At 32.8% G+C, this 253,127-nt stretch overlaps 8 protein-coding genes across 10 annotated transcripts; 2 read left to right on the plus strand and 6 right to left on the minus strand.

Moving 5' to 3' along the window:
- Window positions 1-14,481: 14,481 nt before the first annotated feature.
- Window positions 14,482-31,457, minus strand: LOC132748898 (heterogeneous nuclear ribonucleoprotein A1, A2/B1 homolog). Its single transcript, XM_060738569.1, has 11 exons — window positions 31,309-31,457; window positions 27,684-27,825; window positions 27,119-27,350; window positions 24,789-24,909; window positions 22,892-23,102; window positions 22,211-22,291; window positions 17,284-17,343; window positions 16,875-16,916; window positions 16,169-16,258; window positions 15,308-15,374; window positions 14,482-15,088 (listed from the first exon to the last, which is right to left on the minus strand). The coding sequence occupies exons 1-10, from the start codon at window positions 31,318-31,320 to the stop codon at window positions 15,343-15,345; spliced, it is 1,023 nt and encodes a 340-aa protein (XP_060594552.1). The 5' UTR covers window positions 31,321-31,457; the 3' UTR covers window positions 14,482-15,088; window positions 15,308-15,342.
- Window positions 31,458-41,790: 10,333 nt separating this feature from the next.
- Window positions 41,791-45,011, minus strand: LOC132748908 (prefoldin subunit 2-like). Its single transcript, XM_060738580.1, has 3 exons — window positions 44,852-45,011; window positions 42,817-42,940; window positions 41,791-42,497 (listed from the first exon to the last, which is right to left on the minus strand). The coding sequence occupies exons 1-3, from the start codon at window positions 44,968-44,970 to the stop codon at window positions 42,324-42,326; spliced, it is 417 nt and encodes a 138-aa protein (XP_060594563.1). The 5' UTR covers window positions 44,971-45,011; the 3' UTR covers window positions 41,791-42,323.
- Window positions 45,012-52,961: 7,950 nt separating this feature from the next.
- LOC132748834 (transcription factor CP2-like) lies at window positions 52,962-83,797 on the plus strand. Its single transcript, XM_060738486.1, has 18 exons — window positions 52,962-53,073; window positions 59,824-60,132; window positions 61,411-61,461; window positions 62,251-62,327; window positions 62,732-62,799; window positions 66,128-66,233; window positions 67,090-67,343; window positions 68,278-68,346; window positions 68,651-68,692; window positions 69,546-69,637; window positions 70,204-70,275; window positions 70,796-70,858; window positions 71,316-71,397; window positions 71,762-71,861; window positions 72,921-73,011; window positions 73,323-73,372; window positions 81,601-81,863; window positions 83,765-83,797. Exons 2-18 carry the CDS (start codon window positions 59,885-59,887, stop codon window positions 83,795-83,797), a joined length of 1,761 nt encoding a protein of 586 aa, XP_060594469.1. The 5' UTR covers window positions 52,962-53,073; window positions 59,824-59,884.
- A 9,928-nt stretch (window positions 83,798-93,725) lies between these two features.
- On the minus strand, window positions 93,726-99,673 carry LOC132748918 (probable cytosolic iron-sulfur protein assembly protein CIAO1 homolog). 2 transcript variants are annotated; one of them, XM_060738598.1, is made up of 4 exons: window positions 99,554-99,673; window positions 96,903-97,099; window positions 95,646-95,851; window positions 93,726-95,409 (listed from the first exon to the last, which is right to left on the minus strand). In XM_060738598.1, the coding sequence occupies exons 2-4, from the start codon at window positions 97,088-97,090 to the stop codon at window positions 94,802-94,804; spliced, it is 1,002 nt and encodes a 333-aa protein (XP_060594581.1). In that variant the 5' UTR covers window positions 97,091-97,099; window positions 99,554-99,673; the 3' UTR covers window positions 93,726-94,801. The 2 variants fall into 2 exon arrangements, with proteins under 2 accessions (XP_060594581.1, XP_060594574.1); XM_060738591.1 differs by having other exon boundaries at window positions 99,532-99,648.
- A 4,975-nt stretch (window positions 99,674-104,648) lies between these two features.
- Window positions 104,649-133,662, minus strand: LOC132748826 (ETS translocation variant 1-like). Its single transcript, XM_060738476.1, has 10 exons — window positions 133,531-133,662; window positions 130,036-130,183; window positions 128,702-128,810; window positions 127,911-127,958; window positions 115,034-115,334; window positions 114,219-114,460; window positions 113,878-113,946; window positions 113,342-113,440; window positions 106,034-106,230; window positions 104,649-105,739 (listed from the first exon to the last, which is right to left on the minus strand). The coding sequence occupies exons 2-10, from the start codon at window positions 130,144-130,146 to the stop codon at window positions 105,290-105,292; spliced, it is 1,626 nt and encodes a 541-aa protein (XP_060594459.1). The 5' UTR covers window positions 130,147-130,183; window positions 133,531-133,662; the 3' UTR covers window positions 104,649-105,289.
- A 14,816-nt stretch (window positions 133,663-148,478) lies between these two features.
- LOC132748841 (uncharacterized) lies at window positions 148,479-149,522 on the plus strand. The gene has a single exon (XM_060738498.1). It carries the CDS (start codon window positions 148,479-148,481, stop codon window positions 149,520-149,522), a length of 1,044 nt encoding a protein of 347 aa, XP_060594481.1.
- A 1,238-nt stretch (window positions 149,523-150,760) lies between these two features.
- Window positions 150,761-193,525, minus strand: LOC132748933 (diacylglycerol kinase beta-like). 2 transcript variants are annotated; one of them, XM_060738607.1, is made up of 19 exons: window positions 193,379-193,525; window positions 191,255-191,329; window positions 183,485-183,604; window positions 170,804-170,921; window positions 169,425-169,513; window positions 162,704-162,820; window positions 162,053-162,217; window positions 161,462-161,553; window positions 160,436-160,510; window positions 159,920-160,005; window positions 158,945-159,034; window positions 158,503-158,669; window positions 158,087-158,151; window positions 157,662-157,752; window positions 156,966-157,179; window positions 156,472-156,592; window positions 153,768-153,828; window positions 152,971-153,062; window positions 150,761-151,897 (listed from the first exon to the last, which is right to left on the minus strand). In XM_060738607.1, exons 1-18 carry the CDS (start codon window positions 193,424-193,426, stop codon window positions 152,973-152,975), a joined length of 1,884 nt encoding a protein of 627 aa, XP_060594590.1. In that variant the 5' UTR covers window positions 193,427-193,525; the 3' UTR covers window positions 150,761-151,897; window positions 152,971-152,972. The 2 variants fall into 2 exon arrangements, with proteins under 2 accessions (XP_060594590.1, XP_060594595.1); XM_060738612.1 differs by lacking the exon at window positions 193,379-193,525 and adding an exon at window positions 178,891-178,919.
- An 11,744-nt stretch (window positions 193,526-205,269) lies between these two features.
- On the minus strand, window positions 205,270-250,431 carry LOC132748853 (diacylglycerol kinase 1-like). The gene is made up of 8 exons (XM_060738508.1): window positions 250,296-250,431; window positions 237,713-237,749; window positions 224,690-224,736; window positions 224,145-224,302; window positions 218,584-218,984; window positions 208,740-208,816; window positions 206,407-206,719; window positions 205,270-205,427 (listed from the first exon to the last, which is right to left on the minus strand). Exons 5-8 carry the CDS (start codon window positions 218,645-218,647, stop codon window positions 205,270-205,272), a joined length of 612 nt encoding a protein of 203 aa, XP_060594491.1. The 5' UTR covers window positions 218,648-218,984; window positions 224,145-224,302; window positions 224,690-224,736; window positions 237,713-237,749; window positions 250,296-250,431.
- Between the last annotated feature and the right edge of the window lie 2,696 nt (window positions 250,432-253,127).

The raw sequence follows: 253,127 nt of genomic DNA on the forward strand, positions 1-253,127 counted from the left end.
TAACTTTTAGCTCCTGTGACCTAGTTTTTCATCTGAGATTACCCATGTTCGAACTCATGCGAGCAATTACCTAGACAAGCATCCTGACCAGGTTTGATGACAATTGAGTGGACCTGAACTGCCAGTCATGGCGTGAATACCCCCGCATACCACTTTGTCAGAATCAACAGTAGACATTTAGAGCTCAAAGACAACCTCCCTGACAAATTTGAGGGTAATAAGCCAGTGTATTGCTAAGTTATGTATTATAAAAGTGACCTTTACCATTGACTACTGACCTCAAAAACTGAAGCTGCAACTGTATGACTTGAAAACCCAGTCATGCAGTTCTGCCTGGAGGTGTCTTATGATGAATATATGAGAACATAACTAGAACTGCCACTGTCATGGCGTGAATACCCCAGCATACCACTTTGTCAGAATCAACAGCGGCCATTTAGAGTTCAAGGATAACCTCCCTTCCAAATCTGAGGTTACTAAGCCAGTGCATTGCTAAGTTATGTATTCTACATGCTTCAAATGTCAATACACAGCCGACAGGCATTCTTAAGCATTTGAGCAGACAAGCTTAATATAGTAAAAATCCCTGTGACCTTGACCTTTGACACAGTCATCTAAAAATCAATAGGAGTCATCTACTTGTCATAAACAACCTCAATACCAACAAGAACCGGTTGAACCAGGTGATGCTCCCCGAGAAGGTTCTGAACTCAGGAAAGTATAAAAAAATGAACAAAGGGCAAAAACTCCAAAATTAGATCAGGCTTTGTTTAGGTTCTTTAAGCATTGCAGTCCTATCCAATGATATCTAGCTACCTACAAAGTTTCATGTTGATATCTCTAATAGTTTTAAAGTGATGTCCTGGACAAAGGTCAAAAAGTAAAAATAAACAAAGGGCAATAACTTAAAATAAGGCAAGGCAGAGTAATGATTGTTAAGCACTGCACTTCTACCCAATGAGACCTATCTATCTACAAAGTTTCATGTTGATATCTCTTATAATTTTAGAGTAATGTCCCAGACAAAGTTCAAAGTGTCAAAATGAACAAAGGGCAATACAGTGTTACAGTTCTTGTGCACTGCAAACCTACTTAATGAGATCTATCTACCTACAAAGTTTCATGTTGATACCTCTTAAAGTTTTAGAGTTATGTCCCGGACAAAGTTCAAAGTGTAAAAATAAACAAAGGGGGATAATTCAAAACTTAGGCAAGGCAGAGTTACGGTTCTTGTGCACTGCATACCTACTCAATGAGATCTATCTACCTACAAAGTTTCATGTTGATACCACTTATAGTTTTAGAGTTATGACCCGGACAAAGTCAACATGTAAAATAAACAAAGGGGGATAATTTAAAAATTGGGCAAGGCAGAGTTACAGTTCTTGTGCACTGCACACCTACTCAATGAGATCTATCTACCTACAAAGTTTCATGTTGATACCTCTTATACTTTTAGAGTTATGTCCCAGACAAAGTTCAAAGTGTAAAAATAAACAAAGGGGAACAATTCAAAAATTAGGCAAGGCAGAGTTACGGTTCTTATGCACTGCACACCTTCTCAATGAGATCTATCTACCTACAAAGTTTCATGTTGATACCTCTTGTTGTTTCAAAGTTATGTCCCAGACAAGAAAAGCGGACAGACAGACGGACGGACAAGGCGGCGACTATATGCTCCCCCGAATTTTTCAGGGAGCATAAAAATGAAGACTGTTGACAAAAGCATTCTTAAGCAATTGGGCTGAAATGCTTTTTTTAATCAAGGCCCCTGTGACCTTGACCTTTGATCTCAAAATCAATACGGGTCACCTCATGGTCATGATCAACCTTCATGCCAAATATGAAGACTGTGGGACCAAGGTTCTTTAAGTTATTGGGCAGACAAGCTTTTTTTATTCAAGTCCCCCGTGACCTTTGACTCAGTGACCTCAAAATCAATAGGGGTCATCTACTAATCATGACTAACCTCCATGCCAAATATGAAGACTGTGGGTCAAAGGAATCTTAAGTTATTAAGCGGACAACCTTTTCTTAGTAAAGGCCCCTGTGACTTTGACCTTTGACCTAAAATTCAATAGGGGTCATCTACTAATCATGACCAACCTCTATGCCAAATATGAAGACTGTGGGTTAAAGGAATCTAAGTTATTGGGCGGACAAGCTTTTTGAATTCAAGGCCCCTGTGACCTTTGACCTCAAAATCAATAGGGTCATCTTCTAATTATGACTAACCTTCATGACAAATATGAAGACTGTGGGTCAAAGGAATAGTAAGTTATTGGGCAGACAAGCTTTTTTAAGTAAAGGCCCCTGTGACCATGACCTTTGACCTCAAAATCAATCGGGGGTCATTTACTGATGATGACTAACCTCCATGCCAAATATAAAGACTGTGGGTCAAAGGAATCTTAATTTATTGGGCAGACAAGCTTTTTTTAGTCAAGGCCCCTGTGACCTTGACCTGCTGACCTCAAAATCAATAAGGATCATCTACTAATCATGATCAATCTAAATACCAAATATGGAGGGAATCTTAAGTCATTGGGCGGACACGGAAAAACTGATGGATCGCTGGACAGGCGACGGACAAGCTGATTCCAGTATACGGTCACTATACCCCCCTTACAACTTTGTTGTGCGGGGTATAATTAACTGCTTCAAATGTGAAAATGTCAAAATCAATACACTGTTGACAGGCATTCCTAAGCATTTGAGCATACAAGTTTATTGTAGTTAAAGCCCCTGTGACCTTGACCTTTCACACAGTCCCCTAAAAATCAATAGGGTTCTTCTACTAGTCATAATCAACTTCAATACCAAACATGAAGACTTTGGGTAAAAGATTCTTAAGTTATTGGGCTGATATACTTTTTGAACTAAAGGCCCCTTAGACCTTGACCTTTGACTCAGTGACCTCAAAAGCAATAGGGGTCATCTAACATGACTTACCTGCATGCCAAATATAAAGACTTTGATACCAAATATGAATACTGTTGACCAAAGCATTCTTAAGCAATTAAGCGTGCAAGCTTTTTGAACTTTAGGCCCGAGGTCTTGACACCTTTAACCCAGTGACTTAAGAGCAATAGGGCGGACAAGCTTTTTTAGTCAAAGACCCAGTGACCTTTGACCTCAAAATCAATAGGGAGCATCTACTAATCATGACCAATGAAGACTTTGGCTTACCAAGTGACCCATATTCGAACTTGACCTAGAAATTATCAAAACAAACTTTCAGACCAATTTCCAGGATATTTGGATCAAAACAGTAATGGTGTTAACAAGATTTTTCTATTTTTAGCTCTGTGACCTAGTTTTTTTATCCAAGATGACTCATGTCGTTTTCAACCAAGCAATTACCTAGACAAGACTTAGTATACTGACAAAGTTTGATGATTAAGGCAAAAACATGACCACTAGTGTTAACAAGATTTTTCTATTTTTAGCTCCTGTGACCTAGTTTTTTATCCAAGATCACCCATGTTCAAACTCATGCGAACAATTACCTAGACAAGTATTCTGACAAAGTTTGATGATCATTGAATGTTAGGCTAAAATGTGACCGCTAGAGTGTTAACGAACAAATGTGGACAGAAGACATACACTCAGGTGAGCTAAAATAAAAAGCCAAGTATTAAAGTGTTTAACGTCAAAGACAGTTTGATACTTTAGAAGTTATACTGCGGACAAGTAATTGAAGTATTTTGTCAAAAACGAGAAATGTCGAATGACACATATGCCCCCCTTACCAGCCCTTGACCCACATTATTGGTAATTTTGTTATAGAAATAGTTTTTTCAAGATTATCAGCGGAAACCATTCCAACATTCAAGGCCCCTGTGACCTTGACCTTTGACCCCAAAATCACTAGGGGTCATCTACTAGTTATGACCAATCAGTATGTAATTATGCAGACATGGTGACAGATAGTTTTTAAGATAATCAGCAGAAACCATGTGGTCTACCGACGGACAGCAAAACAATATACCCCCTCTTCTTCGAAGGGCGGCATAATTAAAAAAGATAGTTATGATTCTTAGACTTCCTATCAATGGTCTCTTATCACTGTGTGAAATTGAGACAAAATTCCTTCAATACTTTTCAAGTTATTCTCCAGACAAGAGTGTGGCAGACAGACAGAAGAACAAACAAGACAGGAACTATATGCTTTCCTTTTGTGGAGCATGAAAATTATCCTTATAATACTAAATTACATCCGGGGAGTAGACATTTTTTACCCTAGGTGCATGATTCAATCATTAAGCAAGTGACTCCCAGGAGAGAGCCATGATTAATACAAGTACATGTATAACATTTGTAGAAAACTACCAATTGATGCTACATGCCAAATAACTAAGCTCTGGGCTTTGTTGTTTCAAGAAGACTCAGTTAAGACTTAATGTGTTTTACTACATAAGTCTATATAAATCAAGTGACCCCTGGGCTGCCTAATATTAACCACCGGGCATGATAAGTATTAATTTTGTGGTCTACATGCTAAATATCCAAGTTATGAACATTGTTATTTCCCACAATAAGACCTCCTCAATGACTACTCTCAAATGTATTTGTCTCATACAATTCTATGTAAATCAAGTGACCCCTTGATAATATATCAAATATTGAACCCAGGGGCGTGATGTTAAAGATAATAAGGCAATATTACATTCTAAATATCTAAGCTCGAGACATTGCTGTTTTACATAATGAAACTTCAATGGGATTTCTTACATAAAACTATATAAATCATGAAACCCCCAAGCAGGGCCAATTTCAATCTCAGGAAACACAAACCTCTGTTCTGCACATACATGTAGATTTTATTTCTTTCTATTGGTTCAAAAGCTACAGAGCTGACACAAAATTTTGAAATTATACAAAATGGTTGTAGCCTTGCTCTTTACCTGAGGAAGGTAAAATCTGTGCTCTGCACAGTCTCATTTTTGTTAACATTTCTGAAATTTTTCCTTCCACTGATTCAAAAGGTACAGACCGGACACAAAATTGCTAACAGACACACAGATGGATAACCAGGTGCATAACAATAAACGCCATATAAAAAGAAAAGGTTAAATTTCATCAAACTGTCTTAAAAGTCCCGTCCTTAGGGTTGTTGAGTCCATGTATGAAGACAATCCACCAATACATTAGTTATAGCCAATTATAGCAACAAGCGGCCAAATGGCCATGGATCGATTACCTCAGGTATGTTGCTAGAAACGTTCACAATACTTCAATGCAAGTCATTAATTAAAAAGGGTTTGTCGCAAAAACAAATGCCAAGATTTTTTATTTATAGCTCTGGTGGTCATTTTGTGCAGCAAAGCCAAACATCTTGGCAATATGCACAACTAAGGATGGTACTGATCACTCCTGTGAAGTTTCATTGAAATCCCACAAGCAGTTTGACCTGTGAAAGCCAATTTCATAGCTATGGCGGCCATTTTGTGCAGCAAAGTGGACTGTGCCAGCAATATGCACACAGGGGACTTACTATGAATACTCCTGTGAAGTTATGTTGAATTCCTACCAGCAGTTTGACCTGTGAAAGCTAGACAATATTTTTTTTATTTATAGCTCTAGCGGCCATTTTGTGCACCAAAGCCTAAAGTGCCAACAATATGCACACATAGGAATGGTACTGATCACTCCTGTGGAGTTTTATTGAAATCCCTCAAGCAGTTTGACCTCTACAAAACTGCCCTGCCCCGGGGGAACATAGATTTTCTTCATATGTATATAGTAAAAATTAAAAAAAAAAATTTCCTCTCAATCTACAAAAGCTTAGTTTCCATAGCAGCCAGTGACTACCTTGAAAGCAGCCATTGACTTTTCATAGCAAATTGTAAATTTTCATAGCAACCAGCAAACATAAACTTTCCATAGCAATGAGTGAATCTACCATTGAATTTCATAGAAAGCACTTGCAAGGAAACCATTTATTTTGTTTAGCAAAGAGTGACTTTTAATTGAACAAACTTGGTAGACACTCACTAGAAGAAGTTTTATGCTTAATATCTAAGCTCTAGCTCTTTGGGATTTTTAAAATATTTCATTTTGTTTTTACTTTATACATATAAGGAAAATACTCTGGGGTGTGGCCAATTTCGACCCAAGGGCTTTTATTTGGACAAACTTGGTATACACTCACTAGAAAATGTTTCATGGCAAATATCTTAGCTCTAGCTCTTTGGGTTTTTTTTATAATAAGAGCCCTTTTAAACCAGGTGATGGTCCCCAAATAGGTCTAGACACAGAAAAGTACACCTTTTGTTGTTTCAGAATTATGACCCAGGCAAAGTTCAAAATGCAATAATTCAAGAACTAGAACTGCCACTGTCATGGCATTAATACCCCCGTATACCACTTTGTCAGAATCTACAGTGGCCATTTAGAGCTCAAGGACAACCTACCTGCCAAATCTGAGGTTAGTAAGCCAGTGCTAAGTTATGTATTCTACATGCTTCAAATGTGACTAAAACTATCACTAAATGTGATTAATACCCCCACTAGACTGCTTCTGATGAGGATGTTACTAGTAACATAATACCTAGTAAAAGAATTGAAATGTTATGGTTGTGGGCCATTAAAGAGAGTTATGGTTCTTGTATGTTACATTTCCTTTCAATGTGGTTGGCCATTGATGAAGTTTTATTTAATTACTCTGTAATAAGTCCAGAAAGACAAAGAAAAGGAACAAAGGGCAATAACTCTATAAATACTGAAGATGGAGTTATAGTTCTTGTGCACTACACTTCCTCTTATTGTGCTTGACCATTGTATGAAGTTGTTTCGAATTCCAACCAGTACCTTTTCAGTTATTCTCCGGACAAGTAAAAGTATGAAAGGGCAGTTACTCTGTATTTTGTCAAAATGGAGTTATAACTCTTGTGCACTGCACTTCCTTTTAATGTCCTTGACAACTGTATGAAGTTGTATTGAATTCCAAACAGTAGTTTTCAAGTTATGCTCTGGACAAGGAAAAGTAACAACCATTAGTCTTCAAGTTATGCTCTGGACAAAAAAAGCAATGGAAAAGTAACAAAGGGCAATAACTCTGTAATTAGTCAAGACGGAGTTATGGTTCTTGTGCACTGCACTTCCTCTCAATGTGCTTGACCATTGTATGAAGTTATATTGAATTCCAAATATTAGTCTTCAAGTTATGCTCCGGACAAAAGAAAGCAATGGAAAAGTAACAAAGGGCAATAACTCTGTAATTACTTTAGATAGAGTTATGGTTCTTGTGCACTGCACTTCCCCTTATTGTGTTTGACAATTGTATGAAGTTGTTTTGAATTCCAACCATTAGTCTTAAAGTTATGCTCAGGACAAGGAAAATGCAACAGACGTCTGGACCGACCGACCGACCGACCGACCACCGGGTGACTCCTATATACCCCCCCAAACTTCGATTTTGGGGGTATAAAAATGTCAAAATCAATACACTGCGGACAGGCATTCGTAAGCATTTGAGCAGACAAGCTTATTATAGTAAAATCGCTGTGACCTTGACCTTTGACACAGTCACCTAAAAATCAAAAGGGGTCATCTAAACGTCATAAACAACCTCAAAACCAAATATGAAGACTGTTGACCAAAGCATTCTTAAGCAATTGAGCAGACAAGCTTTTTAGTCAAGGCCCTTGTGACCTTGACCTTTGACCCAGTGACTTTAAAATCAAGAGTGGTGACCTAATGGTCATTATCAACCTCCATGCCAAAGATGAAGACTGTTGGTCAATGGTTTCTTAAGTTATTGGGCAGACAAACGTTTTGAAGTCTAAAGTCCCTGTAACCTTGACCCTTGACCAAGTGACTTCAAAATCAATAAGGGTCATCAACCAATCATGACCAATCTCCATGTCAAATATGAAGACTTCAGGTCAAAGGAATCTTAAGTTATTAGGCGGACAAGTTTTTTTTAATCAAGGCCCCTGTGACCTTTATCTTTAACCCAGTGACCTAAAAATCAAAAGAAGTCATCTATTAATCATGGCTAACCTCCATGCCAAATATGAAGACTGTGGGTCAAAGGAATCTTAAGTTATTGGGCGGACAAGCTTTTTGAAGTCAAGGCCCCTGTGACCTTGACCTCAAAATCTAAAGGGATCATCTACTACTCATAACCAATCTAAATACAAATATCAAGACTTCTGGACAGGAATCTTAAGTTATTGGGAGGACAAGCTTTATGAAGTCAAGGCCCCTGTGACCTTTGACCCGGTGACTTCAAAATAAATAGGGATCATCTACTAACCATGACCAATGTAAATACCAAATATGAAAACTGTGGGTCAAAGCAATCTTAAATTATTGGGCGGACAAGTTTTATGAAGTCAAGGCCCCTGTGACCTCAAAATCAAAAAGGGATCATCTACTTACCATGACCAATCTATAAACCAAATATCAAGACTGTGGGTCAAAGGAATCTCAAGTTATTGGGCGGACAAGCTTTTTGAAGTCAAGGCCCGTGATCTTGACCTTTGATCAGGTGACCTTAAAATCAATAGGGATCATCTACCAACCAGGAGCAATATAAATAGCAAATATGAAGACTTTTGATCAAAGGAATCTAAAGTTATTGGGCAGACAAACTTTTTGAAGTCAAGGCCGCTGTGATCTTGACCTTTGACCTCATAATCAATAGGGATCATTAACTTACCATGACCAATCTAAAAACCAAATATCAAGACTGTGGGTCAAAGGAATCTTAAGTTATTGGGCGGACAAGCTTTTTGAAGTCAAGTCAATAGGATCATCTTCTTACCATGAGCAATATAAATACCAATTATGAAGACTGTGGGTCAAAGGAATCTAAAGTTATTGGGCAGACAAACTTTTTGAAGTCAAGGCCCGTGACCTTGACCTCAAAATCAATAGGGATCATTTACTTATCATGACCAATCTAAATACCAATTATGAAGACTGTGGGTCAAAGGAATCTTTAGTTATTGGGCAGACAAACTTTTTGAAGTCAAGGCCCCTGTGACCTTGACCTTTGACCTCAAAATCAATAGGGATCATTTACTTATCATGACAAATCTAAATACCAATTATGAAGACTGTGGGTCAAAGGAATCTTAAGTAATTGGGCAGAAAAGCTTTATGAAGTCAAGGCCCCTGTGACCATGACCTTTGACCCAGTTACCTCAAAATTTATAGGGATCATCTACTAATCATGACCAATCTAAATACCAATATCAATAAAGATGACTGAAAGGTCCCCGTACACAAACTTTGCAATCTCTATGTGACCATGACTTCGGTAGCAGGGACATGGATTATGTGCTTCACAATGGTAGTCATGATAATAACGATTAGTGTTTCAATCCCTCAATAAATAATTACTTAATGGTTGGAATACACATTTTCATATTTTTATCCGAAGTTTGACCCCAATGTGTGACCTTGGCCACGGGCACTTGAATTTTGCATGTGACACTCCGCCTTACAATGGTGAAAATTTGTGCCAAGTTATATTAAAATCACTCTATGCATGTAGAAGTTTTGTTCTGGACAAGCATTTTTCAATGACCTTTAAGTGTGACCTTGACCTTTGCGCATGACTCTGCTTCTCATAGTGGTAAACATTTCTATGAAGTTCCATTAGAATCCCCCCTTATATTTCACACCTGTAGTCATGAAAATGACCATTTGTGTTTCAATCCCTCAATAAATGATGACTAAATGGTCCGAATACACATTTTCATCTGAACTTTGACCCCATGTGTGACCTTGACTTTGGCCACAGGGACCCAAATTTTGCAAGCGACACTGGCTATATATTTGTGCCATGTTCTATTGAAATCCCTCTATGCATGTAGAAGTTTTGCTCCAGACAAGCATTTTTCAATGACCTCTAAGTGTGACCTTGACCGTTGACTTAAGAGACCTGGTTCATGTGTGCGACACAGCTTCTCATAGTGTAGAACATTTCTATCAAGTTTCATTAAAATTCCTTAATGCATGTAGGAGATATGCTCGGGACTAAATTGTGGACGCCGCCCGCACGCCAAGTGGGAACCCATTTTTCAAACTGGCAAATAAATATAACAAAGGGCAATAACTCCAAAATCAGGGAAGGCAGAGTTATGGTTCTTTTGCATTGCACTTCTACCCAATGAGATCTATCTACCTTGGTATCTCTTACCAGGGAAAAAAAACCTTTCTTTGTAGAGGCCGAATATAGACTGCTTCCCCAACCAAACTAGCCTCTTTTTTCCCCTGTTTGGTCCTCAAAATTCCCCAGTCTTTTAAATTTTCCCATAGAATTTAGAACAAAATTAAATGGTGTTGAATTAAGGTCTTTTACTGCCTTTTACCACTCTACTAAATCTTAATTTTCTCTGGTTTTATTGCATCAATTCCTTTTAATTTTGGCAAAAAAAGGTTCTTTATGCTTCTTAAAATTAACTTTGTTAAATATAGATGTTATTTTCAAAAAAGGTTTTTTGGTTGTCTGCTACAAAATTCAATTTCCCTGTAACTGATAAACCCAAGTCCACTTTGAGGTCAGGACTTCTTGCAGCCAAAAAAATAACAATGACTCATTCAGCCACCAGGTGTATTATGTGCTATCTCTTACAGATGGCGGGAGTTTTAACAAGATGTTATATTTTTATCTTTCCATAAAATGGTCTCATGTGTTATGTTTTTCAAACAATACCAAAATTCCTGACTATTTCAATTCAAAAGTGTGTCTATAAGCTTCCTACACAATTAAACTAAAATGAATTCTGTATAAACCAACTCGTTATAATATTATCCTGCTGGTAAATTTCAGATTGTTGCTGCTGCCTTAACAACACTCAGTATTAAATTTTAAAAGTTAAATACTTGATGAGTATTCTTTTATAACACTATTTTATCCTTATTCACTGTATTCTTTTATAACACTATTTTATCCTTATTCACTGTGATTTATACTAAGTACTGTGTTATTGCATTCAACTGTTACACTGACAAGTCTTACTTTGATATTTGTATCATGACCATCAATATATCTTCTGAAATATATATTTTCCTTAATTATAATAAAAGAACAAGACTAGTAATAATTCCATGAAGTATTTAGAGATCTCCTGCACAAGTTGTTGCAAATGAATAGATAATTCCAGATGATGCAACTAATATGGTTAGAGCCATATAGTTCTTACCTTATAGTTAATTAGCTTTATTAGTGGTTAAGCAACTTGAAAGCTGAAGTGACTATATCTGTCATAGACTGGACATGACTATCAATGCACTCTAATATAATGACTTGACATTCAAAGCTATGCACAAAAGAAGACAAGCTATTAACAATAATCACATTTGACACACAAATGTACATATTTCCAGTTGTTTTTTTTGTTTTTCTAATTTTAACACTTTTTTCGTCTAAGTATGAATCATTTCCATTTTGTTCAATTTTACATCTGAAACTGTGCACATGGTCCAAATTTCATAGGTCAAGAAAGGTCACTTAATCATAGCTGTACATCAAAGGACAAGAATTTCAAAAGACAAGAAAGTAGGTCACTGTCAAATTATCTAGGTCAGCTGATATCACAGTTCAATTTTCCATCTGAAAATGTGCACATTGTTCAAATTTCAAAGCTGTACAGCAGACAAGAAAGTCACTTTGTAAAATTATTAAGTCAGCTAATTTTACATTTAAAACTGTGCAAATGGTCCAAATCTCCATGCTAAAGGAAATAATAAGAGAATTTCATTTATTTGACCGTAGTCAATGTCAATTTATTTAAAGTCAAGGTCACATCTAAATAAATCAATGTTTGTTTGGTAGCAAGTGTTCTTTTGCCTAGCACAAATACTATGTACAATAACCGTGAAGATTTACTTTGAAATCTCTCAATTCATGATGACTAAATGGTCAATACTCACATTATCATTTCATTTAGCTAACCTTGGTCAGCTGCATGTGACAATGACCTTAGTCAGACGGACGTAAACTTTCCATCCAGCACTTCTCGCAATTTACCATTATTGCCAAATAAATAACAATTCCTCAATGCATGTAAAAGTTTCACTGCCGACAAAGTGTTTTCCTGACCTTTAAATGTGACCTTGACCTTTGACAAAGGGACCTAGTTCAGTCTCAGGATGGTGGGTATTTGTGTCAAGTAATGCTACCATCCCTCCAGGTATCCCAAACAAAATCTGGAAATTTCATGTACTATCTAGTGACCTTTGCATATATTGATCTGAATGATGCAAGTATGATTGTTTTATGATTGTGAATATTTTTAATAAAAGATTATTGAGTATTCAATTGACACACATTTTTGTATTTTTACTCGAACTTTGGCATGCGACAATTAGCCTCACAATGTAATATTCAAATCCCCCCAATACTGTCTATAATTTTGTGTGATGTATATTTAAAGTATAGACATTCAAAACAGCAGTTGGGAAAAGCATCGACAGGTAAAAATCTGTTTCTCTACCTTTTTTACCTAATCTTGAATGCACAGCAAGCAGTTGTTATTAAAGGCAATTGAAATTTCTTTATAATGAATGCCTTTGCTTTGATAATGTTCGTATACTTACAGAGAAAGTAGTTTTAAATCAAAACAGTCTGATAAACTTTCTATCATTCAGACAGCTCGATTTGCTTATCACAAATGTTTTCATATATCAAAGGCCACTTTTAGATAGACTGTTATACTAACCATGTGGGACAGAAAATTTTTTTTATCATCTTGATGAAATCTAGTAAAAAAGTACTTTCAGTCCTGAAATTTGATTTTTTGACATATGAAATGCACAATTCGCTTTTAAGGAAATATGCAAACATATTTTCTGTCATACAGGTTATTATAAATTATTTGTTCTTTTAAATTCTAACAATATTTTTATAAACTATACAGCAGATAAATAGCTTTATATGCTTCAAACAACAAATTATTAATAATTAGTTTGTAAATGATTCCTGGTGCAGGGCTATTTTAAACACAGGGCAATCTTCAGCAATCTTGGTAAAAAGGTTGACAAGATGTTTTATGCCCAAAACCTTATTTTTATCCCTTTGGCTTTGAATAAATACATTAAAGGATAATCATCAACCCCCACCCCCATTCCATCAGGGGACAAATTTTAACCATACTTATCAATTTTACTTTTAGTACACATTACTTATACGATGTTCAATACCAAACTTCTAAGCTCTATAAGGAAAACGCATAACCCTTGTGGCAGGGCTAATGTAGACCCCTGGCCATGGGCCATAATTTCAACAACCTTGTAAGAGGTCCACTAGAAAATATTGCATGCCAAATATCTAAGTTCAGCCCTTGAGGTTCAAATGAAAAGATTTTTTTTTATGATTTTACAATATAAATTTAAAGAAAACTAGTAAGCCAGGGGAAGGGACAGCACGATTTAACAGGTTTAAGGTGGAGAAAATGCAAATTTATCAAGACCTTTTTCCAGTGCTGGCTACTTTTGAATACAATAACTTTGATAGTTTAAGAAAATGGATCTAAACAAAAAAGCAGGGCTTAACATCAATATCAATTTCCATGGGTCAAAAATTGGATGCAGGCTCTATAAAGCGACATAAGGCCCACACAAGTGTAAATGGTTAGTGCATAGGTAAAAGTAAAAATAACTTCATATTCTGCCATAATTGTATTCAATTTTATATTTTACTATGCAAATATTATAATCCATGTGACCCACATATGGTTTGGCAACCTTGAACGGTTCAATATCTATATTTCATCTTTTCAATATTTTTCAATATCAACTGCTGGTCAATCAGTATTATAACAGTCAATCTTTTGAATTATATATAGTCAATTCAGCTCAACTGACAATAACAAAATAAGCATAATGTTACAACAAAGTCAAGGGGTCCAATCATTGACTTTAGAAGTCCAACAATTACATGTAATTCAAGCCGTCTGATTCCTTCATAAACCTTGGTACTTACTGATTATAGTGTCTGGCAAAAACTTATGTACTGGAAGGTTTGTCTATGAAGGGTTTGTTAAGCATTATGTACAAACCCAGTATCATATCATAAAGGAAAGAAATGTGCATTCCAGGAGACATTTTAGGGATATATGGTAAATCCCTGCAAAAGGTTAACCAAAACCAAAAAATCATGACAGTAGTTCCACTTTTCTTCTTTAAAAAATGTAGCTATTAAAAAGCAAATTTTGACCAACAGGCATGAATTTTATAACCTTTGCAGCCAATATGTTTTGCTACATAATTATATGCTTTGGGCAGAAAAGTTAGAGAAATTGTATATCCTGATAATGCCATTACAAATTCCTCTTTACAGTAATGGAGCTACAAATTCCGAACAATTGACATTATCTATTTTAAAGCTCACATGAGCTTAAGTGTGCAAAAAAAACCTTGAAGGCCAGGTCTGATAAATGACCTTATTTTACTTTATACCCCTTTCAACTTTTGTTGTGTACTGGGCTATATAAAAATTTGAAAAGCATTATAAAGTTTACATTTCAGTTGACAATTTTATTCTATGTACAACAGCATTATTGACCTTTTCACATGATTTTACAATACAAAGAAAAAACTTCCATAAAATGACAATCTACAAAAATCACGGCATTTTTTTTTTATAACAAATGGAGCTTTACAGTTAATGACATTAAAAACAGTCTCTGGCAATAGTATGCATGCTAAAAATGGATATATTTGCTCTATAGAAAATAGAAGCTAAATTAAAACATGACAGACAGTAGTAAATGTTTGGTAACATTGATGCAATAGAATAGATTGATTTTACTGCATTAAAACACTATTAAAATCCGTATCATTTTTTTCTCTCTATATTCCTTCACTACATGAACTATATGAAATGTATCGTTTTGCTCCTTTTCTCTCTACATTAATTCACAGTTATAACTTTTATTTCACAATTCACAGAAATACAATAATCCAATATTTAAGATGCTCGCGGGTTCATGAAGCTAGGCCTATCCTGCTATCACCTATAATGTAATTGGGCCTAATTTCCTGCCTAACATTGAAGCCTACTTTCCTTCTTTCTAAGACTGTAGAATTTATTCTTGTCTGCCTATCATTGATGATCACCTACTATTGCCTATCAATTGAGGAAATAAAAATAGTTCTTAACAAAACAAGAAATACACAAAATGCAACAGACGTTAAGAAAATTTAATTTTAAATCTTAAATACAAATTTTTCTATTTTTCTTTAAATGTCATCATTTTCTTCTCTTTAATAAAAAAATAACTTTTTAAGCTCATATAAATGATGAAGGGGTACATGAAAAATGTAGATGATATAAAAGGCAACTAACCAGGAATGAATGATATGTGCCGAGATTCAAGACAGTTACCATCTACCTCCTCCTCCTCTACCATAACCTAAAATATGAAAACATAGTGCTCAAAATTCAACTATTTGTATGCAATTTCTTGGCATGTTGATATAATATAACTTATACAACCTTTGCAGTCTAAGCAAAATGCAATAGTTCTATTGCATAAACATTATTCTCAACCCTAATGTGGAATGTTCGTAGAAACACTGTACTTTATCACAAAAATTGTAACTGAACATTTCCAGATTGTTTAAGGCTGAAAATGATATTGAATGGACTAACATGCATTTCTTATTGTTTCAAAATTACTTTGTCAGAGTACTCCAACTGAGTAAGACTGATTGGCATTACTCTGTAAAAAGTTAACTCTGGTACGACTCCGACGCCCATCATGTAAGATAATCACAGAGAACAAGTGTGTGAAGTTTCAACCAATTCCCTACAGCAGTTTTGGAGATACCAACTTGCATGTACAAAAACTTCACAAAGTGTGACACTGACAAGGGCATGTGAAAAAGCTCTCCCTATTCTTCAAAAAGTCAAGCTAAAAATACAAATAAGTATCTTGGATGGAAGTCAAAATATTTGTGTTTTTTTCCAATTTTGTCAGCAATTTCATGGATAACATTCATGCAAAATTTGCACATTCTCAGTAGGCAAGGCTAAAAAGTGGTGTAACTTGTTACCATGATTATCACTTTTTCATTTAACAATTACTGAGCATTTTTTATAACAAGCATGCATATACATTGATATAACAAGTTTAACTTTTATTTGAATTACTTTATATTTCAATATCAAAATATTGGTTCTTTTAAATATATTATAAATTTGTACCTTGGCCATAAGGACCACCACCACTCCCCCGCTGTCCATAACCACCTGATCCTCTCATTGGTCCACCACCATAACCCTGATCACCATATCCTAAACAGACAAACTCAAATATAACTTCTGTTTAACAGTAGGTTATCAAAATGTTTTTTGAACCATGCCTTAACAATACTCAAATTTTCAATACAGGTTAAGTACCTTTTTAGATTATTTTAACTTTTCATTTGATCCTCCTCACTTCCCAACAAAAACACACTTCCCATTCCCCAAAATTGTATTGAAAAAAAGAGTTTATGGCTATTTATATTTGATCTCAACCCTTAAGTATATCTTTCAAAACAAAACAAAAATATGTAATAGTTAATTACAATTTGGAAACTAGAAGTATTGAATAACTTCATTAATGCAAAGAAAGTGTGTAAATGGATTTCAGGGCAAGATGTATAATGTAAGTAGCCATAAGCATTAAGATATTAAGCAGAAACTGGCTGAAAGAAATGAAAACATTGTTCCAACAGAGCAGCCTAGCTATTTCCGAAAAAGAGCAATTATCTGCAATATATTGGCCAAAATATAATGCAATTTAGTTTTGTCTTTATTTTTGTTGGCTGCACTGTAGCAACTTTTACAAGGTGATCAGGTTTACTTGTCATGTATCAAAGGTCAGAAGACACAGGTGTTAGGACTGTGAAATCGTATCAAAACCTACCTTGACCAAACCCTTGACCGTAATAGTCACCTCCACCAAACCCTGCAATAACACCAACAATAAAAGGACCTCTTTTTTGCTATACACAAGCAAGGTTCCACTACTCGTTCATTATTTTGAAGCAAACACAATAACTAAATATGAAAAGATCTTGGTACATGACTTATTGCCAATTTTCATAACTTCATAAACTAGCTTTATAACTTCTATGTTCGCTTTCATAAGTTTTTCTAATGTATAATCAACCATTAATTTGCATTTATAACCCAGACACTTAAATTTTTTTTTTTATTAAAAGGAGCAAAGGAAAACATCTTCAATATATAAAACTACATATTTCCATATCAAAACCACTTCACTATTATGGCTTGAACTTAATACAGTTCACAAACAAGAATAGATAACTTACCACCACCACCACCACCTCCACGGCCACCACCATAACCTCCTCTTCCACCACCTCTTCCTCCTAAAAGTAAATTTGTGATCATTCAAGACAAGTTACTACCCTACTAAAATCAACAAATAATTACCCTAATAACTACCTTAATAAAATGTATGTACATCCATAATATACATGCCTACTGAAACATTCTTTTCAGAAAGCTAAACAAGAGGACCACGCTAGGTCATAGTTCTTTAAAGCTGCATACCTACAGATGAGCCACAATATCTCAAGAAATCAAACTTGAGTAAAATGAACCAATACTTAAAGAAAAGTAAAAAGGTTCAAGATTCAAGTAATAATTAACATGTTATGTGCGATTAATGACTGTTTTTGCATTAATTATCCCTACATTTCTACTTTGTCTAACACAGAAAGGGCTATTTTTGCACTATTTGACCTCTTTTTGGTAATTTACTTGAATTGCAAAAGTTGCTTGCAATTTGTAAAATACATTCTTTTTTCACTTCACAATATTTCACCTTTACATACATTTCAAACAGTGCATGAGGCTTAGCATGAATCTGGAGGCATACTGCTTAAAGGTAAAGTAAGTCATTGAGTCACATTAGGGTTGGGGCATTCGATTAATTAACTTTAGCAAAGGTTTGTTAGGCAATGCTTAATGCTAAATTGCTTAAAGCATAATATTCTCTCTAGTCCATTTTTTATACAGACTTTAAAGGAACTCCCCTGAGGTTTTTTGACACAACGGGACTTAAAAATATTTTTCAAGATTTATGTTCCAACTGATTAAACCATTTACTTATGTGCAAAATTTCTGATCAGGCCTAAAAAAAAAAATTGTTTTGTTCGGGTCACCCGACCCTACCTAATAATATGCGCCGACCCTACCGTTTTTTTTCGTGTCCAAAAAAAAAAAAAAAAAATCCATGAAAATACCGTATTATTGAGGTACTCAATGAGCAGGGTGAAGGGCAATTCAGGCGAAAATTTCGCTGTGTATATTTCCATTTCGCTCTCCCAATTGATCAAAGAGAAGTCAACATCGCCGATAAAATCTTAATTCCCAAACAGTAATTACTTGCCGATGTAAAGAGCAGAGATTGTATCCGCCCATATGACGACTGCTAATTATCATTATCCAATCAGAGCATCGCTATGTACTACCCTTCTACATGTATGCAAAGCGATAGACCGCCTACTCTAAACAGTAAATAATGAGAGCATCGACCCGAAACGGGTATATTTTGCGAGTTTAATACGGGATTTGGCGATAATTATAGATTATTTTTTTCCGATCATCTAAACACGTGCAAATCTTCCATAATTGATATACACGCGGTGTTTAACCGAAGTAAAGGCGATGTGCAATGGGTTTTTCACGGCTATCACAAAACTGTTAGTCAGTTAAAAATAATTAATTTCATTTGGATGATTTCAGTCCGTTAACATCAATTAAAAATTGTTATGTCGCTCACGTCATGGCTTGGAGTGAAATGCCCAAACCTAGCAGTAAAAAAAAAGTTACTGATTCTGATACACCTAATACACGCGAAAATTTAAGAAAGCCAATTCGCAAAAATCTTATGATTGGTATGTTGTAGACAGTGAGAGTGTTTTGCATTGTTATCTTTGTAGAAATGCCAAATTTGACACAGCTTGTACGCACGTGGGCACGACTTCCTAAAACTACGAATCATGATCGGCATGCGACATATCGGTCGTATATCATGTGCTCATGTATATAACAACAAAATTTGTCAGGAAAGAAGTGTTCTTATTGTTTCAATATATATATTTGTTTTAATGTCATAAATATGACGCTCAGATTAAGATTTATTAATATTGTAAATTTCAAAAAGCATTATTTATAAAGATATTACCGAGTTTAACATTTCATGAAAATAAAGGGAGGTAATTAGAAATTTATTTTCTATAATTTCTCAGTCGAATTTTTCAATAAGAAATGAATGTATATAATTTTAGTGATCAAATATAATGTGCACAAATGTTTGCAGTACATATTTTACATATTCTTCGATATTTGAAAATTGTTTTATAAGCATAATTATATGCACATAAATCTGACATTACAACATAGTAGATCATAAAAGAAATTTCTGTAAACAGAACATAGACAGATTTTATTAATCATTATCCAATGTAACTGTATCTTCTGTTAAAAGTGAGGAAAGTAAAAATATAAAGTTAATTTATTCATCATAGTTTTCTTACACATTATTATCAAAAATATATGGGAAAGCTTATAAATAGCTGATAAATAGATTGTGTTTCTATTCTAGTTAAAGGATGTATAGTCATGCATGTTAATGCATACACATTGGGATGTTTCCCTTCTGCCGATTTTTCACAAGGAAGTCACTTTTCCCTAAAATTTCCCTCCAGGATGAGCCCTGGGTACGGTACAGGTTTTATCGCCGCTCTTAGTTACAAAATGGCGGATCACATCGTCAATATTTGTAAAACGGCGTGTGATCTTCACCAGAAGAACGCTGAGAGTTTAAGATTGTTACACCTGAAATGTCTTTTGAAAACATAGAAGGGATGTATTTGTGCCACCCGGGAGGGATGTCAGAAATTTCCATATCTAAATTTCAATATACTGGTGAAAAAAAAAAAAAAAAAAAAAATCCGACCTACCCTACCTCCTTGAGAGCATGTTACCCTAACAAAACAATTTTTTTTTTTAGGCCTCATTGGCTCACTCCCTTTTCCAGAATAATTGTTCCAATTGTGGACAAGAGCATTGCATGCAGTGTTTACGCTCGTCTGTCAAGAATTTTTAGTCAACAGGTGCATAACTCCAAAAATATTGCTTTCAGAGTAATGCCCCTTATCTAACAATTGCTTCTTGTCGCAAAAAGGAAATATTCCAAATTTCATGTCGAAAACCTTTGAAATGTTTAAGTGATGGGTAACATTAAAGGTTTTGCAACAAGATGTTGAAGACACAATAGCATGAAACAGACAAGCTAAATATGACCAAAAATAGAAAAAACCTTCCAATACTTTTCACTCAAATAGGGCCAAAAGAAGCACAAAAATACAATTTTTAACTAATTTTTGCTTTGTTAACTTCTGCTTATCTGTTGAAGTACCCCAGATGATCCAAGTCCACCAATCTGCAAGGTGACTAAACAACTAAGCTCAATTCTAATGGTTCAATTATTGTGTCTTCCAAGCTTTTTTCTGACCATTTTTGATGACTGATATTGGGTCAATTCTTGGGGTCGGGCCATGTACCAAAACAAGAAGCGCCGCAATGCGACGAAAACCAGGTTTTCAACGACCAAATTTTGATGTGACAGCAATCAATAGGTCAAAGTACACTGAAGTTATTGAGTAGAAGCTGAAAATTCTATTGTAAGCAAATGACCTTGAACTTGCTCCCAGATTTCTAAGTAGCAATCCAAAGCTGCCACTCAGCAAGTTTATTGTCAAAAGGTCAAAGCAAACTCAAGTTATAACATGAAAACTAAATACATTAACCTTGATCACAGACACCTGGGTAGCAATCCCAAGCTGCCTCTTGATATAAGCTACCCATTCATCAAGTTTGGTGTCAAAAGGCCAAAGCAAACTAAAGTTATTTAGTGGAAACTGAATTTCTATTTTTAATAACAGTGACCTTGACCTTAATCACAGACACCTGGATAGCAATCCCAAGCTGCCTCTTGATATAAGCTATCCATACACCAAGTTTGGTGTCAGTACGCCAAAGCAAACTCAAGTTATTGAGCAGAAACTGAATTTCTATTTTTAGTAACAGTGACCTTGACCTTGATAACAGACACCTGGGTAGCAATCCCAAGCTGCCTCTTGATATAAGCTATCCATACACCAAGTTAGGTGTCAATAGGCCAAAGCAAACTCAAGTTATAGAGCGGAAACTGAATTTCTATTTTTAGTAACAGTGACCTTGACCTTGATCACAGACACCTGGGTAGCAATCCCAAGCTGCCTCTTGATATAAGCTATCCATACACCAAGTTAGGTATCAATAGGCTAAAGCAAACTCAAGTTATTGAGCGGAAACTGAATTTCTATTTTTAGTAACAGTGACCTTGACCTTGATCACAGACACCTGGATAGCAATCCCATGCTGCCTCTTGATATAAGTTATCCATACACCAAGTTTGGTGTCAATAGGCCAAAGCAAACTCCAGTTATTAAGCAGAAACTGAATTTCTATTTTTAGTAACAGTGACCTTGACCTTGATCACAGACACCTGGGTAGCAATCCCAAGCTGCCTCTTGATATAAGCTATCCATACACCAAGTTTGGTGTCAATAGGCCAAAGCAAACTCAAGTTATTGAGCAGAAACTGAATTTCTATTTTAGTAACAGTGACCTTGACCTTGATCACAGACACCTGGGTAGCAATCCCAAGCTGCCTCTTGATATAAGCTATCCATACACCAAGTTTGGTGTCAATAGGCCAAAGCAAACTCAAGTTATTGAGCGGAAACTGAATTTCTATTTTTAGTAACAGTGACCTTGACCTTGATCACAGACACCTGGGTAGCAATCCCAAGCTGCCTCTTGATATAAGCTATCCATACACCAAGTTTGGTGTCAATAGGCCAAAGCAAACTCAAGTTATTGAGTGGAAACTGAATTTCTATTTTTAGTAACAATGACCTTGACCTTGATCACAGACACCTCGGTAGCAATCCAAAGCTGCCTGTTGATATAAGCTATCCATACACCAAATTTGGTGTCAATAGGCCAAAGCAAACTAAAGTAATTGAGCGGAAACCAAAAGTTGACGCCCGCCCGCCCGTCGACTTCGGCATTACAATAACCCGGTTTTCGTTGAAAACCTGGTTAAAAACACTTCGGCTGCATGAACTTGGAAGTTAATAAGGGATTGTTTTGTAAATAAGATACTTTTTAAAAACATACCTCGGCCACCACCACCACCTCCCTTTTCTTCTGCTTTCTTTACTTGCACATTGTGGTTATTTATTACAAATTCGTGTTTTACTGTAAAGGAACAAAAATCCAAGTGAAGGTATTCAAGTTATTACTCTTTTTTTCTCTCTCCAGAAACACTCAAATATGTAAATATATACAAGATGCCAATTCTGCACATCAATGGATATCTATAAATTATATAAGTATATTTACTCTCAGTGATTTTCCTACCTATATAACAGACTCCGATAAAAGGCCTCTTCCCAATTGAAATTTTCTTTCTATCATGCAGTTTTCCCAAAATCTGAACTTAAACCTGCTTTTTACTTCCCAAATTAGCAATTTTAGAGATAATTTTCCCCAAAATCAACTGGCTAAAGCCTCTTCCCAATTAAGTGAGAAAAAAATTGTGTTCGTAGACACCAGATTGGTGCCATATAGCCGAAACCTCTCAAAAAGATGGCTATTATTCAGTTATACATTTATTGGATATTTCCAATATGGCACTGCATCAATTGTATTTGTGATAGTTACTATTAGTCTTTAAAGCCAACATATCAACTGTAGCATTTGTGTTAATGAAAATTACTGAAATGAACAATGTGAACTACTATTAAAAAATGTACTATTATTTCATTAAGTGTTAAAATGAATTGAAATAATACTTACAGACACATTTGTCTACAGTGTCTGTATCTTCAAATGTGATGAAACAAAATGGTTTTTGTTTTCCTGTATTTTTGTCAGTGACCATGTTTACTTGTTCAATATTGCCTTCTTGTCCAAAAATATCCCGGACATCACTCTCAGAATCTTCTTCTTTAATTCCCCCAACAAACAACTTTTTTGTAGATTCTGAAGACTCTGCCTGACCATCATCCTAAAATATTTATTAGGTTTTTGTGAACTAACACAGGTGGCTGTTGGCCAAAATGACTCAAATTAAACTTGTACATACTAAGTTTGATCACATACACTAATCATTCCACAAACTAAAACAAACTCAAAATCACTTTCAAAACAAAGGAAAGTTTTTTCTGCAAAAGATTGTCAGAATTTATCTGCAGACTTCAATTTTCACAGAGACATTTTATATCCCATGTCCCAACAAGGATTAAGGGCTCTAATTACCTTTTTAGCCAAGAGCCCACGGGTAGAAGAGCATTTCTTTGAGGAAACGGGAACTTTGTCAACAGCAATGCTCATGATGTATCTTTTATATGTGTGCAAGAAATGCATTTCAATATACTGTTTTTGACATTTTTAACATTTAGGAAAATTATATCAGGGTTGCCAGCACTTTGGTGAAATAAAATTCCCTGACTTTTCCCTGACTTTTCACTGACCAATTCATGTTTTTCACTGACCAAAATCGTCAAACACATAAACAGCCTCCTGACCTCCCCTATAGCCGTCCAATCCTCCCATTATATTTTAGCATGTAAACTTGTATTTATTTTCCAAAATATAAAACATTTACATCAAAGTAATGATTCAAACATTGTGTTCTACTATTCTTAACTATTTCTTTTCAAACACAGTGTGACTGTTGGTCAGTGAAACATGTAAAACATATGACATGAAAATCAGAAGAATCATAATATAAGCATCTGTATTAGAAATCACATAAGTCACTCTTTCCTTCCTAGTAGTAACACATAAAACACCAAGACTATAAGAGTAATACTTGTATGACAAAACTTAAAATTCAAACATCTCTAAACTATAAGAACAATAAACATTTCACACAGTTACTTGTATAAGGCATCATGATAAACTCCACTGATTGTGAAAACAATAACATAGGGCTCATTTTGGCATATCATGAAATAATCACTATAAAATTAAAGACTTTGAATGAGTGAAGTAAGTTAGTGTGAAAAAAAGTTAGTGTGAAAAACATAGCATTGCATAATTTAACCAGTTTCCATCATGTTTGCAAGACAAATCCTCTTGTACAATTTCTTAGTGTCAAAGCAAAAAGCAAAGCAGGTTATATGCCAATATGGTAGTTTGGTATACATGTATACTGACTAGATTTTGTTAGTAATTAAAAGCCCTTCTAGTGATCATGCACAGAAATAGCTAGACCAATACAGAATACAGTGTACTGACTAGATATTGCTAGTAAGTCTTTAGGCTGAATGATATTCTAAGGTAAATAATGGGTATTATAATCACTAAGTTAACATATAATGCTTCTTAATATCACAGTTTACTGTTATTTGAATTTAATGCTTAACTGTGAGAGTTATAAAGTCAAATATAAAATGCCTAAAGACTGCCATAGCCAAGAAAGACCTTCAATGCGTATATTTTTCGACCTTTGAAATAATTTTTCCCTGACTTTTCACTGACTTTTCAGGATTGTCATTTTTCACTGACCAAATTTCAAAATTCCCTGACAATTCCCTGACCTTGAAAAAATACCCAATTTCCCTGACTTTTCAAGTCCGCTGGCAACCCTGTATATATTACTATCAGAACCTGATTATATTGTGTTGCGAATTTGGATCCCTACTGGAGCATTAGGCTACAAGTGAATTAACAAAATCTAAAAGATTACCCCTCTTGGCATTGCTCGTTTTGACTCAACTTCTCTCCCATCAATATGGTGTGGTCTGTTTTCCTGCGCATCTTCTACACTTTTTGATTCACTGTATGTTACAAAACCAAATCCTCGAGATCTGTAACATTAAAAATTACCAATACTAAAATACCACATCTCTAGCAGAAATAGGAGCATTAAGTAAATCATTAATGGAGGCCCCATATAAACTACCATCATTGAATAGAAACAATAAAATTTGTTGAATTGACAACCCTTATAAAAAATAAGTACACAGGTCTCCTTAAATACTGTTTCCAATGTCACAAAATACACCTGTCAAAATACTATAAGTGTCCTAGATTTTTGTATAAATATGCTGTTGGCAATTTTCTTCTCTAATAAATGTGGCCTTGTCCTACTGACAAAGTTTCTAGTACTTCATCAAATATTGATGAACATTTGTATCAAGCAATACTGAAATCATTCCATTCACGTTGAAGATAAGCTTCTTAGAAGATAAGGACTTTTCATCATCTGAAGTGACCTTAACTTTGTGCAAATGGCCTTGGATTATGCATGAAATGCTTGGTCTCATGATGGTGAACATTTATGTGAGAATCTCTTTTTCATAGACACATTTTCATATCTCTTTCTGACCTCTATATTTGACCTTGATCTTCGTTCAAAATGACCTGAATTATGAACATGACAATGCCACACATTTGTGCCTAGTTATACTAAAATATTCCCATGCATGTAAGAGGCCCCAGACCAAGTCTGGACATCATCTCTAGACTCTACTGACCCTGACCTTGCATACATTTCCCCGATCCATGTCTTGTCCTTAACATGTCAGATCAATACTGCAAATTTATGATGATAAATATATCTATAGACACACAATTATTTGACCTTGATGTCTTTTTGACCTTGTTCTTGTCTAAAGGGACCTACATGAATTAAGTATGCAACACATAAATAAACATGTTATTTTAAAATACCTCAATGCATATAGACATTTTGCTGCAGACAAGCATTTTCCCGATGTGCGACTTTGACCCAGAATTATCATATTTGCCATATGTTGTAGGTTACACCATAATATCCATCCTCATGGTTAATGAGCTAAAGTTGTAATTATGGTAAACATAGATCAACAATGTCTGACCGTAACAAGCAAGTTATGAATAATCCATGGACACCAAATGCCTACCTTTTACTTTGTGGGTCTTTCATGACAACAACATCTACAACCTCTCCCCATTGTTCAAAATGTGTCTTTAAACTCTCTTCTGTTGTTTCATAACTAAGACCACCAATGAACAGCTTCCTGAATGGTTTTGATTCTGGTTTCTTCCAGTATTCACCATCTCCGCGACCACTTCCCATTACACCACCCGCGTCCACGCCCCTTCCTCCACCACCTCTTCTCGTCCCCACCCCTAATGTAAGAATATATTTCATAGCATTAACAGAATGAGGGGTATGCATCAAGATAGATTATTTTCATTCACATGTTGAAATTTATGTCAAGTTTGTTTTTCTTACACAAATTGCAACATTTTGGTCACATTTCAGTAACCTAAAAGCTACCAAAATGGATTTTGCATACCAAGACATTGTACATATTGGTTATGATTCATCAAAATTCATCATAGAAAAAAAATGTTTAAACACTACTTTTATGTAACATGCAAACATAAACACTGCTTTTATCTACCAGTCCACCATGAATGAGACATAAAAATTTATAGCTTAATGAACAGTCATTCTTACCTCCATATCCACCACCATAGCGCCACCACCACCACCACCACTGCCATAGCCACCACCATATCCACTTTGATCATAGCCACCTCCATATCCGTAACTACCATCATCATACCCACCACCTCCACCACCACCACTGTATCCATTATACTGGAAATAATGAAAAATTTAGGGGGTCTTAATTCTGGGGTGGTTTAATGTACATTCAATGTAATCAATTATCAATCAATTACTCTCTTAAAAGTAATTGTAATTCAATTGATTACAGAGGCAAATGTGAGTAATCAATCTTAATCAATTACAATAAAATCTGAAAGTAATTGTAATTTAATCAATTACTGATCAATGTAATCATCCCCAGGTCTGAATGCATATAGACATTTTGCTGCAGACAAGCATTTTCCCGATGTGTGACTTTGACCCAGAATTATCATATTTGCCATATGTTGTAGGTTACACAATAATATCCATCCTCATGGTTAATGAGCTAAAGTTGTAATTATGGTAAACATAGATCAACAATGTCTGACCGTAACAAGCAAGTTATGAATAATCCATGGACACCAAATGCCTACCTTTTACTTTGTGGGTCTTTCATGACAACAACATCTACAACCTCTCCCCATTGTTCAAAATGAGTCTTTAAACTCTCTTCTGTTGTTTCATAACTAAGACCACCAATGAACAGCTTCCTGAATGGTTTTGATTCTGGTTTCTTCCAGTATTCACCATCTCCGCGACCACTTCCCATTACACCACCGCGTCCACGGCCCCTTCCTCCACCACCTCTTCCTCGTCCTCCACCCCCTAATGTAAGAATATATTCATAGCATTAACAGAATGAGGGGGTATGCATCAAGATAGATTATTTTCATTCACATGTTGAATTTATGTCAAGTTTGTTTTCTTACACAAATTGCAACATTTTTGGTCACATTTCAGTAACCTAAAAGCTACCAAAATTGGATTTTGCATACCAAGACATTGTACATATTGGTTATGATATCAAAATTCATCATAGAAAAAAATGTTAAAACACTACTTTTATGTAACATGCAAACATAAACACTGCTTTTTATCTACCAGTCCACCATGAATGAGACATAAAAATTTATAGCTTAATTGAACAGTCATTCTTACCTCCATATCCACCACCATAGCCGCCACCACCACCACCACCACTGCCATAGCCACCACCATATCCACTTTGATCATAGCCACCTCCATATCCGTAACTACCATCATCATACCCACCTCCACCACCACCACTGTATCCATTATACTGGAAATAATGAAAATTTACAGGTATAAGCATATTACTTTGAAAGTAACTAATGACACAGACACTTAATATTTTTGGATAAAATAATCGATTCTGAACTGTAGACCAAGTGTCATACCATCCCTGACAAGACTCAGTTATGACATCAAATTTTCATAAAGGGATCAAGTGATCCAATTACATAAAGTAACCTTTGTAGTTGTCAAATTATACATACTGAAGTTCCTTCTTTTAATTGATGCAGGGCCCTCCTAACTAGGTAGCGATAACTCAGTTGGTTAGACCACTGGCTGTCACTCCTGAGGTCCCGGTTCAATCCTGGGTAACACCCTTGGGATTTTTTACAGACACTTTTGGTGTTTCCCACCTAACTAGAGGTGTACTGGAAAGAAATGCAGGTTATCCTCGCATGTATCAGTGCTATACACTGGGCAGGTAAAAGAACCAAGTGGTCTTTTCAATAAGAGCTAGGGATTCCCTTGTATCTCATAGCTTTCTCTAAAGTGGCTAGTTTTGAATCATGTCTATGTCCCCGCAAACGGTTTGACATTAATGGAAGATAGATCGATAGCAAGACTAAGTCGCCTAAAGTTTCTACATATCACAATAGTTTGAACATCCAACAGCACATGACAATAAAACTAAATCCTTCTTGGTAAATGTAAACTTGATTGGTGATATGTAGTCCCTGCCAATACAAAACATGATCATAAATCAATCAACACCCATTTCAGTGGGTTTTTTAGGGTCAACTGGGCCCCAATACGAATCCGGGTCAGCTCGGCCCCCGAGTCAGCTCGGCACGGGTCAACTCGGCCCACTTTTAAAAATGGGTAAAAGACATCAAAGGACTCCTATTGTCACGGGCTATTATTATCAATCAATGTGTATGTTAAGGATACAGTACCGATTAATTAGGAGATAATTATGATTGACTCATTCATTCAAATTTGATAAGTGACCACCTGCAATTAATTAGAAGCTTATGCTATAAAGTAAACATGTTTTTGTTTCATGTTTTTGAAAATTACTGTACAAACAAAATGCATCAAAGGAAACACATTTTTATTATATCTTTATTCACAGGCACAAGAAGTATCAGACCTGGGAAGAAAAAATATGAAGTTATTTTATCTGTTCATATTTTTTCTTCCCAGGTCTGATAATCGTGCCTGTGTCTATATTAATTTTATCGAATCTGCAAGACAAATAAATAACTTTTTTTCTAAATATACTTTATTTCGGCAGTGGTACAATGTATAATAATAATAAGATATTTGTTATTATTCATTTACCTTAACAACATGCAAAGCAAAGTAAATATGTTATAGGCCTATATATTTTTGTAAAGTGGGCCGAGTTGACCCGGCCGTGCCGAGTTGGTAGAGGGCAGAGTTCAGGGCTACAGATAACATTTTGTGTATATTGGGTAATTACCCCTTATTTTGTGATCTATTGGGTTTTTTCTATTTTCTTTGAGTTATTTCTGTATTTTTTACCCTACCCCCTCTAACCAATTTGGGTTATAAAGTACAAGTTCATGCATTTTACCCAAAATTTTTGACCTTCATTGTAGACATTTGTAGGTTTTGTACGGTAACAAAAAAGCTACTTACTACTTTGCTTTATGGTTTATCGGCCTAGGAGATTTCCAAGTTGCCTTATATAATTTAAAGGTTAAAACAGTCTGAAACAGTATGATCTGCCTGATGTACGCGTTAAGTAATAATTTTCGTCTTACGCACCAGTTCAAATGTAGTTTGTATAAATAAGAATTCATTTACTTTTTCTTACCCTTAGTTATTATTTCTATTGGGTTTTTAGACATTTTAATTGGGTAATAACGCAAATACGCATGTTATCTGCAGCCCTGAGAGTTGACTCTTTTCCCCCCAATACTAACCCAGGGTTCCCGCTGTCGCTCGCCTATGGCGCCAAATGCGACAAAATATTAATTCTGGCGCATAAAATCTTTAATTGGCGAATTTTACTGGCGCCAACGTAAGATAAAAGCATCCGACAACTAGTACACTTAAATGTCATAAGCGGCCGCGTCAATTACATAAGCGGCCCAAATGTGAAAGGTCACGCGCTATTAGTTTGTTTATCGGTACCGTATAATCAATTATGTCATCAATTGTGTGACACTTTGGGAACATGTGAAGATGAGAGTGGTAATTTGTTAATTGGAACAATTTACGCTGATAATTACATGTGTGGTCAACAGGTGTTAGTTACTTAGTAGCGAACAGAGAAGTGAAAGATCGTCCGTGATGTTGACAAACCTTAAACTTTAGGTAAGTTGACTCAAATAATTACAGTTTGAATATTAAATCGGATGACAATTAAAAGAATAATTTCACTAATGATTGATCTAAAGCCACTGTTACTGCAATGTTAATATTTTCATTTCTGATTGTAAAGGGCTGAAGTGTCTATTCATATGCAAACCCTATTAAAATAAACAATATTTTTCATTGTTAAAAATACTTAGTATCTATTTCATATTTTGTTCTCATTGATTTTTAGATGAAGTCAATTTATAGTAATGTTTTGTTTTTTTAATTTTGTATCTGTAGATCACCAGATTGTCGTGTAGAAGCTGTGAAAGATCTTGGCTCAGTCCAGCCTGTGAGAAGAACTGCTATACTGGCAAAACGGTGGAAAACAGGATGACTAACTTAACATGATGTTCTTGATTACATTTATGCTGTTATGTGTATTTATTTAAATAGAATTTGAAAACCACATAATAGTATGTCTATATTTTAGATAATAAACATGTGCAGCTGTAATAAAATGAAATATTATAAATATGTGTTTGTAATCATAATGATATATAACTGCTAGCATATCTTAGCAAAGATAGGCATGTCTCCCTTGCAGAATTATTGGCTCCAACTTTGGAGCCATTGGCTCCAACTTTTTCTGATTGGCGAATTTGGTGGCGCAAACTAATTTTGACCCAGAGGGAACCCTGCTAACCTTCCTCAAATTATGTAAAATTCACTGCCGCTATAACCTAGATTACATATCATGTATATATAGTAGACTCATAACGTATTTGTTGTATACTACTGCGTAAAATATAGGCAGTGTAAAACATTGTGGTCCATTCCACGAGAATGCCGTCAATGCATTAAAATGACAATATACAGATCCATAGGACATGTTGTTCCCAAAAGCAATAAACATTTGTATGTCCTAGATGAAATGCATGGTCACTGAAATGACTCGGTGCCTATATAGTTTAATGCTCAACTGACCCGGATTTACATAAATTGGTGTTCTTTGTTCGACATGAGCACCGCCATTTTGACGGGCGAATAAATTATCCGACAACGTGCAACCGATCTAACTGAATTTATTTCTAATCATAATTTTCGCAACATGATTTGGTTCGATGAATTCATCTTTACGGTTTAATTTTATAACTGGCATTTTTAATAAACTTTAAATATCGAATGGAAACTTGTAACTTACTCCGTAATCCATAATGCTGTTTCTTGAGCTTCACCGGCAAAGAGGGAACATGTGGTGTGGTGACGCTTAAATCAGACCAATCAATGGCAAAAGAAAAAGAAAACTTTTGATTGGTTCGTTTGTGCCACTCCAAAGGCAATCGCAAACTTTCGGCTCTTTCCGGGAATTTCCGGAAAAGCCCATCGGCGTAAAATTATTGATGTTTAATGACGTCTATAATTATTATTATAATTTACTTTAATAAAAATGTACTATATCTGTATCTGTTCAGGTACGTAGAAGAACCACTATTAGAAATAAAGATAATTTATAATAGATCTAGAAAAGAAATCTTTGTTTTATTCACATGATTCATTACAGCACGGATTTATATGTAATATAAATCCGTGATTTTAGTCGGAAGTTGGAGCTATTAAATATAATCTATAATGATTATATATCTGTGATTCTTATAAATGAAATATTGAGAAATGTTGATAAAATAAAATGCATATTTTCATTTTCCGTATTTTCACTGTAAAAAATATTTTCACTGCATTTTTAAAATTAAAGTAGAAGTCTTAAGAATTGTAAAGGTACGTCAAATACAAGTGATATTTATTGAAGTAAAGTATAGGAGAAGCTTACAAGCCATCTTGGCTTAAATGCTCAGAAGAAGAATAAGAAGGTAAAAGTAAAAAGAAAAAGTACATATTGAACAGAAAATTCAATTTTTTTTTAAATAGATCTACAAGATTTATTTTCATCTTGTGATATGAAAATCATCATATTTCATACCACTCGGTGAAAATAAATTCTTTATTTGATTATTTGAATATCCTCTATATATTGGATGGGAATTACTGTAAAAATTAGGGAAGATGAATGTAATCCCCATAATATTCGCTTTCGAAAAATCACGGATTTATATTACAAGGATCGGACACTATCGTTTAGCTTAAAATCTCGTCGCGCGCATGCGCGGAATCGCACATCGGATAAGGTGGACAGAACGAGAGATGGCGGAACGCACGGAGAGCGAAATATGACAGATTTTCACAAGAGTATGTGGTGTTATTGCAGCTTTGTGAAAAATTATACACATATGAATGTATTGATATAGTATTTTTTGTGCCGCTAAAGTATTTATATATGAAAATATGCCGATAGAACGCTGCAACGCTGAGTTAAAAAGTACCTAATTAAAAAAAAATTAGCCTATTGTTTAGGCATACTCTCTACACTTTGACGCCCTTTTACTTCAAGCACAAATTATTACCGCGATTCAGATTTAGATAATTATTTTTGAAAAGGTTTAATGGTTGCATTGCAAAAAATGTTTCTTGATTGCTTAAAAACTTTTAAAGAAATTCATGTTTGAAATTTATCTTTATTTCTGTGAATTATTTCCAAATGATTTGTACATTTGTACATTTTTTATTTGATTACCTGAATGTTAGTATAAATATAGTAAATATTCTACTGATTTGTCTTTTAAATATATTTTCAGATCATTCAAGACAAGCGTTCATATATAGATAATTTCATTAAATTGGCAAGGAAGAAACTTTTATTGGCATACAGAACAGCTGTTTTATAATGTTGTTTTTTTTTTTTTATTTTGAAACAGATTTGTTTCATAGTTATCCTTCACAATTCACGTCAAATGATTTATTTGTCATATATTTATTTTCATTATTTTTCAAAGATAGGACTATACAAATTTAGTTGTATATTTTCAATTTCATTTATAAATGTTATTAATAGAAAATACATTGTATTTATATATATCCTCTTCAGAATCATTTTCTTATAACACATACCATGGACTGTAGTTAAAGACCACGCACATACAAAATATACATTCAAATTCTATTTGTTTTTTGAAGATTGAGTGTTGCAATTATCACATGTAACCTGGTTATGAAAGTTTGAAAATAAAGTTTTTTAATTATCACTTGTTACCTGGTAATTTACTCCCTTCAAAAGTAATTAAACTTCAAAGAAATTTAAGCGATGTTTAAAAAATAACCAACAGTTACTTTTATTTCGCACAATACTGACTCAAACTGTAAAGCTTTTTATTGTTTTCTAGCATTACATTAAAAAATATCAGAAATATCTTTACATTAAAAAATATCAGAAATATCTTTCTACACGGGGGAGGAAGTGTTACACGAAGGATGGAGTTCTTGTGATAACTTGTTCAGGAGTTCTTGTGATAACTGTCACGGAGTTCGTCGGAAAACATCTGTATATACTACAAAAACACTCGTCAAAAATGGTTATTTTCATCGTTCAAAAATGAGTGTAGGTGCTAAATTAAACTTCAATGATTAAGCTTGTCTTACATCTTGTATTATGTGTCAAAAACTAATTCACAGGCTATTTTTCATCGCCCCTTGCTTCAAATCTGGTAGTTTTGAGTAAAATTTCCAAATTATTTGCCAATTCACAAGTTTTGACCGGTATATCTCTGGTCTTCATCCTTGCCATACATAATTACCTAATTATAGTGCAAAATTGCAAACATAAAGCACCGGCTAACAGATTTATACCAGATTTTTCAAATGCCCCGGAGTTCTTGTGATAACTCTGAAGATGTCACAGAGTTCTTATGATAACTTTTGTTTCTTGTTCAAGTTATCATAAGAACTCCATCCTTCGTGTAACACTTCCTCCCCCGTGTTCTACAGGCATTCGAATAAAAAGAATAATTAAAATATACGAGTGACATTAAAAAGGCCGGAATCGAGACAGCCACACGAGAGTACTTTAATGTTACGATGATTGTCTAGTTCAATTCACCGACATTTGAAAACAGATTTACAAAATAATAATAATGATACGAATGATGAAGGAAATTTAATTATTCTATGAATATGGCAATATTGACAATATCAGCAATATTTTGTACAAAAAAAACGAATAAATTTACTTCACGTGTTGAGCGAATTGTAAAGCCAGCAATACATTACCCGTAAAACAATTGTGCGTCAATAAATTTGACTACATAACGGAATAAATCTTAAATATTGCATCTTTGATCATCTGTGAATAACTCACATCAGCTTCTTTTTATTTTGAAATTGAATTTATTATGTTACCGTTATAATAAATGTAAAATATCTGCTTTTTATATAAAAAATGTAAATTTACCGCGGATTTCGTCAAGTTAATTTTTTAATCGTCGTTGCGGACTGATAGTCTGTATCTTTAAAAAATAAATTAGATATTTGAATTAAACAAGTATTTTCCTTCAAAATAAACTTTTAATTTCCCAAATCGGATAATAAATGGAAAAGCTAATATAAATCCGTGGTGAAATATGGAATATATTGTAGCAATTAAGTATAGGATAAATTATCCGTTAAAAAAATTAAGACTTGTACGTAGGATTTCTTATTTCTGATGGAATACGTACGCTGTTCCAGATCTCCATGTTATATAGTTATATATTAACCTGTTACCCCATGAGCATATTGCGAACTAGAACTGTATCCAAAGGACACGGATGCCTCCACTGACAACATATATATGGTATATAGTGAAAAAATCAACAAAGGGCCATAATTCTGTTAAATTTGGTCGCAGCGAAAATTCCTTCCTTTACAACCATCTACACATTAAGGTTGTTCATCCCTGGAAGTTTAAGCAAAATCTGCCATCCGGTTTAATAGGAGTTGCGTTCACAAAATTTCTATATGGTATATAGTAAAAAATTCAACAAAGGGCCATAATTCTGTTAAATTTGGTCGCAGCAAAAATTCCTTCCTTAACTACCATCTATACATTAAGGTTGTTAATCCCTGGAAGTTTAAGCAAAATCTGCCATCCGGTTGAAGAGGAGTTGCGTTCACAAAATTTCTACATAGTATATTATATATATATAGAAGGGCCATAATTCTGTTAAATTTGGTCGCAGCGAAAATTCCTTCCTTTACTACCATCTACACATTAAGGTTGTTCATCCATAAAGTTTAAGCAAGATCTGCCATCCGGTTTAAGAGGAGTTGCGTTCACATAATTTCTATATGATATATAGTGAAAAAATCAACAAAGGGCCATAATTCTGTTAAATTTGGTCGCAGCGAAAATTCCTTCCTTTAATGTCATCTACACATTAAGGTTGTTCATCCCTGGAAGTTTAAGCAAAATCTGCCATCCGGTTTAAGAGGAGTTGCGTTCACAAGATTTCGGGACGTACGGACGGACGGACAGACAAGTGCAACGCTATATGCTAAATGGCCGTTTTCATTGAAAAGCCTCCTGTTACAAGTTCAAACTGCTATGAAACTATGAAAAATGCTTCAATACTGATGAAAGCCGTAGACAGAATCACAAACTTATTTTGTTTTACAAAATGAAAAACGGTCTCACACCAGATTATTTATCGTCCATAGTTCCACCATCAGTTGGAGAAACGTCTATTTACAATTTACGAAATGCTTCTGACATGCAAACAATACGTACAAGAACTTCTCTTTACTATAATGCATTTCTACCATCTACTTTGAGAGATTGGAACTTACTATCAACAGAGGTACAAAACTCAATATCTTTGTCCTCTTTCAAAACGCAACTTAAAGGTAATATAAAAAAATGCCCCAAATACTACTACATAGGTAAAAGAAAATGGCAAGTCATGCATACACGGCTCCGAACAGAATGTAGCTCTTTAAACCATCACTTATTCAGAAAAAATATGTCCCCCTCACCAAATTGTCAATGTGGTCTCCTGGAAAGTAACCACCACTTCTTCTTTGAGTGTCACCTCTATAATGATATCAGACTCAGACTATTTGATGCTGTTTCTAATATCTGTACTATAACACTTCATACCTTACTAAACGGAGACCAGAATCTTAGCCATGACATTAATTCTAAAATTGTTCAAGCAGTTCATGTATATATACGTGAAAGTAACCGATTTTCACGAGCAAATAATATGCCAACTTGACCTATCCGAATGAATCTTCTTTACCTTCTTTCTTATTTTTTTTTCAATTATTTATATTCTTTAAAAAAAGATTTCTTGAACAATAGCTAAAATCTTCGATTTTTTTCGTTTCAAATATGTTAAAAACTAACTTCATTGTTTCAAACAATATTGCAAACACTGTCATAATTTAACTGCATTGTGCAAACAATATTGCAAACACTGTCATAATTTAACTGCATTGTGCAAATATGTAGGAGAAGACCTTTATAAGCTTTATAGCTTTCGGCTTTAATCCTTTTTCATTCGTGTATCTAATTATTGTAAATGTATTAACAACATGTACTTGTATCATTGTTTGAAATAAACTATGTTTAAACTAATACTGATGAAACTTGGCACAATTGCTGACTGGAACATAGCCGCTCAATCTTAAATTTCCTGTAATATTGGCAACGGGGGCGGGGACGTCTCAAAATTGCCAAAAATCACTATTTTGCATTGTTTTTTTTTTCCCCATCAAAACTGATTTCAAAGTGCTGCAAATTGCTAAAAGGCTTTTCAGCGTTGGTTACACGTTACCTTACGATCGACCTAGCTGAGACCATTTTTAACCTGTCACATGGCGATGAGGGGGGCTGCCGCCCCCTTCAAACCCCCGAAACAGATGGGCACATCCTCCTTCTGGCAACCCCGGTCTGATGTACCTTTTTGATGGGGTGCGGCGCCGAAAAAGTGGTCACGTTTTTTACGAAAAACAGTGTTTGCATGGGGCCTAAATAGGGCATTTTTTTTCACCGAGGCCTCAAAGGGGGGGGGGGGTCAAAAAGCCGTCAAAACACGTCTATATGAGGTAAAGGGTTAAATTATAGCTTGATAAAATAATATATAGTCATATACAGAAAGGCAGTTTCATAGCACCGGAAGAAATGTTTAGCGAATGTGCGTTCTGTGTAAGAAAAACACCAGAGATTTGATGCATCTAAATGGTAAAATATTAAACAATATTATAAATATTCTGATCTAATTCATAGGATATATTAACATAATGATAAGCGATGCAACAGTGGGACTCACTGGAGCTTCTTTTAGAAAATTAATCCTGAATTTGAATTCTTCTGAGACTATACGTATTTCCGTAAGTTTTACACATGCTGACATGAGTGTGCCAGGCGAGTCGGGTGCTTTAAAGTGACGTGAATTCAGAGCATTTTAGAATGGAACTGCGTGCCAAGGATTATGTCAATTTGAAATAAGTTGTAAATTCATACGCTACTCGGAATTAATTTCAATGAAAAAATAATTTATTGAAGAAAACCATTGAATTTGTGGCAAGTCTAGTTACCGCCCATGTATATCCTCGGGGTGCATATTACGATCTTACTGCAACACATAACTGTAGAGAACGCTCATTCTAGTGAGGATACACTTATAAGGAATGTTTGCTGAAAAAGCTCGGTATTTTTTCGTAAAGTGAAACCGCGTGAATATCTGATCAGCCAAACACACGGTTTCACTTTCCGTGAAAATACTGATTTTTCCCCTTAAAACATCCTATCGATGTGCCACTCACTATAAATGAAAAGATTCTACACTTCATCAGATTAGATATAATGAAATACTATGATATACCATGCTCAACTTTTGGTAAATACTTTTATTACAGAAATTTGATGAAACATCAAATTCCTATTGATTTAAGAGAATGCACTATTTTTGAGAAGCTGTTTTCCCTACTACTGGTCAAGTTTATATTGTCCTTTCTTTAAAATAAAAATGCCAGTTTTTTTAATGATACTATGTATGTAGGAGCAAAGAATGGCACAACTGGTACAGATGGGGAGTCAAGGAGCATCTACCAAGTGGAATCTACCAGACAGAAAACTCAACTGGTCAGATATCTGGCAGATGGAGCCAGTTCGTATAAGCTTCCTTCTCCGCAGCGTGTATGATGTTCTACCGACACCAGTTAATCTCCATCGCTGGAAACTAACCGATGATCCATCGTGTACTCTATGTGGCAAGAGAGGAACACTGGAGCATGTTCTTAGTTCTTGCTCAACAGCGCTGTGACAAGGCCGTTACAGGTGGAGGCACGATAGAGTCTTGAGGCAGTTAGCAGACACCCTTGAGAGGGAAAGGAAGAAGCATAGAAAACTCCCTCAGAAAGAGAAGGGAATTTCATTTGTTCGCGAGGGCCAAGCTGGATCTACTGGAGCACAAAAGAGTGGGGTCCTGAACTGGGAGATGAGAGTAGACCTGGAAAAGCGACTTGTTTTCCCAGAGGTGGTCCAGACAACTCTGCGACCAGACATAGTATTGTGGGCCCCGCAGGACAAGAAGATTGTGCTCATTGAACTGACGGTACCTTGGGAAGAGAGGTGTGACGAGGCCTACGAACGTAAATCAGCCAAGTACACCCAGTTAACTGAAGACTGTAGGAAGAAAGGATGGAAAGCAGGGGCTTCCCAGCTAAGTCATTGTGGAAGATGCTGACCGAGATAGGAATAACTGGCTATCAGAGAAAGCAAGTCATCCGCTCAGTCAGTAGTGCAGCTGAAAAGGCATATTGTTGGTTGTGGCTTAGGAGAGATGAAAAGAGCTGGTGCTGTCAACACACAGTGGTTTGATCCCCACTGTGGTCCCACCATATTAGAGTGTCCTAGGTAAAACGGGGCGAAACACTCGATGATGTATGGCACCTACGCTGACGATGTTGACAGTTCATTTTGCAGTACAATATTGTATGCAAAACAACTATTCATACTGTGTTTACCTATAGTGACTCGTGAGTAGATAAAGCGTAACATATCTTGTCTGTGTGTACTCAAATCAATATTTTCAAATATCGATTTTGAGTGAAACCTGGACGCTTATTGTATTGGTTTTGCCAAATGCAGATCATAATTTGTTACGTTGCGTAAGTGAAAATCCTCAATTAAGACCACCATTGGGACTGGTCCAAAGTTGTCTTAATTGAGGGTGGTCTTTATTGTGAATATTCTTATTGCTTACATACTTTATGACCATGGTCTATTTTAGTCATGTTGTATGAACGAAGAATACATGTATGTATATTAATATTATAAAAGTATGTTATAATGTTTAATCTGATGAGTAATAAATATATATCTGAAGAAATTTCACATTAAATTCTCTTTGGCCTGATTTCAATATTAATTATTATATGATGTACATAGTTCACCTATCAAATAAGAAAATAATTCTTCACAAAATAAATGTGCTGAAAGCAACATTAAACCATTCTTAAATTTACTTTCTCACCTTATTTCATACAATAACCCAATAACAACAGTTTTTCACACCTTGTGAAATCAAGTGTCATGCTTAGGAGCATTCAAGCAGACATAACAACAAATTTAAGAATTAGGTAGGTGTTGACTTCAATATCAGTGGTCTCAATAGTGGGGTCAAATAAAGAATAAAACAATGAATTGGGACTGAATGTGGTGGTCTTAAAAGCGGATAAGCAGGTGGTCTTAATTCTGGATCATGTAACCATTAATATAAAGAACAGAAAATTCCATTCTTTTAAAAAATGATCTTAATAGTGAGGTGGTCTTAATTCTGGAATGGTCTTAAGTAAGGATTCTACTGTACATGTATAGGGCAGATAACTCGAAGGTGGGTGACTCCCATTTTTTCGCTTCCGATGTTTCTGTTATCACTTTCTACTATATGAATTCTATTATCTAGGTCTAGTTTTCATTTTGTTTTATGTCTTTATGTAACCCTTGCATACGTCTTTATTGTCATTGAAGCTGACAATAAAAAGTTGTGCAAATCAATATGCAAAAATTGGGATAGTTAGAATGTCAGACATAATCCCCTTTGGACAAAATCCCCTTCGCATACCCGGACAAAATCCCCTTCATGGGTGGACATAATCCCCTTCGTGTTTTTGCAAGGCTGGACAAAATCCCCTTCACTACCCGGACAAAATCCCCTTGTTTCATAGGTTTCTTATGTATTATTATGCTCCATAAAAATTGATGAATAATGTATTATTATACTCCCTAAAAATTGATGAATAATGAACTTTTGTTTTTTTATTTATAATTATGTATCAATAGTTAACCTTTATTTAGTTCAGAAGTTTAAATTATCAACTGCATAACACATATTTGATTAGGCAATTTCTTTAATTGTTTTAAATTGATAAGTATGAAAAACATTTTTATTAGCCATAATTGTTTCATTGATTGTATAAGTTGATACTTCTAATTGATACATATTATCCATTGTTAAAATTTCTATTGATAAAAGAGTGATAATTTAATCAAACCAAGATCACTGCACAACTTGATTGTTATGAATGCTTTAACAAAGCAATTTTAAAGTTATTAAAATGTGCTAATTGAATGTGCTTTTCTGCTAAATAATGGCGAGGCCGAGAGAATTTTTTTGCAGAAACATCCCGAGATGTCGCCCCAGCCAGTGTTATACCCCCGTAACTAACGAGTTTCATATACTATAAATGTTTTATCGCAAGGCATAATGTTTTCTTTTTTGTATAGAAACAAATAAATACATTAATCATTAGTTACATTACAGTTATTTATCATAAGGCAGTTTTTCAAGTTGTTTTCGCTGCCGCAAAAAAATATACAAAAGACATCCAATATAAGAGGCGGATTTTAAACTGTTACCAAGATTGGTTTAAGATTAAAGGGCTTTTTTATTTCATTAATTATCTTTGTTTATATTTTTCATTGTATTTATATATTTATTTTATTTTATTTTATTGATTTCATTTTTTTATGATTTTATGTTGTTTTTTTTGCTACTGGGAATGGTCGTTACCACTGCCCCATTGGAGCCTCTATGAAAAAACTGTATTGATATATACAAGGTGCGAAAAAAACTCGACCGATATATAACAGTCGAGTTTTTTTCCTATATGAATCAATGAAAAAACTGTACTGTTATATATCAATACAGTTTTGAAATGCTCATTGAAGTGTACTGAGTATAATGGGTTAGAAAGAACAAAGGAAAAGCTCACAGCCATGCGATAAATGAGTAAAATGGGAGAAAAAATCTATTTTCATCTTAGTGACTGACCAATCACAAAAGGTACATGCACCATAGTGGTAAAGGTCTTACGGACAATAGTAAATACTACTTACTACCTAAGTACCAAGTTAGTCTTAAGTATCTAAAGTAAGGACCATTCCATTTTCAGTAATTTCCTATATAAATCAATATAATACAAATTGACCTATGGGGCCTGGCAGATTTTGACCTTGAACTTTGTAAAGGTAAAGTTTACACATTAGATTTTAAAACTAAAGACGAAAGATTTTAGAGTATTCCTATATAAAAGCAAGTGACTCATGGGTCACTATGTGCACTGGTAAGCTATACAAATAAAACACACATGAACGCTCACACACAAAATCTATTGCACTAACTCTATATGTCTGTTTCGGGTGGTTTAATGTCATTGTATGAATACTTTTCTTGTTACAAGTAGATATTTCTATGTACAGAGACCATGCCCACTTGGGCAATGTATATAATAAATAAAAAATATTTCAACATTGTTGATGCAGTTTCATTTAATGATCATCTGTCAAAATTCAAACATTCACAAAAATTCAAACATTCACAAAAATTTCTTTTGGTTACCATGGGAATTAGAGTACTGTATGAAATGTTTTGTTGTATGTTTAAACACTTTTTGATCACCGAGGAACCGTCCTTAGTAGTTTTTTGCTTATATTGATTCAATGACTTAGGAAGTGTTGATTTATAGACTAACTTTTTACCAATATGGACTTAACAGTTTATGCAATAAACATGACTTCTTATGTCATTTTTGTTTGTGTGTCAAGATGCTAGGAGGACAGAAGTGAATTTCCACAATGGCTCACTTTGAGCATGTTTTTCTATGACGAGTTAAACTGAATCATCTGTTTTTAGTGTTTTATCACAATTTCACTTAACCACATTGTTCAGATAAAAAAATAATAGAAAGGTATTATACCCTAGAGTTTATGCAAGATTATTTTCCACACAACATGTGAACTTTACTTATAAAATAATGAAAAAATCCTTAGCAACAGGAAGTTTATCAACTGTCTTTAGCAACAAGAACACCTCCAGCTTTAGCTGTATCTTTTTCTTGTTTTTCTACATCTTTGTTTTCCTCTCCTTTGATTTTGAGATTATGCGTTTCCCTATAAAGATTAATTTCTTGACCCTTTGCTTCTAACTGCCTAGACAATGTTTCCACTAGTTTTCCCATCTGAAAAAAAAATCAATTCAGGTAAGATTTACAACATAAAATTTGATTTTAATTATTTCATGAGAAAAAAATCTTGACAAAGTATTATTTAAATATGTTACTTGTTAATAACAATCTACAGAAGCTTGTATCTAATTTAGGTTAGGCATGATCCATTAAGTGGATAATTACTTAAACTCTATATCTATTTTAACACCAATTAACTCTGTAATTTCTTTTTGCAAAACCTGCAAGAGATTCATCTATTAAGGTTAGAAACCAGTTTTGTGAAGAACAGCATTTGAGAAACACTATTTAAGAAGTTAAGGAATAAGCCTACTTGTTCTTTGTTATTTACTAAAGCTGGTAAGACATCTTTTACTGTTCTTTCCACCAAAACTCCTCCCACTAATCTAAAACATTTTCTCTGCTCATCAACTTCTTTTAATGTTTCTATGACCAGCCTGAAATTCAGAGTAAATAGGTAAACAATTGAAAAATTGCAAGTGATATACAAGACTTATGTAAGAGAAAAAACATGACTGTCTGAAACCATTCACAAACACTGTAACACTATGGGTAGTATAAATGTCCACCCAAACAAGACATAAATTGTTAATGCCTTTTATATAATTTAATGATTAAATTGTATATTAGTGTTTATTACAATTTAAGGATAAGAATCGTCACCTTACTTTAAAAAAAAATTTGATGAACTGCTTAGTATTATCCGATTTATCAACATTTATCTTGTTTATGCTGTCAATATTTGCAGTTGTTAATACCAGTAAACTAGATTGTATGCCACTTTGTAAATCTTAGAAACATTTTGCTTGCTTTTTCTCAAGGACTCCCAAAAAAAATGTCCATTCAGTTACCTAGAACTTATGGCATGTATGCGTTACAGGCTTGTGATACTTTATGATGGTTGCTTTGTCAAGAAGTAAAAATATCTCAAAGCCATGTCATATATTAAGGACTAAGGAAGTATAGGGTGAAGTGTCTTATTACTGTTTAAAACCAAAAATAATAAAGACCTCTAGGCCCCAGACATGACGTCCCTTCACAAAATTGGCTCCATGAATTATTGTGAAGTTATGCCATAATAGCAAGCTTGAAAGTTTGGGTAGGGCGAGTTAAAAATTTATCAAACCCGCCCGTCAGGGTGAGAAAGATTCTCCAGATCCAAATGATGTTTCTCTAAATATTTAATATAAATCAAGTTATTCAGTAAAAAAACGCTATGTTGAAGATAATGTTATAAAAGAATACAAGAGTGCCATGGTGGACCTGAAATCTCTCACCTGTATATAGGCCCATGGAGCAGGGCCAATATAAACCCAGGGGCTTTTATTAGAACAAACTTGGTAGCCTCCCATTACAAGATGTTTCATGATAAATATCTAAGCTCTAGCTCTTTTTGGGATTTTTAAAAGAAGATTTTTTTTAGTTTTTACAATACACATATAGGGAAAAAAAATGACCCCCCCCCCCATTTTAACCCCAAAGCCCTTATTTGAACAAACTTGGTAGACACCCATAAGAAATGTTTCATGCTAAATAGCTTACCTCTAGCTCTTAAGGTTTTTTAAAAGAAGATTTTTTTAAAGATTTTACATTATACATAAAGGGAAAAACAATGATCCCCTGGGGCGGGGCCAATTTTAACCCAGGGCCATAATTTGAACAAACTTGGTAGACACCCACTAGAAGATGTTTCATGCTTAATATCTAAGCTCTAGCTCTTTAGGTTTTATAAAAGAAGATTTTTTAAGTTTTTCCTTTCGTTTGCCATGGCAAACAGAGTTCTGCATGGAATTCTTTGAACAATTTTTAAAGTTGACAAGTTGACTACCAAAGGAACATTCCTGTGAAGTTTGGATGAAATGGCTTAGGACGCCGGACGAAAAGCGATCACAAAAGCTCACCGGTGTCACTTTGTGACAGGTGAGCTTAAAAGTATTATAAACATTATTGAACAATATGTAATTGAATAAAGCCAATTATACTAGTAAAATTGAGTTTTATTTTTGGTTTTTACAAATTTTGTCTGTCAATATGCAGGGTGAATGCATTTTATGAAAGGCGAGTAAAATAGATCTATATAAAAAAAACTCGCATTTTCCTAAATTTTTGTTACAGTACCGTTGGTTTAAGGCGAGTTAACACTTTACCAATCCCACGCGCCTAATCTCTGGTTCGACTTTCATTAATTCATAATTTCTAAATTTCAAAAAGCCTGAAGAGACTGGAAAACCTTTTGGTGACTGTCAACACGTGTTGACTTGCCAGTCAATTTGACGTGTTTGAACTTTGAAAATTATGTCGAAAGTCTGGTTATACTATATATTAAGAGAAGTGAAAAAGAACCATACTCGTGTTCTTTCATATCCATTTCAATATCTGATATTTTGCCAACACATTGTCGTTGCTGTTGTCTTAATTCTTGAAAACCAGCAATAATTTGCTCTTGAGACGGTTTCTTTGACGCCATTTTGTAAATCTTGTAAATAAGGATAATACGGTCTCCGGCGAAAATAGACGGTTTCCGTTCACCGGTCTCTGTTTATTTTTGTGAAATTAAATGTAAAAAATGATCATAATGGCATAAACGCATGTTAGATATTATTGTCATTATTGTCTTTGAAGTGGAATTTTCTAATCTCATCATAAAAAACTGGTTTTAAATCAATATCAGTGTTAACTATTCTACAAAGACCTCGTATCAATATTTATCCATATTTCTTGCAATTCTGCATTAAAATTTGCAGCATCTTTTAGTTTCTGAACTGGGAAATGTTAATTTTTTTCTATTATAGATTTGACAAATTTGCCTTGTCAGTTTTAACACATTAAGAAGATAAAATATTAAAAAAACATGATTATAAAACTTTTGCAACTTCCTTTTCACTTTAATGCAGATCCTTTTTAAAAAAAAATAAAATATCATACATGAGCAGAAAACAGTTACAAAAAATTTAAAGTGTCAAAAGTCATGCTGTGTACGTATTGGGGATTTAATATAGTACCCTGCTGATAAGAGAGTCCCTCAGGGTAAATAACAAAAGGCAGATGATAAATATAAGTAGGCAATGTAAATTCTGTATTCTCTGGATGTTGTTGCAAATAAATTACAAGTAGTACAAAAAGAAAAAAGAAAACTGAAATATTTTTGCATTTAATAATAAACTTATAAAAATAACCATATTGCATAACTTGCTTTAGACCACATATATACAGACTTATTAATTCTATTATCATCCATATTAATAACTCTAAAATACTGTCTAAATACAGACACCCACTGTCTAACAATTGGTGGTTTCCAACCCATCTCTCCACTTACAGCCACATTCGGAGTGTATCTTCCAACACCCAAGTAGTAACGCATGGCCCTATGATGAACTGCATTAATGTAAGAGTAAGATTTATCACCCCAAATCGGGGCACTGTAATTAATTATGGGTAAAGCATCTAACATGGATTGAAGATCTTTGGCGTTTTCTGCCAACAAATCCATGTCAGTTAAAGTATACTAGTACCCCACAGGTACATATCAATACTTAATCCACACATATCAATACTTAATCCACATTTCAAACATACCACCATTATACATAAATATCTATTTTCAGAATAATATATATCATTTATATTAATCTTAGGTAATTCTCAGTTTGAGAAGGTAAGAGAGATTATAAATGAGATAAAATTGACAAAATTTAGGCTAATTATAAACATATTAACTAAAACAACCATACGTTAAGATAAAAAGTAACTAATTGGTATAATTTCCCCACCCCACCCCCAAAAAAATGACTGAATTTTGTTTAATTAGCATTTCAATGTTTCATATTTTATTACCAGATTATAATAAAATCATAGAATCATATTTAATATCAGTTAAAGTTATAATTATTTATATTTACTTATTCTAACATTTAAGTTTTAAAGTACAAAATCAGTAAAAGTAATGACTTTGAAAAATTATTGTTCTAATATTTTACGCCATATTTTACAAAATCCAATATTCACAACTTCAAATTTATTATGAAAAACTATTATACAGATATCTATATTTATCTATCTTTTTGTAAAAGTCAAATTGCTATTCATTGAAATAAATGGTAACTGCTTAATACATATAATAGGTCTGGTGCACTTTGTGTAACCTTTAGTGTGAACTCAAGCTTATCTCTAAGATTTACATCATAAAACAGCATAGAAATTGAGATAAAGCTGAATGTTCATATTGACAGCAAATTATGTACATAAAACAACAAAATATTTACAAAAAGGGGGGATTTAAAAGTCGCACCTATGATTGGTATGAAAAATTGCTCCTCAGTTACTTGCAGCATTTTTCAAGAAATATTTATTCTAGGCTCTGGCTTAGACCATTTTATGCAGCATCCTGAAAACAACAAATATGTAAATTTTATATTAATGAAGTACACTGAAAATAATATATACTCAACATCACTAATTCCGTGTCATCACTTACTTCACGGTAATGGCATATTTTCATGTGACCAGTGTTAAAATTTGTCAGAATCGACATATTTTATTCATAGAGCTATACAACAAAGTTTTTTGCAAAATATTTTAAATCTCTAGATTTTTTTACGTGAACAAGAACAACATTTTACGAATTTCTGCAAAAAGCAATAAAAGTCCATTAAATTTGTGCGTATGTCTGAAACAATCATCATTTTCTAAATGTTCCTGTTTGTTGAAAAAATAAATTTTGAGTTACAAAGTAAGAATAATTTCAATATTAAGAATCAAGCAAAATAACATGTAGAAATTTTACTGAAACATGAAAAAACTGAAATGTAACACCATTACCGCGATTTAAATGATGACATACTATTTTCAAAATGGCCGACCTATGGTCTACGTTTTGTTCATTTAATTAAATTAGACTGAATATATTGTTGTTTCCTTGTGTCATACAGCAGAAAACACCTATATGTTATAGCTTATGACAATTTTTGTACCATAAAATTCATTTCTTGTTTTTTATCTGGTTTCAAAGCGTTAAGTACCGTGAACTAAGAGGAGCACAGTATACTATCAAGGCAAGATATATACTTGTAATAGTGATCAGGTTCTAATGAGAATCAATGCTTTACACGGAGACCAAACGATCACAAATTATAACTGGAGTAAATTCTCAGGGCTCAGTAGACTTATAAATAAGTCTCATGGACTAAACAACAACAACTAGTAAATTCAATTTCAATCAATTCTTTTAATATATGAAAAGCCCTAACAAATTTAATGAGTATACTAATCAAATTATATTTAGTTTTATATTAAGAACAACTATATTTATGCAACGGAGTCAATTATCACTGAAAATACCTAAAATGAGATTTTTTGCTTAGTATATTTATCAACCTTTTCTGAACACATTCGTGATTTAATTTTGGAAGCAGTTAGTCCAAAAAATGTGTTTTCAAACGTTTTAAAACGGTACCTGTACTATTTTTATCTGCTATCGCGTAACCTGTCAATTATCGATAACGCTCCGCCCCCTGTTGAGGCATCAATGAGGGAAATCGGTAGTTCCATATATGCGTGAATTACCGGTCCATACTGGTCCATACTACTCGTAATTCATGTATCGTACAAATACCGTACATCTTTTATGAATATCGTCTACCTTTTATTTAGCTTTTTTTATAAAATAAGAAATTGTCGGCCAATGTACGTAACATAATGTATGAAACATAAATAACTAAGCATAGCGACAAATCGCACGACCACGGGGTTGATTAAAAATATAGTTGCTAAAATATCCATAATGTGTGAAAATAATGTGTCTGTCCCGTTAATCTGATAGATATTACATTGAGTTTATGGACTTTTCTACGGATTCAAGGGCTTGCTTTACATTCAACCTCGTTTTCTAACAATGTCAAGTAAAACAACAACAAAAACAGACAACATTTTTTTATGTGAACGCCTATATGACTTGTGGTAAGGTCTCCCTGACAAATTTCTAAACCATTTTCGGTTGTCTAAGGATGATTATTTCTCTATGAATCAATAAAAAAAGATTTATAAGGAAAAAGCTGACTGTTTAAACGAATATTTTATCTCAGTTTCTACCGTTGATGCATCAAATACCCAATTACCGCCTTTCTTTCCTAGAACGGAGAGCATATTACCCAATTTCACTATCCAATCACAAGAGGTAAAAGATATTCTTGCAAATTTAACTTTAAATAAAGCAACAGGGCCGGACGAAATTAGCCATCGAATTTTAAAAGAAACGCGAAACAGTATTTGTTATCCTCTTAGTGTACTTTTTAATAGATCACTCAATGAAGGCTCATATCCCAGTTCCTGGAAACTTGCAAATGTTATGCCCCTTTTTAAAAAGGGTGACCCCCATATTCCCTCCAATTATAGACCTATATCACTAATAAGCTGCATTGGGAAAGTCATGGAAAGAATTGTATTTAAGCATATATATAACCATTTGCATTGTAATAAATTGATATATCCGTTACAATCAGGGTTTCTTCCGGGCCATTCGACAGTTTATCAACTAATCGACATGTATCATCAAATTTGCGAATCATTTGACAAAAAGCAATCTACTTGCATTGTATTTTGTGATATATCAAAAGCGTTCGATAGGGTGTGGCATTCGGGTTTACTTTTCAAACTGAAACAATATGGTATAAATAATGAACTTCTTACATGGATTGAAAATTATTTATCTAATCGTAAACAATCTGTTTTTGTTGGTCCTGAATGTTCGGAAGTGCTAAATATACCAGCGGGTGTCCCACAGGGCTCGGCCCTTGGTCCCCTTTTATTTCTTATATATGTGAACGATATTGCTGAAAATCTATTAAGCGTAACAAGACTTTTTGCTGACGATAGCTCTTTATCCGTTTCCTCTAACGATCTAAATTACATTGAAAGTACTCTTAACTCTGACCTTGAAAAAATAAATAAATGGTCTAAACAATGGTTGATTAATTTTAACCCAAATAAAACAGAAGTTATGTTCTTCTCTCAAAATCATGCAATCAAACCCTCTTTAGTTTTTGATAATATCTCTCTAGATTTCGTGGATAATCACAAACATTTAGGATTAACTCTTTCTTGCGACTTGAAATGGCACGATCATATTAATAATATTTCAGCTTCTGCGTCAAAAGTATTAGGCTCTATGCGTGCTTTAAAATTCCAACTTAAAAGATCTACTTTAAACCAGATTTATATATCTTATATGCGTCCGATACTTGAGTACGCCTCAATTGTTTGGGATGGATGTGCTGCATATGAAAAACAATCACTTGAGCAATTACAATACGAAGCCGCTAGAATTATTACGGGTGCAACTCGGTCAGTATCGATAGATTTTTAGGTCAAAGAAGTTGGCTGGGTCTCACTCTCTGATAGGCGAAAAATTCAAAAACTTGTAATTGTTTACAAAGCTAAAAAAGGTTTACTACCGGACTATTTATCTTCTTTGTTTCCGCCTACTGTGTCTGAAATTTCTTCTTATCCTTTGCGAAATAATAACGACTATGTTACTATTGCTAGACGCACTCAGTTATATAATGCATCGTTTTTACCATCCTCGTTAGAATTATGGAATAACCTCGACCCAAATATACGAAACTCTCAGACACTCAACATATTTAAATCTAGACTAAAAAATCTTTTTAAAGCACCAACGGTTCCGAAGCGCTATTTTTATGGCCAGAGATACTTATCAATATTGCATACACGTCTAAGAAATAATTGTAGTAATTTAAATAACGATTTATATAATAACCATTTGCGCGAAGACCCTTTTTGTTAATGTGATATTGTGATTGAAAATACCGAGCATTTCTTTTTCAAATGTAATCGTTACGTCGAACAACGAATAATACTCTTTCGAGAAACTCGATCTTACCATCCATTAAACATTGATACACTATTGTTCGGTCGTGAAAATTTAGAATACGAAGATAACGTTGTCATTTTCGAATCAGTTCAAAAATTTGTCAAGACAACTCATCGTTTTGATAATATTTGACTTTTCATTTTGTGTTTATACTAAAATTCGTCAATTACATTGGCTTTTTTGTTCTAATCCAGCGTTCTTAAATAACATTATTCATTACCAATCTTTCCCCAAAAACCAAACTTCAACTATTTTAACAACTACAGTGAGATCGGGATGGCAACCTGTGGATGGATCGCACTTTAAAATCAAAACTGTACATTAAATCTTAATGAATAAATGAACTGTTCAAAAATGAAATACATATTTTTAAGTTTATATGCATGTTTAAATAATCATTGTTGCCTTAAAGTATTTTCTTTTGTAAAATTAATTTCTGGGAAGGGCTTAATCTAATGTTGTGAGAACTTGTTGCCCAACCCATTTGCATTTTGATATATATATACTTTATTTGTATGCTATATTTGTAAACATGTATTAAATGCAATAAAATATGTTTAAACTAAAATAAAAAAAGATAATAAAATAAATTATCAGTGAATGCTTTGAATAAATTGTTCGCTAGTAAATCGAACACAGTACTAATAAACCTGGGAGAAAGTTTGGAATTTATTGTATATCCCAGTAGAAACTGGATCTCTATGCCGTGCATAGATGATTTTCATGATAATAGAAGTCAAGAAGGTCAGATCATAATGATCGAGTGATACCTTTTATTTCTATTAAAATATGTGAAGCATTTATATCAATTTGGAGGAAAAAATATATAAAATCCCGTTCTTATTTGTACATCTACCATGGACTTTAAAATACTGTCAGAAGCTCAGTTTTTTTGTTATTTTAATTTATATTTTAACGGAATTTCATACACGAGTAGACAGATAGAGTGACACTGGTATAATATAATAATAATGCTGATGATAATAATAATAAACTTCAAATGTGAAACAATTAAATACCCCGCTAGCGGTGCACAAATACGTCCCATTTCCCCCCACCGAGTGCCTCAAATTTTACCGAAAGTCACGTGACATGTGCAACCGATACCAGACTAACGGTAAATCACGTTAAGATGTGAAGAAATTTCTGTTATAAACTGATATTAATCAGCAACTTTTTAATTGGTCAGATGTCACTGGGTCATAAAATGTTGTTAGTGTATGTTACCGCAACTTGTGACCCTCTCTGGTGCGATATTTGTGTATTATGTAATTATTTAGCGTGAAACGTAGGGGTCCGAGAGAGAACAGCCAATTTATGACACTTCGTTTGATGCGGATCGGACTAACTTTGAATCGGCATAACTTTTTTAATAATCAAGCAATTAACATGCGGTTTAAAGCACATGAAAGGGAATTCATTTACGGAGGGAACCGTGTCAGGGATTTTTGTTTGCTCAATCAGCGACTTAATTATCTTTAATTACGTAATATGTATGGTGAAAAAAGTCGCATAAAATGTTTGACGTTACGTAATATTTTTTTGAGAAAAGATAGACAAAATTTGAGACACGGTTCCCCAGATATTATAAGTATGTTTATTTTCCAAAAGTTTGATGACAAAAAAATATCAAATGACTTTGATATGACGATTTAAAATTTTAGGATTTTTATTAAAAATCAATCATTTACAAAGACTTTTTTTTCAAATATGTTATTTTTTATGATGATCAACGACATTTAATGCATAAAGATTAAATAAATAACAATTATTACTAAAATAAGTTGGTTTAAATGACATTTATGTGATTACCACGGAAAGTGTCTGTTGTCACCTAAGATTATGTTTATGATATATTTTATATGTGGTCGATTATAATAAACGTAAACGTTTGTATTAAGGACTATAAGTCCAGTTTAATGTTTCAAGGCTAAGCCTTGTTGTACTGACCAGATGAGGTACAGTACCTAACCTAGCTAACAATGTCAAAGTCAGCTTATAATATTGTATATACCATGCAATAAGTATGAAAGATAGTAACTCATAACTTATAGATGAACTGTTAACTTAGATTACCGTAAATACCCATCCTATTGTACATACTCAATACATAGAATAAATTTCAATTGATATTTGTAATTTATAAACATTCATTGTGCTCTGTATACATCTTAAAGTAAACTTACTTTTTTAACTCAGTTAATTATTTTCATAAATAAACGTACGGTGTGCCTGTTTTGCTAAAAAAATATGTTGCGCTAAAAAATCTCCTTCACACATTTTAGTCATACCAGTCATTTCCGTAGCATTGTGCTAAAAAGACAAACTCATCACAGTGATTACCTCCCTTGGCAGAATTTTAACTGCACTGCACTGATAAAGGGAGATCACTGCGTATGTTCCAAGGGAGGTTGCTGAAAAGATCTCCGTTGTCTATTTTAGTCATACCATCCAATGTCGTTATTTGTGATCTGTTTTATATTCTAGATGTAATCATTTATAAATAATAGTTTATTTCCAGAATAAGTATTTTTATACGCATGAACAAATAGAATGAAACTTTTTTTTCAAGTATTTTATTTGATTGTCGTAAACATCAACAACAAATTGCCAAAAAATTGCCAAGCCAGAGCTGAGAGCGCCATACTCGCGAATTGGGCTAAATTGGTCCTTTGCACAGTAATTTAATGCACTTTGAATTTAAACAATTTTGGTTTCCTGGCCTTCCATTTAACCCAGTTCTATCGGAGCATTAACTTCCTTAGTAGGTCTTGTCCCGACTCTCCAGCAAATTGCCTGTCTATTTTCTGGGTCAGTAAGTTTTGTTTATTTTAGATTTGTACACTTATGTTACACTGCTGATTAACTCACAGGATATCTGTTGGATCCGTAAATTTTATATGTCAGTGTAAAATTGCTGTAACAAAATGTTGAAATTATTAGGAAATACTGTAACAAACTTGAACTGTAAATTTGTATGTCATTAAACTGAAATTTCAGCCTACTGTAAAGGAGGGAAACAAGAGCAAAGCTCCAGATAAGCATCGTTTTATCATTAAAACGAAATGATTTTCACCAAAAACAGATTTATTTCAAATTCTGTCATTCAAAAATGAATTTGTTTTCATATTGGGCAATTTATATTCCGATAAATTCGCTGAAATAACACAAACAGTTTTCCGTAATATTTACTGTGGTATATTTTGTCAAGAGACATAAAATACTACAACACTGCTAATGCACAGTTTCTCAAGTGCTAAGCGTGATCTCCCTTCCAGAAAGAAAATGTGAAAACTAGGTCAGAACGAGCGAAAAAAATAAACAGCATATATATTTTATGCTAAATATTGTAAAAAGAACAGAGCAATAGGAAATTGTGCTTGGAATTGAGTCAGAGTTGATGGCAAATGTCATCGTTTCTAGTCAGGAAAAAAGGTGAAACATAGTGGACTTAAATTTAATGATTACAGAAAAGTTACTTCAGTTACTTCATACATACTTTGACTGAAAAAACTTTCTGTTTTCTGTTATCATGGTAACGTTATGTCTCAATTCCATGACTCAAAGAAAACTGAGCCTTCCTTTGCAGATGGTGTAGTTGCTTATCTGATACTTAATATGAGAATTGATCAAACAGTTCTTGGCCCGATGTACTTTCGGTAGTCAGAGAACCCAACTTATGGTCTTACTATCAATATAATCGCCCACAACATCAATGCACTTTGCCCACCTGTGCTCCAACTTGTTTAACCCTTCAAAATAGAACTCTCTATTTTGGTCCTCAAAGAACTCATTGACGGCCTCCATGACACCTTCATTGCTTCCAAAACGTCTACCACGAAGCTTGGTTTTTAGTTTCGGAGACAGGTAGAAGTTAAAGGGGGGTCAAGTCCGGCGAACAGGGTCGGCAAAATCTCAGAAAATTGTACTTGTCCACGGACAAGTAACTTACAAAATTTACTTGTCCGTACTCAATGTTTACTTGTCCGTATTTATATTTAATATTTACTGCAAATGTCAATAAAGAAGAGCAATATGATCATGAACTTGTTTTCAATTTATTAAACATTCTGTGCCATATGTTTAATAATATAATATATTATGATTATAATATAGTTTATATTTATAAAATATTAACGGCAGTAGATTTAAGTAGAACGGCAGTGATTGACAAATTGGGTATATTTTACTGCAAGGAGCATTGGTCTTTTGCCAGCACTTTTTCAGTTTTTCCTTGTGTCACTTGCACCCAAATTGGTCTATAAATATGTCTACATTTTTTGCACTCTAGTACCATTTCTTATTTATTCACTCCTTATTCTATTCATCTATATAATATTCATTTGAATCCTGTTAAACAAAATCATATGTACTCTTGAGTTAGATTTGTCAAATTGATGACATCTGGCTTTTTTTAACGATATAGGATTATCACGGAACATAATATCATATACATATATTATATACGCTTGGTTGCAGCAGATGAGTTGTGAAAACTTTGACATCAGTATCATCGGCAACGAAATCTGACATGTATAATTTAACACCAGTATTAGACAGCATAGAGCTAATTATAAGACAAAACAAAGGCATTTTCACTAGAAATCTTTCCATGAAATAAATTATAAAAGGACTTTGTCGACATAAATTCAAGCAGTCAAATTGCTGATATGATTCAACTAATTTTGCGTAAATATTCCCGAATGACCTGTAAAAGTTATATTTAATTTTTATACAACACAGCGGTATTTCAAAGACAATTGTTGCAATATGATCTTAAAGATTGTGCAATACTTGTCACCATGCTGTATCTGCTATCTAAACAATAAATGCACTTCAAAAGACCACAACTTCCAAGTCAATTTTATGGCAGAATCCCCGTTGCTACCGAAAATATTTTATTGCAGTGGCCAAGTCGACAGTCATTAACCAAAACAAACATGCACCCCACATAGTGACCTTAATATGTTCTATAATTAGTTAATTGTCGCGCGCATGCAGTAACTGCATGACGTAAGGAAAACCCCAAGCCTGGTTGGTCGCTATTTATGTAAACACTTTAAATAGTAACACCCTAATGCACAGAATGCCCTCATGAATGATCAATCTTTATGACATCATACTTTACATGCTAGTTTTTGTATTAAATGTGTGATTTTCCTTCTGATTTAGATCTATTAGAAAAGAACTAGATTTTTTCTTCAGAATTCCTCTTTTAGCCGCTGAAATTTACTTGTCCACGGACAAGTAAACTGCAGAATTTTACTTGCCCGGACCTACAATTGTACGACTCGGGCAACTCGGACAATTGATTTTGCCGGCCCTGGCGAATATTGGGGATGGGGAAGAATTTCGAAGTTGCAGTCAGTTGCAGCAGCCATCGCAACTTTGGATGTGTGAGCTGGCTCATTGTCGTGGAGAAGCAGAATGCTTTGAGTCAGTTTGCCCCTCCTTTCACGTGTGATTTCTTGACACGGACGTCTCAATTCGTCTGCATAGTACGTTTATGGTACGACCTTGCTCAAGATAGTCAATCATGATTATCCACTCACTAACCCAAAAAATTGAAGCCATCATCTTCCCTGCTGATGGCAACCTCTTGAATTTCTTCAGGAGGGGTGAGTCAGGGTACCTCCACTGCATGCTCTGTTTTTTATCCCCCGCCGATGGAATCGGGAGGGGGATATAGTTTTGGCGTTGTCCGTCCTTCCGTCCGTCCGTCTGTCCGTCCATCCATCCGTCCGTCCGAATTTCGTTTCTGGAGTAGTTCTCTGCAACTAATGGCTGGAATTCAACGAAACTTTATGGGAATGTTGATCAGCATGTGAAGTTGTGCACCTGGGTATTTTCGTCTGGATATTTTTAGTATTTTTAGAGTTATTGCCCTTGACTTAGTAAAACGTCCGAATTTCGTTTCCGGAGTAGTTCTCTGCAACTAATGGCTGGAATTCAACGAAACTTTATGGGAATGTTCATCAGCATGTGAAGTTGTGCACCTGGGTATTTTCTTCTGGATATTTTTAGTATTTTTATTGCCCTTGACTTAGTAAAATTTTGTAATTTTCAACTTGTGTCGCATGTAACTCAAAAAGTATTTGACCTAGAGTCATGAAACTTTACAGGAATGTTGATCAGTATGTGTAGTTGTGTACCTGGGTATTTTCGTCTGGATATTTTTAGCATTTTTAGAGTTATTGCCCTTGACTTAGTAAAATTTTTGTAATTTTCAACTTGTGTCGCATGTAACTCAAAAAGTGTTTGACCTAGAGTCATGAAACTTTACAGGAATGTTGATCAGTATGTGTAGTTGTGCACCTGGGTATTTTCGTCCGGATTATTTTTACTTTTTTTAGAGTTATTGCCCTTGACTTAGTAAAATTTTGCAATTTTCAACTTGTGTCACATGTAACTCAAAAAGTATTTGACCTAAAGTCATGATACTTTACAGGAATGTTGATCAGCATGATTGTGTAGTTGTGCACCTGGGTATTTTCGTCTGGATTTATTTAGTATTTTTAGAGTTATTGCCCTTGACTTAGAAAATGTTTGCAATTTTCAACATGTGTCGCATGTAACTCAAAAAGGATTTGACATAGAGTCATTTAACCTTATTGGAAAGTTGCTCAGCATATTTAGTTTGTTCCTGGGGTTTCGCTTGTGGATTTATCCAGTATTTGTAGAGTTATTTCCCTTGACTTAGTAAAAACTGTTTCATTATGTTGTTATTTGATCCTTGAGTGCTTGAGTTAGAATCGACCATCTTTACAGGAATAATGATCAACATCACTAAATTACGAATAATGAAGTCTGGAGATTAAGATGTTTTTACATCTAGGTGAGCTATTGTGATCCCCCACCGTCCGTCGTCATGCGTTGTCAGCAATTTCTTTAAACAACATCTCCTCAGAAACAAATGACTGCACAGCAACCAAACTTTACAGGAATGATCCTAGGGTGGTCCCCTGCCAAAGTTGATCAAATGGTTCCGGTCTGTTGCATAGCCTTATGTCTTCAGTTGTTGTGTTAATAATAACCAGTACTCGGCGGGGGATATAAATTCAACGAATTTGCTTGTTTATTCTGTATCGGAGTGATGGACCCATGTTTCATCCTGAGTTACGATCGGGTAGATATAATAAGGTTCATCCTCGTAGCTAGACAAAAGTTATCTTGAAATGTCAAGCCTGGTCGGTTTCTGGTCGTCGGTCAACTGTCTGGGGACCCATCGACATGCCATAGACATCAGTCAGAATTGCCTAAACTGATCCAAAGCTTATACCCACTTCCCTAGCAATGCTTTGCAGGTCTCACCTTCTGCCGCACATGACCAGATCATGCACAGCTTCGGCAGTTCCATCGTTGGTGGCCTTTTTTGGCCGCCCAGGCCTCTCATCATCTCTGCTCTCCCTGCCCCTCTTAAATTCAGCAGCCCATTTTTTCACAGTGCTATACGAAGGGTCCTCTTTACCAAGTGTATCCATGAAGTCTTCATGGATTTCCTTTGGGGACATCCCTTACTTACAGAGTTACTCCCTTTCTTACAGAGGTACTTAATGAAAGCTCTGATTTCAACTTTCTCCATTTGGTCTAAATGACACACCCCTCTACAGATCAAAGTGTGTTTTGTGTTACTTAATCTGTGTAAAACCGCATGTAACTCGATCAGTAATCTTAAATAAGATATCGGTATCAATGTATTGTATGTAAATGTCAGTGTCTTGGTTAGAAGTATATCGGCCGAGAACTTTTGATCATACCTGGTAATATACATGAAATATGACCCTCCAACAAAAACAATCTAAAAAACTAGTTGAAAATTAAAAAGCATTTTTCTCAATTTCCATCTGGTTTCCAGAATACTAAAGACCTTGTATAATATTAACAATTGAACGGTGAATTAAAGCTGGCATAATATTATACTTTGCAATGTTTATGAATTGTGCAAATCACAAACAACTCCTTGATCCCTTAATAAAATCATTCAAGCATCTTGATTGGCTTATGATAGGCAGCTCTTCATTTTTCTAAAGTTTGATCTTTAGATAAAACTTTTTTGAGCCTGTGGAGGCATGCAGCTTTACAAGTGTCAAGAGCTGGTTTTATTTTAATAGACTATTTGCTTCAATTATAATTTTGGTGAAAAGTATCCCCATAATTATGCTCCCTGAAAAATTTCTGGGGAGCATATAGTTGCCGGGTTGTCCGTCTGTCTGTCCAGGCGCACAAGAGGACACTTGTTGGGTACCTCCGGCGCACAGGAGGACACTTGGGTAATTCTATTCATTCCGTCAGTATTGTTGGGTACTTTTGTTTCTTAATTGGGTACTTTTAAACAAAAGAAGTACCCAATAAATGTCCATTCGAAGGAACGTCCGTCTGTACGTACATATGTCCCGAATTCTTGTCCGGCCCATAATTTTGTTATTTGAAGTCGGATTTAACAACTATTTCACAGAAATGATCACCATATTGAGACAACACCATATTGAGACGACGTGTCGCGCACAACATTTGGGTCGCTGCCTTGAAGGTCAAGGTCACAGCATGACCTTGTAGCAAAATCTTAACTGGCCCATAACTTCTTTATTTGAAATCGGATTTTACAAATATTTCACAGACATGATCACCATATTGAGACGACATGGAGCCTGCAACATTTTGGTCGCTACTTTGAATGTCAAGGTCACAGCATGACCTTGCAGAAAAATTTTGTCTGGCACATAACTTCGATATTTAAAGTCGGATTTTAAAACTTTTTCACAGAAATGGTCACCATATTGAGACGATGTGTCGCGCGCAACATTTGGATAGCTATCTTGAAGGTCAAGGTCACAGCATGACCTCGAAGAAAAATCGTGTCCGGCCCATAACTTTGTTATTTGAAGTCGGATTTTACAACTATTTCACAGACATGATCACCATATTGAGACGACGTGTCACATGCAACAATTGGGTCGCTACCTTTGTCAATGTCACAGCATGACCTTGTAGTAAAATCGTGTCCGACCTATAACTTTGTTATTTGAAGTCTGATTTTACAACTATTTCACAGAAATGATCAACATATTGAGATGACATGTTGCGCGCAAGTCGGTAGATAGATCTCATTGAGTAGAAGTGCAGTGCAAAGAACAGTAACTCTGACTTGCCTAAGTTTGGAATTATCAAACTTTGTCTGGGACATAACTCTGAAACTACAAAAGATATACTTTTCTGTGTCCAAAACCTAGTCGGGGAGTATCACCCGGTTCACCCGGTTCTCGGGTTTTCAGTATTTTAAATTTTTTGTTTGCTTTGACTTTTTGCATTTCAGACCTCACACAAGTTATTTAGCAGTTATTTAATGATCATCTTGTGAATCCAATGCTAATTTTGAAATATGAACTATATTGGTTAAATCTAGAAATTTTCACCTTATTTTAATTACAGATGAAAGGAGTACAGTATTACATAAAGTAAATCCATTAAGTGTTAGGTGGCTGAAGTTTGGATGAAACAGATGTCCTTTACTTGGTCAGCTGTATCTGATGATGGGAACCTGCACACTGGACATGCTGGGAACCAGAGTGGGGGAAAACGGACCAAAACATCCCATTACAATGATATACTACAAAATTTGCCAACAACTGCTGGACAGGCAGTGTCTAATTGGGACATTGATGGAGGCCTTGCTGCTGACTTTGATGGTTCCCTGTCAGGGCTTGGAACTGAGCTAGGATCAACCACTTATAACATGAGGTAATAAGGCTGTATTTGTTTCCAATATTTTTAGAAGAAATGTTAGCTTGTGCTCTTAAAGGGACTCTACTGAGGTTTAATGACATGATAGATATGGAAATCTTTTTTTGAGATTTGACATTTGTGTACCATTTGACCAAAATACCTGTGTGCAAAAATTTGAGATCATTTCCTTGCTCCATTTTGCCATAATAATCATTATACTGTGCAAAATGACCCACAGATCACTCAAATCTGGCTAAGAATCACACAAAAAATTGATATTCTATTTAATTCTGAGTATGGTACATTTCTTTAATATCCCGAATGTCCATTATAAAAATGGATATTTTGGATATAAATGTACTCAGAAGTACAAGTGTAAGAATTTCAAATTTAATGTTTTCACTCTTTTTGATGTCAGTAATTTTGTGCCAGCTTATTTCGTTGCAAGATTTTTTATAAATGTTTGGAACTTTTCACTAAGGCGTTTAAAATAAAGCAAAAATGTTTGGGCAATTTGGGAAAACCTTTTTTTGGGGTAAAAAATACTCTAAAAAATTTTTTTTTCTAAATTTCCCAAAAATTTGGCGTCAATGTTTTCAAACCCAAGGGAAGTAAACCCATAGGTTTAACCCAAAATTCCCTTTAAAAGGTTTAAAAATTAAATTTAAGGGGAAGGGAATGAAAAAGAATAATAGAGCCTTAAATGAGGGGGGGTGTGGGCCTTTTTTTAATGCCCCCAACCCTTAGAAACTTTGGGGAAAGGGGGGTTAGATTTTTGCCCTTTTAACCGGGTTTGTCATACTGGTTTTGGGCAGAGCACAAAAAGTGGGGAAAGTGGGGGGATTTTTTCCCTTGGGATACAATTTTTTGTAATTTAAAAAAAAGCACATTTAATTGGAAATTTATTTTAATTTCCTTTATCCCGGGAAATTTTTTCTAAAAGGGAATATGTATATTAGTTGCATTTTCTGGTTCAGTGAATTTTCACAAGTTAATGTGTCATATATGTCTTGAGTATATATGTGTAAGCATCTACTGTCATCTTTCATTTTTAACATGTTGGCCACAAACAAGAATATGTTCAATTCTCTTCAGTATTTCATTGAAATATGTTTCAATTCTCTTTCAGTATTTCAAATACTGTTACCCCATAAAGTAAAGGAAAATATTTTCTTTAACAGTGACAATCATATCGATGAAATTAACAATATTCAGTATTTGTAAATTACGTATATTTCAGTTTGTGAGTGATATTCAATGAATTAAAAATTTGTTGTTTATTTTATATTTCAGTGAGGCTCTTTTAGCTCTGCCAGTTTTTAAACAGGAGAATTTAGACAATGGGTTTGTATATTTGAATTTAGAATGATTATTGTTTTATTAATTAAGGAAGAATAACTATAATTATCTGAAGATAAGTATGACCACATGAAAGAAATAAATAAAATAAAAACTTTCTATAATGTATATAAATTTTGCTACTTCACAATTGTCTTGTTAGTTAAACAAGAGAACTTACTTTACTGTCTACTATCAGTAATACATCTCTTCTTCTGAAGCTTCTTAATTGCTTTTAAAAAGAAGTTTTATTCCCTATCAATAAAGGTAAAAGGCGGAATATTGAAATTTCATTTTCCATTTGATCCATATCATAGAATTGGATTGTCTATTTATAATAAAACTTACATATAGTGGATATTTGTTTAGTTTGTATGTAAGATTGAAATATATTTAACAGAGTGAATACCAAATTTTATATTTTTACAAGTGGCACAGCCACAACTTGCCAAGTGAAAATATTAGAGCTGGAATTCACAAGTGCTATCTCGGTTTTCAAATCACCACCAGGGTCTGTAAATACTATGCAGACCTATTCCTTGTACGTAACTACTTCTTACCATTGTAATGCACAGGTGTGTTATTAAACAATGGCCTAGTGTGATTGTAGGAAGGACACTTTGAGAAAAAAAAATGTTGTTATTATTATCTCCTAAGAATGGCGTTTAGTATAAGAGCTGTTTTGTTTGACTACTCAATTTTGTTGTCTTTTAACAAATTCACACAATTTTCACACATATTCTGACGAACTAAGAAGTTTCCATTGAGTGAATATGCTTGTTATCTATTATTTAGGTTCCAGTACATATTGGGGGCTGCAACATCACCTGCAGTAAAAGTAAATGAAGAAACACTCACATATCTTAACCAGGGTAAGAGGATTTAAATTATAATTGCAAAATATTTAAGGTTGATTTTAAATGTACAGGTTGATAATATTGTCTTTGTATATTTTAATATTAATCATCTTGGGTTAAAACTAAGTCTCCAGGTTAGGGCTAAGGAAATGTTAACATAAATATGGCTGCAGGCTGGGTGTGAATGAGCCTGCTTGTGAATGGCAGTGATAAATGTAATCTTTCATACTCGTGATCGAACATCAGCTCCCTAGTTAGATAATAGAAAAGATAAAATCATAGAGAAATTTAGTTCTCTCACAAAGTTATCTGAGCATGAGATGAAAAGAAGCTGTTATCTCCATTTAGGTCCAGTACATCAGGGTCATTTTAGTGTTTAATTGTAACGTGGAATTAATTCGTCATGTCTATTTAAACAGGTCAGTCTTATGAGATAAAGTTGAAGAAACTGGGAGATCTCTCCGATTATGAGGGACAATTTCTGAGGGTGAGCTTATTTATCTATCATTGTAACAAAGTATAATGTAATGCAATATGAAGTATAATTTCTAATTCAGCCCCTGATTTGTGTGTTTGTGTAAACAACTCACCTGCAAACAAAGGTGCCATTGTAATTGGTTTTTTGTTGTTTTTTTTGTGTGTTTTTTTGTTTTGTTTTTGTTTTTGTTTTGTTTGTTTTTTTGAGAAAAAAGGGTGACTGTCCTTAAACATTCACCATGTTGTTCTCCAGACTGGGCACTTTGTGACTTTTTCCTCTTTCCTAGACTGAAGAAACATCTTGTAGGTCAACACTACAAGAGTAGAAATGGACTAGAGTCAGCCATTTTTCTGTAATTGAAAGGCATACCTAAGGACTATGTTGAAGCATTTTAACATTTGATTTAACATCTGAAACTTTGTTTTTCAGTAGGAGGAGATTATTTGAAAGGGTTAAAAATAGACTTTTGTAAAGTATTTGTTCTTTTGTTAAATTTATTGCATTATATATTGACCATATTATATTACATATTGATCCACCTCTTATGAAGTCCTTGTCCAATCAGTCACTTGAGGAGGAACATTGCCATGCCCATATGGTCATTATGTCAAGGTCACATGAAATACTTATAATACCCCCGAAACAAAGTTGGGGGGGGGGGGTATTTAGGTGTCACTCGGTGGTCGGTCCAGCGGTCCGTTGCATTTTCCTTGTCTGGAGCATAACTTGAAGACTAATGATTGGAATTCAATACAACTTCATACAATGATCAAGCACATTGAGAGGAAGTGCGCACAAGAACCATAACTCTATCTTGACTAATTACATAGTTATTGCCATTTGTTATTTTTCCTTGTCCGGAGCATAACTTGAAAACTACTGGTTGGAAATCAAAACAACTTCATACAATGGTCAAGCACAATAAGTGGAAGTGCAGTGCACAAGAGCCATAGCTCTATCTAAAGTAATTACAGAGTTATTGCCCTTTGTAACTTTTCCATTGCTTTCTTTTGTCCGGACCATAACTTGAAGACTAATGGTTGGAATTCAATATTACTTCATACAATGATCAAGCACATTGAGAGGAAGTGCAGTGCACAAGAACCATAACTCTATCTAGACTAATTACAGAGTTATTGCCCTTTGTTACTTTTCCTTGTCTGGAGCATAACTTGAAAACTACTGGTTGGAATTTAAAACAACTTCATACAATGGTCAAGCACAATAAGAGGAAGTGCAATGCACAAGAACCATAACTCTATCTGAGGTAATTACAGAGTTATTGCCCTTTGTTACTTTTCCATTGATTTTCTTGTCCAGAGCATAACTTGAAGACTAATGGTTGGAATTCAATACAACTTCATACAATGATCAAGCACATTGAGAGGAAGTGCAATGCACAGAAACCATAAGTCTTTCTTGACTCATTTAAGAGTTTTTGCCCTTTATAACTTTTTATTGTCCAGTGCATAACTTGAAAATTAATGGTTGGAATTCAATGAAACTTCATACAATGGTCAAGGGCAGTGAGATGAAGTGCAGTGCACAAAAACCATAACTCTATTTGGACAAATTACAGTTATTGCCCTTTGTTACTTTTTTTGTCCAGTGCATAACTTGAAAACTAGTAGTTGGAATTCAGTACAACTTCATACAATGGTAGAGGGCAATGAGGGGAAGTGCAGTGTACAATAACCATAACACCATCTTCAGTATTTGTAGAGTTATTGCCCTTTTTTCTTTTTCCTTGTCCGGTGCATAACTTTAAAACTAATGTTTAAAGCAACTTCATACAATGGTTAGGTGCAATGAGGGGAAGTGCAGTGCTCAAGAAGCATAACTCTTTATGGACTTATTACAGGGTAATTCAATAAAACTTCATCAAAAGTCAACCACATTAAAAGGAAATGCAACATACAAGAACCACAACTATCTTTAATTTCCCACAACCATAACTCTATTTCAATTCTTTTGCAAGGTATTCTGTTACTAGTTATTAGTGACTAGCATATCTCTAAAAGTATTTGAGTTATCAACTTGAAACTTCATAGGTAGATAGACCTCATTGAGTAGGAGTGCAGTGCACAAGAATGATAACTCTACTTTGCATAATTTTTGAGTTATTGCCCTTTGTTATTTTTCAAAATTGATTTTTGTCCAGAGCATAACTCAAAAGGCCTTTGAGATATCAACATGAAACTTCATAGGTGCATAGATCTCACTCAGGAGGTGTGCAGTGCACAAGAATGATAACTCTACCATTCATAAATTTTGAGTTATTGCCCTTTGTTATTTTTCATACTTAATTTTTCACCTGAGTGGAGCATAACTAAAAAAGAGTTTGAGATATCAACATGAAATGTCATAGGTGGATAGATTTTATTGAGGAGGAATGCTGTGCACAAGAATGATAACTGTTCCCTGTACAATTTTTGAGTTATTGCCCTTTGTTCTTTTTCATACTATTTTGTCCGGAGCTTATCTCAAAAAGTATTTGAGGTATCAACTTGAAACTTCATAGGTGGATGGATCTCATTGAGGAAGAGTGCAGTGCACAAGAATGATAACTCTACCCTGCATAATTGTTTAGTTATTGCCCTTTTTTTATTTTTCAAAATAATTTTTTGTCCAGAGCATAACTCAAAAGGCCTTTGAGATATCATAATGAAACTTCATAGGTGCATAGATCTAACTCAGGAAGTGTGCAGTGCACAAGAATGATAACTCTACCTTTTATAATTTTTGAGTTATTGCCCTTTGTTATTTTTCATACTTAATTTTTCAATTCAATTTTTTTCTCAAAAAGTATTTGAGGTATCAACTTGAAACTTCATAGGTGGATAGATTTTACTGAGGAGGGATGCAGCACACAAGAATGATAACCTACCCTGCATTATTTTTTTGTTATTTTCAGCCATCAGTATTCACATAGGTTTCAAATCTGTAATCACTATAGCTATCAGTTTTCATTACCAAAAGACCTCTTAAAATGGAATTATTCTGCTCTACTACATATACATTCTTCCAATGAGCAAACACATATGGCGGGGGATGGCCATGTTGACATGGCTCTTGTTAAACTTATGAACTTATACATTGTATCATAATAAGGTATTATTATTTTATTTATATATATTACTGTTTATATAACACTTTACCTCTATAAAATGTATTTTATAAGGTATGTAAGTATGCCATATTGACAGAAAGTGTCATTCACTAAAGTCTGTCATAAGCACTTGCTTTCCTCTAAATTTCCTAAAAAAAATTATATACAAATGAAATCTTGTTGTTGTAGTTTCAACATGAATGAACTTATTTTATTGTGTTTTTTTAGAGCACTGTTAGAGTTTGTTTTCATGAAAGGAGATTACAGTATATGGAGAAAGAACAGTTAGATTCTTGGATGACAACACGCCCTGGGGAGAGAATTTTAGATATAGGTATACTTAAGGTCATATAATAGTCATATAACATGTTATTTGATTCAATAGTTATATAACATGTTTTTTGATTCAATAGTCATATAACATGTTATTTGATTCAATAGTCATATAACATGTTATTTGATTCAATAGTCATATAACATGTTATTTGATTCAATAGTCATGTAACATGTTATTTGATTCAATAGTCATATAACATGTTATTTGATTCAATAGTCATGTAACATGTTATTTGATTCAATAGTCATATAACATGTTATTTGATTCAATAGTCATGTAACATGTTATTTGATTCAATAGTCATATAACATGTTATTTGATTCAATAGTCATGTAACATGTTATTTGATTCAATAGTCATATAACATGTTATTTGATTCAATAGTCATATAACATGTTATTTGATTCAATAGTCATGTAACATGTTATTTGATTCAATAGTCATATAACATGTTATTTGATTCAATAGTCATATAACATGTTATTTGATTCAGGAAGGATATGTATCAAAGTCTGATCTTATTCTTATTACACAATTATGCTACATTATTTTATTAAAGGAACATCAATGATTCTACTCTGGTGTCTGATTCTGCCTGAAATAATGCATACAGGGGCACCTGAGGTCTTCTTCCACCAGGAAAGCTGAAAAGTCGTCATATGACCTTCACTGTGTTGGTGCAACTAAAAACCCAACCAAAAAAAAATATATTAATACCTAGAGCAAGAAGTTGTAACAAGGCATATAATGGTTATAATAATGTGTCATTTACATTAAAAAATAAGCAGTATTTTAAAAATTTCACTATTGAAGATGTAAGACAATGTATATGTAATGTTTTTTCTTTACACAGATATTCCACTATCATATGGCCTTGTTGACGTTGTAGTCGACTCAAATAGACTGAATTCTATAGACTTTATCTGGGATCCTACAAAAGAGACTGGAATATATGTTAAAGTTAACTGTATTAGCACGGAATTTACGGCCAAAAAACATGGCGGAGAGAAGGGTGTGCCATTTCGGCTGCAAATTGAAAGCAAAGACTCTGATAATGAGTCATCAAAATTAGTACATTGTGCTTCATGTCAGATTAAAGTGTTTAAGGTAAGTTAGACAATTTTATGCTCCCACATGGAACGGGGTGGATAGGCCACTCAGATAGGTTTGACCTTATCAGGCTGTCACACTGTCCATCTGTAGACTGACTAAACAGTGGAATGTTGGAGGCATTCATGTACTATGGTGGTCACAGGATCTTAAAGAGATTTAACAGAATGAAATATTCACTGAAACTACAATGCCCATAGGTTAGATATTTGATTTAAAGCAACACCTTTCGGTCTCCTAAAAAATATATAAAGATTATGGCACCTGGGTCAAAATAGGCCCAAACCAATTTCGTACTTACTTTATATAGACTAGTATAGGGAAATACATTTAAATATACTCTAAAACTACTGGTCCTATGTTGTTCTCCTCTACAAAAATTACATAAATCAGGTCCCAGAGACAAAATTGGTGCTCTGGGGGTCACTAAGTTAACATTTCATTGATCAGAGTTGAGGCATATATTGGGAAATACATTTAAATATTCTCGTGTGAAACTACAATGTCAAGAGCTGAGATAATTGGCATGGTGTATTGCCTAGTGTACCTCTGCAAAAGTTACATTAATGGCCTTAAACACATTGTGTTATATAATTTGATGTGTCAGATTTCATGGCCAGAAGTTGTATTAATGGCATTTTAGCTTTGTCAAGTGAACTTCTGCTAAAGTTATATAGAGTCAAGCATGGTATTCATCTTCCACGATGACAATGATAGTTGCTTCAGTTTTAGTTTCAGTCTTCAGATTTGAATCATATGTCCACTATATTGCATTTGATCATGACATTAAATATTGTCTATGTTTGCAATGAAGTTATTGGACTTTCTAGCAATGGATTTCATATATGACTAGTATGAGTATTAACATGATGTCACATCTGATATCTGATATTTATATAAAAAAATGGTTTAATTTTAAAATTTATTTTAGCCTAAAGGTGCTGACAGGAAACACAAGACAGATAGAGAGAAAATGGAAAAAAGAACAGGGTCAGAAAAGGTCTGTACAAGTTTAATTTGAATCATACACCCTAAGGTATGAATAAAGAAATAGCTTGCAATAGTAGAACTGTATAGATTAGCAATGGGAAAACGCATTGAAACTCATTCAAATTAATTACTACATGCTATATTCATAATTAAGCTTAAATAGATCATGTTTAAACTGATTGAAATATTATTTTGATTCTCTCAGGAGAATTGATCTCTAGATAGTGTTGAGTGATGACTACTTTTATAGTTTGGTTCAATACACTTACTTTTATGTTCTATTCAGAGAATGAAAATTTTATATTTCTTTTTAGGAGAAGTACCAACCTTCGTATGAGTGTACTGTTTTGACTGATGTAAGTGCTTTTAAATCTTTACTTATTGGTGGATAATTTTACTGATAGGACACAATAGGATATTTGTTGGGTACAAGGAATTTTCTTTTTGTTTGTATAAGGTTAATATATTCTGGACACAATAGGATATTTGTTGGGTACAAGGAACTTTCTTTTTGTTTGTATAAGGTTAATATATTCTGGACACAATAGGATATTTGTTGGGTACAAGGAACTTTCTTTTTGTTTGTTATAAGGTTAATATATTCTGGACACAATAGGATATTTGTTGGGTACAAGGAACTTTCTTTTTGTTTGTATAAGGTTAATATATTCTGGACACAATAGGATATTTGTTGGGTACAAGGAACTTTCTTTTTGTTTGTATAAGGTTAATATATTCTGGACACAATAGGATATTTGTTGGGTACAAGGAATTTTCTTTTTGTTTGTATAAGGTTAATATATTCTGGACACAATAGGATATTTGTTGGGTACAAGGAACTTTCTTTTTGTTTGTATAAGGTTAATATATTCTGGCTTCCATAGGCCTCATAATTCACACAATAACCATATCTTGGCAAGTAATATAACTGTGGCATCCATTCAGCCCCCCCCCCCCCCAGTTATTTCCCCTGTTATACTTAAAACAATAAACATTTTTACTAAACAAACAATAGGCACTTATGTGGCTTTTAATATCACTGTTGTCAAGGTTTCCGAGGCTAGAAAACAGTTATTTTTTAATATCTACATAAAGCAAAACTGAGTTTCTTGGACATGATTTGAAAAATCATGCAATATTCATCCATTTGGTGTTAAAAGGATCAAAAATGCAGTCTTGATTTATAATCCCATTTTCTGTTTTATTTAGATTCCCATAGAGCAGGTCATACAAACCAGTAGAAATGGTTTAAATAGTACAGGATCATTTGGTAGTCTTGCTCAGGCATTCAAGGAACAAAGGTATAATATCTTACTTTATAAAAGTAAACTTCTTAAAACTTTGGTGCCACATGAAACCTAGAGAATTTGCTTTATATTGCATTATTACTTTCATTGATATTTCTCAAACCAGGAAATATTTTACAGTTGTATAGTAACATGATATATTAAATAAGATAACTAATGGGATATTAATTTCTACAGGTCATCAGTATCAAAACTTACAACAACCTGTATGCTACTGGAATTTGGGTCGGTGTAAATCATCATACTATGACTATTTAACTGTTTTGTATACTAAGGTAATTAATGAGGGAATAATGATATAAATGGTATTTAGAACTCTTTATTTATATATAAACATTGTTCTTTCTTATTTTGATTGTTTTTCTTCACCATCTTTGAAACTAGTACAGGTATTTATTTGAACCTTGAAATGTATAAAAACTTGATTTGATGACACTACTACCTGTACAATATTGTTTTATGCCTTTAAGCTCAAAATCTAGTTTCCTTTTTATGTAGAATTGTTATAATAAGAATTTGTTACAAAAATGCACATTATTATTTCATAATACCCCTGTTAGTACTACTCCTACACAAATATACAAGAAACAGCAAGGAATGGACCAATGGAGGTTCCACAATACTTCTAATGGGTATGTTAACAAATCCATTTTGTAAAATTATTTCAATATACTCTAGGGCAGATAAATCACAAGTATTTTACTATTTTAGAGCCAAGTTAGTCTGCAATAAGTTGCAATATTACTTGATTTAAAGTTTGATTTTAAGTTTTACTATTCAGAAATAAGTGAGGCTATCCTACTCACCTATGTGTTGGTATAACTTAAAGTTTAGTGTGCAAGTTCATATCTAATTAATGGAGGTGTTTGTTTGACACTGCATACATGCCTTTTAGATATTAATTGGAGGCCTTAACTCTTGCATGTATTTTGACTAATTTACAGCACTTTGTAAGGTTTGAAATTCCTGGATAAAGTTCTGTGTACAAGATCAATTTTCACAGCTATGAATACATTTACTTGGAACTTAAGACAATGGGTGTAAAATGGTAACAGGAATATGTGTTTTTCCTGTTATGATTGTCAGATATTGCTCACGGTTGTAATTTGAGTTTATAAACATTTGCAGAAAAGAAAATTGTTGTTATTTCAGGTCTCCTCCAAAGTTCAATGAAGCAAGTCCAAACAACACTGCAAGTAGCAAGAAACCAAATATGTAAGTTAAAATATTGGCACCTTTGTTCTTTCAAAGATTTGTCTGATTAATTTGGTGGTCTAGATTTACCAATAGCACCAGTCTAGGGGAAATATACGTTTGTTAGTCATACTTAAATTATTACTGTCATAAAACTTGCTTGTCGTCTGCTACAGTGGCACAATAATACCATTAATCACCAAGGTATATATGAAACAATTATAAGATTATGTCACCCTTATCTATCATTATAGTGCAACTTATGATCCAAATATGGTTAGGGTCCACTTTAAGGGGTTTTATGGGATAAGACTTACGTATTTGAATGGCCATTTATGGATGGGGCACTTGCGCATAGAAGAATATCACATTTCATTAACATCATGGTCTAGAAGCTTCTGGCATATAGGAGTACCACTATATAAGTTGTCATGTATATGATTTATAAATTGTATAATTATAACCAAAAATATTTCAGTGGTCCCCCAGTGACATCTACACCTCTTGTTGAACCAATGTCTCCATATGTTATGATGGAAAGTCCTTCACCTATAGACACTGTAAGTTGCGTTCTGATTAATAAAGAATAATTTCTTACACAAATTTATTATAATCTTATTGTTGGTGCATACATGATTTTGATTGGTAAAACTCAAATTAATAATTGAATTCTAATATTTTCTTTCATGCTTTTACCAAAGGAGCTTTTGTGATCTCATGTTGTCCATAGTACATTGTCAGTTGTTACCCAGAGTTCCTTTGAACATCTTCTCCTAAACCACACTGTAGACTTTGGTAAATAAAGGTGTTTAGCAGGTGTGACGATGTTTTTACAGTGATGCTAACATTTATTTTATTGTTAATTATAGACATTTGAGTAGACCTGCAAGCAGTACTGATTCATAATATACATACCAATTTCAGCCACAGAACCTTACAGCTGAGGCTAATGCAAAAGAAGTACAGTCATGGCTTCAATTCAACAGGTTCTCGCAATATGTCAATGTTTTTCAAAATTTCTCAGGTAAGTTTCCACCATCTTAAGTAAAACTTCTTTGAAATCTGTGAATGCATTAGCTTGCTATTTGAAAAATTTTTTTGGAAACAGTTCTGTTAAAAATTCCATATACGATGGTTGTTAAATATGTTGCATAAAACTGAAAACAAACAGATACTATCAAGAAGTCATTTGCTTTTGTTGGACTTGATGAAAAAAGATCAGTAAACAGTTAAGTGGCAGATGTGTACAAAAACACAAATCTGCTGGGGACTGTGGGAATTATCTTTTAGAAGATTCTTAAAAGGCATGAATATAGCAAATATAATTACAGTCTAACTTGCCCATGCGACCACGTATATTAAGCGACTTTTGTCTTAAACGACCACTTTAAATTCCCCCCGATCATTTTCTTTCATATCTTTAATGTATTAAGCGACTTTTGCTCAACGCGACCAGCGACCGCTAATTAGTCACCTAATTGAGATCAGTCTTTTCATTAAACGACCAGTTTTACCTGTCAAGTAATTGTGTTTTTAGAGAACGGCGCCTCGTAATGGCACAAGTGTCAACAATCAAAACACAACAAATAAACGTGTGAAAAACTCTATTTTTCAAACCGTTTTAGCGTATGCAAATGAACTTAAGTATACGCGTGACGTGTATTATCCAATAATATCGGATAAACAATGCAACGCTCCGCCCCTACTGAGATGGTGTATACGCTTCGCTTGTTGACATTTAGACTGCATTGAATTGACCTTGAACTTGATCAGCAATTAAATTAATCGTAACAATTAGATGTAGTTTGTTTATTTGAAATGAAAAAATACACAACAGAAAACATCTTCACTAATAGGGTTTTCGTGTTGGAGACAAGGAAAAACAACGGAGAAGTTGAAAAATTCTGGAAAAAATGTCAAACATGTACGTAATGGATCAAAACTGTTTTGGGTTTTGGGTTTTTCCCTTGCGCGGTCACTTAATACACGTTTGACTGTACTTCAAAACAATTTACAACTATACAGTAGTAATGGTCATGCTAGAAACAGTTGTAAAAGTACACTGATATTCATTCAATTGTAGGGGCAGATTTATTACGACTTACACGTGATGATTTAATACAGATTTGTGGACTCGCAGATGGTATTAGATTAAATAATGCTCTTCAGTCTAGGTATGAACTCTTTTATTATAATGGTTTACATTAAAACTTATTAGAGTAATTTTACTACAATATTTACAATCCATGAATCATTGTAAATGGGCCTCCAAGGCTTACAGATATTGAATCACTTGCCCGTCCTCACCACTTTAGGGTTCAAGTCCCATAAGTGACCTTTATAAAGAGAAAACACTTGTTCATTACATCACTGAAACTTTGAATTTGAAAATTTCTAAACATGCTTCAAAAATATTCTTGACCTGTAATTTTTTCTGTACCCCAAATGAAATTGAGTTGATTTGATTTTACTGTTTGTTTTACAGGACTGTCAGACCAAGACTTACTTTGTATATGTGTCAGGAGCAAGGAACAGGTTAATATATCATCATTAAGATTTATATACATTTACTATTGTTAATGAGTTAGTTATACGTACTTTTGCAGACCTGCACTTTGTGGTCATGATGAGCTTTTCTGATTCATGTTTTTTCCAATTTTCTTTGTGTTTCTCTCTCTGGGCAAAGATCCAATTGTTTATATGATTCATAATCATTATAGAAAAGAAAGAGACCACATTATTTGTCTTATATGGGAATACCTTCCAAAATCCTTTTATCCCTCAAACAGCAAGGGGTAAAGCTTAGGTATTTGGTCAATACATTGCAAGTTTGTTATCCCCCGCCGATGGAATCGGGAGGGGGATATAGTTTTGGCGTTGTCCGTCCGAATTTCGTTTCCGGAGTAGTTCTCTGCAACTACTGGCTGGAATTCAACAAAACTATGGGAATCATCAATATCAAGAGGAGATGCGCATATCTTCAGCTTGTTCCGGTCAGACCCTTTAAATCAGAGTTATGGCCCTTGATTAGTTATACAGTATGCACATAGAGTAAAAATCATTTCCGCACTACTTCTCTGCAACTACTGGCTGGAATTCAACTAAACTTTATGGGAACCTTCAATACCAAGAGGAGATGCGCATATCTTCGGCTTGTTCCGGTCAGACACTTTAACTCTAAAATCGACCTATAACTTTGTTATTATCCCCCGCCGATGGAATCGGGAGGGGGATATAGTTTTGGCGTTGTCCGTCCGTCCATCCGTCCGTCCGAATTTCGTTTCCGGAGTAGTTCTCTGCAACTACTGGCTGGAATTCAACGAAACTTTATGGGAATCATCAATATCAAGAGGAGATGCGCATATCGTCGGCTTGTTCCGGTCCGACCCTTTAACTCAGAGTTATGGCCCTTGATTAGTTATGTAGTATGCATATAGAGTAAAAATCGTTTCCGGAGTAGTTCTCTGCAACTACTGGCTGGAATTCAACGAAACTTTATGGGAATCATCAATACCAAGAGGAGATGCGCATATCGTCGGCTTGTTCCGGTCAGACACTTTAACTCAGAGTTATGGCCCTTGATTAGTTATGCAGTATGCATATGGAGTAAAAATCGTTTCCGCGCTACTTCTCTGCAACTACTGGCTGGAATTCAACAAAACTTTATGGGAACCTTCAATACCAAGAGGAGATGCGCATATCGTCGGCTTGTTCCGGTCAGACACTTTAACTCAGAGTTATGGCCCTTGATTAGTTATGCAGTATGCATATGGAGTAAAAATTGTTTCCGCGCTACTTCTCTGCAACTACTGGCTGGAATTCAACGAAACTTTATGGGAATCTTCAATACCAAGAGGAGATGCGCATATCGTTGCCTTGTTCCGGTCAGACACTTTAACTCAGAGTTATGGCCCTTGATTAGTTATGCAGTATCCATATAGAAAAATATTCGTTTCCGCGCTACTTCTCTGCAACTACTGGCTGGAATTCAACAAAACTTTATGGGAATCTTCAATACCAAGAGGAGATGCGCATATTGTTGCCTTGTTCCAGTCAGACACTTTAACTCATAGTTATGGCCCTTGATTAGTTATGCAGTATCCATATAGAAAAATATTCGTTTCCTCGCTACTTCTCTGCAACTACTGGCTGGAATTCAATGAAACTTTATTTGAACCTTCAATACCAAGAGGAGATGCGCATATTGTCGCCTTGTTCGGGTCAGACATTTTAACTTAGAGTTATGACCCTTGATAACTTAGGCAGTATACAACCAGAGCAATAATCGTTTCCGTGCTACTTCTCTGTAACTACTGGCTGGAATTCAATGAAACTTTATGGGATACTTAAAGAGGAGATGTGCATATAGTCGCCTTGTTCCGGTCAGATACTTATAACACAGATTTATGGCCCTTGATTAGTTATGTAGTATGCATACATCTCATTGGCATTTCCAGATGTTACTATTTAACACAAAGTTATGGCTCTGTTATTTCCCTGAATATTTATAAAGTTCAAAGAATATTACTGTATATGCCATGATTAATATATAAATAAAGCCTTATGTCTTCAGTTGTTGTGTTAATAATAACCAGTACTCGGCGGGGATATAAATTCAACGAACTTGCTTGTTCACATCAACATGCTTGTGTCAGAATTGGTTATGCCTCCTTGAGCACATGGTTTTGTATAGTGTCTTACAGAAAAAAACATTTAAAGCAGAATACTAATACCAGAGATAGTTGGTGTGAATAATTACCTAGTGAACTTATATATAATTTTTTTCAAGCTAGACCTGGGGTCATAAATAACACTGCCCAGGTCACTTTTGTTACATTGGCTTGCATAGGAAAATAGCATTTAAATATTCACTCAGTTTACTTATACTTACATATGATAACATATTAAACTTCTTATGTAAATGTACATTTCTTAGAGGTTAGATATTTGGCCATGTATTATTGGCTAGTAGACCTCTTAGTCAGGTCCCTGGGGTCAAAATTAACCCTGCCACCCAGGGACATTTCAGTACCATTGATTTGTAATGAAAATTTCCCATAAAAAACCTTTACTTAAAATTTTGTTCAAATAAAAGTCCCTTGTTTAAAATTGGCCCAGCGGCCTATATACAGGTGAGCGATTTCAGGTCCATCATGGCCCTCTTGTTTTAGAAATATTCTATAAGAATATCTTAATGATACATTTCTATTTTTTCCTCGTCAATATTTTAAACACTTACTGAAAAAGTGCCCATTGTGGACCATTCCATTTTAATGTATTATGTACATACAACAGTTTTAATCACCTCAACACAAAGTATTCTCTGCAAAACATTTATATGATTAAAATGTCTTAGCCCTGGGCATTTTGTTTTGAGGGTAAGTTTTAAATGTTTTTCCTGTTAGATATTTAAGACCAGTTTTAACACAGTTTTGTGAGATGTGAACAAACTGGGTAACTAAGACTTGTACCTGTAGTGTGGATTTTGAATGAAATATTCTTATTTTTGTACTATGGCATTGCCTATGGCCTGGTTCAACTATCAAAAACAGAGAATTCAATCATGCTGTCCTGCTGGCAGATCTTTGTTCTATCAATGAGAGATGGTTTTTGAAAATAGAGTTACACTCAACTGGAATATTGTTGTTTATTCAAGTTATGAAAGTTAAAACTTTTATAGAATAAGACTGTAACAATTGTTTGATTTTTAGCTCGACTATACGAAGTATATGGAGAGCTGTCCTACTCGCCCCGGCGTCCGCGTCCAGATTTTAGATTAAAGTTTTGGTGCAGTAAAATATTTTTCACTATAACTTTGTCATTTCTTAAGGTATCAACTTCAAACTTCAAATATATGTTCCTTATCATCAACCACATCTTATGTGACAAGGTTCATAACTCTAGCACCAATATTTTCAGATTTATCTCCCCTTGAACTTAGAATTTTCCTTAAAAAATACTATTTTTTACTGATACTTCTTTATTTCTTAAGGGATCAACCTCATACTTCAAATATATGTACCTTATTATCATCCCCATCTTATGTGACAAGGTTCATAACTCTAGCACCAATATTTTCAGATTTATCTCCCCTTGAACTTAGAATTTTCCTCGAAAAATACTATTTCTTACTGTTTCTTCTTTATTTCTTAAGGGATCAACCTCATACTTCAAATATATTTACGTTATCATCATCCCCATCTTATGTGACAAGGTTCATAACTCTAGCACCAATATTTTCAGATTTATCTCCCTTTGAACTTAGAATTTTCCATAAAAAATAATATTTTTTACTGTAACTTATTTATTTCTGAAGAGATCAACTTCATACTTCAAATATATTTACGTTATCATCATCCACATCTTATGTGACAAGGTTCATAACTCTAGCACCAATATTGCAAGAATTATCTCCCCATAAACTTAGATTTATTTACTAGAAAAATGTTATTTTTTATTTTAACTTTTTTATTTTTAAAGGTATCTACCTCAAACTTCAAATACTTATTCCTTATCATCAGTTACATTTTATATGACAATGTTCATAACTCTTGAAGCAATATTTACAGATTTATCTCTCTTTGAACTTAGGATTTTCTTTAAGAAATATAATAACTTCTTTATTTTTTAAGGTATCTACTTCAAACTTCAAATATATATTTCTTATCATTACACAAATGTTGTGTGGCAAGGTCCATAACTCTAGCATGACTATTTCTAGAATTATTCCCCTTGATCTTGGAATTTATGTTAACAAATGTTATTTTTTACTGTAACTTAATTTCATTAGTCGAGCTTTGCTGTCTCCTGTGACAGCTCTTGTTAGCTAGACTATTCGATAAGAATAAGTAGAGCTATTGTAGTCACCCGAGCGTCGGCGTAACCACTTATGTTAAAGTTTTTGTAATAGTTCAAATATTTTCAAAGTCCATTGACATATGGCTTTGAAACTTTGCACACTTGTTCACCATCATAACCCCAACCTGTAGACAGGAGGAGGTAACTCTATCAAGCATTTTGACAGAATCATGCCCCTTTTTCAACTTAGAATTTACGTTAAAGTTTTTGTAATACCTCAAATATTTTCAAAGTCCATTGACATATGGGTTTGAAACTTTGCATACTTATTCACCATCATGGCCCCAACCTGTAGACAGGAGGAGGTAACTCTATCAAGCATTTTGACAGAATTATGCCCCTTTTTCGACTTAGAATTTATGTTAAAGTTTTTGTAATAGTTCAAATATTTTCAAAGTCCATTGACATATGGCTTTGAAACTTTGCACACTTGTTCACCATCATGACCCCAACATGTAGACAGGAGGAGGTAACTCTATCAAGCATTTTGACAGAATTATGCCCCTTTTTCGACTTAGAATTTACGTTAAAGTTTTTGTAATACCTCAAACATTTTCAAAGTCCATTGACATATGGCTTTGAAACTTTGCACACTTGTTAACCATCATGACCCCAACCTGTAGACAGGAGGAGGTAACTCTATCAAGCATTTTGACAGAATTATGCCCCTTTTTAGCTCGACTTTTTTTTTTTTTTTTTTGAAAAAAAAAGTAGAGGTATTGTTATAGTCAGGTCGGCGTTGCCGTTGCCGTCTCCGTTGCCGTTGCCGTTGCCGTCCGAAAACTTGTACCTGGATCATAACTTTTTTATTTCTTGGTGTATTGTCTTCATACTTGGCCACAACAACCCTTGGGACAAGACCTTTCAGTAGACCACACTAACCTTGACCTTCATCCATAAATGACCTTGACCTTCAAGGTTAAAAGTCCAATTTTTGCTTGTTCATGCTGTTATTGGCTGTTACTTTGTTATTTTTGAATGGATTGTCTTCAAACTTGAACATAATAATCTTCAAGGATATCCCTTAAAAATAACCAGTCAGACCTTGACATTCACTCATCAATGACCTTGACTTTGAAGGTCAAATTATTGAAATTTTCATTTTTTTGGCTATTATTGGCTGTAACTTTGTTATTTTTGAATGGATTGTCTTCAAACTTGAACATAATAATCTTCAAAGATAACTGTTAAAAATATACCGAAAGACCTTGACCTTCACTCATTAATGACATTGCCTTTGAAGGTCAAATTATTGAAATTTTCATTGTTTTGGCAGTAACTGACTGTAACTTTGCTATTTTTAAAGGGATAAACTTCATATTATAACAGAACATTCTTAAGGACCAGACCTTGTTGTTTATCAAACCCAAATTTGCTTGGGCTCTTTAATGACCTTGACCTTGAAGGTTATATTACTGAATTTTCTCAGATTGTGCATTTATTGGTGTGTGTGTGGTATGTGTATGTATAGTATATGTATTATATATAAATATATATATAAATGTGTGTGTGTATATATATACATATATGCAGGTATATATATATATATATATATATATATATATATGCATGTATATATATATATATATCAAATATATATATATATATATATATATATATATACATGTATATAATTGCGTCATGTTTTTCTATTTTTAGAAAATTGCGTCATTTTTTCTATTTTTAGAAATTGCGTCATTGTTGCTATTTTTAGAATTTGCGTCATTTTTTTTTCTATTTTTAGAAATTGCGTCATTGTTGCTATTTTTAGAAATTGCGTCATTTTTTCTATTTTCAGAAATTTCGTCATTTTTGTTCTGTTTTTAGAAATTGCGTCATTGTTTCTATTTTTAGAAATTGCGTCATTGTTTCTATTTTTAGAAATTGCGTCATGTTTTTCTATTTTTAGAAATTGCGTCATTTTTTTTCTATTTTTAGAAATTGCGTCATGTTTTTCTATTTTTAGAAATTGCGTCATGTTTTTCTATTTTTAGAAATTGCGTCATGTTTTTCTATTTTTAGAAATTGCGTCATTTTTTTCTATTTCTAGAAATTGCTTCATTTTTTTCTATTTTTAGAAATTGCGTCATTTTTTTCTATTTCTAGAAATTGCTTCATTTTTTTCTATTTTTAGAAATTGCGTCATGTTTTTCTATTTTTAGAAATTGCGTCATGTTTTTCTATTTTTAGAAATTGCGTCATTTTTTCTATTTTTAGAAATTGCGTCATTGTTTCTATTTTTAGAAATTGCGTCATTTTTTTCTAGTTTTAGAAATTGCGTCATTTTTTCTATTTTTAGAAATTGCGTCATTGTTGCTATTTTTAGAAATTGCGTCATTGTTGCTATTTTTAGAAATTGCGTACTGTTGCTATTTTTAGAAATATGCTTAATGTTTCTATTCATATATATACAAAATATATAAAAAAAACTAATGTGACAAGACAGATCAACTAAATTTATAAAAAGGAAACATCAATATATGTTCAAACCTTTCTATGTTTGCGTTTAGAAAAAGTAAAAAGTCGAGCGTTGCCCCCGCCCGGCGGTGGCTCTTGTTTTACTTAGAATTTATGTCAAAGTTTTTGTAATAGTTCAAATATTTTCAAAGTCCATTGACATATGGCTTTGAAACTTTGCACACTTGTTCACAATCATGACCCCAACCTGTAAACAGGAGAAGCTAACTGTATCAAGCATTTTTAGTCCCCTACCGGTTTACCGGAGGGGACTTTAGGTTTAACCTCCGTCCGTCCGTCAGTCCGTCCACAAAACTGGATCCCGCGATAACATGAAAAGTACTGAAAATATTTTTATGAAACTTGGTATATGGATAGATGGCAGTATGGAGATTATGCACGTCTTTTTCTTTTCTTCCTATGTTGAAAATTTTGGTTGCTATGGCAACAAATAGGCTGAAAATATGGCAAATTTTACACTTAAACTGGATCCAGTGATAACGCAAAAAGTACTGGAAATGTTTTTATGAAACTTAACATATGGGTAGATGGCAGTCTTGAGATTATGCACGTCTTTTTCTTTTCTTCCTATGTTGAAAATTCTGGTTGCTATGGCAACAAATATGCTGAAAATATGGCAAATTTTACACATAAACTGGATCCAGTGATAACGCAAAAAGAACTGAAATTATTTTTATGAAACTTGGTATATGGATAGATGGCAGTCTTGAGATTATGCACGTCTTTTTCTTTTTTTCCTATGTTGAAAATTCTTGTTGCTATGGCAACACATAGACTGAAAATTTCGCAAATTTTACACATAAACTGAATCCAGTGATAACTCAAAAAGTACTGGAAATATTTTTATGAAACTTGACATATGGGTAGATAGCAGTCTTGAGATTATGCATGTCTTATCTGTTCTTCCTATTTTGATAAAATATCAGTAGCCTTGGCAACAAATAGGCTTAAAACATGGCAAATATAACAATATTTGTGATTAGTCAGAAAGAGCTGAACATTTTTATGAAATTGCATCTTTAATTCAAGAGTTATCTCCTCTTTAAGAATTTTGCTTTTAAAATGTTATATTTTGGTAACAGGGATGTTTCAAATATTAACTTTAGAGTGTCCTCAGTCCGTCTGTCTGTCTGTCTGTTCATAAAAACTGTTTCCTGTGATCACTTTTAAAGAACTTTTCCAACAAATTTACTTAAAATAGTAAGAGAAAAATTGAAACATTAGTGAATGGCCAATGGCCCTTCAGAATGTTGATGGGGTTCTAACCGGTAGGGACTTATGGATTGCCTTGCAATACTATGATACATTGCTTGTTTTTTACTATCAAGCACTAAGAATAGTCGAGCGTTGCTGTCCTACCGACAGCTCTTGTTGTTTATTGTGTAGAATGGGAAGAATTATAGTCAGATGTTTTATTATACTTTCAGTTTATCATGCAGTATACCTAGAGCAGCTTACTAGTCAAGAGCTTGTTAATAAGGTGTCTGAACTGATCAAAATAGAAGCATACATGATTCATCAAGTTTTCATCCAGGGTCCATCATCTATACATATTCTTCTCAGTGATGAGGTAAAAGCAGATACATGTCTTAAAAGCATCACTTTGGCTTTCCATTTTTACACCCAGTGCTTAGATTTTCATGAGAGGTCTTCCTCCATCAGAAAAGAAAATTTTGTAATACCTTTATTAGTAAGTTTATGAATATATTCAGAAAAGCAAACATTTGAGCACATTGTTGTTCAAGAGACAAACAAATTTTGAATTTACAGGTGGGATTTTTACTTTGTATGAACAGTTTCCTTAACTATAGTGTAAGGACCAAGAGAGTCTTGTGATGCTATGGTAATTAATACTGAATTGATTTGGTAAAACACATTGCAATATGAGTTGAGTACCATGCCATACTTATAGTATAGCATCATGAATGGAACAGATTTTCTATATAATTTTCAAATTTATTTGTCTAATTTTCTTGAAAGGAAAGTATATATGAATTGAAATATGGGTCATGGCACTTTATTTTTCAAAAAAGGCTTTGTTTTTACCATTACCATTTTGAAACATATTTTACTGAGTGGTTGATTAGATTGTAATGGTTGAATAGTTTTTACATAGCCCCAACACTGTAAATCTTTACAGCTTTAGACCACAAGTGTTCATGTAGATAAACAGGAATGAACGAGATGAGTAGAACGCATCTGACCATTAAAGCGGATGCATTTGGAACTTGCGAGCGGTTGAGTGGGATGTGGATTGAAGTTAATACGACCGTACACTTTCGACCATGTTTAATGAAGATTCAGAATAGGTTTCATATATTCATTGAGTGAAATAATGGCTAGTCAAACTATTTGAGTTATGCGTCCTTTGGTAAATTCAAAGTGAATTGCATTGTTAATAGTTTGTATTTTTCTTCAGCCTGAAATGTTATATTAAGGTTGTGAAGAAATCTGCGAAGGAACAGTCAAGATATTGTAGTAGTAGTTATGGAAGAGGTGGTGGTTCTTTGTCGTATTGGTATTGTGCAGTTTTCAACATGACAGAGTTACATCTTAGGTGATTATTTCTTAGCTGTACTCTGCATAGAATATTTGATATTTTCTTGCTCACAGGTTCAGTTATCTCGAGTAGTGAGTTTTGTGTGACTCTGATGTCGTTTTTGATCAAAATTTCTTTAAAAAGATATTGTCCTAAGTGTATACTGGCTTAACTCCCTGTTAAGTCTTATAATAGGATTACCATTAAGAGTATGAGATCTTCTTATCTGTATGATTGAACATTTACTTTTTCGAGGAAACTCTGAATGCATACAAAAAATTATATAAGCTTGTTCTAGTCTGCACACAGATGCCTCAAATAAGGACTTTTTTGAAAAGCAATCTTAATAAGGTCTCTTTAGTTTTCAAAGTTACAGGCCAACAAAACTTTAAAGTAGCAGTTATGATATTTTTATGAAAGGATTTGGGTCAACGGTTAACCATTCAATGTGTGATGCTTTGTTTTGTTTAACAATTGATATTCATAAAGAAATGAGTGTTCCCTGTGATAAAAATTATCTCTTTCGACGATTCTTGTGATAGTGCTTGAAAGTATTTTGTCATCAGTGTTTTCTTTTTGTTTGGGTGGTATAAGTCATTGAACATTGCATTCTTGTAATAGTCCATAGCTAGTTTTGGTAATTAAGTTTGTAACATTCACTTGATTGTGTGGTTTTATACATTTTTCATAAACACCTGAACGTGATTTCAATTTTCACTCCAGTCATATTGCATATATTATCTAGAAGTCTTGTTTAAAAATCTGAAATAGTTGCTACGTAGTATATCCAAACAAAAATTTTTGTTTTTAAGATTAATCCCCAATTTTTCTTTTGTTTGATTTATGATAGGTATGTATGTTGTCCTTTACAAATTTTGATCAGAAATTGCCAGCATCCTTTTTTTAATATTGGTTGGAGGGATCAATATTAACACTTTTTTGTATATGTTCTAATGCGCGTCATGTCAATTTGATATATTGAATGTGAAAAGATGATTTTTGCATATATTCAGAAACAACGTATGCTTGTTAGTGAATGTTCTATTTTTCAGGAGGCTGAGAGAATGGAGAGCTGCAGTTGTTAAAATACTTTTGAAAGGTTTTTTACAATGAGAATAGAACAAGGACATTATCTTGATGAAAGAACGAGAATGTGAGATAAAGTATTCAGAGAGTAAAACAAGACAAGTGGTGTACATGTGTGGACTGACTTTTTTGTGTAATTTGATGTTTTGTGCATCATAAAAGATGATCTATAGTTAATATGGTGGCTGGCTCAAAAAGTGAGTATTGTTTTTTTAGTGTAAATTGTTGCAAGTTCAGCTTACTAATCACTATTCAGATGTTTATATAGGTAACATGGAATAACTTGGGTACATCAAATAGAACACAATATTATATGTCAGAATTTATAGAAAAAAAATGCAAGAAAAAAACAGTAATTCTTCATTTTCTTAGTGATCACTTTAATACTAAATGAGAGAGGTGTCGCGTCGCTTGGGAGTGGATTTATGTTGGGTTCAAATTTCTCCGGAGACATTGATTCTTTCTATCGATTCTACGGCTTTATTTAATTTGACTGGTTTTTAAACACTGCCTGCCCTGCCTGAATTCTGTACAAAAGGCACTTTTTTAGTGTAAATTGTCAGGTGTGACCATATACCGAGTGTCGTGTGACTTACAGTTCCTCTCCCCTCTATTTTGAGAAAAAATTACTCCGTATATGAACAAAAGCTGTTTAAATATTTGATAAATGTGCAGAGGAGAATACAATTCTACTTCTGTGCCAATCTTGTACTGTTATTTTAGATTATTAAATGTTTTATTATCCATCATGATAGGAATTATCCTGTGTACGGGTATGACTGTGATGAAAGATGCAACTTTCTGAATAGTTCTGTTCTGCATAAATTTGTATTCTTTGTTTCTAATGAGAGATGGATCAGTTAGTCAAATTAACAGTTTGGGCTTTTTTAAGTGGGATCATGTAGTATTGAAAAATAAAGGAAAAACTTGCCTGAAATAGGTGATTGGTCATGACTTGATGTTGGTGTCTTAACATAGATTGGCTATAAACTTATCTGTAACTATAGTCGGTGCTTTTTTTAATTGACCTGTATTTAAGTATTTTTCAGAACTGTAATTTTTTCAATATTTGGAGTATATTGCCTTGTATTTTATTTTCTCGTTGGTATTATTCAATTGACCACTCTTATGTGGTTAAACTGTACACATCTAGGTTGATGGATCTCAGTATGGAATGCATTTGCGGACTTATTTACTCTTCAATAACTTTTAAAATATTGCTGATAGTCATTCCTCATATTTTCTTCCGAACCATGAACGTATGTTATACATTTGCAATGATAAACAAAATGCTCATGTAAACAGCTACATTTATTTTCAAACTTTTGCCTACATTTTAGAAATCATTGCTCCATGTTCATTACCCTCCAGATAAAAGTGTGCAAGTTGGCGGGTGGGAGTGTATAGTATTTTTGCATAGAGACCATGTTCAAGTTTTATATTGCGGGCTCAATATTTTATATTATTGTGCTCATTAAAATCAGCAATAAACTAAATTAATTTATTTGTTTCGTAATAAGATGACCTCATAAGATGAATTCTTAAAAGCTGTTATGCTGTCTGTCACTTTTCATTTATATAGTCTTTAGTTTCTTAATCCATTCTTTTTGTCCTTTTATAGACAGTATTTAAGATTTTTACATGCTATTGGTATATGTGCAGTCTCTTGTTAAGAAAAAAATATTGCATGCTTCCAGGACCTACTGAAGAGTTGAACATGAAATTTTACAATAATTGTAAGATAAATGGATAGTGCTAAGATGTGTTGTTGAATTTTATGCATTGTTTTGCTGACTTATGTGTAGGCCTTCTAAGTTATCGATTTTTATGTGTCTTTATGTTTTGCACTTTGTCTGTGTTGATGGCCAGCTTCATCTAATATTGTAAGAGCATAGTTAAATGGATTGAATTAGGAGTATTCATCGTCTAGCTCCAGACGTGGTGTGACGTTGATTTGTCTGCTTTGGTGTGTGTCTTTCAAGGTTATGTAATACCGAGATAGTTAGCCAAAATCATGCTTTCCTGTTCAAAGAACTATCACAGAATTGTGTTGGGCCTTTACAAAATTGGTATATTTGAACCAAACTTGAGCAGAACTTCCCATGATTGTGTTCTTTAACTCCCCTTTTACATTTGCGAATGAGCTATATTATGTTGTTTGTATGTCTTTACACATATTCTTAAATGAGGCATTTTTTCTAAACCTATTTTGTTGTAATTTTTTTTTTTCAGATAAATTAAATAAATATATTTGGTTTGTATATAAAGTTTACAATATGTTGTAGAAATTGGATTTGAGCGATTAAGACGTCCCTGGTCCCTTACTACAGTGTTTTGTTTTTATTTCTAGTAAGGAGTTTAATGATACACTTTACTAAATGACATTTATTTTTTAAGTTTTTTTTTTGTATAAACAAATGGCATGAATGATACAAACTGTTGGCGTTTTGACAATGTTCAGTTGCATTTGAAGCCCCAAGATCAGTTGTTTTCATTTATTTATATACAGTGTATTAGTATATATGTAATACATTATAGGCGAGTTCAGATATGTTGTGTGAAATAAAAGTGATCGTGTAGCAGTATCACTGTAATGTTGTTGTTTCAGAAAACTTGTCAGGTTTAAGACCATTGTGTGTTGTTTGTAGGTAACCTAAAATTGCTACTATCAATTAGGTATTTCACAGTGTTATTTTCAGTCATAGAGGCAGGTAGGTCCTAATCACGTTCCTGGAGATTCTACCTTCCTCCGAGTTTTTCTTAACTCACAAGCATCTTCGGTCCCACGCCAGAGAGGTTATGGCGATTTGCTCTAACCCCTCAGACCATGAGCGGTTATAAGCTTGACAATTGACAAGTTCCTCGAACTGCTGTACAGATTTTATTCACTTCGGCATATTTAGCTAAATACTTAGCTAAAATGATGAGATGCTGAGAAGCAGAGATGTGGCGTCCAATTTGTTTTGATCATCAGAAGAGAATGAAGTCATCAAGTCTTCTCATCACATAATTACTTGTGACTGGTTTATGAAATTTTTTTTTGGTAAACTTTTTCATGGAGTTGTCCTACAATAACAAGTAGAACAATTGTATTTCATCAAGAAAACAAACATTTTACAACAATTTTTTTGTGAGAAAACAAGCGCATTAAATATGAAGAAATGTAAAACAGCCTGCACGTTTTTATTTATTTTAATGATTGAGTTAATTGACAAACATTGTAATGATATTCTTGTTAGTGACAGCTTTAGTACACTAATGTGGTCAACAGCACAAACAGTTTTGAACTATTCTAATTGACCAAGCCATGCTAAAGTGAGGCAAAACAAATGAACTGAAATAAAGAATTCTGATTTTGATTTTTGTCTTGAAATATGAAGTATTAATCTGAAGCATTCAATCCTTGTTTTTGATGTAAGTGGCTTCTACTAGTACTGAAGTTAGTTATAATACGATGCCAGTGTAAAACCTTAGGGAGACTAAAAGATTTTTTTCCAAATACCTACTTATTACTGTATATACAGAAGATGCTTGAATGAATAAAAATCTAATGTCACCTTTTTACACTTTGCGAAATGTACTTAAGATCCTAATGTAATCCTCTTAACACATTATTTGAAAAATTTTTAAGAATCAGCGAAAAAGCAATATTTTTACTTTGTGATCATATTTCAGCATGGTCTATAGAGGTACTGCGTCAACACTGTTATTGAGTTAAATCCCACATTATGTACAAATAAATTAGAAAGAAAGCTTTTATAGTTACTTCTTTTTTTTAAATCTTTATTGAGTGAAACTAAGGACTTGTTATGTTCTATGTGGTGGGTGAATTAGTCTTTCCTATTGTTAAGCAAGTATATTTCTTGTTTTATGTTAAACATGTTTATTACTCTGTATTTGTTTGTAAAAATCTATTATAAAGAGTATCATATAAAAGTTATGTAAAATGAAATGCTTTAACATTGATGAAAGGGTAAAAATTACTCATCAATTTATTCTTCAGCCAGCAGAATTTGAAATACCTATTTCGGGTTTGAATTTTGTAGAAAGAACATTTTAATTGCTATAAGACAGTAAATTAACAAAACATTTGTCAATAAAAATTATGTTAATTATATGTTATTGTAATAACACTGAACCTTTTTAGAAACACAATGATGAAATGACTTACTTGTTACAATGTCACAGTGGACGTGTATATTGCCTTGTTAATCTTATACTTTATGTACTAGAAATAATTCGTTGAACTGGTGGGCGTTCACACGAAAGTCAGATGGTGGCATTATCCATTTAAATGATCGCAAGTGCTTTTTAAATGATTACAGCTAATTTGCAAGGCTCAAATTTTACATGAGAGAAAAAGTAATGCGATAAATTGTCCCTCTATTGACATTTGGTGATGGTGTATGTTTAGTACATTTATATATGTTTGTTTTCTGTGTATATAGATGTGTGTGTCAGATATGTGTGGTTTTTACTATGATGTATTATGGAGATGTACATGTATACTATTTTTACTTATTTATGATTTATCCAACTTAACTTTTCTGCCATTAGTATTTATCTTTACTGTTAATCAAATTTATTTGAAACAAAACAATGGGTCTCGTAATTTGTTATCTAGGTAAATTGGGGGGGGGGGGGGATTTTTTCTTGTTCGGATCTGGTGGTACCTTTTTGCCTTTATTTATTACAAAAATAAAACAGTGGACGAGCAGTGGATGTGTAAGTTTTATGGTATAGAATATCTGTTTTCAATAACTATTGTTGCAACATAGTATTGCTAACTTATTATAACTGCTAGCACAACAAATTATGGTTTGTGATAATAGTTCAGAGATAATATAGAAAGATTTTTATGTAAAAATTTGGCACATGCAAGCATTCCTATGTATTGAATGACAGAAATTAACATAATAGATAATGTTTATACACTTTAATTGTATCATGGAATTATAAAAAGGCTGAATTCTTGATTTATGACCATTAAATTTTTGTCGCAGCAATCTAAAAACATTTACTGAAAGTTGTGCGTTTTTGGAGTTTCTACAAGGTTGGTTGTGTTAGATCTTTATAAGATACATTGATATGGATTTATATAATCCTGGCTTGTGTATCATATATGATTTTCATAATGGCATTGTGTTAGATGTACTATAATCATACATGCATTGGTGTATAGTATAATACTAATGCAATTGGTTATAGAATTACATAAATGCATGTGTATGATATATAACATATATGGCAGGTAGTATGGATATTTTTATATGGATATATACATGTGTAGGTTAGGATATAACTGCATGTTTGTTATGGATATAAAACATGGCATGATAGTTGATATGGGATAGAAAAATGAATGTGGTATATGGATAGTATAATCATGCATGCATTGTATTATGGAGTTATGTTTTATTAACTTGCATGTATTTGTGATGGATATATACTGCATGATTGTGTATGGATATTTTTTTTGTATATGGATTTAACTGTGATAGAATATATAACTGCAGGCATTGTAATATGGATATAAAACTGCAGTGTATGCGATATATGGATATTATAACATGCATGCATTGTATATGGAGTAGTATAACATGCATGTTCGTGGTGTATTATGGAGATATAAGATGCATCGTGTATTGGTATATGTTATTGATACTGTGATGTATGATGATGGATATTTATAACTGCGATGTATTGTATTATGGTATAATGATAACATGCAGTGTATTTGTATATTCGATAGTTATAACATGGCATGTGATTGTGATATGGATATATTTAACATACTATGCATTGTATTGGATAAGGTGTAATATTATGCGATGCATTGTATATGATATATCCGGTATAACTAACATGTATTGTATATGGAATATAGTACATACATGCATTGGATATGAGATATATAACACAACATTGTATATGGATATATAACATGCATGTATTGTATATGCGTTTTAAAGATACATTTGTACATAGATTAAGCATTAGTACTTGTTTTGTTACAAAGTGATATAATTGCTGTTTTGTATTATTTGATTTGTGAAAAAGGTAAACAAATTTTCATTGTAAAATGTTTTTAAAAATGAAGTGTCTAAATAAAGATCAAAGTGTTGTTGTTTTATGAAGGCCAATTACTGTAATAGTTATTTATTGTATTGTGGAGGTCACTGTTTCAGCTCCATAACCACTGGGCCATAAAGGTAGGTCACTAACAAAAACTTAGAACATATTCATTTTATCCCTTGGGAAATCGCTGAAGGCAATCGATGCTTCCCAAACCTGCAAGTTTGTCAATGTATTCAATGCACATTAATCAGTAAAAGCTATTTTAGCAAAAATATAAACATTACTGTTTGGAAGGCAACTCAAGGTATCTATCTACCAAAATACATGAGACATCAGTCAGTAAAGTGTTAAACTCTATTTTTCAGTCTCTTGACCTTGATCTCCTCCACCCACAGTTATAATACCAACCAAAACATTTACCTACCAAATAAGAACGACATCAGTCAATAGATAAAGGCTGTATGAGCAAAAGTGCAAAAATCAGTTTTAGCATTGGAGACCATTGACATAAGTGTCAGACTGTCCCATTACTTAACCCCGAGTTAGAGGACTACCCAAACTATCTTCCTCTTTATTACGAGACATTAGCAAATAAAACAAAAGCTGTATGAACAAAAGAATAACAAGGAACATCGCAATGCGATGAACCAGGATTCTTTCAGGCAAACTTATTTCCAGAAGCTTTGTCATTGAGTGGCATTTGTTTAATTGAACTGATTTTAGGAGGAATTATGGGCTTTTTTAATATTCCTCAAACAAAAAATATTGAGAAATGTCTATGTATGTTGTCTATTCGCTTTTTTTTTCCCAAATGTTTTTAGAAAGGTAAACAGTACTTTATTTTTGCTTAATTTTTGCATTTTTGCGTCTCTTGTCATTTTCTTTTGTCAACAATATTGGCGTTGTGGTGTTTTGTGCGATATCAAGAAAGTATGTTACAATTTTAAAAAAATACTTGAATGATGTCTTGGAAGAAACATGGGATTTAGTTGAGCGCCAGGGCACTTGATGACAAAGCTTCTGTGAAAGTTTGGTCAAAATCCATTGAGAAATGTAGGAGAAGTTGCGCACTGTAGAAATTGTTCACTATATATTCTGTATAAGGAAAAAAATATACAAAGGCCATAATTTCGGTTCAACTATTATCCAATCACAAACCCCGACAATATGTGCCAGGCACTTGATAACAAAGCTTCTAAGAAAGTTTGGTCAAAATCCGTTGAGAAATGTGGAGGAGTTGAGCACAGAAGAAATTGTTCTCTATATATTCTGTATAAGGAAAAAATATACAAAGGGCCATAATTCGGTCAAATATATCCAATCACAAAACCCAACAATATGTGCCAGGCACTTTGATAACAGCTTCTAAGAAAGTTTGGTCAAATCCGCTTGAAAAATGTAGGAGGAGTGCGCACAGAAGAAATTGTTCACTCTATATTTTATATAAGGAAAAAAAACAAGGGCATCCCCCCCCCATAATTAGGTCAAATACTATACCAATTGCAAACCCTGCAATATGTGTCAGGCACTTTGATGACAAAGCTTCTGAGAAGTTTGGTTCAAACCCGTTGAGAAAAATGTAGGAGGAGCTTGCGCACAGAAGAAATTGTTCACTATATATTTATATAAGGAAAAAAACAAAGGGCCATAATTAGGTCAAATATTATTCTAATCGCAAAAACCCCGACAATATGCGCTCAGGCACTTGATGAAAAGCTTCTGTGAAAGTTTGGTCAAAATCTGTTGAGAAATGTAGGAGGAGTTGCGCACAGAAGAAATTGTTTACGCCGGGCCATACGGCTCCCGCGCCGCCCGCCCCGACATACCTCAATCTAATAACCAGTTTTTTCCTTCGGCTAAAACCTGGTTAAAAATCTGTTTTAAGCACAGTGACCTTGACAAAAGTAACAGGGCCATAAAGGTATTTTCTAACCTAAGTGAAAAAGAAATTCGTCAAGAATAAAGCTATAATAACTAAACTATCACTAAAGTGATTTACCCCCTCAGGATGCTTCGAAATTGATGGAAGTTATAAACAGATACCTTAGTAAAGAATGAATAGAGTTATGTTCTGGCAATTAAAATAGTTGTGGTTTTATGTTGCATTTCCTTCAATGTGGTTGGACAATGAATTACTTCTGTATAAGTCAGAAAGGTTAACCGCATTGAGCATGAATTCTAACATTAGTTTTTTAGTTATGCACCGGACAATGGGAAAGGAACAAAGGGAAATAACTCTACAAAATATGAAGGATGAGTTACTGGTTATTGTATCACTGCACTTCCTCTTCATTTCGGGCTTGCTCACATTGTATGAAGTTTTGTATTTGAATTCCAACAACTAAGTTTTCAAGTTATGCCACTGGACAAAAAGTTAACAATGGGCAATAACTGTAACTAGTCAAAATAGAGTTATGGTTCTTCTGCACTGCACTTCATCTCACTGCCCTTGACCATTGTATGAAGTTTCATTGAATTCCAAACATTAATTTTCAAGTTATTCACTGGACATTAAAATGTAACAAAGGGCAAAAACTCTTAAATGAGTCAAGAATATACTTACCATTGTATGAAATTGTATTGAATTCCGAAAAGTACTTTTCAAGTTATGCTCTGGACAAGAAAAAAGCAATGGAAAAGTAACAAAGGGCAGTTACTAAATAATTACTCTAGACAGAGTTATGGTTATTGTGCACTGCACTTCCTCTTAATGTGCTTGACGATTGTATGAAGTTGTAGTAAATTCCAACTAGTAGTTTTCAAGTTATGCTTCCGACAAGGAAAAGAAACAAAGGGCAGTAACTCTGTAATAAGTCTTGTGTACTGCACTTCCTCTCAATGTATTTGACCATTGTATGAAGTTATATTGAATTCCAACCGTTATGGTCCGGACAAAAGAAAGCAATGGAAAAGTAACAAAGGGCAAGAAATCTGAAATTACTCTAGAGTTATGATTCTTGTGCACTGCACTTCCCCTTATTGTGCTTGATCATTGTATGAAGTTGTTTTGAATTCCAACCAGTAGTTTTCAAGTTATGCTCCGGACAAGAAAAAGTAACAAAGGGCAATATCTCTGTAATTAGTGAGATTGAGTTATGGTTCTTGTGCACTGCACTTCCTCTCAATGTGCTTGACCATTGTATGAAGTTGTATTGAATTTCAACCATTAGTCTTCAAGTTATGCTCCGGACAAGGAAAATGCAACAGACATCTGGACCGACCGACCTACCAACCGACCGGGTGACTCCTATATACCATCCCCCACCCCCAAAACTTCGTTTCGGGGTATAACAAGCCTTGACTCAGGTGGTTGAGGTTGGCTAAAATTAAACCTGTTGTCTCAAGCCTTGCTTACAATTTAAGTGATGGAGGTTACAAGAGGAAAGCATCAGTGACACAATCATCTATTCCCACACAGTATTTTGTCACAAGGAGAGCAAGTTCCTGTGCCAGCTTGGCAGCACCAAGCCCTTCTCTGCTTGCAGGCAAATTGATGATACATTTATCATTTTCTCCATGTACCATCTCATTTTCAGGTATATCAGAAGTTCCACTGGCTTCATCCCCTTTGACTGTGTGTAGTTATATGTTAGACATTGATGTCTTCAGACTGACTCAGTCACACAATTTGTTCAATAGGTTCATCATTAGATTTTATGCACATGTTAAGGCTTAAAAAAGCATTTCTTGTTTTGTTGTGTCTATGACTCTAACTTGAGGTCTACTAATACTGCACAATTGAAGTTTCGAATATTTTGCAAATTATTTTTAAGATTATGATTAATACATGGAAAGTACAAATGCGGCCACAAGCCACGCTAGTGCTGTAGCATGTATGACTAACAGTGATAAACATAAATTGTTATCTTTTAATATCCATTTTGATAAATACATGTATATGGTAAAAACAACAACTCTGCTACAGATAAACATTAATGGCAGACAGGATATTCGAAAACACTGGGGACACTTTGATGATAGATTGAACACACCAATTCATTCATATCTATTTAACTGTACAAACTATCTGATTTACTTTTTTTACCAAGTCCAGGAAAGACCTGGTTAAAATACTGAAAATTTTACGCTTGTTATTAAATTATATACGAGCTTTCCACATCAAAGGTAGCACATTATTTCATATTAAGCATACATTATAGTGAATCACAGCTTTAATTCAAAACTTACATGGAATCACTTTACCAATATCCTTAATTGTAAAACATCACAGTTTCATATACATTTTGAAAAAAATGTGTTTTCTTCCTGAATCCAGATTTTATAATTATATACCTTAAGTACAAATAGTGAATCTTAAAGGTAGGTAATTTTGCAGTTTTCCTCTGCAATTGAACAGCTCTGTTAGTTTCAAATCATGGTTGTGGTGTCGGTAGTTTTTACTCCAAATCACGGCAGTAAGCCACATTGAATTCACCAGAGCACAGTTCAGCCACAGCATCCTTCCTGGGCAGACTGACAAACAGTTTACCAGTACTAGTTGCCTTCACTTTCCGAGGAACTGAAAACTTCTGTGCATAAGAGCAGTGTAACAGTGCGAATGACCGTAAAAAAGATTTCATGATCAATCACAACAAATGAGACCTGCGCCATACAGGAATCGAACTCCGGTCGCCCAATTCATCACTCTACCTATTGAGTTAACCAGATGGCTGCAATAGGTTTCAAATCAAAGTTGACATGAATGTATATATTGATGAGAGCGCAGTAAATCTGAAATGCCATGCGGTAAGAATGGAAGTTGAAATTTCCAAAAAAAAGGTTAACCACAAAGAAGACGGGCGGACAGCAGGTCATACAGACAGTTCTATTATATATATACCTTCCTAAGGGAAAATCAAATATTCTATTTCATCAAACAACTAGCACATCTATATATAAACAGTTCATTCTATTTTGAATCAGTTTTAATCTTTGTATAGCCATAACTTAACTGTACCATCATCACTACATGATGCTAACAGATTCTCCTTTTTAGGATTCCAAGCTACAGAGTTAACATCCTGGTCGTGTGCCTGTGTTACAGTTACAGTTAGACTATAAGATGGCTGATTATAATCTGAGCCATTAACCTCCTTAAACACACGAATACAATCATCTCCACATGCTGTAACTATTCTATCAGTTAAACATGACCAATCTACATCAAATATTGAGCGGTTATGATATCCTGATAGGGTACACACACACTTCCATGTACCATCTTTTCCAGTAGTCTGAACACCTTCTTTATTACCAGGCATGTACTCCTGCCATATTTTCACTGTTTTATCATCACTCACTGACGCAAGTCGACTTCCACTTTTATCAAAACAAACTTTCCATACTGTTGACTCATGGGATTCTAACGTAGCAAAACATGTCCAGTCATCAATTTCTTCTTTGTATAGTTTGATTGTGTCATCATAACTACAAGAGGCAAGAATCTCTTTGTTTGGATGCCATGTGCAGTGTTTAACATCTTGTGTATGTGAGCTCAATACACTGGCACATTCATAATCTTCATCTTCTGTCACTGCAATATAAAATTTAATGCAAAAAGCTGGTGATAACAAAGTCAGCTGCTTTATATTGTTATAAGTTATAGACAATCCTTAAACCATATCTAAATATGATCAGACAGCTACACACATTAATGCATGCATGAACTGTCAGTGTCACAATTAGGTTTTGCAAAATGTAAAGTGGACTCAACAAAAAAGACTTTAAATGATAAGATTATGAGATACAATGTATTATTAAAGCACTTACCTTCCCATATCCATACACTCTTATCTCTACTACAGGTTGCTAATAAACTGCCAGTACATGCCCAGGCCACAGCCTTTACTTCATTCTCATGACCTTCTAGTGTAGCTATACATTCAAACTCTCCTTCTTTACGACTCCAGATACAAATAGTAGCATCAAAACTTGCACTAGCTAGGTAGTTACCACACGGTGACCAGGAAACATGTCTACAATAATAAGTGACCTGTATTTACTATCTTAACAAAAAAGCCACAATGATCTTCTAGAGACTATAATAATTTCTTCAACACATAGGTTAGTCATATTCAAGGTCATTCACAGTCATATTTAGATTTCTCAAATTTAAATTCACATGTGGATCAAATTTGAAAACTAAAACTTACTACAACTATTTCTGAATGTTGATTCATTCCCCAAATCTATGTTCCAGAATTTGGTTTGTAGTTTTATTGTGTAGTTTCACACAATGAAACTTAAATATGTTTTCCTTAAAGAAGTCTATATTCATGGAAATAAAGTAGTCCCCAAGGCGGGCCAATTTGACATCAGGAAGCCATAACATGTGTTCTGCAAATATTCTCATTATAAGTAATATTTCTGCAAAAACAGTTTTAATATCTTTCTATCAGTTCAAAAGATACAGAGCAGACACTAAATTTTGAAATCCATACAAAATGACCAAGTGTGACCTTGACCTCAGAAAGGTCAAACCTGTGCTCTCATTTCAGCTAAGTAGTTTTAATTTCCTTCCACCGGTTTAAAACATACAGACTGGCCAAAAATTGCTTACAAGACAGATGGATGTAGGACCAGTATATAACAATATTTTTTCCGATGTATAATAAAAAGGGACATAACTAAAGAGTTGTGAAACATGACCAACTAAGCTCAACCCTTCATATTCACTAAATGTTTAAACTTTTAACCTGTACTATGTTCATAAAGATAAATTTATAGTTAAGAACATTTTGTAAGATTAAGAAACAAAGAAAGCATAACTTTCTCAAAATGAAAATGTTGTAAAATTTGGCCATCTGTGGTAATATGTGATATATTCAAATTTTGAAATTAAAACCTGCTCTGGTTTTAAAGAAATAGAAGAAAAATAAAGATATAACACATGGCCATAGAGACAGGATAAACTGATTCTTATATAGCAACCTCAAAAACTTATGTTTGCTGAGTTCTCGACTTTCCTCATAAAAACAGTACTACATTGCTAGTGTATAAATTAATATATCATTTTGGTGTTCATACCTTATAGTTCTTTGATGACCTTCAGACAGCACAGACTTGCAGACCCATACCTCCCCTTCCTGACCCCAAACTCTCACTGTCTTATCCCCACCACAAGAAGCAAGCAGTGTACCGGTAGGGTTCCAGGCTACACACCACACCTGGTCATCATGTCCTTCCAATACTTGTAAGTTTGTCAATGATTCCATTCTGTATGGCTAAATAAAAAAGATAAAAAAACATTTGTCTTCATTTTTGTACACTGAAAAACATTTCAATCTTAAAGTAAACAGCTTTACATAGTTATAAGCTTTTATGAAATAGACTATAATAATAAATACAAGAAAAAAATATGAATAACCCAAATATGGATATGTTATACTCAAGTTTAGGTGAGGAAACATATTGAAAAAATATTTTTAAAATTATTCAAAAATAACTGCATTTTTGTATGCAAGTACCATTTGCAAACCACATGGTATATATGTACATGTTGTTTTAATGTAAAATGATAGATTTTATTTATTGAATTTCATAATGTTTTTTGTGATAGTTTTAGTTTGAGGTTGGAATAAAAATAATCTAATCTATGACAGTCCAAGTCACAGACACTTGGGGTTTAAACCCAGCCTACATTTCCCTTAACATTTATTTTTGACAACCAAGACAATTCTTATTTGTATTTTTTTAACTGCAAATAATATAACTAAGTTTGATGGATAGTTGTTTAGCTAATAGTATACTTATTATTCAATACTTTTATTACAACAGAATGTTGTACATAACAATTTGTTGAGAATGAGGGTGGAGGGGGAACAGGTGCAAATCACATCATCAGTAAGATGAATCAAGTGGGGACTTTATCTCATTCATAAACCTGTTTTTTAAACAAATTCATTCATGCATACTAAAAAATACCAGATACTTTATTTAAACTTTATGATAATGGATTTCTTTTTAAAAATCATGTGGCATGTAAATTACTTCATGAATTTTGATGCAGGTTACAGGTCAAACAAACAGGACTTTTCAGCCCAAACTAAATCTGCAACAGTACAAAAAATCGGTCCCAAGACATTTCACTATGACCGACATAAACTATAACATTAACAAGCCCGTAACATCTGCAGTCTTCGAAATTAACGCCAGTCCGAGGCCCGAGGCCACTAAATTTAGCATTGGTCTGGTGATTATTGCAAGGTTGGTGGTCCGACAGGCCAGTAGATTTTTGGCAATGCAAATATATTATAAGAAAAATTCATCAAAATAATGAAGCAGGGCTCTCTAAAATACTGTTTTTTTTTGCAAATGAAACCCATCAATTCTGTCCTAAATGTTCAAAATACAGCGAGAGATGTCTAAATTTTATTGAGTAATGGAGACCGCCATTTTTTTTCTTGGATATTTTTCGTACCGCACCGTACAGTTACGGAAATTAAACCATTGTTTATTATGGTCTATATTTACCTATGATTTTGTTATTATTGAGTTAAGTAAATATTTTGTGTGAAAGTGATTCGTTTGAAGCAAATTGCATTGTTCATGTTCAATTCTAGTCAATTTAGCCTAAACATTTGGTCTTCATAGATTTTTCAAAGCTGTCAACATACATGTATGGCCCAGAATACAAGAAGTATTATGCTTCTTTCAAAATTATCAAGGGAAGCATGATAAAATGTTTTCCTTTACCCATCGAATTATTACCTATCTGAATGTATTTGGTCCGGCTAAAAATCAACAGGTCCAGTAAGATTTGAAATTTTACTGGCCCGAATGTCCTGTGCTTTTTAAAGTTTTTCGTGAAGACTGCATCTGATATCTTGGACTATGTCATATGGGCGCCACCATTTTCAAATCAATGTCACTCAATGTATTCCGATAACGGAACAATTGCAACTTTTCGGTTTAATAATAATGGTTGAGGGGTTCCATGTGAAATACGGAAGCAGTGTATGAAATACCAAATGACAACTTTAAAAATAAAACTGAAAATGTAAAATAAAATATGAACAATTATTTTAACTGACTACCTCGTTCATAGGTATATTGCCTAATTTCCTACCAGGAAGTCAAAGGCTGGGATCGCAAAGGGAGCGGGGGCTTCTGCTTGCCCGGCTATAGACTACTTGGGTATATTTAAAAGGAAACCAAATAAAAAACAATTAAAGAATATATTAATTAATTTATAGAATTCTATGCCTATCAATGAAATTTCAGAGTCAGTTCTAGTGGGGACCAGCCAGAACCATTTTCAAAGTAACTCAATGATAATAGACTTGGTATTTCGATAAAGAAACAATCACCACCTTTCAGATTAATATTTATCGTCGAGTGTTCCGATTGGTAACAGAAGCGGTTCATGAAATACCGAATGACAGTTGACACAGGTTTTTAAAATGGAAAAATGAACAATTTTTTAGCAGACTTCCTTGTTCCTGTCTAATTTCATATTATTATAAAAGATGATTAAAAAAATCTGAAATATTTAGATATTGTTGCGATTTTGTAAAGAGCCAATATATCTGGGTACAAAAAATCTTGGCTAGTTTTGTACGAAATTTCTTGGGGACGAAATGACTCGAAATCAATGTGGACAAGGGTGGAGCGAGTCCGGGGTCTGTGATTCTTTATGAACTAATGAGCAACATACAGACACCCGCAATCAAGATTACCTGGTTCACCACCAATCTCCAATAGTGTATATATACGGCTAGTAAGTTGTAACTGTTATTTTGTACACACTGCTATCAGCAGCAAACTCCTTGTCCTTTTTCGCAACTTCTCGGCTTTTTTTATCTGCGAAATGGTCCGAATGCTTCAACAAACTAATCGACGGTCTCCGGTTTCCTGTCTGTTTCCCGAAGTTTAAAAAAAAGAGTAGTACGTTTTACTGCTACAAGCTGTATGCCTCTAGATGAGCCAAAATATTTAAAGGAAATTAAACTTGAGAAAAATGTACTAAGATTTTGAGAAAAAATAATTCTTACAGTACGTGCGATTTTTCAGTAATCATCATGTTTAGGCCTTACTTCCTTTGTTCATTATACAATACATGCATTTCACTTTTAAATACATTTTCAGAATTTTCATAAAAATAACATGAATATCGAGGCATATGCTGCTTTAATCCATATTGAACGCTTCAGGACCGGAATGCATACAAATTCGAAGGAAATTTTGTTAGACTTTTCTAAAGCGCATGAACGCGCACCACGTCATGTCCGGCTCCTTACCAAACTCAATCATTAGGAACTCGTGCATGCCTGTCTCAAGTCTTTCCTAACAAACAGGCTACATGTTGTTGACCGCGCTGTGTCTAATTCAGATTAAGTCATCGGCGGGGTCCAGCAAGGTAGTGTACTGGGCCCGATACATTTCTAGCCCTCATAAAAACCTAACAACACAAGTGTCATATGAAACTAGATTCTTTGCCGCGACGACCACAGGGACCCAGTACAGTGTTGGGATAGTGTAAAAAAGCAATTCTAGAAAAAAATATATACTGTAAATATAATGTCTATATATTATATATACAGTATATTTTTTTTTTCTAGAATTACTTTTTTACACTATCCCAACACTGTGCTGGGTCCATGTGCTCACATAAAAGCAAAATAGCACTTTAGGCTTCCTCAGAAGAAAGTTTTATGTCTCTGACATAAAGAAACGCGTATATACATCCTTGGTAATTTTCTCAACCATCCTTAGTTCATATACATAAAACCTTTAATATTGCAAAAATGTGACTATTTGATCATAGTCGAGCTCTGTGGTGACAACATTATTTGTGGTCCAACATTATTTAAAGCCAATAACTCCACGTTAGAAAATATGCTACTGTAACTGAGTTACGCCCCTTCCGTTAACAGAAATATCTACAGTAGTCTCTTGTATTTTTGAAAAAATTTCTTAAGAAATTAGTCATTATTGTTTTGCTTACAGTTTTTGCGATATTTCCAGATAATTTTGTTTCAAAAGTTTCTGTATTAATTAGATTTTTACTGTGTTCAAAAAGTATTCTTCTTGAGTTAGAAATTACGATGGACTGAAGTTTCAGTTTAAAATCATGCCAATATACATACTTGCAAAATCTTTTCTGTGAGATTTACATATACATGCACAACAGTTATGGTTTTCTCCGGACACCTCCTGTTGCTGTACAACAGTTATATAAGTTCAGATAAATTCATCTGTAAAACAAAATTGTGTATACATTTCCGCTAAAGCTATTTCGCTTTACACGAGGAATCCCTATATATTTCAATCCATGGTATATATATTTTAGGCAGTATCATACATTGTAGTTCTAGACTTAGGCATACATACGTTAGTTCTTAACTTAGCGGGACATTTACAGAACATTAATCCAATTTCCTTCTATATGATTTAGACCATATACGATTACTGTACCATATTTCTCATATAGCGCGCGCTCCAATTCTTTATATATCGGACTGCATAACTCTATTCATTGTTTTTCTTTTGTTTTTTTATGTCTTTGAATTTTTAAAGAAAATCTGGTTTTTGTGCCCCCACGTTAGTGGCGGGCATTTAGATTTACCCTTGTCAGTCCGTCCGTCCTTCCTTCCGTCCGTCCGTCCGTTCACTTTTGTGTCGCACGTAACTCAAAATGTATTTGACCTAGAGTCATGAAACTTTACAGGAATGTTGATCAGCATGTATAGTTGTGCACCTGGGTATTTTCGTCTGGATATTTTTAGTATTTTCAGAGTTATTGCCCTTGACTTAGTAAAATTTTGCAATTTTCAACTTGTGTCGCATGTAACTCAAAAAGTATTTGACCTAGAGTCATGAAACTTTACAGGAATGTTGATCAGCATGTGTAGTTGTGCACCTGGGTATTTCCGTGTGGATATTATTAGTATTTTCAGAGTTATTGCCCTTGACTTAGTAAAATTTTGCAATTTTCAACTTGTGTCGCATGTAACTCAAAAAGTATTTGACCTAGAGTCATGAAACTTTACAGGAATGTTGATCAGCATGTGTAGTTGTGCACCTGGGTATTTTCGTGTGGATATTCTTAGTATTTTCAGAGTTATTGCCCTTGACTTAGTAAAATTTTGCAATTTTCAACTTGTGTCGCACGTAACTCAAAAAGTATTTGACCTAGAGTCATGTAACTTTACAGGAATATTGATCAGCATGTGCAGTTGTGCACCAGGTATTTTCGTCTGGATTTATTTAGTATTTTTAGAGTTATTGCCCTTCACTTAGAAAATTTTTGCAATTTTCAACTTGTGTCGCAAGTTTCTCAAAAAGGATTTGACATAGTCATTAAACCTTATGGGCAGGTTGCTCAGCATATTTTAGATTTGCACCTGGGGTTTCGCTTGTGGATTTATCCAGTATTTGTGGAGTTATTTCCCTTGACTTAGTAAAAAGATTGACAGAACAGTGGCGCGGTGGGGGCACCCGTGTCCTATGGACACATTTCTAGTTTCCTTTAAAATTCCTGCCATTTTGTCCTTATTCATTTAAATACCAGATGGTAGTTCATATTCTCGTAGATTAGATAATATTTCAGGAATGGAAGCCTCGTTTTCACACAAAAAGTGTGTTTTCAACATTGACAAATTGACTTTACTTCATTTTTTTACCATTAAGCGATTGGAATTGAATGTCACGTATACTTATATCATTAATTCTTTAATAGTATATGCATTAAGTATTGACTTTTTCTTTTAATGAATATAAATATTTAGATTGTTTCAGTACTTGTGGTTTTCATACTCTCTCGTTGTAGTATAATGAAGATAAAAATTGTTGAGACAGAACAATTGTAGCTCTTTAAGTTAGGAATACTAGCAAATTTTCTTGAATCTTGTTTCATTCTTCATAAAATCAAATATTTTACTATGTAATTTCAAACTCAACGAAAAAGAAAGAAAAATGTTAGAAGAGGCAAATACCAATGAAGTTGGCCAGAAGTTGAAGTAAATAAATAAATATCGACGACTGGTCACCGAAATAAAATGAAATTGTTTATATTTCATGTTAAAAGTTAATTCAAATTTTAAATTCAACTAGCCAAACATAAGTCTACAATAAGGACCTCCGTAGACGAGTGTTTACTTTAAATCTTTTGATAGAATCCCTTTAGGAACCTACATTTTTCATGTGAGGAACCAGCCACCTTACGGAAAGTCTGTGGTCCCGCTCGTGACTGAAATAATGCACGAAGGGGTGTCTGTGGTCTTCCTCCACATATAAACCTTTAAAGTCGCCATTTGGCCTTTACAATGTTGGTGTGGCTTAAAAGTCAACAAAACAAACACGCATTGACATTCTTCTATACTGATTTTTTACATAGAACTAGATTCTTCTCTCTAATATGTTACTTACTGTGTAAAACTCAACAAAGAATTCGACATAAATTTAACGTATCACCTATTTTATTAAGTCTGATAGAAAGTATATACTTATTTCAAATTTTGGAAACACTTTTTTTATTTAAGTTGTCCGAATCACACAACTGACGGACTTTAACAAGGCCCTTGTATGTACATCCCTTAACATGTATTCTTGGACATCCCATTATAATCCAACTGTATGGTATGACAGTTGCTAATTTCTTGTACAGATTATAAGATTGAATATTGACATATGGCAATGCTACACAGTTGCTGGTTGTTTAACTTGGTTATTGCTACTTGTCAATTATTACTAGATCTTATGCCATCTGTTTGTTGCAATTTATAATTTCCTACTTTTAGTTGCAAAACGAGTCAGTAGGACCTAGCAATTACAAGTTGAAAACCGGTAACTTTATATTGATGCTTTGTTTGGTATAAGATATTAAATAGCAACTTTTAACACAAATTCCCAGAAATATACAGTTACGTTCAGCCAACGATAGTTACCGGAAATTTATTTTGCAGTGTTAGGAAAATTCCGTATACATGTAGTAGTTTATTCTTATGTACATTTTAGCACCATTAATATGCAGGACACTCATTTTTTCCCCCAAAAGAACGATTTTTCTGTGCGAAAATATTTTTTTCATAACGGTACTATCCAATGTAGGAAGGTACACACAATCTGTCATAATAACTCCTGTCGGATCGGCTAACATCAAAAAATTCTTTGGACCCCCCCCCCCCCCCCCAAAAAAAAAAAACAACAAACAAACAAAAAACAAAAAAACAAAACACAAAAAAAAACAAACAAAAAACAAACAAAAAACAAACAAAAAACACCAGGTTTGTTTTGTAACATGTATCATTTGATGACGTTGAGGCCATGCACCATATCACCCTGATTGTGTATATCACCCCGATTGTCTAGTGGTTCTTTATCAAGATTTTTCAAATCATATTTCAAGGTTTTAAATTGACCCTGCTTTTGGTGTACATAGAGAAATCAGCTTTAATAATTTAGGAAATATTTTAACTAGAAATTACGCAAAGTGGAAAATAATGATAACGGCAAGGATGGGATATGTACTGCAGTAGTAGAATCACTCGGTATTACCACATTCCATAAGAATGGAAGAAATGCCTATTCTAAGTTCCCCTAGAAGAAATGCCTATTCTAAGTGCCCCTAGAAGAAATGCCCTTTTTAATGCGTCTTGAGGAAATACCAATATCAAAACATGTGTCACATTTTAAGGCGTATAGCGTCTTTCCGTTTACTATCAGGTATTTAAACAGCCAAGCGCATCTTCTCTGACAGCCCTTGACTTCAGTACGAAAAATACGTATACCATGGTAAAAATGGACTTTATATATAGGAGTACATGTGCTTGCTGTATATTTACATATTTAATTTGACATTACTAACAAATACAAATATATTATTGTTAAATATCTCTGTAAACAAAGCAGCTAGAGTTTAATAACTTGTATGCAGTGACTGACATCATCAGCCAAATCGGTTAAAATGTAAACTAATAGTGTATGATTTTCAATTAGTTAATATACTTATTTGAAATTTACATCTTATAATCTGTATAAGGTCATAAAGCTAGACACAAGTATACTGAAATAAATTGTTTATATTATATGACATCTCAATTTTTTAAATGTGATATCTATTAGAGTTGTATTAAAATAACAGAGCTACTTGAAATGGACTTATAACCGGTTCAGCCATACGTTTTATTCCAATATATGCACAAATCTGACTAAAGTCACACCTCCCTGTGTTTTATATAAAACGTATGTTATTAAGGGGCTGATTACAAACAGATTGATACATGCATAACAGCTAATTTTTAATAAACCACATTCAAATGAGAAAGTTCAGTGTAAAGATGAATTCATAAACACATCCGATAAATAAAGAAAGAAATAGTATAGATTTAAAAAATAAACAACACATGAATCTAACCACAATGAAATGTGACATGTTCTTAGATTGTGTAGTTTACTGTAACAACAAGATTTGGTTAATATACGCATGATTCCATATATGGTCCTGAATTGTACATTTTCTGCATATCCTGCATATATTGATAACGGTGTGGGTCTGGTGCTGGGAATATATTTGTTCCTGCAGACGATGCAACATTTATTGCCGGTAACTGTGGTAATTGTGTCGGCGTCGGTATTGACGTCAGTGGAAATGACGTAGTTTGTGATTCCGGTGAATGACTAGATTCTCGGTAAAGTCCGTCATTTACGGAATGCACCGAACTGTCAGTTTTAAGAACTGGTCGGTGATTGTCAGGGAATGCCATTGAAAAAAGAGCTTCAGGATCACACACAAATTTATAAACATATCTTTCCCCGGCGACTTTCTGCATTATACCCTTCTCATAGTAATACCGTAATGATCTACTCAGTTTATCATAGTTCATGGCTGGTCTATTCTTTTGTATTCCCCATCTTCTTGCCACCTGCAAATATCAATATATAATTCTATACTTATTAATATGCGAGAGCCTTAACATTCTACAATACAGAACATATACATACTACAATAAAGTACTTCATCATTGAGAAAGTTCATTTGTGGAAGACAAATTGAAATCTGCAACATCTTTTAAATGTAAACGCTTGATGACGATATTTATATTTAATGAAATCATCAATTCCTATAAGTTTGTGGTAACTAATAGACATTAGATCTTTCACATGTAACCACATTTTAGTTTAAACCATTTGTTACTATAACAGTTTTCATGTATTACCTCCTCTGGTTCAATAAGCTTGAACTCCAAGCCCCGCCCGGTCCAGGCTATGAACGATGAGTTTGAAGGGTCATCAAGTAAGGTGACCAAAAATTGCCACAGTTGTAGGGAGCCACGTCTCTGGTATGAAGGATGCGGAAGGTCGCGGTATCGTTCAAAATATAGGTCTCTATATAACTCCGCCTTCACATCCATACCTGACAATATCAAAATACTCATGTTTATTTACAACAAACCGAAAATAATGAAACTGTTATTAAAGAAAATTTTATATACATGTACTATGAAGTGTTTATGATTAATTTCATTGATTGGGTAAGTCCTCAAAAACGTATTCTGGCAGAAAACATAGATATTATAGAATTTCAGTACTGAAACTATACTGCGTTATAACTGATTTTATTATCTTTTCAACTGGTAGCTAGGTGATAATAGTATAGCCAAATAAAGTATGACTGTTAATTCACTACATGTTACTGTATGTTACTTGACTTGCCGTGGCAGTACTATGTGCATCTAGTCTACTAAACTTCTTTGTTCCACAGATAATTTAAATATTAATAACAAATCATAGTCACTATATATAATGATAAATTTACTCTTTTTGTTTTAAGCGATCATTATTTGTTATAGTATTGGTAAGTATATAGTATTTTAGAAATTTTATGCATAGAGAAAATATATCATCAAAGTTCCTAGTTTCAAAGTAAGATGGATGTAACATGTTCTAAATATTACTATATTGCTAAAACTCTCCCTATGAAATGCTATTTATTTATACACTCGACTGATTGAGTTATTGAATAAGCAATTAAAATAATGGTAACATGTTTGCAAAAAAGAAATGAACTGGGCTTTATTTTGTACGAGTGTCATTTCTCCACATATTTTCGCAATTATTGTAGAGTAGTGATTTGTTTATCATGTAAGTATTGAAGTAATATTATGTTGTAACATAGCCAATAGATACACATAGTAATTAACTTGTAATGTTGATCCTAAAATTATACGAATATTTTACGAATATTATTCTAAATTACAAATGCAACATATCCTGCTGGAAAACAGCCCACTGCTAAATCAGGCAGGCAAGACAATAGCCCACTGCTGAATCAGGCAGGCAAGACAATAGCCCACTGCTAAATCAGGCAGGCAAGACAATAGCCCACTGCTAAATCAGGCAGGCAAGACAATAGCCCACTGCTAAATCAGGCAGGCAAGACAATAGCCCACTGCTAAATCAGGCAGGCAAGACAATAGCCCACTGCTAATAAAAATTAAATTTGGACTTTTTTATGTAAATTATGATTGTATTAATTATTATTGTCTATGATTTTTTTTTTCATCATGAAATTAGACTTTGTGAAAATGGTTGTTTTTACAATCTAATGTCAAACTTGATTAAATGTGAAAATGAAATTTGATTAAATGCCTTACAATTACACACCCTTTAATCATATTTAATGTTAAATGAAAGTTACAATTGTAACATTTTTGACCACGTTACATAGATAATGATATATCAATTTTGTCAAATTTCATTTTTATAAAAAAGATACCGATTATAATGGGCTACTGTTCTAGTGGACAATTGTCAAGTGGGTTATTGTCGTAGTGGTCTATCTTTCTCATGGGCTATTATTGTCCAACACTCATTTTACACTTAGTCATTTTATATACTCGTACAGTCATGTAGTTCATTGGCATTGTTTAGTGTTTGATATATCAATAAATATGCATTATTATACAGCTTAATTATTTCCCATCTTTTATGTTATTTCAACCGAAAATGGAACACGTAAATGAAGACTGACAGAGAACGATTTGTTGTACGATGAGAAGGCAGTTTTCAGTAATGATGATGGTTACTTCAGAGGGCCTTAACATTAAACATACATGGAAAATAGTTTTGGGCGATTCATTAACGATAGTGCAAGTTTTGAATAACTTTAGGCCGAGAGAATTCAAATTTAAATCATTGTACAAACATGAACAAAGCTTCTTAATCTTTTGATGGACATTATCATGTTTAACCAGTGTATATACAACTGTAAACAAGCGTAGATCTCCCTTGTTAACGAGTGTCGCTGGATTTTGAGAATTACATACACAACTCTTTAACCTTCAACGGACATCGAGGATGAAAATAAAAACACTGTCAGATTAATGTGTCAGTGTACGAGAACTACACACATTGCCTCATAGTCTACGATATTTGAATCAATTAATTCCTACCAAACATACCAATTAACCACACTTTATCCCATGTCGGTGACTTCAAATGATGTCGGCGTCTTTGATCATAGCTTTTGAACGATTATAATTAACTTTGAATTGTGTTTATGCAATTTAAGCTTTGTTCTGACTATCTTGTTGATGCATTGTTTAGGTTTCTACTTGTTACTCAAGTAGTTTTTGATCTTCTTTGCTTTCACTAATCACTGGTATTTTAGAGTTTTCATTTTTCACTTTCATTGCTTCATTTGATTAAATACAGAAATAACTGTTTACACGTGAGGAATAGACGGCATTTCCAGGGAGATGAAGCACTGTAAATTTACTAATAATATTTTAGACAATCATGTATTGCTGTTTTTAACCTGGACAATTTATAATTGAGATGACTACCTTTCATTATATTGTTTTAATTTCAGTATTTCATTTATACACTCACAATCTGAGACAGTAAAATTGCCTGATTCCCGAGTTCAATACGAAAAACATTACAAAAGCTCTTCGAGAAGCCTTATTTTTTGTGAAATTATATCAGGAAATAAGTCGTACATATACTCCTTGTCAACATAAACATGTAAATTAACCTACATATTATGTACATATGATCGGATAAAAACATTTCATACTAGGATCTTCATAACTGCTCACAGTTTGATGTCTTTAAAACGCACAGTAATGATTTAAATTATTGTTAATAAGCAGTTGTTGTGTTTAAAGAAAGATGAAACATTGTCACTGATTTTTATTAACAATATTTAATAGTCAATTTTAACAATAGTATATTTCTTTTTCACTAAATAGATATTTGAATTTGGTAAAAAGAATAAGGAATGATAAGATATAACTGCCTCTTAGAAGCTTTAAACATATAAATGTTTTAGAATTGTTATCTGCAGTGATATTTCAGTATCAAATTAAATACAGTAGAAAAAAGAATTGTTGTTTATAACATATGTTCTTATGCTTTTCAGTGACGTAAACATAAATAAAAATGAATAAATCTAGGGAATGAAATTGGCCACTTTTTCATTTTATCATTTCAGTCAAAATATACGTATTTAAACTGATTTAGAACACCAGTTCCAATAGATTCATATTGTAGTTACTTTTGGTAAAAAGACACACAACATTTTTGATAGAACATTTTGTGCTTTCAATGTATGTGAAATATTTAGCTATAGTTAAAAATCAATGTTTAACAATCAAATTATTATGCCCTCACTGTGTTACACACGTTTTGTACGTTAGAGATGAAAAAAAAACACAAATACGATTGAATAAGTAATTATGTATGGAAAATATACATTTATTAATATTTGAAAAAAAAAATCCTTTCACTAAGAAAACTAGTTTAATGTTTTTCTATTTTTAAAATGTTCTTGTGCTTTTACCTGGAACAATTGTTTAGAAATACCAAACAACCGGATATAAAATATATTTTCATAATGATTTATTCTTGTAAAAAAATCTTTTCTTACGAATATCTAATATTCATTCCGTTTAAAAAATATATGTAGTGCATTGTTTGACCATTTAATTCATTAATAACACATTATATTATACGAGTTAAACTTGAAAGGTTTGAAAGGTTATAATCATTATGTTAATATGATAAACATTTTCATGTTATAGTTAAGTCGTGGTGTATTCATTTAAACATTTCATAAAATTCGGCGAAATTCCCCCGGACAATATGAAATTAGCTGAAACATATATATCTAATTACACAATTTGAGCGTTATATGTAACATAAAATAAGCCATTTTACAAATCTTTAAATTATTGTTATTAAACACTATGCCGTCATAATAATTATATCAAAAGCAAAGAATACCTATGTTGACACTAACAAAGTAAAAATAAACAAGTTAAATCAGTGGTCAGAGTGTGAACATGTTAACAGTGTCGTTAGCCACGTCTGTATTTAAATCACGCGCTGGCTACACAAAACAAATCAAAGAGTATTCATTGCCAATTTACGGTGACTTTCAGCGCCTAACAAATGAAATCTAATTGAGACGGTTCCCTAAGAAACATATGGTGTCTCTTTAATACTGAATTTCTGAGGACACTCTTAATAGGAGTCTGAGCTTTGTCGATCTCTAGGGAACATGTATCAAAACGAACCCCAATTATTAAATCTAATTTGGTGTTTTTAATACTAGAATAAATTGTTCGCTACGTGTATCAGTGATCATGATAGTAATGGTAATTTACCAGAGAAAGTTTTACTACAATACCTTCTATATTTTGTGATGATTGTTGGAATTTAAGAATGATATGTACAGTTTTTTTTAGAATAGATAACATATTTAAAACACAATTCATAGCATAGGTCTGTATTTGATTAAAATACTCGTAATGAAAAAAATATAACTGCATGTACTAGCAAAACTACTATATCATGCAGTTTTAAATACAACCACGTTTAATATGTACGTATGGATAAAAATCATGTTCATTTTATTCACATATCACTATAATTTAACTTAAAAAACACTCGTTCAAGGAACAGAACTCGGACATATTCCACTTTTAGCGCGTCTTTTTTCCAATTGTCGTCTGGTATTTCTGGTGAAAGTCATTGATTGACAATGAGGATCGCCCTATGATCTCTGATGAAGTTGAACAAGTGAGAAAAGTCAACTAAATTACAAATTGGATTTAGTTGATCTCTCTTACAACAGATACGTCGAGAAGACCTTCCACAGACGCTCTCCTACATTTACACACAATAATAGCTTCGACATTTGGTCAATAATGAAAATAGTGTTAAAATTATGCATTAGAATTTCCCACGATGTAAATTCTATTTGACTGAGAGAATTTATTTTTACAAGAACATCTCGTTAAGATTCAACGCCTAGTCATCGGGTGAAAAAGGGAAAATATTAATGTTTTCAACCTCCTAAATGAAACAACAAATAGTAATAAAATATACTTATGAATTATTATTTTATTTGGTCGTTAACAAATTAATTAATCATAGTTTTGCTCCCATCAAAATTCGATATATACTATAATATATATCAATTGAATATTGCATGTATACTTCTTGATTACGTGACATTTATATATCTCATTGATATTTGATTAAATACTTCATATTAAAAGCCATATTTTAACTGAAGTAATACATTTAAAGAATATAGGAGGCGGATTACGACTTTTAAGAAATCTGTTTAAGAAATGTGAATGTTTAATAATCTTTATTGTTTTAAATAAAATTTTATTGATCAAAATGTATTTGTTGTCATGAAACTTTAAGAGCAACTGGCGTTATCAAACGATATATTATATCATCGTAAAACTGGCAATATTTTTATTCCTGATCTTCATATTCATTGTATGTTTACATTAAAGAAGTAAAGAAACACTTGTTTATTGATTTAGCGACTTACACATATAACTAGGTAGCTAAATTCATTGAAATAGCAGATATAAAAGTGTTTGTAATTTCTATTCCCCAGCCTGTTGTTTACGTTTGTCACTAGTTTGTCATTTGTATTCCTCCGCCTGATCTGGCATGGTGAAACTAATAATTATCTGACAATACAAAGAGACACCCCGCAGCTATCGTGCAGATTGGATTCTAGGAAACACGAGACCTAGAAAATAGTCTTAGGCTAGTAAGATTTGTAACCTAGGTTTGTTTTCTTATCCCTTCATCTTGTTACCTTTCCAAAATTTGCTGACTTGTGCACTTTGCATTATAATGATACACATAATACAATATATATTAACGATTTAGAAATTCACGTATGTTTTACCTTCAAAGTGCCACAGACAATAAATACTTAGCAACAATAACTTTCTATTGGCCTAAGTGAAGATGTTGCTAGTGTAGAAAACAAGCATACAAAAGCTATCCATGTATATCAAAATCTCGCCGGGAGACCGCCTAAAATAAGATTAGGCCATTGTCATGGACATTTAGAGCTTTAGTGTCCATGACATCGAGTTAAAACATCACTATGTAAATGGAAACTTGAAAATACTATTACAAAATTACAAATGTACATTATTTTATTTTAATGCATTATAGTATAGCATGCGGTATGATATTTAAAAATAAAACAAGTATTTTTTGCACTTGCTTTTGAACAAACCATCATTTAGAAAAGAAAATGGAGGACATATTTTGTGATAATGGGAGCTGGGTTCACAAAATCATATCAAATACTAGTATGTAAATTAAGTATTTTACTTGGGGATTAAACAGTCGAGAAACTGAGAAAAGATAAATGTATATGTCACAAAAACTATGGTGATCCGTACGTTCTTTTAGAATATGTCCTATGAGATTAGTTTAAACTTTACTTATCCAACAAATTGTACATAAATAACATTAACAAACATTTTACATTAAAGAAAATCAGACTTGATTGGAAAATAAGTAAAATAATACTTATATCAATGGTAAATTTTCAAAATAAAGATACAAAAGTTTTTTGTTTAGATTTAAGATCGCTGAATGTACAATGAAGAAAAAGGAAAAAAATGATTGTAGAGAGACTAAGGTAACTTTGCAAGGGGAGCGGTGGCCTAATTGTTAAGGGATCATTGGTTCGAACCCAAACGGGTCACGGTCATGTTTTCATATGATACCAGTGCTGGTTGGTTCCTGGAAGTGGACTCGAAAGTGATTAATATAAGTTGCAATAACTTATTTCGCAATCGAGCTTAAATATTTAAACATGTTTAAATCAACTTTTTAAGAAATGACATAATAAAGGAAAACGTAGGGAGAAATATGATTGGGTATATCCGAATTTTAAATACTTAAGATGAACATGTAGACATGTAAAGGAATATGAGCGTACGAGATCTTAAGAGATTGTAAGGAGAACATTAACAAAAGATCTTTATTTGACTTTCGGTAACTGTGAATAGAGTTTATAAATTATATGCCGTTTGATGTACATGCACACGCAAACATAATTAAACGATAAATAAAACGAAATTTTTATGTTAAAATTTCGCTAGAAGTGGTGCCTGTAAATTATAACTTTTAACTAAAGCATAAATAATAAGATGTGCTGTAGAAAATACAAATGAATATTCTTTTCTTACCTTCATAGTAAGATCGATGTCTCTCTCGGAGTCTGTCAAAGTACATGGGATCTTCTGGATAAAATAATCGAAATGTATTCTCATAGGGGCAAGATACAACTGAAAATATTATATAAATTATCTTATCACACAAAATGATAATATCCTAAACAGATACAACACTCTCGGAGGAAAAACTCCGTGTTTTGAGTGATCCCCTAGAAACTTAGAAATTAGAAAAAGAAATCTGATATTTAACAAATAAACAAAGTTTCCCTCTTATATCGCTTTTCGATGTAGTTAGATAAATGGTAATTTGGTAAGATTTACTGTAAATATCAAATTGTGTCATTTTGACATGAAACATACATTCATTCATTATCAGAAAAAAAGATTTGTAATTATACAATGTTAACAGAATAAAACATTATTTTATTTTAGCTTACATTTGATAAAGATAGATATAGTAAAGCAAAGTTTGAAGTTATCAACCAGATGAAAGAGTCCTTATATATACATGTATACTTATTATATAATATCTATATCACATGACCTACCTTCAGAGGGACTCGGGTTTCTGTTCCATAATGATCTATGGAAACCTGCATTTGGGTGAAATCTTGAGCCTTTTAATACAAACAAAATATATCAAATATACGAAGATATAAAAAGATATACATTGATTTATGATTACGTAATGACTAAAAATTAACAAACCTGGCTACAAACATACTGGTCTTGATATAACATGTTATATTTTTGTAATGTGTACTCTCTTAAATTACCAATTACCATTTTGTATGAACCAATTGTACCTTGAATTATGCTGATTCAAACGAAACTTTTGTTACATGATCTGTTGCAATGAATTGAAGAGACTTGTTCAGAAATAACTTACTGTTGTCAAAATTAAAATCTCTGGGCTCTTGTTTTATCGATACAGAATGCGGAGACAAAGGACCAAAAGGTGACGACATATATCCATGACTTCTGGGAAACGAATTTTCATTCTCGAACGTTCGCTCGTGTGCGTCAGATTTTAGATAATGTGAATAAGACATCGACATAAAACGGGAATAATTGCTTTGTACATCTGTGTTACTAGTACAGCTACTATCTGTTTCATACTGACGCGGTAGTCTGAAAGTGCAGCACAGTTATCATATATATTATAATTATAATATAGTAATCATATAGTTATTATAAAGTTATCATACAGTTATCATACAGTTATCATACAGTTATCATACAGTTATTGTAAATTTTAAAATGTAGTTTTCATACTGTTATCATATAGTTGTTATATAGTTATTATACAGCTATCATATAGTTATCATACAGTTATCATATAGTTATCATACAGCTATCATATAGTTATCATACAGTTATCATATAGTTATCATACAGTTATCATATAGTTATCATACAATTATTATACAGTTATCATACAGTTATCATATTTTTATAGTTGACATTTAGTTTTCAAATCTCAACTATGTAAACTAAAATTTTCATAAAGCTTCTACATTGAGCTTGATTATGTCCTTGCTACATTATATTTGCTGCATAACAATTAATGGCGAGCTTCTACGAAATGAAAAAAAAAATGAAAAATTTCCATTTTTTCTTTTTTCTTTAAAAAACATCAGTAGTAAATGCATATTTGCAGGTAAAAGCGGGGAATAAATAACTTCCCAATTCAGTCAAATTTACCTGAGGTCTTGACCGTGATACGTTGTACCTTGGTGACCGCCAGTACTATTTTCAATGTGAGCCGCGTGAGCTGGTGCTGGCACGCGGGTATCTTGTGGAGTTGAGCATTCCCGACTTGATGTTGAACTCGAGACAGACTCTCCAGATGGTGAACTTGACCCTTCGCTTCCCTGACAACTGTTGCTATGAAAACTTTGTTCAATATACGGATACTTTGTGGCTATTTGTTTCACACCGTCGGGTGATTTACAGCAATTCTGTGACGATTTTTGTTCCAGTTTGACTTTGGAATACGGGGAAACTGAAGACAAACCGGAGTTTTATAAATAATGTATTAGATTTAAACTAACAATTTTCTACACAGAGTTACGGGAGTGGCTACACGACATGTACATTTAAGTCTTTATGTATTTTGATATAGGTATGCATGCAAACAAGAGCAACATGCTTAGTAAAAAAAATCAAATTATTTTTTCTTCTTATCTTAAGCTGAGGTTGCGTTTTGAATAAAGAAGTTTTATTCCATCTGCGTGTAGTTGCTACAGCTACTGTTTTCTTTACAAGACAAACTGTTATATATATATTTGCTACATTATTATATTTGTTTTTTTCTATACAAAGAGAGACTATTACATGTACATGTAGTGTCAACAGCCACTGCTCTGTACACATAAAGACAAACTGTTTGATGTAGTTACTAGAGCTTCTGTTCTGTACATCAAGACAAACTGTTCCATGTTGTTGCTATAGCTACTGTTTTCTATGCAAAAACAAACTTGCTAAATCTACTGTTCTCTATATAAAGACAAACTTGGACATGAAATAGCTATGAAGGACCAATCCTTATATTGTTTAAAGATGTTTTTGAGAAAACACGTTAATATCTGGCTGTCAATCGGGAGATAATTACGCTGTGTTTTCTGAGAGAAGTATTGGAACTGATGACATTTTTGACAGATCATTCAGAAACTAAATACGTTATTTGATAATGATCCTGTTATACTGACCCCAGATGTGACGCATTTTCATGCTATTGTCCAATTTATCACATGCTTATGACGTTTTCTTCGATAATAAATATTTTCCATGAAATAACACTTTTTTCTAAAATAATCATCAAATAAACTATGACTACAATGGTTAAAACTGTTACATGACAATAATATGATGTGAGGCAGGTATACACAAGTAATAACAGAACAAAATTATTATTACATACTGTTAACATATTTATTGTGACATAAAATGCAGAAATACTTTGTATATACTCGATTATTTGTTTTTGAGTTCAAAATAGACTTGAAACCAGTGAGTGATTTTATTTTTTACACCTATCAATTTTACTGTCCTTATATACATATATATAAAATTTGTGTTCATTAATATTTGACGAATACTACTTCCTACATACATGTAGATATATTATTACACAAGAAGCGCCGCAATGCGACGAAAACCAGGTTTTCAACGACCAAGTTTTGATGTGACAGCAATCAATTGGTCAAAGTGCACTGAAGTTAATGAGTAGATACTGAAAATTCTATTGTAAGCAAATTACCTTGACCTTGCTCCCAGATATCTAAGTGGCAATCCAAAGCTGCCACTCAGCAAGTTCGGTGTGAAAAGGTCAAAGCAAACTCAAGTTATAACATGAAAACTAAATGCATTAACCTTGATCACAGACACCTGGGTAGCAACACCAAGCTGCCTCTTGATATAAGCTACCCATTCATCAGGTTTGGTGTCAATAGGCCAAAGCAAACTCAATTTATTGAGCAGTAACTGAATTTCTATTTTTAGATACAGTGACCTTGACCTAGATCACAGACACCTGGGTAGCAATCCCAAGCTGCCTCTTGATACAACCTATCCATACATCAATAGGCCAAAGCAAACTCAAGTTATTGAGCGGAAACTGAATTTCTATTTTTAGTAACAGTGACCTTGACCTTGATCACAGACACCTGGGTAGCAATCCGAAGCTGCCTCTTGATATATCCTATCCATACACCAAGTTTGGTGTCAATAGGCCAAAGCAAACTCAAGTTATTGAGCGGAAACTGTATTATTATTTTTAGTAACAGTGACCTTGACCTTGATCACAGACACCTGGATAGCAATCCCAAGCTGCCTCTTGATATAACCTATCCATACACCAAGTTTGGTGTCAATAGGCCAAAGCAATCTCAAGTTATTGAGCAGAAACTGAATTTCTATTTTTAGTAACAGTGACCTTGACCTAGATCACAGACACCTGGGTAGCAATCCCAAGCTGCCTCTTGATACAACCTATCCATACACCAAGTTTGGTGTCAAAAGGCCAAAGCAAACTCAAGTTATTGAGCGGGAACTGAACTTCTATTTTTAGTAACAGTGACCTTGACCTAGATCACAGACACCTGGGTAGCAATCCCAAGCTGCTTCTTGATATAAGCTATCCATACACCAAGTTTGGTGTCAATAGACCAAAGCAAACTCAAGTTATTGAGCGGAAACTGAATTTCTATTTTTAGTAACAGTGACCTTGACCTTGATCACAGACACCTGTCCCAAGCTGCCTCTTGATATAAGCTACCTACACACCAAGTTTGGTGTCAATAGGCCAAAACAAACTAAAGTTATTGAGCGGAAACCAAAAGTTGACGCCCGCCCGCCCGCCCGCCGACTTCGGCATTACAATAACCCGGTTTTCGTTGAAAACCTGGTTAAAAAATGTCATATTCTTTGTCTGTGTTATTCTGGAAAAAACTGTTCTGTTCTCTATATTTGCAAAAACAATGTTATTACAGTATATAAAGTTTGATCAGTGCCCTTATTGGATTAAAGGGACTCCACTGAGGTTTTTTGACATGACTGGACTAAAAATAATATTTCAAGATTAATGTTCAATTTGTTTCCAATAACTTGTGTGCAAAATTTCAGGCCAGTCGCTCTTAATTTGACTGTGAAAAATTACCCAAAATTGAAAAGCGTTGTAACGCTTTCACTCAAATCAAACTAAGAAAAAAACAACAAAAAATACAATTTTTAATTTACTTCATGGTATATTTCTTAATTAACTTTTTAATCATATTGTTTTAAGTGGTCCCTGCTGATCTATGAAACAAATATAATTTATATGTTTTAGGCTTTTGGACCTCAATGAAGCACCTTTAATAACATACTCATAATTGAAATCAAATTCACGCGTTTTTGTTTCTACGTGATATATAATATTAAATAGTAACCGTTTATGTACAATATATGATTTTATACAGCCTACTATTGTAAATGATACTACTACCATATATACAATATCTCCTAGACATATAATTCATTGTTTGTAACGTAAACTTTATACATTCACGGTTTATAAATAGTGCCTTTCTGTTTTCAGAAATATTTCTCCATATAATTTTAATGACCAAAATCTTATATAAACCAGATCTGAGTGTTGTTTGCCAATATGTGAATATAACAATAATAATGAGCAAACACCGTGAATTCTACAGCGCCGATTTGAACATCTGGTATGCCATGTACAGTGTTGTCTAGTAATCAACTTATACACCTGTTCCTTAATAAAATAAACCAGAACTTAATGTTCAAGCATCATTTGTTAAACTCTCGTCTGCTCTATTTTTATAAATATACTGAAATTAAAATTAATAATTGGTACACAATAACCGACTGACTACAAGCGACGAATGTGATCATTTTAAACCACTCATGGCATAAAACAACTTATTGGGTGTTATACGAGTAAAACACCATAACAGATGTATGGAGTTGTTGTTTGTTGTTGTTTTGTTTGTCTGTTTGCTTTATGCAAATTTTCGGATGAATAAATTTATTTATTTAGAATTTAGTCATAATGTGTTATGGATCTCTGTGACATAAGAAATGAACATATAAAACATGTAATATTGTTATGATATAGGGTGGGCGGTACTAAATACACAGAAGCTTACAAATTGACATATATAAAAACCTGGCTTTTTCAGTTAATGACATTTTACTGAAACTCATGGTAATGTACTTAGGTAAATATATTATTGTAGTTGGTGTATATGACAGTGGTGGTGGTGGTGGTGGTGTGTGTGGCATATTGAAATCGACAACAACTATCTAAACCCGTTATATGGATCTATCTGCCACAACAACCAAAACTGTAACTGTCCGATTTTCCCTATGTCACCGTAAAACTCAAATCATATTTGGCGATTTCTTGGCTAAATGAATGTTCTTTAGTCAAGAAAAGTAAGAAATGTTCTGGCAAAGGCAATAAGAGTTGTTTCTCAAAAAAGGGAACTATTCTAAGAAACTAGTAAGGAAAATGAATTAAAAATATCTGGCTTAAAATAAACAAATGTATCAATTAAATAAAAACATGATTTAAAGACAGGAATGTTCTAACAAAATGGGCATCTGCAACGATGGGAATATTCTGTAAGAACACAATTAAAATTATTATTGTAATAAGGTTAATGGAATAATCATTTTTATTGTCTTCTTACAGGTATTATTGAACTCGAATGTAACAATGGAAAAGGCAAAGCATGCTAGAAGTGGAAATAGAAATATTGTTATATCATGTTTTGTCAAAAATGAAAAAATTGATATTGTCTTCGTGTGTAATGATGACATCAAATGACGGATACGCCAAAATAATTATGAATTACTAAAAAGAACCGGGCTGACCCCGGAAATCTACCTAGCATTATACAAAATAATATGTGATCAACTTTTACAAATGATAAATTTATAAGTTATGAAATTATCCATACATAATGATTATCAAGTTGGAAATTTGAAATGAAAACGTGCTATGCCCTATATATACATCTTAATTCTACTTAATAAATTAAATCTCTTGTATATTTACGTTAGGTATGGTGTTCAATGTACAACAAACAATTGCGAGACAATTTTCTAACTGGATTCAAGCCTTTCAGATTACATTAATTCGTGTACATGTAATAATTACGATGTCAAGAATAGAAGATGGTGTGAATTTTAGTAAAGTCACTCTCCGTAATAAATTTTCATTTGCCAATATTTGCATAATTGATTTTTCACACACTCTATCAAAAAGACCATCACCGTATATGACATTGCATGCAATTAAGACAAAATCACGACACTATGAACGATTTGCGGCTTTTATGTGGGTCACGTGACAAGATGAAACAACATGGCGGCGATTAAATCGCGCTAAATTTGCACATTAGCGGCCGTAGACAGCGTAATGTCAAGTCTCCATTATTTCTGTGAACTTTATTTTACGATGTAGTTAGTTAAGAAGAAATGATGGGGCGATGCCTGTCAATTTAAGAAGCAGTGATTGAATTCAATCGGCGACAAATTGCCCGCACACAGTAAATTGTCAACGACATTCTCAAATGAGGACTAACTGAAGACAAATGTTTTCTCTTACTTCGTTATCATGTATACCTTTTGAAACACTAGAAGTATTCTAACTCAAATAGTAAAATTAAAAAAAATATACAAGAATTGTATCTATTGTTTTCCCAATGTATTACTGTTGCAGTTAATATATTTGTGTACTTATTCTGCATACCGAATATTTTGAGAATCAGGCACGTATACGTTCTGCGCGGGCATAATTCGTGGGCTTACATTTAGGGATTTTAAACATTAACATGCATGCAAAATTCGTCATTTATAAAAAAAAGTACTGCCACATTCCATGATTTGATGAGGTTTACATATACATTTATAGATGATTATATGATCTCTGATTAAATTGATTATAAGATCTACTCGCGGTACATGGTCTGTACAATATTTTATAATATCCTTCTTTTTTCTTTCTTTTTCTATTTTTTTTTGATAAAGAAAGAGATGTTTCGTCTACACAACCCATTCATACATCTGTATGTTAAACACTTGAACTCATATATTAATTATATTGTCCCTTTTATACCTATGATTATAATAAAAATCACTATTTCGAGAAGATAACATTTAAGTGTTATTAAAACTAAAATACATCTTATTTTCATACGACCTTCCAAAGAAGAAAAAAACTTATCATCAATTACAATAATAAAGGAAAAGAAAAGTAAAAATGAAAGACAAATAAAAAAACAAACAAACAGAAATCAACAACAGTACAACAAAAGTTAAATACTGAAACTTCTTTGAAAAATACATAAATTGATAGTTGTTTTACAAAACTTTCTACGACAGACACTCTTGATAAATATAGATGAGTAAAGACTTTAAAAATTATCCAGTAGAAATCGTTTATATTTATATTTGAAGGACTGTAGTGATGTACTTGATTTTATTCTATACGGAATATTATTTCATATTTTCATACTGTTCATGTAGTAAAAAAAATGCGTCTTTAATATAGTTAGTACGCGGTCTATTTTTTAACACAAAATCGTAATGTATAGTTGAGGGGAGAGCAAAGTTCTCGTTTTTAGAAAAAGTTAGAATTTCATTCATGCTTCTTGCTATTTATCTACGATATAGTACAAGAAGCACGAACAAATAACATAGTTAATTAACAGTTATTCAGCTATTTTTTTCATAACCCGGAAATCGTACATTAAGATGTATCTTTCCTAAACTGACCGTTTAAAAGCCACACGACCAGGTCTGTAAACCATTTTATCAAAGACAAATAACTGCCTGTCAAAGCCATGCTAATTACAAATCTGCGAAGTCCAACTGACTGCCGAAAAAGGGCGTAGTAATAAAACTTTAATTGGAAACTGCATCGACAGCACACGTGCGGCGTTAATTTGACCAGCCTATAATTTATTTATAACCATATTTTCAGAAGTCTTCTTTGTGTACATTAGCAATGGTTCTCGGCACAAGTTAAGCGTTAAGAGTTGATGGTTTATTTAGAAATAAAACTAGTTCAAAAGCTTTCTATGAGCCGAATAGTCATTCAATTTTTTCGCCTTGTTGGTAAGTGATTGAATATTTCTAAATCAATACCTAAAATGTTTATGCATTCAATTTATTTAGTTGGATGATAAGTGAATGGAACTATTTTATTCCGTTACTGGTTTTGACAAATGTGTCTGAATACTGTCTAACTATATTCCTGTAATATAACCACATTTTCGTCTCTCTAATGAAAAACACACACTTAGAAAACGACGTTTGTTAAATCTTGATAAAATTTACTATGAACGACAACTGCACAAGTAATGTGCATATATGTCAATAAGCTTTACTAGCTACTTCATATGTATATTGCATGTATGGAAACTTCTGAAACTATTACCAGATCATGCCGAAACACATATATCGAAACTCCAAACTCACATCATGCCGAATTACATGAATAGAAACTCGTGCATATATAATCACATCATGTCAAGTCATATGAATAGAAACACATGCAGATAAAATCACACCCTGTCGAATAACATGAATAGAAACGCATGCAAATATAACCATATCATGCCTATATATGTACTCATAGCACCACAAAATCTTCATTTGGCGTAAATTAGCATGGACATATATATAGCCAATATACATTCATTTACATATGAATGAAGAGTTGCTGTTAAGAAAGTCAAGCCGCTTATGTATATGTTTTTGTTGCTTGCTTAAGGTTGTTTAAATTTAAATTATGCAAAATAAGCAATGAAAAGACTCGAGAATGTAAATGCTTTCATAAATAAATTAATAGAGTGCTCTTATGGAGATAAATTCTTTGATGGTATCCAAAGAGCGTGCCCACAAATTATTATTTCATATATTTTTATCATGTGTCTTTATTATTACATTGCCCGATTATATTATATTATATTAATAATATTATATTTTATTATATGATCTAAATATATCTGCAATCTCATTGGTCCAAACAGTAGTCAACAGAACTTTTTATAAAATCATATTTACTGGGTGTAGTATCATATTCACTGGCTGAATTGGATTTTCCCAGTCTAAAAATAGATTGAGACTCATTTTCAATGATCATACACCGTAGACTGTTAAATACGCGTGTTTCTTAAAAAATAATTGTTGCTTTTTGTTCTTTATGGCATATTTCTCGATTAAAATATCAATACATTACCATTTTACTTAAAGGCTACACCGCAATGTTGAGTATAAACTTGAATAACTTTTGTATGCGCAGCGTTCGCGAAGTCGTTGCACGCCTAACACGTGCGTCTTTTTTACCGCGCTTCAACGTGGCAAAATTAGTACATGTATATAAGGTTGACGTACTTTTTGTGATTTTTTTTATTTCTTAGCCTATTCATATAATAAAACAATTATTGACTAGTGAGCCATTGAATATGATGTGATATTCACCGGCAGAAAGTCATATTGACCTCGGCTATCGCCTCGGTCAATATGTCACCTGCCGGTGAATATCACATCATATTTAATGGCTCACTAGTCAATAATTGTATAATATTATTATACTTTGGTTTATATTTTACTATATTCTATAAATACTGTCTTACATTTTTTGACGTTATTCGTGATCAATAGATTAGAATAGCTTCACGATCAATCAAACAAGCTATACTTTAAAATGTCAGAAAATTAGACTGCATTTTGTGCTTTATACATAGTTTAATAGTCCGACCAAAGACTTTTCTTTTAAAAAATATCACAAAAATAACTTAAATGCAAAAAAGAGTTTGCCAAGATTAAATGATTCAAGAATTGTGCATTGGTTTGGTGTAGAAATGTTACATTAAACTTTTGACTTGATCTATTAAACTTGTATTATGTTAAACAATCGTTTTGATATAGGGAGCCATCTGAACTCTCAGTTATGTTATCAAGAGATGGTATAATATGGGAACAATTTTAACTAATGGATTCCGGTCATCAAAATTCATTTATTAATGATATATGTGAGGCAAATTTTATACACGTATCACTTACTTTTAAATATGATACACCAAAAATCTTCACCTTGCTTGCGTTGCTAGCAAACAGAAAATTTTAAGACATTAAATTTCATTTTATCACATTAAGTTGTGAGAATACGACACGGGCAGATATACGCTATGATTTATCTACTAGATGGCGCTCTAAATTCTACGTCCAAACAATTTATAAACACGGACATCGTGATAATCTCAGATTAACCAGCAAACCTTTCATATTAATGATGTAGAAATAAATGTCAATGCATTGGGGAACCTACCCTTCAAATATTTCAACTATCATCTTCTTTAAATTCACCCTTTAATAAACATTTATAAATCAAAGTGCATAACCATGATAATCTTATTTTTTTCAATCAAGTCTTAGGTCAACAGTTTGTCTATAATGTAAGAACAAAAACTAGTACATAGAGATGTATTCATGAATATGCACTTTTTCATTTTCATTAACTATATATTGTAAAAGCTGATTTCATCGACACTTACAAAGACATGCTATCCTAGTCTTATATGTCAACCTTTATAAAATTATTAGATTAAAACGCTTGTAAAATAAACTGTTCTTTCTCATATTGTGGTACAAAAGCGAAAACAGTATTTTTTATCTTCAAAGATGACTTTTAAAAATTGAATCTTATAATTAATTATATGGTTTTATTCTATAAAATAATACATACTATTTCATATAGACGCAAATTGAGATAATAATGCTTTTCTGGTGGTATAAGGCACACTTTGTCTCAGAAATAAATTTACTTCTTTAGAAGGGGGAAACGTGAGTTTTATAATATTTAAATAATGGTTTTCAAGCATGTAGATGCTTGTTACCTGAAGAGATTTGCACTTAATGTGAACTTATATGTCACAAAAGTAGCACCATGTTAAGAAAGAAGAATTTTGACTTAAATACAAAACTCAATGCAATGCAATTGTACTTATTGCCAAAAAGCGTCTGAAGAAAAAGATGGTTCAGGTAACTGGTCAATAAGTAACCTTTTGGATACTATAGAAATGCACCAAAAATAAAAGCTTTAGAGAAATGAAAATAAATTCATTCTTGAGGCTTAATGGGCCTCTAAATATTACACAAGTTAACAAGAAGAGTAAACTTTATCCCCACGTTCCTATTACTGTTCTCACCAAATATACGAGGAAAGTTTTTTTTAACATGCAACAAATATTATATCAACAACCTACAAAAAATATTTGTTATCAAAGGTACATTAAACTTCAGAAATTTATTTATGTTTCTTATTTAGAAAGGACAAAGATGCATCATTGCTGTTTTTATAATGACTTTGTAGTAATTTCTTACATAAAAGTAGCAAAATGTAAACGAAGTTGTATTTTGACTTCCATACAAAATACGAAACCACTACTGTACTAAATGACAAAATGCGAATTAAGGTAAAGATAGTCCAGCTATATATGGCCGATAAGTAAGTTTGTCCAAACTGTAACGGGACTCCAAAAATAAGAAGGATGTGAGAGATAAAATTTTATCATTTTAAGAGGCTTATTGGGTATTTTCCGTACAAAAAAATATACGGTTCAAACATCTATATGTATTGTCTTTCAAATTATATGTTGCTGTTTCACGTAAATGTACCTATCTGACACATATTACATGTACAATGTATTTAAAAATAAGTACTCTCTGAACATGTTCCTCTAGGTAGATGTATTATAGAAGATACTTGTTTAAGTCAATGTTGTTTTCTATATATGGAGACTGAGTCCTTTATACTTTAATCATTTTATTTTTAAGCTTATTTCAATTTACAGATTTGAAGATTTAATATTCATTACAACAGTTATCGTGGATAAATCAATAAGCATACAAGAGGCCTTTCAATACCAATAGAAACATATCTTTATAAAATTTCTTTACATATATACACTCTAATCTTTATTGAACATTTCTGTCATATTTGGCTAAAATTAAACAATTAAAAATGTTTCATATATACCCGCTTCTGTAAATCTGCCATGGCCTCTTATAATAAAATACGAGATGTACAGTGACGTGGTTGTCACATGCCCTTACATGATGCAGGTAACAGCTTTAAGATTTTTTTTTTTGTGTTTTTAATATTCATTTTCACATTAGTAAATGGTGTATTTACATGAGCAACTGATCAATATGAAATTACTGTTTGTAACAATATATTTATCGTAAATATCTATGTATTATTTTCATTTGACAGCAGCAGACATGTCTGTCAGAAACGAAACTTATATACAATAAAGTTGATTCCATCATAGGAACTTCTGGTGAAATAAACAGCTCATGATTGGTATTAGGTTGGGTGTGAGATGAGGTATACTTATACGATACTATCAAGACCTTTTATAACTTCCAAATTTTCGGGAGAAAAAAGAAACTTCATACTTAATGTCAATACAGAATATATTTCTAGGGAAAATATGTAACATTAGAAGATGAATGAGAAACAATAAACATGTACCTCATTTTTTTTTACTATAACCTATTAATTAGTTCACTTTATGCTGTCAGTATGGCCGACCCCGTATTTAAATTTGATCTTCAGTTTGAAACTGCAGTATGCATTTGTTTTTACAGCCCAAAACATTTTCCATAAAGGAAGGTATGTAAGAAACCAGACATAATAATGTTGATGATCATAAGTATCATGTGAGGCAACAAATCACGAAAGATTTATACATGTATATTGTTTGTAGTGTGAGATACATGATCCGATATATAGCAGATGATAAATCGTTCTAGAACAAAATATTTTTATTCAACATATTAATGTTCACAAAGAACACGATTATTTCAAGAAATTTTTAATATTATATAATGATACATTTCTAATTTTCATCAATACATGTTTTTTGAAATACTTATGGAACTGTTACAATTGTAGATCAATCAACTTAAAAACATCATTTATCTTTTATTTGTTCGCATGATCACATAGGGATGCTCATTTGTATTGTAAGTTAGAGTATACGAGTATAAGAGTATAAATTTAAGTTTATGATTCAGTTCAAAGTTTGTGTATAAATTCACTACATGTGTATATTTTGATGAATTAGGGGACATTAATCGTTGCTGTTACATTTGAACATACTCTTGTATTATTAAAACAAACGTTATCTTTTGTAGCTTTGTTTATATAAAATACTTGTAAATACATTGCTTTCTGATGCAGCTATTCCTCACAAAATAAAAATGTGATGACAAAGGCCGTCCCTAGCTTCTTTTAATCGTTTTTTAATTGCATTAACTTTAAGAACATCAAAGAAAAAACTTACATTTTGCGGGAGAATTAAGTAACAGCACAACAATGTTCATTGCCATATTTTGCATTCCAGAGTTGGTGAAGGCGGCCTAGAGAGAACACGCGACACTAATCCTACAGTAAGATTTCAGCGGATAATAATTGACTCTGATTAGATTTTTATAAGATGTGCTTAATACTTGATGTTCTACCGCCCGGTCGATGTTCTCCACACTTTATACATCTAGTCAATTTTCTTTCATCACAATCGTCTTCAAAATAATTGAAATGCAGGACCAAATAACGAAATATAAGTAAAAGTTAGAAATAGCTTAAAAGTCTGTATGTCACACTTGTCGAACATAAATGCTTGGTGTAAATATACAATCATTGATATATTATCTCCCACTTTGTTTCTCTCACTACCATTAAAAATCTGACACGAATAAAATAAAATAAAATTAATTTATATATAGCACTGTAACTGGAATGTGTTCATGAATCAATAATATTTTTTTTCTCTTTACTTTGTCATATATGTTTATATATTTTTTCATATACAGACTTAGTTCAGTTATGAACATCTGTTAAATATATTGATATCATAAAGGTAGGATATTTCAGTGGCTGGAGGACGGTATATTTTAAACGCAATATTGACATGTCACACATTCCGTTTAACGTGCTATATAGTAAACTGTATAACATAAGATAAAATTAGTCATTTATGTGGTAATTACTCACCGCCCGAAAGCCACGTTTCTTGCATTTGACTTAAATCTTGGAAAAGCTCTGAAATAAAATATTGAAACATTTTGAATATAAGAGAAACATAAAAATTGCAATGGTTACCCATTTTTGATTGAAACTTAACAATTTATGAACGAGGATAATAACTCAGAATAGAACAATGTTATTGTCACGGCAGACAGATAAACATATGATTTGTTTAAAATTAGCTTGAAATGTTTATATCTGACTGATAGATAGTCTTTTTGATATAAAAATTAAGCAAATATCACATATAACTATGCCACCCACTATCCCATTACTATTGTATTAGTTCTATCTAAACTAAGTATGTTCTATATTTGGAAAGGAAGATATAATATGTCATCTGGTAATTATTATATAGCTGTATCAAACCTAAACAAAGCAAATATTCTTCAACTGGATCATGTACTCATTATTGTACAATATACAAACAACATTAAACGACTACTTACTTTCATTTTTTGATGATTTTAATAAAGACAATTGAAAATAGTGTTAAAATACTGTTTTCTACTCAAATGTATCATTTTAACTACCAGTTATTATAAACAACTTCAGATCTGTTGATTCCTTGAGCAAGATACTTTATATCAATTGCTTAGTACTGGTTGGTTCCAGGAATGGATTCGAATATAAACTATAAACGTCTTCAGACTGGAAGTCAACTGCAGTTATTATTTCGGACATGTATAAGACAGTTACTGTGTATTTCTGAAATAAGTTATTTATGCATTAAATTCTTAGATCTCCTATATATTTACCTTGTGATTCCTCAAGAAGGCCTTTTTGTTCTACTGACGGTTTGTCCGCCCTGTCTTTAACAGGGTGTTTCTGTTTACCAGGTGATGACTCTTTGACGTTTGTCTCTTTCTACAAGTTAAATATGTGAATGTCTTTTATTTAATTGAAAATATAAGTGTATTCAGTGTAATTATATCAGTTGAACAAAGTAAAAGCAGAAAATAACAATTTATCTTTCGATATGAACAAACTATTTCTTAAACACATTTCATTTTACATATAAATCTTATTATTTTTATAAATACCGGCAAAGTATGTACTTGTCAATAGTGGTTATCGTAACATATCCACTTTATAGCTGGTTCTACTTTCTAAGAAATCTAATTCAAGTTTCAAATCTTTAAAAAAAATCATAAAAAGGGAAAAAACATTAACAGTTTAAAGGGATAGCACAAACATTTGATGTGGGTCATTTAGAAATAACTTGACTATTGATTGTTTCAATGAGCACGTGCACGGCAGCGATAACACAAGAACTACATGGAGTCAGTTCAGGAAAAGCCCTTACAACCTTAAATTGGCTCATTATGTCTTAAAATACTGTCTCTGAAAACCCGTAAGATATCGTCTGTAAAAAATCAGCTAAAATATAACTCTAGACAAAGCGAAACTTAAAACTATTGGTTAGTTCTACATCCTCGTACTTAAAATTTTACTCATGACAAAATATCAATGATTGCTGGCTGCTGAATCATTTAATCTCTTACAACGAATTTGTTTGTTTTGTTTGTTTGTTTATTTGTTTGTTTTGTGTTTATTAAGGAAACTATGACGCAATATTACTAGATTTCCGACTCATCCTTAAACATTGTGACGTCAGATTCTAGCGATATGGTTGTGGTCCGCATTATAAAATAGTTTTAAGACTTAAAAAAATGATTAATATTTGGTAAGATTATGTTTCTATGTCAAGTTAAAATCGTTGAATACAAGACCAATATACCCCCATTACATAATTATTATAAGACAAGTCATATGACACCAGTACTGGTTGGTTCCAGGAAGCGGACTCGAAAGTGATTAATATAAGTTGCAAGGGAACTTGTTTTGTAATCAAGCTGAAATAAATATGTTTAAACTAAACTTTACTAACAATTTTTAAGAAGTACATCTAACATCGTTAAAATATTTCAAACTAACATTATCACTGAACAATGTAATCAGAACGTTAGATACTATTTAAACTCGAATGGCACTAATATTATATAATGATATTTAAAAATAATAAAATATGAGAGATATAGGTAATTATCAGATCTTCAAGCTAGGCTTATTTTATAAATGTTTGACTCACATTATCAGGTACAACAATTTCCGTCTCGTTATCTTCCAGAGAGTTATTGTTGTTTTTCTTTTTTGTCGTTTTATCCAATCGTTGTACATGGGACTGTGCCGACATGTCCATATAACAGATTATTTCATTGGTTGCACTACATTCATACCTGTAAAGTACATGCAATAAAATTGAAATATGACTTTATTCCCAAAGTCGTTCATATGTTACTGCAAGAATGTTGTCTGTGACACGTGATAACTGAAGTGTTCCCCCAGATATGTGATGATTTAAGTTATTCCACGTGACTTGTTATACTTTAAGTTCTACGTGATTTATTTACAATGTTTTATGTGATCATTTAAGATGAACTGTACCCCATTACATGTTACATGTTACACTTTCAATTCTGTCCGTGACATATCATTTCCGTAATATGTGATAACTTCCGTGTAATCTGTGATACATTCAATTGTTCCACGTGACTTGTATTACTTCATACTACTGTCAGTCCCAAAGTGTCATATGACACCGTAAGTTGTTCCCCCTTCCATGTTTTATTATAAATTTTAACCCCAGTACAACATACATGTACCAATAATGTTCTTATGTATTTTATGTAACTTTAAATACTTGAATTTGTAACACTTGACTAGGAATTTTCTCACGACTTGTAATTCTAAAAGTTGTTCCATCTTTACTTGTGTAAAATTATTTCCCGTGACCTGTGATACTTTTAGATGTTGTGACTTTCAAAGACTTGCGATACCGTGATTTGTGGTACTAGTATATATATTTTTTTAAGAATTGTGATACTTTAGATTGTTTCCAGTGAATTGTGTTTCTTTAATTGTTTCCATGTATTTAGTTATTTCCCTACTTCCCATGACTTGTGATGTATTTACCCATGAGTTGCGTCTTATTTCCCGTATTACATACGTTAATTTGATTTATGTTTACAAAACAATATAATCGTTTCATTTTTAAGTTACCTACAAACCATCTTTTTTTCAAAATGAATGAATGAAAACTCAAGACTTAACTGCATCATATATGTTACATATTATGAACAAAAGTCATGGCTTATACTTTGCAGTATTCGCATTTCCTTTCCATTTATATAAAAAGAAAGATAAAATATGTGTTTCCGAAGTTATGATTTCTTTAAAGTTATAACAAGTGATGATGCCAACAATCATCTTACAAACTTGTTTTTATACATATTTTGTGGTTACTACATGTGTGAATTTAGTATGTTGAATAAAGATGTATTTTACGATCTAACTGGCATCTGCATAAGGTTTTAAAAATTAATACAGGTTCACGGGTCAAATGCATGTAAATGCATGTACTAAATTTAACATTTTATCATGATTTAAAGGCAAATAATGCCTCAGAAATTAATACATATATCCTTCTTTAGAAATGGCAATCGCGTGTTTTAAAATGTTGCAATAATGGATTAGAGGGTGTTTTGTGCTTATCGCCTGTGAAATAATTGGTCATAAGAAAGCACAGTGTAAACAAAGTAGTATTTTGGGTTCCATACAAAATACTCAAACACTTTAACTATACTAATTGTCAAAACACTTGAGAAGCAATTGATGACTCAGCTATACGCCGAATGAGTACTTTTTTGAAACTGTAGATAAGGTTTTTGAAAAATAGAAATTAAAGCATTTTTCGAGCTCAAAGGTCCTTAAAACAAAACTTTATTCCTTTGCAAGTGAAATCTGTATTATATAGGTGTTTGTATAACTTTGTAAATACTGTTACTTATGATAACTTTATAAATACTGTTACTTATGAGGAATTAAAACTAAGTTGTCTCTGATATCATCGATTGAGATATAAACGTTACTTAAAGACAATTCAACTAAAAGCACTTTCAACGTATCATTTTTTCTAATGTTTCATAATTTGAAAATTCCTTAACGATTACTGTCTGTTAAGAAGTTGGCTACCGTTGTACAGTAATACAATGTTATGATATAAAGTTTTACCGTTGTACTGTTCTGTTATGAACTCATGTTTTACGGTTGCGCAGTAATGTACCATTGTACAGTTATTTTATATAATGGTATTTTCTGGTTAGAAACAAACATACCAAACGATCACTTTTGTAGTTCATGAGTTACAGCTTAAACTTTTATTTTTATTTTATAACACTATAAATAAAAGGCGGGAACGTTTAACTTCCTTAACATTTTCAAATTTTACATTTCTCTTAGATGAGTAACCGTTTATAAAATACAAAATATGTTTTTATTACCGATGACTTGGTAAGGGATTTTAGATATATCTATTATCACTTAAAGGCAAAATGAAAAGAAGTCGCATACAATTGGCTGGATCTTGTTCGAAGGCCGCGAAAAAATTACAAATTACTTCAATACATATACTGATGATGAACTGCTCTTCAAAAGTTTGAAATAACTCTATATGTCTTCTATCAGTGCAAAAGGAAACACAAGATGGCATTTGTACCTCACAGCTATAACACGGTTATTTCCGTTATCATAGTACGACACAGCTACCTTAAATTGCATGAAGCATGTTTGTTAATTCACTTGATTAAAGTACATAACGACCTATTTTAAAAATAATCTGGATAATTTCTCATTAATGAATTTAGTTGTTTACTGTTTACTGAGGTCAAATAAAAATTCGCTTGGCAAATACAAACTTTATATATAGTATCAGAAAATCTCTCTTTTCACATATCTTATGAACAATATTCTGTTAATATAACAGATCTGTCGTCAACTTAAAACGCAAACTATTTTTTAAGGATAAATATGTTCTAATTTAATCTATTTCTTTTTAACTATTTTTATTTAGCTGTCTTTGAGAAGTTTCCTTTTTTTTCGTCGAAAAGAATTAAGTGTGGTGCGTTGCCTGCTTTAACTATGCATATTAGCATATTTACGTTATGACAGTTTATAAATAATATTCTAAGAATATTTAAATATTTGTTTGTAAAGTGTAGTAATCAAACAGCTATTTGAAGATGTTCAAAAGAATATGAAGACAGTAAAAGGTGTCAATTTTCGAGAAATGTATTCCTTTTCACTTTTATTTTCAGATTGAATAGTTCGAAGTTTTATAATTATTTTGTACTTGAATCAATGCGTTACAAAATGATCTAAGTATAATCAGCAGATAATATATTTAATATATCTTAAAAAAGATTGATAAAATAGTACAATAATCAGAGTCACATTAAATTAATATTTGCCTGTTATATCTACTATTTTGTATTTTATTTCTTCATATTAATCACAGAAAAGTTTATAATTATATGTTGTCATATTTGTGTATGAATATTATCAAATACGTGTTTTTGAAAGAAAGAAAAAAAACCTGGTACATTATTTATATATAAATATTATTAGTTTAAATTGAAATGAAAAATATTTCCATCTTTAGAGTCAATTAAAGTTGTCAATCTTAAAGGAAAAAAAAAGGATTTTACTTTGAAAACTTTAGTGTCAGTCACATCAAACTTATACTTACAAAATCTGTGAAACTTTGAAAACCTCGCATTACATCTGATAGAATCAGCAATGTTCAATTATCAAAACAGCAGTATTAATAATTAATCCATAATCACCCTAGATGCTCACAGCTATTTTACAAAACTATAGAGAGATAATGATATCTCAGGGCACTCTTAAACACCGTCTAGCAACAGCCCTGCTGGAGAGAATGCTCTATTATCATTGGCTAATCCGTTGCTAGGTGAGCATCAGTTTGACAGAAGAGGCGTGACTTGACTATTGGACAGACAAAACACTGGAATCCATAAACAATTCAATAATGACGATGTTTCATGCTTAGGAACTGAAACACGTGCCTCTGTTTTTAGTGTACTGTGTACAAGCGTGTTGGTATCACTAACAAGTACACCGTATCATGATTCTTGCTTAATCATTCACCTAAATATTATAAATCTAATATATTTCATTATAACATAATTTTCTAAGTTAGCTCTTTTATGTGTATGGTCGAAGATAAATTCTAGTGTAGATGTTACGTTAATCTTAAATATTAACATGTGTACATGCATTTATCAATTGTGAGATTTGATTTGCAAAAGCAACCCAGATGTTGGCTATGTATAATACACTTACCACTTACCTATTTGTAATACAATAGTATTGCTGAACTTACCTATTTGTATTGTAATAATAAGCTTATCTGTTTGTATTGTATTGTATTGATAAACGTACTTATTTGTTCTGTAATAATAAACTTACCCATTTGTTCTGTAATAATAAACTTACCATTTGTATTGTAATAATAAACTTACCCATTTGTATTGTAATAATAAATTTACCTATTTGTATTGCAACAATAAACTTACCTACTTATATTGTAATAATAAACTTACCTATTTGTACTGTAATAAAACACTTACCTATTTATATTGTAATAATAAACTTACCTATTTGTACTGTAATAATAAACATACTCATTTGTATTGTAATAATAAACTTAGAAATTTGTATTGTAATAATAAACTTACCTATTTGTATTGTAAAAATAAACTCACCTATTTGTACTGTAATACTAAACATACCTATTTGTAATATATTATATATAACCTATTTGTACTGTATTGATAAACTTACCTATTTTAATAAATTTACCTATTTGTACTGTAATAATAAACTTACTTATTTGTATTGTAATAATAAACTTATTTGTTTGTATTGTAATAATAAAATTACATATTCGTATTGTAATAATAAACTTACTTTTTGTATTGTAATAATAAACTTACCTATTTCTTTTATATTGAGAAACTTAGAATTTGTTTTATTTGTTTATGATGGCCTAAATCTAGTTTATGTTGAAAGAGTTTATTACATTTTTTAAATCTTTTTCTGATGCAATTTTTTCTTAACTTGTACTCGGTTTTACATGGTTTCAAAATCAATGAAATGAAGTGCGCTTTCATACATGTGCGTTATGTGTGAAGTGTAATTTTTAAATACTCTTAGATATTAGAAATATTTGATATGAGAAATACATTTGATGTGAAAATATACATATTTAATGTTAAAAATATTTGATGTGAGAAATAGATTTTGATGTTAGAGATGTTTGATGTGAAAAAAATATATATATTTAATGTTATAAATTATTTATGATAAGAACATATTTGATATTAAATGTATTTGATGTAGATATATATAATGTTCATTGTATTTGATGTTAGATATATGTAATGTTCATTGTATTTGATGTTAGATATATGTAATGTTCATTGTATTTGATGTAGATATATGTAATGTTCATTGTATTTGATGTAGATATATGTAATGTTCATTGTATTTGATGTTAGATATATGTAATGTTCATTGTATTTGATGTTAGATATATGTAATGTTCATTGTATTTGATGTTAGATATATGTAATGTTCATTGTATTTGATGTAGATATATGTAATGTTCATTGTATTTGATGTAGATATATGTAATGTTCATTGTATTTGATGTAGATATATGTAATGTTCATTGTATTTGATGTAGATATATGTAATGTTCATTGTATTTGATGTTAGATATATGTAACGTTCATTGTATTTGATGTTAGATATATGTAACGTTCATTGTATTTGATGTTAGATATATGTAATGTTCATTGTATTTGATGTTAGATATATGTAATGTTCATTGTATTTGATGTTAGATATATGTTATGTTCATTGTATTTGATGTAGATATATGTAATGTTCATTGTATTTGATGTTAGATATATGTTATGTTCATTGTATTTGATGTTAGATATATTAAAAGTTAAATATATTTAATGTAAGAAAGATCTGATGTTAGATATATTAAATGTTAGAAATATTCAATGCTAAAGTTATTCGATGAATGGAGGAGCACCCGAGGTCTTTCTTGACCAACAAAGCTGGAAAATATAGCCATATTACCTTAATGTGTAATAACATATAACCAAAATTAAAACGTGGTCTGTTATAATATTAAAATATGATGCTAAAAAAATATGTGGTGTTAAAAATATATTGTGTATGAGATATTTTATGTTAGTAAGATGTGATATATGTTATAAATATGTGTTGTTGGAGGTTTTGAAATGAAATGATAGAGGTGTTTTTAGAGGTATGTTGTTTTAGACGTATGCTATTATATAAGTAGATATATTATTATAGTATTATTTTAGAGGTAGGTTGTTTGACAGGTATTTTGTTTTAGAGATATTTTAGGGGGTATGACATGTTAGAAGTATCTTATTATAGGACAATTTAGATGTTACATGTATATAATGTTACAGGTATGTGATATTACATGTATATAATGTTACAGGTATGTGATATTATAGGACAATTTAGATACGTTACATGTATATAATGTTACAGGTATGTGATATTACATGTATATAATGTTACAGGTATGTGATATTACATGTATATGATGTTACAGGTATGTGATATTACATGTATATAATGTTACAGGTATGTGATATTACATGTATATGATGTTACAGGTATGTGATATTACATGTATATGATGTTACAGGTATGTGATATTACATGTATATAATGTTACAGGTATGTGATATTACATGTATATAATGTTACAGGTATGTGATATTACATGTATATAATGTTACAGGTATGTGATATTACATGTATATAATGTTACAGGTATGTGATATTACATGTATATAATGTTACAGGTATGTGATATTACATGTATATGATGTTACAGGTATGTGATATTACATGTATATAATGTTACAGGTATGTGATATTACATGTATATAATGTTACAGGTATGTGATATTACATGTTTATAATGTTACAGGTATGTGATATTACATGTATATAATGTTACATCTATGTGATATTACATTTATGTAATGTTACAGGTATGTGCTGTATGTGATGTCATATGCATTTCATGATACAGGTATGTGATGTTACAGGTATATGATGCTAGAAGTAACTATGTGTTATTATTAGAATTAGTGTACATTGTATTATATTATTATTATTTTATTTTATCCTCAATACTACTATGAAATTAAGAAAACATGAGACGTTTTTGTTTTATCTGTATTTGTGCTAACTAGTATCGTTGGTATTAGTCAATAAACGTTTGCTGTTTTCGTTTTTCAACGTTTTAAACATTACGCTATGGCGAGTATTTGATGATATTGTTTGAGGGGAAGAAAATACACCGACGCAGTCATCTCACGTCAAGTGGTTGTTTTACCAACAACAGTCAACTATATAATCAGATCACGATTACAGAAGTGTTTAAGATGTTACATTGCGTTTAAATGGAAATAAAGGTATACATTTGTAGTGGTGTCGAGCAAGGTCAAAAGCTTTAAAGAGTGTACACCTTGTAACAACGTCTCGTACATGTCATTATATTATTTTGCTTTTCTTCAGTGTTTGACATTTTAACATTACTGTTCCTTTCAATTTTCACTACAGAGTATTGCAGTATAAGATTACTTAATTCTTTTTTTTCTAAAATGCCAATAATTCTGACTTTGTTATTGTTTTGCCATCGATTTGCTATTTGTGAGTTTTAGGATCCGAGATTACGAAATCGTTATTTTGCTAGTTCGCTAAGATATGGCGGATATTTGTTTGTTGTTAGAGAAAATGGAATACATTGAGAAGTGAGAAAACATTAGATAGATTCACTTGTGTCACTTTTCAAAAACTTTTCGTCAACTAATCTGAATCCATAAGATTAAAATGTCTGCGTAGTTAACTTTTCTTTTAATACGCCAATATAGTCTTGTCGGCAAAATATATATAAAATTATGAGTACTATTATTATTAATACATGATGTATATAATCCTAGAATACAACTCCAAGATAAAGACTTGATTTCTACCATGCCCTATTTTTTGTGGCGGCTTTAACTGAGTTAATTTGGTCGGTAAAAAGTCTAATGCGATTGTTGAATGCATTAAAGCTAAACCGTTTAGCAATATCACACAGATTAAAAGTTTGCGAGACAAAAACTATTCAGTTGCTATTTTACGGCTGCTTCCTGCTGGATTTGATTTCATTGTTTTCTTTACTCAAAGAAGCAATACAGGTATGGTAGTGAATCGATCAGTCATCAAGCTAATACCCACTAATGGATTTACAAGAAAATGAATGAATCACAATAATTAACAAGAAATTCAGTCATTGATACCAGACATCTTTAAGAAATCCACATGAAATGTGCTTTTAGCTTTAAGAAAAACACGACAATCTCTATAAAATTCTATCGGCAATTAGAAACAATTCTAAAGCGCAATCCATTTCAAATTACAATATTACACGTGACGGAGAGATAACGGGAAATGACATCAAGTGTAACATGGTGAAAGTCTGTAAAGCGATCGGCTAATAGGGAAAATATATTATTAGCTAATTGAACTTATCATATGACGTGCAGTTTTACCGTGTTACGAAGACCTCTAATGTACCAAATGTACCTCATTTACAGCTACGTCAAAGTGAACAAATAAAAAATATTAAATCAACCAAGTCTTGTGTGAAAATGTTTTAGGACCAGCTAAATAACAAGTAAGTTAGATATAATGTCAAGTTTGATTTGTGTGACCAAAACTATACAACATTTAATGTTAAACCAAACTGGTAAAATGAAGGCATTATCAAGATTTGACATATTTTGGGGTAAACGATTGTTAAAGAGGCTCGACAAAGTTACAACACTTTGTCAAGATCACGCAAGTTGTATTTTGCTGGTTACCCAGCTTTTAAGAACGGACTTCATAGAAAAACGTCTTTCGAAATAAAAATGTATTTTAAGGTAAAACCAATATGTAATGTAAACTTTTATATGATATATAGAAAGTTAAGTAATTCCAACAAAGTTTGCACTCAAGAGTAACCTTTAAATAACATAACATTAAAGGTAAGTAATTAGGTTCTTGTCCTTCATGACATATAAATGTGGTTTAGCATCACTTTACCATGCCCAGCCGTTACAGGGGTCGGGAATATGCTAAAGTCAAATAATCTCAACACCTACATGTGTACAAATAACTGCTGATAATACAAAACAATATTTCTATCTTGCCATCATGAAATTGTTTACCATAATCGCAACAAAATAATAGTGACGTCAGATCGATAGTGATATTTCAATTCACGATTCCATTAATTTGTTGTAATAACGATATTCTTTCATAGTTTATAATTTTCTTTGCCTCTGAAAAAATATACTGAGAAAATAGTGGAATATGTTTAAAACTGGCCAGACAGAATCACAAAGCTAGCCAGACAAAACCACAAAACTAGTCAGACATAACCACAAAACTAGCCAGACAAAACCACAAAACTAGCCAGACAAAACCACAAAACTAGCCAGACATAACCACAAAACTAGCCAGACAAAACCACCAGACAAAACCACAAAACTAGCCAGACAAAACCACAAAACTAGCCAGACATAACCACAAAACTAGCCAGACATAACCACCAGACAAAACCACAAAACTAGCCAGACAAAACCACAAAACTAGCCAGACATAACCACAAAACTAGCCAGACATAACCACAAAACTAGCCAGACAAAACCACAAAACTAGCCAGACATAACCACAAAACTAGCCAGACAAAAACCACCAGACAAAACCACAAAACTAGCCAGACAAAAAACCACAAAACTAGCCAGACATAACCACAAAAACTAGCCAGACATAACCACAAAACTAGCCAGACAAAACCACAAAACTAGCCAGACATAACCACAAAACTAGCCAGACATAACCACCAGACAAAACCACAAAACTAGCCAGACAAAACCACAAAACTAGTCAGACATAACCACAAAACTAGCCAGACATAACCACAAAACTAGCCAGACATAACCACCAGACAAAACCACAAAACTAGCCAGACATAACCACAAAACTAGCCAGACAAAACCACAAAACTAGCCAGACAAAACCACCAGACAAAACCACAAAACTAGCCAGACATAACCACAAAACTAGCCAGACATAACCACCAGACAAAACCACAAAACTAGCCAGACAAAACCACAAAACTAGCCAGACATAACCACAAAACTAGCCAGACAAAACCACAAAACTAGCCAGACATAACCACAAAGGTCCAAAGTGAATATATGTATCTGTATCAAACGAGAGTTCATTATATTGATATATATTTTAATACACATAACGGTAGCAACAGTTTTATAGCTTATTTAATTTCAAACATTATGATATCATGGATATGACTTATATCTACCTTATATCGCCGAATAGCACAAGCTATGGCGCTTTGATAGATGATGGTTAGTAGACAAAGTAGGTAAATAATGTAGACAATATAGGTAAATAATGATAAAGGCGACAACGGCGACGGGCAACACATTTACAAAACTGAATTTTAAAAAATATTTTTTATACATACACTCATACTTGAAAATAAGTGAGATAAACTTTTTATAATTCCATTATAAATTTATAAACAAGAAAAGATTATTAAATTCTTTATTAAATATTTCTTATAAAAACTTTTTTTTTAAAACATTTGCCAGAAGCTCTTCAAACTTGTTACATAATGAAATGATGGTGTATTTTTGTGCTACATAATTTAAATTTATCAATGTTAGAGATTTGTGACAAAAGAACATATAAATTACAGTGAATCATGATTTAAAACGCTAAACTGTTAGTCTATTCGCATTATTTGTAAAAGGTAATCGGGCGCACCTATTTACCGTCAGTCGCCGTAATGTCTCTATATATGCGAATACGAGCAGTTTACTGTAACTAAATGTACGTGAAACAGGCTTTATCAAAGGATGGTGTTCACGTGAATAAAGTCTTAATTTGGCTGTGAGCAGTTATTTCATCCCCGTTATCTATCTTAATGGTTAAATGGTATGAAACTGGCAATTAATTACCAGGTTGGGAAACCCGACTTTCACTTAAAGAGGTATAGGTGTGAAAACGGTTTTAAAATCGCCCTGCTTCTGTGTATTTAAGATAATATTAATATAATGTGCTTTCAACTACTGTTAATTAATTTAAAACGATATATTCCTTCTTGTTAATGAATTACCACTGACAATGTCTCCTACAAAATAAAGGTACAAACACCTATATGTAAATATAATTTTGTATAAAAGTTTATTTTTGTTAACAGAAGGATATGCGATTATACATGCATTTTGTGATACTGTTAAATTAATTATTCGTATTCACTCACACTGACGTCCACACACATGCCATTTCGTCAGAAATATTCTTTTAAAGTATTGTGGTTTACATTTTATTTTACTAATCAAAACGTTGTTACAATTTGAAACAATGCTCTCGAATAAATGTTAAAAAAGTAGTATGTTACTCGCCCCCACCCCCTGTTTGTTTCTCTGTTGCTGAGAGCACTACAAACCGCATCTGTATTCTTTATTTGCAAAGAAATTTTCAACTTTCTTGTCAAAAAGAAAAATCAAAGCTTTATCCAATAAAATTTTCATTTAACTTGTATTTTTGTACAGTAATTAGCGTTAAAGTGTAACATTGGCAAGCATTTCACTATATCTTTTTGTTCATTACTGGTACCATTGCTCGGAATGAAAACATTTTTAGGCTTGCTATACTTCTGGAAGTACTATTGTAAACAAGGATATCATTGAACTGATATTCCAGCCGTATGATACAAATCACATTCTCGTATTACATATCTTACAATATGAAAAGAAAATATATTTTGATCTATTTACTTACTATGACAAAAAAAAACTGATGACATTCAAATATGATAATGACTTGACGCATTGTCATTTAGTCATTCATTACAAATATGTTACTCTTAGAATAACAATTTTTTTGGATTAATGTGTACTGAAGCATGCCAAGTTATAATTAAATAGTCAATTTCATTGAATCCAGTTAAACCAGGAATAAATATAGTTTAATATTAAATTTGATTTATCAAACGGTTAAAGGTTGCATATAATCTATTGGAAAAAAAACAAAAACAAAACAACCTAATAACAACCATTTTACACAAGAAAAAAGTTTTATCAATCACTGTAAAATTCGTGAATTTTCAAATAATAAAGTTCCTTTGAACTGCGATAGTCATTGAAGCAAGCCTGAAATGAATGCGCTTAAGCCCATGTAACCTACCATATAATAGATAGACAGCATTGTAGTATATACCACAAAACAACATAAAATATTTACATGTAGTATTCTTCATGTTATCTATTTTAGAACTTGTGTAAAGTGATGTCAAGAATCCCAGGGAGTGCCACTGTTGTTGAAACTTGAAAAAGGAGAGGAAAAAGGTACTGCTGATAAGCCGACCATAATGCAATGTGCGAATGCTTAAAAATTACTATTTCTATATGTATGAAATTATATTTAACCTATGATATTTATTTAACGCACAAGAGTATAAGTAAAACAGAATCCAAGTATAGTTTACCAAGGTCTGAAATACGCTATCAACCATGCCCTAAAGTTTTATTTTCAAGTTTATACCTTAATATCTGTAAATATCTCTTGGGAAATACAACAACAACAACAACACACACGCACGCACGCACACACACACGCATGCACGCACACAAGTTGAAATCCTTGTTAGTTTCAGTAATAAATACATATCTAAATTGTGTATCTATATATACTTGATTTGAATCAATACATAGTAACTTAAACGATTGTAATGAGTTTTGCTAGTGGAACCAATGGTAATGAACCTTAATATGAATCATACATACGTTCTACCTTATGTCGATTAGACAACTGAGAGGTTCTTTATTTACTATATATATATATATACTATTTTTATTCCTATTTGTTACTATAATTTTGATTTAATCTATATTTATTGCAATGTGATGTTTGTATATTATTTATTGTGTATGTTACAAACATGTTCTATGCTCTTCAGTTTAGGATAAAAAAGATGTTATTGTCACTATTAGTTTCAGTAATTCATGTATATGTACATAAAAAAGTATATGTCTTGAAATACATTATCTGTATTTGAGTGAGGAAAACATTTTTAAGTATTTATATTAGTTTGACTTATAATACATATTCAGTACTTCATCAATTAGTTAAAAATATTACACTTGCCTCAATGTGGACAGGTACAGTTATATAGAGATGTCATTCTAATCGACTTCTTTCCAACTCTCTTGCTGTGATGTTGTCCATTAATGAAGTCTCTATACATGAAAACAGTCAATAAAATTTACTTACTTATACCTTGTACTTTGCATGATTAAAGAGAATCATAAATGAAACAAGTTTATGAAAAAATAGAGGTCACCAAACTACATTTTGAATAAGCCGCCTGTTTTTGCTTGTTTTAGGCCATCTTCATGAGCTGTAGCAACACCCAATTTTATTTCAATGTCGTTTTTTATTATTTTATTCCCTATTATGATTCACAATTTGCTAAAATCTATGCATCTGATTTTACTCTTTATTTTAATGGAGATGGTCAAGTTTCTTCCGTTTTTTCCTTCCTTTTTGAGGAAAATTGCAGAAGGTTGTTAACTCATTGAAGCATTGCAAAATGTATATTCAATGAAATTGGTTTAAACTTTGCATAATACTCAAAATAGAGTAAAAAAAGAAAAAAATAATTTAGTTTAGTTTAAACATATTTTATTTCTCAGAATATATATACATGTTATAATTCACAATATACAGAGAGCAATTCAAATCTTCTTAAAAAACAGGATTAGAATGAAAGACAACATGTCTTATGAAATTCTTCTCCTAAAAAAAATAATTTGAAATAAAATAAGGTATCGGTATACTTGACTTTCAGTTATCTGCTCTTAAAATTAACTAAACAGATTGAAATAAAATCAGAGGCAGATATCTCATAAATAGGATGGTGATACCAATTTTTTCTTCATAAATCGTTTCAACTGTTATTCTCTTTCATCATATTAAGTTTAAGAAAATTATGTTCCCCAACGTCAATTTGCCTTCATGGTTTAGAAAACTTAAGAAACATCTATAGGGGAACTAAACAGAATTAGAAGTTTAACTTCGATTTTGAAAGAACTACTTCCCTTTGTCTATTATTTTTCCCCATTATTGGCAGTTAATTTTGAAAGAGTTGGCCCTTTGCCCCTACAAATATCAGAATAAATAATTATGAATATTATACATATATTTATAAACTGTATTTCTTTTCATGGCATGTGTGAAACAGACTGTAATTTATATCCTTGGTCAAATGCAGACATTTTTCTGAATACTCGAATTTATTTCATGAGATGTGGCTTTTGTTGTTTTATCACCGTACAGAAAGCCGTGTTCCTTGGCTCCCGTACTGAAGGCGATGTCTGTGTTTCTTCGTTATTATTTAATAAATAAAATTTCGGTAGGCCTGATGTACTGGTGACATATAACTCTCAATGGTAGGCCTGATGTACTGGTGACATATAACTCTCAATGATGTACTGGTGACATATAACTCTCAATGGAAGCAGACAAAATGTGATAACAGTTTTATGAGTGATGCCTCGGTGTATCATTTATAAGTGGTTGTCACATGTTATCTGTTTATTTTATTATATAACACATGTAGTTCGGTAAATTTTACATGGACACTGAATATCTAAAACAATAAAGTAATATATGTGCAACTATATTAATAAAGAAACTCATTTCATCTTCCTTATGGTAACCAGGCCACTCTCACGAATTATCTTGATTATCAAACATTTTCCTCTTTTTTAGATGTGATTTAAACATGTCTTAGCAGCCATATGCACTTAATCATTTCTTCTTTTTTATTTAATAATATAAGATATATCGGACCATTTACTTACCATGTTTCTGTTTCAGCCGATTCGGCTTTACTGTTGTACAATTCCCTAGTTATTTTGACATATTTATTCGGTGTTTATATCATATCAAATGTTTTCAACATTTTAAAGATCCTTCTTGACAAACAATAAATTTGTATTTTTTGCCATGAGCAAATCCCTTACCAGTTGTTCAAACGATATTTTTTTATTATGATGGACAGTGGACAGTGTACCAAATGTTAATCTTCAGTACAAATGTAATTATACACATCAAGGTGTAACCATCTTATTTAACGTACATAAAACTAATTACTTTCTATTCAAGTCATCCAGGGCACTTCCGGGGAGGTACAATTACTCATATTAGAACCTTTTGTCAAAAGTACACCTGACGCATGAAACAATTATAGTGTATTATAAGTTTATAAAATAAAAGAAACTGATTTTTAGAATTTATTTAGCAATCTTCAACATATACATACATAAAGTTTGTAAGATGAAAACTTATTAATATATTGAGAGTTATCATGTTAATGACAAGCACATATAATCTACTTTAAATAAAAAACATTAGTAATGTCGCATTTATGAAAACTGTCCAAGCTACTATCTAATTATATACCATTAAATAGTGCACTTACAACAAAAACTATCAGCACAAATGGCACTGCCTATATAGTCTTCCAGTCTACAGATGTAACTGAGGACCTGACTGGTGGAGTGAGCGACAGATCTATATAATACATGACGCCTGCATCCGAAATCTGCGAATTTAATCCAGGTATGTGTTATAAACCTAATTTCCAACCTTTTGTAAGCAGGAACATATGACCATGTGTGAAAATGAAAAGGATTTAAAATAATGTCATAAAGTAATCCACAGGAAAGCACAAATATATGGATTTTACACAACCAGCTCTGAAAGATCTAACACTAAATATCAAATGTTTGCCTACATTCTCCATGACTGATATTAAGTTTCCAAAACTTCCCAAGAGGATTAAATTTGCTACAGTAACAAGTAAAACAGACAACCCTTGATAGTTAATGTTTGTTTTTGGTTAATAAGAGGCAAAATATACAACAATATAGACTTGTAAACATGGAGTAAACAGCAGTTATATTATTATAGTGTATAGGAGGTGTATATGTATATACAAGTTATCTTAGAGAAATCTCTGCACCATTGACATGATGTTATTATCTACAAACATAATACACAAATATGTGGAGAACTAAATTGAATCAAGATGTATTGTAAATATAAAATAAGGTCCATAGGTTCCAATGTTACAAACCATATTGGTGTACTTTACCATCTCTGACCAATCTGTGCAATATTTTACTCAATAAATGAAACACATTTTATTAGTGTTGTTGTTTTTTTCAGTAATAAAAGGTATACAGTAACATACATTGAGCAAATAATGTTCAACAAACAACCACAAAGATGAAGTTACATTTTTCATATCATTTTTTCCATAAACATCATTCCACCCTAATCTTATTGCATGGACAAAGATTATAAAATTTGTTTTACATAATGTTCCAGTGTTATAATATTTTAGATCCACCTGAATAAACAGTTCTCTATATCTAGTTATTGTCAATATTAGAAGATGAAGTTGACTTGGATCAAAACACGACAGACCTGCACTTATGCTTTGATATATATCTTATTTATACTTTATATTTTGTCATGATATAAAATAGACGAGTATTAACAAGAATTGGACAAAAAGGTCGTAATTCAACAAGTGAACAAAACATTCAAATGAATTTGTTTGAAAATAAATGGACTTGCAATGTAAGGAAGTTTTCAACTTTTAATGAGAAGGGGAACTATTCCTAAAGTAAACTGGAAATATGTTGAAGACATATGGTTCAAAACAACCAATCAGAGGAGAGAGTTTGAAACTGTATTCAAAAACAACCAATCAGTAGTTAGAGTTTATTCTAAGAACCAACCTATCAAAGGCTAGATTCTGATTCTTTATCCTGAATCAATAAATCATGTGCACAAATTTGAGACTGTACCCAGAATCAACCAATCAAATGCCACAATAAGAGACTGTACTCAAAATTATCCAATCAGATGCCAGTATCTGATATTGACTTACATTTCTCCAGTTTTATAACCTTAATGACAAACAAGCACTAATAATCACTTAGTCAAGACTACAAAAAGATCTACAATAGCTGCCATTACAAAAATAGTTATACAAAACATTCAGTCAAGAATGAGGCATACAGAAAAATAACCTAGTAAATAATTAGCATATTATTGTATTCTATAAATATAAAATGTGAACAGAATTTTATAAACAACTAGGAAATGCAGCTGAAATTGTAAGCAAAATTATAAGTACGTATTAAGCACCTGAACATTGAACCAAAATTGATTAACCATTGCCCCCAGCAGGGATCCAGGCCAGACTGCACATCCTTGATGTCTAACCTGGCTCTATATCTGTTACCTCAGTTTTGTATTTGACTCTTGTAGTGATCTTTCCTAATTAAATGGCGGGCAAATTCATTGTACAAATTCAGCAAGATACAAGATGGAAATTAGCTGGATGGAATTATGAGAGTTGTATATTATAGTTCTATACAAGGTTTATCCTAACATATTTATTCTCCTATTTTTTACTTTAACAACATAACTTATATATTACCTAAACATGAAAAATACATTCTGTTCACTATTGAGATGAATGTCATATAATTTACAATGTATAATTTTTTAAAGATTAAAGGTTAATTACATACACTTCTGATTAAATGGATTGAACAGTAAAAAAAATCCTTGCAAACAAAAGCTATCAAGAAATAATTTTAAAAAAAATATATATATGTTAAATAGAATTAAAACATATGAAAAACAACTTTATATAAAAGCAGCGACTAATGCCTGTTGTAAATAGTTTTATAGCATAACATATTCCTCTTACAAGGATCCCCATTGTAAAGCATTAAATTTATATAAACCCTTGTCCTACATAATTACCTAAATGTACTTCATTTTTCTAACAACATTGAAATTGTAATAATGTAACTATAAACATCAAGAATATTAAGGTTCATTTAGTGAACAAAAACTACATATACATGCTTAAAAATCTGAGATAATATTTAGTTGAACCTTTGTGAAACTGCTTCACTGGTTTACACAAACACTGGTCAATAAGACTTTTTCAGTTGTGCAATTAAGAGATTAACTCTAATTCCCTTCTTGACAAATTAAAACCACTTTCAGATCATTAGGGACCAATTATGAAAACAAAAAAGTTTTCTGTTTGACTACAAAGAATTTTAAAGGGACATACATGTGAGCTTGTGTATTTATTTCATAAATAGCTACAATAAACAGTTGACATGAGATGGTCAGTAGCCCTATAATGTAGAACAAGCTAATACACTAGTTGAAATATATATAAAACCTTTAACGGATTTGTAACACTAGAGAAAATTGAAATATTTTATATAGATTTCATTACATGTTTAATTAAATAAATCTATTATTATTCAAAAAGAAAAAAATTCATTTGTACATGAACACCTCATGGTCCTAGTTTGTACATGAACACCTCATGGTCCTAGTTTGTACATGAACACCTCATGGTCCTGGGATCCATGTTTGTACATGAACACCTCATGGTCCTGGGATCCATGTTTGTACACGAACAAATCATGGTCCTGGGATCCATGTTTGTACATGAACACCTCATGGTCCTGGGATCCATGTTTGTACATGAACACCTCATGGTCCTGGGATCCATGTTTGTACATGAACACCTCATGGTCCTGGGATCCATGTTTGTACACGAACAAATCATGGTCCTGGAATCCATGTTTGTACAGGAACAAATCATGGGTCTGGGATCCATGTTTGTACACGAACAAATCATGGTCCTGGGATCCATGTTTGTACATGAACAAATCATGGTCCTGGGATCCATGTTTGTACATGAACAAATCATGGTCCTGGGATCCATGTTTGTACACAAACAAATCATGGTCCTGGAATCCATGTTTGTACACGAACAAATCATGGGTCTGGGATCCATGTTTGTACATGAACAAATCATGGTCCTGGGATCCATGTTTGTACACGAACAAATCATGGTCCTGGGATCCATGTTTGTACACAAACAAATCATGGTCCTGGGATCCTAGTTTGTACATGAACACCTCATGGTCCTGGGATCCATGTTTGTACATGAACACCTCATGGTCCTGGGATCCATGTTTGTACACGAACAAATCATGGTCCTGGGATCCATGTTTGTACATGAACACCTCATGGTCCTGGGATCCATGTTTGTACATGAACAAATCATGGTCCTGGGATCCATGTTTGTACACGAACAAATCATGGTCCTGGGATCCATGTTTGTACATGAACACCTCATGGTCCTGGGATCCATGTTTGTACATGAACAAATCATGGTCCTGGGATCCATGTTTGTACACAAACAAATCATGGTCCTGGAATCCATGTTTGTACACGAACAAATCATGGGTCTGGGATCCATGTTTGTACATGAACAAATCATGGTCCTGGGATCCATGTTTGTACACGAACAAATCATGGTCCTGGGATCCATGTTTGTACACAAACAAATCATGGTCCTGGGATCCATGTTTGTACATGAACACCTCATGGTCCTGGAACAATCAACTGTGATACAGTGATATCAAGCAATAAGTATTTTGTATTTTCCTCCAGAAAAATGTCAAACCCAGACAATAGAAAAAAATTTTGAAATGGTAGTAAATGATGATCATTTTGATATTTTAACTTCAGATCTGCTGCTTCTGACAGGACAATGATAAAATCTATAGCTTTTGATTTTTTAAATTAAAACTTTACAATGTTGTATTTCCATATAACCAAATAACATCAAGAATTTCACATTCTACCTTCTTGTAAAAATTATATTGGAAAGCCAAGTCTTTTTCTTCTGCTACAAATTTATGAAATAATGACCTCAATCTCAAGGAATCTGAGAAAATGTAATCTAGGGAAAATTCCTGAGATATTTGATCTGTATTGGTCTTGTGATTTGTAAAATGTTTTTAGAAGAAGGCATGGATATAAAGTGACAGGTTGACAGACCAATGACTGGACATTTATACTTTATGTATACATGAGGTTAATTTATAACAAAAAGTGCAAAGTTCTACTAAACTGATTTACTAGTTAAGCATACACATATCATAATATTATATTTAAAGAAAGCTATGCAGCATATCATTGTTCTGTCTTCAGTTGTTGTTGCCAAAGCTTTGAGAAGTAATAATGATTCAAAAGAAAACATATTTTGTCGATAGTGAGAAATGAACATCTGTTTAAAATGTTATTATTTATGATAAGATCTACTTCCAAAAATATTATATATAAATGAATATAAATGTAAGAAATTTAACTAATCATCTCTAACAACCCTTTCCTAGATAAAAACAAACAAATATATTTCAATGGCCTTCCCTCTCAAAACTATATCATGAAATAATCTCTAAAAATAGCTTAGCAAGATGAGGCAAAAACAGGAGACAATGTATAGCAAATAACATACAAGTAAAATATCTACCTGTACATAATGCTTTATATATTCATGAAAGTCCAATAAATATCTAACATGCTATAATTAAATGTTATCATTAAAATATCAAATTTATCATATTGTGTGATTATAAAAATTTAAATGAGCCAACATCTAAGATTGTATCAATACCCTGCACATAAAAACATGGTAAATAAAAGTATGTGTGGTCAATGTTCAAGTACTTCTGTCTGTTTCACCTTCTCTGAAATGATGAGCGGGGCAGCTCACTGTACATGTACTGTTTGTTTCAGTTTATGAAATGATGTATAGGGACAGCTCACTGTCCATGTATTTTTATTTTATTTTGATATTTATATTTCTGATTACAGCTAAGTTCTAAAACTGAGAATGGGAATCAGTTTAATAATGCAGCTTCATGATTGGTCAAATTTTACTCTGTGATAGCAATGATCAAACCAGGAACAGACATTCAAACAAGATCATTGTAATTTCAAGTTGGATACCTTAGGTCCCTAGCAAATAAAATGTACTTGGAATTTCTGTGTAAAATCTAACCAATATTTTGAATACCAGTTTATCAGCATTTTTTTCTTTAAATCTTTAACTTGTCAAATAAACCTTTAAGATGCTATTCAGTAAAAACATTTTGCAAAATCTTCTTTTAATCTTTTTTATTTTCATTTCTCGCAATTAACTAAGGGTCTAAATTAACAAAACTATGAAAATGTAAACCAGTAATAGGACTGAAGATCTCATCAACATCTAATCTGATTTACTGAAAACTCCTCTTTTTTTCCTACTTTACCTTCTTTTTATTTATTGGATCAATTTCTTTTTTTTTTGGTAAACTGATACAGATATCTGTATTTTTGTAAACAACTATAATTAACAACACATTTATATTTTGAACATTTGCTTTCTAATGTAGATAATAGATATAAATTCATTCTCCAGAAACATACAATATAACAATTCACAACTTTAAAAATCATTAACAAATATGTATAAAAACAACTCAATATTATCTAAAATTGTATGTCATTAACAAATAAATAACAAATGACAAAAAAAAATATTTCAGTATATTGCATTTTACATAGTAACAAACATCAACTTGATTACATAGCTTATGGCCAAGCTACTAATCTAATTCATGTCATTGACATATACATTATTTGTACACATACACAATTATCTACATATACATAGTACTGTACTAACATTTATACTAAATGTTTATTAATGTTAAAAGCATTTTATGATAGAAAATGTACATCAATATAAAAAAGTACACAAGATCTAAAAAGAAAAAAAAAAGAAAAGAAAAAAAAAAACACCAAAGTTTCATAAAGCATACTGATTGGTCACGAGAAATCATGTGACATGAAGTGAAAGTTTTCCCTGAAGTTGATTGGCTGGTATTTATAGATGTGAGTATGTTTGTAGTCTGTAATGAGAACAGATGAGCAACTGCAGGTCAAGGAGATACAGTCTGAAAATAAACCATTTATACCATTCAAATTGAATGTAATATTTACATATCACATTTAATACAAAGTAGGATGCCCTACTTTTATATTATTTATATTTATCATCATATTTTACAGTTTTTGTATTGAAATTGGTCAGACATCACCAAGTTTAATATAAAAATATAAATCAAAACTAAAAACTAAACAATGACTCGCCTTCTTACCCAGAAACATAAAGGCTTTTTTTTTTCTGTTAACTTTAGATAAATTTCAATATTTTCTGAAAAGCATAAGTATAAATGAAAGCAAGTAGATGGTATATAATTTTGTATCAGTTATCTTTTCAGTAATCTAAGGCAATATACAGTGTACTCCAGATACAACGAGATCGTCGGGACTTCGCATGGTTCCTCGTTAATGAGTCGTTATAAACAGGCCTCATTATAACCGGGACATAAGAAATTGAAAAATCCAACACTATCGAGCATCATTTATTTCTACTTTCGCTTTTGCGTATACTCTTTTTGAAGAGTACATAATGGGAGGTGACTCTCTGAACTTTATTACCCTTTAATTAAATATATAAAAATATATCTAGCTATTATGGAATTTCAATGAAACTTTTAAAAACACATACTACGCCTAATTTACTGTGTGTGTTTTTATCATTATGTACATTTTAAATTTTGTTTCCAAAATTCATGTAGTGTTTTTCTCACAAACACAGTAATTGACCACTGTTTTCTGAAGGTGAAAAACTGATGCAGACAACGTGCCAATGAAGTGACCTCATTAAAATTTGGGAAAATACGCATAGAATGGCAAATATATGTACATTGTAACTGATATCTCGCTAAAACCGATCTCGTTAAAAAAAGAAGGTAAATAGGAGATAAAGGCCGGGATACAGTAGATTCTATGTTATAAGCGTTACCTAGTTAAAAGTGATCTTGTTATAGGTAGAGTAGACTGTACATCATTATTGGCATCACTATCATAATAGAACAATGAAATGTATTAAATGTAACTACTTTACATTGACCAAAAGTATTTTTAAGTACTTATCTTCCAAAATATTAAAGTATAACCTTACCATTAAATCTTGAAAAGTTTAAATATAGAGGATTTCTTTCTGGAAGGAGGGCCAATCATCATAGGGACTTGATTATGATGAGTCACAGAGATCTGTAATAAATAATCATGTACGATTAAAATAAATCTGGTAATATGTTCTTCATATAAATCTTGTCAATTATCATATAAATCTAGTCAATTATCATATAAATCTAGTCAATTATCATATAAATCTAGTCAATTATCATATAAAATTAGTCAATTATCATATAAATCTAGACAATTATCATATAAATCTAGTCAATTATCATATAAATCTAGTCAATTATCTTATAAATCTAGTCAATTATCATATAAATCTAGTCAATTATCTTATAAATCTAGTCAATTATCTTATAAATCTAGTCAATTATCACATAAATCTAGCCAATTATCACATAAATCTAGCCAATTATCGTATACATGTAAAACTAGTCAATAATCGTACATGTATGCATTACCTGGTATATGAAAGCAAGTTAACTTGTAACTTATGTGTCTTTTTGTGTTCCATAGAAAAGTTGTGATTTTTACTATATTTCTGCTGAAGGGACTTGAGATCAGGTTCGAAAATTCGAGCAATTAGTGTATTACTTTAAGCAAGTTGTAAAACAAACTTCTAAACACCATAAGAGGCAAGTGCAATTATTCTTTTTACTGTATTTTCCTCAAATTAACAGCTTTTTGTAAAAGAAAACGCCATACACATATATATATCTATTTATAGGCTAGACTGTAGATAACAAAATATAAGATATAACAAGTGTAGATATTTACAGTGCAGGGTGGCTGCATCCATGGTTCACCATCAATCTGCATTGGAAATCGCTTCCGAGTCCTACAATAAATAACAATACAATTTTCAAAATGACAGAAATTTTTTCAAAACTTATCCTGCAAAAAAGTTTGATTTCATGTGTTATTTGCTATACATTATGTACAAGAATAGAAATAAATTATAACCAAAATTACATGTTTCAACTGATGAAGTCATCTAAAAGTAATTGCTAGATAGCCTTGATTTCATATCTACTGGTTCCTCTCTGGTATCTGTACTTGCAGGAAAGAGTGCAAAAAATGGGTACCAGTGGCCTTCCTTCATCAGTACATGTTCAAATGTTTGTGTGACTTAAGCCGACCAAATCCTCATATTGAAATATATACATGTATTTGATTTACCCATAGCTACAGTCCAACTTATCTATAAAGACCAGTGATGACACAATACTGTATTGTCAGGGTTGTCATTAAGAGGCGGCAGGAGGCCAAAATGCCTGTCTCAAATGCATTATGGGCCGCCTCAAAATTAAGAAAACACTCTTTGTTATGCATTATAAAGACAGAAATGACCGCCTCAAGTTTAAAACAAACCTTCTGCAAAAAATGTTAATGACAACCCTGATTGTAATTGTTTGATTAGGAAAACTAGAACTATCACTAAATGTGATTAATACCCCCACAAGTCTGCTTCGGAAATGAGGATGTTACTAGTAACAGAATACCTTGTAAAAGAATTGAAACATAGAGTTATGGTTGTGGGCAATTAAAGATAATTGTGGTTCATGTATGTTGCATTTCCTTTCAATGTGGTTGGCCATTGATGAAGTTTAATTGAATTACTCTGTAATAAGTCCAGAAAGACAAAGAAAAAGAACAAAGGGCAATAACTCTATAAATACTGAAGATAGAGTTATAGTTCTTGTGCACTGCACTTCCTCTTATTGTGCTTGACCATTGTATGAAGTTGTTTTGAATTCCAACCAGTATGTTTTAAGTTATGCTCCAGACAAGGAAAAGTATCAAAGGGCAGTAACTCTGTATTTTGTCAAATGGAGTTATGGCTCTTGTGCACTGCACTTCCTTTTAATGTCCTTGACAACTGTATGAAGTTGTACTGAATTCCAAATAGTAGTTTTCAAGTTATGCTCTGGACAAGGAAAAGTAACAAAGGGCAATAACTCTGTAATTAGTCAAGATGGAGTTATGGTTCTTGTGCACTGCACTTCCCCTTATTGTGCTTGACCATTGTATGAAGTTGTTTTGAATTCCAACCAGTAGTTTTCAAGTCATGCTCTGGACAAGGAAAAGTAACAAATGGCAGTAACTCTGTAATTAGTCAAGATGGAGTTATGGTTCTTATGCACTGCACTTCCTCTCAATGTGCTTGACCATTGTATGAAGTTATAATGAATTCCAACAATAAGTCTTCAAGTTATGGTCCGGACAAAAGAAAGCAATGGAAAAGTAACAAAGGGCAATAACTCTGTAATTAGTCAAGATGGAGTTATGGTTCTTGTGCACTGCACTTCCCCTTATTGTGCTTGACCATTGTATGAAGTTGTTTTGAATTCCAACCCAGTAGTTTTAAAGTCATGCTCTGGACAAGGAAAAGAAACAAAGGGCAGTAACTTTGTAATAAGTCAAAATGGAGTTATGGTTCTTGTGCACTGCACTTCCTCTCAATGTGCTGGACCATTGTATGAAGTTATAATGAATTCCAACAATTAGTCTTCAAGTTATGGTCCGGACAAAAGAAAGCAATGGAAAAGTAACAAAGGGCAATAACTCTGTAATTACTTTAGATAGAGTTATGGTTCTTATGCACTGCACTTCCTCTCAATGTGCTTGACCATTGTATGTAGTTATATTGAATTCCAACCATTAGTCTTCAAGTTATGGTCCGGAAAAAAAAAGAAGAAGGCAATGGAAAAGCAACAAAGGGCAATAACTCTGTAATTACTTTAGATAGAGTTATGGTTCTTGTGCACTGCACTTCCCCTTATTGTGTTTGACAATTGTATGAAGTTGTTTTGAATTCCAACCAGTAGTTTTCAAGTTATGCCACGGACAAGGAAAAGTAACAAAGGGCAATAACTCTGTAATTAGTCAAGATAGAGCTATGTTCCTTACGCACTGCACTTCCTCTCAATGTGCTTGACCATTGTATGTAGTTATATTGAATTCCAACCATTAGTCTTCAAGTTATGCTCAGGACAAGGGAAATGCAACGGACAAAAAAAAAAAGCAATGGAAAAGCAACAAAGGGCAATAACTCTGTAATTACTTTAGATAGAGTTATGGTTCTTGTGCACTGCACTTCCCCTTATTGTGTTTGACAATTGTATGAAGTTGTTTTGAAGTCCAACCAGTAGTTTTCAAGTTATGCCCCGGACAAGGAAAAGTAACAAAGGGCAATAACTCTGTAATTAGTCAAGATAGAGTTATGGTTCTTGTGCACTGCACTTCCTCTCAATGTGCTTGACCATTGTATGTAGTTATATTGAATTCCAACCATTAGTTTTCAAGTTATGCTCCGGACAAGGAAAATGCAACGGACGTCTGGACCGACCGACCACCGGGTGACTCCTATATACCCCCCCAAACTTCGTTTTTGGGGTATAATAACATGCAAGTACTCAGTGACAGTTTAATATATGTCGTCTTTACTTGACATTAATGTTACGTGTCATGTATAACTCACCTGATGACAACAGAAGAGCACTGAGCAAGACGTTTTCCCGAAGCTCGAAGTCCAGCATACACCTGGGCTGCATGCATAGAGTTCTCTAATCCAACAACTTCAATCTGTTTATCACCAACATCTGTAAATAGTCACACTTACTGTGAACATGTTTACAATATTTACTTTATATCACACAAAAACAAAATCTTGAATTTGAAAGGCCCGTTCTTTTAAGCAAAAGAAAAACAAGAATATTCATTAAAAGTTTGGTTAAAAATTGACATTTGGTTGAGATAATTTTGGTCTCAAATTTGGAAGTACAAGTCAAGGTCAGAAATTAACTGACTGATATGATATATAATGGCATGTTTTTTGGATTCTTTGTGAACTATTTGGCATATTTTGAGTTAATTTAACAAGTTATTTACACATTCTGCTTGCCTGCTTTGTAGTGAAAAGATGCTGGAAAACTAAATTATGCTAACATAAAATTGTAGGAATTAGTTTTGTACCTTGAACTGCAATGCCAAGTTCTATAGAGGACATGCTACTTGTAGATAACTCTTTATCTTTGTCTTTCTTCATTTGTTTCTGAGCTTTTCTTCTCTTCTTTTGGCTAGGATTATCTCCCCAGAGGTTAGTTCCACCATATATGCTAGGTATGTTTAATAATGCTATACCCTCCAGTGACGGACCATTTGCTAAATCTAATGAATAGCCATCACACTAAAGGGAAATAAACAGTGATTGTCTTTATAAATATTATATCAGTTCTTTGCCTTGTTATAACAGATCTTATCTCCCTTTAACACTCAAACATTCATGCATACATTAAATTATCTTATTTATTGTAGCGAAAGTAAAATTTACAATTCTAAATTATCAAAAAATAATATTGATGATCAACAACCATATATAGTGTTTGTTAGCAGATTTTTTTTTTCACAGATGTGAATATTTCATTAAGAATCCATGCTTGTGCTATAGGCAAAGTTTCAACTGAATATCGTCTGTAGTTATAATGAGATATTAAATTGCAATCAGAACCATTATCAAATCTTATGTCAAAGCCAATATAGAATTGCTTCATGTAGGCAAAAAAATTGCATGAAACATTTTGTAGTGACCTCTAGCAAGATTGTACAAATTATAGCCCTGTATCAATTTTGTTTTTCACATTTAGGTATTTCTTTATGATTTAAACTTACCATAATGTCTATATCTTCATGTAAATTCTTACAAGTGGCTGCTAATGTCTCGGATGTTCCAAATTCAAAATACCACAACTTATTTTTCATTCTAAAATAACAAAAATTGTTCTAAATCATTCTTTAATCAGCTTTCTGTAATAAGCAATGTTTATATTGATGGATGACATAATGTTCACATTCATTACCTGATAACTATCATCCTGTACTTACATTACTTATTTATCATGCACCAAATGGAAAGATAATATATGTACATCATCTTCATTGTGTCATACAATAAACTGATATTCAAGATATACATTTTTTCTTATCACATTAAATGAATAATACAAAAAACAAGTTTAATATAAACAATGTCTTGCTGCCAGCAATTGAATTATTACAAGAAGAAATAACATTAAGTACATTTAATGTTGTCTCACCTGCTATTGAATTTTTCCGGATGTTTTTCTCTCATGAGATGGAATCTATGACATATTGAGGCATCCTGAAATCATAAAACATACATTTATGATTAGACATCATAGCTAATAAAAATGGTAATATAAACAGAAGAACACTATGACACTATGTTACTCTATTAACCTACAAGATATCTGTACCTAGATTTATCTGTATAGTTTTAAAAATAGACCATCTACGGACATCATAAATTAAGTTTAGACTCAGATTATTTAGATTATATTCATATGAGGGTTCCTTTTCACAAACTTGATGACCTTCATTTGATGTGCACTGACATGTATCAAATATTACAAATAGAGATATAACCAGGCATATTACTAATGTATTACATAAAATCTCAAATGTATGAACAATATAGGTGAACAATACTTACTACACCAATAGAGAAATAATTATTGATTATATTATAAGGTACTGGATCGCCTTGTTCCTCCTCGCAATCTTCCGGCTTACTGAACTCTATCTGCCATCTATCCATCAATATAGTTTCTGCCCGCAAGATTCGATCTAACACTTTATGTAAACTTTCACCCTCATAACCTACAAACAAACAATATACAGTAATGTAAGTGCAACAACATACATCCGGAAAACAAACAAAATAGTCACGTTGTTGTCATAATTATCAAGCATATACTGTTCCTTATTAAATGCAAATAGATGTCTCTTCTAATGTGTTCTATTAGAAAAGAATGGCAAATATTCCTCAATACAGTTTTTGTTTCACAAACTTAAAGACATGATGGATGTGTGACAATTATCTATCTTATTAGTGTGTGTTTGTTTTCCCTACCTACAGTATCATATTTTATTACCTCGACCCCAATGTAAACATCTGGCAAGGTCATTTCCAGTCCCAAGGGGTAACACAGCAACAGGAGGTTGAGGTTCAAAGTTCAGTTTATCTAAAAATAATAAAAAGAAAATGAACAACAAGGAAGGAAAGTGAACTGCTTTGTTCTACAAGGCTCTACAATACTGCCGAATAATCAAAAATTACTTACCATTATGCATTACTCTATAACAATGCACTCAAAATTGATACCTATTTCCTTAATAAAATCAATTTTGTTTGAGAAATAATATATCCCAAACAGTGATTTAAACACTCAATAAAATCACTGTTTGGAGTTCAGATGAGAGGAATTATCTCACGAGGGCGAAGCCCGAGTGATATAATGATGCACACCCGAACGACAAAGTGATTTTATCAAGCGATAAAATCACTGATTTGGATATATTATTTTAATTCTAACACGACATTAACATATAAAGGCTGCCGTACATGATATTAACCTAAAATGCGCCTGATTTGTTTCCGTACTTATTTTCAGCACACCGCATTTTTAGTGGTTACATCATGTGTATAATGATTACGTCACATGCATCAAACAGTGATTTTATTGCATAATAACACACACTTACGGTTCTTCTACATGTATGTTCAATGGGGAAAAATGAGGGTACTGTTAGAATGTTTGTTAATACATCATTTGGTTCTTTATATTGTATTACAAATGTTTTCCTAACAATACTGGGCTCAATAAAACAGTCTAATTAGTACTCACATATCAACATTCAGATGAAAACAGTTAGCTAATAATCAAAATCATATATTCTAATATATTCAAATATGGCAAACCAGATATTGGAATACTGATTCCAGTATTTGTTCTGACACCTGCTATAAATTTTATAAAGAATATACAATTTAACTTAACAGAATATCAAACTTAGAGGAGCCAGTATCTTGAGGTATATTCTTGTAATAAATGAATACTGATATTTACCCATGGCCTCTAGCAACCAACCTACAGTGCCATCACCACCACATACAAGGATTCTAAAATATTTAACGTCTTTGAAGAACTGCAACCTGCAAAAATATTTTATTAATGGTGTATATTCTTTATAAATATTTTTGTGACAAATTGTTGTTTTTTTTTGTCCTCAAGGAATCAAATATAATGTGACTCAAATAAAGGGAAAATAAGAGTGGTTTATAAGGGCAGGATAACTTTTTTATATTCATACAAGACTTAGTTTGACTTAAAAATAGTAAAATGTTTGCAGAGATATTTTGTGATCCAGTATTAAGACCACAACTGTTCAATCTATCTATGGAACAATTGTGTTGCACTTTTATGTCTAAACAATTTGATAATGAGCACACTGGGGACATATACTTGTATCAGTTAGTACAATATATCATCCCAATAAAACTTGATTATATCATTATATCTGGGTGGATGATTGCCAAACATGATCAGTATACATCATTACAATAAATCTACAATATAACTTACCCAACTTGTGGTCCACCCTTCATCAAATCATATACTTGTCTTGGATTTAGTAGATATTGGAATTTACGCATTATTCTGAAATTTAAATTTACACAAGTTATTTCATTGTCCATCAGCCAAGTTGATATGTATTGATATTTAGAAGCAGTTTCTTAATTAAGTCATTTGAACACACAGGTAAATATACAAATATTTCAAGTCAATCTAAAAAAAATATTTAGCCCAGAAGTTTCATTTTTCTTTTACAATGCCTATAGTTATCTATATTGATATAGGCATTTCTACATCCAACAAGAGCACCACAAAGGCAGGGCAATATACGGCCAAATGTAAATTTATTTGAGTAATCAAAAATAATCTTCCAATTAGGATAGAGACCCAATCAAGAAAATTGTCTGAAAAATGTTTTACCTTATATATCCTTATGATACTTTATCACTTCCAAGGTAGAGGCGTTTTTAACCCCAAGTGCATAATTCATTAATATACCTTTTGTAGAAATCTACAAATTGATGCTACATGCCAAATATCTAAGCTCTTGGCTTTGTAGTTTCACACAATAAGACTTAAATAAGTCTTCCTAAATAGTTTTATATAAATCAAGTGACACTGGGGTGGACCAAAGTGTTTTTGGCATATAGAAATATATACAGATGTAAAGGCTGGCCTTGTTCTATACTGATGGTCAAGGCTACTAGCATTAGTTTCCATCAGTGCTGTCTATGATACACTCATGTATTTGGTACACTGAATATTATTTGTGTTCACATTCACAGATATTCATTATTTGTCACTATGTATCTTCATGTATATTTGTGTTCATTGCAGCTTTAGTTTCCAGAAGTATTTGTACAAACATGATACAGGGCCATATACAAGGAATGTAATTGCTCACACATAATTTTAACTATTTTGTTTTTGTTCACAAAACAAACACAAGCAGAATTCTTACAAAATGTAAGCTGATAATTTACTTCAATTAAATGTTTACAAACACTACATGCTTCAGATCATGGATACACTTACTTGCTACCCTGTTTACCACCACTTTTTGGATTCACAAACACTAACAATGGCTGAGCATTTTCAACTGGACTTATCTGAAATGAACTCTGACCCTGAAAAAGATTGATTATAAACTCAGTTTTGCACTACACAATCATATAACACCAATAAACAATACCTGACAAAACTTTTCTGAATCAATTTATGGTGAATATTGTATTACATTTCTTAATAAAATGATTTATTAAGTAACAGTGCCAGCCATTGCAATATAACATCATTAGACCTGAATAAGTTCAACAAAATGAATCCAAGGAAGGTGGTATGTATCATATATCAGATGGTAAAAAAAAGTTTGCATGTGTGCCTCAAGTTTGACTGTATTATGAGTGTTCACATAGTAAGTAATCCATAGCATTGAGGCTGTACAAAGTTCCACAAATACACCTGTCAGCATGCACGCACACACAGACATGTGAACCCACATGAACAAACACACTAAGTTGAGGAGAATTCTAATTTACTGTTATATTCTTAACCTGCAAGAATTTTACCACTACTACAACAAGATTTTAACATATTTATTATATATGTCAGTTATTTTGTTCTTACAGCAGAGCCATCAAAAACTGCAGAATCTGTCCGAGTTAACACCTTCTTCTCCCCAGTCTTTCTGTCTAAAACTGCTGGACATATTGCAGTTGGTGGCAGTATATGTTCCCGATAATCTCCTAAATCACACTCTGGCTTCACTTGTGATGCACATTTATTGTGCAGCTTGAAATAAAAAATAACATATCAATCATACTTATCCATACATTGCATTTAGACATTACATAAATCTGTTTGTAGATGTATATTATATATCAATACCTTTTATTTTATTTAAAAAAATCTTATTGCAAGCATCTAGATCAATGCTGTCACGTAAGAAAATGTTGCATTTTGCTTAACCTTTTTAGACAATACAAACATGCATTTGAAGCACTGCTGTTTATTCAACATTTTACAAGCATGGTTGTACCCAGAGCTTGCTATCTTACTACGCTTTTATGCATTTTACTTTAACAAATAAAATCTTGTGTTGCAATGTCACATCTACATATAAACGGTCACTGTCCATTGTAACAAATATAACCTAAAAGTCCAATATAACAATATGTTGATGTTCAATATGACAAAACAACCTGCCACTGTCTATGTGACAAAAGTGTCATTGTTTTATCATAATTATATTATATAATGTATAGAACTTTCACTTACTGTGACGTGGCACCATCTACAATGTAGCCCTGTGACCCCATTGTAAGATTTTATAGATTTATGACACTTGTCACATTTTCCAGAACAATTGCCTTCTACCCAATGATGATTCATCACCTGAAAATACCCAAAATTAAAATATGATATAATAATACTATGACCATCAGTGTCATTTATTCAAGGAAATAAATCAAATGACTACATTTGGCTGTATGCAATTTCTATGAACTAAAATCAATTAACAAACTACCAAATACCTCAATGTTTTATAACAATACGAATGCTATATGATTCCAATGCTCATATAAATTGTATAGTCACATGACCTTGAAAAAGATCTACAAGAAATTTGGAAAAACTACAAAAGCATCCATAGGACAACAGTGTCAATTTCAAAGGACAATTTTTCATATTTAAACAAACTTGCTCAATATCTACATCATGTTTGATTGTATATGTCATATCATGACTGAGCCACAGAGGTGACCTTCTTCATGTCTATATTTGTTACCATCTGGAATAACTATCATGAAATAACATACAACTAAAGATTGGTGGCCTGACACAGACAAAAACAATTTGCAATGTACACCATGTATTATAATCTACATAACTAAATAAATCATATAACTATATTATATAACATTTACACACTAATACAAACTAATATCTAAACAAGTTAATGGTTATATAGCAAAGCACAGTTATATAGCACAAAGCAAGAGAGAAGAAAACTTCTAACAGCAAACTGACAGATAGCCCGTCCTTACCCATCTATACATTCTATAAAACTTAAACAAGAATATTTCTTTTTATTATCAATGTAATCAAGCGATAAAATCACCGATTTGGATATATCATTTCGATTCTAACACAACATCAACAAATAAATGCTGCCGTACTTGATATTAACCTAAATTGTGTCTGATTTGTTTCCGTACTTATTGTCAGTGCGTCACATTTTTAGTGTTAATGTCATGTGTATAATGATTACGTTACTTGTCTAAATATAGAATGTCAAACAGTGATTTTTGGTTCTTCTATGTTCAATAGGGAAAAATGTGGGTTGTGTTAGAATAATCATAATAATATTTCTGTGTTTGGTACAACACTCATATACTGGTTGTAGATTTTTTAGTAGAATTGCTAACTCAACTGCTCTACCAATCACTTCTCTACAACCACCTCAATATGTCATCATAATAAAACCAACCCTATCAATTGTATGTATATATAACAAAATGTTTCTGTTTCAAATAGATAAAAATACTGTTAAAATGACTCTGTAAGGTTTTGCTATGTTTCATCTACATTGAAATAAATGAGTGTTTAGCATTTAGTTATGATGCCAAATACCAAGATTCTAAATTAGCAACAGTACTGTGAGTTTTCATCTTCTTTTAAAATTCCATTATCTATATTATCAATAACATTTGCTTTGTGTCCCTCAATGAAATAACATTTTGATTTTTCGATTTTGTTAGAACGTTTAACTTAGCAGGTTTAGCCAGAAATCTAGTAACCAGAATTATATAAGTCTACCAATAACTTTAGGTGTAAGATGAGCTACTAAATATAGCAGGACATAGTACACAGCCTCAAATCTTGTTTACACAACAAAGGCATACATTATTTAAGCAACAATAAAACATGCACAATTATTCTCATTGACTAAACTTTATTGAAATTAGCTCTTATATCAGAGCTGAAACTTCAAATAACAACACTTATAGTTTTTCTTAGAGGCAGATTAAAAATCATGTAAAACATGATGAACAGTCAACTTAATGGGGACATGAAATTAAACCTGAAAATCCTAATGATGTTTTTACTGATACTTCACAGCACAATGTTGACTTTCAGTTCTAAAGAGCATAAAAAGTTTACAATTAACACTGAACTGATAATTTACTGTGTTGCGTCAACGTTACCCTAATATATTAGATTTGAAAGTGTTACATTTTTAGTGTTTCTAGTTTCTCAACTGTTCCTAAATCATTAAAATCTCTAAGGTAAGTTACAACTCCATGGTAACAAAAAATATCTCCATGGTGATTACACTTCAGTGATAACAAATCCATGGTAACATATTTCCATAGTAACAACATCTCAATGATGACAACAATCAAATTAATAAGATGGTCTAGAAAATAAATAACTACACAATTAAATAATTATCAGGAAAGTAACTTAATAATTTTTACATGTAAAAAAATATAATAGAGGATATTCAAGTTTTTTTCTATAAATACTGGATTTATTTTAATAGAGTGGTATGAAAAATATTTCACAAGTAGTGGTAGCCACGAGAAAAATATGATATTTCTCATACTACGAGATGAAAATAAATCCTGTATTTAAAGAAAAAACTTTAATTTTTTGTTTATTATATCCTTTTTTTCTGTATAAATCATTTAATAGTTATTACCATTGATTTACTTTCTTTGTTTATTATTCATTTGATGTGAATTTAGAAGGAAGTAGTTTGGCAAGACACCAGTGAAAATATGGAAAATATGTTCAATACAGTGAAAAATAAATTTTTACAGTGAAAATACAGAAAAAGAAAAATATGCATTATATTTTATAGATTGATCTCAATATTTCTTTTCTGAGTGAATTATAATAAAAAAAACTATCAGTGACTCAAATAAACGTAAACAATGAAAAAGAGGTTCACTTTGAAAACATGCCAATCTGCCTTTAAGAGAAGTAGAAGTTATATAGATACATACCTGTGAAGGTTGCTATAATACAGATGACAGAGTTGAAGAGAAACTGCCTCATATTGTAACATATATCTCATAAATAACTTATCAATTATCTTAAATATAGCACTTGCCTCATAATATTATTTGTTGACTAATAATAAAACAAGAAGTATTCCAGGGAGCAGGAGCTGTTCAACCATTCTCAGTGATAAAAGTAGAGTCAGGAAGGGGGCATAATTATGTCACCTGTTTGGCATAGTTACTTGCCCTTGATAGTTAATGAATGTTTCAAGTTTGAAGTGACTGTTTTGGGTTTTAAGACAATTTGAAAAAAACATGAAAAGGGAGAAAATTAAGCAAAATGATTTTTAGGGTTATCTGCTCTTTACAAATGCATTCCAAATTTGATAATGATCAAGCATTCAAGTTTCAAGTGAACACCTTACATGGTTTTTGAGAAATTAACTTGAACAAAAAAATTAAACAGGGCAACAATACTTGAAGTTAAAAAGGGGGGATCACATTTTGTTAAAGAAGTATGTAAGTTTGAGTTGAATAGCTTTGATAGTTTCTGAAAAAAAAAGACTTTAGCCTATTATAAGTCATGGTGACCTTGACCTTATTGACATAAAAATCATTGTGACTAGTAGAACTCACATAGGTACATCAACATTATTAAGTTTCAATGTCATAGCATCCTTAGTATTGACCATATAGGAAAAATTTAACCAAAAAGGTTAACCAATGCTGACAAGTGGATCATAACAATTTTCATCAAAAAGTGGAATAAATTACAGACATTAATTTCAGAACCTTATTCTCATATTATAAGCTATTTAATATTAACAACTTTATTTAACCATTATTAAATTTGATTCTCTTATGCTATATAAATTTAGTATTAGAGACTAGTGTACTTCTGATCATTGACATCAACTATGTCTGTGTCTCACAATAAATGTTGGACATACAGACACTATTTACATGGTTTGGTACTGATTTATGTGTTCTGAAACAAGCTCACTGATTGTACAAGTCCATTCATAGTAAACAAAGTAAGTGCAACAACTTATTAATATCTTACACATGTAAATAACCTTAACATGTAAATAATGTAATGTGTGTCTGTATAAATTTTTTAAACTAAAACTGTTACACCATATAACAGTTTCAATTACTAAACGGTAAATTTAGAACAATTCATGTCATTCCTAGATACACTAAGGGTTGTTCAGTTATTATTACCCACCTTAATTTCTTCAAATTAATTCAGCACTAATATGAGCAATAAACATTAAAGAAAAATGATTTTACTTTCTAAATAACAATAACTCTTTTATGGTTTAGACATAATTATAAAATATAACAATTTACATGTAATTAAGGAAACAAGCCAGTATGTTTTGGATATGGAACTGTCTGAGACTACTTAGTCTCATAAAAATAATCAGTTGCTGATTGTACACTTATGAGAATTTTGAGTATAACAATTTTTTCAATTTTTTTTTTTTTTTGGTTGGGTTTAACCAACAACCAACAAGGTAAAAGTCATATGGCAACTTTCCGGCTTAACTGGCGGAAGGAAGATCTCCAGTGCCCCTTTTTGCATTATTTCAGGCACAAACAAGCACCCAAGAACAACCACTTATGTTCTGCAAGCTAGCTTAATAGCTCCTCATATAAAGAATTCAATGTCCCTGGCAGAATTCAACAATCAGCGGTGAGAACCAAGTGGTCAACAACCTTAACCACTCCTCCACTGACGATCACTTCTAGTAAAACTATAAAGATTATTAAATGGCAAAACACCAGTATGCCTTTTTTTCTGTCACAAAAAAATCTTTTAGTTGAAGTGCATTTATTTCTATATTGCATTGCATAAAGGTTGAGAACTATAGAAAGTTAGAAGTTGGATAGAAATATGAGAGTGTTATATATGAGGAAAGCTTACAGCCGAAATAATAGCCTAGCAGCCACAGTAATATTATCTTGGAGAACCACTCTGACATTTCTCTTATCTCATTTATAAACACTAATGTGTGGAGATTGACAATGTACTGCTATGACCAAACCTTTGTCATAATTGTAGAACCTGAACTCAAATAAAACATATGATCAGCTTGTAAATATAATTTCTTCATGCAGACATTTCTCAAGCTAACTCAGGTAAGTCTATAGAAAGTTTAAGTGCATCTATTTTATGTTTTGTAGTCAGGAAATAATAGTAGAGAACAGTGGCCAGAATGTGTAATGGATGTCTGTGGCCAGCATGCGTAATGGATGTCTGTGGCCAGCATGTGTAATGGATGTCTGTGGCCAAAATGTGTAATGGATGTCTGTGGCCAGAATGTGTAAGGCCAGCATATATAATGGATGTCTGTAGCCAGAATGTGTAATTGATGTCTGTGGTGTACATCTCTGGCCAACACATGTAATGGATGTCTGTGGCCAGAATGTGTAATGGATGTCTGTGGCCTGCATGTGTAATGGATGTCTGTGGCCAGAATGTGTAATGGATGTCTGTGGCCAGAATGTGTAATGGATGTCTGTGGCCAGAATGTGTAATGGATGTCTGTGGCCAGCATGTGTAATGGACATCTGTGGCCTGCATGTGTAATGGATGTCTGTGGCCAGAATGTAAAATGGATGTCTGTGGCCAGAATGTGTAATGGACATCTGTGGCCAGCATGTGTAATGGATGTCTGTGGCCAGCATGTGTAATGGATGTCTGTGGCCAGAATGTGTAATGGATGTCTGTGGCAAGAATGTGTAATGGACATCTGTGGCCAGAATGTGTAATGGATGTCTGTGGCCAGCATGTATAATTGACATCTGTGGCCAGAATGTGTTATTGAAATCTGTGGCCAGCATGTGTAATGGATGTCTGTGGCCAGAATGCGTAAATTGATGTCTGTGGCCAGAATGTGTAATGGATGTCTGTGGCCTGCATGTGTAATGCATGTCTGTGGCCAGAATGTGTAATGGATGTCTGTGGCCTGCATGTGTAATGCATGTCTGTGGCCAAAATGTGTAATGGATGTCTGTGACCAGCATGTGTAATGCATGTCTGTGGCAAGAATGTGTAATGGACATCTGTGGCCAGAATGTGTAATTGACATCTGTGGCCAGCATGTGTAATGGATGTCTGTGGCCAGCATGTATAATTGACATCTGTCGCCAGAATGTGTAATGGATGTCTGTGGCCAAAATGCGTAAAATTGATGTCTGTGGCCAGAATATGTAATGGATGTCTGTGGCCTGCATGTGTAATGGATGTATGTGGCCAGAATGTGTAATGGATGTCTGTGGCAAGAATGTGTAATGGACATCTGTGGCCAGAATGTGTAATGGATGTCTGTGGCCAGCATGTATAATTGACATCTGTGGCCAGAATGTGTTATTGAAATCTGTGGCCAGCATGTGTAATGGATGTCTGTGGCCAGAATGCGTAAATTGATGTCTGTGGCCAGAATGTGTAATGGATGTCTGTGGCCTGCATGTGTAATGCATGTCTGTGGCCAGAATGTGTAATGGATGTCTGTGGCCAGAATGTGTAATGGATGTCTGTGGCCAGAATGTGTAATGGATGTCTGTAGCCAGCATGTGTAATGCATGTCTGTGGCCAGCATGTGTAATGGACTTCTGTGGCCAGCATGTTTAATGGACCAGAAACATTTGAACAACTTTGGTCGAGATTCATGCAAGGAGCACACAAGGCAAATTTCCCACTGGTTTCAAAATTAAAGTTGGATAGTTAAGAATAAACAGCCACCAGTCCTTAACTTTACAAACATTTAAGTCTGACTGAAACTGAAACTCTGGTCAAACAATAGCATAGTCAAACTCTTCACTCAGTTTTGAAACTGGTTTAGTGCAAGACTGCTCTTTAATCTTTTTTCTTTCTTTTTTTAAATTCTCAGTGAAAATCTTATAAAAAAAAAATGGAATTGTAAAAGATATGTAGGAAGTCAAAATGGTCTCCAGAATTTTACACTATTGTTTTCTCTTACCTGTGAAGTCTTTTTGGATTTCACATAGGTTGTGATGCAGGATGCAGGAGCACGATGTACACAACGCTCATGAACGGTGTATTTACAAACTGAAAATCATAGCAATAATTGTGAATTTACAAAATGAAAATCATAGCAATAATTGTGTATTTACAAACTGAAAATCAGCAATAATTGTGAGTTTACAAAATGAAAATCATAGCAACAATTGTGAGTTTACAAACTCAAAATCATAGTAATAATTGTGAATTTACAAACTGAAAATCATAGCAATAATTGTGAGTTTACAAACTGAAAATCATAGCAATAATTGTGAGTTTTCAAACTTAAAATTAGCAATAATTGTGTATTTACAAATTGAAAATCATAGCAATAATGGTGCTTTTACAAACTGAGAATCATAGCAATAATTGTAAAATTACAAATTGAAAATCATAGCAATAATGGTGCCTTTACAAACTGAAAATCAATGCTATAATGATGTATTAAAAACATTTTAAAAAAACCCACAAAACACAACTTTTGTCGCAGAACTTTGTTTCTTTACTATCCATGTCAAAATATTGCAGTGTATTTTTTACAAACACAGAGATGTACATCAAGAAATGAGCGATTACATTTGCTTTAATCATTTTTAAAACATTTCATTATAACATTTCATCAGCTATAGAACAATTTAGCCTGAAAAGCACTGACAGGGCAAGACTGAAACTGTTAATCGCTTATTGCGTAAATATCTCTATGTTAATTAACTATTATTTTTTGCAAGGAGATAAACAGATGCAGACCATCTAAGAATGCTAGAAATTTGTCATGATCAATCTATTGGTTGATACGAAAAAGCATTTCTTTAATATTTCAATAATTTAATTTTCTATCCTATTTTTGACATCTTAGACCTTGACCAAAATTTTAAAAAAATTTTGATCAAGTTTTATAAATAATTTAAAACTGGGCCAAAGTAGTATCAGTTCTATTATTTCCATCATAACTGACCAAACATTTGAATTTAACTTATAGGGACTCCTCTCTCTACACCAATAACTTGTATGCAAATTTTCCTTCTCCAAAATAATCATTTTCATTGTGAAAAGCAACCCTAAATTGAGAAGCTGTGCAATGATGTCAATGGAGCTCCTTTAAAGCCAAAGTTGTGACAGTTATAATGAGACATATATACAAAACACAGGGGGCAATTGTTACACTTCATGTTGAACACTTTGTGATTTGGTGACTTTAAAAGAGCACATGCACATGAACAGCAGCATACATTTATATGTAATATAAATATATATAACTGGCATTATGTGGTATTTTAACATAAAAAAATTGTGAGCCAGCAAACAATATGAAACAATATAAGATGATAATATACTTACATGTACAGCACAAACCTTGCTTGCCAAGGCCAACTAGCAGATTAAGACATAAGTTACAGTAAGCTGGTTTGTTGAAATGCTTCAATCTCCACACATGGGTTCCATCATCTTTAACATTCTTTAAAATAAACAAATTTAATACTTTAACAAAAATTATAATTATAAGGACAGTAGCATTTTTAATAAAAACAGTGTTTTACAACATATATACACACAATATCAACATTATCATTTTAAAGACCTTTCAATGTTATTTTATTGATTTAAAGTCATTTCACATCACCCTATTCAATATCAACCTTGTTCTTTCTAATCATATTAAGACAAAATGATCATAATTACATGCTTACAAAATGAAAGATATTTAGTGATGTTTACACACATTACATCAGATGTAAATGAATAATATAACAAGAGGGCCATGATGGCCCTGAGGTCGCTCACCTGTATATAGGCCCCCCCCCACCCCCAGGCCAATTTTTACCCAAGGGCTTTTATTTGTTTATTTGAACAGACTTGGTAGACACCCATAAGAAGATGTTTCATGCTAAACATCTAAGTTCTAGCTCATTGGGTTTTTTAAAAGAAGATTTTTAAAGTTTTTACTATACACATATAGTTAAAAACAATGACACCCCTGGGGCAGGGCCAGTTTTGACCCCCGGGCTTTTATTTGAACAAACTTCGTAGATATTTACTTAAAGATATTTCATGCTTAATATCTAAACTCTAGCTATTTGGGTTTTTTCAAAGAAGATTTTTAAGTTTTTGCTATACACATATAAGGAAAATCAATGACCCCCCCGGGCGGGGCCAGTTTTGACCCCAGGGCTTTTATTTGAACATACTTGGTAGACACCCATTGGAACATGTTTCATGCTAAATATCTTAGCTCTAGCTCTTTGAGTTCTTTAAAAGAAGATTTTTTAAGATATTACTATATGCATATAGGGAAAATCTATGACCCCCTGGGGCAGGGTCAATTTTGACCCCAGGGCTTGTATTTGAACAAACTTGGTAGACACTCACTAGAAGACGTTTCATGCCAAATATCTAAGCTCTAGCTCTTATGGTTCTTTAAAAGAAGATTTTTTAAGTTTTTACTATATGCATATAGGGAAAATCAATGACCCCCCGGGGCTGGACCAATTTTGACCCCAGGGCTTTAATTTGAATAAACTTGGTAGACACTCACTAGAAGATGTTTCATGCCAAATATCTTAGCTCTAGCTCTTTGGGTTCTTTAAAAGAAGATTTTTTAAGTTTTTACTATATGCATATAGGGAAAATCAATGACCCCCTGGGGCGGGGCCAATTTTGACCCCAGGGCTTTTATTTGAACAAACTTGGTAGACATTCACTAGAAGATGTTTCATGCCAAATATCTAAGCTCTAGCTCTTACGGTTCTTTAAAAGAGGATTTTTTAAGTTTTTACTATATGCATATAGGGAAAATCAATGACCCCCGGGGAGGCGCCAATTTTGACCCAAGGGCTTTTATTTGAACAAACTTGGTAGACACTCACTAGAAGATGTTTCATGCCAAATATCTTAGCTCTAGCTCTTTGAAATCTTTAAAAGAAGATCTTTTAAGTTTTTACTATATGCATATAGGGAAAATCAATGACCCCCTGGGGCGGGGCCAATTTTGACCCCAGGGCTTTTATTTGAACAAACTTGGTAGACACTCACTAGAAGATGTTTCATGTCAAATATCTAAGCTCTAGCTCTTAGGGTTGTTTAAAAGAAGATATTTAAAGATTTTTCTTTTGGTTGCCATGGCAACCAGAGTTCTGCATGGAATTAAATTCTTTGAACAATTTTTAAAGGTGACCACCAAAGGAACATTCCTGAGAAGTTTGGATGAAATTGGCTCAGTGGTTTATGAGGAGATGTCATTTAAAGCAAAAGTTTACGGACGGACGACGGACGGACGACGGACGGACGGACGGACGCCGGACGAAAAGCGATCACAAAAGCTCACCCTGTCACTTTGTGACAGGTGAGCTAATAATTAAATGTTCTATTCTATAAACTTTAAAATTTTGTTAACTTAGAGCATGCACAACAGAAGAAGAGGGCAACTTTCAGAACCTGATCAAAGTTTATAGTAATGTAGAACATGGAGTTATGTGATAACAGGTTAATAGACACAGACCAAAAATGGAGAGTTGAACAAATCACAAGTGGAAAAGTAAATAAATCAGTAAATTTTGTGCTATATGACATTATTTGAATGATGGTCATTTTATCAACCATCTGAATGAAGCATTCCACTATGTTCATGTCATGCTAAAAGAGTGCATACAGGAAGAGGTCAGTGCAAGGTACCAACTATCTTAGCAAAGTAGGTTAATCTATTTATAGCCATAGTGGCCAAGACTTTGACCCTTGAAATGCCATAATTTATAAAACAAATTAGGAGTTGTCCACTAGGCCGTTTTACACAAGGATAGTCTACTAAACCAGGTCTTGTGGTTTCTGATGAAAAGATTTTTCAAGTTTTTCACTTATGTAAGTTTACATAAACTTGACTGAAACCTGGGGAAAGGGCAATTTTTTTATCTGAAGGCCATGGCGTACAGTCTTCATTCCGGTGCATTTTCGATCATGCTGCTGCCTTTTGTGTTTGCATGTTTTGAAATCTGGTTTACCAAAGACGGGGATGATGATATTGGTTGCTTAAACAGAGCTTTCAAATGACTCATGAACTACTGATTTCAAAAGTTTATATATATTTTGCCAGTTTCATAATTTTTAACTAAATGAGCCTAATGTTAAAACAATAAAAAACCATTGGTCTTCACATAATAATATGAGAAATTTAGTCTTAAGACATAATTATATCAAGTATCAATGCTCTGGGCAATTTCAAATTCTTGAGAAGATTTTTGAAGATGATTGGAATGGAATTATTTAAACTGTGATAGGCTTCATAACAAGGAACATTACCTTCAACAAGAATGTGAAAATAAGAGCAAAATGTATGTATGCTGGGCAGTAACTGCAGAATTAGGGGCCAGTCTCAAGTGTAACAAATTCAAGAATATTAATATACTGTAACCCAATTTATATTCGCGAATACAAATTTTCGCGTTTTGCCGAGGTCAGACATATTCGCTAATATTAATTTCCGCGTTTTCTTGATTTCAGAAAATATTCGCGGATTGGAAATTCAATTTAAGCTTTTCATAAAAAAATACCTTCTCCCATCAGGGATCGAACCCACGCCGAGAAAATTATGTTATGTGAGTCCGCAGTCTAACCAACTGAGCTATACAGGCTGTTAAGTTTGACGGCAAAATTCGATACTAAGTATGAAACCATCTTGAATTTCACTGTTTGTAATTATTTACACCTAATACCCTTTTGTGATGCTCGATAGATTTATACCACCTTTGTCTCAAACAATTATTTTATAGGATCCAAAAAACAATAGCCTTTTGTGATGCTCGATAGTTTTGCCACTTTTGTCAAACGATTTATTCAAAAATTTATTTTATAGGGTCCAAACAGGTCGAGGTCACTGAACTTGAGGACAAAAGGCAAATTACTGCACTTCTCACCTGTACTAAAAGCGGTATTCTACTGATATTTTGATTGCTATATTGACATAGAGTTCTTTTGATATTTATAAAATAGTAGTAGTTTACTCAGTTTGTGTTTTTATTGCTTTATGGCAATATTCATAACAATTCATTACTTCCTAACAGGTGCCCGTAAAATTCGAATATATCCGGTCAAGTAGCTTTGCATGAACAACGTCTAAAATAAAAATTTCTCTCTAATTTATTCGCGAAATCGTGCAGACTTATTCGCGCAAACAAATATTCGCGTTTCGTGACCATCCGCGAATAAAGCGAATATTAATTGGTCGCGAATATTCGTTGGGTTACAGTTATCTGTACATGAAGATAGCAAATATAACATGAAGATTGTGATGGTAAATGTGTTTACATTTTAAAATACCTTGACCTTTGACTCCTTGACGCGAAAATCAATAGGCCATGTCCAATGCACCTACAAAGTTTGAGGGCCAACAGCCCATGGGCTATCAAGTTATTGATCGGAAAATTTTACCTACAAGGTAAATGTGCCCTTGACCTTTGTCCCCTTGACCCTAGAATCAATAGGGGTCATCTACTGGTCATGAACAATAAGTATACCAATTTTGAAGTTTTTATGCCTAAGCATTCTTTAGTTATTGCACAGAAACCTTTTTTACCTACAAGGTCAATGTGACCTTGACTTTTGACCCTTGACACCAAAATAGGGGTTATCTACTAGTCATGAACAATCATCATACCAAGTTTGAAGTTCCTAGGCCTAAGCATTCTTTAGTTATTGATCGGAAATCGTTTTACCTTCAAGGTCCATGTGACCTTGACCTTTGACCCCTTGACTTCAAAATCAATATAGGTCATCTACTGGTCATGAACAATCATCATAACAAGTTTGAAGTTCCTAGGCCTTTGCGTTCTTTAGTTATTGATCGGAAACCATTTGGTCTAGGGACAGACATACAGACCAACAGACAAATGAAAAGCAATATACCCCCACTTTGACAGTTTCCACAACTGTCTGTCTTGGACCCTGGATTAAGAAAGTGACTACAATAATGATCCCTGTGACATGACTGTGTAAAGTTTAGAGCAAAAACCTTCAGTGGTCAACAAGAAATGAAGTTACATGCGCCAAACTTTTAACTAAATATGGATGTGATCCCTATGCACAGGTGAATAACTCAAGAGAATAACTCAAGCTACTTTCTGATTAGTTGAGCTAAAAGTTGAAATGTTTTAAAAATTTTAACATTCTATATTTTATCTTAATACGAAGAAAGCTAACACGTCTTTTTACTAATTTCAATATCACTAGCTCATCCGACAAAGTAAAAGCAAAGGATAAAATTGAAAGCTATATAATACAAATGATACATTATAAAATGAGGGTATTCTTTGGATATTACATACATATATATAATAATTATACAGTCAACTATCGTTATCTCAATGTCGCTTTTCTCAATTTTTTCCCTTCACTATCTTTATGAAATATATTTGATTATCATCATTATACCTGTGTATCTTTTTGGCTCAGTAAAATTGGTATTGCAAGGCCGATGAGACGTCATCAAAAATAGCATAAAGAAGTGCTTAATATAAGCGTTACACTGTAAGCACGTCAACAGAAAAGCAATTCTTTTTACCATAAACAGTTCTTATTTTGTTTGGATATGTGATAATAGAATATTATATTCATGTAACTCCATTACTAAATTTATTGAACTTGTTGAATAAAACATTATTATGCTTGCCACAGGCTGGCATAATAGAATTTTATGCAACTCCTTCAATAAATTGAGTATTGAACATACTTACACTCATTCAATATCCTCTATTTATCTTGACTTTTGCAACTCGATTTTTTCATTTTCTTGAAGTGAAATGTTAGTTCCATTAGCTAATTTCCCACTACAATACAATTCTTTGTTTATCTCAACTAATAAACTTTCGTCTGCTAAAGGCAGTGAAAAAGATAATGCGGACAATATTCACTCAATTAGGGACGTTAACAAATTTTCCTCACAAACACTGTAAATGTCATGTGTGTTAATAATTCACGTGTTATTTGTGTGTTGAATGACATGAGTCCAAGAAGAGTGAATTTACCTTCAAACAGTGTACTGTATTTCAAAACAACTAAAAGTAGATCAAAAGAACCAGAATAAATTCATAATTGATTTAGTGATCATTTCATAACTTTTACACAACATTTTGGAAAAATGTGAAATTAAAAGCGGTATATGCCTAATAATTATTAAACAGCAAAAAGACACAATTATTGTTTTAGTGGTATATTATGGAGTTATTCTCACACTGTGTATTTATTATACACAATGAGTTGCCTGGTAATTATGCCTTACTTGAAGAGATTCAAGTAATGATTTCTGCTCAATAAATTACTCGCATTCAGATATGTAGATAATATCTATGTTCATGTCTGAGGTAGGAAAGTCAGTTTCTGTTTAATCTGTACCCTAATTATTCTCGATTTTTCATTATCTTGACTTTTTTAATGGTCCCTGTGACTTCAAGATATCATGAGTTGACTGTATTTATTATACATGGGTATCTACATTTCAAAAAAGAATAATATATGTTGATATTATTAATCATCAAATTCAATGTCACATTCATAATTATACTTAAATACTTGTTATGTGCAGGAAAAACTTATTTTATAATAATACTTTTTTCTCTAAAAAATGATGCTTGCTGTATTATAAATTCATTATCAATATTTCAGACAGGTCATATGGCCGTATATAAATGGTTGTTTGCACTATAATCCTACTTAGTGTGTTATATTTCCAAGCAACCATTTATATAGGGCCATTTAACTTGTCAAAAATCTTTATAACTAATAATATAACCTTTATATCAATCACTAATAACATACATGTTTATATATGAGACTATATATATAACAAAGTTACATTAATACACTTTTTAACTTATATTATAAATGCACGGTAACAGTGTTTAGAGGAAGGCTGAAAAAATGTTCACAATTCAAATGTCAAATACATGGGAAAATTATAGCTTTAATTGCTTATTTCTATGCCAACAAAGCTATTATATTAGCATGGTAACCATTAATGTTCTACAAACTTGCAAATGTTAGTACCCCCTTTAACATTTCATAAATATTAAGGCCAGGAATTACATTTGAATATTTGAAACACTACAGAATATTCAAACATTGAAATACAAATTCAAATATTGCCAACATAAAGAAATACTCATATCACATTTTTCCTAAAGATTTTAATAAAACTGGTAACTGAGTTAAGTGGAAGGATGAGTGTTGTAATACATGTATGGCACGAGTGTTTACTGTACCTGAGAAACTGAAAATTCTTCATTTGAATGAAGGGATAAGAAAAACGTTCCATAATTTCTGACCATTTTATGGAATACAGTCATAGGATCTGACCAGAGAGTTACTTTCTATATATAAAACAGGACATGGAAAACCGTCTGGTTTTGGAGAGATTCTCGATAACAGAATGTTCAGGTTATTGACTGAAGATAAATTTCAATCTAGTCAATAAAACAAAAAATAATATCACTGTAATTAATATCCCCCTTACATTTTGGATATTTGTAATTGTGAGTTAACTGAAATAATACAGTAATCGGACAAAAAAATAGGATAAAGAGACATGTTGATTCAGCCAACGTTATGAAATGAATATTCCAATATGAAAAACAAATGTTCAAACATGAAAATCCTCATCTGTTCCCGGCCTTAATAAATTCTTAAATTCAAGCCACAACCACTTAGATAAACACATTATCATATTGACAATTTTGTTTCTTTTCAACCAAAGCTACATTATTTTCACATTACTATCTAAAGCAATTTACAGAACATGCATTCACACAATACATTTGTTGATGGCAAGTCAGAAAATTTGTATTATAATTCTTTAAAACTCTTTAAGGAAGGAAACTAAATGGAACGTTTCACTTTCGTTTGATTATTTTTTGGTTTCACAATCAAGTTTTGGTGTGCATGGTTCATAACACATCTAATAAGAAATGTTCAACTGTTGTGAGGTAAGAACTTTTACTTAATTTACATGCAGGTAGAGATATTCAAGTTTTTAGTGGAGTTATTTACATGCATTTACTTCCATCTTCCAGGTTTAGTCTTCTTAACAACTTCAGTCAAATACTGTAAATCTAATGCTGACACCATTTTATATTATGGTGAATGAATTTGTATTTAACACATAATGATTTGTAACTAATTAGAAATGGCTGAGGCAAGTTAGCAGTCTTGATATCAAGTTGGTATCTTTTTGTTTGTTACGTTTTTTGTTTTGTTTCTTTCATTGCTTTTTTTTTTTTAAGATTTAGCCTTACTATCATATAACATATTTGAAGTTCTAGATTATTAGTTAGCATCTAAATAACTGGCCACTCATAAGCCTTGTTATAAAGAGGGCATAAAAAGTAAAAGCCAATGGAAACAGAAGATACTAAGTACAACCTGATTGGTGGATTCAGATAACATACCTCCTGAAAGCATAAACAATCATGCAAAACTGAAAAATAAAAATGCAATCACAACAAAAGATCATTCAAACCAAAATTGAAATAAACAAAAACAACAACAAAATCAAATTTACAACATTTAAAACAAATATATAACAGCATAAAGCAAACAAGGACAATACAATATAAATTTTAAATTGAAACTAAAAAATGTAAAGAATATGAAGAATTAAGAATTTGTTGCCATCTCAAGTTTCTTACAAATAGTCATCTTGCTCATCATCTATATGTTTGATGAAAATATAATGTAAAACAAGAGATGTTTGTAACTATGAACATGTATAACCAAATAATAATGAACATAAGAGCAATCAGTGATCACATGTATCATGATAGTCAATTAAACAGTTGAGTTGCCACAATTAGTCTTGGTACTCATCATCCCTGTTAAGCTTGGATGAAATCACACCAGTAGTTTTTGAGGAGTAGTCCAGACATGTTTTCTGGCTGACGACAGATGGACAGACCATGTAGAAGTGATCGCTATAAGTTGTGGCTCACTTTGTAGCATATTTCAGCTACTAAATTGTAGCAGGTGACACGTAAAAATTATTAACAGGCCGAAAATACATTCAACAGAATAGAAAAACCCATATAATATGTGCAAGTACTTGAGGTACCGACTAATCCTGAAAAGTTTCATTCAAACAGCTTTAGTGGCATAATTTAAGAGAAGTACTGTCTGGACAAAAACTTCAAAAATAAAAATAATTCACTCTAAGAAAAATCTTTGAACCTGGAAAATGTTGATAATATGCACAACAAGACTTGGTACTGATCATTCCTGTAAAGTTTGGATGAAGTGGTTTCATTAGTTTTTGATGATTAGTTCCGATAAGATTGTGGCAGATGTACAGACGGACAGAAAGAAGACACAGGAAAGATCTTTGTATGTTTGCGGTAACTCTGTAGCAGGTGACAGAAAAACCATTTATAGTATTGTTGCTTTGACTTCTTATATGTTAAGTTTGTGAAGATCAAGACTGCTAAAATATATGCAAGAATAAGTTGCTTTTCAAGGGTGTTATGGTATAAATGGCACTATACTGGACTAACTCACTGTAGTCCTTCCAGGGATTTACAAAGTGTGCTTCTTGAAGTGATCAAACGCACAATAAGACTTGGTCACTATATATCCTGTTACATCCAATTCAAATAATGGACAGACAAAATGACAAGCTAATTCTAGTATTTGTCTATGGGTCATTTAAAGTTTGCCTATATTGTTTACAACTGAACTCATTTTTTCAAAAAATCTTCTAAAAACTTAAAAATTCAAATAAATTCCTTCTAAAGCAAAAAAGTTAAAACTCTGTAAAATAAAATGTAAGGCAAAACCCAAATAAAAGAAACTGATAGTTGTGTGTAAGCAGTTAAAACAGATCTAGTCTAAAACACAAGCAAGTACCTTCAACATACAAACATACATTGAGAGTTGATATGAAATAAAATTCTTCTACTGATTTGAACAAAAACTACAAAAAGCTTTATAAGGTGCCACAACACATGAAAATTAAACAGTACAATATCAAAGATATTACAGATTGATGGACAAAAATAGCATTTCCTTATTATACAAGAGCAAAGTTGCTAGTTTTATCATTAATAGATAAATTAGTGAAACTAGGACTGGCAATGAAATGAACAGTTTGACTGGTGCATATACAAAGGCATACATAAACTAAAACTGAAATTCAAAATAGTTGGACTAACTTTTTTCAAAGATATGGCTCTGGACAGTTAGATGAACAATACCTTTACAATTTCCCCTTCAAATTTTACAGTTTGGGGATAATTACATGCAACTGCAGTACATACACACACATTGTTTAAGCCACAGTTACAATAAGAGCACTGCAAAGGTTTGGCAATAAATGTCGAAATGCAAATTTATTTAAGTCATTCAAAATAGTCTTTCAATTTATGAAGAGACTCATTCATGAAATGGTCTGAAACATGTTTTATCTTAATTATCTTTCTGATAACTCGATAATTAGTTGTCCTTTGTATTTTTTACAAGTAAGGTATTGTTTTGAAGTAATATGTATTAATTTTAATATTATAACTAATAAGTTTTACAAACCTAATGTCTATGGAAACTCTTGTTCTTGATAAGACTAGTATTTCATACATCACTGTGACCTTACCTTAATGACCTCAAAATAAATAGAGGTCAACTACAGGCCATGGGCAAAGTCCCTAGAAAGTTAATAAACTTTGACTTATTACTTTTCAAAATATTGATAAGACAAGGCATTTACACAAACTGTCACTATGACCTTGATCTTTGACCATATGAACCCAAATTGCTTAGGTTTCATCTACTAGTTATGACCAGCTACACACTATATATTATGACTGCAGGCTTAATTGTTCTCTATTTATGGTCAGACAAGCTTTAAGTGGTTAATGCTTTGGTGACATTGACCTTCCTTAAATTTCATGACTGTTGGTGAAAGTATTCTCTAGTTATTGTTTGGACAATCTTTCAGTTGAGAAAGCTACATTGGCCTTGATCTTGGAACTTCTGAACTCAAAATCAATAGGTGGGGACGTCTACTAGTCATGACTAACCTCCACATCATATCTTAGAACTGTCAGTCAAAGAGTTATCTAGTTACTGGTTGAACAAGCTTTTTGTAATCAATATCACAGTAACCTTTACCTTTGACCTGTTAACCTTAACATTTAAAGTGATCATTTACTGGGCATGGACATTTCACAAGACTAGATTTAATTATTCCTTCTTGAGGTACTCAGTTGTCAAGGATTTTACACTTAGCATCAATGTGACCTTGACCTTTAACGTTTTGATCTCGAAATCAAGAGGGATCATCTACTTCCACCAAGTCTCACAAATCTGCACTTAATTCATTTCTCAATTGAATTAGCAGGATTTTTAATTATTCCTCTGATGTACCAGTTGTAATGATTTCACTTAGCACAATTGACCTCTACCTTTATATAGTCACAAATTAAAATATTTTTACAAGTTAATTTAATCTAAATTGATGTGGATAACAGAAAGACAGACTGAACAAGGCCATATCATAATATGACCATGTGGGACTTGAACCTTGACCTTGATAACCTGCATCCTGTCTGTCCTTCCATGCATTCCCTTTCTGCCAAATAACTTTATTTTCCTTCCATAGTTTTAAAAGATATTGAGGGACATTAAATTTTAAAATTCATACAAAGTTATCATGCGAGCCCTTGAAGGTCAAATCTGCTCTCTGCATATGGTTTTATTATGGTTGACATTGCTGTCTAGTTGTATCAATTTCCTTCCATCAATTCAAAAGGTACAAGGGGATATGCAATTGCAAATGAACTCTGGATGGATATAGAGACAACCAAGTACAAAACAGACACATGTCAACAATGTGCCTATAGGCAGTATTGGGCAGATTCTACATTTCACCAATAACCCATGAATCAGAATGACACTGAGCATTAATCTAAACATTTGTTACAAGTTATTTAATAGTGCTCGGAAAAATTACAGTGTCTACTTTAGGAATGAGCTTCAATAGCAAAAATACTATATTTAGAAACATACATATATAATTATGTATCATTATTTAAAATGTTTATTACCAATACACATAGATACAATATATATACATTTAAATACACCCTTCTCAAATTTATCATCTTTTATTTAAAACAAAACAATCTGAGGTTGCTATTAGGTAAAAATAATATGACTGTCATGCAAATAAAAAAGTCTATATTCAAAATGACCAATGCATGCTCATGCATGACTTTAAAAAATCTATTACATGTACATTGTTTTCATCTTTTCTTCTTCAAAGAAAAAACAAACTAGGCATTGGAAAAAGAAACATGCTGCTGAAGCTATTTTGATGTCCAAGTATAACTGCTGTCAACCTGGCATTTCCCTGTCACAACCCTTCAAAATGTTCAACAAAATTAATTATGCCTAGTTATTTGAAATTCCATCCATGAATGACAAAATTATTGACTGCAAACAACCATCAATGTAATACCATATGATGCTTTTGACATTCAAGTGTGACCTTGACCATTTTAATTGGCTGTCGTTCAGGTTACATACCTATGAATCAAATGTGACCTTGACCTTTGAGCTACAAGCTCAGTGTATCAAACATTTATGCACAATTATTCAAAATCCATCCATGATTGTCATGAACCAGATGGGCATCAACATCAATTCACAATCATATTAAGACTGGATATACAGGTGTGACCTTAACCTTTTACCTGAAGACCGGATTCTTACATTTGTCATCATGTCTTACACATATATGCCAAAATAATTTGAAATCCATCGACAGAATAGTTAACCAGACACAGTCACAATGCACTTTTATGAAACTTAGGGTGATATAAAATTATCAAGAAATCCATACATGCATGAAAATACCCAATGAAATCAAATAGCTACTCTCCAGCTTCAAACTGTACAGTAATGACAATTGTATAAATTACGACTAGCAAAAACAAGACAACAAACAAACCATATTCATTCAATTCTTAAGATTGAAATATAAAAAGGGAGGTAACTTACTGTATCTAAACCAAGAAGCACAAGTAATGGTATGGTAGTCATTCCCCCTCTTTTCCATTCTTCTAATGTAACAGTACCATCCGAGTCATAGTCTATTTCTATCATCATATCTTGTAATATCTGAAACATGTATAATATAGAATTATTTATAACTGATACAATATTTGTGAAGTGGATCTTTTGTTTAGTTTATACAGAATTTAGTTTAATTCGATTGTGTAGCAAGCTATAAGCTTATAGTCTGTTCCTGGAACCAACCAGTACTGAACAATTAGTGTCTGTAAAAGTTTCTTGCTTGAGGAAACAACGGCTTGCCCCTGACAGAGTTTTGAACCCAAATGACTAGCTATCCTTAGATTACAAGCCAGAAGCGTTAGTCACTTGGCCATGCCACCACAATGTTAAAACCTTGTCAACACAATCTTTGAAACATAAAATCTAAACCTGAATAACTATTGAATAAGGTGATTTCTTTAGAGATCTTTTTGAGCATTTGTCTTCAGGAAACAGATGCCTTGAAAAATGATACAAGAATTTGTTACAAAGTTAGCAACATCCCCTGCCAAAGGGGACGTTAACATGAAGCCCAAAAATGTGCTATTTCAAATGATTGAGGTATGAATCTGAACTTCAGGCCGAAATTTTGATAAATGCTAAATCTGTATATGCAACAATAAATTCATCATGGAAATATAATGAAATAACTCTTGTGTATGTGTCAATAGGAATACATTTGAGCAGTTTTTATCACTGAAAATAAGTACATACAGGGAGATAACTTAAAAGTTATTTAAGATGATTCAATACGCTGTTATCTATTTATAAGTTTCACAAGAATCTTTTAAAAAACTTTTAGAGTTATTCTCTGGGCAAGGAAATACAGACCGTGTTAAGCTTTGACCTTAACGTTGCTAGTAGGGGTCTGAGTGTTTTGTATAACACATTGTCTTTATTTTTTATGGTGAATATTTGTGAAAACTTATTTCAAAATTCTTTGATAAATGGAAAAGTTGTGGACTGTACACAAAAAGGCCCTATAAGAGTTAAGCTTTGACCTTGGAGGTAGGGGTCTGTGTGTTGCACATGACACAACTTATTGTGAGCATAAGTGCCAAGTTAATTCAAAATCCCTTGATGGATGAAAAAATTATGGATCAGACACATATTATACCCTCCATAAGACAAAATTGACCTTTGATCTCAAAGTGTGACCTTGATCTTGGAGTTAGAGGTCTGTGTATTGCACATGAAATAACTTATAATGATAAACATAAGTGCCAAGTTATTTCAAAATCCCTTGATGGGGATGAAAAAATAATGGACCAGACATGAAACATACTGTCCATCAGACAATGTTGACCTTTGATTTCCAAGTGTGACCTTGGAAGTAGGGGTAAGGGTGTTCCACATGACATAATATTATCTTATTATGCAAAGTTATTTCAAAATAATCTCTTGATGGATGAATAACTTACTGAGCGGGCACAAAATATACCCTAGATAAAAAAAGAAATTGCAAATGTGTCCATAGGACACAGATGCCCCAACATATTACTACTGTAAGATTGCATGACAGCTGGACAGATGGATCAAAATGGTGATACATTAATCAATGCTAACTGTAGACTGTTATCATAAATTGTGGAAATTCAAGATTAGTACTATTACATAAAATAGTACCCCCCACCACCCCACCAACCTCTATAATCTCAAAATGCTGCAATTAACTGACTTCTAACATAAGTTTATAAAGCAGGTTTGATGTAAATGGGGAGAAATTATCCAAGTAATGATTGCAGTATTTACACAACAAGTTATGATTTACATTCATTGCTTAATCAAGTATGTGGGGAATTTCTAAATTGAATTTTCCAATTTACACCACAGCCTTTAGGGGCAGAACCTTATTAATATTCTATAACTGTATGACAAGAATTCCCTATAGAAAAACATTATTGTTACAACTAAAGGACACTATTTCACCAAGTATATGTCATAAATAGAGTAAATCTCTTGGTAACCAAGTGTCTTTCACCAATAGAGGCTATATCTTCAACAAATTACACCAGTAAACAAGTATCAGTGGCACCAAATCTCTATATAAAGTATGCTATAAAACCAAATAATCTATAACAAATAGAAGAAACCATTCTAATGAATATGTCATTGATAGAGAACAATCTCTTCCTAAATATTTGCCAGTAACCAAGTATCTGTCATCAATAGAGGAAACCTATTTATTGAATGTTGCCAATAACCAAGTATCTGTCATCAATAAAGGAAGCCTATCTATTGAATGTTGCCAATAACTAAGTATCTGTCATCAATAGAGGACAATCTCTTCCTAAATATTTGCCAGTAACCAAGTATCTGTCATCAATAGAGAACAATCTCTTCCTAAATATTTGCCAGTAACCAAGTATCTGTCATCAATAGAGGAAACTATCAATTGAATGTTGCCAATAACCAAATATCTGTCATCAATAGAGGACAATCTATTCTATCCCACAAAATTTGCCAGTTATCAAGTATCTGTCATCAGAAGAGGACAATCTCTTCCTAAATATCTGCCAATAACCCAAGTATCTGCCATCAATAGAAGACAATCTCTTAATAAATATTTGCCAGTAACTAAGTATCTGTCATCAATAGAAGACAATCTCTTCATAAATATTTGCCAGTAACCAAGTATCTGTCATCAATAGAGGACAATCTCTTCCTAAATATTTGCCAATAACCAAGTATCTGTCATCAATAGAGGACAATCTCTTCCTAAATATTTGCCAGTAACCAAGTATCTGTCATCAATAGAGGACAATCTATTCTATTCCCAAAATTTGCCAGTAACCAAGTATCTGTCATCAGAAGAAGACAATCTCTTCCTTAATATCTGCCAATAACCAAAGTATCTGTCATCAATAGAGGACAATCTCTGCCTAAATATTTGCCAGTAACCAAGTATCTGTCATCAATAGAAGACAATCTCTTCATAAATATTTGCCAGTAACCAAGTATCTGTCATCAATAGAGGACAATCTCTTCCTAAATATTTGCCAGTATCCAAGTATCTGTCATCAATAGAGAAAACCTATTTATTGAATGTTGCCAATAACCAAGTATCTGTCATCAATAAAGGAAGCCTATCTATTGAATGTTGCCAATAACTAAGTATCTGTCATCAATATAGGACAATCTCTTCCTAAATATTTGCCAGTAACCAAGTATCCATCATCAATAGAAGACAATCTCTTCCTTAATATTTGCCAATAACCAAGTATCTGTCATCAATAGAGGAAACCTATCAATTGAATATTGCCAATAACCAAGTATCTGTCATCAATAGAGGACAATCTCTTCCTAAATATTTGCCAGTAACAAAGTATCTGTCATCAATAGAGGAAATCTATCAATTGAATATTGCCAATAACCAAGTATCTGTCATCAATAGAAGACAATCTCTTCCTAAATATTTGCCAGTAACCAAGTATCTGTCATCAATAGAGGAAACCTATCAATTGAATATTGCCAACAATCTCTTCCTTAATTTTTGCCAGTAACCAAGTATCTGTCATCAATAGAGAAAACCTATTTATTGAATGTTGCCAATAACCAAGTATCTGTATTCTGTCATCAATAGAGGACAATCTCTTCCTAAATATTTGCCAGTATCCAAATATCCGTCATCAATAGAAGAAAATCTCTACCTAAATATTTGCCAGTAACCAAGTATCTGTCATCAATAGAGGACAATCTCTTCCTAAATATTTGCCAGTAACCAAGTATCTGTCATCAATAGGTAAAACCTATCTATTGAATGTTGCCAATAACCAAGTATCTGTCATCAATAAAGGAAGCCTATCTATTGAATGTTGCCAATTACTAAGTATCTGTCATCAATAGAGGACAATCTCTTTCACAAACTGAATGGTTGAAGAGGAGATGTCACTTAAATCTTATTTCTATTTTTAATTCTGGTGGCTACTGTGTTTAGTAGACCAGAACAACTTACTTCAGCAAATGTTCTGAAAGACAAAGTAATGATCATTCTTGTACCATTTTATCACAATGACATTGAAAACTGACATGACACCAGGTTACTTCACCTGCTCATCTTGAACATTTGGTTCTGGTGTGGTAAAGAATGCAAGCATTTTATCTTCTCAATATCAGAAACAGAGAGTCTGAAACAGGGAGATGACATAGAGCCTGAAATAGGGAGATGACATAGAGCCTGAAATAGGGAGATAACAGAGTCTGAAATAGGGAGATGACATAGAGCCTGAAATAGGGAGATGACATAGAGCCTGAAACAGGGAGATGACATAGAGCCTGAAATAGGGAGATGACATAGAGCCTGAAATAGGGAGATGACATAGAGCCTGAAATAGGGAGATGACATAGAGCCTGAAATAGGGAGAATGACACAGAGCCTGAAACAGGGAGATGACATAAAGCCTGAAATAGGGAGATGACATAGAGCCTGATACAGGGAGATGACATAAAGCCTGAAATAGGGAGATGACAGAGAGCCTGGAACAGGGAGATGACATAGAGCCTGAAATAGGGAGATGACAGAGAGTCTGAAATAGGGAGATGACATACAGCCTGAAGTAGGGAGATGACACAAAGCCTGAAATAGGGAGATGACAAAGAGCCTGAAATAGGGAGATGACATAGAGCCTGATACAGGGAGATGATTTTGTTTGTTTGTTTGTTTGTTTCATTTTACAGGGAGATGACATAAAGCCTGAAATAGTGAACTAGGGAGATGACATAGAGCCTGAAATAGGGAGATGACAGAGCCTGAAACAGGGAGATGACATAGAGCCTGAAATAGGGAGATGACATAGAGCCTGATACAGGGAGATGACATAAAGCCTGAAATAGGGAGATGACAGAGAGTCTGAAATAGGGAGATGACATACAGCCTGAAGTAGGGAGATGACACAGAGCCTGAAATAGGGAGATGACAAAGAGCCTGAAATAGGGAGATGACATAGAGCCTGATACAGGGAGATGACATAAAGTCTGAAATAGTGAACTAGGGAGATGACATAGAGCCTGAAATAGGGAGATGACATAGAGCCTGAAACAGGGAGATGACATAAAACCTGAAATAGTGAACTAGGGAGATGACATAAAGCCAGAAATAGGGAGATGACTAGAGCCTGAAACAGGGAGATGACATAGAGCCTGAAATAGGGAGATGACATAGAGCCTGATACAGGAAGATGACATAAAGCCTGAAATAGTGAACTAGGGAGATGACATAGAGCCTGAAATAGGGAGATGACAGAGCCTGAAACAGGGAGATGACATAGAGCCTGAAATAGGGAGATGACACAGAGCCTGAAACAAGCAAATGTAAGCAATAATGCCAATACATGTATATGAAGAAAAAAAATGTTAACAAACACTAATACGATAGGCATAAAATACTAAGGCAATATAGTTTGATTAAAAATGGCTTTACATTTCTCTAATTTCGTGTTTAAATCAGGGACAACAGATATTAATCTAATGTCCCTATCTAAATCTCCTGACAGTTAAATAAATGAACTACTAGCACTAGTAAAAGTTTGTTATTCTGATATTTTGTTGTTTTATGTCTGACAAAATAAGTTTGTAGAATAAATCAATTAGAGTAAAGACAAACATATTTTGTTCTTGTCCAAGCTTTTTACTTCTGTTTTGAATTTACAAACACATCTAAAAGGTCATACATTATCTATACCTGAAAGTAGATATGTAAGCTCTATTGAAATATTTTTTTAATACAAAAGCTAGGTATTACATAAATTTAAAACTGGCAGATACTTATTTAGCTCATATTGCCAATATAGTCTCCCCTTCCCTATAGGCTGTCAATATTATAAGCTGAGCTGATTGCGTAGCATTTTTCTTTGCAACACACCTTCAGTAATTCCTGGCTAGAACCCTATACCTGTAGGTAATGTCTGGCCTTTCAAACCCTATTGACTTTTGAGTGTCACACTGCCTTATTTTATAACAAAAAATATGTAAAAAAAATTGTTGATGATGACTTTGAAGAGGAGGCTAGCCGGGACCTACATCTCATGCAGAATAAAGCTTACAAACTTTTACTAGATCTTATATGATTTATCTATTGGTGATTTTTTTTCAATAAATTTGAAGATATCTGATGCTATTGTTTTCTTATCTTCAGATACATACACTCAAAATGCATTTAAATAGAATAAGAAACATTTTTTTATGTTTTACAATGAGGACTACCTAGATTTGCCAAGGACTACCTGATCCTCAAAGTAGGTAGTCCTTCTGACTACCCCTAAAAAAAGTTAGTGTCAAGCCCTGCATTGAGTCTGAAGTAGTTACAGCACTACAACAACAGCTAACATGACCTAGTGGTATGTTAAATCATAATTAAGTTGTTGATGAAAATATGTGTTATACAATATCTTACAGCAGTAAAAAAACAGAATATGTGGGCGAGGGTGAAATACTGTAACTATCAACTTTCCCATGCATACAACCATAATTTTGTTATAGCAAGTAGGCATTATGTTAATGTGATACTTTAAATACCATTTCCCTGTATCTAAAATACATACAATACAACTAGTTAAAGAAACTAAATATTTTCATTGTTAACTTTTGTATTTTATTTCCTACATTAAACCCGGATTTAAAGGTCAAACATTTAAGGTAACCACAGTGCATTAACCTACTGACATGCTGTGTGGGAGGAGAAGGAAAATAATTTGTTTAAAAGATCATCACAACATAAAAATATACAACATTATTTCCTTTTATCTGACATGATTTTTTTACTGATCAGTCATCATCTTGGTTTGACATGCTTTTAAACATTAAGAAAATCAAATTGTTAAAGGTAACTGCTAAATAATAATAGGAAAAGAAAATGCCTTTGAGATGTAATGATGGCCGCAGATCACTTAAGGGTCCCTTGACACACTATGTTTATTTACCCAAGGCAAATTATTTCTGCAAAACTTGTTGCAGAGGTCATTAAGGCAATGTTTCTTGTTAAATATCTATGGTATATTTGATGGTGGAGATATTCATCACTAGATCATCACTTCATCATCAAAGTGAATCACTTGCTGCACATCACATATAAAATGTGAACAGTTCCTGTGGCAAATGATAAAACAAACACTTTAAAAGTAATAGCTCAACAAGTGACACTAATTGTCACAAAACCAGGTTTACCACCAATGATAACTGCTGCAATCCCTTCAGAATTGTTCAATACCTTGTGCATAGAAAAGTTATTCCTCTATTATACATGTATATGAAAACATAACCAACAGCAATAACTTAACAAGAGCTGTCAGCAGGACAGCATGCTCTACTATTCTCAGTGTTTGATAGTCAAACAAGAGCCTAGAAAATGTAGAAATTTATGAGTTCGAAAAAGGCCATTAATTCTGTCCACATCCATGTTAGAGCCATAAGCGATGGAAAGTGGCCTCCTATTATGCTCTCAATTAAGTGTGTTTAGTGAGTTTCAACCCATTCCCCTAATTAGTTTTGAAGATACCATCCTGCATGCAAAAACACAAGTGTGACGCTGATGAATGGTTGAGTACAAATTTAGCTCTCTTCATTCTTTGAACAGTCAAGCTAAAAATGTGATGGCTGTCAATAGTTTTGTGAATATTTGATTGAAATCCCGGAAGAAATGAAGACAGATGCACACAGAAGAGAGTAGATGATATACACAAATACCATCAGACTCAAATTAAGTATGAGAAAATAACTCACTGGTTTGAGCTCTGAAACATCCCAGCCGAGGTATTCTGCGACAGACATCATCTGATTGACTATACAATCAAGCTCCTGAAAATATACAGTCATTACAACATGTATCATGTCACAATTCACTTTTATCAATTCTTTTACAGTACTTATTTTAGCACTTCTTAAAACCTGAAAAATCTGACCAATAGATTTGCCAAACTTTGACTTTGGAACTTTCCATTCTATATCAAAATACTAAAATTAAGGTAACCAATAATATAGAGCCTGATCACACTTGACAGATGTGCAGACTGGCCTGGCCCTATAAGGTGGCAAGGACACACCAATTTTGGTTGCAGCAAGTTAAGGGTTAACATTTCCAAACTCTGGTATTATCTTTTATACGATTATCAATTTTTCACAGATTACTCTTGCATATTTTTTTATCTGCAATGAAAAGTTATGTTTATAACCTAGTTCATTAGACTACAATTCATTACTGAGAAATTAAATATATTATATACATATAAAACAATTTGAATTAGTGATCAGTAAAATTAGAAACATAGAGTAAGATTGACAAAAGGGGAATCAGAAAACATCACTGAAACTACAGTAGTACACAGTTACAAAGTTTTAACTACTGAATATTTATGATGTCTAATATACATGAATGACAAGGTCATCATCAATTAGGTACAAATAGTAACATAGAAACCAGTTTAAAAACATCATCAGCCTGTGTTGAAAATGCTTTATGTTTTCAGGTTAAATCTTAGTCACATATACCTGCTGAGTATTTTAATACTGTCAAACTTAAAATGTCTGCAATTTACACAGTAACTGACACAGTTTTGTAATGGACAATTCATTAATTAATTCATTTATTTATAAGAATGTTCTTCATGATGTCTTTATCTTTTAGTTCACCCATGCAAAAGGTTTCAGATTTAGTTAGGTTTCTGACCAGTAGTTCAAGTAAAACATTAACAGTGCATTAATAAAACATCCAATTATTCTTACACATCTCACACATCTCTTGAGTTAGAAATCATCAGTTTCATTTTTATTTTTCTCATGTACAAAATGTAATAAACTTTTACCACAGCAAATGATTTTATCTATTTTGTAAGATCAACTTCTGCTCGTGATTTTTTAAAATAAAGTTTACAAAGAAAGAAGTTATCAGGGTGACACCTTGACCTTTGACCTAGAAATCTGGTTCATGTGCATGACACAACTCCTCATACTGGTGAACATTTCTAGGATCCTTCCATGCATGTAGGAGATATGCTCTGGGCATTTTTCCCTTTCATGATATTTACATTACACAAATCAACCCTGTGTTTATATATCCAGCAAATATCAGCAATTTGGGACTATATATCAATCTTAAATTTTGATGTTTAATGTTAGTCTTTCTATGGATAGGTACCAAGGACATATACCTTATGATATCATTAATATGCTGATTTATGGAAGGACAACAAAATTTCCTTTTATTCATTATTTGTATTAAATTCCAAGGACCTTAAAATTAATATCATAATATGCTGAGTTCAGTTTGGCACCAAAGGGACATAATCTTATGTATCCATTTTTAATTATCTTTTTATGAGTTTAGGTTAAACAAGGACATATCCCTTAATGAATTTCATGTATATGCTTATTAAAATTCAAACTTAAAAAGGACATAACCCTTGATATCATGTTTTTTACTGCCCTGAGTTTTTTGGAAAGGTACCAAAACATTTCTTATTATATTTTTGAAAAAAATGTTTTATTATGATAGAAACAAGAAAGACAATCATGTAATATGCAAAGGGAATTATTTTATGAAAATAATGAAATTGCTTTATTAACCAAAAATAAAAAACTGTAAATGATACTTTAATATTCATTATTCCTAGTCAATACTAATATAATACATATCGTATTTTTCATACAAGGTTATAAATCCAAAAGCTTCCTCACACTGTTAACAAAATGTTTAAGCATTACAACTTTTTCGTGTTCTCTAAGGAAAGTAATTATCATGATGGATCTAAATAAGTACCAAAATAGATATTGACTATGTGAGAGTGTATGAAGGTAATGAGAAGAATGAAGGTATAGTTGACACTGGTATAAAGGTTACACTGTACTTACTGATGAGTCTAGTAGTCCATTACCATCAGCATCATAAAGGCGAAACATAACTGAAAATAAATTATAAGGTGCTATACATACATGGGTAAAATGTGATTATTCAAAATAAAGAGGGATAACTCAATCTGCCACTATATATGAAAGGTGTTCATAATACAGTCAAACTCTCACTTCCACTGAACAATGCTCATTTTCCCAGAAAAACATAGTGAAATCTTTTATAATATTTTGTAATATTGCAACTAAATGTTTTTAATATTTTTTTTTCCTTTGTTACATTAAGTCATATTTTTTAGGAACATTACAAAAACTATGAAATTAAAACTTAATTGGCCTTTTTACTCCAAAGAATGGAAAAACATGAAATAGAATATTTTCATTCTAAACACATACCAGCATATGGAGAAGACCTGGTCAACTGAATCATTTAAAGTGAAGGAAAAATATCAACAGATGTCAGTGTGTGCCATAAATCAGAAAACAAGATAATAGCCCATACTGACATTTCTCCATATGTCCTTTAGTCAGGGCTTGCATTAAGTTGCAAAATTGGAAGTCAGAGATTATAAAATGTCTGACATTGGAAGTCACATTATATAAGAAAAGAAAGAAAAGCATAATAGTTTGGAAGTCAAAAGCCTAGATAACTCCCAAACTTCCATTTATGGAAGCCCTGATAGTTGTACAATACATTCTTATTTTCAAAGACATCTTCACTTAAACTTTTGAGTTCACTATCAGTGCTATAAAGAGTTTGACTGTACCAAACAATGAATTGATATCTTCTATTCAGGAGGACCTATACAGCTTATATATTGCTCACCTGATACTTTTACCTGTAGTAAATCTATACATAACTGATCAGGGTCAGACAGGTAATTTTAATATACAGATCAGGGTCAGACAAATTATTTCATACAGATCAGGGTCAAAAAGGTGATTTCAATACAGATCAGGGTCAAAAAGGTGATTTCAATACAGATCGGGGTCAGATAGGTGAAACCAATACTAATCAGCATCTGACAGGTGATTAAAACACTAATCAGGGTTAGACAGGTGATTAAAATACTGATCATCATCAGACAGATGATAATAATACTGATCAGGGTTAGACAGGTGATTTAAAAACTGATCAGCATCAAACAGGTGATTATAATACTGATCAGGTCAAGCAAGTGTTTACAATAATAATCAGCATCAGACAGATGATTAAAAGTCTGTTTTGTGTCACATGGGTGATTACTAGACTGTTCAGCTTCAAACAGATAATTAAAACACTGTACAATGGACCTTTTTAGTTTTAGCAGTGAAAACTTTAGCCCCATGCTAGGTTGTTTACAGTATCAAAAACAAAACAATGTAGTTTTTGTGTAATTTAGGTCAACCAGGAACTTTGTATTATCCCAGTTTAGCTATTGGATAGCCTGTCAGCCTATTTGCATAAAAGTGTGAATACTGGAAAGGTCCATGTCTGGTAGTTAATTACAATACTATACAGGTTCTTACAATACAGATTAGGGTCAGACAGGTTATTGCAAGACTGGTCAGCATAACACACATATAACAATACTGATCAGGATGAGACAGGTGATAACAATACCAATCAGGAGAAGACAGGTGATAAATAAATGTTCAGCAATTTTGACAGGAAAATTCGGAAGCCAAAGCCCAGCGGGCCGCGGAGGCTTCCTTTTTGGCTTGCCCGGGATTAACTTTCACTGGTAAATTTAAAAGAAAATCAAATTAAAAAACAATTTAAAAAATACTATTAGAATTCATACTACATCAAATTAAATTTCAGGTGTTTAGGGGTTCTATTAGGGCCGATTACAATTAATCAAAATGATTTAAAAAACTATTCCGGTAACGGAACAAAATTAACTTTCGCGATTAAAATAATTAAAACGGGGATTTCCTAAAACAAATGGGTTTTTAAAAAAACCAAAAAACACCTTTAAAACGGGGAAAAAGGGAAAGGAAATTTTTAAAAGACTTTCCCCCTTCCCCTAGGCTTTGCCTAATTTCCCTTTTTATCTGGAACAGTGCAATGCCAGACAGGGGGAAACAATACATTTTGTTTCAGGTAGGGAATTAAAAAATAATATTTTAGGGCAATCCCGGCGATTTTAAAGTTTCTTTATCTAGGTCAGACATGGATTACAATACTGATCAAAATTTGATAGGCGATTTTAAAAATTTTTTCAAAGTTAGACAGGTTTATTTCAATACTTATCATTGCAGACAGTAATTACAATAATATTTTCCCCGGGGCCAAAAAAAGTGATTACCAAAACTGATCAGGGCAAAAAAGGGGGATTACAATACTGATCAGGGTCAGGGCATGTGATTACAAATACTGATCCCGGGTCAAACAAGGGGATAATTAAAACTTTATCCGGGGGCCCAAAAATGTTTATTATTAATACTATCGGGTCAAAAAGGTGATTACAATATATCAGGGCAAAACAGGTGATTTTCCCAAAACGGAAAACCGGGTTTAAAAAAGGATTACAATACTATCAGGGTCCCAAAAAGGGTTTAGGGTCAGACAAGTTTATTACCCCAAAAACTATTCAGGGGGCAAACCCGGTTTATTACAATACTGTTTTAAGGGGCAGGGCAGGTTTAGGGTCAGGGCCCAAATGATTTCCAATTTCTAACAGGGGGCAAACAGGTGGGTTCAAAACTGTTTAGTGTCAAAAAAAAGGTTTATTTCAATACTATTCAGGGTTTTAAACAGGTTTATTAAAAATACTGATCAGGGTTTAGACAGGTTCAGGGTCAGACAAGTGATTACAATACTAATCAGGGTCAAACAGGTGATTACAATACTGTTCAGTGTCAAACAGGTGATTATTACACTGATCATGTTCAGACAAGTTATTTCAATACTGATCTTGTTAGGACAGGAGATTACAATATTTATCAGTATCAAACTAATGATTACAATACTGATCAAGGTTAGACAGGTGATTAAAAAAAAACTGATAACAATATTCCTTTTAACGCATTACAATAACAGATACTAGAATATATGTTGTAAATATGTTGTAAACATGATATCAGGGATTTTTTTGCCTTATTTTATAGCCAATATTCGGTCATATTCCCAATTGAAAATAGTATATTATTTTCCCAATCCACAGAAAAATTACCAAATGAAAGTTACAAAATAAAAATATTGAATAACAAATTCTAAAATCTTGGAAAGTAAGGGCTTCTTCACTGTTTTGGTGTTTAAAAGTTTGAAGATGCCTTCCTAGACAATTATTCTTTGCATTCATTTAATCACTGCAAAATTTAAGTCATGCAATTTTTCCCAAATTTTAACAAAACATCGCTGAAATTCCTAATTCCATGGGTATGGGTCATGTTCCCAAAATCCTGGAAAAAAAACCCTGGATATGTTAAGATTTTTAAGTGAATAAAGCTATGAATCTGTCTGCAATCATGACACGTTTGTAGGTGCTTGTTAACAATTGCATTGAGAATAAAAATGTTTGTAAATTTCTAATAAAATGGGAGGCACATGAACAAAAATCACAGCTAAACATTTCAGTTTTGCTTGCCGCTTGAAAAGTCTTATTCTCATTACCATAGCCACCAGATTTAAAGGACAACAAGCAATTTTTCATGGAATCTGATAAAATCATTCCACAATATCATTGTTAACATACATAATAAATCATTATAATGTTACAATAGTACAGCATTGTAAAGCTGGAGATACAAGATATGTTTGTAAAACATATAGGCTCTCCATGGGGTGTTGAGTTATTGGTTTTGGCATATAAGGTCAATGTGACCGTGACCTTTGAGCCATTGACCCAAACATCAAGAAGTGTCATGAAGTGCCGAACACCAGTGCTTCTATGAAGTTGGAGGACTAATAACTTGTCAAATTATCATCTTCAGGCCAAGACAATGCACCTGTGAGGTTGGGGGCCAGGAGCCCATGAGTTGTTGAGTTATTGGTTGAGAACCATTTTTACATACTTGACCTTTAACTCAAAAGTCAATAGGGGTCATCTACTGACCAAGACCAATGCATCTGTAAAAAGCCCATGGGTTGTCTAGTTATTGTTTGGAAACTATTTTGATATAAATGGTCTATGTGACTTGACCTTCGACCCAAAAATCAATAGGGGTCATCTACTTGCAAAGACAAAAGCACCTGAAAATTTTGGTCAAAAAGAGACCATTATTGCTTTGTTGTCCCCCTGGGCCTTTGCTTAAAAGGAAATAATTTTTAATGAAAAATAGCATTGGTACTTTAGGGCAGTGCAGTTTTTTTTGTGATTCGTCATTTATTATCTTTTGTGGAGCCATAAAAAGAAATGTTTTTTAAAATTGTAGAAAACTATGTACTCTGCTATATAAAACACAATATAAAGGGGGCTATGTATCAGGTAAACTAAAAATGTATGTTTTTGAGAAAAAATTTTTTACACACTTTTGTTTAAATTATTCAATTTTTAAAAAATTTTCTTTATGTTTTTTAGCTTCGTTTAAAATTATCAAAAAAAACCCAGTTGTAAAATTTTTTTGTGGGTTCAATTTAGCCTGTGTTATAAATTAAAAAGTATTTAATTTGAAATGATGCCCCCCCAGGTGACTTGATACCCTTCCTTTAATGGGTCTGTGGAAGAGTCAAAAAATGTGCACCTGTAAATTTTGGGGGTTATAGGGAAGGACTTAAAAATAGGGTAAAGTTGAAAGTTTTGTGACAAAGGCCCTCCGAAGTATAAAGAGCATAAAAATGAATTGTAATGTTAGGGGGGGTGGAAAAATAAATGCCCCAAGTAAGAAGTTTTCTGTAAGTCAACTTATATAACCCCTATTACAGCTTTGACAACATTTTATAATATAAAACCCAAACAAAACTTTACACCATAATTCTTTTTTATCTAAAACCCAATAAAAACCCGTTGCATAACCAATCTACTTTGAAAAAAAGGTGTTTTTTTTTATTTTTTGTAGGAAAAAAATTTTTGTTTTTGAATTTGGTAAAATCGGAAAAATTTGAAATCCGGGTTTATTTTATATTTTCTGGTGCCAAATTTTTTCCTTCCATCTGAAAATTTTTAATTTGACATATTTTTTTTTGTCTTTTTTTGGGGCAAATGCCATTAAAAAGAAGCTGATTGAAAAAAATTTGTTTTTTGTTTTCCTTTCCATAAACCCTTTTAAAATTTTCCGGGATAACTAACCATTATTTCTTTTTTATGCCAGACTAAAAATTTTTACATGTTTTTAAATAGCATGATGATAAATCCCTCAAGTTTAAATTGTCGGGAAATTTTACCCTATGAGGTTCCTAGAAAAAAATGAAAAGCTCAATGTCCAAAGATTCAATTTATCTATGAAAAACATGATAAATTCTTTAACGGGTTTTGAAAACTCCCCTGGTTGCCCTTTGCAAAGGGTATTCACTTGACTTTAGTTTGTAAAATCTGATTTTTAGATCATCATTTTAATATTTTGTTTAACAGGCTATGCCCTTTTTTACATAGGTAATCAACCAATTTTTTGTCTTTGGGAAAAAGTTGTTGGGGGGGATAACGTACTTTCTAAGTTCAATTTTAAAAAAATTTTTAATAAAAAATTTTATACTCAAAAAAAAACAGAAGTAAAAATTGTGTTTGAAATAAAATATTTTTAAAAGAATAAAACAATTTTTCAATCCATTGTCTTGTGAAATAATTCATGAAAAGAACCTGTTTTTTTTTTTTTTTTTTTTTAAAAAAAAATCATTCTCGACCTTATTTTTATATTTTACTATGTTATGTAGTATCAAACTTTTACAACCATTGCCCCTTAAAGTGTCTCATTGGCTGTGTTTTTATTAAAAAGGGAAAAATACCCAATATGACTTAAATGGGTTTAAAAACCTTTTAAAACCAAACCCGTATAATTTTTTTATAATAAATTAACTGTGTACCAAAAATCATAACAAACCCTTTCTTTTTTATATATGAAACCTAAAGGGGCTAAGAAGATAAAATAATTTATATATCCCTCCCCTAAACATTGTTTGGGTAGGGGTAAAACCGCTTTTCGCTTAGCTACAGAAATTTTTACTTTTATCCTTAAAAAAGAAAAAGTTTCACCCTCCAAAAAATTAATTTTAAGAAAATTTTTTCTTAATTTTTCTTGAGAAATTGATGGTGACCAGTAAGGGTTTAAAGTTAAAAGTGAAAAATTGGCCCGTGTCTATTATCCCAAACTAAAAAGAAATTGCCGAATACGATTATGTGCCTGTGTCCCAAATTTCTTCTTACTTCTAATTTATTTCTGGGCGCCCTGCTTCCCGCAATGAAGGGTAACACCAAATTTTTAGATAAAAATTTTCCCGTTTTTAATTTCCATACTATTTGAACGAAATATCTGTTTATCTTTGTCTTTTGAGGTTACACTGGTTTTCATTATAGATGGATTAGATTGCCGGATCCATGGGTCACATTTTAGTTTTACCTGAAAAAAAAAAAAAATACATTTTTATCAAAAATTTAAGGGAAAGGGCCCAACAAAATTTTTTTAGCTTCTGTTAAATTTTAAAAAGGGGAAAATTCAAATATCAGTTTCAGTCCTATTTTTAGGGGTTTTTCTTGTTTCGAATTTATATCATCAACTAATTTGGATAAAAAAGGTTTTTTCCCCGGCTTTTCCATTTCTCTAATTTCTTTCCAAAGGAAATGTCCCTTTAATTTTTTGGGAATGATAAAAATTCTTTTGTGAAAAATTGGGTTTTATTTTCCTTGCATCCTTTTTTGTATTTGTCTATAAAAGTGTATGACTAGCTACTTAACATTGTTTCCATTACTATAGCTTTAATCTTTTTCTTTTAAAGTAACTAAAACACCTTCATAATAATGACTATAGGTTGCTTATTCATATTTCTTAATTCAATCAGTTGAAAAAAATATATGTAAGTTCATCAGTTTTATTAAGCAATATTGTTTATAACTTAAAATGTCACATTTGGTATTCAAATACTTTGCTAAGTGTATATCAATTACAAGAGGGCCAAGATGACCCTAGATTGCTCACCTGACCCATCAAACTCATCCAAACAATTACTTCTTAAAGACAAACATCCTGACCAAGTTTGATGACAATTGAGTCAAAAATGTAACCACTAGAGTGTTAACAAGGTTTTTCTATATTTGGGCTGTCTGACCTAGTTTTTTGACCCCAGGTGACACATATTCAAACTTGACCTAGAAATCATCAAAACAAACTTGCAGACCAATTTCCAGGATATTTGGATAAGAACAGTAGCCACTAGAGAATAAACAAGATTTTTCTACTTTTAGCTCCTGTGACCTAGTTTTTCATTAGAATTGACCCATGTTCTAATTCTTCCGAGAGATTAATTAGAAAAGCATCCTGACAAAGTTTGTATTGATGAAAATGTGATAAACAAGGCTGTCCGTAGACAGCGTCGCTCGACTTTTTTGATAGGTGTTTCACTTGCCGAATAAAAAATTTTTGCAATGTCAGATATGGCAATACAGAGCATTCTGTATTTACTAAAGTGACTAATTGGCATAGCTTGGATTATTTCAGTGAAGAATGACATTTTGATTGATGTGTTACCTTGACAAACACCTGGCATGAAGCAAAATTGATAATGTTCAAGGTTCAATAGGAGGCTGTTGACCAGTGACATAAAAAACTATTGACTAAATAAATTTAGACAATCAGGATATTTATCAAACAGAGCCACTTGTGAGAGAAATTTAAGCCGTGATTTTTTCATCGAGTACATGTTCAAACTACGACATTGTAACTAGACAAATCCTATAAATTTTCAAGCAAATTATGACCAGAGGAAGCAGTATTATTTTTGGGCGTATAGCATATTTATAGATTGACCTTATTGAAAGTATTGACCTATAATCATAATAATAAATTTTATCAAGCTTTGTTATGTTGTAGTTGTCCAAGTGATTGTTTAAACAAATTTCTTCAAGTTCCTTCTCCTTGCCGTAACAGATGGTAATGATTGAAATAGCAATTAAAGTTCAAAGCATTCCTCAAAGAGAGTTAAGGCAAAAGTGGATTTACCCATAATTCAATGTGTATTTTCTAATTCAAAAGCATAATTCTGTCAAAACTCTTGACAATTAAGTTCAATTTTGTTTATTAATGTCGTGATTAAAAAGTATGTCATTTCAACAGAATAACCTCAAAGTTTTAAAAAAAGTGAGTTGTAACAAAAACTTAATATAAGCCTCAAATACACTTTTTATTGAAAAAAGCAAATTCGTAAAAAGTTATAGAGCTTATGTACTTCATTCCTGAGATGGAGTTGCATATGTAACAAGTATGTTAAGTTTCAAGATCTGTAATACTTCTTGGGAAATAAAGTAGATGTTAGAAAATACTTAAAAGAGAGAGAAAAAATCCTGGCTACATGAAGGAGCGTGGCTGTAGCGATAGCTCCCCGTTTCATGAAAATGGCTAGAAATCGTGACCAAAGTCATACAGATACTTCCATATATTTGGGAAGTGTGACTTCAGTTTAGCTCCACACGTGACCCATATTCAAACTTGACCTAGAAATCAAAACAATTTTTCAAACCAATTTCCAGGATATTTGGATCAAAACAGTAGCCATTAGAGTGTTAACAAGATTTTTCTTTTTTTAGCTCCTGTGACTTAGTTTTTCATCTGAAATGACCCATGTTTGCATTTATCCGTGCAATTACCTAGACAAGCATTCTGACAACGTTTGGTGATGATTGAGACAAAAATGTGACCACTACAGTGTAAACAAGGACTTCCATATTAGGGCAGTGTTACCTTGTTTTTGACCCCAGGTGATCATTATTCAAACTTGACAAAATAAACTTTCAGACCAATTTCCAGGATATTTGGATCAAAACAGTAGCCACTAGTGTTAACAAGAGTTTTCTATTTTAAGCTCCTGTGACCTTGTTTTTCATCCGAGATGACCCATGTTCAAACTTATCCGAGCAATTACCTAGACAAGCATCCTGATCAATATTGATGACGAGTCAAAAATGTGACCACTGCATGTTAACAAGGTTTTTCCATATTTGGGCGGTGTGACCTAGTTTTTGACCCCAGGTGACCCATATCTGAACTTGACCTAGAAATCATCATAACAAATTTTCAGACCAATTTCCAGGATATTTGGATAAAAACGGTGCCCACTAGAGTGTTAACAAGACTTTTCTAATTTTAGCTCCTGTGACCTTGTAAGCCAAGATGACCCATGTTCGAACTCATCCAAGCAATTACCTAGACAAGCATCCTGACAAAGTTTGATGATGATTGAGGCAAAAATGATACCACTAGAGTGTTAACAAACAAATGTGGATGGATGACGGACATTCAACACTCCTAAAAGTGTTCTGAGTTAGCTCAGTTGAGCTAATAAAGTTAACAAAATTTTGTTTATTAATCCATTGTCTGATAAAAAAGTATTCTCTTATGACATGAATATAACCAAAGCAAACAGTCTTTTAAAAAAAATTAGTATTGAATATTCGCATAAATAAAAACATACATGTAGATTTATTGATTGGCTTCTGTTTAATAAATGTAACTTACTTTTTTTATTTTGAAAGAAAAAACAAATCATAAAAAGTTTTAGAGCTATTTTCATTCAATTCCTAGAGAATTAAATACAGCATTAATACTATCATCAAGTATTTAAACTGGAGATTAATGATCAGTAATGCTGCATATGGGAAATGAGAATAAAATATTAGTATCAAATCACTATGAGAAAGAAAGAGAAAAAAAATCCAATAATGGGTTACATGAAGAGATTTTGTGCGTAGGAGGTGTAAATGGTGGTTACTGCCGACTTAGGAGACAGTAATCTAGATAACCGTATTAGTATTTGTGAAATAGCTGCTGACTCTCTAGAAGAGCTTCCCCTTAACACCAGTATATGTCTGTGTTGATTAAGGAGAAGAGAGTAAAATAACTTGCTAGACTGATTCTCACAGTGAACGAGAAACACAGAATGCCTGTGAATCTAACAAGATACAGATAAATTTCTTGTGTATTCATGTATTCAATCGTAACTACTATATTCGGCCATTGATTTCCTGTCTTATTCTGGTGTTTTCTATTTATATATAAAATTATGTGTTATAGATTGAAGAGCATACAAAACAAAACTTTCTTAAAAACACCTAAATTAAACACTGTGTTTTTTTTTTTAATAAGAAAATTTAAAGGATAGTCCATACATTTGTTCAAGTTTGTAGTTTATGAAAGTTTGCAGTAGCTGTGACCATATAATTATCTTCTTTAAAAATAAATTTCTGATTTACTTTACTACAAGTTATCCACAGATTTTAGGATTCATTCATCCCTTGATATTGTCAATGACTTATATATCTATATTGCATTTGCAAAATCAAGCCAACCAGCATCAGGTCAGAAGGCTTGATTGTGCAAGAAAGTCTTGAATATCATCATATGCCCTTCACAGAATCAATCCAACCTCCCTCCAAAATATATGATCAATACAACCTCCCTCCAAAATATATATGATCAATCCAACCTCCCTCCAAAATATATGATCAATCCAACCTCCCTCCAAAATATATGATCAATCCAACCTCCCTCCAAAATATATGATCAATCCAACCTCCCTCCAAAATATATGATCAATCCAACCTCCCTCCATTATATATAATCAATCCCAACTCCCTCGAAAATATATGTACATGTAAGAGGAAGGGCAGATAAATGCTACATGCCTTTACATGAGATTCTCCAAATCTAGCAATAAAATAAAACAATCTCAAAATTATGATCTGCATATTTAAGATAAACATGTCTGTCAATGACCCTTATATAGCTTAGCTATCAGTCTTTGTTACCATCAATGTTTCCAAATAAATCAGATTTCCCCAGGAAACATTTATTATGCTTTCTAGTTGATCAAGAACCAATGCTAAAAGCATGTAAGTTTAGAAGATCTGTCCACAAGACTTGTAATCTACAATACATTTGATTGATAGACGCTAGCGAAACATCAAGAAAATAGAAGATTGAAATGAAGGTCTTCGAATTGATGGAGATAAGTGCACAATTTATCCTCCAGAAAGTATCAATCAGTTAACGTACAATTTTATTAGATTACAGTCGATCTGGTCGGTTTTATTTATAGGACACAATAAAATATTCCAATTGAGGCAAGCTAAATTGAATGACTTTCTGTATGTACAATGTAACAATTGTTTACAGTACTTTATAGAATATGAACTTGTGTAACTATTTTCTTCTGAGTCATCTAGAAACTTTTTAACCCTATATGTTTATCCTAGATGATTGTGTTTTTTCGACTCACTCTGTCGTCCACTGTTATTAGGAGATGTTGTTTAAATAAAAAAGTTAATGAATCCTATCATCTTTGTAGAAGTCTGCAGTGCAATGAATGCTACATGTACAAGCTAAATATATGAGCTTTGGGCATAGTTTTCCACACAAAAATACATGTTTTCCTATACATCATTCTACATAAGCAAGTGACTCTCGGGGCAGGGCCAATTTAGACCTAATGATTAAAATAACTTTTGTAAAAGAATACAAATTGATGCTATATGCCAAATATCTAAGCTCTGGGCATTGAAATTCATACATAATGACTAAGTGTGACCTTAGACGTAGGGGAAGTCAAACCTACAATCTCCGCCTTGTCTTATAATGATTAAGATTTCAGACAGATAGTTTCAATTTCCTCTTGTTGGTTTAATAAATACAGATGTAAAAATATATATTCAACATTAAAGCTGTGTGACAGCAATAGCATCAACAAACAATGTCAACAATAACATGACTGTAGCAATAGTGACTGTAGCAATAGCGACTGTAGCAATAGCGACTGTAGCAATATCAAGCTAAAAAAATAATGGAGAATGTTTTAAATGATACCAACCATTAACAACACTGTGGATACTATGATCGGATTTCTTAGATGATGATCTGGAGTGGTTTGATGCATCATAATCTTTATCACTGGATTGAGCTTTTTCTATGGCTGGGTTTGATGCCATTCCTGTAATATTACATACATCAGTATATATATTATTTTACTACAGTGTATCCCACCAACAATTTCTATATGTTTGTTACCTTAATCATTGAATATATAGAGGATATTTAATGAGAGTAGATTAAATACTAAATTTATTGAACAAGTTAAATAAAATAACATTATGCCAGCATAATATTCTTTTAATAAGTGAGTTCAATAAATTTAGTATTGAATCTACACTAATGTAATATTCTATTTATCATATATATAAAATAAGAATGGTAGACTGTTAAAAAGAGTCATTTTTCATTGACACGCCTATAGTGTAATACTAATACTACCTTGCTTTAACGCTATGTTTATATATAACGCAAATGACGTCATGTGAAAATGTTATTACACTCCTGCATCGTGGTTTATGTGATTATATCTGATAAATCATGATATATTACAGCAAGCTCATGATGATGGCAAAGTTTACATAAATTGACAAAATATTCATGTATTTGACTACCAGTAATTTCAGGAATGACAGATTTTTTACAAAACTTACACCATGGTGGGGGTCATGTTCTACCTAAGGGACATAATGTAGGTCCTCATAGCAATGCTCAATGCCAAATTTTGAAGCTGCCATGTAGTTTCACACAAGAGAATCTAAATGTTGTTCAGTATGTTTATGTACCAAGGGCAAGGCTAATTTTGACCCCCAGGCATGACCTATTTGACTTTTGTAGAGCACCATAATGTTACCTTTAAATTTCAGAAATTACCACATTTTGTGACAATACAAAATATCATAACAGAGTTCAACATTTATAATAAGACTTTGCAAACAACCTTCATAAATATTCAAAATCATAACAATACCCAGCCATTTTGTCTCCTGCATGTACAATATTCTTGTGCAATGGTTTGCAGTTTTTAACATTCATAATCTATGTCGAATAATTCTACAAGTCATAAATGTTTAATATCTAGTATTTGCATATAAGTTTACCTTTATCTCCACTATGGCCGAGACTGTGTAATTTTTCTGTTATTCCATGAAGTTTTTCTGCTAATCCACTTCTCTCCTGTTTATTGTCTACATGTATCTCTGTTGTTTGATGAGTTATTGGTGCACAAACAGTCTGAGACGCTACTGCAGCAACATCTTTAACACCAAACTCCTTGTTACCACCGCCTTGTGGTAGGAGAGCTGTGGGCGATTTTTTATTAAAAGACAAGAATAAATGCCTACACAAATCTTCACCAATATCAGCTTCCAGGTAGGTCTCCATGAACAGATGAAATCCCTCATAATCAATTGGCTGAAATAGATTCATAAACTATACATTCAACGATACTGTGCAACAAAAACCCAAACACAAAAGAGGGTTTAAAAACTAGCTACATTTATCTTACAAATATAATTATTTGATCAGCATAAGAAGAAAATACATGTAATAATATGATTTTATAACAGTCTTATTAATAATGTAAAGTTACACCTATCATTTGACTATAGTAGCATACAGTCATTTTGTTCATAAACAAATGTATATATATATATATATATATATATATATATATATATATATATATATATATATATATATATATATATATATATATATATATATATATATAGAGTTCAACCAAATAAATTAACATCACTGAAACATCTGAGAGAGCATTTAATTAAATTTGTTGATAATATCTTAAATAGTCCACACAAGGAATCTTTTGACAGAAATTTCTATATTGAGCAGCTCCTTAAAGGGGTGGACCATATCAATATGCCTTAACTTGATTGAGGACCATCAAAAGAGCCTATAGAGCAAGTTAGGTAATGATTTTAACCTTTATATACCATGGGAATATATTTTAAATGTCGCTGAAATAAAAACAATACAATAAAGAAACCTGATAATGATCAATGCATTTCTTAATGACAAGAGATTTTATTTTAGGTGTAGCAGCCCAAGGACCAACTAAATGCTTCTGAGAAAATGCATGTTATATCAATGTTCATTCAATGTTTTAAAGAACACCCACTTGTATAGTAACACCTCAGTTGTGGTAAAGCTTATGAAAAATATTAAATGGTTTTACATGATAGAAAAAACAAGGGAAGTGATAAAACATATTTGTTATCTAGCTGCAGGATCTAACTCACAGTCTCTCTCCCTTGTTGGCTGTGTAGAGACATAATGAGGCAAACTTTTATCAATAGCAATAGTAGAAAGATATACAATTATGAATGACATTTATAAACAATCAGATATAACCAGCATATACAATGATAAACAAAATGACCTTTAATAATGGTAATGACATTGTCATTTTTGTACTAAACAATTGTGCCTGTACATTTAATGTAAATCATCAATGCTATTCTGTTTCTATGGAAACGAAATTTGAGACTCAGCTTTTTTGCAGATGGAAAATCTATAAATAGACTTGTCAAAGAAAAATAAATTGGACACAGTGTGACATGTATTGGAAATTATGGCAGGCAACAAGTTTTGATTACCTGGTGAGGATAGTAAATACAATGAAACAATCAAACTCTACAAAGTCTATCTTTCTCTTTACTCTTTTTGTTTAGGGTTAAACTAAATTTCCGGGGCTGACTTCAGCGGTAAACTTCCAGCCTTAGTGGACAACTGGTTAAATCCCTAAAATTTCCACTGCACTGCAAATAAGGTTTAAATTCTCCTTTAGTATAATCATACCAAAATGGAAATCACTGTATCAGCCAGAAGAGGGACATCGGGAAGGTTAAACAAACCTATTATACCAGCACACCTCTAGGACTGGTGCTTTACAAAGCACTAATGCATTAAAAATTTTGAAACAATTTTTTAATGTTAACTGTGTCTGTTATATAATAGGTATTTTTAGAGCTGCTGAATTGCACTGAACAATAGTTATAATTGACAATTTGTAAATTTTGATGTTATAGTACCTTGCAAATATGTCCTCTTGCCAATTTTGCCTCACAAAGATACACACAAAAACATGTGAGTGTGACTGCAGTAACTGGTCATTTTGTGCTATGTTGAGTTTGAGCATAAAATGGATTAAATACTTCTCAAGTTTGTGCCAGGAAAGTGGAGGGGGTGAGAGATGTTACTAGTAGTTTCTATTATTTCTCCTAAACAGATTCAAGAAACCTAGTCTGCCAGTTTTTGACTTATTGTTTTCATGTTCATTTTCCTCAAAGTACTTCCCTCCATAGCTACAAATGCAGCCTCTAAGTAAAGTGTAAACAACATTTGTCAAGGTGAAAATATGACCCGATAACTTTTCCGAGAAATCATGAAGTATAAACAGAAATGTATTTACCTCCTCTGGGTTGTACTTGGATAGAACTCCATTATTATTGAACTCTTCCAGTACATCTTTCAACTTCTTGTTAGAATCTGAAAAACAGAATATTTACATGACAAATATAATTATGTAGTTATTTTAATCTGTTTGAAATTGTGATACAATACAGCTAATACTGAACCTAATAAGAAAATTCATTTTATTAACCCTTTTCTTCATGAGCATATTGTGAAAAATGGCCATTTTCATTGAAAAGCCTCCTGTAACAAGTTCAAACTGTTATTAAACTATGACAAATGCTTCAATACTGATGAAACTTGGCACAAAAGTTAACGCCTCTGTAAGAGCATGCTCAATCTTAAACTTCCTGTAACATTGGCAACAGGAGGACCTCTCAAAATTGCCAAAAATCACTATTTTGCATTGTTTTTTTTTCCATCAAAACTGATTTAAAAGTGCTTCAACTTCTCTTTTTAGCTTTGATTACATGTTACCTTACGATCGACCTGAGGCCATTTTTAGCCTGTCACATGTCCAAAATTTTCTTGGCGATGAGGCCCTCCAAACCCCCGAAACAGAAGGGGGCACATCCCCCATGGGGGTGGTGCCGAAAAAGTGGTCATTTTTTATCAACATTTCTCAAACGAAAAACAGTGTTTGGGGCCTAAATAGGGCATTTTTTCACTGTTTGAGGCCTCAAAAAGGGGGGGGGGGGCGAAAAGCCGTCAAAACACGTCTATATGAGGTAAAGGGTTAAATAAAAACACAACAAGATTGCATTTGTGAAAAAATGCTATGTATCGCCACCACAAAATACAAAACTTGGTCCATTAATTAAACATATTTCATTTCTCTTGCATTCATGCATTTGCTGAATGAAAGATAATAAGTTTTTACTATAAACATAACAGGGAAACACATGACCCCCCTACCTCCCCATCTGGTGTGTGGGTCCAATTTGGGCCCAAAACTATTTATATTTCCACTAGATAATGTTTTATGCTTAAGTCCATGTAGTTTTGGAAGAGCAGTTGCTTTTTTTTTTAATATTTACAAAATATAGACCTACATATAGGGAAAACTGATGATATTATTACAAGACATACAATATCTGATGTATGAACATGAATATTATATAAAATCAAATAACAGGATACTTAATACCGCAAAACTAAATAAAGATAAAGAAGTTGTTAGCATGTAACATAATGATGAAACATAATAATGGAATATAATAATGACATTATTGCATGACTAAAAAGGATTTTACTCAATACAGCTTTTATTGTAATTATCATTTCATGCTTTATACAGCATATATCGCTATTTCTACCTGCATGTATAATATTACATTTATAGACTAAGTTTCAAACATAATTATACTATACAGAAAACACACATCCGGAATAAAGGTAAAGTGATCTAAGGCAAGTTTATTTAATTGTTACAAATGTCCTTCCATACCATGGAATTCACATGTAAGTGTAGCTATTTAAAATTAAAGTGTACATGAATCCAAAAAGGTGAAGAAAAGAATTATGAAAATTTCCTCTGAAGTTATTAAGTGTGACCTTGACCTTTGAGCAGGTGTGGCATACTGTCATCATATCCAACATATTTATAGGAAGTAATTTTAAAATTCATCTAAGGATGACAAAATTGTTCACACCACACAACAATTAATGCAAGTGGATCCCACTGACTCAAAGTGTCATTCATTTATGCAAAATTATTTCAAAATCCATCCATGAATGACAAAGGTATTCACCAATCAAAAAGAGGACAGATGGATGGACAACCATTTTTCATTTGTGGGCTCTATCTTTTAATAAACAAGCCAAAATTACAACTTCAGCCAATGGTAACTTATGTGGTTTCTGTTTTTTGTTTGTTTACTCATATTATTGACAGAATGAAGCTAACAAACCAATACAGTAAACTCCTTTTATAATAATATTCAGGGGACCTAAGAATTTATATCATTATATCCAAAAATCATTATATTCGGGAGGCAACAAACAAGAATGGAGGTGTTTGATAGATGTAAAATAAAATATCTTTGGAGTCCAAAATTTTATATTTTGTTTTAATATCTAACTGATCACATAAACAGGAGTTATTACTCAACCAATTAATCATTTGTATTAAAGTGATTTGGTTTGCTTACTGCCTGATAATTTGAGACTTTTATCATAAATATTCAAGTAACTGTCATTAATGCTTAAAGCAAAATCTCTGGTTGGTCATAAATGGTCATTTACACCTTTTCACACAGTACAAAAAAATATCACATTAAAAATTGAAAGGTTGCGCATGGGAAAGAAAAGTAGCGTCCTTATATCCGAAGTACCGCTCAAGAGTTGAAGACCGCAGCCACAACATTGTTATAAGCAGTATATCTTTATAAGTGATATCATTATAAGAGGGCTTACTCAAATTTCTGTAGATGTTTGCCCAGTAAGACAGACAGACTGACTGAAAATACAAAACAAGCCACTGCTGGGAAGGGCAACATTTGACTTTTTTTACCTTTTCTCAAAGCAAACAAATAAAGGGTTAAAGAAAAAAAAAATCTTAATTTTTTTATATCAATAGGACTGTTTAGTCACACTTGTTGTTTATGACCTTGACCTTGAATGTTAAATTTCTGAATTTTCACTGGATTTTGCTATAACTGACTTGGTAATTAATAAATGGATTATCTTCACACTTGGACTAAACAACCTTTTGGATAAAACCTTCTAAAAGGTTAAATTGACATTGACCTTGAGCTTTAAACGACCTTCCTTGTCAAGGTCAAATTATTGAATTTCGGTTTAGTTGTCATAATTTTGTTATTTATGTATAGATTTGATTAGTATGTGGAAAAAACAACACTTTAGACTCAATGGTCATGTTGATTAATTCAGATATGACCTTTACCATTAAATGAACTTGACCATCAAGATCAGAATGATGATTGTCTTTTGCTTATATTTTCTTAACTTTGTCATTTAATTATGGAAATGATTCATAGTAGGATACCTGTGAAGTTAGAGGGCACAAGGGTTATTGGTCGGAAATTATTATGACATACACAGTCAACGTGACCTTGACATTTGACCCTACAACTCCAAATCAATAGAGGTCATCTACTGGCCTTGGAAGACTAATGCACTTGTGAAGTTAAAGGGCCAATGGGAGTTGTCAAGTAATTGGTTGGAATTTGTTTTGACATACAGTCAATGTGACCTATACCTTTGACCACATAATCAATAAGAGTCATGTATTTCTCAAAACCAATATCCCTAAGTACATTTATTATTTTTTAGATGTTAAATATGTTTAACAGTTGCAATTTAAATCAAAAACTCAGTTATAAATGATACCATAGAATGTGTGGTTTAAAATGGAACAACAAGAGATGTGCTTTACTCAACATTATTAATCATTGAAACACAAGCAATTTTCAATTGTAATTCCCTGCCTGTCTCCTAACTATAATAAATGGCCATCACATTTCCAGAGAAAAATCTAATTATATACCTGATTTGCTATAAAAAGTATCAGAAGTAAAAACAGTGAATTATGATCACACCCAAAAATGGCATCAACAAGCCTAAAGAAACTAGACAATTTGATTAGTTTTTCATTTATCAGTAACTTTTTACAAGACTGTTGATCATGAAGGAGAAAATGCTAAAATAATTGTACTTCCTTACCTATAAATATTTATTACCATTTTGTGGGCTTGATGAAACACTGCCTTATCTCAATATATCATTGATGATTATACATATGAACATCAAAAGTTTGTCCAATTTATGATAAAGAGGAAAATAACAAATGTAAAAGGGTAAATAGGGTACTGTCAAAAATAGATGAAATGAGTGTAATGGGGCAAGTCACATATTAACAACCAAAGCGTCACCCAAACCATAATCGCAAGCTAACTTTGCAAGCTTGTCACAAGCATATATTGCAAGCTTGCCACTGGCTAGTAATTGAACCAAAGCGTCATTTTGTTATATTCCCCCCTGCCCACCCTGTTTCTGACAACTTTTTTTCACATGACATGCAGCAAATAATGTGCCTTCTTATCAACAGTATGTTTAATGTTAAGAATTCAATCAGTTCACAAGATCAAGTAATGCTCTTGTTTGTTATCTAACACACTTTAATGAACACAAAATCTTATCAGCAACAAAAAAAGCGATTATGGTCATGCCTATGTAATAAATCAAAATGTTTTTATCAGCAATTTACGTCATACAAATATTAATTTCCTTATATAGAAATGGCTATCACAAAATACATATCATATCTCATACAACAGCTAAACACATTGGACATAGTTTGACACTTCATGTTTGATTTGAAACACAGAATGAAAAATGGCTTGAAAGATTACAAAGTACATAAAAGAGAATTGTTCTCACATTAATATTGCATGGTTCTGTTCTTTATCTTAATGAAGTTCACATCAGTAAACCTTATATCACAAAATGTGTCCATTGGAAATTTAGAGTGAGTATTTACTTACGAATTTATGTTCTTATGCATATTTCACAAAGGTCATGTGTCACATGACCTTTGTGAAATATGCATGAGAACATAATTGTGTTATACAGGGGATGGCAGGCGGGTAGGGGGTTTAACCCTGGCGCCGCTTACCCCATATGAATCTTATAATTGAGCATTTGTAAAAACTATCTGTGAATTCCAGCTGATCCAGATGTGCACTATAACATCATATGTGAAACGAAAAATAGGTTTTAAACCTTTTAAACATGTATATAAACTTTTTTACTGAGAAAGAGAAATGTAATTCTACCCTCCTGACTTTCCTCTATATATACCCATTTTTGTTTTGGAATTTTAAGCAGTCTTCGTCGAAATATTTTTTCTGTTTTGAGTTCTGGTGTGTCTAAAACATGAAAGGCGTATCAGTCTTAAACGACTCAAAATACATAGCTTTTACAAAATTTTACCTCTGAAAAATAACATTCAACCATACCAGCTAGGTAAAAGGAAATTAATGTTAGATGGTTTCTAGATAGTTTTTCATCTGAGATGACCCATGTTAGAACTAGTCTAAGCAATTACTTGCGACAAACACCCTCACCAAGTTTAGTGACAATAGAGGCAACAAGAGTACTTCTAGGCGGAGCATTATGTGCCTGAAAGTGTTGTTTTTTTTGCATTTTTTAGTAAGGATGAAGCATTTGTAAGACATGGGAATTAAATAAAGTATTACCTTCTTCAAAGAACAATCCTCCTATGAAGTTTGAATATTGTTGGCCAAATGGAACTTAAGTTATGCTCCGGAAATTGTTTACAGTATTAAAGTAATAGTGACCTTGAATGTTGATCTTGTCACCCCAAAATCAATAGGGGTGTTCTACCCAATATGGACAACCATCCTATGAAGTTTGAACACTGTGGGCCAAATGGATCTTAAGTTATGTTCTGAAAACTGTTTTCAGTTTTAAAGTAATAGTGACCTTGACCTTTGAACACTGTGGGTCAAATGGAACTTAAAGTTATGTTTCGGAAACTGTTTTCAGGTTTTAGGTAATAGTGACCTTGACATTTGACCTTGTGGCCCCAAAATCAATAGGGGTCTTATAACCAATAAGGACAGTCATTCTATGAAGTTTCAACACTGTGGGCCAAATGGAACTTAAGTTACGCTCCGGAAACTGTTTTCAGTTTTAAGGTAATAGTAACCATGACCTTTCGACCCCAAAATCAATAAGGGTCTTCTACCCAATATGGACAATCATCCTATGCAGTTTGAATATTGTGGGCCAAATGGAACTTAAGTTATGCTCCGAAAACCAAATTGCTAACAGACAGATAGACCGACGGACGCCTGGGGGTATAACATAATATGCCAGAAATTCTTTCGGGCATATAAAAATGTGACAACTGGAGTGTTAACAAACTACATTGTAAATGTGGACAGATGACAGCCGATGGCTGATGGACATTAAACGATCCTAAAACTCACTGGTAAGCTAAACAAGAGCCCGGTTTGAGCCGGGTGATGCTCCCCGAATAGGTTTTTGACACAGGAAAGTACACCTCTTGTAGTTTCAGAGTTATGTCCCTGGAAAAAGTTCAAAGTGCAATAATTCCAAAATTAGGAAAGGCAGAGTTACTGTTCTTTCCACTGCACTTCTAATCACTGTTATCTATCAACTTACAAAGTTTCTTGTTGACATCTCTTATGGTTTCCGAGTTATGTTCCGGACAAATTCAAAAAGTAAAAATAAACAAATGGCAATAACTCAAGAATTAGGCAAGGTAGAGTTATGATTCTCATGCACTGCACATCTACCCATTGAGATACATCTACCTACAAAGTTTCATGTTGATATCTTTTATAGTTTTACAGCTATGTCCAGTACAAGATTTTTCTAAAAGGGGAGATAATTCAAAAATGAGGCTTAGCAGAGTTATGTTTTTTTTTGCACTGCACTTCTACTCAATGAGATCTATCTACCTACAATGTTTCATCTTGATATCTCTTATAATTTAAGAGTTATGTTCTGGACAAAGTTCAGTGTAAAAATTAACAAAGGGCAATAACTCTAAAATTAGGACAAAAAGAGTTATTGTTCTTAAGCACTGCATATCTACCCATTGAGATCTATTCACCTACAAAGTTTCATGTTGATATCTCTTATAGTTTTAGAGTTATGCCCCGGACAAGATTTTTCTATAAGGGGAGATAATTCAAAAATGAGGCTTAACAGAGTTATGGTTCTTTTGCACTGCACTTCTACTCAATGAGATCTATCTACCTACAATGTTTCATCTTGATATCTCTTATAGTTTTAGAGTTATGTTCCGGACAAAGTTCAAAGTGTTGAAATTAACAAAGGGCAATAACTCCAAAATTAGGACAAAAAGAGTTATTGTTCTTATGCACTGCACATCTACCCATTGAGATCTATTCACCTACAAAGTTTCATGTTGATATCTCTTATAGTTTTAGAGTTATGCCCCGGACAAGATTTTTCTATAAGGGGAGATAATTCAAAAATGAGGCTTAACAGAGTTATGGTTCTTTTGCACTGCACTTCTACTCAATGAGATCTATCTACCTACAATGTTTCATCTTGATATCTCTTATAGTTTTAGAGTTATGTTCCGGACAAAGTTCAAAGTGTTGAAATTAACAAAGGGCAATAACTCCAAAATTAGGACAAAAAGAGTTATTGTTCTTATGCACTGCACATCTACCCATTGAGATCTATTCACCTACAAAGTTTCATGTTGATATCTCTTATAGTTTTAGAGTTATGCCCCGGACAAGATTTTTCTATAAGGGGAGATAATTCAAAAACCGGGCAAAATAGAGTTATGGTTCTTTGACACTGCACTCCCTCTCAATGCCCTCTACCACTATATGAAGTTTAAACAAATTATCTCCAAGGCTTTTCAAGTTATGCTCCGGACAAGAAAACGGACGGACAGACGGACGGACGGACAGACGGACAAGGCGCCGACTATATGCTCCCCAGAAATTTTTCGGGGAGCATAAAAAAAATGTGAGCTTCTTTGTTTAGAAAGCTTTGGAGTATGTATCATCTTGTTTTTCAGGGAATAATAAATCAATGAGAATTGATTAAATTCAAGATTACAGGTAATGATTAGGATATTTTGATTAGTCAACGTTATTTCATCTAAATGGTCATATCATTAACATTTAATATGAAAATCAAAACGAGTACCTTTTAATGTGTGACTATGGGGGCTTTAGTTGTAATGCAAGAGTGGTGATGACAGTAACCTCTACTCATTTCATGTTGCATAATAATGATGTCATACAGCCAGGGCAAAACTTATGTTTCAAATCAAACTGTGAAGTTAGGCTTTGCAGGGGAATTAATTTGTGAAGTCATGATTTATCAGAACTAGAACTGTGTCCAAAGGACACGGATGCCACCACTGTGCAGATGTGCTCCTAAACAAGAGCATGCATATCTGTATGTAAGATTTTTATGTGGAACTTTTTATTCTGCAGCTGCAAAGGAATTTAGGAGTCCTGTATATTATTAATGTTGTTGATTCATTTTTAAAATAAGATATTTTATACAAGGGTTCTTCCTTTACTTCCATCTACACATTAAGGTTGTTCATCCCTGGAAGTTTAAGCAAAATCTGCCATCCGGTTTGAGAGGAGTTGCGTTCACAAAATTTCTATATGGTATATATTGAAAAAATCAACAAAGGGCCATAATTCTGTTAAATTTGGTCGCAGCAAAAATTCCTTCCTTTACTACCATGTACACATTAAGGTTGTTCATCCCTGGAAGTTTAAGCAAAATCTGCCATCCGGTTTAAGAGGAGTTGCGTTCACAAAATTTCTACATAGTATATGGTGAAAAAATTAACAAAGGGCCATAATTCTGTTAAATTTGGTTGCAGCAAAAATTCCTTCCTTTACTACCATCTACACATTTAGGTTGTTCATCCCTGGAAGTTTAAGCAAAATCTGCCATCCGGTTTAAGAGGAGTTGCGTTCGCAAGATTTCGGGACGTACGGACGGACGTACGTACTCACAAAATGGTACTTATGTGACTTTTCCTTTGATCTTTTCGGCCATTTTTAGTCACACAAGGCTTAAAAAAAGACACACAAGTAAAAACGGAATGAATAGGATCAAAGAGAATTTACTGTTACCCATTGTTCTCCAAGTCACACAAGTACCTCTGGGTAAACATTTTGGGTTTAGGGGCTATATAACAGTAAAGAGAACAAAAGAGAACATCAACAATAGGTTCATTCCGTGATCAAAGGGTTTATGGGCTAGTAGCCCTTATGAAAACAAAGAAAATAACAAAGAAAATAGCCCCTAAATCCAAAATGTTGGAACGGACAGACATACGGACGGACGGACAAGTGCAACGCTATATGCTCCCCACTTTGTGGGGGCATAAAAATGCTGCTTATATGAACACTCCTAATGTAAGTGAAGGTTCCTGTTTTGGAAAATTCTGGTCACTGGTTACAAATTTTAAGGATGTACATTTGGACAGAGCTCTGGAGAGCTAAATACTTTCATCTTGACCTTTCAACATACATATACCGTACGTCAAGTTATTTTCTAGAATGGTAAAATTTGAAGTTTTGGCAGTAATTTAATTTTAGCGAATCTAACTTTAGCAATTTTGTTGTACATGTTTCTTTTTTCACGTTTTTTCCGCTAACAAAGAGACAGCACTCTATTCTCTGACATTTATTATTTTTACACCTGAAACTTTGTTTTCAATTTTCTTATTGCTGTATTGTTTACTGAATAGTATTCGATATTTCACACTTACCTCCTCTCACCTTATTGTTAACATGTTATTGTTAAGCTGCCTATATTTGTACACCTATATGCAAGGTGTGAACAGTTAGTTGGTAAAACGTACTAAAATACCTGTTGCTCACATTGTCACATAACTTTTTTGATGTAGATTTTAAAGAAAAGAACATTTAATATTGAATAACCTGTAATATATGTAATACTGGTATTTGATACATTGATATCTAGGTACCACATGTAATATATATGACTAAACTGGGTCTTAAATCTAAAGAAGTAAATCAACTTGCAGAACCCCTGTATTAAATTGAAGTAAAATTTAGTGAATCTGTCTTTCGCAAATGTTCAATGCATATATAGCGAAAAATTATCTACCTGACAAAAACCAATATACAGTATATAATTCAAACTTCAAATTTGAATACCTGAAATATTTTATAAATTATGTGAAACTTGTGACATCAGCAAAAGGAGTTGATCACTTAAAACAAAAGATAATAGAAACAATATATGCCTTTCAGATGCTCAAACACATGGTAAACTTTGTTGTTACTTACATGATGTATATTCCTGAAGCTGGTGAAATTCTCCAGGACTCAGTTTCTGCCAGTGAAAAGACATTGTTGTATGGTATTTTCTTCTCTCTTCTCCTCATGAACGGTCAAATCACCTTTGACCACACTAAATTAAATCCCTTGATTTCATGGAAGATCCTTTGAATCACCAATTGTTGGCTTCCAGGAAAATTCAAATCTATTCCTCTTCTTTTAATAGAAGTAACTCAATTCACATATTTGGGCTTCCATAAAACTAGATTATCTCCCTTGCTTTCATGGGAAACAACTCTTAGTTAGCTTCCAGTTTGCTTATATTCTAGCAGGTCAATGCTCTTGTCTATGAAGGGTACAAAATTCACCTTACTTCAAGCTGACTTCATGCCTCATGTTTCCCATATAACCTACAAAAATATTTATGTTTGAAATTATTTATGTATGTAACAAATAAATGCAACAAGAGCTGTCAGTAGGACAGTGTGTTTGAATATTCTGAGAACATGATAGCTTGGAAAATATATAATTTTCAAAGTTCAATAAGGGCCATTATAAGTCTAAATTCAAGATTGAGTCATGAGCCTTTGAAAGTTACCTTCTAATAAGTGTGTGAATTTTCAACAAATTCCCTTAAGTTGTTCTGGAGATATTGACTTACAGGCAAAGCTTGATGACGATGCCCAAGTCAAGGTGAGTACAATCTCCAAATAGTTAAGCTAAATTAGATTAGCCATCACAAATAATAGCAAAGTAAAAACAAACCCAGATTCAAGACTGATTGGTCTAGTATTAGTACTCTAAATAAACTATATATCTCTATAAATAGATAATCCAAATTTCACCAGAAAATGATCAACATGTGTGGAAGACATTTTCCATACATATTATTATGATAGACAAAATTGTTTTCTACATAAATATAATTGATAAAACAAAACTGATTAATCAAACATGGTGAAGGGTCAACAAGACATAGTTTGGAAGCAATTATCTGAAAAAGAATGTTGGCCAAGTGTTCCTCTGGTCAAGGACCTGTGTTAAAGTGAATTGGTCTAAAATGGAAGGTCTGTAATACAATCAGTATTTTGTATTAGACATAACAACTTACTATGCAAGAATTATACATGGAAGTTGTTGGCTAATATGAGATACATAATTTGATATTAAATACATTGATATAGCAGATAATAAAACAGTTTAGAACAAAATACTATTGTTCATCATATAAATATTAATGTTCATTCTAAAACACTTAGAACTTTAACATTTTTTTTCAGAATATCTAAATGATAGATTTCTATTGTTTTTGTTTTTTTTGAATATTTGAAAAACTTATGGTAAATGTACCCATTGAAGACCTATCCACTTTAAGTGAGCACAAATCATGTGATGAGCAGACACTTGTTTTAGGAAAAAATCACTGGCATGTCACTGCTATTCCTTGCAGTTCCCAAATATGATGAATGTTTTTCCTATCCCACTATTTAAACAACATTCAATAGAGCCAAATTGGAAGTTTGCATCTAAATGAAACATGCAAACAATAATTATGCACAACTAGGCTTGATGACAATCACTTAAGTGGATTTTTCATTCATATAAGACAAGTGGTTGTGAAATAAAGGGCTGACAAGACTGCACTGGACAGACAGACAAACAGACAGACAGTGCAAAGCACCATTGTCCCAGACTGCCAAGTTCTACAAAAACGAAATATAAACTATCCACTTAGATCAGGCATGGTGTGGTGGACCAATCATGTTAGACTATCATCATGATCCAAATTGGCAAGGAAAAGTGCCCTTCATTCAATCTTACCTGGTCATGGCTTTTAGACTTCTGTGCTTCTTACAGGAAGTAACTAAACCCACAACAGTAAAATAATATCATGAGGAAGTTTTCCTTACTCAGTATGGTCTGATATAATCATCTCTAATTTTCCTTATTTCAAATAATGAGCTGATCAAAATCATCTAAAGTTTACCTAATGCCTGGTACTGAAGTTATGGGATGCTCATATATGAGCAAAAGTGTTTCCTACTTTAGTTTATAAATTGTTCTCCAGGCCTGGTGATGCCATATATTAAGGGAATGACATTTTTAAAGTACATGGTTTTTTGATACGGCTCATTTTTAGCAATGCTCTCCTTCTGTGGCAGGTAAAACATTAACTGCTGTTAAATTGCAGAATTTACCAACAGCTTCCTTTCAGTGTGCCAAACAATACAAATGATAATACATTTAAATCATTCAAAAGTGTTTCATTGCTGGCTAATCTTAAATATTAACTGGCTGCTTAAAACTCTACAAAGGGAAACCTCGGTTGACCTCTACATATATAACTTTATATACAGGTGGGTCCAAAGAGTAAACCTTCAATAGCCAGATAGCACTATCAGATGAAGAAAAGCCCTGGCAGGATTTGAACTTACAGTATTAAGTGACAAATGATTCTTACCTCAATCATACTAACCATTCCATTACTGACAATTGATAGAGTATGTTAAGCAATTGGATAAAAGAAACAAAGAGGATAAAGTTATAGGTAGGAACACATGGCCAAATGATACAGTCAAGATGGACTTATGGACAACAAATACAGTAAAGAACAACTTACACAGTAAATATCAACAGATGAATCATATAAACCATTTGGCTGACAACTGATAGAATTAGTACAGTAGAACCCCACTAATGAGACTACTTATGGTTCTGAGTGTCAGTATTCAATTGAACGTAAGCAGAATTTACAAACAACAAAACATTCAAGAAAAAAACAAACAGCTAAACTTAAATTATCTAAAAATATTGTTTATAATCAACAAATTCATTAAAGCAATTAAGTTTCTTATTACAAATAATCTTTTGTTACCATCCAATAAAGAAACACATATACATAATCTGACAAATTTTACACCTATCAATGAGCAACAACCATAACTCATTCTTAATGTCATAAAAACATGGGTCAATAATTAGAACAAAACTCTTACCAAAGTTGACTGACAATAACAACTGGAATGCATAATTTTACCACTATTGAGGTATGGTTAATTGGTAGGGAGAGATGTACAGATGGGCCATTGGTAATGAGGAGGATAAACAGATGGGTAATTGATAATGAGGATAATTGTTTGTTTGTTTGTTTGATCGGGTTTTACATCACACCGTCACAGTATAGGTTATATCGCAACATTCCAGCTTTACTGGTGGAGGAAGACCTCGGGTGCCCCTCCGTGCGTTATTTCAGGTACAAACAGGCACCTGAGTAGGACCATCGATGTTCCCTAAGCTGGCTGGATAGGAATGAGGATAAAGAGATGGACCATTGAAAATGAGGATAAACAGATTGGCCATTGACAATGAGGATAAACAGATGGGTAATTGATAATGAGGATAAACATATGGGTAATTGATAATGAGGATAAACAGATGGGTAATTGATAATGAGGATAAACATATGGGTAATTGATAATGAGGATAAACAGATTGGCCATTGAAAATGAGGATAAACAGATTGATAATGAGGATAAACAGATTGGCCATTGATAATGAGGATAAACAGATTGACCATTGATAATGAGGATAAACAGATGGGTAATTGATAATAAGGATAAACAGATGGGCCATTGATAATGAGGACTAACAGATAGGCCTTTGATAATGAGGATAAACAGATAGGCCATTGATAATGAGGATAAACAAATAGGCCTTTGATTATGAGGATGAAAGATGGGTCATTGATAGCAAGGATATACAGATTGGTCATTGTTAGTAAGGATAAACAGACAGAAAATTAATAGAGCAAAGATAAACAGATCGGCAATGTACAACTGTCGTAAATTTTAGAACGCAGTAAGGTACAATTCTAAGAAAGTATTATTAAAAACATGATGTGGAGACAAAGGATATCAAACTGCCTCTACCATATGCCTTCCTGATCACCCTTAAATTATTATCATAACATGAGATTGAACAAAGAAGTAAACCCATTAAGATGAATACTGTTGTCTAATTAGACATTATAGTGTCATGCTATTGATTTAATTACAACATAAATTAATCACAGTTAACATGACTGAATAATGTCAGTCATCATAATACAATAGTCAATATTCATTAATGTCAAACAGTCCTTCAACTATCAATCTATATAAATGTTAAACAAAATTAGTTCTTCTAAGCTATGCAGAAAACACCCCAGATGGAACAGACCACTTTATTCACAATCAATAAGGATGGGGAAACATTTTTACTCATTCATATAATTTTACTCACACAATAAATTATTATTATACTTTTCTTCAATAATAGAAATTTTTCAATGTGATTGAGTGAGGTCATGTTTTGTTTCTCTTTTGTTCTAATTATTTTAGAAGACCAAGTGTGTTCTTTCAAAATTATTAAATGTGTAAAATATGTTGTTAATTGGCACATATCTTATAAGTGTCATTATTGTAATAAGATCTGTGGTGACTGATTATAATATATTTCATTAACTCATGAACTGCAGCATGATCATAATCAAATGCATTACAATATACAAATATTTAATGTCAATTCTAAAAGTATACTCACAACTATTTACTGTATTAAAACTATAATAGTTTTAATAAAGTACAGGAAATATGTCAAACATGGATAAAGTAAAGATTATTGGTGTAAAGGTCTGCCTTGACTTGATCAAATTTAACTGGTGACTATGTGTTCACAATCCACATCACTTTATGTCATTTGCCATACTTTTAACTACACTATTAATGGTGGTTATAAAACAGACCAAAAAAATACATGAATAAAACATGTAATTGTGTAATTGAGTTTTATATCATACATTAAAACAATGTATACTTATATGAAGTATATATCTCTAATACAAGTCTAACCTGAGACATGTATTCCAAAAATTATATTCCTGTACTTTAAACTAGCAAATCCACTATAAATTCAATACAACAGATAAAATCTGATCAGGTTTCATAGCAACACATACTTTCCTATTCTTTCCAATTAATTCTGTTTTACGTTTTCCATTCATTTAAGCTCAACATCCAAAGAAAGATATGAAGATTTTTTTAGACTTGTTGCACCTCCTACATTTATAGAAGATATATTTGTGGGACTGAAAAATACATATATACATCATCCAACTTCACACCAATTTGACAATATTGTGGTTCCACACACACTCACACACTCTGTAACCAGATAGAAAAATTGTTCAGTGGTTTGCACAACAATTTTCCATATTATATAGATTTGTGTGTTTCTATGGAAACAGAGATAGTTCCTCTTATGGAAAACTTACTGGTTAATCTTATTCCATTGCTTATAGTCCTCTATCCATTGACCATTATGTTCTTAATTTTATTTCCCAATAAAAGCAGAAGCAAATTTTTACGCTTTTTTTTTAATTCCCAAGAAATCATGCAGTTTCAATGGCATTTATTTAAGCCGATATACTTTTCCATGAAGGCGGGTCACAATGTGTTAGTGCCAGAGAAGTGAGTCGACAGATTACAAGTTATTTAAACGACAAACACCGATCAATAGGACAACAGGCTTACCAATGATGTAGTCTTCTCCATACACACAATAATGCCTCTCATGTTAGAATCACATTCAAACTACTTTTGTTCTTATTGTTCTGTAAATCCACTTTCACAATTATTTCAGCTTCAGAAAGGTGTTCAATCCATCACAACTTTATCTCTACCAGTTTGTACTTTATTTCAATAATATTTCAATATTATTATTGGTGTATACAGTTTAAACCTTAACAGTTTATCTAAAAATATAATCATTTATTTATTGAAACCAAATTTTTTCTGTAAAAAATTCTCTTAGGATATGAAATTTTAAGTTCAGTAAAAATACCCCGAAATATGGTGTTTATATTGTTATATTGTTGTATATTTACATGGATGTAAGAAGCTTCTAGAGATGATGAAGCAGACTGTACAGGCTCACTGATACATTTGTTATTCATTAACAGATATTGATAAATATTATATGCAAATATGATGCAGATGATAGGGTTGAAGCATTATAACACATTATCTATTAATCTCAATTATATGTCCGTGATCCAGGTCAGGTATTAACAACTCACTCTAATATAAACACATGTCCACTCTTGGCCACCAAGTTGTAGTACACCTGGAAGTAGACAAAAAAATATCCATAAAATATAAATTGCAATAACACACTTTATTCCACTTTACTTCTACTTTAACTGTTTAAGTTAACAAGATTGGTAAGTTCTGAAAATACATGTATGTTACTTTAACTGATGATTTATGAAATTAACATAATTATAAATAACAACTAGGAAGTTCACAAATAGCCACCAAGAAAAAAAATCTTTCCGTGTGATTCTAGAAATTTCCTCCTTTCATATAAAAAGTGCATCTACAGTCCGACCCCGGTTATTCGACAACCCTTTATTCGAATACCCCGCATTATCCGAAGTAGATCAGCGGTCCCGTTTTTATCTCTATATAAATCAATATAAATACGAGGGTATTATTCGAAATGCATTATCCGAAAACATCCTATTTTTCGAAGTAAAATTTCGGTCCCGATTATACAATTACGAAAGAATTTCACACCTATTATTCAATGCCAGCCTAATTATTTTTCGAAGCCAGACTAATTGGCGCAGATCCACTCGCTGACCGGTCGACTTGTGAAAAATATCAACAGTCATGCGTGTATTTAGACAATCATGATAATAATTCTTTGTGTGTTCTTTAATCAAATGAAAAGCTATGCACCGTGTCCGATTTTGATACTGTTATTGCTTGAAGATGACAGCAATAATTTTCATACATACCGTATATGTAAATTTGTCAAAACATCCAAAACATTTTTTTTCATTAATTGTAACGCTACATGAAAGCCTTTATCCTAATGGAAAAACCAGAGTTTAGCTGTAAATACCGTAGTGACAACACGGCCATTATCAAGGCTTTGCGCGAAACGAAACAATACATAATGTAGAATAAAATGCAAGTATTTATGTCTTCAATGTCAATACAATAATTTTTACGCATCTTTTCTTTAATATTTATTTTTCTCAATTGATTACAGGAAGTAAGTGTGTTGTAAACGGTAGTTTTGCTATGATTGGTCAGAGTGGAGTAGTTTTTGTCTATCACAATATTCGATTTCGATTATTCGAACCCATCGATTATTCGAAGTAAATATTCAGTCCCAGGCACTTCGAATAAACGGGGTTGGACTGTACTTTAAAAAAAAAACAAACAACAAAAGTGGACATATTACACTAAAATAATATAGTTTGGTTTAGGCCAATAAAATCCAGACATGAAAGTAAACAACAGAATTAAACATGTATTTATACTCATATCAATATGAAATTTAAGTAAAAGAATCACAATAGCATTCATAGTGTTCAAAGCATCCAAACATGATGATTGCATCTATATCAGTGAGCAAACCGCGATTATGTTGGATCTCTGTCACTAAGCAAACCATGATTACGTTGGATGTCAGTCACTGAGCAAACCATGATTATGTCGAATCTCAGTCACTGAGCAAACCATGATTATGCAGTTCTCAGTCACTGGGCAAACCATGATTATGTCGGTTCTCAGTCACTGGGCAAACCATGATTATGTCGGTTCTCAGTCACTGGGAAACCATGATTATGTTGGATCTCAGTCACTGAGCAAACCATGATTATGTCAGTTCTCAGTCACTGGGCAAACCATGATTATGTTGGATCTCAGTCACTGGGCAAACCATGATTATGTTGGATCTCAGTCACTGAGCAAACCATGATTATGTCTGTTCTCAGTCACTGAGCAAACCATGATTATGTTGAATCTCAATCAATGGGTTAACTATGATTATGTTGGATCTCAATCACTGAGTAAACCATGATTATGTCGAATCTCAATTACTGATTAACTATGATTATGTCAAATGTTAATCACTGGGCTAACGTAATTATGTTGGATCTCAATCACTGGGCTAACCATGATTATGATGGATCTCTCAATTACTGATTAACTATGATTATGTCAAATGTTAATCACTGGGCTAACGTAATTATGTTGGATCTCAATCACTGGGCTAACCATGATTATGATGGATCTCTATCAACGAGCTAACCATGACTATGTCGGATCTCAATCACTGGGCTAACCATGATTATGATGGATCTCAATCACTGGCCTAACCATGATTATGTTGGATCTTAATCACTGGTTAACTTTGATTATGTCGAATGTCAATCACTGGGCTAACCATGATTATGATGGATCTCAACCATGATTATGTTGGATCTAAATCACTGGGTTAACCATGATTATGTTGGATCTTAATCACTGGTTAACTTTGATTATGTCGAATGTCAATCACTGGGCTAACCATGATTATGATGGATCTCAACCATGATTATGTTGGATCTAAATCACTGGGCTAACCATGATTATGTATCAGGTTTTATATCTGACTGCATGATATAATATTGCTCACATAGAGTTAAAATATGTGATGAAATAATAACAGAAATGCTTGTAGAAGTGATATTAAATATCAGTGCTCATTACTATTTATTGCACTCCAATTCATATTTTTTTCCATTTAAAAGGGAAAAAAACACACTTGGATTTTTTGTTTTTACAGTAGAGTGAAACAACATGCTTTATCATTTATTTACAGATGCTTCCAGTATTCAGAAATATATAAATTCTATAAAGTCAAAATATTCCTTGATGATATTTAGATCACTGAGTTAACAATCACTGAGTGTATTTCTGAATGGTTCAAGTAAACCATTACTTAGTGGACATTATTTCCATATCATAGGTCTTGATGGTTTTATGAGTAAAATATTTAAAATTGAGTACACTACATTTCTTTATCATGATTCTAGGTGGTGTAACTAACATAACTTCTTTATCATGATTCTAGGTGGTGTAACTAACATAACTTCTTTATCATGATTCTAGGTGGTGTAACTAACATAACTTCTTTATCATGATTCTAGGTGGTGTAACTAACATAACTTCTTTATCATGATTCTAGGTGGTGTAACTAACATAACTTCTTTATCATGATTCTAGGTGGTGTAACTAACAAAACTAAGTATACATTGAGTACACTTCAGTTGTAGATGGCTCAACAGGTAAAATATGTTTGAAAATATACATTGTTTTTGTATCATGAGCCACTAAGTAAAATATGACTGAATACACTAGTATTAAGTATGATGTTGTTTGTTTTAGTGTTTTCCTCAGTGTCAACCTCTCAACTTAGGGATCATGGGTTTGAGCACTTTTCTGCTTACCAGGACTGTCCTGGAAGTTCCCGAAATATGCCTTGTATTTTTATTATAGACAGTTCTTGATTTAAGTTAAATAATTAATTTCTTTACAGTCGAACTGAGTAAAAATAGTTACACTAACCTAAAGATTGACTATTAATTACAATGGTGATTGCATAATGATTGAAAATGATAAAACATCAAAACAGTCTAAAATATGAAAAGACTGCCCCACTCTTTTTATAAACTGAACACAATCGATAATATCCAAAGGATATTAATAGATATGTGGGTCACACTGGTTATTAATTATTTAGATGATGTTTATTATGAAATTGAAAACAAATCTGACAAAAATGTAAAGTAATTTTGAATTTTACCTAACATGCACCATTTACTCCTGGATTGGCATACTTTAACTTTAATAAAGATTTTTTTTTAAAAATCGATTTTATTAAAAAAAAATTTTTTAATGTTTATATTTAATCCTATAAATTATGCAGTGAAGTAAATTATGACACTGTTGCCATTTAGTATTGATAACAAAACTTACTGAAAATAATTGTTTCTTTGGTGTAAACAAAATCAAAACTTGAAACATTCAGCTTCTAACTGAGATCATCAAATTTTATTATTGTCACTCTACATATATATGAGCCGCGTCACAACAAAACCCACATAGCGCAGTCTGATCAGGATCCATGCTTTTCGCTTACCAACACTATTACAAGTAGAGAAACTGATAACGAACAGCATGGATCCTGATCAGACTGCGAGGATGCGCAGGCTGGTCTGGATCCATGCTGGTCGCAAATGCACTATGTTGGTTTTGTAGTGACGCGGCTCATATATGCTTCTAACTTATACAATATAAGCTAATCATTACTTCACAGTCTATGTTTTACATTGGAAACTGACAATTATTGTAAAATAAGTCATTGAGTATTTAAATGTCCTACTTAAGTCAATTATTGCCAAATAATCACTATACTACCGGCTAATTGTTGTTGTTGTTGTTGTTTTTATATTTTCATCTCGCTTGTTTTCAAGAAGTTAATATTTTAATATATATAACTTTACAATAGGTAGTATATAAGCCGCTGTTTAAGATAATGAGTTGTACACAACACAACATTAATTCATGGCAGCATCAAAAACTTCCACAACAACATGGTCTGTATTGATTTGTCTTCTGATTTGACTTTGTAATTTGACAAATGATTATCTGAGAAAGTAGCATTAACTTATCTATTGTCACTGGAACATTCACTACAACCATGCATATTCTCTTCTAATACATCCTTTATATCAACACACTGTTTCTTTTAAAAATTCTACAAAAATTGTTATTAACATACAAAATCAAAAAAATATAATCTGTTTTTTTATCAACAAAGTCACAAGACAGATATTTAGAAAAATTCAAAACTAATATATTAATGAAGCTATACTTCATTCACCTTTAAAAAAATGCATCTTTTTATTTAATTTTTTTTAAAATAAACAAATATAGAAAAGTCAATATTTACAGATAGAAAGGTAGATGAATCCAAGGCCAATCTCTCATGTTTACAGAATAAGGTGGCCTTCTGAACAGTAAAAAGCCAAATGTATATCCCAAAGAAGGCACTTATGTTACAGTAAGAGTGAAGAGCTGAATGTCTGACAGCATATCACATATATACATATTTCAATCAAATTATCTCAGAAAATAAGGTGCCACACCCAAGATTTGACCTTGCAATTTGCACCTCTAACACTCACACCAGAAAATTGCTTCACACCAACTTTAGCAAAAACTGACAACTGGTTTATGATTTCCTGTTTTTTTGTGGTCAGTAAAACACATGTTATATGAAAAATTTCAGCAAGGACTAATTAAGAGACAAACTATGGAGTTCATTGGCTATGCAAAGATATAAGTAGTAAACTCACTGTAATAACTAACTTATTATTTCTTTATCAAAATTTTGTCAATTATATCACTGATCATCTTTAAAGAACTTTTACTAAGCAACTTTGCAAACACAAAAACAACCAGCAAATATGTTAAATTGTTACACCCCCCTCCCCAAGCATAAGATACAAATCATTTGACTGAAAGATTGTAGTAATCTGAAGTACATAATATGAAAATGAATTTAGATATCTCCACTTAAAATGAAACAAACCCCATTTTAATAAAATGTGTCAAACAAACAGCACTTACAGTTTTGAGATACATCAAAAAATGACATTAAAATATAATAATGAAATTGTGTAATGTCATATTTTATTTAAAATTTATAACAAGAATTACAATTTCAGGATTCAATTAATGCAGTGTAGCATGCAATTTAGCTCAAATTCATTTAATCCAATTATAGACCAATTTTTATCAGTCCCAAGTGAACACTTTCTCCTCCCAAAGTTATAGCAATATACATGAATATCAAATTCTTTAAATATTTTTCAAGTTATTCAAATGACACTATAATCACGTAGTTTCATAAAGGGAGATAATTAAAAAAAACAAAGTAAAGTAGTTATGGTTCTTGTAAACAATGCACTTCCTGTCACTGGTCTTATATAAGTATTTCCAATAAATATCACTGACAGTGTAAAAGTTATACTCAGGACAAACATTGTTTTACATTTTTAAGTATCATAAAGAAGGAAAAATTTCAAGTATCATAATGGCAGATAATTAAACAAGAGGGCCATGATGGCCCTGCAGTCGCTCACCTGTATATAGGCCCCCAGAGTGGGGCCAGTTTAAACCCCAGGGCTTTTATTTGAACAAACTTGGTAGACACCCATTACAAAATGTTTCATGCTAAACATCTAAGGTCTAGCTCGTTGAGTTTTAAAAAAAAATGATTTTTTAAGTTTTATCTATACACATATAGTTCAAAGCAATGACACCCCTAGGGCGGGACCAATTTTGCCCCCAGGGCTTTTTTTTAAACAAACTTTGAAGACACTCACTAGAAGATGTTTCATGCTTAATATCTAAACTCTAGCTATTTGGTTTTTTTCAAAGAAGATTTTTAAGTTTTTGCTATACACATATAAGGAAAATCAATGTCCCCCAGGGCAGGGCCAATTTTGACCCTAGGGCTTTTATTTGAACAAACTTTGAAGACACTAACTGGAAGATGTTTCATGCTTAATATCTTAACTCTAGCTATTTGGGTTTTTTCAAAGAAGATTTTTTAATTTTTTGCTATACACATAAATAAAATCAATGACCCCTGGGGCAGGGCCAATTTTGACCCCAGGGCTTTTATTTGAACAAATTTGGTAGACACCCATTAGAAGATGTTTCATGCTAAATATCTTAGCTCTAGCTCTTTGGGTTCTTTAAAAGAAGATTTTATAAGTTTTTACTATAAGCATATAGGGAAAATCAATGACCCCCTGGGGCGGGGCCAATTTTGACCCAAGGGCTTTTATTTGAACAAACTTGATAGACCCTCATTAGAAAATGTTTCATGCTAAATATCTTAGCTCTAGCTCTTTGGGTTCTTTAAAAGAAGATTTTATAAGTTTTTGCTATATGCATATAGGGAAAATCAATGACCCCCTGGGGCCGGGCCAATTTTGACCCCAGGGCTTTTATTTGAACAAACTTGGTAGACACCCATTAGAAGATGTTTCATGCTAAATATCTTTGCTCTAGCTCTTTGGGGTTTTTTAAAAGAAGATTTTTTAAGTTTTTACTATATGCATATAGGGAAAAACAATGACCCCCGGGATGGGGCCAATTTTGACCCCAGGGCTTTTATTTGAAAAAACTTGATAGACACTCACTAGAAGATGTTTCATGCCAAATATCTAAGCTCTACCTCTTTGAGTTTTTTAAAAGAAGATTTTATAAGCTTTTACTATATGCATATAGGGAAAATCAATGACCCCCTGGGGCCGGGCCAATTTTGACCCCAGGGCTTTTATTTGAACAAACTTGGTAGACACCCATTAGAAGATGTTTCATGCTAAATATCTTAGCTCTAGCTCTTTGGGTTCTTTAAAAGAAGATTTTTTAAGTTTTTACTATATGCATATAGGGAAAAACAATGACCCCCGGGGCGGGGCCAATTTTGACCCCAGGGCTTTTATTTGAAAAAACTTGATAGACACTCACTAGAAGATGTTTCATGCCAAATATCTAAGCTCTACCTCTTTGGGGTTTTTAAAAGAAGATATTTTAAGTTTTTCTCTATCGGTTGCCATGGCAACCAGAGTTCTGCATGGAATTAAATTCTTTGAACAATTTTTAAAGGTGACCACCAAAGGGACATTCCTGTGAAGTTTGGATGAAATTGGCTCAGCGGTTTATGAGGAGATGTCATTTAAAGTAAAAGTTTACGGACGGATGGACGCCGGACGGACGCCGGACGAAAAGCGATCACAAAAGCTCACCCTGTCACTTTGTGACAGGTGAGCTAAAAAGGTAAAATTATGGTTCTTAGACACTGTGCTTACTCATACTGGGACCTATCACTGTGTTAAGTTTTATTGAAATACCGTCAATACTTTACAAGTTATTCCCCATACAAAAAAGTGTCTTTGTACAAAAGAGTGACAGACATGAATGGACAAGGCAGTAAAATTGTGGAAGCATAAAAAATAGATACACAAACAGCAGCATCTTTTCTTCCTTTCAGAAACTTGTATACAATGAAGTCAATGCAACAGACTGCCAGTATCAATGTCACATTAATATCATATCTAGATTTGTCTCAAAGTATATCAATTTATATTTTACTTACTGATAAATTATACAAATCCAATTCTGTAAGCTTGACAAGCATTTTATTTCTATTCTAGATAAATCAGAATGTATTACTATCTACCTCCAACACATCAAACTTTTCTTCTCTATCAAATCAGCTGTAAACTGCATCAATCAAATGAAAACAGCTTTAAAGCAAACTTTCTCCTACTTCTTTAACTGTCTACACACATGATTAAATTTCATCATCCTATATTTCCATTCCCAATTAACTCATATCAGATACATTAAACCTCTTTTTTATATAAAGGATTTTAAGTCACATCACTATTACAAAGGTCATTATAATGATTTATTTTATGCTTTCCCGATTTTTGCATCTTCAAGATACCACTTTTGACTTACAAGTATTCTTTTTCAATCTTGATATCACATGTTTAAACATTCAAAAGAATGCATTTTATGTTTTTATTCACTCAGATGCAACTGCCCATAACTACTTGTCATACTTTATTACCTCTTAATCATTTAGAAAAACACATTTCTCCCTTGCTCAAATCATCTCTTTTTTATCACTGCCTTTGAACATTTTTACAAGTTACTGTCACTTACCTATTTAGATAAATTGTCACTAACCATTTTCTTGTACTTGTTTTAGAACAAACTGTCACTGGCTGAGATTTTTTAGAACAAATTGTTGCAACCAATGGCCTTTAAAACTAATTATAACCACCAATGCCCTTTTAGAACTAGCTGTCATTGCCAATACCTGTTTGGAGCTAATTGTCACCACCAACGCCCTTTGGAACAACTAATTGTCACCCCAATACCATTTTAGAACTGTCACCACCAATGCTCTGTAAGAACTAATTGTTACTACCAAAGCCCATATGAAACTTATTATCACCATCAATGCCTTTTTGGAACCAATGCCCATTTGAAACTAATCACCAATGCCTTTTTAGAATTTAATGTCACCACCAATGCCCTTTCTGAACTTATTGTCACCACCAATGCCCTTTCTGAACTTATTGTCACCACCAATGCCATTGAAAACTTATTTTCACCATCAATGCCTTTGAAGAACTTATTGTCACCACCAATGCCCTAAAAAGACTTATTGTCACCATCAATGCCCTTTTGAAACTTATTGTCATCATCAATGCCCTTGAAGAACTTATTGTCACCATCAATGCTCTTGAAGAACTTGTTGTCACCATCAATGCCTTGAAGAACTCATTGTCACCATCAATGCCCTTTTGAAACTTATTGTCACCATCAATGCCCTTGAAGAACTTATTGTCACCATCAATGCCCTAAAAGGACTTATTGTCACCATCAATGCCCTTTTGGAACTTATTGTCATCATCAATGCCCTTGAAGAACTTAGTGTCACCACCATTGCCCTTGAAGAACTTATTGTCACCATCAATGCCCTTGAATAACTTATTGTCACCACCAATGCCCTTGAAGAACTTATTGTCACCACCAATGCCCCTGAAGCACTTATTGTCACCATCAATGCCCTTTTGGAACTTATTGTCATCATTAATGCCCTTGAAGAAGTTACTGTCACCATCAATGCCCTTGAAGAACTTATTGTCACCATCAATGCCCTTTTGGACCTTATTGTCACCATCAATGCCCTAAAAGGACTTATTGTTACCATCAATGCCCTTTTGAAACTTATTGTCATCATCAATGCCTTAAAAGGACTTATTGTCACCATCAATGCCCTTTTGGAACTTATTGTCATCATCAATGCCCTTGACGAACTTATTGTCACCATCAATGCCCTTGAAGAACTTATTGTCACCATCAATGCCCTTTTGGACCTTATTGTCACCATCGATGCCCTAAAAGGACTTATTGTCACCATCAATGCCCATGAAGAACTTACTGTCACCACCAATGCCCTTGAAGAACTTATTATCACCATCAATGCCCTTCTGGAACTTATTGTCACCATCAATGCCTTTGAAGAACTTATTGTCATCATCAATGCCCTTGAAGTAGTTCTTGTCATTACTAATTTAATGCTTGTATGGCCAACAATGATGCCCTTTTAGAACTAACTGACACCACCAATGCATTTTAAGAAACTTACTGGTTCAAACAGTTTACATTGTCACAACTAATGCCCTTTTGGAACTTATTGTCACCACCTAAATCCTTGAAAAATATCAATCCCCTTCAAGAGCTAATTGTCAGCACCAATGCCATTTTGGAACTTATTGCTATCGCATTTTCTATTTTAAAACTAACTTTCACTACCAATGCTCTTTAAGAAACTTATTGGTTCAAACTATTTTTATTTCTTCTCCCATGTTTTCAACAGATGGACTTTTAGAACTAATTGTCACCACTTATGTTCTTCTAGGTCCTCAGAACTTTTCAGAACTTATGGTAACTGTCATGTGCTTTTACAGTTATAGAACTTAAATTCACAACACCCTTACTTAGGATTGTTTGTCATTACACTTTCTTTTACAACATCAATCACTTTCCAGGACTAATGCATACTACCTGAACATGTTTTAATAGAAACTACAAGATAACTAAACATTGCCCCTTCTTACAACATTGCTCTTATAAGGACTAACTTGTTCCTATACATGTATTATAAAACGCATTAAGTTACATAATATATAATAAACTAAATGCTTATTAATCTAAAAATCTTTTTTTTATTTATCTTAAACTATTATCATTGTGATTAAGCAAGCAAATGTTATAAAATCAAACACATTTGCTCAATAAGTAGGTTCTCAGCCCAAGATGAGTAAATGTATATACAGTAGAACTTCGGTAAGTCGAAGTTGAAGGGACTTGCGTAAAAACTTCGACACATCGGGACTTCGACTCATGAATCGCTCTCAATTCCATGACAAAATTTCGACCCGTGACTAGTCTATAACGAAACCTATTTCATGTTTTTTCCATCATTAATCTGATATTCACATTTTACAATGATAAATATAGCATGTTAAATAACGTTTTTCACGGCTAATTATATGGACAACCCGTTGACGTATACAATAGAGTTACAAAAGGTAAAAAAGTTAACAATACGAAAGGGCGATAACATAACCAACTTTTAGTATATATTTCGCATGTTATTCTCACGCGACACCGGGTCAAGGATGTAATCAAATGAAAGTAGTTCTTACTGTTTACTTTCAAATACCACTATGGAAATTAAAATAGTAACGATTAACGCATTTTATCGCAAACAAAGGCTGTTTGAACACACGGCTGTGTCATTAACACCTGTCACACAAACTGATAGGAAATCGTCTTCACAGCCAGATAAGGTGTGAAAAATGTCTCGAGATCGACGGTGTCAAAATAATCGAACAACTTCGACTTATTTGTGATAAATTGCACTAGATTTACTTAACACGGACCACGAAAAAAACTCGACACATCGAAAAATTCGACACATAAAATCTCGACTCATAAATAGGTTTTTATAAGGAATATATAGGGGGAAAAGTCGGGACTTTAATTTTTCTTCGACACATCGAGAAAATCGACTAATCGAAGTTTGACTCATAGAAGTTCTACTGTATATTAAAGTGAAACACAGAAATTGTTTATGGAGGTTACAAAGCTATTTTTTAACAATGCACAAAGTGTTTATTGTCTGTTGCTAAAAGAGGTGGGTGTTAATAAATTCAAGTGTTTGCTTCCTACACAATAAACAATCATTCCAGAGTCAGAAATCCTGGCAATAAATTCATCAATACAAATGTTTAAAATTCTTATTGTTTTGTAAGAACCTGTCAATGTACCTAGGTATTCATGATTTAGTAAATTTTCACATGCAAACTTATATCATTCAAAAAGAACATTAAAATACTGTGAAATATTGTCATATGTTATACATTATGTATTGGTATGTCTAGTATATAATACATACAAATATTCAGGTTTATATCAGGATGGATATTGACAAGATCACAAGAGCTGTCAGAGGAAACAGAATGCTCGACAAATTAAATACTAGACACAGTAAAGGAAGAAATAAAAATCTGAAAAAAGTAAACATTCTTATCATATTTATGTATAAATATGAAGAAAGCACTCAAATATTCAATATTTTTGCATCGCATATACATGTAGCTCAAATTCACTATTCCGTACATTAATATTGACTTACATGACATTGTATAGCGGTGATATAAAATATATTATTTATCTCCTAAATCTTTTTACAACCTGAGCCATTGCTCATTTATACCCAGCATAATAGTGCAGAGGTAGAGTGTTTGCTTCGAAAGTGCAGAGATCCTGGTTTGAATCTTGGAAAAGGCATTTTTTAAATTATTGTTTTGTTTTTGCTTTGTTTTTTTATACTTTTCAACAAACTGGATTTAGTTCTTCATGAATTTCATTCAAAAAAGTATGTCACCACCAATGCCCTTTTGGACCTAATTGTCACAAGACTTAACATTTGTGTTTGTACTCATATGCCTGCTAGTTCCTGAATATATGCATGAAGGGACATCACTCAGTAAACATGGAATATACGATCATTACAGTATCGGTTTGACTTAAATAATACATGTTAATAAAAATCATGACATAAACTGCTTTCTTACAACAATAGTTTGGACTGTATTAATGAAACATGTCAGGGGGAGGTCAATTTAGCTGCAGGAATAAGGTATACAGACATTTTAGTACCCTTTGTTTTAACAAAAATAGTAAAATATGTAGCCCGCAAAAATAAGAATTTATACAGTAAATAAGAATTACAAAATCATTATAATCATGCCTATTGTCACACTGTCACAAGTGACCTATAAATTTAGTTACTGGTCAAGCTGTAGTAAATAGTTTGTCATTAACAACTATTCTTGACAATTGTTATGACTATCTGATTGATATTTATGTTATAATATAATCACTATGAAAGTTTGTAAATCAGTATATTTCAACAAAATGATAAAACATGATAACCATAAGATGTAAATTTATGCCCTAAAACCCTGTATTCAATCTTGTAGCATATATAAACCATATATATATATAATCATATTAATAGACTAACAACAAAATATGGGAGGATAGAATTGATATTAGAGGTCAACAACCTAAAAACATTTGAAATTCTGACATACCTTAGATCAACTGAAACACTTAAACAATGGACAAAATCTGCAAAAGATAATAATAATATACTCAGAAATAAATTGAAAATTATTTTTTTTGTGCAATTTCTAGCCCACTTTTTATCTACATGTCATTTTGCACAATAAAAATGATGGAAAACTGTGAGGAATGAAAATTTACACGCAAATGATTGGTCTGGACTTACATCAAATGATACAAAAATCTCAGAAAATATTTCCAGTCCCGACATGTTCCTGTCCAGATTTCAGATTAAAGTTTTTGTGCAGTAAATTTTTTTTTATTTCTTATGGTATCAACTTCAAACTTCAAAGAAATGTTCCTCATCCAAGGTTCACAACTCTAGAAGCAATATTTCCAGAATTTTCTCCCTCTGAACAAATTTTCATGTTACCACTTGGCCATGGTATACATCAAATATCTTAAAGGGAGACACAGGCAAAATTTTCATATATTTGATTTGAACTTTTTATCAAATATTCTGTAAATGTACTCAAAATGAATAAACTTAAAAAGCAGTCTGAGGAACAAAAATGCTCTCCAAAATGGATTTGCAAGTCACAGACATCACAGACATCAAATGAAGTGGCAAAATGAGGAGCTGTGCTGACATTATATATCTCATTATCAGACATTTATGATAGAAAAAGTATAAGACAAAATCTTTGCATTTCCAAAATGGCCAAAATTGTTTACAAAATGAAGCATATAACACAGTTCTGATTCCCAGCCCAGTGCATTAAGTTAAGTCAAATCTACTTTTTCACATCAGTCTGAAAACAGACAAAACTAGCCTATTTTGCATATAGTCTGGTCCGAGGTAAGTCTGTTGCCTGCATGCCGTGCAGTAATGAAATTCTCCAATTTACTCAGCAAGAACTGTGTATAAACATTTTATTGACACAAGTCTATATAGTTTATTTTATGGCCTGACAGTAATGGTATGATTTTATGGTCTAATCTAAAGTGTCTATCAGATCTTCAAATATTAATCATAAAAGCGCCACAAAGATTCCATTTTTGTGCAGAAAGAATGAGAGTCTTAAAGCCTCTAAACAATCAATTCATGAGGCATTCCGGACAACAAAATAAAAGAGAATATCATTCAGGATCAAATGAGTTACTGTACAGTACATGTTAAGATAATAACATTATTTATCATAATGTTATTCTATCAACAGAGTATTATCTGAAGATGGAATAATTATTAAACCTGGAATACACTTAAAAATCATTTCCTGAGATTTAGTTCATCTAAGGGGGGGTTAGTTGTTGCGGCACATCAACTTAGTGGGGTTAGTTCATCTAATGTGGGGTTAGTTGCTGCCTGGCATCAACTATGGGGTGTTAGTCCATGTAAAGGGGGGTTAGTTGATGCACCGCATCAACTAACCCTGTATATAGTCTAAATATAGTTAAAACTTGACCCAGTATTGACCTTAGTTCTTCTTTATTCTTTTTTGCATTTGTTTTTGAAAAATAGGTGGTCTGAGGTAAAATTTGAACTCAACCTTATTTAATCTGTGTGCCAATAATTATTATAATCAATTGCCTATCTTCCAGAAACCATAGTGACCTTGAACCTCAGGGAGTCCAACAATAAAACAAAGCTAGGTCTCTTCATAAGCTAATTGCTAAATGCCAAGTTTCATTACAGTATCATATTCCTAACTATAGTTATCTTCAATAAACTCTTTTTAGATTTTTAGTGTAAACCGTAACATTGACCTTGACATAAGGAGGTCCAAAGGTAGTCCAAAGATAGGTATCCACATATTAAGCTATATATCAAGTTTAATTACAATATCACATTGCTAACTTAGGTTATCATCCAAAAGCAATTCCTAGTAAGCTTTCTATATACTCATCTCATTCCTAACATGAGGTATCGTCCGGAAACCATTTATATATTTTTAGTAACTGCTAACAGTAACTTTGACCCCAGGGGGCCCAAAAGCAATCCCACCCCATGTTTTCACATAACATTGCTATATACCAAGTTTGATTACAATAACTCATTTCTAACTCTTGCTATTGTCCAGAAACAATTATTCTATTTTTAGTAACAGAGACCTTGACCCCAGGGGTCCAAAAGTAATCCCAACTTGGGTCTTCATATAAGCTTGTTATATACCAAGTTTGATTTCAATATCTCATTCCTAGGCTAACTCTAGGGGCTGGGGCTGTGAGTTGGGTTTGCACCATATATTAGAGATCATATAATGACTTTTCAGCTTTACTGTTGATGAAAGACCCAAGGTGCACCACAGACACTTTATTTTTTAAGTTAACTCTGCAAGCACATTAGAAGCCTCTCAAAAATGTGTAGGACAAAAAAATGTGAAATACTAACCCTTATGTAGGCTGTCTTATAAAATTATTGTTTTATCTATTATATGTTCAGTAGTTTCTAAAAATGTTGACATTATAACAGATACCACCTTTCAAAAGAATATTATAACAGGTAACTAAGAGAGCATAACATCACAACAGGTTCCCTTTTAAGAGAACATGATAACATTACTAAAGGTTCTCCTTCACGTTAACATGATAACATTACTAAAGGTTCCCCTTTAAGAAAACATGATAACATTACAACAGGTCCCCTTTAAAGTGAACATAATAACATTACTAAAGGTTCCCTTTCAAGAGAACATGATAACATTACAACAGGTTCCATTTCAAGTGAACATGATAATATTAAAACAGGTTTCCTTCCAAGAAAACATGATAATATTACAACAGGTTCCCTTTCAAGTGAACATGATAACATTACAACAGGTTCCCTTTCATGAGAACATGATAGTATTACAACAGGTTCCATTTAAGAGAACATGATAACATTACAACAGGTTCCCTTTCAATTGAACATGATAAAATAACAACAGGTTCCCTTTCAAGTGAACATGATAACATAACAACAGGTCCCCTTTCAAGAGAACATGATAACAGTACAACAGGTTCCATTTCAAGTGAACAGGATAACATTACAACAGGTTCCATTTCAAGTAAACATGATTACATTACAATAGGATCCCTTCCAAGAGAACATGATAACATAACAATAGGTTCCCTTTCAAGTGAATATGATAATATTACAACAGGTTCCATTTCAAGTGAACATGACAACATTACAACAGGTTCCCTTTCAAGTGAACATGATAACATAACAACAGGTCCCCTTTCAAGAGAACATGATAACAGTACAACAGGTTCCATTTCAAGTGAACATGATAACATTACAACACAGGTTCCCTTTCAAGTGAACATGAAAACATTACAACAGGTTCCCTTTCAAGTGAACATGATAAGATTACAACACGTTCCCTTTCAAGTGAACATGAAAACATTACAACAGGTTCCCTTTCAAGTGAACATGATAATATTACAACAGGTTCCCTTTCAAGAGAACATGATAACAGTACAACAGGTTCCATTTCAAGTGAACATGATAACATTACAACAGTCAGGGTCCATTTCAAGTGAACATGATAACATTACAACAGGTTCCCTTTCAAGTGAACATGATAGTATTGCAACAGGTTCCATTTTAAGAGAACATGATAAAATTACAACAGGTTCCCTTTCAAGTGAACATGATAAAATAACAACAGGTTCCCTTTCAAGTGAACATGATAACATTACAACAGGTTCCCTTTCCAGTGAACATGTGACATTACAACAGTCGGTCCATTTCAAGTGAACATGATAATATTACAACAGTCAGGGTCCATTTCAAGTAAACATGATAATATTACAACACGTTCCCTTTCAAGAGAACATGAAAACATTACAACAGGTTCCCTTTCAAGTGAACATGATAATATTACAACAGTCAGGGTCCATTTCAAGTAAACATGATAATATTACAACAGGTTCCCTTTCAAGAGAACATGAAAACATTACAACAGGTTCCCTTTCAAGTGAACATGATAAGATTACAACAGGTTCCCTTATCAAGTGAATATGAAAACATTACAACAGGTTCCCTTTCAAGAGAACATGATAATATTACAACATGTTCCCTTTCAAGTGAACATGAAAACATTACAACAGGTTCCCTTATCAAGTGAATATGATAACATTACAACAGGTTCATTTTAAAGTGAACATAATAACATTTCAACAGGTTCCCTATCAATTTTTCACCATTGACTCTAATTATCTAAGGAAATAGCTGAATGAATAAATAATCATACATAGTGAAATATAATCAAATACTTTTATATTCATATTTTAGTTTAACAATATTTTAATATGCATTTCAATATAGTATAAAAAAAGTATTTCCTAGGAAAACACAACCAACAAACTGCAAACGATGGTAAATACAAACCAGATATATTCATAAATCCAAAGGAAAAAGGAACAACAGTTAACAAATCTATGGTTAATGGATAAAGGTTGAATCTAAGTGGGCGGAAAACATAATATAAACAATATACACAAATGCTTGATCATACAGCAAGCTATATAAATGAAACATCAGTCAGGTTAATTACAGTATATATATATAATTTACATGTATATAATGATCAATTAAGGTCAAACTGTACAGGTTAAACCTACATATACCTGTTAAATTACATGATATTCATTAATGCAATAGTGATTTATGGATAAAAATATAGAGTAAAAATGTCATCTTGTATGATAGGCAGCCAGTAAATAAACATGTTGAATACATAAATCATAATATTTTCAATTGTTTCTTATTGTCTAGATCATATGCTTACTTTTCAGTTTTAATGGAGGAAGAAAATCCTAGAAATACGACTTTGTGCATTATTGCAGATATAGGGAGATGGTAACCAGCTCACTGGTAGCTAGCTAAGACCCTACAATGCAAAACAGTGCCTCTTTAGATTGAGACAATGTGTTTCATGTAGAATGAAATTTTAGCCTGGTTCCAGGACATTAAGTCTCAGTAAACTAACCTCATTATATGAAATCACACAGTTGTACAGTCCATTATTTGCTATAGATGTCTCATTTTACAGAAGAGTAAGAACCTAGAGTATAAAGTGATTCAGTTGGTGACATTAGCAACAAAAGTCATCATTATTTATATTAAAATTCATTCTCCAGTTTAGCAATACTAAATGATATTGGTGATGATCAGGAGTAACTATTAAAAGTTTGAAGTAAATCATTCAAGTAATAATGAAGACAGGGCAATATAATACCAAATTTTTAAGAAGAGATAACCTGCAATAAGCTTTAGTATTTCTTAAGCATGAGGTAGATGGATCAAAATCATTAAATTCTTTTATGAATCAAAGAATGTGAAACATCAAATTTTAGACTTCATGAAGTACATTGATTTGAAACATTAAATTGAAGTATTTTATCAGGTATTTGGTAGATGGATTAGAGACATTAGCTTTAGTATATATTGAGCATCAGGTAGAAAGAAACATTAATTCATCAACTGTAAGTATTAATTGAGTTTGTAGTGGGCTACAGTCAGTATAATTATAAAGTTAAAAATACATTTGTATTTGTTGTATGGAGAGGTACTAGAGAGACATTATTTTGGCTGTGTTTCTCTTTAAATGATATATCTAGTTAGATCTTTGCAAGGAGAGAAGTGCTCCACAAAAATCAATACTACATGGGAAGGCATTGCTTGATTAAACACTGTAAAATGTCACCAAGTTTCACATTCAACCAAAATATATGCCAATCTTGAAACCAGCTATTGTCTCTCCAGAGACTGCTATAGGACTGTTTATATGATCTGTTTCTATATTTAGATGGTTTGCCTTTTAAAAACACAATTCTTTTATCTCAATAACTGAGAAAATAACAAACAATGAAAAGAACAATAACAATGTCTTTTCCAACATAACACAAAATGCTTGCTAGACATAGCATTTCCTGTTCACATTCAAATGTAACAAGTGTATGTCAAATGTGTCTTGAAGATCTAAATAAAGTGTTAAGACTTTTCTTTCATTTCACCTGGTTACTTCCTTTTTGAACACTACTCATCTACAAACATGATGGGGAATATATCACCAAACATCCACATTCCAAGTTGTAGCAAGCTTTTTCTGTAACATGAGTTAAATGACCTGATGATCTACTTTATTTATTTTTGGTCACAAATGACCTATCTATGAACCTGACCTTAAAATTATCAAAACAAACATTCTTAAGAACTGATAAACAAGAGTGCCACTATGACACCTACACTCACCTAAGATCCATTGCTACATAATTACAACACATATGGATTAAGGTGATGATTGCTTCACACATACGTACTTCTTAAAAAGTGAGAGAACAAGCCAAAATACATTCCAGCAAAATATAAGATGCATTGGCCAACAAATTGAAAGGCTGTATGAGCAGAACATGTTAAAATCCATTTTTAGCACATGTGACCTTGATCCCAGTCGGGGCAGAACATGTTAAAATCCATTTTACCATGTTCTGCTCATACAGCCTTTCAATTTGTTGGCCAATGTATCTTATATTTTGCTGGAATGTATTTTGGCTTATTAAGTTAAAAACCCACCTAACAAATTCTTCTTAAAGTATTTATAAGTGAACTTGGTTGTCCCCAGTGACCAAATGCAAAAACATTGAAAGATACCTTTATATGTGAAGGTCTCATAAAGGTCAAGGTCATACAAAACGTCTTTAAAAGACTGGTTCTGGATATTGTTTTGTCCAAGTAAAAACCAAATACATCAATTAATAACACAGTTTCATCAAGTAAAAGGTGACATTTAACATCATTATATATTATTCACTTATTTTAATGCAAATGGGAAAATCAGCTATTACTTTATTCTTTTTTCCGCAATTACGTATCGCATCTTAATTTTTAGCTCAACTATTCGATAAGAATAAGTAGAGCTATTGCAGTCACCCGAGCGTCGGCGTAACCACTTATGTTAAAGTTTTTGTAATAGTTCAAATATTTTCAAAGTCCATTGACATATGGCTTTGAAACTTTGCACACTTGTTCACCATCATGACCCCAACCTGCAGACAGGAGGAGGTAACTCTATCAAGCATTTTGACAGAATTATGCCCCTTTTTCGACTTAGAATTTATGTTAAAGTTTTTGTAATAGTTCAAATATTTTCAAAGTCCATTGACATATGGCTTTGAAACTTTGCACACTTGTTCACCATCATGACCCCAACCTGTAGACAGGAGGAGGTAACTCTATCAAGCATTTTGACAGAATTATGCCCCTTTTTTGACTTAGCATTTATGTTAAAGTTTTTGTAATACCTTAAATATTTTCCAAGTCCATTGACATATGGCTTTGAAACTTTGCACACTTGTTCACCATCATGACCCCAAGTTGTAGACAGGAGGTGGTAACTCTATCAAGCATTTTGACAGAATTATGCCCCTTTTTCGACTTAGAATTTATGTTAAAGTTTTTGTAATACCTCAAATATTTTCAAAGTTCATTGACATATGGCTTTGAAACTTTGCACACTTGTTCACCATCATTACCCCAACCTGTAAACAGGAGGAGGTAACTGTATCAAGCATTTTTTTTTACTATCAAGCACTAAGAATAGTCGAGCGTTGCTATCCTACCGACAGCTCTTGTTTATATATATTGTATAATTAGTTTAATGGAAAAAAAAATATGAAATTATTGCAGAAAATTATGCATTCAGCTTTTGTCTCCTCATCATTTTAACATTTATCAATTATTTCTGCTGATATTTATTTGCAACAAGACCGTTTAACTGAAATCATGGGAAAACATGGCATTTCAAATGGTGGCCAAAAGAGTTTTGATGATATTTTGTGACTTGTGATACACTATTAACTGATAATGTCAATTTATGCCACATACATGTATCTCTAAAAGAGATCTTACAATTTGACATTAAACAAACAAGACATTGCAGACTTCTATAATTCACGGTCTTTTAAAATGCTTACCACCTATTGTAAGTTTTATGAAAGAGGTTAATAGGTGTTCACTAGTTATGAAATCAGAGGGTCATTTTGACTACGTTTTACCGACTACAAGGCCAAATTCCCATGACTTTAACAAAATTTGGCCCTCCAGTTAAAATCCTGAGGGTCAAATAAGGCCTTTTGGAAATTGGAAGGGTTAAAGAGTCATTTAAAGGGTCAAACGGACACCCTGAATTAATTTGAATATTATTTTACAACTCAAAACAGGGATGTTACTGGACACTTTTGAAATATTTCTGAGCAGGTACATAATTATATCTTTAACCTCAACATTTAGTTCTGGTAAGCAATCAGTAGATTTGCTGGTTATTCCTAATTTGAGTCTCATTGTCTGTAATCAAGATTTAAAAACAAAACTAGAAATGTGTCCATAGGACACGGATGCCCCCACACGCCACTGTTCTGTCAATCTTATGACTCTAGGTCAAACATTTTTTGGGCTACATGTTGCCACAAGTTGAAAACTAAAAATCAACAAAGGGCCATAATTCTGTTAAATTTGGCCGCAGCAAAAATTCCTTCCTTTACTACCATCTACACATTAAGGTTGTTCATCCCTGGAAGTTTAAGCAAAATCTGCCATCCGGTTTAAGAGGAGCTGCATTCACAAAATTTCTACATAGTATATAGTGAAAAAATCAACCAAGGGCCATAATTCTGTTAAATTTGGTCGCAGCGAAAATTCCTTCCTTTACTACCATCTACACAATAAGGTTGTTCATCCCTGGAAGTTTACGCAAAATCTGCAATCCGGTTTAAGAGGAGTTGCGTTCACAAAATTTCTACATAGTATATAGTGAAAAAATCAACAAAGGGCCATAATTCTGTTAAATTTGGTCGCAGCGAAAATTCCTTCCTTTACTACCATCTACACATTAAGGTTGTTCATCCCTGAAAGTTTAAGCAAAATCTGCCATCCGGTTTAAGAGGAGTTGCGTTCACAAGATTTCGGGACGGACGGACGGACAAGTGCCATACTATATGCTCCCACTCTGTGGGGCCATAATTAAAGTCTTTTTTTTTTAATTTCAAAGCTTCTCATTGATTCAGAGCCCTTCAAAATATACATGTCTTTCTCAAATACAAACATATTATTTTCTTATTTTCATGCTAAGAACCTGGAAATACTGTAACAAGAGGGCCATGATGGACCTAGATCACTCACCTGACCCATCGAACTAATCCGAACAATTACCTAGACAAGCATTCTGACCAAGTTTCATGACAGTTGAGTCAAAAATGTGACCACTAGAGTGTTTACAAAGATTATCCATATTTGAGCAGTGTGACCTAGTTTTTACCCAGGTGACCTATATTCGAACTTGACCTAGAAATCATCAAAACAAACTTTCTTAATATTTACAGGATATTTGGATCAAAATAGTAGCCACTAGAGTGTTAACAATATTTTTCTATTTTTAGCTCCTGTGACCTAGTTTTTCATCCGAGGTGACCCATGTTCGATCTTATCCTAGCAATTACCTAGACAAGCATGCTGACCAAGTTTGATAACAATTGAGTCAAAAAAGTGACCACTAGAGTGTTAACAAGATTTTTCTATTTTTAGCTCCTGTGACCTAGTTTTTCATCCGAGATGACCCATGTTCAAACTCATCCATGCAATTACCTAGACAAGCATCCTGACCAAGTTTGATGAGGATTGAGGCAAAAATGTGACCGCTAGAGTGTTAACAAGGTTTTCCTATTTTTAGCTCCGGTGACCTAGTTTTTCATCCGACGTGACCCATGTTCGAACTCATCTGAGCTTTCACCTAGACAAGCATCCTGACCTAGTTTGATGATGATTGAGGAAAATTTGTGACCACTAGAGTGTTAATAAAGTTTTTCTATTTTTAGCTCCGGTGACCTAGTTTTTCATCCGAGATGACCCAAGTTCGAACTCATCCGAGCTATCACCTAGACAAGCATTCTGACAAAGTTTGATGATGATTGAGGCAAAAATGTGACCGCTAGAGTGTTAACAAGGTTTTTCTATTTTTAGCCCCGGTGACCTAGTTTTTCATCCGACATGACCCATGTTCGAACTCATCCGAGCTATCACCTAAACAAGCATCCTGACAAAATTTGATGATGATTGAGGCAAAAATGTGACCGCTAGAGTGTTAATAAGGTTTTTTCTATTTTTAGCTCCGGTGACCTAGTTTTTCATCCGAGATGACCAATGTATGAACTCATCCGAGCTATCAACTTGATAAGCATCCTGACCAAGTTTGATGATGATTGAGGCAAAAATGTGACCGCTAGAGTGTTAACAAGGTTTTTCTATTTTTAGCTCCGGTGACCTAGTTTTTCATCCAAGATGACTAATGTTCAAACTCATCCGAGCTATCACCTAGACAAGCATCCTGACCAAATTTGATGATGATTGAGGCAAAAATGTGACCGCTAGAGTGTTAACAAGGTTTTTCTATTTTTAGTGTTAACGAACAAGTGTGGACCCATGACGGACGACTGACAACGGGCATTCAACGATCCTAAAAGCTCACCCTGAGCAAGCTCAGGTGAGCTACAAATGCATATCTTTTATCACTTAACTATCCCTGCTGGGGGAGGTTTTTATCTTGGGTTCAATAATCCAAGTCATTGTCAAAATGGGGTAGGGCGAGCAGGGCAGTGACTGACTGACCAGAGCATTACAAACACAACATATATACAATGCCCTTTTTTTGTAAAGCAAAGCCTTTTCATTGATTGCTCGCCCTTGAAATTTGGACAATTTGGGAAAATATGCTAGCATTCTAGGTGGTACAATTTTTAAAATAAATCTAAATAAATATTACTTAAACAGTTCAGCTTTTTCTGTCATTTCAAAAAAACAAGGATAGGCTAAAATGTGTACAAATGTAAAACTGATATCAATTAAAAATCCTGTTTTTATTCACAAAACATGAATATATCACAAGTTTTACTCGGTCTGTAAAGCTATTTCGCCACACCAAAATTGAAAATGCAGTACTTTTTCTTACAAATTGCCGACTTCTACATGTAGGTTGGGAATATTTTTTTGGGATTGGGAAAAAAAATTTGGGTGGGAAATGGGGGAAAGGGGGGGGGGGGGCGTATGGGGGGAAAGGCCTGTTACTGCAATAAGGTGGCAATATGTCCATATGTTTTAGATTTCATAATTTCTAGACATTAATTTAATTGCACATGTAGCTAAAATTATCAATAATTTGTGTATTATTTGTTTCTAGACAAAAAATATCAAGGAAAATTGCTGTATTGATTATCTTTTCTATTAGGGGCATCACCTATATCTGTTTAAATGGGTTAGGTCGGCTTTTTGAAATCAATTGTGAGAGACACTCACTGTTTAAGCAACAAATTCATGAATTGTCAAGATGTTTTGACAGATATACTGGTGCCTCATATTTCCGTGGTACCCATATTTCCAAGGTATTAGGTATTTAACAGTCTTAAGTGCCCCATTGACTTCATGAACCTGCCAGTAGTTTTACTTTTACTATTTTATTGTATTTCTATCGAAATGTTACATATAAGACTGGAAAAAATTATCTTTTTATTCACATTAAGAGCAAAGTAATTTATTTCACCATTTTAGTTTTAGATTTCATACCTTTTAAGACAAATGTCTTTGTACAACCATTAAGATATTTGATAAAGGCCAAATAGAAAATCCCCACTTTCAGAAAAGCTTAGGTAAAGGTGTACTAAAAAAAATATTACTATTGGTTTTTCTTTTGAAACTATTAAAATCTAATTGCCTTTGAAATATGAGAACATGACTTTACAGTTTACTCACTAGACAGCAGATGGGTGTAAATTACAATGTTGTATACATAATTGCCTACATGCACACATTAAATGGAATAAAATATGATGCAACGGACACGTCTATCCTACAATATTCAATGTTGTTTTTTTTTCCAGAATTTTATCCTTTTAACTTTTGTTGTCTGTGTTAAACAGTTACATGTAAGTACCACGGAAATATGAGGCACCAGTACTAGTATACTATTTCGCACAAAATTAAATCTTACTTTACTAACAATATAATGGGGACCCGGATGATTTCACTGGAGCTGCTTTAACTTTAGACTGATTTGACTTTTACTTATCTCCCAATAATGTTGAATTCCTTTCAGAATGTAGATGTATTGCAAATGTTTAATGTTATGAATAGAACTTTGTTAAGTCCATTCTGACAAACTGACAGACATAGATCTATATACTTTTGTTAAACATAAATTTAAAGGGAAACAGAAAACTATGCTCAATATTTTTAGCTGTTGGTTTTCATACCTACAGACCGAATGCATAGCATTTAGAACGAGTGTATCAAAATTCAAGTTTGTATTCCTGATAATAATGACGCTGGAATATTAACTATAAGCAATCTGCTATATTAACTTATTAAGTTAAAGATAAGCATATATTTGATATTCAGTTATTCTATTAGCACATACAATTATAATACACAGTTTGCAGCAAATATGACAGCTGGTCAGTGTTTAGACCGTTCCGCTTCAGTGGGCAACTGTAAAACCGCAAAATCAAACCAGTTTTTCACGACTTGTTGCAGTAGCATCGGCCGTAAAATTGAAAAAGAACCTTAGTAATTGTACTCACCGCTTTAATATCAACATCATTTAAAATATTAAAGTACAAAATCTAACACAGCTGGTCAAATGTTGCTTTTTGCAGAAAAATCATATTCTCTCTTAGAACTTTTCTACTTCCGTCTTCCAGTGTACTCACTGCGCATGCGTACGCATCCGCCCACGCACGTTTCGGCTAAAAATACTCACATTCAGTGGCGTATCAAACCAGGTACGTATATATACGTACCTGATCAAACCCACGATTAAAGGTAAACCGATTAATAACGTATTTGAATATGTTGAATGAATTGAGTTCGAAAACTTCTATAATACTGGTTAAGAGATTGTGTTTACAATTGACACTTTAAATAAAACTTTTCATTAAACTATGTTTTTTTCATATTCTTGAGTAACTTAAATTTGTATCAGATTCTATATATAGAACAACAACGCAAACATATGTTTTCATGAGTTAAAGAAAAAGTTTTACTTATTAATTACATCTTTATCTAACTTTAACTAATTTTAAAATCAATGGTAAGAAACAACAATTAATAGTTTTGAAATAAATATAAACAAAAACAAAGAAAATCATAAAGGTTTTTTGACATGATGGGACTGAAAATACTTTTTTCCAGATAAATGTACCATTTGATGTAGGTTTAGACCACTAATCTTTGTGCAAAATTTCAGATCAATCGCGCACTTCGTATTCCAGAATAATTATTCAAATTGTAAAAAAAAATGACCCAAATTGAAAAGCGTTTTTAAAAACGCTTTTCACTCAAATCGGGCTAAAAATGGCATAAAAATACGATTTTCAATTTATTTCAACTATCTTTGCATATATTTCTGTTTAAAGTGCCCCGCCTCATTTATGTAAGAAATTCAAATGTTATGTTTTTAGGCTCTTAAACCTCAGTGGAGTCCTTTTAAATTTTTTAGTTCAATGCTATGTATACAGATGATTGATGATAATAAGGCCTTAGGGAGTTCTACCAGTTTGGAAAATATAAAATATAAAAATACCTATACATTTGCAAATATATCTTAATAAAAAAAACTCCAATATAACCTGACCAGACAAAAAAATACAAACAGAATTAAGTAAAGTAAGTGTTTATTGATTAGAAAATTAGTTTTAATTAGAATAGAATCGAATTTTTCGTATAACCATGCTTGCCATTAGAGTAAAATATCTGTGAACATTACGCTTTGAATTCTTGTTATGAATATAATTTTTAAAATTGGCTCAACCAACCCCATGGCCGGGTTGGCTGGGCCACTAATTGAGGTTGAATTAATTAGCCACTTGTTTTGAACCTTAATTTAATTAAATAAAAATGATACTGTAATCAGCCTCGGATATTGCATGATTGTACTATCTTTCAAAGATGATTGGTAATGTTTCAAACTCTGTTAAAAATTGTGCCACTTTAAAGTAAAGAGTAATTAAGTTCATATTCACGTATACAGTCCAACTTGCGTAAGACCTGGGACCAACAGACAGCTATATGGGATTTTGTACTACTGTTTGTCTTACACATGTGTCTGTCTCAACTCAAGCTAATGAAAAGCGATTTTTATTAAAATGTGACGTACTATTATAACAAATTAATGTTTTATCAACATAAACATTTACTAAAGTCTATAGATACATATGTACATGAATACAATGATTAAAATATGTTAATAAGATCATAATTTTGAAATATTTTAAAACAGGTAGACTTAGAATGTCTCGAAATGTCTTCAATTCTCAAAATTGAAAAGCTTTTGGTAAAAATACTAGCAACAAATCATAGAAGTTGAGTTGTTTAAGAATTTTTAAGTTGTATAAATGATAGTGATCGGAAGTAAACAAAAAAAGGTTCTCGCGTGCTTGCCAAAAAAAAAGGTAAAAGTTGTATAGAATAGATTTGCAGTTTCTGACATAGTAATACCATTTCTACACTACGAACGTAAGTTAAACTATACGCCGCCTTTTCTGTTTGAATAAGCCATCACACTGACGATGTTATACTGGGCCTCTTCTCCAGTTCATTAACACAATTCTGTCCTTTTCTTTTATTTGAATATTAATGTTTTTGATATATTTTCGGGTCTATTGTTCTCAATCGATCACATAAGCAGGGTTGCATTCGTCAAATACCTTGTCCCATAATTTAACGACCGGGCACCTGCCAGCTCAAACGAGTGCATTTATCAGGCTATTCCAAGAATTCATACATGCTCTATGTTACGAATCCAAGTGATTTTTGCTGTCGATATGTACATTTTAAATTGTTGTAAGAATCAGATCAAAGCATGACTAAATTTCCACTATCATTTTAAGAATTATTGGGATAAAATGAACAATTACAATGTATATTAAAAAAAGTAAAAGCAAGGTAAAATCTAGCTTAAGGGCTTCAGATTACCCGTTTAGACATGATGCCGCATCAGATGAAAAACACAAATGTTAAAAAGCGGCTTATAAAGATTTGAAAGCCAGATCGAACTAGGTAAAATCAACAGGCCACTCCGGAAACATCACATCTATTTATATATAGACATAGGCATTTGCCCTGATGATCATAAGAGAAACCGGTTGGCAAATAATTAAATAAGTTAACTCATGGACTGTGTTTTTTGTTTTCTACACTACTTTAGTTAAACTATACGCCACCTTTTCTGTTGGAATAAGCCATCACACTGACAATGTTATACTGCGCCTCTTCTTCAGTTCATTAACAAAATTCTGTCCTTTTCTTTTATTTGAATTTTTTAATGTTTCTGATATATATATATATATATATATATATATATATATATATATAAAAAAAAAACACAGTCCATGAGTTAACTTATTTAATAATTT

This window comes from Ruditapes philippinarum, unplaced genomic scaffold (genome assembly GCF_026571515.1).
Source record: "Ruditapes philippinarum isolate M1 unplaced genomic scaffold, ASM2657151v2 ctg535_1_1_1_1, whole genome shotgun sequence".
Classification (NCBI taxonomy): domain Eukaryota; kingdom Metazoa; phylum Mollusca; class Bivalvia; order Venerida; family Veneridae; genus Ruditapes; species Ruditapes philippinarum.

What these genes read in the sequence shown, in the direction of transcription:
- LOC132748898 (XM_060738569.1), bottom strand. An exon ending in AAAGACCCACAAAGTAAAAG is followed by an intron (nt 24,910 to 27,118) that starts GTAGGCATTTGG and finishes TTAATGTTACAG; the next exon opens with ATCTCGAGGATTTGGTTTTG. An exon ending in AACGAGCAATGCCAAGAGGG is followed by an intron (nt 23,103 to 24,788) that starts GTAATCTTTTAG and finishes TAAATATTTTAG; the next exon opens with GATGATGGTCAGGCAGAGTC.
- LOC132748908 (XM_060738580.1), bottom strand. Translation starts at nt 44,970, where the DNA reads ATGGCGTCAAAGAAACCGTCTCAAGAGCAAATTATTGCTGGTTTTCAA. An exon ending in ATGGATATGAAAGAACACGA is followed by an intron (nt 42,941 to 44,851) that starts GTATGGTTCTTT and finishes TCTGAATTTCAG; the next exon opens with GCTGGTCATAGAAACATTAA. An exon ending in TAGTAAATAACAAAGAACAA is followed by an intron (nt 42,498 to 42,816) that starts GTAGGCTTATTC and finishes TTTTTTTTTCAG; the next exon opens with ATGGGAAAACTAGTGGAAAC.
- LOC132748834 (XM_060738486.1), top strand. Translation starts at nt 59,885, where the DNA reads ATGAAACAGATGTCCTTTACTTGGTCAGCTGTATCTGATGATGGGAAC. An exon ending in GGAGAGAATTTTAGATATAG is followed by an intron (nt 66,234 to 67,089) that starts GTATACTTAAGG and finishes TTCTTTACACAG; the next exon opens with ATATTCCACTATCATATGGC. An exon ending in AAAGAACAGGGTCAGAAAAG is followed by an intron (nt 68,347 to 68,650) that starts GTCTGTACAAGT and finishes ATTTCTTTTTAG; the next exon opens with GAGAAGTACCAACCTTCGTA.
- LOC132748918 (XM_060738598.1), bottom strand. Translation starts at nt 97,090, where the DNA reads ATGGAATCATTGACAAACTTACAAGTATTGGAAGGACATGATGACCAG. An exon ending in GGTCATCAAAGAACTATAAG is followed by an intron (nt 95,852 to 96,902) that starts GTATGAACACCA and finishes TTATTATTGTAG; the next exon opens with ACATGTTTCCTGGTCACCGT. An exon ending in GAGTGTATGGATATGGGAAG is followed by an intron (nt 95,410 to 95,645) that starts GTAAGTGCTTTA and finishes TTTATATTGCAG; the next exon opens with TGACAGAAGATGAAGATTAT.
- LOC132748826 (XM_060738476.1), bottom strand. Translation starts at nt 130,146, where the DNA reads ATGGACATGTCGGCACAGTCCCATGTACAACGATTGGATAAAACGACA. An exon ending in AAATTGTTGTACCTGATAAT is followed by an intron (nt 128,811 to 130,035) that starts GTGAGTCAAACA and finishes TTTAACTTGTAG; the next exon opens with AAAGAGACAAACGTCAAAGA. An exon ending in AAACCCGAGTCCCTCTGAAG is followed by an intron (nt 113,441 to 113,877) that starts GTAGGTCATGTG and finishes TAATATTTTCAG; the next exon opens with TTGTATCTTGCCCCTATGAG.
- LOC132748841 (XM_060738498.1), top strand. Translation starts at nt 148,479, where the DNA reads ATGAACACCTCATGGTCCTGGGATCCATGTTTGTACACGAACAAATCA.
- LOC132748933 (XM_060738607.1), bottom strand. Translation starts at nt 193,426, where the DNA reads ATGTTTCGCCTTTATGATGCTGATGGTAATGGACTACTAGACTCATCA. An exon ending in AAGGGTGGACCACAAGTTGG is followed by an intron (nt 160,006 to 160,435) that starts GTAAGTTATATT and finishes ATATTTTTGCAG; the next exon opens with GTTGCAGTTCTTCAAAGACG. An exon ending in ATGTTTACATTGGGGTCGAG is followed by an intron (nt 158,670 to 158,944) that starts GTAATAAAATAT and finishes GTTTGTTTGTAG; the next exon opens with GTTATGAGGGTGAAAGTTTA.
- LOC132748853 (XM_060738508.1), bottom strand. Translation starts at nt 218,647, where the DNA reads ATGTCTTTTCACTGGCAGAAACTGAGTCCTGGAGAATTTCACCAGCTT. An exon ending in GCTTCAGGAATATACATCAT is followed by an intron (nt 208,817 to 218,583) that starts GTAAGTAACAAC and finishes TCTGTTTTTCAG; the next exon opens with ATTCTAACAAGAAGTTGAAA. An exon ending in CCAAGTACAACCCAGAGGAG is followed by an intron (nt 206,720 to 208,739) that starts GTAAATACATTT and finishes AATCTATTTCAG; the next exon opens with CCAATTGATTATGAGGGATT.